Source organism: Lathamus discolor, chromosome 3, assembly GCF_037157495.1.
Source record: "Lathamus discolor isolate bLatDis1 chromosome 3, bLatDis1.hap1, whole genome shotgun sequence".
Taxonomy (NCBI): Eukaryota; Metazoa; Chordata; class Aves; order Psittaciformes; family Psittacidae; genus Lathamus; species Lathamus discolor.
The window spans coordinates 23042106-23330463 of NC_088886.1; the positions used below are offsets into that span (position 1 = coordinate 23042106).

Below are 288358 nucleotides of genomic sequence, written 5' to 3' on the forward strand. Positions count from 1 at the left end.
GCATCTCCCCCTGTCCCATGTGGGCTGAGTGATAAGCACAAGGTGAAAAAGCTTTCTTCAGCATCTCCAGAGCAACTGCAGAAGCTGTGTAAATTTAGTAATCACACCGCATTTCCACCCAACTTTTCCCTGCTATTAGTCTTCTACATCCATCGCTTCCCCGGTGACCTGCTGATGAGGCACCCAGCATTGACAGAGCAGGTGCTCTTGCCCTCCCTGCCTGCAATATCCTGACTCTGCACAGTCCACAGGTCTCCAATAAAGCAGGAATCCATGAAAAAACAAGAGCAGCACTTCCCTGGCTGGCTTCCTGGCTCCCTCCAGCCGCTCCTCCACACCAGAGACTGGGCATCCCTGAGCTCAGCACTGCCTGTTGACAGAGATGTTATTGCCTTGTCTTGCTGCAGCATTATTATTTCTAGCCAGGTGCTGGTTTCTTTAATATGATAAGTGGCTTTAAAACAGTTTAAGAAAGTTTCTTCCAGAGGTTTCTGAAGATGTCAGCACAGGCTGAGCATCATGACAAGAAAAAGCTCCTATGCTTGCTCTGCCATGCTCTTGCTTTGGAAAGCCAGGAAGGCATTTAGGCACAGCAATTTAGATTACACAACTCTAACTCTCCAATGGATTCCATGCTTTGCACCCGTTTGGAAAAGTTCATGGTTGAAATAGGACCAGCTGATTTCCCTCCCTCCTATAATGTGAGGTGACCCTACAGAGAGGGAGTTTGTTGCCAATGTCCCTCCGTTGTACCAGCCAAAGGGTTTCTAGGGAACAGACCAGTGTGAGATGCTACTCACCTAACTGTTCTTTGCAACACCCCCTCCAAACACCCCTGAGTAAGCAACTGCTCTCACCAGTAAAGGTTTTTCACCCTGCTGTTTATTGTTCTGGACCACCTCACCATTTGAGGTCTTTGCAGCCGCATGTCTGACAATTACTTTTAGGTCGTTTTTCAACAGCTTTGCAGAAACCACCTACTAAAAATCATCTGAGTGCTTCTGGTTGTAGTTTATTTTGAAAGGCAGGAAGATGCAAACAGAATGTCCTCCTGGAGTCCGGGGTCTAACTTTCCATCCCATCTCCACAGCAGTCTGTGAAGAGAGCAGAGCAGCTGGGAAACAGCTTGCTCACTTCACTGTCCACTGTGTCTGACAAGCCTGTGATAAACTTGAAACAAGACTCCCTGATCTGACACCTCCCGTTCTCTCCTCCCCTGCCTGGTTTTCCTGCCTGCAGCAATAAATTCCAGCACAAATTCATCCCACTCTCACAGGCAGCTGCATGCTCCTCAGCACAGAAGAGGATGGATAAGAGGTCTCGGAGCAATTCCAGGGAGTCTCACAGGAGACGCAGAGAGTCCCCAGCTACACAGAGCAAACGAGAGAAGAGAGAGAGCAGCAGAGAAGCCGGCAAAGGAAGGGGAGACATAAAGCAGGAGAAACCGAAGGAGATCAAGAGCACCACAGGGACAGATGGTAGGGTGCACACATCCACAGTGGTGGATGTGGATGATGTGGTATCTGATGAAGAAATGGAGGCAATGGCATTGCTGGACAGCGAGCAGCAAGAGGAAGGTATGGCTTATACAAGGGAAGGGGCTCTTTGACCCTGTACGGGTCACTATGTGACTGCTCTCTGCACGGTGTCTTCACACCCACCTTGCGCAGATTCTCATATGGGACAGCATATGGGAGACTCCAGCCAGCCTCTGCAGTCAGTACTGCAGGCTGAGCAGCACTGTGGCACAAAGCAAATGACTGCAAAAAGCAGCTACATCCCCAGCATCCTTCATGCTTCAGCTTGTTACTCCCCAGTTCTAGTCATGCTCTGTTCTCTCTCTTTTCCTGCTTGCTCTTCTTTAGGCGCAGAAAGTTAGCCTTAAGGCCAGTTCATAGTCAAAAGGACTGAGCTGCAGTGAAGAGCTGTGCTTGAGGTGTGTACTCGCAGCTCCATGTCTGGATAACATTTAAGAGCAGCTACTCTCCAGGCTGTGTGTTTGTTAAGCAGATTCCCAGCCTACCATGGTTAGAGGGAGAATCGTGGGTTGTTTGGCAAGATGACTGGGCCTCTTTCAACCCACCATCACCACAGGAATGACAGATGTGTATTACAGAACCAGCATCACTTCCTTGTGAAGCCACTATCTGCTTCCATGCCAGCGGCTCTGCTACCCTAGAGTGACATAAAGGTTCAGACTTGCTCATGTCTGTCTGGGAACTAAGTTTTTCACAACTGCCTCTTTTCCATCTCAATTACAGGAATTCCAGCTAGTGAGCAGTGCTGTGGAGCTCTAGTCATTACACAGGTTCTTGGAATGTGAACCTTCTTCAGGACCTGGTGGCTCTACAGAGAGCTCCAAGGGCAAAAGGGCAGGGATGGAAGGGCTAGAAGGGATTCAAAATAGAAGGCATGCAGGAGTGCTAACTTTACTGATGGAGAACATGCTACACTCTTTGGGTCTAGGTGCACCCAGAAGTTATCTATTTTCATGCCATACCTGCAGATTTTCCCTCAGGCAGGAGCACAACAAAGAGCAGCCCGAGCAAGATGACCCACGCTCTCTTTGGGGAGATGTAGAAGGTAATGTTCATCTGGGGCTGACCACCCCAGCCAGCCTTCAGCATCTTGATTTCACTGCTGTAGAGCACAAAGATTTCAGCAGCACCAGTGGCTTGGTCCTACTGCATTAGGGAGCTGGAGTAAGACTAAAATCCTATTCTAAAACAACCTGAGACACTCTGATAGGGATGGGCAATTCAAGCTGTGCATGTTGAAAGCTACCTCTTATTTACAATATTTCTCTTTGCCATTAGCTTATCTTTCCAGATAAGCTTCAGAGATCCCAGCTCAGCCAGCAAGTTGCCCATTCCAAGCCTTGAACACTGCTTGGTAGCAACAGGTCTTCAAGCTAAAGGCTTCTCTCATCAAGGTACCATGGGGAAACATGGCTCAATATCTGCCAGTAAAGCAGAGACAAAATCTGTCAGTCCATCCTCGCAGTTCCTGTCCACCTGGGGCAGGGAGTATTCTTTAACCCAAGACCAGAGAGGGCCAAATGCTTCACATACAATGGGTCTAGGTAGAGGACAATAGTGAAGCTGATCTGTGCAGGTACTTGTCAGGCAATCAGTATTTAGAGAGCAGTCCTCTCCTAACAGTGTCATGTTGAATTTCTCCCTAGGTGTAAAGTCTCCGGGTATGGGCATCTGTGAGTGGCTTCTGACCATCTTGTCTTTCCTGTTCATCATAATGACCTTCCCCATTTCTGTCTGGTTCTGCATGAAGGTGAGAACAGTCATGGGTCCTCTCTGGGTTTAGTATTTGGTGTCTGATGTGGATTGTAACTTACTGGTTCGGCATGTTTCGGACATGAGCATGAAGATATTTTGGTGTAAGGCCCCATTTACATTTCTTCAACTCAGCCTGCCTAGCCCAGAGATTGCTGTATTGCAGCAGCAGGATAAATAGGATTTGAATTAAAAATTCTAAGAGAGATTGATCTCTCAGTTAACAGCATATTTTCTCCTCTTCCTCCCCTTTTCTCAGTATGGCTACTGGTAGGCATATTTTGATTCCCACTTCTCAGGAAATTTCATATACATCTTGTTATCAACAAGAGTGTCAGCATTATAGCTCAGATCTTGCACACAGGAGCACATACACACGATTCCCTTGGAGGCAAACAACCAACACAGATAATTTTAGCTCAGGGTATTCAAGTTTGGCCAGGCTACAAGGAAGCAGAAGGCTGGTCTCATCCTGGGAAACCCTGGGCTGCTCTCACCAAATCGTGGGCTGTCATAGGGCTGCTCATATGTTGCTCCTACACAAGGTCAAACAACAGCTCTGGGCAGGTTCTCAGTTTAGGCTAAAGGGACTCAGCCACAGGTGATGCCACTAGCTGATACCTGCTGAAATCCTCACTTTGCAGGGCTTTCTCAGAAGACTTCTTTTCATACTGTTGAGGCCCCATTCACCAGTCCTATGCCTTCTTCTCCAGCCTAGCTTTTGGTTCCCTCTATAGGTAGTGCGGGAGTATGAGAGAGCCATCGTCTTCCGCCTTGGGCATCTCCTTCCTGGAAGAGCCAAAGGGCCTGGTAAGGTGTTTACTGAGCATCCCACAGCCACGTTGCTCTTCTTTGTGCTCTGCCAAAGCTCACATAATGGTGCCCTCCAAGGAGGCAGAGCTAGACAGGAGATGGGATGTCTTTGCTCCCTTCCTTTAAAGGGCTGGTAGCTTCTAATAGCTTTTCTCATCACAGAAGCAGCCTCAGAATTTAATCCTATGTATTGCTGTTCCTTTGTAGCTCTGCATGCCTAATCCTCCCCTGTTCTCCAAAGCAGGAGGGACAATTTCTGTGGTTCTGATGATCACCAGCTCCACTTCTCTTCTTCCCACAGGCCTTTTCTTTTTCCTTCCCTGTCTGGACACATATCACAAGATAGACCTCCGCCTCAAAACACTAGAGATCCCCTTCCATCAGGTATTCCCTCTTATTTGGATTACTTTAACATTATACCTCAGGCTTCCAGCCCTCATTCCTGCATAGAAAAGTTTGAAAAAACTCCCATTCGGTTGGACATGCTTGGGTACCCCAATAGGGAGTGGCTGGGCTAAAGATACTGGCCCATGGGCTTTCTACCCACCACACTGAGGAGTGCATGCAGCAGGGACTCAGACTAAGATCTTACAACAATGTAAGGATGGTACTCAGCTTCTGTATAAGCCTGTGAGGAAGAAAGGGCTGAATGCTTGTTTCTAACCATTAAACCTGCAACCTCTCTAGCCACAGCCCCTCTTCTCCTTCTGGGGGGTATTGTCTGTGCTGCTGCATTGCCAGTGGGACTGGTGGCATCTCCTGGTTGAGACTGTACAGCAAATCTTCCAGAGATACAATAACTGAGCACATACTTCAGGGGACAGTCTATGCTCTCAGAACAGGAATGGACCAGGCAGCAATGGGCAGGGAAACACAGCACAGGATGACAACCTACTTATAGTCCCTAGCTCAGCAGCAGGAGACAGGTGCAAAGATGCTGCTCAGAGAACTGAAGTCCAGAGGTTGTATAGTTTGTTCAAGGTCAGTCATCAGCAGAGGTGGAAACTGCAAAGACTTAACCATCCAGCTACTCTTCATCATTCTTTTAATTGTGTGCTTTTATGTGCTACCTTAGAGTTGTCAGAACCAGCTCCATCCCTCTTAATGTCTTCTGCTTAGGTGGTGACCAAGGACATGGTTACCTTGGAGATAGATGCTGTCTGCTACTACCGGTTGGAAAATGCCTCTCTTCTCCTTACCACCCTGACCAGCATTTCCAGTGCCATCCAGCTGCTGGTGCAAACCACCACAAAGCGCCTCCTGGCACATCGAGCCTTCTCTGAACTTCTCTTAGAGAGGAAGAGCATCAGCCAGGAGATAAAGGTGCTTCCACAGGGGGAAACAGCAGAGCAAGGGGTGAAATGAGGCTCCACAAAGCAGCTCAGGTGATCAGTCCCTCAAAATCACAAACACTGGTTCGCAGAAGGATACAATAACAACATGTCTCTCCTTCACAGAAAAATGGGTGATTTTTCTTCTGTTTGTTTTTTGACTTGGATCACTTTAGAAGAAGAACATACACTGTGGGCCCCACAGGCGGCCATGGTGAATAGCAGACAGTGTGCTGTGAGTAGCATGGAGGAACCACTTAGACAAGCTCCATTAGTGCTTTATGATAGCCCACCTTTATTACTTAACCCAGAGAGGAGATTCTTAGAAGAAATGTGACAGTGCCCCTGAGTCAGTTGCCATAAACCCAGCATATGTGGGATCTCCAGGAGCAGTTCTTTGTGGCCCTGACACATGTTCATGATGATACCAAGTCAGGAACTCAATGTTTCCAATGGAATTGAATTGATTTCACACTTGAACCAGTATGGACTGGTTAAACTGTGCTAAACCCCAGGGGGGAGCACACATTGGAAGAGAGGGAAGTAATTTTATTTCTGAAGGGCCTTCCACAATAGCACAAAAACTTAATAAGTCTGCCTTACAGTCCTGCATTTAACTGCTTTGAATTAAAGTCCCTGTACTGTCTTACTCCCCTGTAAAGGGCCTAGGCCAGGGCTGGTGTTTCCCTCATGCTCTAAAAATATTCCTCTTCACAGGTGGCTTTGGATGCAGTCACAGGCTGCTGGGGGATCAAAGTGGAGAGAACAGAAATGTAGGTAGAAAACGGCTGGCAGAGGGGACTTCCCTGGCCTTTTGCAAGTACCTCTCCTGCTGTGTTCACTGCTGCATGCCTCTCTTCCTCCTTTGCCTCTGGCTCTCTCCCTGTAGCTATTCTGGAGAAGATAGAGCCCCACCTCCCACCTTCCTATTTTCCCTGTCCTTTTCAGCCTCTGCCTCATGTAAAACTTCTACATGTGAAGACTGCTTGCTCCAGCACTGACAGCCAGTGCAGGATCCTTAGCTGGGATCTCATCACCATTTCACTGCCCCTACAGGCAGTTTGCTCCTAATTCTGGTAGCTCAAGAGGTGCAGCAAGCACTAAACCCTCTGTGTGCCACTCTAGATAAAGGCCGCAGGGTCATAGAACTTGTAGGGATGGGCTCATCATTCAAGAATCCCATGCAGAAAGGTGAGACTCGCTCATTCTGTAGAGGGCCATGGAAGAGAGAGCCAGTGGTGAATGAGTAAATCTATGTATGAACAGAAGGCAAATCCTGCGCTTGTCTCCCAGTGGATTCTCTGCAGTCTCACAAAGAGTGAGCTTAGACTTCAAGCAGCAGAGGCACAGAGAGGAGGGGTCTCTGCTGCCAAGTGATAATGCAAGTCTAATAATTAGAAAACTAGGCAGGAGAAGAAAGATAGGTATGGAGGTAGAAGGCTGAAGTGACACACACAAAGAAGGACACTCTGGTAGCAAAGAACATGAGTGAACTGCTCTGCAGAGAGTGACTCATGAGCCCATTCCAAGCCTCAGATCGATCATCTAGTGCTGGCAGGGGAGTCTAGAGCCCAGCTAATCCCTATCCTTCACTACCACAGCAACAACGTGCAACTGCCTGCTGAAATTCGCCAGTCCCTGGCTGTGGAAGCGGAGGCCCAAAGACAGGCCAAAGTGCGGGTATGCCAACTTTGAACACGTCTCATCTCTTTCCAAAGCATCCCTTGTTTATGATCCCTGGCAAATGCCACACAAGGATACAGCTCTGGGAAGATACGTTTTCTTTAATTCCTGTTCAAGAGCTGTGTCTAGCAAGGGGAGATGCAGCAAGAGTGTGAGCTAGCCCAGTGGAGTGCCAGATCTGGTACCTGGCTTACAGGTAGGACAGAAAGACACACGAAGAGGTCTGGGGTTCTCACGGTGATCCCCATGGGGATCTTCTCCTCAGGGTTTCACTCTCCTCTATGAGCCCAGTGCAGGGCTGTCACCACTGTAACGTACCCTGCATCTTGCTCAGCACGTGCTGATCTCCATCCCTTGCTCTGAACTACATGAGAGCCTGGATAAGGTTGGTGTCCAGCACCTCTCCCACAAGCCTAGCCTGTGGGCTGTCCTCTCCCGTGCTGTTACAGCAAGAGTATGCTTAGTTGTGAGCCTCAGCAGGCCTAGTAAAAACAAGTTAGACATGAGCTCCCAAACTTTCGGGAGCATCAAGAGGTCTAATACATACTGCGATCTTCAGAGAAAGGAATGTTACAATAACTTTGGCCCTGGGAATTTCATGGTGGCAAACTCCCTCTGTAATGAGCAGTCCATGTTCCCTTACTCTCAGCCTCACAGAAATCTTTATTCCCCTGCTTGGTAGGTGATCGCTGCTGAGGGGGAAAAGGCTGCTTCGGAGTCCCTGCGGATGGCAGCTGAGATTCTGTCCAGTGCCCCTGCTGCTGCTCAGCTCCGTTACCTCCATGCACTGCACTCCCTTACTACAGAGAAACCTACTGCTTTCATCTTGCCCTTGCCTTTGGAGGCCATGAATCTGGTCTCTCCAGCTACCCAGAGTCCTCCAACAGTGAGCAGCCTCCTCACAGACACCACAAAGCTCTCAGAAAGCCCAAAAGACAAGGACTCACCCATGCTCTAAGAGCTGTCTCATGTCTCATAGTTGCTCCACTGCCCCCGGTCAGTCCTGCTCAGAGAGGAGCTGAAGGCTGGCCTATTGGCAGGTCTGGAGGCAGGAGGGAAGGCAGCCCAGGCTGTAATATAAAGTGGATTGTACATGGAAGAAGCCTCTGCTTGTTTTGGGAAGGGAAAAATAGCACAAGGAGCAGGGCTGGCATGTGTGTTAGCAGGGGGTGGAGGGAAGAGGGGTGTCATCCCTTTCTCTTCACAGGGCCAGATGCACCTTGACCCCTTAGGGCCTGATCCATCTTGCACCATCACCTTGGCAAGAAAGACAGACTTGGCCCTATGTACTTAATTGCCCCCATCCCCAAACTGAACAGCCAGGCAGGCAGAGGTGGGAGCCTAGCAATTGGCGGGGGAACAGGCAGGGACTGCAGCACACCTGCAGGTTGTTGGGTGCCGCCAGCCTGGTGGTTCGGGAACAAGGGAATGAGCTGGGTCCCATGGTGTAGTCCTGGATATGGGATTTCAGTCACCACCCGTGTGCACATACATACATACATACACCCACAGGCAACCAAGGCGTTTAGCCATAGTTCTAAAATAGAAGGAAAAGGCGGCCTTTATTGGCACTTCCCTGCAAGGCACATCAGGGATGCAGAGGAAAGGCAGGCTGTACTGCCACCCGCTTCCACTGGGGGGTGAGAAAGGACAAGTTCTCAGCTTGTGGGCACCTAGAAATTTTAGAAGTGATCCGTTTACCCAGCTCCGACTGAGCTGACAAAGGAGAATCCAGCACCACCGCGGAAGAGCCAGCTGAGAACCTGGAGAACAGCAATATTTTGCATGGTGCAGCTGCCTTGGTAACCTACACACACAGGGAAGGAACAGAGTCCTCAATGTCCTATAAGCCTCAAAACTCTTATATATCTTTCCTGACAAAAACTATTTGAAATGACCAGGAACCTACAGATAGTGCAATCCTTTCCCTTGCCAAAGATATGGAGCACTGTCAAAAAAAATACCACTGCACTTGATTTCTCTGATCCTGGTGCCCTTTGGGTCGGTTGCCCAGGGGGGTTGTGAGTGCTCCATCCCTGGCAGTGTTCAAGGCCAGGTTGGATGAAGCCTTGGATGGGATGGTTTAGTGTGAGGTGTCCCTGCCTATGGCAGGGGGGTTGGAACTAGATGATCTTGAGGTCCTTTCCAACCCTAACTATTCTATGATTCTATGATTCTATGATGTCAGTTCTTCTCCTGCCCTTTTACTTGACCTGCAGCATCTCTCTTTGCCTCCCCTGCACAGCCATTCCCAGGACCAATGTTCTGCTGCTGGTGGCCTGTAGAGGCCAACACAGGGGACTTCGTGGCCCTCCTCTTAATTGCCCACACAGTAGTTGGCCATCATGCACATGCCTTGCAGGAGTTACCCAGCCAGTCACTCACTCTTGTATTTTTACTCATTTTTTCAGTCCCTCTTTGTCTCTTGGTAACACTCACACACATTGGCATATATAAGCAGTAATACTTGCGTTAAATGCAGCTATGTCATGAGCATGGCCTGTAGGTACTGGCTTAATACCGCTTTGGAGGACAAGGATCCTGCTTCTACGAAGTTAAATACATATTTTGTATTTAACCAGCTCGTTCAGCTCCCTAGACTCCCCTTCTCAACACTCAGTGCTCCCATAATATTTGCTCTACAAGTGTTCGCTGGCCTTTTTAGCTGCAAGGACACTCAGGAACCAGTCCCCTTATGGGTGGCTGGGAAGTGGGAAAAATCCACCTGTGAACTTCTTGATGATTTCATGAGCTTGTCTGGCTGCATTTCCAACTCTGTGAAAATGATCCGTCCAGACCAAGGTTCTCCGGCACATCAAGGACCAACACCTCTACAGATAACATCTCAAAGGAACAACACTTAGCCTGAGCAATGACTGTCAGGAAACATGCAGCACTACGTCAGGGCACACACATTTTGCATGCATATCTGCAGAAGTCAGGCAGAGTTTTTTCAAATGTGTAACTTTTCTGTAGCTAAAGACAAGACAAATTATAGCCAAGAGTATCCTCAGTTCCAAAGAGCATGTCTTCTTCCAGCAGTATCTTGTCTCTTCCATATAGAGCTGGCAGAAACTTCTCATTTTACCTTCAGGAGATATTACATTCCAAAAACTCACAGAAGAAAAACATCATTTAAAAATGAACTTTGGGATTAGTGATATATAATGTTTCTAAAATGAAATTTACTCCAAGTTGGCAGGGGTTGTCTGAGCCAATGTGATTCCAGGCAGCTTCACTGCCTGCTCTTCCAAGCTGAGACTGGGTCAAATTGCATGCCGAACCGAGGCAGCTCTGTTGGCCTTGCAGAGCCTTAGAACTGTACAGACTATCCCAGGTTGGGGACCAGAGGCAGAAGTCTGGATGGCCACCTCACTAGGCAGTTTGGCCTGTTAAGGCTGTAGACAGGGGCCTCAGATGCCAAGCAGAAATCACAGAGAGATGGAGCATTTAAATGCCATCTCAGTGCACTGAGTGGGTGAACTGGCATCATCTGAAATCTGATTTTGTGACTTTGGCTACAGGCAGCTCTCCTGTGGCAGCAATTTGAGAAAGGCCTTCAGGATCATGCACAGCTTCAGGCTTTCTTATGCTTTCTGAAAAAAGGACAAAACTATCAAGATGAAGATTCGAAGACACAAAAATTTGTGTCTGTACAATTGTTTGTACAATTCTGTGCGCAAACCAGTCAGCTGGTAATTGAGTCATCTGAAACCTATAGGATGAAGGAGGTTACCATTATCAGATGGGTATCTGATACCTCCACAATCAGGCCACGCTGACACTAAGAAAAAGATAAACCTTAGTATGAAAGAGGTGCAAATGACTTACTTACATGATCCAACAGGGATGAGGCAGAATGAGATACAGCAACAAGAGACTGATGAACACAAACAGAAGGCAAGCATAAAGCAAGGGGAGGGGAGGAGGGTGCACAAGGAGAGATGTGGGTAAGAGAAAGTCAAGGTAGCAATGGTATTACAAGGAAGATGAGCTATAAAGATATTAAAGCTTTGGGACAAGGTAGAGGACAACCAAAGCATATGTGGAAGTGGCAGAGCCAGCTAGAACAGTGTAAATGCTGAGATGGGACTGAGGCACTGGGGTAGTAGGTAAGGAGCAACAGCAGTGGATTGGGGGTGAACCACTGCTATGAACAGGCACTATGAAACTACTGGGGCATTGCTATTCTTTAATGTTGCTCTTTTCCAGAGCCCTTGAACTGGCCAGAGGTAGAAGCTCTGAGACTTGAGCAGGCCTCGACTTCCAAGATGCCTTCTTGGAGACATTCTTCTGAAAGAAAAACAAAACAACAAACCAAAGTCATTAAAAATACCACGGAGCTAAAATGTGCCCAAGGTATCACATCCTTAACAACCAATTAGCCTCTCCTTCCACTTTGATGTCAGTCAACAGGACACACTGAAGGACTAAGGGAAGATATATTAATTCCCAATTTTTCTTCCTTCTCCATATCTTATATCCATGTGGATCTAGCTGAGAAAGGGCACAAGGAAGTGTTTTCATCCACAACAAACATGCAACCTAAGGAACCCACTGCCAAACTGTATGGGCAAGATAAGTATGTCAGCTGTGTTCAAACAACTCTTGGAGACAGCAAGATTGTCCTATGGTAGAAAAAGAAAAGGTCTGTGGCTTCTGAGAGTGAAGGGACCAGGAATATTATTTCTTTCCTACCCTAAAATCAGTGATCCTAAACAGACCTTCTTGACTGTAACAGGGAACACTCACAGGAAGATGAAGTCAATTATAGTCATCTCCTAGATACAGACACTGGTGTCCTATGTCAAGCAAAGTTACTTTCTCTCTAAACCAGACCACATTCAGCAGTTCTTTTTGCCCTGATCCAGAATCATGTTAAAAGTCTCCTTGCTTGGTTTCTGACAAAAAGTCTTGACAAAGCCCTAGGATGTGCCCAGGAGGAGACGGTCCTGTACTAAACAGGAGATGAATGAGGTGTCCTCAAAGATTGCTTCCCTCTCTGAGTCTGGAAGAGGGTTTGAAATACTGGTTCTCCTGATCTTGCCCTTCTTTGTGTGTTGCTTCTGGGATGACTTTCCCCTCTTTCTCCAACTCACTCTCTAGGTCTTGGATTCTCTGCAGAGCTTCCTCCAGCTTTTCTTCAAGACCTTCAGATCTCTCCTCTGCATTTTGAGCACGGATCTCTCTTTCTCTGAAACACAGAAGCAAAGATAATGCTGAAATCTGAAACATAAGCAGCTGCTGGCAGCATACCTCAAAGAAAGATTTAGAAAACTGAAGCTTTTGGTGGGACTGTATAAAACACATTTGTAGTTTCAGAGAAGGGTATTGTTAAAAGATCTCTAAAGGAGTTCATGGCACATCTGTTTAAACCCTGCAAGCTGAATTAGTTTCAAACTTCAGTGTTTGCTAGCAAAGGGTGAGATGCTGATCTTCACTGTGCAAGGATAAATACAGAGCACAGTCAATTCTATTAGCAAAGCTATTGAAATGGGGTTACCTCAGATAAATCAGGCTCACAGACAAAACAAGAAATATGAGGGAATGTAGTTCAAAGTGCCCAAGCCTGCTTAAATATGGAAGAAGTCCTTACCAAGCACAAACCTTGATGTGATTCTGTATGAAGACACTTGGGTGTCACTTTATTGTGTTCCCCACGCTTAGGTACAAAATTGCATGTCTGTACCTGCCAAGCTCCTGGGCACCAAGCAGGCCCTGGAAGAGCTCAGCTGCATTCACATGACACCCTGCATGTACTAACAGGACCCGAAGTATTAAGAATTTTCGCAGAAAACCACCCTGAGTACCTTTGCAATGTACCTCATGAGTACACAAAACAGAAAATCTCCACAGAAATGAAGGGGAGCCAATATGGGTCATATCTTCAGCTAACATAAAACATACTCAATCACCCAAGACAATCAAGATGGAAGGAAACCCAAAATTAAGCCAGCAGATATTGGATAAAGCAGAACATTATCAGAGAGCAAAATAGGCACTTGCCTGGCATGAAACCCTGCCCCACTCGTGCCTACAGCACAGTACTCACAGGAGTTGCGCTTGCAGATATTCCGGCACGGCCAGGGCTTCAAACTCTTTCTGAGAAAAGGGACTTGATGGCATGGAGGCAGTCATCTCTCTCTGATTGGGAAAACCTTTTGTAAGTGAATGCAAAACCAATGCTGCATACTATCTGTAGCATGTGCCTGGTTTGGTGCTGGTGTGTCAGTGCACAGTCACAACACGGACAAGAGCTCTATATCAGCAAAACATGTAAAACCAGAGACTAGTTTAGGGACTGAACTGATCTTGGCATTAAAAATAGACTAAAATGTTTTTCTGACTCAGACATGAAGCTCTCACTGGCTCATAGTCCTGGGTTGCTGGTGCATTCCTTGGGTTACTGACGTTGAAGGTGGCTGTAGCCTGGTTAGGAACAAAAATCCCAACAAAACAATATTCAAAGAACAGAAAGAGGCAGCTCCTCACACTGTCCAACAGGCATAAGTTAGCTTTCATCTGAAAAAGACAACTTGGGTTTTTTGGTAAAACTAACTGTTGAAAGGCTCTCACTCTAAGCTTTGGAAGGTAATTATGATTTCCAGGGATTCATTTCTATAAAACAAATCAGAATCCATAAAGACACACTCCTGGACTGTCACTCTTAACTAGTTGATCACTTCTAAAGCATGAAGGGCAAGGCACATACAGCGATGCAGCATGCTTAAAGAGTGGCACCATCCAGTGACAGTTTGCTAGAGATCCACACTTCCAGTACCTCTAGGCTCTACTCTGGATGACTGACTAGCTAGGGAATAACATGCCCTGTGACTTCTTAAGACCAACTTTACCAAAGAGCACTATCCCAAAGGCAAGCGGATGCCAAAACCAACTGGAATTCCTTAATTCCCAGTTGTTGTGGGATCAACCTGAATCTCTGAACCCCCTTCAACTCCTCCCATGTGCTCAGCATCAAAACACTTTCACCATCCCAGTCTCAGCAGATAGTCTTGGATCATGAATCATGAAGCCACGGCAGTAATGCATGGATGAGAAGGACAAATTGCAGCTGTGGTAACTGTTCTAATGATTAAAGTTGCTAGAGGAGAGGAATCTGAGAGAACACCGACACCTTGCACTGCCCCAGCAAGTCTGACACAAGTGTTAAATGGGGTCTCATAACAGAATCTGAGTATACACCTAGAGCCCAGCTCCAAATCTCTGCAGAAGGCTGAAAACCACTGGTGTGGTGAAGACTCCTACCCCTGTAACTGTAATGATGTCTGATTTCAGAGACTTCAGGTGGACGTTGGAGTCATGCCCTACATATCTGATCACGTCTGCAGTACCTTCATTGTCCTCAGTCAGGTAATCCATACCAGCATGTGGATGCTGCTCAAGAGGGAAAAGGAACAAGAAACAGGAGATACCACTAGCCTCATTGCATTCAAGGCCACTCTAAGGCCATGTTTCACATCACATACTCTGAGCAATAAATAAAAAGGCCCTGCTGGAAAGCAGCATATTGCTGCTACTACAGTCACCTGCATGATGGCTATTTCCTCCTTTACTTTTAATGGTTCTTCCTCTGTTATGGGTTTCATTTTGCTGATGGCATTTTCAGATTCAAACTCTTCCCGAGTTGAAGAAATGACAGTGTCCTTAAGCTTAAATTTCAATTGCAATTCCTGTAAAGCTCCATAAAGATCAGGTTAATAGCCTGCTCTCTTTGGCCTAACCTAGGCAAAGCTAGCTGGTCTCTGTGCACATATTTAGACTTGGACTCCAGCCACTGAGGAGGTCCTGAGCATGAATGTGTTTCAAATCACAACGAGTATGCTAGTTACTGAATGCTTAGACCACAACAATTATGTAGGCAGGACTCACTGTGGCATATCTGCTTTGTGGGGGCCATGGCAGGGAGAAAAAGAGGCAGCATGAAAGCTACAGCACTGGCTGTAGACTGGAGGTCATGAACAATGTCATTCTGCTTGGGGGTCAAGTTCAGAATTGAAGCTAACAGATCATTCAAGACAATAAACCTAAATCGATTTTCTCATTATCTGAATCTAACCTGTTTTGTATGAAAGTAGACCAATGCCAGGCCAACCAGCTATAAAACACATCTAATTGCTACAGCAGTCTCAGGCATCCATCTAGCCACACAAGGAATTAAACTGTAAGTTCAGCTTAATCTCCTGGGTAAGGCAACCACAAGAATTCCAGCCAAAGTCCACCCCAATAGGCGAAGCAAAAGCCATCACACCCCATGGGGAACTGGTCTGGCCATGGGGTAAATTCCTCAACTCCATTGAAGCTCTGGTTTGCCTTAGACCTGTGCTCACAAGTGGCACTGTGATTTTTATCAAATTTTGCAGTCATAACACCTCATAGTTCTAGCTGCCGCTTTGAGTGCTTGCAGGTCTCCATGTGACACTTTCCTTCAAACGGAACTGTAGCTGCTTTCTTAAGGAAAAGTTTTGAAGCAGACGTTCATTCAAATTGGTTCAACCTAGAACAGCAAATGCAGTCTGTATATACCTCTGATCCAAAGAGGTTTCTCAGTTCTTCTAAATCTAGAAAGGAGACTGGAGTGCCTTTGATCTCTGAAAGAAGATGACTACACGCTTGAATCCAATTACAGCACTCAGTCTGGGGAGACAACAGAAAATGATCATTCAGGCCTTATTGAGCAGAAAAAAAAAACCCAGCTTATCATATTCCTTCAGTCTGTTAAATAACTCCAGCTTTCTGTCTTTATTTATAGGAAGGGGACTACCTGGAACCTTCCATTCTCACCCTACAAGGAAGACACATTTCTCCAAGCTTTCAGACATGGCATATGTCACCAGCTAATCACTTCCACCAACTCATTCCTTCAACAAGCTCCTCCTCAGGCCAGCACGGAACATATGTCATAGCCACTGTCCCGGCCCATGTGGGGAGAAATGAGTGTAAATCCCAGGGGTTAATTTTTCACTCATTAAGGTAATGCAGAACAGAAGCACAAATATTTTCAACCCCTGCAGGGAGGCTTTGTGCATTCCTTGAAGCCCTAAGTTCAGGGTAGCCTCAGCCTTCAGGAATGGTCTACCTCTCACATTCCTAAAGCACAGGCAAAGCTAAGCTAAACACTGCTGATGATAATGGTAGCAATTAAAAGCTTTACATGCCAGTGTAGAATAAAGGGGAGTCAGGTATGGCAGTTGATTGCAAAATCTTTCAACTGCATCTGCATAAAGGCACCAAGCACCTCCAGGAACCCCTAAGCACTACTCAAGTCTGGATGTGCATGGCTCTGACAACCTTTGGACCAGAGGTGAATCTACTGACTCCTATGGAATAAATCTCACAGGAGAGCCCTTACATACGTACCCTGAAACAGGGCAAGGAAAATATTGAAAGTGAACATGACCTGACCCAGTTTTATCTGCATACCAGGACTGCAAAGTCAGTAGGTAACTTGGATAACCAGGGTAATCCATTGGAACAGCAGTCTTTTTCGTCTTTAAAAACTCACATATAATTTTATCTAGCTTTTACAAAGCAAATGCAGTCTAATCTGGAAAACTATCTATGTTTCCAGACCTAGATAGCTGGCAACACAGGTGCCTTTTACCTTGATCTTATTCAGCTGCTCCAGCTCAAAATCAGCTTCTAAATCTTTCTCTGAACGTTTCTTTTGAACAATTTTGTTGACGGTCTTGTGGCAGCAGCTGCAAAGATGTAGAACATTACCAGGCCTGCAGAAGTGCCTTCAAGTGCTTATAATCATAGAATCATTTAGGTGGACAAGATGATTCAGCCAGGAGCCCATTGCTGTCAGCAAGGTACAGGAACTATCTGTAGATCTCTGCACTACTAGAGAAGTCTGCAGAAGAGCAATCCTCACCTGCCCCACGCACACAGTGACCTCCCAGAAAGCTTGTCTGTGCCAGTGCTTATTAACCCACACAGGATGTGTGAGCACAGATCCTGAACCAGGTGGAGGCATTGCTCCAAGTGATCTGTAGACTCACTGCCTGTAGTGCCCTTATACCTCCAAAGGTCATTCTCAGAAGGATGGGCAGAGTCCACACTATCGCCGATGCTAGCATATGTTATGGCAGTACTAGCTATAAAGCAGGCACTGCTGTTCTCTTTAGGTGTTTCTATCTTATTACAATCCCTACAAATTCTAGTGAGGCCCATTTAAGACCTGGAAAAAGATCCAAGGACAAACAAATGGATGGGATCTGTCACCATGATCGGCACATTAAACATCTTTTCTTGAGAAAACTCTCTTAGGTGAAACTGAAAACGTCTGTTGATACCTGTCTACAGAATCAGCAAGTCTGCACATCTCTGCAACCAGCTCTTCAGCTCCATGCTGCAGCTTACTAGCCCTCAGAAGCCTGGGCTCTTTGTCCATCTCGGTACCTGACTCCTGCCACTGGGGACACCCACGGGACAAGCGTTCTGTTGTCATGTGCCTCAGCAAATCCACCAGCCACAGGGTAAGGTTTCTGTCCAAGTCAGTCACCTGCACAAAACATTAGAGCAGATCTAAACCAGTGATAAATGACTGGTTTTGCCAAGTAGTCTGAAGTCTCTGCATTTCACATACATGAATGTGCTATCTAGTTTGATTTGCAAACTGACCTAATGACAGAAACATTTATTTTTAGCATTCTTCTCCCATATTCATTCCCATTATAGACACATCTTTTTCTACTATGGATCTATTATTCTCCCAGTTCTTGGTTAGGATCATATGCTGATTATTAGCCACGTAGCATGCTCTCATGCCCAGAATTCAGTGACAAACCAAAAACTACACACCACACTTATAGAACATAAAAAAATGCATATTGAGAACCTCTAGTCTACAATCATGGGAGAAGTAAGCCCACAGAGAGCTCAGAGCCACAACAGCTCTCTGAACAGGAAATAACTTTGATTATTCCAAAGAAAATACTCACTAAAGATGAAACAATAAAATTGTTTTGGTGCACTATATAGGAGACCTTACAGCTACTTTTAGAGGAGTTCTCCCCTACTCTGTTGGCTGGAAGACAAAAGCCACAACTCAATTCAAACAAGGTAAGAAAGTGTTAAAAGAGAAACAAGCATTCCTTACAACTGTGCTCTGGCCAGATAGAAATTAAAGGAAGGACTGAATGCCAGATATAGCGCTCTTATCCCAGTAGTTTCAGGCTTGCACTTACTTTTTCATTTGCATGTGTGACGTTCTTCTCAGTCTCATTTTTCATGGACAGAACCCATTGCTGAATCATACCAAAAAAATCATTAGGTACCACCCTGAAAAAAACCAAATCCAGAAACAAAGTGACCTCTAGTGCACCAGACCCAAGGATCTCTCGTCTCAAAGACACCTTTTGCTTCCCAGCTTGAGGAAAACAACATACTATAGTACACCACATGCTGGAAACATGACACACATTTTTTGTTAATGCTTTAGTTGTGGGCAAACTTGGCATTTTCAAGTAAATCTCTCACATATACATTTTGCACGTGCTCTGCAAATGATTTACTTCTTGATGATGTTTACCAAAGGCAATGGAGTACCATGAAGAGGAATATGCCCCCACAAATCTGACTGTAAATGAATCACAGTGGGGTTTTTTTCTTCAAATGTCAAGATTTCCAAAGCAGGTGCAGTTCTGAGGGAGCCAGTGATGTTCCAGGAGTGATACTAAAGCCACCAACTGTTTCCACTCCTCGGATAATTGTCGAATCAACGCAAATGAAAGGCAGTCACCAATCACTTTAACACTTCAGCTGACCATGTTTAACCCACTAACAGTTTCCTGTGCCAGAGTTCCCACCCTGGCATCCAAAAAAGGACATTTCTCTTTTCTTATGAGTGTAGCACTGAATGCAAGGTCAGCCTAGTTACAATTAACACATCTGTCCTTATGGGAAATGTGACTTCTGATTGCTCTCAGCTTCATGCAAGTGCCCAGAGCCCACACAACTCTTCAGTGCATCCACCTGGGCCAGCCACGCAGGAATCTTTTGATAAAATGCACACAGCTCAGCTTTGTGCATGCCAGAACCTTGCTTCAGCTTTTGCACCTTGAATAACCAATCTTCCACACTTTTCACCAAGGCTGTCAAAAACTTAGCTGTGCCTGCGGGGAAAGAAAATACAAACCTTTAATTATAATTCTTTCAGCCAACAAAACCAAAGCTGGATTCAAAGGGGGATGAACAGCCTATGTGGGAACTGGCTACACTTGGAACTAAAAATAAGCTGCTTAATAAGTGCTGAATTCAAAGCAAGTTGAAAGAAACTGGGCGTGAATTAAAGCCCTTCTTGTCTTGGCAGATTTGGCTCCCTTGTTTCATAAAGGCTTAATATAACTCTTTTTAAAACAGCTTTACAGTTACAGTCCAATTCTTCAAAGATGCAGGTGATGCAGTATGCACAGATATGCAGAATGCCTGTACAAGGTAGTAAATTAATTTTCTTCCACTCATGTGGAACATACTGATGGAGATTTTCTTTTTGTTTGGGGAGTATGTTTGAAATGCAACAATCATATCCATTGACATCATGGATATTGGATATCCTCTTGATATCCAATGTTTAAACTTTGCTTAAAACCCAGTGAGGTCCTGGCCTCCACGACATCTTGGAGTGAAGATGGCATGTTAAGCACACGGTGGTGATGAAAGTGTTTTAATATTTCAGTGATTTTGACACATGGGTACAGCTGTGGGGCCAAACTGTTTAACTTCTCTGGATTGGGAGAGGTGCAATGAAGCAGCGTTGGGATGTTCAAACGGGTAAGAAATGGAGGTGGTTATGATCCTCAGGGTGGAGCCTTTGAGAGCATATGATAGAGCTCCACAACTAGGCATTAGGTGTTAACAAGCAGGAGGCCAAGGACAAGTGGCAGGAATGATAGTGTAAATTTTCCTGCTGTGCAGCATCATCTTAAGAGGAAAGAAGAGGTGGGTCCCAGGGGGACATGGGATCATAGAATCATAGGCTAGTTAGGATTGGAAAGGACCTTAAGATCATATGGTTCCAACCCCCCTGCCATGGGCAGGAACACCTCACACGAAACCATGTCACCCAAGGCTCTGTCCAACCTGGCTTTGAACACCAACAGGGATGGAGCATTCACAGCCTCCCTTGGCAACCCATTCCAGTGTCTCACCACCCTCACAGTAAAGAACTTCCTCCTTATATCCAATCTAAACTTCCCCTGTTTAAGTTTTAACCCGTTACCCCTTGTCCTGTCACTACAGTCCCTGATGAAGAGTCCCTCCCCAGCATCCCTATAGCCCCCCCTTCAGATACTGGAAGGCTGCTATGAGGTCTCCACGCAGCCTTCTCTTCTCCAGCCTGAACAGCCCCAACTTCCTCAGCCTGTCTTCATACGGGAGGTGCTCCAGTCCCCTGATCATCCTCGTGGCCCTCCTCTGGACTTGTTCCAGCAGTTCCATGTCCTTTTTATGTTGAGGACACCAGAACAGCACACAATGCTCCAGGTGAGGTCTCACAAGAGCAGAGCAGAGGGGCAGGATCACCTCCTTCGACCTGCTGGTCACACTCCTTTTGATGCAGCCCAGGATACGGTTGGCTTTCTGGGCAGTGAGCGCACACTGCAGCTGGCTCATGTTCATTTTCTCATCGACCAACAACCCCAAGTCCTTCTCTGCAGGGCCGCTCTGAATCTCTTCTCTGCCCAACCTGCAGCTGTGCTTGGGATTGCTCGGACCCAGGTGTAGGACCTTGCACTTGGCATGAGTGAACTTCATAAGGCTGGCATCAGCCCACCTCACAAACGTCTCAAGGTCCCTCTGGATGGCATCCCTTCCCTCCAGCGTGTCAACTGAACCACACAGCTTGGTGTCATCGGCAAACTTGCTGAGGGTGCACTCAATACCACTGTCCATGTCAGCGACGAAGATGTTGAACAAGACCAGCCACAACACCGATACCTGAGGGACACCTCTCGTTACTTGTCTCCAGCCGGACACTGAGCCATTGACCACAACTTTTTGCATGCGCCTATCCAGCCAGTTCTTTATCCACTGAGTGGTCTGTCTATCAAATTGATGTCTCTTCAATTTAGAGACAATGATGAGGGAAAATAGTCACTTCTGATCACTTATGTGTGGTTTGGCTGTATTAGCCCTTACACAGTACTCTGGATCCTTATTAAATATTAGCTTGCTTTAGGAAGGCTCTCTGTGTCATTGCATTTATCTTATAAACTTTATCAAGTCCCCAGCAAAAGAAAAGACCAAATTGGAGCTCTCTGGAGAGGCCACTCTTGTACCAAGTGCCAATTTCAGAGTCAAAACCATGTAATTTTCAAAAGAAGGTACACTGTGAAGGCTTTAAGAAGTGAGCAAGGAAGACTGAATAAAAACAAAGACATTAAACCAAACCTTATACGTTTCATATACATTCTTTCTTATATCTCCTGTCTAACCAATCTCATATCTCATTGTTCTCCCTCCATCTTTAATTTTTGTCATCAAATACCATTTGCCCTTTGTACTTCTGGCACATGCTGCTTGAGACCAGGTAATCAGATCTTAGAAGATAATAAATACTTCAGGTAACTGAGTGCCACTGCCTTACAGTACAAAATTGCCATGATCTCAGTATTATATCTTACCTATTCTTTACAAAGGCTTTCATTTTCACTATTTCTTATCAAAGATGCAATATAATGTAAAAAGAAAGGGTACTGTGCATTTTCTACTGAAAGACCGTTACACTACAACACATAAAATGAATCCAAACCGTTCAAAATACAGTCTTGTATGGAGCAAGATAATGCCTTTCCTGCAGTCCAGTTTCCAAAGCCTTTGTTAAAATCAGCTAAAAATCCCTTTTTATGGACTTTACTGGCTGAAGCAATTTTGGATCAGACATCTGCATTGTGCTGCCTAGCAGTTTGTTCAGATCACAACCAACTATCCAGGCTTCTGACAATCTGCTGTTAAGTTTTTGTCATTCTGGTGTGTCTAATTATGGCCTTGCTGCTTCCTCTTTCTCTCACTTTCTAATGAGAACTAATGGGAAAATTTATTTTCTTTAGCTGTCTCATAGGATGGACAGACTTATTCTATCTCAGATCATTTAGTAGGCTGAAATACAATATGTAGCATAAGAATGTAGGGAAAAGCACAGGAAAACCCTGAGTGTGAGAATAATATGGCAGTATGATCAGGGGACTGGAGCACCCTGTATGAAGACAGGCTGAGGAAGCTGGGGCTGTTCAGCCTGGAGAAGAGAAGGCTGCGTGGAGACCTCATAGCAGCCTTCCAGTACCTGAAGGGGGGCTATAGGGATGCTGGGGAGGGACTCTTCATCAGGGACTGTAGTGACAGGGCAAGGGGTAACGGGTTAAAACTTAAACAGGGGAAGTTTAGATTGGATATAAGGAGGAAGTTCTTCCCTGTTAGGGTGGTGAGGCACTGGAATCGGTTGCCCAGGGAGGTTGTGAGTGCTCCATCCCTGGCAGTGTTCAAGGCCAGGTTGGATGAAGCCTTGTGTGGGATGGTTTAGTGTGAGGTGTCCCTGCCCATGGCAGGGGGGTTGGAACTAGATGATCTTGAGGTCCTTTTCAACCCTAACTATTCTATGATTCTATGAGAAGCAGCTTAGCAAACATGACTAGCAGTTCCTGACAGCACATTTTCAGTTTAGTTTTAGTCTTCTAAAAGGAAATAAAATTATTAGGAAAACACCAGAAATGAAACAATCCTGAAAACCAGAATTGAGTCAAGGTCTTAGAGCGGCAAAGGTTGAGAGGGTTAGTGGCAAATTACTCAACAACTGTTTGTTATCTTACACAAGACATGATAACTTTATATCAGCAAAGAAAACATTTGAGTACATACTTTATTATCAGGATAATTCAAAATCTAGATTAAGATAATTTAGCATTAGTGATAAGGTGATAAAAGTGGTATCACCCTCTGAGATAGTGTTTTACTTTACAGTAATGTTTTACTTTTTACAGTGATGTCTTACATTTTAAACATCCATTCTTTCCTTTAGTATTTTTCCCCCATAAATTATCCACATAATCACAAACTGCCCATAATCCCTCTGAATATAACATATGACTTCCCTGTGTCATACCTGCATCGCATGTTCTTTGCACTGTATCACATTTAAAATTTCAGATATTCGTTCTATGTGTGACTGTGAGTGAAATTCCTTGGAGTCTGTCTCTTGAATGCTCTTGATTCCCAGCATATATCTATGGGTCAGACTTAAGCTTTGGAAAAGGCCAGTACAGATTATGTCAACTGGTCCTTTATTACTTGCTACTTTCTTGGCATACCCAAGGAAAGACTGAGCTATAAATTGGTCATTCCTTACCATTATTTCCATTTGTCCTTATATTGTACTGCCTGTAAAGTTCACATGCCCTTTGTTTTATTTCTTCCAGGGCAGTGTGCTGTGGAGGCAATGCTCCAGTTAAGTCCCGGTGTCGATTTATCACCGTTTGTCCCAGCTTTGTCCAGTACTCCAGCAGGCTGGCAGTGCTCTTCAGACTTTCAGTCTTTCTTAGGTGCACCTCCCCTGTGTACTGCTCTAGGTCTTCTTTTAGCATCTGAAAGGAAAGGAGAAACTTGCTGCGCCCCCAAAAGCTGGACCACCCCTTGGCCACGAAAGAAAAGTTATGGAAATCAAGCACAAGAAGCATGAGTAATCCATGAACATAAAGATGTCACAGTGAGTAGATTGCACAATGAATTGGAAACTTACTGGTGACAGTTCTGAGCACTTCTACAGATCAATGTAATTTACCAGTCACTGGAGCTATTGGTCAGAGAATGCTCGAACACATGATCAAGTTTAACACACTGGCTGAACTATGGCATTGGTCAATTACAACTTCTCATGTGTAGATTCTTAGCTTAAGGTTCAGCACAAAAGATTTGAGCTGATGCGTTTTCATTCACACTTCTGATGGGCCTAGATGCTCACTGGGGCTCAGCTCACACATGGTAATGTTTTGGGCTGATATCACTTGATAATACATCCAACCCCCAAAATCTTACATTTATCAAGTTCTTGATTTCTGGTAGGATTTCCAATAATGTCTAATGTGAGGATTGGACTCCCTGCACTTATCCACCAGCTTGGAGCTCTTTCTCCTTGCCCCTAATGACAAAAATCTTGTGGGAATCTTCTCCTTTTATGGTTCTACTCTCATGTTACTTGACTAAGGGATCAGTGTAAACCATTTTTAAACAAAGTTACTGGTGGTGCCAGAAAAGCTGCAGGTTTCCACATCACACCCACCCAGAGGTGGATCAGAGATGATCAAAACAGAAAGACAATGCTCTGTTACATGTTGTTGGCAAAGAAGCTGAGGATTTCACTCCTAGTCTTAGTATTTTAATCCTCGAACAATGAGAAAGAACCTCCTTTAAACTTATGAAGTCGTTTGGAGAGATCAAGAGAAGTCACAACAGCCTCTTCTGGCAAGGCTTAGAAAGCTCACAGCCTGAAAAACTGCGGGTGGGGAAAAGGGAGGGAAGGAAGAAAACCCCAGATCACAAGCAAAAACCCCCCAACCCCTACCCCTAGCATATCTAAGACGGTAGCAGGTGTGTAGAAGAATAAAGTGAGAGTCAGAGCTACCCAGAGCCCACCTCCTTAAAGCTGCCTCAAGGGATCAAACCAGACTTCAGCTTCTATATTCATGTCTAACTATTGAACCCCCCTGAGAAGAAGTACTAGCAGGCAGGAAGTTCTCTGTTAGCCCCCCCAGAGCAGCAGCGAGGGTCACTTTGCTCTGCAGTGTGAACTACAGCCTGGTTGTCAGCATGGGATTTGCACAACGACCCCTTTTATACTCTCCCCTTCCCAACAGCAAGAGGTGTATCTGGTCAGTGTCCTCAGCTTCTCATCACTGTATCCCCACACATTGAACAGCTGAGGACAAACCCTCGTAAACCAGAAATCACTCACTCATCAAAGTACTTCAAGGGCAAAACTCCTCTGTTCTTCACAATGTGAAATTCTTCAGGGATCAGACTCTCTGTTAGGCTTGCTTTCTGGGGATGGAAAAGAGACAGAGCACAAAACATCAACCTGAAAGACATGCACAAACTCCTGGTTCCTTCCCAAAGAACACACAGGTTTGGCTGCCGGGAAAGGGAAGTTCGCACAGCGGCTTTTCATACTGCTTTTCCCTTTCCTGCCCTGCACATCCAGAGCCCAACAGATACAATCTACATCTGAAAGCAGACTGAAACAATTAACACCAAGCTGCAGTGGGGGAGCTAGGGGGCTGGAGCCACAAGGAAAGCTGATGTGGTTTAGGATCAGGGTAACATTGGGACATATGTGTGGGGATCTCCCTTCCAGCTAGACACACACAAAAACAGCACTCACAGGAGTGGGTGGGACTGTATCATGGCTCCCTCTCCGGTCCTGAGGACCCTCAGAAAAAGACCTTCTGACTTGCACTGCTTTCTTAGCTTGTTGGCCAGTCACAGTGTCATACAGGTAAGAGACATCCCTGAAACAGAGGGGAAGAGCTTGTTCACTGACCCATGCTGCAGGCAAGCTGCTCTTCCCTTACTGCCAGCCTCAACCACAAGTAGGTTTGTTTGCTGAGCCTGAGGCCAGCCTTATGGTCAGGGCTCCCTCCCTGGACCAAAAAAGACAGATGAGATCATGTTTTTTAGGGAGATTAACCTCACATTGCCTGTTGCTGGCCAAAGACCATTTTTCATATGTACTGTCGATATCCTATCGCATACATATTTAATGTCCAACAAGGAGCAAAACATTTTTCATTTTCCACCACCATTAAGTGTCATTTATTTACAAAAGAAGTGTAAAGCTATTCCCTGCTAAGTCCACTGAAGTCAGAAGAGCCTCATTTCTTAACCGTGGATCACAGGGCATCTTTGCGACCCTGGCATCCTTCAGAAGAGTGGTTCCAAGAACTGCTCATTTAGCAACTCTCATTTATTATTCTCACATCTTTCCCTCAAATCTCTCTAGCCCAAACTCAGACAGGACAGCTGGTCATTCATCCAGCCCCATTAGGCACTGCAGCAACCTACCATCAGAAAAGGCCAAGGGAGAGACCTAGCTCTGCATTCCCACCTCTAATATCCTTCCATTGGCCTGGGCTCTTTATCTCTTCTTTACTTACCTTCCAGTGCCTGTCAAACTGACAGGGTGATCTGTCAGATGTCTGAACTTGCTCCGACGATTAGGATAATGCCAAAGCCGATCTGGTGTTTGCAGGCAGCCCTGCAGACAAGGCACATGTGGCTGTCACTATTTCGTGAGAAATGTATCAAGGAGTGGGAGAGGTCAGGGTGGCTGACTGGTCTAAACAAGTGCTGCATCATTGTTTCTGTCCTGGGGCCAAAGGAACTGGTGTGGACAAAAATGCCTCAACAAGGGCTTCACAGGAGCACCAGGGTGCAAGCATGTTTGTTAGATCTGCATCAAATGGCACAGTCAGAGAAGTGATGCATTTATCAGTGATAAATGTGGTAAAAGTGATGAATTTATCCTACAAGGTTGGCAGACTTTCCTTTTGCCCAGGGAATGAACATGTGCGCCCAGTGAAGAGACGATTCTGGACAGGAAAAGGCAGGAGATGGAAGCACACTCACCCTGAAGCCTGTCGGGGGTTTGGTGGTTTGTGGGGACTGGAAGTACTTTGGGCTGTAGAGAGAACTGCTGGCACAGGTCAGGCTTCGGAAAACTTCTTCTGGAACAGAATGATGCTCCAGAGAAGAAGAAACGGGCTTGATGTGGTCAAGCATCCTCGAGGTACCCCTCAACTTGCGCATCTCTGGAAAATAGCACAGAGACATTTCAACAGTGTTTATTCTGCTGGTGAAAGTAAAACTGATGATAAAATACAGGGCTGAGAAAAGTCATGACAAGATGTCTGCTCCCTTGCACCAAACCAGCATCTAAAGCACAGGCAGCTTATCACAATTTTAGCAGCTGTTATGCCTTTTGTGAAGCCTCGAACAAGCTACCTTCTACGCCCCATGACTGTGCCATGCTACCAGGTACAAAGACACCAAGGGATGCTGTGAACAACTAAAGTTTGCATGTTTCTGTAAAGCCACTTCCTTTCTTGTGGCTTGCTAGCAGTCAGCTTTCTGCTCTAAAACACCAGCAATTCTATGTCTAAACAAGAGCATAAATGCAGAGAAGTGTCCTACTGTTGAAGGGAAACTGTAAGGATGGAAAGTCAGATGTTCAACCCCTGCAGCCTCCAGCCCTGCCCTACCTGAGCGGTCCTCGCCTGCCCACGAGGCACGGCTCGGTTTCCTTGCACCAGCTTTTTGCCCAGGGACAGGCACTCCAGTTGTGGGCATGGTGAACGTTTATTCTGTTTTAATGCTCAGCCAAGGGAAGTTGCAGGAACGGGTGATCTAGGAACAGAATTAAACGCACATTTGTACTTCACAGGGCTAACACACTTTTTTTATCAGTCATTGTGACCTACCCCTACACCTGACAGCGGGTATGTCGGTTCAGAAGAAGCCCCCAATGCTTTGCTACACTCTCCAAGGGTGTGCTTGCTTTTCCATCTACAAACTGAATTAAGAACAACTGCTTCTTTTATACATCTAAGTGAGCCAGAGATTTAATGACATTTGTCTCCAATTATTAATCTTACCACTTTTACTTCTTAGCAGTATATTACTAATAAAAATAATATTTCTGTTAGTTTCATAACCTCCATAAATTCTCTTCTGAAGCCTCCCCTCCCTCCTCACTGGCTTTGCCAATATAGATTGTTCTTTATAAATGCTCTTGGCATTAAAACTCTTCGACCTCCTCATCAGCTATGTCTTGGCATACTGTGGTTTCTAATTAGGTTAACTACATTGCTTTGCCTTCAGACACATGTTTGTGGGTGTAGGTGTAACCGTGCCAGGTAGCTTCTTGTCTTGTTGAATAAATGGGTTCTTGGAAAGAAAATACAAAAAAAAGGTTAAAACCTTCTGACAGAACTAAACCTTTATTTCCACCCCCCACCCCCCCCTTAACAGCTCTGTTTGGCAGCATGTATTATTCCCACCAGAAAGGATAAGAAGATTAACGGCACTGTTCTGCAGCGCTACAGTTTAAGGACACAGACAAGACTTGACTTTAGCACATGTGGTACACAGCTGGAAAATATCACATTAAGTTCTTGGCACACAAACCCCTTTCAGGCCTGAAATAAGGCAGAAATCACTAATATGATACACATTTGGCGGCTGCACCAATTTAACATGCATTAAACTGGGAGAGGTTAGGAACTCTGGTCCCTTCCAAAAGCTGTTAACTCCTTCCCCGTGTTCCTCTCCAGCACTTCCGAGGACATTGTTTCCGCTCACAGAGCTGCGATGGCCAATATGCAGTTTACAAAACCCCAGCTATCCTTCCTCGCTGGTGTTCAGCTCTGACATTTCCTGTTGCTTTTCAGGACCTGAAGAAGAGCTTGTGTAAATTTCTTCTTACAAACCCAACCAAGACCTCGCCAGCCCCCGGCCCTCCCACCCAGCACCTCCAGGCCTAGGTATGCCACAGCATGGCTGTCTCCACGCCTCTCCCCCCTCACCGTTGCAGCCCCCAGACCCGAGGTAGGCCACCCCCCCCTCCCCAGGGCAGCAGAGGGGCCCCGGCCTGTACCTGCCAGCCCTCAGCTGCCAGGCAGCTCGTCCCCGACTCCATCACCATGGAACCAGCCGGTTCTGGAACATGCTCTCTGCCCGGCCTTCCCTCCCTCCCTCCCTCCACCACGCGGCTCTGACCCACATCTCCCCAGAGCAGCTGCCTTCCCAGGAGAGCAACCTCACCCTCTTTTTCCACCCCCCAATGCTCTCTTGCAACCCCCTCCCACCCCACCAATACAGGAGCCTTAGAGAAGAAACAGGCCGAGACAATTTTTTTTCCCTTCCGTAATAGCAAAATATATTTCAATTGCTGTAATACAGTAGATTATAAACTGCTCTTCTGCATGACAGAACTTGGTATACAGGTTGCATACATGGAACCACCGGTGCCCGGGCACACAGCAGCACATGGTGGCTGCCTCACCCCAGCCACCTCAGGGGAAGGGCAGCAACGGCTGCAAGCCCAGGGAGAAGAGATGAGGCCGACCTTGGCTGGCTCAGAGGTACAGTGGGGAGCCGGTTGATAACCCTGATGCTGGTGTGTGGGCTCGCTCACGCTGGACTGCTGACCTTCCAGCCCAGCTACGCCCAACTGGAGCTCCAACAGTTCAGTTTTCCTTTAGCAGCGGACTGCTAAATCCATGTAATCCATGCCATTTTGTAGTAACAAAATACATCAGGGATTCCCCCCACTCCCATGTGTGTGGCACATGCCTTGCTTGGACGGCTGTCACATAATAGCATACACTTCACAGCTCACATGCAGGACTGCTTCGCTTCAGAAGGGTGGAAGCTAAACCCCCCAACAGAAACGACATAATACGCACAAGGATTCTGCAGAGGTTCGGTCCTCCTGAGATCAAACTGTTTTAAAACCCAGATACATTTTGCCACATTAATACTGATTTTTGGGATGTTATTGAACAAGGAGCTGCAGCTGCACTGGCTGCCATTCCAAAGCTGGAGGCTTCCCACCTCGAAGCTGAGAAGTTGCCATGGAAGCAAGCTGTACAGTTCTTGCATTGGAAAGAGCCACAGAAAAATGTATGTATTATTAAGAATCTGTAAAGGGCAGGTTCTGAACCCCAGCATCCTCATTATTGACCAGAACACCATACTGCTACCTCTGGCACTCACAGCCTAAGGAAACTCAAACAAACATGGTATAATTGACTAATTAAACAAGCAATGTGCAAAAGACTTAGCACTTCCCCTTCAGTACTGTTGAGAAAAATGACAATGAACCCACATTCAAAAGCAATTAAAAAATCCCCCCAAAACCAAAAAAACCCAACAAAAACAACCACCCATGAAACTGAAATTAATCCCGATTGTTAATGTCATGACAGCATGGTTGAAGGATGCCTTGATCTACAAGGCTAAAAATCTCAACCTGTCAAAAACTAAGGCTAGTTCCAACAGCTGAGCATTCCTTTCTAGTTGCCTTTTGCTTGCCAGATGCTCAAGCCCTCAGGCTTCAAAGAGCAAGAACACTGACACAGTAAATGCTGATATCCTTTATTAGGAATACGCCAGTGCCAGCTGCGAGGGAAACACCAGAACCTGGCACAAAGTGCCATCATCTGATCTCCTTCTGAGAACACCAAGACAGCAGCCAGACCTGACACAGGCACTGAGAGGCAAATAAGTCCCTAATCCCTCACACCCAAACTGAGTGCAGTTACATCTTGCACGTTAGTGTTTTGAGCACCACAACTAAAATGTACAGGACTAAATTTAATTCTGCATTAAGGAGGTAACAAAGCGGTTTGGCCAAAGGGTGGTGCGGTTTGGTCTGTTTGGGTTTTTTTTCCAAATAGAAACCTTAGTTGCTCCAGCACTTCTGTTCCTTCCTCCCACTAAAGGTACAGAGAAATATTCAGGATTGAGTAATCAATTTAATTCTAAGGATTTTACATAGAAATACTGCCAAGTTTGAGTATGCACATGAGCCCCTTCCTCTGAAATTAACCCAGCTGTTTCAACAAACAAGTTCTAGCAGGATATTTTCAGAGGAGAGCCACATACACAAACACTGCATTTGGCAAATTTGACCTGACACAATGTTCTCACCAGGCGTGAGTGGGATTCCTTCTTAGAGAAGACTAAAGACCTGGAAGAGTGTTACCTAGCTTTCATGAAATTACTTTTGGCTCAGGTTATTAAAAATAGAAACCCAAAAGACAGTCTTAAGTGGATCAGGATATAAGCATTCCCAATACTGCTGGTATCAAATACCAAGGCCCCAAGTCAGTGAAGAAAAGCCATTAACAAAAAGTGCCAATAAAGAACATTTGAGTAATTCAAAAATCCCCATGATCAAAGTTAAGGGGTACTTCCATCAGGTTACCATCTCTCTCCAATAAGGGGAGCTGCAGTTCCAGCAAAACTGGAGATACTATGCACCCAGATTCTAGCTCCCTTTTGCGTTTAGCATCTGTCAGAACAAGGAAACTGAAGGGACTCTGCCTAATTCATAGAAATTGAAACACCAAACTCATATAATGCTTCTGCTTTTATGTGTTTGTATGGGAGGATGTCCTCCCTCTTCAGACAGAGGGTGCCAATAGCTGGAAAACTGATCTTCACTTGAAGCCTCCACTGACACAGGAACAGACACGGACAGATGAAAAAGCAGCTTCTGCTCCCAGCCATAATGTCAACCCTCATCTCCCACTGGCAGTGTCAGAAGCTGCTACAACATAAACTGGCAAAAGGCACTAAGGCGTGCTGGCATACTAGACCGGACGTAGCCATTTCACATGAAAGTGCACTATGTACCTTAAAGTTGATTGCATCTTCTTACAGCTGGGTTGTAGTATTTCAAATCTCTTACTAAAGAAAACCTTAACAACTTGTACATCTGCCAAATTAAAGCAAAAGCTCTTTTACAAGTTAATTCTGTTAAAAGAATTGATTATCTGAAGCAAGAGAAAGGAAGAACTAGAAGAAAAACTATTCCCCGAGTTGCAAGGGCCTTCAGAGAACAAAAATGCTATTAAGTCAGTCAAGGACTAAATGAATACAGAGAAAACAAGTTTTCAGCATCAAAAGTCAAAAAAGACTTCACACACTATGCCCTGCTTCTGAACCTGGTTCTCCAATGCAGCCACAAGTAAACTACAATTCCCTCTTCCTCTGCCCATTTTAAATCTGTAGGCAGCTAACATACACTGAACGCAGTTCAAAGCCATCCAGGAATACTTTGGCTATCTTCAGAGCAAGGAGGCAAATACACTGTTGCTCTGCCACTTGTTCACATCATAGCAGCAGACAGGATGATGAAGAATGCAAGTTTTGTGGACATCCTGTTACGAAAAGGGGGGAAAAAAAACATTGCAAAGGGATGGCTGATGTAGGTGGACGGATGCCAACAATGAGCTACTAGCAAATCTGACTAGCCTATCTGTTGTCCAGAAGAGCAGCAACAGGGGGGCACCCCTGGATGAGTAGGATTCCAGTAGACACCCTTCAGCTCAATGTTTTACTGGCATGAAATGGCTCAAAGTGAGACAGCACGTACTAGATGCTGCCTAAAGCCTATTGCAAACCAGGTCAACTGGTCTGCCTCAGTAATGTTTAAAAAAATTAGTTTCTCCCCAATAATCAGGAGGCACAACTTCCCTTAGAAAAATCCATAGTAAGTTAGGTCACTGGTCCAAACACTTGCAGGACAACTCTGATATTCTGTGATGACATGGCCAGAGCACACCATTTTTACATCTTCATATGACATGACCACGAGCGTGGTTTTAAGTAGTCCAGGAATGTGGGCTGCAAAACATGGAGAGGCAGTAAGTTAGTCACAGGCCAACAGTTGCATGTGGTCCACTGAAGTCTAATTTCCCTATGGGAAAGATCAAATTGCATTTCTGCACCCTGCAACCCTATTATTTTTATCCTCACTTAAACAGTGCATGGAAGCATAGCTACAGCCACAAGTTGTTTGCCTGCCATCCACCTTACCCCCAGTTCTGATACATCAGGTAAATGCTGCGTCTAGTAGTACATTGTGTCAAGAAGCCAGTCATTTATGATGGTAAACTCTTAGCTGAGAAAAACCAAACTTTTAAAATGCAGTTTGCCTGAGGATACCTTGGGTTAAAGCTGCAATCAACTAGGACAGCAAGAAGTTTTACATAGAACAGAAACTGGTACCAAGAAAATGAGTTGTAAGTCAGAGAAAGTAACACCAACTAAACCCCAAACTGACCATTTACAGGCAACCAATTCTCACTGCCATCCACTCTAAGCTGGAAGAGACACAACAGGCTCTGTTTTTTGGGAGCTTCCTAGAAAGGTTTCTACTGACCTCACTAGCGAACTGCTGCAGTTCCATTCACACAGCCTGAACTGCCTAGCATACTCACAAGTACTGGCTTATGTCCTCAGAAATTAAACTGAGGAAAACACACCCTCAGTTTCAAGTAGTGAAATACTGTTAGCATAGAAAGAGCACTAATGAAAGCACTTTTGTTAGGCAGTTTCCAGACTAAATAACTCTAAATGATCTGACACATCTGCCAGAAAGACTCGTGCCATTTAACTTCTGCCCTGTCCCCACAGCAAGAAGGAGCAAGCCCCTCGTGTGGTCAGCTACCCCATGGGAAAGATCAGTCACTCACATTTTCCACAGGGCAGTAGTGGCGAGCATACCACTCCTGACTATAGAGGCAAATGATGACACCTTGGCCCAGGAAGAGGGAAGTCCACATGATCACGTTCCAGATGGGGCCCTTCCGACGGTCATTAAGGATGAAGTTGAACACCACTGGAAACAGACAAAAAGAGAAGCACTGTTCAGAAACAAAATAAGGATTAAAGAATCAAAGATCAACTGACTTCCCTGGATCTTTACCTCCCTTCGTTTCACCTCTGGAGCAACAAGGATGCTCCATGAGGTCAGTATAGTGCAAGAAAATCTGATTATGCTTGGCAGTAGAGCAAATATAATGAGCTGATTTGACATTTACTTCCAGTAAGTCTGTCAATAAGCTGGCCCAGCTGTACGCCTCTGGGGATCAATATCATTTGTATTATACTAGTAACCAAGACATGCTGGCAGAGGTGTCTTAGGGTTTGAGAGCCCTGTAACTCATTCTAACTCAAAACCTAAAATGAAATGCAAGAGCTCTAATTTCTAAATGGACTCTCTTCCTCACTGTAGTAGCAAAATCATACTTATCACTATAACTCCAAAGAGGGAGACTTCCTGCTGACAATTCAACTAAGATGTGGCAAAGAGGAAGCACTACTAAGGTACGGTCACATGAACAGCAGCGTTTCATATACAGTACTCTTCCTCTCCATCAACACCTTACTCATATAAGTCTTAAGCTTGCAAACCCAGAGTGTGTGTGTGTGTAAATGTATCTACTGAGCTACTTTGTTGCAAAAATCCCTTCACAAAGTTTGGACTCAAAACTGGAACTCTTGGACAAGAAACAGTTCTATGTGCTAGTGCCTAGATAACTGCCATCACTATCAGAAGGGCAAATCATGCTTGTTTAGAAAACAGCAAACCACAAAACTCACAACCCACTCACATACACTCTTCCTTGAAACTTACTTCCAAAACACATAAACAGGCAAAAGAGAACTGGATAGAAGAAGCCGAAGCAGATGCTCAGAACATATTCGTGCACAGCAGCTGATACTGTGAAGACAGATAGCATAGCTGCTGCTTTGAACTTCTTACCAAAAAACTAGAAGAGAGAAAAATACCAAATATTAGATATACATGAAATGCTAAGTGCTTTACAGAGCACTGTGCATTTTAGGTGTTTTTCTTCAGGCATATTTCTGATCTCCTGTGTAAGTACTCATGTTGAGCCCACTCATGAAATATATACCATAGCTCATCAAAATAATGCAACATCAGTTCAGGCTGTTGAGTCAATCCTCACATTTCTACATCTCAGATCCACATTCTGCAGACATTAAAGACTTGGAAATGAGCAACGGACCTCTAAAAAGCACGGTGGCTAACCACAACAGCTGAGGCAAGATATTTTTTTGCTTCTCAGTGGACAGTGATGCTGCATCTTGACAAATGCACTGTCTTCCCAAGTAGTTAAATGTTTAATTAACAAAACAAAAGAACACATTTTCTTGTTACTCACCCAAAGGAAGTCCCTGTAGGCATAGTAATAGAGCCAGTCATGTACTACCACATTCCAGGTTCTGTAGTAGTTTGCATAGGAAGTGGAATTCCACCAGTCCTGAAAGCACAGTTGAAAGACTATAAGTGTCATTAACCATAAAAAATTCTACAGGTATTTTCTAGGATGCCAAGTTGGAAAATATTGATCTGAATAATACCAAGCAAACATAACAAGATCTGCCATGAAATAATGCTTTCCGTTACACTTTCAACATTCTGCTCTGTATACCAAAGTTTGATTTCATCTCAAACTGCAGTGGCTAAGATGATAAAGAATAAAGAGTGTGAACAGAGCTACTGAGTAGGACCACGGGCTGGTTCTTTTTGCTCACAGAGTATGTTACCTTAAAAACAATTCAGACCACCAAATAGAAGTCAGATTGGTTTTACAGCACAGCAACAAATCTAAGTCCTAGCAGCATAAACCAAGCAAAACCCTGTGGATGCTTTGGTAAAACAAGTCTTCAATTTCACCACCCTTTCTTTTCATTAGGAAAAAGAATTTTAGAAGCTTTATAAACTGTGACTCCTCTTCTTACCTTGTAAAACATCCTATCGGCAAAGCGCAGCATCTCAGCGAACGCATTGAGCCAACAGTGAAGGAACGCAAAGAAAACCAGGAAGAGAATCAGTACACCTAGAAACAAGGTAGATCCAGGCTGGTTTTGTAGTGTTTTCCCCCAGTCATAAGCAAGAGCATGTAATACAGTCAAGACTGCTCCTATAGGTACTGACACAGATGAACTTTATACTACCTATACAAAAAAGCAAAAGCATTATAGCTAGGGCTCCACAAAGCCTAAAATTTGACTTTGAAGACAGTTAAATTTAAACCCAAGTTTTGGTGGGGTTTTTTTGTGCTGCTGATTCTAAAGGTTAATACCACAATGCTGTCTTAAGTCTGTTCACAAGACCTCTTTTGCTGATCTCTTCCTGTCATGAATGCATCTCACATGAAGCACTTCCCCTCCCTTCTGCCTCTTCCATAAAGATAAAAGTCACATATGAATCTAGGTCACACCTGGCAGAATGGAGTTGAAGATGCAGAGGACCAGCCCTCGAAGATTGAAGGTTTCTTGACTACTGTTGCGAAACTGGGGAATGCAAAGTCTCACAAAGATGTAGTAGGCATAAAAAAGTGAACCAAGCACCTGGAACAAAAAAGAAAATTTGATTCCATTAGAGAAATGCACAATTAACACATCACCACTTGACAGCTCTGGGACAGGAACAGCATCTGCCAAAACAAGTGGAAATAATTTATTTTACATTGCTGTCAACAAAATTCCCTAAGGGTCCAGCCAGAAAGCAAGCCACAACCATCTTTGTAGCACATTAAAAACCAGGAGCAGAATCAACTTCTCTTTACTACTACAGCAGCTCTAAGTTTCTCCTAGTCTTATCAATTCAGAAGTTATGACACAGAAGATTTGTGCCAAGGCCAAAGAAGGTACCCTTGATCTAGGCCCTAGACAAGGGCAGATAAAACAGATTTAACTACAGTAAGTATTTTTCAAATATTAAAGCTTACTTCTCTTTTATCCCAAAGGGGATGTTTACAGGCCAAATCACCTCAGGCTTTCTCTGGCTAATGAATCCAGATTTTGGATTAGGGTCAAAATGGAAGTCACTGCTTTAAGTGCTCTGACTGCTGTAAGACAGGTGTATGCTTTGCCACCCTCTTTTGCCAAAGAGCAAGCAGCCAAAGGCCTTTTCATGCCTTTTAATTGTTTTGCTTTTTAAACCATGAATGCATTGTCTGAAAGTAAACGTTTCATACAAAGCCACTACTTGGAAACACATCCGCAAGAAGCTATTGAAGCTCATATCCGGAAATGTGAAGGTGAGGTCAACCTTGAGCTCAAATAAGCACTGAAGATTTGGACCCCAGGCCTCGTTATTTCAAAATTGGTCCAAATATCTGCTGACAGGTAGCTGTGCCAGTGCATTACAGTACAGTAGTAGTGTAAAGAAAGAGGGCCAGAACATGGATACTGCACTCCCCACGTACATGTGGCTTTTGTTTGTATGGAATGGAATCTAAAGGCTTGTTTAAAGGGATTACTTTGTGGGTTTTTTTTTCCCCCTTTGACACAACCATTAATGCAGCACAATCACTGTTTCTCTTTTTAGTCACTAAAAGGTATTCTATTCTGGTAAGCCCCCACCAAGTAAACAATGATTTAATGCCAAAGGGAGAACTGCTGAGCAACACAGTTTAGATGATCTCCAAAAATGCATTCTTCAGAAAGCTGCACTACTCACCTGTGCAAATTTGGTAGCTACATAGCCCCATCTTATTGTGGGATTCCTAGGAAAAAGAACATATCATATCACATCTAAATAGGAGCTCAAAGCAGAAAAGACCTCCTTTCAGTTACTGATTTTTACTGACCTATACTCAGAAAAAATGGGGCTTGAATTCCAGAGTTCTTAATCTCCTGACATCCAAGAGACGTCTGCCAAATTGCTGGTTCCCCCCTTTCAACTAGAGCAAGACAACTATGGCAATTCCATAAATGGAAAAGTATCTGGAGGGCAGCATTATGCAATTACGTAGGAGGTGGTAAGCTGCCCAATAGTCACGTAAAGGACTGCTGACTTGACAATTGTCAAAGTGCAACCCAGCAAAGTACAGAAAAATTTGGGAGTTCCCAGTTTTAAAGGCTTCAGCCTGCCTCCTCAAACCCAAGAGGCAGGGCTGCTTATTAGACCACATAAAACAACATACAAGCCTACTGCAGGCACTGTGCATCATCAGATACTCTGTAGTACACTCTTAATTTGTTTCAAGTGTACTTCCCAAAGAAATAAAACCAGAAGTGTAAAGTCAAAATACTATTGTGGTTAGAGCGAATTTTCATGACCAGGTCCTGCCCTTGCCATGTTACTGACTTAACTACATGTTTATGAAAGCTGTAACAAATAAATTTAATCCATCACATCCAGTGATGCTTAATGCTGGCTTCTGGTTTTAGACTACTTTGATGTTCTGTTGGTGTTGCTTACATTTACCTGGGATAGTTGTCTCTGTAGATGAGGGTGGGAGCAAAGAGGAAGTACAGGTACTGAGAAATTCTGGGAATAGGTACTGTGCCTGGAAGAGGGAAATAAAAATTAAAAAAGAACACTCTGCAATCTCTTTGCTTACTCATGGTTCAGTTTCCCAGTACTCTTTCATAACATAGAACCCTTACCACATCAAAAAACTTCATTCTGGAACTAAAGGTATGGGATTTGCAGAAAATAAATCAAATCAAGAAGACCTGTCAGACAGAACTGCCATGAAGCATAGTTTACAAGTGAGGGTGACTAACAGTAGTGCAGTGCTAACACTCTGGTATCACATTTATTTCCCTGAAAGATGAAGCTGTAAGGCCTGTATCAACATGTGGGTTCAATGTTCTGCTCTGGCATGCCTTGCTGAAAGAGCTTCTGTGCCTCTACAATTGCTGTCATTTCAACTAGAGCACTGAACTGGAGGTGTGCAGGCAGCCTCTAAATACCTTTTACTCCTAAAAGCAGAAATAAGGAATCATGTTGAAGAAAGACTTGAGATGCAGAGATGACTTAGACCTGAACAACAGTCTAGCTCACTGCCTAATATCAAATAAAAAGGTTTACGCTGAAATTATGATGAAGAAGGCCACCTTAAAGCCTCGTGACACCTCCATCCAAAATCACCTATTCAAATCCTACCTCTCCAGTTCAGAAAGGGAACTCAGAGCAACTGCAGGGAAACAAGAGCTGGTTATGTACTGCTATCAAAAAAAAGGACAGCAAGTTACTCACTGGACTTGTCCTTTACAGAACACAGGACTCTGGGTACGTTTTCCCGGATGAATGAATGAGCCTTCATAACAAGACGAACCTGTAAGACCAAGAACATAGCAGTTTAGCACTCTCACTTTCCAAACTTCTCAATAAAGACTGGATCAAACATTTAAAGCAACATCTTCAACATCTTTGCTTCTCTCTAATTTACCCCTTTTACAAGGAAAGACTTGAAACTGACTCTTTGAAGTTAGATGTGTTCTACAGCAATTACCACCATGCTGGAATAATGTGGCACCAAGCATAAATAGTACACAGCTATCAAACAGGGTTTTTTATTTCACACTGAAGGACCAAAGTGGGGGCTAATCCAAAGTTAATTCTTCAAACCTACACTCATCTCTGACCATCCCTATTGTAACTCCATGGTCTGACCAAGTCTTCTACACTCTTGCAACTCTTCCTCCCACTTCCCCCAGAAAAGAGAATTCCACTTTCAATAATGTTATGACTACAGTCAAAGACAGTTCCTTCTTGGGAACAGAAAGGGAAACAGGAACCACTTGCTGACCATGTACTTCCGCTTTCCTTTTTCTTATTTTTTTCTTAAGAGGAATATCATAGCTTCCTTGTGAACTATGGCATAACAGTATCTTAAAGATGGATTTAAGCAGTTAGAAATCCACAAGTCAACTAGAAATCAATGGAATTTTAGCCTTAAAATATGTCCAGCAAAACCCCACAACAAAATCTTAAATACAGAGTAAACAAACCAACCAAACAAATTTTCCAAGTTAAAATTAAGTTTACTATCTACTTTTTCTCAGTAGGCTTGCTGCATGTAAGTCTGTTTTCAAGTCAAAGACAAACTCCATCTACAGCCCTGGTTTAGTTTAATGACTAAAAGCAACACTTGACTCCTTAGGAAAAAGGACACTTTCCATTTTGAAAACAAGGTTCAATATATCCAAAGAAACTGGGTAGGGACTTACCTGTTCCAGTATTACAATGAAACGAGAAGCTGGAGGCAGGGCATATGATACAGCAATATACGTTGGTCCCAATCCAAGTCCAGCTGTTTGGAACACTGTGAACAACATTCCATAGCAGAGAGAGCGGATTGCCCGACGAGAGGAACTGCAATAGCCTTGGGCCCACCAGACAAAAAGATTGTACGGAACAATAACTGTGGCACAGAACATGCACAGCCAAGTACAGAAGACGACTGGGAACTTTCCAAAAACAAAGACCAAGAGGTCAAATCCTAGGACCAGCCTAGAAGGCAGAAGAAAAGAGACAGTATTTGGTACCCACTGTTTCATTAGAAATATTTCTACTCCCCTAAGAGGCCACAAAATGCAAAGCTTCCACATGATAATTGTTTGACAGTGTAGAGAGAAGTGACTGTGGGGATTTTCAGCTCAGAAACAAAGGGCAGTCTGTGGCCGATTTAAGTGACCAACCACAAGCCCATCAGAAAGAGAAAGACAAAGGACTCATGCCATCAGTGCTGTTAGGCACAGCTTACCTTCAAATCCCACAGGGCTTAAGCACGTCTTTAAGATCAGCATGTGCTTTAGAAGTATGCTCAAGCTCATCTCTAAGAACAAGCATGTGACTAAGCAACCCATTGCTGAACCAGGGTCCAAAAGAGCTTTTGAGGAACACTCCCAGGACATCAGCACTATTACACAAAGAATCAGTTCTTCACAGGGGTTTAACATCTAAAGAGGCTTTTCCCAGCCTCTATAGGCATGGAGATATTTTAACACGCAGAACTTAAACCTAGTTTAATTCTGCTTTGTGAAATCTGTAGGCATTCCACATGGATTCAGTTTAGAGGTCACCCAAAAGGCTTAAGGTCATTAGATGGTCAGTACAAATACTTCCAACTGGTGTGCAGTGGGTACTTTGGCTAATTAATCAAGCTTAAAACTAAAGGATCTTCAACCTTACTGACTATCAAAGTCACCAGTGCCTGCTCCTACGCATAAACGGCTCCTCTTTTCTGACCTTAGCTTAGAACGTAGTATTAAGCACACCAACACAATTTATTTGTTCCCATGTGGAGGCTCACTTGCAAACCGGATTCAAATTATCAGATCTAGCAGAGAACACAGAAACAATTTTCTCACTATTTTAAGTAATCAGAGAATCCAACCCTATTTGTTTTAGAGGTAAGTATCTTTTCTCCTCCAATGTCCATACACTAAGTTAGGGTCAGTTAAATAATATTTAATGGTGCACGAGCCTGTTCTTATACCTAGACAAGAGGGACAATTATTATAATGAAGATACAGGTCTGGTTTTGTACACTGAAGATCACATAATCAACAAGATAAACATGTAATCCTACTTGTGTACATGGAATACAGCTTGCCAAGATACTGTTTAATGCAACAGGCAAGCGTGAGGAAACCAGTCTTTTGGCTACCTGCAAAGCAGAGTCTTAACAGTCTGTGCCAATATCCTTGAGATTTTTCTCTAGAGAAAAAGTTCTATTTTTATTTAATCAAAAGTATGTTGCAGAACTGTCATTTTTAAGCAGAGGAAGGACTGCTGAAATATTAGGAGTTTTTCTAAACCCAGCCCTCCTTCAAGCAATGCAAGCAGCTGAAAGCTACCACTTTAATAAATATATTCAACTAAACCAGTCTATATTCAGTAATGACCCCCTCTTTTTGCTGGTCTTGGGATGAACTTAGCACGTTACGCCAAGTTGTGCTGGCCACAATTCTCATGGAATACCTGCAGGATATTCCTAATATCTGGCTTGAAATTACCATACACCCTTAACAGCAAATTTCTGCATATATTCAAAGCATATAAAGTTTAAAACTCTTCTTCCAACAATATCTCAAGGAAGTATGCCCCCTTCTTTCTGCTCCTCTCTGCAGTTTCATGTACCTCTGAAGCCTTGGAAGCAAGCATTTCCCAGCCCTGATTCCTGTATTTCTGAAGCATTCTTACCTTCCTTCATCAATGAAGTCTACTAGAAGCGTGCTGAGGATGAAGACAATGAGAAGAGCGATGAACATGTGGTAGATCGTCCTGATGTGACTTACTTCAAACAGCTCACTAAGGGAGAAATTCAAATGCTATAAGGCCATTCCCATAGTACATCACATCACATCTCCAGCAGTTTAGCTTTCAGAGTTCCACAGTGGGGTAAGATGACATCACTGCTATCCCAATTCAGGAGAGTAAAGTTAATGTAGAATTTGAATGCCAGTCTACACAGACACATCCTTGGTTTATCCTTAGACAAAGGATAATTAGCCATTATCTCAGCAATACCGAGAGGACTGTAATTAAGGTTTACATTCAGGGAAACCTGAAGGCAGTAGTAGACATTTTAGAAACAGAGAAGCTTGAACAGATTAGCCCACATAGGTTTGAACATAAGGGCACAAGTGGTGGTGGGGAGAGCCCGTTGAACTAAAGCCTAGTTAGTTTGCTATCTGGAGTATTTTCAAACAATTTGATTGAAAACATGGAGTTAAGTTACTCACTCTAAAAGGGACCTCCTGGCAGTAAAGATCTTCCCATGTTCTGGAGGGGCCCTCAAGGTCCTGCAAACAAAGAGGAGAACATTTGAGACAAGAAAGGAAATGAAATAAGAAAGGAAATAAGGCTTTCAGGCAACATTCTTATTATAGGAACACCTTAAAATTGACTTACCTGGCTTTGAGCAGTTCCTTCTCTGAACAGGAAGCTGGGAATAGGGAGGCTGAAGATGAGGAATCCAGGAGTGCCGATTTCGCCACCAAATTGTTCACAAATTCTGTGAAGTGACTGTCCACTTCCTTCATGAAAGCTGGCTTCAATTGCTGACAGTGAAAACACAGCAGAAAAGTGGTTAACAATCTGGATGAATTTTTTTATTATTATTTTTTAAACATTCATATTTCTTTTTATCCCAGAGCAGGACAAAGTAAGGCATCAAGAAAACATTCCTACAGCATTTGCCAACAGCTGGAGCCAACTTCGACAGGACTGGGGCTTATCCTGTCCTGTTCACACACCTCAGGCCAAAGAACTTTGAATAATAACATATCTCTTCTTCATCAGATGCAACACAGAGGCAAAGCAAACACACTGATCTTCATATGTATGTCTGGAGGGGTGAGTATTTCACATTTAGAGAGCCAAGAAGGTTGATACATGAGCCCCAGGAAACATTTCTCAATTTTAACTAGTTACATCCTTAGCATACAAAACAAGATGATTTACTTATACGCCCATTTAGTGTTACTAAGGGGAAAACTGACCTTCTTGTGCTTGTGGCTAAGCAATCGCCATTGATTTTCTCACACCCTAACAGAGGTGATCTCAATGATGTGACTGTAGGAAGAAGGACCAAATTTACCCTGCCACTGCTACCACTGTTTGGATGAAAACTTTCAGGTACCACTAAAATTAAAGAATGCACAGAAAAATTTTAGGAGAGCAACGGACAGAGTAACATTGCTAAGCATTTAGACTGAGCAGTGAGAGACAAAAACCTGGTAGGCAGCAGGACTGAAGTTTAAGAATTCATGGGATCAGATATCCCAGTTGAATCTCCTACATTCCATTTTCTTTGGACAGCTTTACATAGAGTATCTTCTCTACTAACAGCCAGTTGTGACAATGTTGAACCATTCTCAGCCTATTCTTATTTTTCTTCTTTCATTTTAATAGACAAAAGTAACTTCTGAAGCATGACATGGACAGTGGGATTGAGCGCACCCTCAGCAAGTTTGCCGATGACACCAAGCTGTGTGGTCCGGTTGATATGCTGGAGGGAAGGGATGCCATCCAGAGGGACCTTGACACGCTTGTGAGGTGGGCTGATGCCAACCTTATGAAGTTCAACCATGACAAGTGCAAGGTCCTACACCTGGGTTGGAGCAATCCCAGGTACAGCTACAGACTGGGCAAAGAAGAGATTCAGAGCGGCCCTGCAGAGAAGGACTTGGGGATGCTGGTCGATGAGAAAATGAACATGAGCCGGCTGCAGTGTGCGCTCACAGCCCAGAAAGCCAACCGTATCCTGGGCTGCATCAAAAGGAGCGTGACCAGCAGGTCGAAGGAGGTGATCCTGCCCCTCTACTCTTGTGAGACCTCACCTGGAGTATTGTGTGCAGTTCTGGTGTTCTCAACATAAAAAGGACATGGAATTGCTGGAACAAGTCCAGGGGAGGGCCACGAGGATGATCAGGGGACTGGAGCACCTCCCGTATGAAGACAGGCTGAGGAAGTTGGGGCTGTTCAGGCTGGAGAAGAGAAGGCTGCGTGGGGACCTAATAACAGCCTTCCAATACCTGAAGGGGGCCTATAGGAATATGCTGGGGAGGGACTCTTCGTCAGGGACTGTAGTGACAGGACAAGGGGTAACGGGTTAAAACTTAAACAGGGGAAGTTTAGATTGGATATAAGGAGGAAATTCTTTCCTGTTAGGGTGGTGAGACACTGGAATGGGTTGCCCAGGGAGGTTGTGAGTGCTCCATCCCTGGCGGTGTTCAAGGCCAGGTTGGATGAAGCCTTGTGTGGGATGGTTTAGTGTGAGGTGTCCCTGCCCATGGCAGGGGGGTTGGAACTAGATGATTTTGAGGTCCTTTCCAACCCTAACTATTCTATGATTCTATGTGGTTTACTAGAAGCCTCAAATTCTAAGGGCGCATCAAAAGCCAGAGATGAGCACCCTTCTCTACCATCTTTTTTGAAAAATGGGAGAGGGAAAAAAAAATAAAAAAAAAAAAAAATATAATTAGCTGAGGATAAAGCAGAGGCCACCCTGCTCAGAGCCTGCTTCCTTCACCTGATAAAAGACTTTTTCTAGAAAAAGAAAAACATTACTTAACTCTCCTAATAATAAGTTATCTAGACAAGGGCTATGGTTAATCTTCAAAAGGCAGATTGCAAAATGAGATGATATTCTTACACCCCTTTCATCTTGCCTAAAGATGAGCACGTGTAATTCAATCATGTATTTTCCTGTCTGAAATATAGTTAATCTGCTACTCAGTCCATCACAAACTTTCAAAGACCTGATCTCCCACACCCCAGGCAGAATTTTTAAGACTAGATCCATTTAGGAGAAACTTAATAAAAACGTTCAGTTACTTATTTCTGCAGAAAGTGCTGCAGAGAACTCTGGAAAGCTTTTTGCTGCAATGCAAATTCTCTTTATATGCAGAAAGGATCCTGACATTTGCACAGTGGCTTAAGTGTTATTCTTATGACAAAAAAAAAAAAAAGTAGGCGAAATGTATTTCCTCTATGAAAGAAAAAGGCAACATGTGCTCACCCTGCTGCAGCAGGACCTTTGGGAATCTAAACCCCCAAGATCTCTGGCACTTCAGAAGACAGTGATTTATAAGACTTCTGAGAATTCAGTTCCTTAATGCCAAGTTCTCAGACACCAAATGGCTTTCCCAATACTAGAGCATAGCGATGAAGCATGAACGAAAGCTAACCACTGAGTTTCTGAACCATAAGCCTTTCGAGAATGCTTTGGCGCATTCTCAAACCATCATCTTCAGCACAGGAAATCGGCAAGTTTCAAGACATTACTTCAAATCTATGCATCCTGTGTTCTGTTTTTTTCATGCAAGTCCCTCCTAGCAACGTTTGACCATCCTTTTGCTTGGAATTTTCAACTGGCCTCCAGATTCAAGGTCCAAGTTTTCCTACATGATATCTATCATTTCATCTCATCTTCCTAATGATTAGCTGCTTTAGGAACATGTCTGCTTCCCCAACCACCTTCAGAAGTCCCAACTGCTACTTACTTCCTAATCTTTAAGGCTGGAATGTAATAAAACCAAGAAATTCATTTTCAAGGAGAGAGGCTGGAAGTTGTGCACACAAAAGTTTGTTTTTCCCTCAAAAAGGCATTTGTGACACTTGAGCTCTTTCATCAGTAAGCGTTTATGTTTCAGTGCCTAACATTTATGCTAAAGAAAGACACAGCTGCATTGTTTTTTTGCTTAAAAAGAACAGGTAAAAGTCTGAGAAAAGGAGGAAAAGACAGTTAACTGAAACTGCATCCGTTAGCTGGAGCAGGGATACGTTTGCCTCTCATACAGACCTCATACCACAGCTATGTTTTAAAGGGTCTGTTTCCACGATGGACACTTGTCATCCATGACAGATCCTTCACTTTCCAGCCATGCTTGGATTGGTTTTGTACAATAGATCACAAAAAAACCCCAAAGCTAAGCTAAAAAGCTCTCTTGAGAAGCAAAACTTACAGATTAACAAAATACGTTAACAGATGATGTATTCTTACAAAATGCTACTGTGTAATGTAACAACAGCCAAGTAAGCAAGTTTCACTCTGGCAGGAGATATAGATACACATAAAACCAGAAGACCCTGAAGTGAAGATGCATCAGAACTTGACATTCCTGCTGTATCATAGCGGTCAGATCCAAAGAGATCTCTTGAAACAGAAGTCACAGTAGAAAAAGCAGATTAATATTTAACTTAATAAAAACATTTTTCCCCTATTTGGCAGCTGCCAGTATAGAATAAACAAGCTTCACCAGTGCTTATTGAAAGAGAAGCTCTTAGGAGTTGGCTGCTCTTTGGTACCATTTTTCTGGGAGGCAGAGGATTGCCTCTTCAAGAGATGTGGACTTGTTTCTTTAAAAACAGAAGGGAAAAAAACCTGAGTAGTTTAGAACTACAACCTGTAACAGAAGACAGCTGGTGCTCTCTGGCATAGCCTACTTTTACAGCATGCATGTACATCCCTACCAAAAAAGTCAAATAGAAGTTTCTGCTCCTCTTGGAAACCTAAAATTTCCATGTTAAACAAAGTACTATTCATTCCTACAAACCCTTTTTTTTTTTTTTTTTTTTAAGTCTCTCCCCTTTTTTCAGCCCAATCTCCTCCCAGCAAGTTTAACAGAAATTATTTCCTTCAACTACATCTTCCCTTTAGTCAGCACTCTGCTGAGAATGTCCCCTCCTAATACAACCCTCCAGGGCTGATATCAACGTACATATGTTTAGATTGGGTATGCAGGGCATCATTTTTCATTAGATTAAATAAAATATAACCAGAGCATAGGGCCTATAGTAACTGTAAAACTGTACCACAAAACTGCACAACATATGCTGTATTATCAACTATTACTTTTGCCATTCAAAGGGCAATCTACTTGAGCAATTGTCAGAGTAACCACTGGTGCTCAATAAACCAAGTGCATTGCACCCTGCCACCAAAGAAATGAAACTAAAGAGAACATGCTGCCCACTAGCCTTCACTACACCAGGGCACAGATGGACACAGAAATGTGTAGAAAAGCCTCTTCGTAGCTTCTCCCAATAGACAGCACTTAGCCAAGTTTCCTAAAGCATGCCTGAAGTCAGACAAAGAATCGGGCACATCCATATAGCCGTCACCATTAAGTTTTAAACAAAAGAATCAGATTGTTACAAAACCAAAAAGGGGACAAGTATTAGAAGATTGCTATGCCATAAAAAGCAGAAGCTGGCCAGTAATTGGTCACAAGTGAGAGAAAGTTAAGAGAAGTAACTCTGTACTTATAAAGTTGCAAAAATTCCCCAGCATTTTACTCATTCTAACAGATTCCATAATTTTAAGTCACTGAAACAACATCCAGCCGTGACCAACTGACAGAACACACCATTCTCAACCCAGCAAATAGATGAACAAAGGACTAGATTTTCAGACCAGAGTGCAAATGCACTGAAGCATCCTGTGCATGAATAACACCTAGCACCTACAAATCCCATTTAAATCAGTGGGAGCTGTCAGTGACCAGCACTTTGCAGAAGTCAGCATCTGTCTAGACCTCTGACACCCATCCTCTAAGAGGTTTGTGGTTAACCTTTGTTCAGTGGTTCACACAGCAAAATGGCCAGACACTCCAGGACTTTTGCAATAGAAGGAGGTTTTTACTCAGCCTTAGAGCTATTACTGTAGCTTTGGGGCACTCAAACAAATTTGCAAGCTGCTTAAGTCTGGGTTTAAAACCTTAAGTCCCCATGTTTTGGGAGAAACTTCAGCAATTAAACTGCCACTGACCCTGCTGGTTTTCTTCCATCCTCTTTCCAGCTAAGAAAACATTATCTACAAACCAGAATGTCTCAAAGCTGGTGGATAGAAAAAAAAAAAATAAAAATTTAGAAACAAGAGACAGTCCTGGAAGGAAAGAAAAAAAAAAATAAATCCAAGATCAAGTTGTCCCCTTGCACCCAACCAGTGTTCCCTGGAACTTACAAAGCAACACGTGCTTACGAGTCAGAGCTTTCTTGTGCAAGCATCTTTTGCCAACATAGTGATTTGCAGTGGCTGTTTTGTCTGCAGAGAAAAGATATGAGGCTTGCTCTATCACGCCCTCAGTAAGAATCATTCAGAGAAGACAACACACAAAATAGAATTCAGAGCTGACTATCGCTTGAATGGGCTGAATTTTAGGAGTTTCAGCACAAAAAGCAGTACAACCTTTGCAGAACATATTTAAATACACTTTAGCTATATCTGTTATAAATTATACACCACCTACAGAGGTGGAAAAAAGAAGACTAAAACAGGAAAACATCTCAAAGGTTCAAGATATTTTTCTTTGTCTCACAAGTCGACTACTCCCTAAAATTCATATAAGGCTGGCACAATTAGATTACTTCATCTTATCATGGAATTCTCTGCAGTAAAATGAAGTAAGAGAACAGGACGATTTGCCCTGAAGAACATGTGTGCTACGAAACAATGGTTAACGAGGAGGGTGCAGTTCATTGTTAGCTGACTTAATTTAATTTGGGCATAAATCATCTTAACGTACTCTAAGACGATGGCAGCTCACAGAAACAATATTAGAAATACCCAGCACTATTTAATTTGAGGTTATTGCTCACTGACAACAAAGGTGGGACCAAGACTCAGGAAGGTCATCTCCATAGCCAGGGCAAGAGAAGCTGTGGGATATACACTGTTTTTTATTCAATGGATAGCAGGACACAGAGCATTTTAAAGACTAAATATACAAGCAGGCTAGCTGATAATCACACCACCAAACTTTGCAGTAAGGGAAGTTCCATTTTATTTACAGGCCTCAAAGTTCATTCTTATCTTTGGGCTTCAACCTTCAGGGTCAAGTAAGACAACTGCATTTGATAATACTGTCCCACTTGTGCAGAGGAGAGGAGGAGGAAAGAAAGAGGGCTGTATAAAAGTCATGGCATTCAAGCTATGACTGAATAAAGGTATCTGTGTTCCAGGACTAGTGACTCTCCAAAAGACATTCAGGGTCGATTATCCCGCTCCTCCCCACAAGCAAACACTAAAGTGTATTTACCTCAGCTTCTGCTATTAGCTGCATTTTCCTTGTTATCACATGGTCGACATCAACCCGGCCTAAGGAAGGAAGCAAATATTTAACATTTGCATTTTCAGTGATGCGAGCTTCATGTCTGAAAACACAGAAAGCACAACACACTTAAGTCGCTGATTTTTCACTTGCTCTTCTGACTTCTAGTAAGGTTCCAGTAAGTTCAAAACAAAGCTGCAGGAAATTCATGAGCTATGACCAAGTATTTTAAACAGCCATTTAGGATCACAGCACTGTAAGGCAGTCGACAGCTGATAACATGCCGTATTTTCAAAAGCTTTATTTTCAGCAATTCTACAAATCTTCCCAAGGTCCCTAAACATATTCAGCCTTGAAGCAGCAATAAAACAATCCTTCGAAGGTCATATCCAAGTGTGTTGATCTTTTATCAGAGCTTTATCTTAGGCATAGTGAAACAACAAGATCAAGTTGTCTGGAGGTCTCTACACTGCCAATGACAAGGCAGTCAACGACTGTAAAATACCACAACCAGCTTTGAAGACAGGCTAAATGGCAAGTTGGAAGGTTACCCTGTGTTCAAACCTGGCTATTCCCCCTCTTTTCATCCCCCCAGGAGAAGTGCTAGATAGTTAGACTGTATTCTTCAATATGTTTCATTACTTAAGCAAACAGCCAGGTCTAACCACACTACGAACATCATTTGATTCTTATCATTACTAATGCCGCTGGCTAATTTTAACTCCTCAGATAACCCCTTTCTTTTGCGTAAAGAACTATACAGATCTGAGATGCCTCTGTTATACCAAGAGGCACAGCATAAACAAATTAGACATTTCAGACTAGTTGAATTTCAAGACAAGGTTTGTCTAAAGTGGTGGTAGAGTGCTAGCAAGCAGCTGGCTTTTCACTTCAATAAGAAAAACAAGGAAGAAAAAGTTACTTAAAACAGTCTTGCACATGAAGGAAAAGTAATATTAAGGCAGCAGTATCCACCCCCCAAAATACTAGTCAGAGTGAAAAGACAGCAACAAATCTTGTCTTGTTAATGTCCTTCATCAATTATAGCTACAACAGTACTTTATGCAGGAACAATGGCTAGCATTACAACTTGCATGTTCAGTTTCTAAGTAGCATATTTCAAAAAAGAAGGTACTGAACTGCTTCCTTAGTAATATTCCAGGGAAGCATGAGCTAACAGATTTGCCACAGATTTGCTAATGTTGTGTTGTGCTGCTGTGTGACAAAACAGACTTTAGCAATATCAAGGCTCATAACACAGCCTCCTTGTCTTGTCCTTGTATATGCACAGCCTATGCACACAAAATGCAGCATGTTGTTTTCACAGGAATGAGTACTTCTGTAATGCACACTAGTCTGAAGGTGCTCTTATGAGCAACCAGTTATAAGATGTTTAGACAGACCTGCTTCAGAGATGACTCCAATTCCCATACTGGAAAAGAGATAAATGAAACAAGAGACTTTGTCTCCAATAAAACTATTCTAGGTTGTTAGCATCAATTTCCTTGTCTATAAAAACTGCTACGCAAGCTATAGACTTAAGAACAAACCAGCAAGAACAATTTATTACTTAGAAGCCTTGCAATGCAACAACAAACATGGAAACTGTTTAACACCACCAGGTTTTGGCCCCAAGCAAAGATACACTTTTACAAACATAGGATCCCTGGTTGCTAATCATCTCACCTCCAAGTCAAAAAAAAACCCCAAACCTCAGCGTTTAGGCTCATCATGCTGTTAAACTCAGATTGTGTTCTGCAAGTGTAAGGTATCACTACAAAGTGCCCTGTCCCACTCAGCTCATGCACTTTGCTTGTCTCAAATGGATTCTTTCCCAGTTCACTAAAAAAAACAAAACAAAAAACAACTAACCAAACAGGTTGCTGCACAAGCACAACTCTATCCCCTTCGTATCACCTCAACGGCTCTACGCCCTCACTGTCCGACCCCACAACTGTATTCACAGCCCTCGCCTCCCATTGCTACTGTGCTAAGAACCACCTTGCACCCACCTCCTAGAAAGCAGGCCAAGCAGAGCCATTGAGCACACAGCACAGCTAACCTTTCCCTGAAAAAAAAAAAAAAGAAGACGTATTTGTGTCTCTTATTCAGCTGCCAGTCTCCAAGGCTATCAATTTTGCTTAAAGCTGTTCAATGCGGCCAAAGAGAACAGCTAATGAGGCTTAAGGGACTGCACTACTTTCTTTGTGAGCTAAGCTAAAAATTAATAGCCACTGCTTTGACCATGTATTTCCTGTCAGACCTTGCATTCAAAGCCTCAGTTACTGTATCAATCCAGGAGTGGGTCACTGGAAACAAAACATCCTTTTTGACTTACAAAGCCTTAAGGATGGATATAGTTTTACAGATACCTAATGTACAGCTTTAAAGGTTGTACAGGAAATGAGGCCAGTCTCTGACCTGCTGATATTGTAATTGCCAAATTGTGTGCAGTGTCCTTCCTATCACTTTATTCATGCACACACTAGTGTGTATGCACAGACTAGACTAGACACATGGCATCCTTTAAAAGGTTTTAAAATCAAGATTTCCATGTCTTTAGTATATGCATCTCAAAGTAAACCCACAAGCTTACACACCTGTAAGCTTGTTGCTTTTTCCAGAACAAAAAGCCTCCTGTAAAAGAAAACCCAACAACTTGTTCTGCTGTGTTGCATCACCCCATAAACCCAAACTGTGTCACAAGGCAGATACCAGAGAACATGTCATCTTCTTGAATCATTCATCTTCTATTGTGCAAGCTGCTACTTATGTTCTGTGAGGTCATTGTAGAATAGAATCACCACATGATTTTGAGTCTAAAAAGAATTGCACACTGCTATGAAGTCCAAATCTTCATTTTCCTTTGACACAGGCAATGAAGACTCTTATCACTTTGGGTTTGCAATATCAATACAAAAATGAACTCAAGACTGCACAGGACAAGCAAGCACACCTTAGCATTTAAAACAAGATGGGATATGTGTTAAGAAAACAGGAAATATAGTTAAAGTCGTAAGAAAAAAATGTTCTTTGAAGACTTGTATGAAATAGTAGCCAATTTCACAGTAGACTGAAGCAGGGTTTGCTTTGAAATAGCTTTGCTCAGAGAGAAGTTTTAACTTAGTGAGAGTTGTGATCTGTTCCTATCAGCAAAGGCATCGATAAGAGATTTAGCTGACCACTTGTGTTGGGCTTGTAAAAACTGATCTTTGCAGGATGCGACACCTCTGCACAGCCCAAATTCCAAGCAGGTTCAAAAGTTGGAAGAAAAAAAATTGAGCAATTTAAATGTAAGTTTTGTTTCCCTAGGAAACCAGGCTAATAAACAATCACCTGAAGACAAAGCTTTTTACTGTTGAGAACTTGAGCAACTTTAGTTTCATAAACGATTTTCAAACTACCTTTCTTAAAGGATCTTGCTGTCCCTTTTTCAACCTACTCCTGTGCACATTATAGGTAAATGATACGAAAGATGACTAAAGAAGCATCCCATTCCTATGATCTGCTAGTGTTGCAGCTTAGGATCCAATAAAAACAGCTCCTACGTGAAAAACTAGCCTGCACTCTACTAAGAAAGCTTTCAAAAATTAACCGTATTAAAAAGAATTAATTTTATTTAACCTCTACAGTCTGCAATTACCACCAAGGGCACATGTGGGAATAAGTCATTTGAGTAAAACTGTGGCTTGTGTGCAGTTACAGTCCCAGGCTGTAGTGACTTCACCAGCCACAGAAGCTGCCTGCAGCCCAGCACTCTGAGCCATTGCCACTCAAACTTTATTTCTGTGTTGTGACAATAACCTTACTATTGAGCAGTTAGAACAACCCAGGGAGACTACTGCTGTATAAATCCCTGCACTGCATTCAAGACAAAAAAATGCCTCTTTGCAGAAAAGCTAGGAAAAGCACATGACCAAACTTCATTTTGCCACATGTGCTTCAAAAAAAACACCACTTCTTGGAACATCCAAGCACACCACTCACAGTTCAGAAACATTTTCCCCTAATGACCTCAGGATCTGTTTAGTTTCAGGATCTTCATGGAAAGTCACAGATACAAACTTCACCAATAGCCCTTCTCTAAAAGGGTTTAAAAATATTACCTTCATTATTTCTTGATTGGACAACTTACTATTCAAGAGGTTAAAGCAACGTAGGCAGAAGGATTTCATTACTGTCAGATGCCTGGACTCAAAGACTCCCTCTCTAAAAACACTAAAGATGTTATCTTAAGGAAAGCAATGTTAAAGCCAACCTAGCACAAGGCTACTGTAAGGAGGGGAAGTCTTCTGTATCTGGTACAACCTATTTTAATAATTTGATGCTAATAAGCCTTACTCTAACTTACGGTAATTTATGTGGCCATTCAGCAGATAGAGGCAAGTTATGACTGGATTGCTCCCAGAACTCATCTGGTCTGCTTGAGGAACACATAGGCCATAGGCAAGTGCACTGCAGCTGGGCAAGAAATTCAGTTTTAAAAGTCTTTTCTGCAGGGACACAGGACCCAAACAGCCTCTTCACTAGCAGAAGAAAACACTGCATTCTCTACATCATGCCACCATATCCACAGGCTCTTCACAAGATACTGCGCAGTCTTCAAACCCACAGGTTGCAAAATATCAGAGCCTAGAATCATCAGAATCCAGCTAGTCTCAGACAAGACTGCTCTGTTTGATCCATCTCCTGGAAACACGTCCAAAATACTCAATTCAAGCAACGTAATCCCAATTTACTAATCTGTAAGAAACAGCCTGTTGATAGAATGAATGAACTCTTACTGTTGTGAGTCAGACAGCAAACCCTAAACGCCTTCCAAATTTCTCTCATTGTCAGAGCTCCCTCCTCCTACATCTATCAGTAGGCACATACAGTTCACGCAGTGTCATGAAGTTTGCACTGAGACTGATCAATAGTAACCTCTTCAGTGGAAGATAATAAACCCTTTCAAAGATTAGCATTACCAAACAGGCTTACACCAAACAAAGATATGCCACATAGTTTGTTTGCTGATCAGTCTCCAGAGACACTTCAAAACCCTTTCTGATTTCTGAGGAAACAAGGGTAAACTCCAAAACCATCAGTTTACTGTTTTGAATGGTCTAACTTTAGTATTTTAGAGGCACTCAGATGTGTGCTTAAGAGTAACAGCCTTTCTAACCTTTCAATATCTGCCCATGCAGTTTCTATTATGTTAATTCAGGTAAGTTTTCCTGCAACTGGTACTGCCCAGTATCTATATCCCCTTAGAGCAGAACAGTTTCATATTTCTTTATGCATCTCCACCTGAAAACACGTAAGACTAACCTTCCTAAGAAGGAAGCCCTTCTTTTGACAAGGGATTATTGCTACTTAGATCACCTGCTGACTCTATCCCAGGACCAAATTAGCTGTTTAATTATGATACTGGAGCCAGTTCAAGGAAGAGAAGTGATATATGAGACTGAAGTTCAGCTACTCTGTCAAAGTGAAATTATAGCCTGAATGTTTACAAGATACAAACACATCACGGGACAGAAGGATTCTTCTGGCAATCTCAAAGCTGCCAATATTTCCACACTGCTATAAATTTGGGGGTATCTGAGTACAAACTATTCAGTCTCAGAACTCAGGCAATGAGTCAGTCTTCAGAAGCACTGGTGAGGCAAGAAAAAAATAATCAGCTAAACTATACAGATGGAATAATCAGAGCAAACATAGCTCTAAAGCCAACATACAGGTTAAAATTATTCCTCTAAACCATTTCAGATCTGCCAATGCATTTGAGTTTTAATGAAAACAGGATTGATGGCCTAGAACTTTCTGTAGAAAGTTCACACACTTCTGGAATCAAGTCAGTTGGCCTTCGACACATTAACTGTTTAGTTAAAAAGCTGATTGTGTTTGCTTATCAGGGAGGACCAGGGGTTAGAAATCACATTAGCTATTTAGTTTTTCCTACAGAAATAATTACCACAAAGACAATACCATACTTACTTGCATACAAGACACTTGACCTGGCTGGAATCCCCTGACTGCAATAAACACTCATCTTCTCTAAAATTCTGCATAACACCCAGTAGTGTGCTACCTTATAAAAAAAGATGTTGCCAGACAGCAGATAATTAGCCTCATGCTGCAGGGCTAATGCCTTAGAAACAGCTATTCAGAAGTGAATAACTGGGACAAAGGAAAGCAAGAAGTCAATGGTTACTTCTGAGAAATGCTTCCACCTCAGCTGTGTTTTCACAGAAAGGCCTACCTAGTTATGCAAGCATGTTGGACTACATGAAGAGGCCACTATCTGGAACATGTGAGCAGTTCAACTCTGTAAAGCTCCAACCTTTGTGTCACAGAGTCGCTGATCTAACTACGGGGCAACTTGGGACCAGAGGAATGCATCTTCCTCCCAGACCTATAATGTGGTCAGGCATCAGATTTGTGCCTCCTACTTCCCTGTGGCATTTCTATTGTCCCCATCACTGAGCTGAGCAAAGAGTCTACAAAAACTAAAGTCTTTATGACACTTCCGCTGAAATGGCAGCATCTCTGGAAGGTAAAAGCTACATACTCTTAACTAACCAGGATCCCTCCCTGCTGCCCCTCACTGCAGTTTGCACTGTATTAAAACACACTGCACTGTTCAAAGCCAACCCAGCAGGCACACATACACGCATGAAAGCTCAGTACACTTCCAAGAGATCTACCCCAGAATGTTTACTTGCTACACACACACACAGTATTTCACCTGCAGTGACATTATGCCACGTCTCGGAGGCATTACAGCGAAAGGCTTTTAAAGACAGGCACACCCACCTATAAAGTGCTAATTATCACAGCTATATTTATTCTTTACCAACAAGCTTGCAAGAACTCAAATTCATGCATAACAGTTAAGGTGTTTCCATACATAAAAAGGTCTGCGTCTAAACTCATCACAACCGTTTTCAAGTAGCCATCAACTACAGGCAATTTTCTAAGAACAGCATTAATGGCACAGTCCCATTTGATTCAATTAAAATGACTGTACCACCAACAGCTTAACACCCCAGTTCTCCAAGTAGTTTGTTGGATGGCTTTCTTTCCAATCTATTTTTTTGCAAAAAGAAATCTGACTTGTCCTAAACTTAAATTTCCTCTAACTCCTGTTTCAGTGGACAGTACTGTGAAATACTGACAATATTCAGAAGCATACCAGCAAAAATTCTCTCCTTGACCCACTGGCACCAGGGTTTTGGAACTTATACTCACATGGCACACTGTTAAACTAGTCTAGCTTTTTTGCTTATTCTGTCTTCCAAAGAAAAAGAAAACAAACTGCAATTTCACTGCTAATCTCCTTATCACCAGGCTGGAATGTGCTAGAGCATAACCCAGGAATTTTAGAGACAGACACAGCACCCACAGAGTCCACAGGCAAAACTGCTCATGCTGCCACACAACTGTCCCTGCAGCTCAAGCGACAGGACACAGGCAGCAGAGACCCTTCCACAAAGCCAACTATAAGCCACATAACTTTTAAGGTAACCACAATACAAATGAACACAAACCCAACTGTTTATTGCTCTATTTTACGGCAGCCAAGGTTGAGCCTGGATAGAAAAGAGTTGTTCTGACATTAACAGAACCCCACAGGAACAGAGAATCATTCTTTGTGGCATCCTACCTCCACTTGTCTGTCAGGATGGAGATGCTAGGTTGGCACGGATGTTAAAGACACTTGTGTTCAATCCTGAGGAAGCCACATACTTAATGCTTGTAAAGGAAGCAAGGTGAAGCACCCAGAAAAAGTATTCACCAAAAAAAGTGTTTATCAGGATTATTCAGAATTGCTGTCAAGATGCATTTGCACCATTTACAGCATTAAAGCATGTCCTCCTCATCACACACAATTGTCCTGTGCCAGCTAATCACTTTCTTTACGCTAGACCCCTGAAAGCAGCACACAGAAGAGAAAGTTTTACAGGACAGCACTCCCAACAACCTATACCTGCTGAAGATGTGCAGCTGGTACACAGGGAGCTCCACCTTGGCAGCCTTCCTATGAGCAGAAACATTGAAATGAAAGAGCAAAGAGGCAAGAGCCCTGAGCTAGAAAGGACACCTTAGAGGAGACTGCATGCCAGTGACACAACTAACTCTAAGAGTCTCACCATTGCTTGAGTTTTGAAATGACCTCTCGCCCTCAGGCCTCCTCTGTGTTTCTTCATTCTCGGGGGTCTTGGAGGTTGTACTGGAGCCTGACTGGCGTTTTCTTACACAGTCTTCACCTGCCATTGTTGCCTAGGTAGACAAGAAAAGGATAGCAGATAATTAATGACAAAAACTAATCTACTCTTCACATTGTTCACGAATAAATTTACATAGCCTTCTTGACACTAGACTTCCTACCTCCATTATGAACTCAGCACAAGGTTAGGGGAAGTTAAGTACACACTTGTATTAGTCACTTACTGTGGATCACACTTCCTCTCCCTTACTTACAAGCAGTAAAGGAATGAAGTAACCAAACAAGCTTTCCCACCAAAGTATCTCCCCACAGATACCCTCCCTCCCAGACCTTTAAATTAGTTAAAATGACTTAAGACTTCATGAAATCTTTAATAGGCCAAAGCACCCTTGTGAACACTGATAGTCAGGTCAGACAAAAATTTGTCTTCCAAGAGATCTGGCAGGTTTGCTTTGCAGAATCAACCGCATTATTTTGCCTGAGTCAAGCCCCTTCCTGACAAGTCTTCAGTTCTTACTGAAAGAGGAGCTTCCTCAGTAGATCCTTGTGCTCTGCTTGGCCAGACAATGGTTGTGTTGCAAAGCCCAGAAAAGCAGGAAGAGAAAATCAGGTCTGAACTACAACAGATTCAATTACAAAGGTCACTGCTGGGGATAGGGCTGCTAGTAGAGAACACCTGAAGCACCACAGCCAGGCTGAAACCAAAATTTTAGTTAATGAAAAGGGAAGAAATAGATTCTAATGTGGTGACAAATGGACATTCCAACATACTCTCCAGGAAATTCAGCTCAAAAAGCTTTCAGATGTAGCTACAACCAGGGACACTTTTCAGAACTGGACTTCCAGAAACCCACACAGGCACGTATGTAACCACGGTTTCAAACTAACACTTCTTCTTTTTGATATATTTTATCTTGGCACAAGCTCTTAGACAAGTGTTTTGCTGCCAGTGAACAGAATACAAGTACCAGCACAGATGAGCTGTTAGAGACAGGAAAGGAAAATTCATGCGCTTGCAGGAAAACTAAGATGGCAGAACAGAATTATTTAAGGATGGATTTCCTCAGAATTTGGAGGCTGGCACTTCAGCAAAGGGGAAGTAAGACTATGATCAGATGTTTTCAGGACTCTGCTTCCTGTGTTTGTCTCTCTAGTAGAACAGTCTCTCATTTTCCTTCCAGGCACCACAGCATATAGGGGAAAAACCCTTTTGCAACACCAAACAACAAATCACTAATTCAATCACCAACACCATTTCTTGCAGCATGGCCTCTCTTAGCTCTGTCTCAAGAGGTCACAGCCAGGACTATAAACTGTAAAACAAAGACCATAAAAATGGCAAACTTCCCAGCTGGCTTTGTACAACGCCTGATAGCTATTGTAGATACTGTTGTATTTACATAATAAAAAACCCCCACTTACATGAAAAACAACAAAGCAAGAATGTGATAAATCTTCCTGCAGTAACCATGCTAACCAGCACAAAAAGGTAGCTGGCAGGACATACCCACTTCTTACCAGCTCCATACACAGTCATTGCTGAAATGCTCCTGCCTTTAAACATGCATCAGTCACCATTACTCTTTCCACTTCCTAGCCTTCTCACAATCACATTAGAGCAAAGGATCATTTTGCCCATCTGGGGCTTGCAACTACCTGGAGATGCTGGAGAGGCAAACATTTCAATTCCTGCTTTAACAGAAAAGAGATGCCACAAATCCTAACAAAGGCTAAGAATGGATCACTCTTTCACACAATAGGGTCTACAGAAGAGCGGAGGGACAATGAAGCTGCCTTATAAATTCATGCACTAACAAGCTACTCCTTGGGCCACTAGTGAGCCACAGCCTCCTCCAAGTTGTTGTTGTGAGCCACATCTGTTCTTAAAGGTGCAGGTTTTCCAGCTCTAACACACAGTCACAAGTTTAATTCTCTTCTCAGTACACTGTTCATCACCTTCAAGAGGTGAAGATGGAACTCCCTCCTCTCCAGCGTGTATCTCCAGATACACAGTTGCTAGAGTATCTCGCTAAAAGACTATCAGAAAGAAATCAGAAGCAGAGTTTCAGGATGGGGGAAAGAAAAATCATGGTGGGGGAAGTGGGGGGGTGAAGTTCAAGCAATTAATTTAGAGGTACTAATTTCAGAGAGATAGATTTTTCACATCATTTTTCACATCAAACCAAGAACTGTGCTAGGGGAAATACATGAAAACATTCTCCTGGTCTAGTTCACATATGATGAGAGGTGTAACATTACAGTACTTAAGCAACCACCAGCACATCAGTGCACACAGAGGGCATCAGACCTCCCATCTAATCTCTGCTAGAACTAAATCAATCATGACACAATGCCAGGATAACTTCTAAACGGTTACTATCACCATCACAAAAAGAAACTGCCCCTCACCATTCGTAACCAGTCCTTCCTTCCCCCACTCAGCACTTGCAGGACATGCAGGACCACAAATGCATCCCATTATCAGATTGCCCAGCAGAAACTCCCTGATTTTATAGGCACGACTGCGTTATGGTACTCGTAAAAGGTCTCAGAAATACTGAGTTTCTCCATCTCCCCTTTCGAAACATTGGTAATTATAAGCATGCCTCAGGAGACAAGCAACACGCTATAGGAAGTAAATCTTTGCATTTCAAAAGCACAGTAAGGGCACATCTTCTACCTCCAAAAGCGCTTATACTAATAACCATATCCCAAACACCCTTTCTATTTCCAAGGTTTTCCTTCTGCCCCCGGGGCATAACGTCAACTAGCAGAGCCGGTGTGCTACATGCTCGGTACCAGCGGAGCTCTCTGCACACTGGGCTGGAACCACAGCAAAGTTAAGGTCACTCCACAGCCCACCGGCAACGTGCAAAACCAGAGGAACAGCAAAGAAAAAAGAAAGAAGATTAAAAGCCCCAAACCCGCAGGTAATAATGGAAGCTGCTTAAAGCACTGCCAAGACTCAGAGCACACCCGAGACCGTAAGCCAGCTACCTTCTCCACTAACATCCTGGAAACGCGCTGAAGAGTTCTGCGGGGCTGCCCGCAGCCAGCAACGAAACCCACGCCCCCCGACACCTCCCTCAAGCCCCAGCCCTGAGGGCGGCCCGTGGGGCGCTCTGCCCCTCCCCAAGCCGCACGGCCCCGCCAAAGGGCTCCGGACACAGCCTTCCCCCAGGAGCAGCGCCGCGCCGCTAGGGCGCCGGTGCCGCTGGGGTCGGGCCGGGCCTAAAGCCGGCAGGGGCGGCGGGCCGAGCGGCCGGGCTGCCGCGGGCACGCCGGGCCGGGGGCAGTGGACCGGCCGCCCTCACCCCGCGGGAGCGTCACCTCAGGGCGACCGACCCGCTGGGCTCCGCGCGCGCGCGCCGGCTCCCCGTCAGCCGCTTCCCGCCTCCGCCGCGCGCCCGCGCGCCACGGCCTCTTCCCGGGGCTCGCGCACGTCAGCGCGCAGAGGGAGGGGGGAGCGGCGCCGCCGCCTATTGGCTGGTAAGCGTGCCGGGCGGGAGGGAAGGGGGCGCGCCGCGGGGGCACAGCGGGGAGGTGGCACGTGAGGCGCGCCCCTCCCCGGCCCCCCCCCCCCCCCCCCGCCGGGTTTCCTGTCAGGCGTTGTGGCGGGGCGGGCGGTCCGGAGCTCTCAGCCCGGCCCGCCTGAGGTAAAAAGTAGGGTAGGGGGAACGCTGCGCCCTGGCCGCCCAGCCCGACGTCCCAGCACGCACGGGCAGGCCTGACCGTGCCCTGAGGACCCCCGTCGTCCCCACACAGCGTCCGCCACAAGGACAACTTCCTGCAGGGAACTGGGAGGAGGGCACAGCAGTCAAGGCTGGGAGGCCTGTGGAGGAGCCAGCGGCTCGTCCGCAGAGGGAACAGCCCGGTTTCTCTCACCGAGCACTTGCCCCGGCGCTCGGTACAAACGCGCGTTCCCTCCGCGAGGCTCTTCCAAAGGGCTTTACGGGACTGAGGGCAAATATTTGCGAAGGGAAGTAAAAATGGAGTGCCTGCCAACTTAAGTAGCAACCCCTGTCCCCCAAGAAGTGGGGCTTTGTGGGAGGGGGTGTTCACAAGTTTTACCCTGGGGAGCATGAGCTGCAGCTCACCAGCAAGGGGGGGGCAGAGAAGGGGCCTGGCTGGAGGGGTGTCCTCCCAGTCCCAGCCTGTACTGCAGAGGGTCGGAACTGGGCAAAAGGCTGGGGTTTACGCCCTCGCTTTCTCTGTTTCCCTGGTCAGACACAGCTCGTGACGGCTGGTGAGTCAGAGGAGCACAGGAACACGTCACCACTGAACAAACTCCAGTAACCTCTCGGTAGCTGCATCTCGCCGTGTAAATGGGGAAGTTTTCCCAAAGTCAGAGCTGAGCCGCTGATGTCCAAGTGCGTGTCTTCCTTTCCCTTCCTGACTTCAGGGCTGTCCTGTGCACCGTATGTACCAAGTGCACCTGGAGCCATTGTTCCAAACAGAGGGGCAAAGCTACAATGAGGTATTAAAACACTTCTATCATGTCACCTTATCAGACCCCTTAATAAAACAAATGTGTTTTGACCAACAGACACCTGAGACAGACTCTTTTAAATGTGTGACTGCTGGAACTAGTCTATATTAAATGTTCTATGGGGACTCTGAGTGAAAAAGTCTGAAACTGATTTAGTTTGCAGTGTGTTTCACACTACTGTCCCTTCAAGCATCTTCCTCCTGCTTGATGCTGCTTAATATTAAAGCTGTTAAAAAAAAAACCCAAAAAGAAAATCATATGATTGCTGAAATGTGACCAGCTGCATGATGATTGCACCAGGAATTTTCACATAACTTTGCCCCTGTTCTGAAGATGTTGATTTTAACAGAATGCTGCTGAGAAATATTCTCAAATCAAGCTATACGTGATCACTGGTGCCCTCATACTGAAAATGCTGAATTGTCTTGTGGTGCCACCCCTGGCTCTGTGAGCAAGTGAAAAAGCAAAACAAACAAATAAAAAAAAACCCAAACCCAACAAAAAACACAACCCCCCCAAAACAACACATCCAAAAGTTTCCTAAACTTCAACAAATTCTTGAAGAAACTATTTCATCCAATTAGTAAAATCCTAACTCTGGATGGTAAGATACATTTAATAGAATATATAAGATACATTTAATAGAAAGTAAAATGCATGTAGCCTTCAGAGTTAGTCAGTTTGCTTTTCTTTTTACCTTTTTTTCCATCCTTTACACAGGAAATTGGAGGAAGGCATTGCTGCCGCTGCTCCCTGCCACTCACACCCATCATCTGCGGTGTCTTCACCAGCCCAAATTGCTGCACTGTTTCATCAGCTACATCATTTACTCTGCTTGTCACCACAGTGATTGCAATCTTGATTTTTTAGTGTTATACATTAATCTTATGGGTTGCATCGCCCAGCGATTGCCTAACCACAACCATTCCTGAGCACTCCTGGCTGAATCAGCAAGTGCTTGTTCCCATTTGTTGACATGGGAACCCTGACACCCCAACTTTTTGCTTCAGCTTCACTTGCTCTCACCTACCCACAGTGCCAGGCAACTTGACTTCTGCAGCAGTGCTTGTTTCCCTGATTTCTTTCTTTTTGCCTGTCTTTCTCTATTCCACCACCCCTCCCCAGGTAGTCTGTGCAAGAATTTACACTCTCATGCGCACATTATGTACCATCACTTTGATGATTGTAGACATTCTTGATGCACCTGAGCCTGCCTATCAGCTCAGAGGGAACATAAAGAAAACCCTTTGCTGTTAATGCTTTTGTGATGCCCAGGGTGGACAGATATACCCCCACGATGATTGGGAGGGGGAGAGGGGGGTTTATGCAGCTGAGGGAGGCACTGGGGAGGCAGCAGCATGGCCTGTACCGGCCTGTACTACAGAGAAGTGGAGATGGCAAAGGAAGCAAGACGGAGAGTTGAGGCTTTCACAACCCTACTAGAAAATCTGTGCCTGGTCTTGTTCCTTCCTGTCATTTTTTGCACTGCTGCAAAATAGATGTCATTATCTCTGCCTACTCTTAATTCTTAGTAACTCTAATTTATTTTCTATTTTAAGAGTTTTGCTGTCAGTCAGCCAGGGAATAAATAGCTGTGGCTGTTTCTGATGCCAGCATTTATTGATGAGAATGGTTAATTCCTTTAAAACTTCTTTGTGGGCTTTAAAGTCAGTCAACCAAGAGCCTCAGTACTTTCACGTGTGTCGGTAAAGTGTGATATGTCCTATAATAATCTGTATAAAAGTTAGTTATTGTTTATAATTTCCCAATATGTACTCGCAATAGCAACATGCTAATGTATAAATGAAATAGCTCCCTCACGTGGTTAAAAACATTATTACACGTTTCGCTTAATTTATTTTCTTAAAAAAACCGAAACGACAAAACTACAGTAATGTCAGATCTGTAATGTTTAGCCAGTTATAAATGAAGCAGTAAAATGAGCTTCAATTTCTGCATAACCAGAAAAAATGGTGTGGATGTAAGACTGAAGCCAAAGCTCAGTTAGGCAAGTGCTGCAGTTAAATATATATATATAATTATATATATATACACATACATACAATTTCATATATATATAAAATTAAGAAACTGTAGAGGAATTCAGCCTGATCTGGTAATGAATGATTGAATTTTGGCAGGAACACTGAAAACTAGCTCCAGCAGATAGCAGCAGATATTGTTGAGGATGCCTGAAGTGTTTACAAATCATAAAGATTGCTTTTTAAAATCTCCGGTTCAAATTTTCACAGTTCCTGCTACCAGCATGTTAAGATTTTGTATGTATTTGCCCCTGCTCCTCTTTACTTTGTCTGAGGTGCAGAATTTTCAAAATATTTGGTGAAACAGATTCAGCAAATTTCAGAGGAAAGACAGAGGCAGCAGGAATTGAAACTCCAACTTCAGTGAGCAATTCCCCACTTCGAGTTACTTTCCAAGCAATGAAATTTTGCCGGAAGATGAAGCAGTCGGAAAGAAATCTCTTCCGGCAGACGGCAGCGGTATCCTTACTCAAACATCATGTCACTTTTTGCCACAGAACTAAAATAATCATTGACAGAGCAGGAGGTGCAACAGCCAACTTAATTGTGGTGATTCCATTGCTGAAAAGGGAAACTTGCATTATTTTTTGAGGAACAAATAACTTTTCCCTTCCCTAACACTCTGAAGTAATGGAATGAATCTTGCAGCTGGGCTGGTGTGATCGTTGGGGTTTTATTTAAGTTGAGGAAGTTATTTCTTCAGTATATTTAAAAAGAAGTAGATCCTTCTAATCTGTAAACATCAAATCATGAAAGATATTGAACTGTATAGGTATAACTATTGCCTAGTCCTGCTAAGCTGAACTGTGTTTCCTGAAACTGCTCTTCACCCTCTGCAACATCCCAGCTTTCTCTCTCTGTTAGGCTCAGAAACAATTTCACTTGGGTCCCAACCACATTATATATCATCATCATTACTTGGTGACACTACCTCAAACCAATCTCAGATTTATTTTGCAGCATATTCTGCTGCTTATTAAAATTGCATGAAAATATTGACCTGGTCTCTGAAGTTATTTCAGCAGGAATGTACAGCATTAAAAGTGCAAGCAGCCCTGGAAGAGTGACTTCAGAGAGATTAGTTCCAGAACAAACAGGTCTAGTTACTCATATTGACTCTCCCACATATAAGGGCTTTCTAAATATTTTTGTGGAAACTCAGCACTGGACTTGGCCAGCATCTCCTTCCCGTTCTTACAGTAGCAACTGTACATGTTCCTTGTGACTCCACAGATGGCCAGCTGTGCTATGCAGCTGGGACCCTTCTGTGTGGCGGTAAGACACAGCAGGTGGAAAAGTAGACATTTTACACCTAGTTTTATGACTACTCACTACTCTGTAGTAGTAATCTTTTCATATTTCATAAAAAATGTGCATTCTTTCTCTCCCCCCTAAGTAAATACAAAATAGTTTGCTATTGTTCTCTCCACAGCTACTAAGGTGCTTAGGTGGAGAAAACCGTGCAAGCCAGTGTTTTCTACCATTTTGTTGACAGCGCTACCTGATGATGGACATGGAAGAAAATTAGTGCTTATGGAATGACTGGTCCAGGGTGATTTCCAAAACAGTTGCTTGCAGTCTGCAGATGTACAGTCCTACCTATGCAAATGGCTTATGGGGACTAATAACTTCCTATGTGCAGTAATCAACTTTTTCACTTTTCTAATGTGGGAGACTTCTACAGCTTTCTCCACTCCCCACTTGTAGAAACAGAAGCATGTTCTTAAGGCAGGGGTTTCATACACATGCTGTAATATATATATATTTGTAATCTTTTAGACTGTCTTCAAAATAACATTATGAGGCTGTGGGAAAACAATTGGATTTGAAAGGTGTGGGGGAAAAAATCAAAATTGAGGTGCTATGTTGAGAACAGATATACTCTTTGAGGGAGTATGAGACCCTTAGGGCCACCAAGGAGAGATCTTACAGAGAAATATCACATAGGTAGCGAGTGTGCTTGCAAGAGACATAGTGAGCACCATGGAGAAATCTAGAGTATCAAAATGACAGCCGGAATCATTATGCCAGAAGTGTTAGATCGTTGTAATGAAAAATCCACAAAAATATGAAGACATGGGGAAAAATAATCCCCACCAAAACCAGGACGTATTTCTCAGAGGAGAAAAAATATCTTCATAAAGCCATGGAAGATTGACTCTCCATTGTAGATTAAGAAAGAAAACCACGTTTTCAGCTTTCAGTGTTGGACATTTCCACTTTTCCACCTTTTTTAAATCTCTGTGAAGATAGATGACATCTTCTGAAAGTTAGTCCCAAGCAGGAGACATTTCTAAATCTATCCAGCCAGCTTTTTGGCTGTTTCCATGGCAATGAGGCAGTGTGTCCTGCTGCTCTCCCTTCTGCAAGAGCCTTTCCCAAGCTTGATACGGACTGACAATGTCATGCCTTTGTAGCTCCCCTGCCAAAACCTTCCCTCTTCTCTGTTAAGGCCATTCCCATCTGTTCCTTTCTGCTTTGGAAACACCTAGCCAGAGGGGGAATCCATCCACTTCTCTGCCACAGTGATTCAGGGCAAGGAGAGATCACTGCTAGCTATAGAAGCTGAGGGACTGGAGAGGGCAGTGGCTTTCAACCTTCCTGTCTTGGAAAGAAGTTTTGGGTAATGGTGAAGGGAGAACACTGTAGGGGCCAGGAGCATGAACTAAGCAGAAAGAAAGAAAATCCAGATTTCTGTTTAGTCTCTCAAAAGATTCAGACTGAAACTTGGCACCTCTGGCCATAGCAACAAGTAGAACAGTAAAGAATGTACAGACTTGGTACAATGCAGTGCTTATTAGAAGACATGACAAGTGTGAAGGAACACTTCCAAAACCCCAAATTCAGATAGATCGTTGTCACAGCTGAGTCTCTGGCAGCTTTCAAGAGCATTTCACTGAAAGTGAAAAAAAAAAAAAAAAGTAAAGAGTTACAAAGCCGAAAGAGGAGTTTTGCTATCAGCTGAGGACTGGCAAAGATGGGAGGTTATAATGGAACTACACTGGGAGGTGAAGCAATCTGCAGGGTTTGCTGCAGTTGATCTGTATTGCACTGAGCTGATGTGGTTACAAAACCATCTTTGTGCTCAGCACTATTCCGTTACTGGCCTAGTGCCTTGAGGCTTACATGCTCTGGAAATATGGATGAGGAGATGAAAACTTGAGCTTATTTAAAGGATTTAAATCTGAAGATGGCAGGCCCAGGGGAGGGATTCTGAGTTCAGGCATGCAGGCCATGCAAGAGAGGTCTTGTCTTCACTAGCAAGTTAGTATGAAATATAGTAAAAGTGTTCCTGTTAGTGCAACCCTTGCCCACACAAAAAAATTCCCTCATTGCATAAAGTGGCTGCAGAAACATGAATTGACAAAACAGCCAGAGAACAGGGTAAGCCCTGAGTGAATTCCCTTCATCCTTTACCACTGCCATTTCTCTACAGTAGGGACCCACAAGAGTACCACTGAAGCAAACAGCAGTGGTCACTCACCATATTTTTTCCACTTGTGCTTTCCTCACCGACTGCTTATTGCTTCCTGTTCGTGAGCTGATTTTCACGAACAAAAGGCTTCCAGCACCCACAGCAACAATCACTCACCTTCAGTGCATAAATCTTTGTTTTTTTGAAATTGCATCTTGTAAGACCTCATTTTACTGTTCCCTGCTGATCAGACATCAAGCTATGGGAGAATCACTGGTGTGATGCTACTGTAGTCTGTGATTTTATGAGGAAGGATCCAGGCTGAAAGATTTCTGGTGGCATTCCAAGTAAGCTGTCATGAGAAGAGAATCCAACGCACAAGACCTCAGTGCTAAGGGAAAATCAGCGGGTTTCTTCTACTCAGAGGAAAGGTGTAGAACTATAAATGCTAACTCAGTAACTCCCCAGGAATGAGCATGTGCCATGCTGAGACTGAATGCATCATTAGCAAATCCCTGAGGCCGGATCTCTATTTCAGACTGCACAGTATAACAGCTCCAGGGAACATACAAACAGAGGATGCTGGTGATTTCACAGTTTCTGCTTCCCTGTGAGGCAGAAAATAGAAGTGCTCTAAAGCTCTTTCCTGGGACCACAGAAGTAATGTTTTACAGGGCCATCAAAAGCAGACGAAGATAGGTGTGTTCTCGGCAAACTGGGAGAAAGGGAAACAGATTAATCTGCTGCCATGGCTGCTAAAGGAGACTCAGATAATCAGGCAAGTTTTGTGGAATGAAGCTATAGGACTGCTCCCTTGCAGAAGAAATGTTAGGGAGCAATGTGGTGTTGGTTCAGGTAGACGGGAATCCCAGAAGCACATACAATCCACAGTGGATTCATGCCTTATCAGTGCCTTCCCTAGCAGCACAGGTTAGTAATGCGTCTAGTATGTCTGCCCTTTATCACAGACAACCCATGGGAAAAACTTCCAAGACTGATGACTCAAGGTAATTTTGTAGTGTGACTGCATCCTAAGAAAGAGTAGACAAAAAGGGAAAGGCAGACAGCCAGGCGGTCTCTAGCACACTGAGGTCAAATTCCCCTTTCTGTCACTCTGGGATATGAGAAAGTTGAGGACAACATAGAGAGGTAACAGACATACTCCTGTGTCTGCTGGCACAGACAAGGCACCAGGCAGACTTAAACACACGCTCGTGTGAGCACAACGATATAATCTCTGACTATCAGAAAGAAGATGCCCGGGTTTCACTCCTAAATGTCTCAACTTCTCTGCATAGTTCGGATTGCACAGTAAATGCCTCAGCTGTATGAAATGTGCTGTTGGCTCTGAGGAAATATTATTTCAGGTTGGCTGCAGCTGGGAGTATGTAGCATGACTTCAGGCCGCAGTAGATGAACACTAGACAAGTTTTCTGCACAAAGATAGAGGGAAGAAAGATTTTATTAAGAAAACAAGGCTTATGCAGTTGTCTTATGTGTGTGGGGAAAGGATTGTCTGTCTTTCCTAGCTGTCTTTTACCTCCCAATATCTTCAGAACCTGTTGTCCTATCTTATGCAAATCAGATGGAGAGACAGACATTCCAGAAATATTCAGTTCCTATGACTTTTGTGACAAATTCAGCCTAGTGAGAGGACAGTCTTAGTTTATGCTCCAAATGGAGGGAACCTGCAGGTGAACTCACCTTTTGCTAGAATAAGAATTTTAGTTGACAGGGCTCACTGCAGCTCATCTAGTCCAGTCTCCTGCTCAAAGCACAGACAGCTTCAAAGTTAAATGAAGCTGCTCAGAGCCTCATTTTTAAAACCTCCAACTCTGGACCTCAACTTCACAAAACAAATATATCAAGTGCAACTCCTTTGGCTCTGCCATTTCCCCCTCTTTTAAAGAAGGCTTAGAAGTAGCAGCTGATAGTAAAGCCTGCAAGAATCCCTGCACCAGGCAGCCCATAGGACTCCACTTAGGTTAAATACATATAACCAGCAGCTAGTTACTTTATTTTGGCATTCTGTGTTAGTTAATGAGTACAAGTACAAAGGTCAGGCTCAGAGACACAAGGCTTTGTATGTCTCATTGTCTGATTTACTAGAAGCTACAAGGGAAGGAGTGCTGCTCTGTATGAGTGGGAACTACAGGCTACATATCCAGCCTGACAAGCTAATGAGAACAAGTCATTCATTAACAGAAGACTTGCTGCTAGGCAAACACACACAGCTGGTACGGGAGAAGAATTTGGATGTGAAATGAGACAGTATAGCTGGTTTTTTGTAAGACATTTCCTACTTCAGCAAGTTTACAGTCTAAATAAAGACCACACAAAACACATTAAGAGCCTGATCAGGGGAAGACTTGGGCTTATGTGTTTTCTGAAAGGTTTGGTAATGAGCAGAGAGGCAGAATTTGCAAAAAGAACAGAAATATTTGCATGTTTAACAGAAGGAACAAGTTAAAAATTTAAGTGAGATTTGAATACAAATATATATGCTGCTCTCTTGGGTACCAGTCTATTCTGTGCACATACACATACATGTGTGTTCACAGAAACATCATACAAAACCCTGATACTTTCTCCTGCTTCAGTTATACAATTACACTTCTATTTAGAGCAGCTTCATGCCACTGAGATTAATTTTTTTAAAGAAATTACATTAAAGCTGGAAGCTGAAAAGCATGGATATTTAATACTATATAACTGTGTAAGGAAGGAACACAATGTTATTTGAAAGACAAAGTAATCACTTATAATTCTTGCATAATTAAATAAAAAAGCCTGCCAAGAAAGAATCTCCAAACTTTGTAGAATAAAACAGTAACAATATTTTAGACCAAACTTTGACTTTTAAAAGTGATTAAATTATTTAGCACCATTGCAGAGTATTACACCACTCGTGGCCAGAGCACATGGGCATTTACCAAAGTGGTCCAGCGCAAGGCTGGATCCCTGCCATCCTAAATATATAATATAGAGCACCAATCCTGCAAGAAGTTGTACCCTCAGGCTTCCTTACAAGATCAAAGACAAAATTCAGCAGTGTGTACAACTCAAAGCAATAGCAGGAGTGCAATCACAGAGATACTAATTATTGGCAATAACGAGGGCAACTTTGGAAGGTACAGTTTTCAGTATGATTTATAAGGGGGAAGCGAAGCTGCACGGAAATCACTGGCTGGCAAAGTATTCTAAGCATAAGTGACAGTGTGAGGAGGCAAGAAGACAGAGGTGGAGGAGGTACAAGGGGAAACTAGCACATGAAGCAAAGAGCATGGAGAGGAAGCACTGCCAAGTCCAGAGTCTTTTCAAACCTAAATGATTCTATGATTCTAATTCCAGCCTACTTTAGCTGCATGTCTTGGAAAATTTTTCTTTTTTTTCTTTTTTCTTTTTTTTTTTTTTTCTGGCTAATGAGCTTTTATTTTGTTTTGGACTATCATGGTGGTTATTCTAATTCAAGAACAGTAGAGTAATCATCAGAGGAATCTAAGGTGAAATGGGGTTGGTCTCAGAGGCACTGATGGAGGTACCGCAGTATAGTGTTGTGCTCTGAAGCATTTGCTATCCCTTATCAAAATGCCAGCTCTCTGGCTACAAACCTCTCAGAGAGAGAAAGCAGAAAATATGGGAAGAAAATCCTCCATCTGCAAACTAGAGAACTCCCTCACTGTCCAATGAGCTATTAAGATTTCAAATGAGGAACCAAAAAATTAGGCTCCTAAACACAAATTGAGGCAACCCTGGAACTCTGGTGGCAAAACATTCCTATTGACCCACCTGCAGAAAAATGCCTAAAAGCCTGAATCATCACCAGCACTGTCAAGGGACCTTATATTATCTCAGCAAATGTACTTTATCAGTGATCACACTGTGCAAGCTGAGTACTAATTTGCAATTCCCAGCAGATACAGAGACTTGTCATCATTTTTGTTTGGTGGAGGCAACATTTTCTATGGAAAAAGGCAAGCAAACAACATTCTTAATGTTCTTATTAGCATACCCTTCTACAAACTTTCGTGCCTTAAACAGATGCTTGGAAGGGGCAGTGCAGCTGTACTACTTACAGAAATATATCAGACAGGAAATAAATAACTGAAGAAGTCCTATAATCTGCTTATTCTATGTCTGCCCATCTCTGGCTTTCCTCTGATAGAGGCTGTGAAAAGATTATGGGTTATACCATGCAGGGTATAGTTCTGCAAAACTTCAGCACAGCTTATGTGCTGTTGTTTACAGTTAGCAGATACATACACAAGGGCCAGCCACACAGCCATGATCCACAAGCATGGTTAGTTATATAATATATCTAATAAAAAAACACAGGACCAAATAAAAGAAGAATGGGGATGGCCAAGATGCTGCAGTTGTCTCTACACATGGACACACCCAGGTCCTTTCCTCCATGTGCACAGAGCCCTTCATGTACTTGCTCTCCTGGTAGGTGTCAATGTTAAGACTAGTAGCTGGCAGTGTCAGAGTAGTGGTTTGGATTAGGATAATGCTGAAGTAGCATCGAAGAAATTAATACAACTTTGGTTGCACTGAGGAAAGGGCTGAGCTGGGTGGTGGGATGCAGTGTTTGGGGGAGGGTGTGTGTGTGTGGGGGGTGAATTTTACCTATGGTGGAAGAAAGAACAGTTACTCTGAGAGCAAATATCATCTGTCAAGGGCTGCACGTGAACCCTTCTGTGCTGTTGGGCAAAATCTGGCAGAAAACCATACTTCTCCAGAAAACTTATGCTCATAGACTCTCATTGAACAGGTATGTGAGTACCCCAAGCTATCTTGCACGCACTGTACATAAATTCTAATTTAAATCATAGTAATGATTTCAAATAACTTGTAAGACAATACTGAAACACTACCTATTGTGCCATGAAAGATCTGTGCAGACAGTACATTTTAAGAGCTGTCAATCAGAGATTAAAGGGTGAGTGCTTGTACATGTTGCACCAAGAAACATCATTCTCTTTTGAAATGGCTCAGCAGTTACAAGCTTTCAGTGTATAATATGGAGTAACTAACCTTGTGTCACAAAGCCTTTATCAGCTGAGATTTTGAAATATTTATTTTTTCTTTTTGTGTTTTTTGTTTGTTTGTTTTATTTTATTTTGTTTTGTTTTAATGTCTTTCCCCAGAACCCTTGATTTAGTCTAAGAGGTGGCTGCCTGGTTTTCAAGCAGGTAAAGTCCAGGGCATTGCAGGGATACTGAAGAGCAATGCCATGGCCATCTAGTGGACATTACACATGACCTTTGTGGGCATCCCAGCAGAGTTACAGCTGTCCTGAGCTCCACAACTTGTTCTGGTATTGCAATAAAAGAATAAAAATCATGCCATGTTATGCACATGTATCCCTTATGCTTGAGAATTCACCAAATACCTCCATCAGTACTCTGTTGTTCAAGGCACTTAAATACCTCAACTAATACCATCCATATCCTAAATACCAGCCAAATGTTTAACACAAATCTGTTTCTCTGTGTAGCTTTGATACACAGAAGGTATATGAGTTGGAAGAAGAGCAAAGATTACCCCTAGAATTAATTTTCAAGCTACTGGTGGAGTACTGCTAGTTCATTTTTCCTAAGCTACAAACAAAAACTCCCAGTTGATTCAACACTTAGGTTTAGGAGTCTCCAATTTGTCCACAGGCTGCTTCTGGCACAGGGCCTGTATTTCAGGCGGATGACAGCAGCACGTTCATGACATATAATGCTGAGCATGTAAGTCTGCTCAGCCAGCAATTATCTGATTGTGTGACTTTGGGAGCACACTGTGGATTTGGAGCAATGCACTGTCAGTGCTTAGAAGAAGCTTCAAGGAATGGATATATGGTGAATATTTAAAGTCAGTTCAAAAGCATTTCTAGAAATATCAATTTTCTTGTCAGGCACATCATTGTAACCTCAATGCTGCTTTTGTTCCTTGGTCCCTTTTATCCCTTACTCGGACAGCTCATGAGATGGCAGGTTGACTGGAAGCCCAAAATCGCCAGGAGGATAGTAACTGTTACTGATGTCTCATTAATGCATGGTGCCAGACCTCTTCAAAAGAAATTACTTTCTGAAAAACAACCTATTCCTGATCCTACGTGAGGCTGATAGCATCACAGCTGATAATAATAGGTAGCATTGATACAGAGTTTACCTCTTCAAAGCACTGTGTAATCTTTTCACGATTAATAACCATGACACTCTGTGAAGTAAATACTTATTAGCTCCACTTTAACAATACGGAATGGTGTGGCTCAGTGTCATCCATGACTCAGTAGCACGGAGCCATTTTAAGTTTGGGGAGTTTCTTGTTTATATCCCCACCGCTTTTCTAGCAGGCACTCTAGAAGACAGGCACCAACCAGATGCGTCCCCTGTTTATATGATACCATACAAACTATGTTGTTGGGAGGGCCTAGCGAGGTGCAGTCGAGGGTATGGCTTGTTTAGCACACAACCAGCAATGGCTGGGGCACTAGTTTTGAAACTTTTTTTTAATAGGGTACAGCATGATCTTAAAATACTATGGTAACAAATGGTAACCATGCTGCAGCCCTCTTCCCCTTGTAACAGGCCTTTTTAGAAAGCCCTTGCCTGACTTCATCCCCAATAAAGACATTTCTCTGTGCCAGACAAGCTCCATGCAGTCAGACATTAATGTAACCCACAGCAAGCTGCTATATGTGCACATGGTGCTGGTAGAAAAAAAGGAAGAATTTAATGAGATCTGAGGAATAAGAACAGTGTTTAAACCCAGTTCCCCTTAGTGCACTTACGTATAATAGTCTCTTGACACTGGTATCTTCTTTTAAATTGCTAATGGCCTTTCTCTGGATATTTCTTTAGGATCAGCAAGCAAAAGGCATTAGGAAAGAAAAATCATATTTGATTTTTAAAGTGGCAACTGCAAATGGCGCGAGGGAATTCTGTGTTTGTTGTCTCTCTACAGTCTCCAGAGAACATATATTTTGTTTACAAGGCAAACCATTTACAAATGCCAAACCCTGCAAATTCTAGCTGGAATGAGACCAGGAAATATCTCCACTGCAGTTTACCCATGTGGGCCAGTTCTGCCAGAGACTGTCCATCCTGCAGAGACGGCCTCTGCTCACATACGCATAACCATGCGTATACATGGTCCTGGATGTGGCAATGCATACCCTATGCTACAACTCAGATGTTCCCAGACATCATTTGCTGTGTGTTTTTAGTCCAATAATTTAGTGAGTTAAGGCATTTCTGGCTCCATGTGCTCCTCACTCCCATTTACTCCAGCCTTCATCAGAGTACACACCAGCCAGCTGGACGAGCCACCCCTACTTTCGGCAGGGTGCAGTTCAAGTGCATGTGATAGTATGGATAGCATTTTGGTACCACCTCATGATCCTGAGAAGGTAAACTACAGTCTTAGAACTCCTGTAACTACAAATTTAATGAAGAAAGCTGACTTTCATGGAACTCGCAAAGGAGCTTCTTCTCACCTTCCCAACCCAGGACAGCCACACTAAGGTTGGTCCAGCCATAGGTTGCAGTAGCTCCTTGGCTCCTTGGCTGGCTCTGGGTGTTACCAAGCCAGTTTGTCACTGTCATGTCAGTTCTCAGTGATGTGGTGAGGGCATCTGAGATGAGCAACATGATGGCTCATCCACGATGAAGCAACATTGCCAAAGCATTGCTGAAATAGTAGCCAGCATGGAGACTGAAATACTTCCAAGTGCCTAGTTCCTCTAAACTGCAACAAACACCATTATCTTTTAGGATGAAACCTCTCCTTTCTGCTTTGAATTGGACCACCTTATGCTATCCCTACAGAAGTGGAAACAGTTTACCAATTACAGAACAGAGTGTACGTTCAGCCACCCGATGACAATATGTCAGCCACACCTGGCCACTAACATGCCTGATGCTATCCACACATCAGTGCCTTTCTCTTCCTCCACGTCCCTGGCCAGCAGAGCAGGTCCTGGATGAGAGGAGCTCATCCAGGGCCTGGTGAGCCATGAGGGGATGTGCACGGCTCAGGACGGGCCCACCGCTGCTCCCGTCTGCAGCCGGGTACGCGACCCTAGCGTCGCACCTCACATCTGCTTGGGTTCGCAGGTGAACCAGCCTTGCTTTAACGTGCAGGGAAAGCGTGCTTGTGGGGCCGGCGCTCAGCTGCCCCGAGTGGGGCAGCCTTCGGGCCATGGCCGCAGCACTCGGTCAGGTTGCCCGCGCCTCAAATCGTGGCCAAGAAGGAAGGACCCTCCGAGGGCTCACTCGGGGCCGTACCCCGGGGTCTTGCTCCTCAGCCCATTCTTGTCCCCGCCACAGCCGCGCTGCCGCTGCGACCGTGCCGGAGCGACCGCGCGTGACTGCCGCTGCTGGGGAGGGGTGAGCGACCCCCCTCGGCGGACCGGAGGCGGCTGCAGGAGCCGCTCTGTCCCCGCTCTCCCGGCGCTCTGTGGTTTAAGATGGCGACGGGGGCTGAGGGGGCGAGTCCGTGAGTCCCAGGCCGGAGCGCCGCGGGGGCCGGCGGGGGCGGCGAGGCGGGCGGGAGCCGCCGGGCCGGGCCGCGCCGCGCCGGGGGGAGGAGCGGGAGGCCGCCTGCCGGGCCGGGGAGCAGCGGCGGCGGCGGCGGCATGTGAGCGCGGGCCGCGGCCGGGAGCGCGGCGATGGGGCAGCAGGTGGGCCGCGTCGGGGAGCCGGGCGCCGGGCTCCAGCACCAGCCGCCGCCTCAGCAGCAGCAGCCGCGGGGACTGCGGGGCAGCAGCGCGGCCAAGCCGGCCGGCCGCCGGCGGGAGGCGGCCGGGCGCACCGCCGAGGGAGGCTTCAATATCTTCACCCAGCACGGTGAGGGGCCGGGGCTGGGGCCGCGCCGCCGGGCGGGTGCAGGGCTGGGGCTCGGGGGGCGTCCGCCTGCGTTCGGCTTCTGCCAGAGGGTCGATCGCGGGGCTCGGGGGAAAGGGGCGAGATCGCCCTTCCTCCCCTGCCTCCTTTGTTGTTGTGGGTTTAACTGGGGGAGGGGAGAGGTGCGGGGCGACGAGAGGCGCCTCTCCCGGTGGGGGGAGCGGGGCAGCCCCACCACCGTGCCACGTCCCGGGGGACGCTTGCCTCGGCCCAGCCCGGAGCCTGGCAGCGGCGCCGGAGGAACTTCCCCCGGAGCTGGGACTCCCCGGCATCTGCGGCAGCGAGGTGGCACCACCGGGAATCAAAACTCGCAGTTCTTGGTGGCTGTCAGTGCAGCGTTTCCTAGCTCTGGTTTTGTTTACAAAGGTAAACGGTACATGTGCTTTGTCTTTCTATTTACTGGGGCGCTTATAACTTGCCCATCTACATCTGTAAGTCTCTGTTGTTGTATAGCTCCTGACAGAGCGAACGGTTTTGTTTTGACTGGGGTGTTACAGCTGAAATGTCATTCTCTGTTTAAGTTTTTGCCTGTCCACATCTATTCTTACTGCTGTAAACTGATACCGGAAATGTTTAATGCAACACGATTAGTTTCAGTAATCCCTTTTAGGAGGACACCAGAACTTCAAATCCCCCTTTGTAATTATGTGGGATTTCGTTGTTGTTGTTTGTTTTATCTGTCTGGCAACACCTTTATATAATGCACAAGTTTGGGAAGGTATGATCAACTGAAACCTGTCTGCTCTGACAAGCATGTTGAGAATAAATGTGTGGATGCATCTCTGATCCTAAGGAACTGAATCTGCTATGGAGAGCGTGACTGGTTTGGTTTTAGGTGGAGAGATATGTCAGTGTTTATAGAGCAAACTTCTTCTGACAATACATGTTTTCTTCTGCTCAATAGAATGAGCATAGGCAAAAAGATTAAGGAACATGCAACCAGCAGTCTAAATGTAAATATCATCTGCTGTGACTGCTGACACGTAAGTATGAATCAAAACAAGAGTGCAGCAATAAATTTGGTTTCTTAAAATCTCAGTCTTGCAGCTTTTGAGTTCAGGGAGTGGTATCAACTTTGAAACCAAAACAGAACTCTGAGCTTGCTGAAATGCCTGACACTCTATTACTACAATTAAAACTAAGCATTTTATTGCATCCTTCAGCCACAGTATCGTCAACTTCATGTTTTACTCTGTCGTTTTTGTATTTTTGTACTTTAAAAGGCTCTTTGGCAAAGCCATTACTATAATAGACTGAAATACTGTAAATGCACAATGTTAGGAGCAGAAATCAGAAGTTATGCATGTACCCCACTTTCAGGATACTAAAGTCTACATCTTTAGAGGAAAACTGCTGTATAGACAAAATGTTAAGAATGACTTAGCAGGCAGGAGCACTCCTGCTAATGACAAATAGTCTCTTTTTGTGTTTTGGTACCAAGATGGCTATTTAGTTCTTGCTCTTATAAGGCAAGGACAGAAAGGATGTTTGTGGGAAGTACATTGCAGCATCTGGAGGATGTGTAGTTACTTCAGAATAACACAGTTGAGACTGACTCAAGCGCATCTTTTCATTTATTGCTGCATATTTTAGTAGTAATTTAGTTTAACATCCTAAATAAATCCTTGTAGATCCTCCCTCTGCCCTACAAAATTTTAAAGGTAGATGGTAGAATTATTAACGTGGAGTGGCAGGGAAATAGAGAGAAAAAGCTTTCTTAAGCATGCGTGTGCAGCAAGACAAGGAATTATGTGCTCTACCAGCCCTCTGCTTTGTCTTCCATAGAACTCAAAACAAGAATGAGCCAAGGAAGCCAACACACTCTGAATAAAACTGTTCAGGGGCATATAAAAAGAACATTTCTCTCTGATAACAGTGATTGTATCTTTAAAAATATTTTCTCTACTATTTGTATTGCTTAGTTTATCTGCTTCAGTGGTAAGGTAGTTGATATAATTTTAATTAGGTTTTTGTTGCCTCTGTTATTTTCTTTGCAGACTGTAAAGGAAGTTATGTCTATTGAAAATAAGATACAGCTTTTTATTCTGTTAGGTTATGTAAAAGGGGTGTGTTTTTTTGGCAGTCCAGTTTTTTAGTTTGAGGGCAGGCTTCAAACTGCTGTCTTGTCTTGGTGAGTACCTCAGCTGTGTTAAGTTGTCCTCTGATTCCATGCCCATTTTACTAGAAATGAGTGAACAACTTGCTATTGATTATCTGTACCAAGTGCTAATCAAAGTTGGGCACCTATTTAAATACTTGTCTTGGGCAATAATAAAATATTTTTGTCATGTTCCTAAATCTGGAGTTCACTTCCTTTCTCAGTTCTTTTCTTGTCATCCTGACTTCCCTTGCCTGAGGGGATTTCTCAACTTCTATTCTTATTTTTCATTTACTAACCTTGTTGTCCTGTTTTACTTAACCTAGCTTTTTGCTAGCGTTAAGTGCTACACTTAGTTTGCTGAGATGCTGTGCTTGCTGATGACATTCCTTGATATAGATTCCTCCTTTGTAGTAATCTCTGAACCTGACCTTCCATCCTGTCTCTAGGGTGTCTATTCACAGTATATGAAAAGTGATGGAAGAAGCACAAGATTATAAGTTAGCACTCTTGGACCAGTGACTAAACCAGCCAGTCAAAGGATGAGCCTGGATTATCTACCTTCCTTGGGTTTTCTTGATATTTATTTAAGGAAGGCAACCTGTTGACCTACAGGTGTAAATCGTTGCCTCAGCTCACATTGGCAGATTTCGTACTATACTGTGAACCTTACTAAGCACTCTTGCCAAAGTTCATTTTGAGCGGTTGCTTCTTTGGGACCATTTATGAAAAAGATGGAAATAAACAATATTTTTATCCTCAGACCCATATTGCTACAGGATTTTGAAGAACAGCTTGTGTCAAATCACTAAAATGTAAAATCCCTTGTGCTAGGCTGAGGCCCTTACGAAAACTTGATGAGCGTTTTCATGCAACTAACTTGAAGTATAGTCATCCTTGAAAAATTGATAGCTTGAGTTGAACCAGTTTGTCCCAAGCATGTTTGCTGTGTTACAGCTATGTAGGGAAAGCACTACAGCTATACAGGCACTACTTACTTCAGGATGTATTTTGGAAGAGGCAAGGAGTTTGAAGATGCTTTTTGCTTTATGGAAAGAACAAGGAAATCTGTGTTGTGGAACCCCACTATTCTTTCATGAGAACAGTCACCTAGACTGCTGGAGGCTTCAGTTTACCACAGTATTGAATTCTATGAGCACTGCTTCAAAGTTGAGCAGAAAAGTCCTAAGCAAGCTGACATACTTGTATGATTTTTAGGGAGGTAATCCTCCCCCTCTATGTGATCCTGGTGTGGCCACATCTGGAGTCCTGTGTCCTGTTCGGGGCTCCTCAGTACAAGAAAGACAAGGAGCTACTGGAAAGGGTGCAGTGAAGAGCCATGAGAATGATCAGGGGTTTGGAGCATCCTTCTCGTGAGGAGAGACTGTGGGAGTTTTCCTGTTTAGAGAAAACTGAGAGGGGATCTCATGAATGCATGTAAATATCTCAAAGGTGGGTGCCAGAGGATGGTGCCAGACTTTTTTTCATTGGTGCCCAGTGACAGGACAAGGAGCAATGGCCATAAACTAAAACACGAGAAGTTTCACCTCAGTATGAGGAAGAACTTCTTTATGTTGATGCTGGCAGAGCACCGGAAAGGGTGCCTAAGAACATTGTGAAGTCTCCCACCTGAACACAATCCTGTGTAACCTCGCCTAGGTGGCCCTGCCTTGGCAGGGGGATTGGACTGGATGATCTCTAGACGTCCCTTCCAACCCTACTTATTCTGTGATTTGTTAGCCATGGAGCAGATCTCTCCAGAATGCAAAAAGATAGGCATAAATTTTGCAGCCTTTTGCAATTAGCCCTTCAGAGCACTCTTTTATGAGCATTCCTAGCATGTAATCTGTGACTTATAAAAGCAAGCAATGGATCATCAAGCATGTTTGTTGCTAGTAATGTACTAGAAAGGAAGAGTGTAAACAGAAGGATTATTCAAACACTAGTGTTCCCATGTGCACTGCATCAAAATTAACTAGTACCACAGGGACAATAACTCAACAGGGAGAAGCTGTAGAGAACACTAATTATGATCAAATTTTTACAGTTCAGTACAACCAGAAAATAAGTACTTGATGCCATTACAGGATGAGCTTGCTTTCCTCTTTCAGAGAAGGAATAGAGGAGAGAACAAGAACTAGGTTATCTCCTTATCCTTTCAGTAGTTTGTTTGAAGGAAGGGGTACAACAGATGACAACCAACAACTTCCAAGTTGTATGGAAGCTCCTTGTATGAACTCTGAACAGTGACATGCTCTAGTTTTCTTTCTGAAGAGTAGATAACTGCCTGCTATACCAGGATATTCTTTGGAATGTTGTTAGCATGCTTTTCATCTCCAAAAAGACTTGCTGAGTGTTGTAGAAAAAATGCTGCAGGAAAATCAGATTATTTAAATCCTGTCTGGAAAGCCTTTCGATACCCATTTGCAGTACTGGTACAGTTGCCCTGGTGATATATTTTGGGGTAGCAGAAGACTCTGCCACACTTGAGCTTTTGATCCAGCAGGCGCAGGACATTTGTTCCCTGTTTTGTTTTCTAGAGGAGGAGTTTAGCAACCTTTTACTATGTGTATCAAGGTCAGGCAAGACAAGACTATACTTTTAAAAATAAAATTATCATTAAAGCTCCCCTAAGGCAGTTGGAGTGCTAAGCCCCGTGATAAAAACATTCTAAAGTAGGAAGAAGCATAAATAACACTGTCCCTTTGAAATTCAGTGAAATTGAAGGGCTGGATGCAGGAAAATGGAAAGAAGGAGAGAAAATAGGGTCAGTTTAACAACTGCACTTTGTGGGCTGCCTAAAATGTTCTTTAGTTTTCATCTCACTGAAACACAGCAAGCTCAGGCCAGAGCTACTTGCCTGCAGACTTTCCTGTCAGTAAATGCTCTGTGCAGATGGAATATAATCACTGTATTCAGTGTCTGACTCTTCATACTGTAAATCAGAAATCTTGTGGGACCATAATGTATAAATAACTCTTAACTAATTATTTGGGGAATAAAGGATAGTTCAGATAAATGTCTAGGGGAACATCTCCTGTAGAACATGAAATTGCAGGCGTGTTCTGTGTTGCATAATTTTCCATGATATCTAAATTATTCCTCTAGATTCAGTTGCATTCAATACTCATTTTTATATCTTGAGTTGGGATTTTTGCATACCGCATTTTGCAAATGAGAAGACGCTGCCAACTCGATGGAAGGGACAATACAATACAGACTATTGATTGGTTCTAATTCCTGGCCTATCTCTATTTCCTATGTAATTTTCACATACACAGAGGCCTGTTGTCAGAACAAGGTAAAACTGAAATGAAACTACTTCAAAATAAGTTAGAACTAACTTAAAAATCAAATTTCAAAGCCCAGACAGATCTCTGATTTCTCAGTTCTCCACATGTAGCAGATGGTGTGGTACAAGTTGTTCTAGCAATATTTCACAAACTTGCTATTGCTTGCAAGTGCAATGTTTTGCAAAAAAAAAATTGTGGGATTTTTTATTTTTTTTTAGAAATAGGGACATGGCCGAGTGAACAAATAGGTGGAAAGTGAACATGTAAACTATAGGACACAAAAGCAAATTGTCGCAAGCAGCCTAAATAATCTTTTTCAGTCTAGCAGGACTGACAGCTCACATAATTGGGAGTTTGAAGATAGTGGGACTATCTCCTAGAGAAGCTGTAGGAGGGTTGGCTTCAGGAATACTTTATGGCTGGTACTAATTACAGATTTTGGGATAGTAGGCTTGAAGTCATGTTTTCATTGGTGTTCAGAAGTGACCTGTTCTGTGACCCACTTATTTCAGCATATGTCATGTTTGATTGTTCTTAAAGCAGACCAGTCTTTGCTGAGCTAAAATTGTACTTTTTAGGTCTGTATTTTGTAGATAAAACTAGATGATCGTTAGTGTGATTTATTCTAGCCCATTTCTCTTAGTTGTCACAACTTAATGTTTCCAGCATACTTATTATCCATAAACTGTCTTCTAAATACTGCTGACAGCTGACTAGTTCACACTTGTAAGAAACTATGTTAAAATCCAACTAACATAAAACAAGAAACAACAGTTTATGCTTATTCCAGTAGGGATGTGTGTGAAAGATACTTGAAGTTAAGTTTTGGCTAGTGACTTGCAGTTCATTTTTACCTCTTTGCATTTCAAAACGCCAAGAAATAAAAGACGACAAACTAAAGCTTCATCTACATTCTGACTGTTTGAGAATCTGATATCCTAAATCACTGCTTGCCAAACGGTTAGTAGTTCTTTCAGCAGTGTGTAATTATGAATGATACAAAGCTTGGTAGCTGTAGTGCAAATGACCAATTGACAGGCTTTGCAGGTGAATCTGCAAAGTAGGCATACAGGTTCCTTCTTAACAGCATTCAGAAGCGTGTTTACTGCTAAAGAAATACTTTTCATAGTGTTTGGACCACCAGCAGTTTCTCTCTTCACACAGCAGGAAAGAAACAAAAGCTTGCACTAAGTGGCATAACACAGTTGAATTGCTGGGTCTGAAGTAATGGCTTTTGGTAACTGCATCATCCCTCACATTTCACTGGTTATGTGGTTATGAAATACTTTATTTTAAGGACTGATCTTGGTATTATCAATAGAGGCTATTCTCTCTAGAATAAGTGACTGTTACAAAACCATTGAGGCTTCCTGTTGGTAACACTGTAAACCACAACAAGCCTTAGTTGTATTACCCATATCTGCTTAGGAAGTTTCATGTCCTTTGTGGGTTTTCTATAAAGACATGTGCATCTCCTAATACAACTACTTACACTTCACTAAGAAGGGAATTGGTTTTATTTCAATCTTCTACTGCTCTTTAATGGCCATTTAAACATCTTTTGAGACTGAACCTTTTCAAGAAATTCCTTCTCTCCTGTTTCTTCCTACCAGATGTTGTTCTTAGGATCCTAATCTTCTATTAAAAATAATTGCATGTGTTAATAAAGTTGGAGCTTCATTTATGTTGATTTGAAAGTATTCTATGACATAGTGATAGAATTGGGACTACAGTTATGTAAGAAAAGTAGTTCTTCAGCGAAGGAAAACTCATTCTCTATAGGACATCCTCCCTTTCTATAGGACCTTCATTCATTAATTTGATGTTACTGTTTGGATTTTGGCTCTTTCCTGTTGTGTTTGTGTGTGTGTGTGTTATTTAAAGCAAACTTTACTAAAGTAGAACTGAAGTGAAACTAAAGTAACTGCTTCCTGTTACAAGCTGTATAGGCAAAAGCATAGGAACCATCTCCTGCTGCTGTTGGGATCCAATTAGGAATCAAATTAGAGGATAGGAGGATGAGACCATTATGGATTTGTGACCCTCTGCACCTGTGTCTTATTTCTCCTTCCTTTCACCTATGATAGTCCCAACAGCAAAACATCAAGTGTGTCTGCTGTTCCTATTTGTCATCATCTCAACTAGGAAACATACGATGAGCAACTATGGAGAAAAATATCTCCAGAAAGACAAATAATGCTGGAGAGGAAAGAATGGGAATAAGTAAAGACTGAAGAAGAGAAAAGGGTAAAAGATGATCTTGCAGCTTCTCCCTAATAGTGCATTTCAGTACACTGGAGACTGTATTGCAACTGTTCAGCTTTGCAGACAATGTTTTAAAATAGTCTTGAGTATGTTTAATAATTGTTAAATGAGACAGGTGGGCTCTCTAAACTGACCTGTCATAAACTGAAACTGGGTTACTAACTGATGTCCCTGTAATGGGCAGCACACCTGTTGGGGTAAGTACCCCCATATAGAATAGAATATTTCAATTGCAGAGGACCTACAGTGATCATCTTACTCAACTGTGTGACTGAATCAGGGCTAGAGGAGCTGATGACTGATACCAGGCACAAAAAGATGAGTTCCAAGCTCCTGACGTTAATTCACCAGAGCACAACCAGATGTTAATTCACAGGACTGTTTGTTTTGGGAAGGAAAAATTCACCATGATTTCCTTCTCCTGTTCCCTTCTTAGCAGAGGTAGAATCAAGTGCAATTGGAGAAAGAATACACATATACCCTCTTTAGAGTTCACATGTGGGATTTATAGTGGTTTGGCATGAGTTTCCAGTAACTGCTGTTGTTGCAGGTTAAGTGTGCTCCACACCTTGGCTAATTTTGAAACAGGTTTCAGGCTTGCTTCTGGTTGAAATAAATGGTATTATCTATTATAGTGGTAGGATGTAGCATAGGTCATGAGGTGCTCTGTTTTTCAGATTCCTTGTTCAATTAGACCCATAATTTTTTGAAAAGTTGACTGTAGAGTAGTATTCCTGTACAGTAGACACCCTAAAACATATAGGAATTGCAGTGTGCTGAACTGTCCTCATCACAAATCTGTGCACACTCCAACACGGCCTAGCCTAGAAGCTTGTTTAAATATTATCATATTCAAGTAGATTAGTATTGCCTCCTACATTTACCCTAAACATTAGGGGTCTAACGGTGTTTACGGAGCAGAGATCTGTTTTCTAGGGAAAAAACAGAAAATATTTGTACATTCATACTTTGTAGTCGGATTGTGAAGATAACTCTTGAAATCCAAGCTGGAGTGTAAATTAATATAATGAGGCCTTCCTTAGCTTACACGGTCAGCTGAGTTTCTCAACGTTATTTCAAAGCCTTTGCTGCTGAGGGTTCATTTTGCTAACCAGCAGTGTCACAGAGTTAACAAGACTGTTCAGTTTTACTGCTGCTATTCAGAAACCTGTGGGAGGCTGTGCAACTGATGAGAATATCAATTCTGTGTTGCCACTTAGAAAAGCCAAGAGCAGAGGTAGAGACAAGATACAGCTATACTGCTATCTCCAAAAATTACTTAATAGAAGAAAACTGGAAAAAAATATTAAGAGCTCACCTATTAATGAAACTACAATGACTGCTTATTCAAACTTTTAAAGTTGATACAAATTATGTTATCTAGGCAGGGTGAAATGGTCTCTTCTCAAGGCTGTGAATAACCTTGAAGATCTTTTGAAACACTGGCATAGCTTCCTTCCTCCATTATGTCACTAAATGCAGCAGAGCTTGAGTTTATACTGGTCTGAGCTGTATTGCATAAACAGAGACTTACTGCTTGTATTTAACACAGTTTTTTCTGAGAGCACAGGTTTGTAATTGTAAAGCTTTCTTCATGTCTACTATTCCCTTCCCTACAAGTGAAAAAGAAACCATCCTTTCAGAGCTGATCTGTGGTTCCTTTTCTTCTATGAAGTTTTTCATCTGTAAACTGCTCTTATAGTCGGCAACTCTCTCACTCAGAATTAAGATACTGAAGCTAAAATAGCAGATTCTTAAAACTTGAACTTTAAACTGCTGAATGTCCTACATGTGCTTTTTAAAATATTGTTGATTATTAATAGAGTCAAGCCTTGGTAACGTCACTCTGACACCTTGATCAAAACATAAAGGTACAGGCATTGGAGATGCTCTGAAAGTTGTTTCTTTGATCGTTTCATGGTGATATCAGGCAGTTCTGGTTTGTCTGCAAACCTGATTTTTTACTGACTGGATTGGCATCAAGTAAGCCATGATGAGATTTATCATTTGTGGTACTAACATTTATAAACAGTAAAAGCCAACTCTCTACAGGCCCCAGAGAATTCTTGTGCTTTCTTCTGACTAGGAATATGAGTGTGGCTTTGGTGGGTTTTGTCATCCTTTTTCAAGGCAGGGAGATGCGTACATTTTACAGAGGAAGGGATGAGCAGTGCTTTTGCAATTGGTATCACTGTAAAACCTGTGCTCTGGCCCAGTTACCCAGGTAAGCATAGCGAAATACCTTTTTCACTAATCATAAGTTGTATGCTTGTTATTCAGTATAATCATTGGCCTTAATTTTGATTTATGGCTCTTTTTTAAAAAAATCCCAAGAGTAAACAGAGAAAGAAGAGCTGCTTCATCAGATTAAAAAGTCTTTTGTCTAGAGAAGATCCTTAGAAATTGGTATGTAGTGTCTTACAATGCTAATATTTCAAATTCTATTTAGGGTTTTTTCTTCAGGATCTTAAAAAAGCCTGTGGATGTTAAGGTTTGCAACATAGCTGTGAGGGAGGAGCTGATTGTTCATGTTATAAGAAACTGAGATCTTATTTATGAGAAGTAGAATACGTGAGTCTGATATAAACTGCAGAAAAACCCACTTTTTGTAATTTTTTCTTCCAGAGGTGCATTGATGGCTTAGGACTGGTGTACAAAATGAGTAGACACTCAAATGATTTGAGTAGCCTGCCAGAGATATGCTGTGATACTGAAGTCTGGCAGGTTTAACTCTTGCTTTTATCATAACAGTACTAAATCTGTTTTTGTTAGAAAACATTCATTTTCTGGTTTTAGATCATCATAATTAAATATATTTAACTGCTTTAGGGTAAAATATTTGAAAGAGGGCACTACCCTCTAAATCAGGTCATTTAATTGTGTGGTAATTCCTGTACTTTAGCACTTAGTTGGGAGTACAGATATGCTTTGAGAAGTTGAAATAGGACACACCTTAACTCTGTCAAAGCTAAACTTGTGTGTGGTCTTGTATCATAACTCTTTCTTTTGTTGATATAAGTCTTTATAGCTTCCACCTATTTCCTGTCAAATGGTTAAGCTGAATTTGATTAAGACAGTTTGAGATGTGTCTCTTCATCAGTGCACAAATTTACACCATGAGGTGCAATGACTTTTTCTGTGTATTGTTAGTTTCTGCTATGTTTTTCTCATTTTAGGGGGTGGTGGCAAACTATGTAACTGCTCCTAGGTGCAGGCTAGCTCTAGAATAGTGCTCAGCTGGCCTTTCAGTACCTGCTCACCACAGGTGGATGGGTTAGCCCTAGTATTATGCTCGTTGGCTTGTGGGCTGTGGAAGTTGGCATGCCTTAAGGCAACATAGAGTGTGTAGACTCAGGTGAGCCAATTATTAGCATGAATTCTGTTGTGCATCAGCTGTTACAGACCTACACTGCAGCTGCTATGCATGAGGTACTGCTAGTAAGTATTTTGTTCCTGAGCAAGACCAGCACTTTACTACAAGGAACCTTTTAGACAGCCTTTCCACTTTCTCTAGCCTTCCTCTCTCCACACAAAGCTTACCACCTTCTTTTCGAGCCAGGAAATACACTTTGAAACACGCACTGTATTGACAGCAGGGAGCAGGTGAGAATGGCAGAGCAGCCTCACGCTGGGCAGAACTACCACGTTAGTTGAGAAGCCTGGGCAGCACGCAGGAGGCTCTGTCAGTTTAAAGTAGAAGTAGAAAGATCAATCGCTGCTTCTTACCGAGAACACGATTTTCCAGCCTACCACGCGAGGGTGCTGCAAACCTTTGGCTTAATTTAACCACTGCTAGGGTTTTTCTGTTAGGAAAAGTGGAGTGTGTTTTTCGACATTACTGGGTTACAGGGAAGAGTGTTTTAAGTAACTCTTGGTTTATGAAAGCAGGCAAGATCCACATATCAAAAGGCAGATGTAGCTGTCTTAAAATACATGTTTATTTTGCTTTTGACTTTAAGAGCTGAACTGCTTCCTTTTTAGTTGTTTTGTGTGTGTTGGGCTTTGTCCTAACTTCATCTGCCAGCAAGAGAAATTTTCCAACTTGTTTATGTCCTAGTATGCAGGCAACCTTTCATGCATGAGAAGATGTTAAATCTGATACTTCTGCTAGGTAATCTGAGCCCTCAAATTAAGAGTCTCATTGCTTCTGTGCACTTCTCATCTGTAAAATGGCAATAATGCTTGCTTTGTTTATGGAGATGTTTAGACTTAACTTTTGCATAAACAAACACAAAGTCTGCAGGCTAAATGTTCAGTCATGCACTCTTGTCTCATCCTTTAGGCTGTTAGGGAAATGTGTTTGTTGTGTTTCTAGCTTGTATTTCAAAACACTTGCTGCATGGTAATAGGTCTGAAAGAAGGTCAGTGTTTGTGTTAATTGTTTGGCTTGCCTTGAAATGGAAGCTGAAAAGTGTGCTTTACTGAATGTTATCTATCAAGCATCCATAAAGAGGCTGAAGCTACAGAGAATTAGCAACACATAGCTTTAAGTTTACTGTCTTTGGTTGTTTAGCAGTAGAGCAATACAGAGTGAATTGCAGTAAGCATTCACACACTTAGGTTGTTGGCTGGGAGACAAGATCTCTGCAAAGAGATCCCAGACCTGGTGTACAGAGTTGAGACATGTAATTACAAAAAAAATGAGATCACCTGACTCTACCATGGTGTTCATCATTGACTGCTCAGCTGTGGGGTAGTTGTTAGACTAAATTGGGATGCATTTATGTTTTTCTAGAAGTCACTTATTTCTTTTAATACTAATCAGTGACAAGCCACATTGAAAGAAACAGGTTAACCAGTCCTAAAACACAGACTACTACAAAGGAGATAGGATTTTTTTTTTTTTTTAAATACTACCAAGGTAGACTTTGTCTCGAATACTATCATGTAAAAGCAAAGGCATGAGTACTTCTGGTATGCTGTAGCTGTCCTTCTTCCACTGCACCCCAACAACCCCCCCCCCAGTCTGTTATGAGATAGAGATCTTGCATGCATTTCAGGCCTTGGCATCAGGCATCATCCACCCGTCCATTATTTACTCTTACAGAAAGATCAAAACGCTCTTCATCACAGTTATTCCCAATGCTCTACCCCCAAGCCTGTAGGGAGGGTAGAAACCATACAAGCTGTTGTAGAAGCAGCATCTTGGTTTGTTAATAGAGAAGCAAGCGTTAGTGTGTAGAATAAACTGCTCAGGCACAGTGGTGCTTCATATTCCTAAACCAAAGGCTGTCCTTCCAGGGATCACTCTTGTGCTTTGAGATACTGATCCTGCATGTTGAGAACAAGTGTCATTCCATGGCAAATACTGTATGAAAGAAGGTTGTCTGAGGCTTGAAGAGAAACAGAAATAACTGTCCAAGAATTGGTGCTGGGTGACAAGGAAAAACTACTTTCTTTCTTACGATGATTTAGTGTTCATACTCAGCTGCCTTTATCTTGATTTGGAGCCATCTCTCTTATGAAAATGAAACAGGTGATGCACAGTATCTTTCTATCTGTCTCTCTGCTCTTGGGGAAGTATTTTGTTCCCAAATTCCTTGCCTTTGCTGAAAGACAGAGGATGTCGGCTCTAAAACCAGGAATACAGACATGCAGGAATTGAAGAAAATGATTTCTCCTCATGAGGGTAGCATCTTTGTTTAAATATAAGAAAATTAGATACTGATGTAAAAAATCCCTGCAGGTAGAAAACTGGTTTCTGTAGTGGTTAGCTGTTTAATCTATTTTGGTCTAATTTCACACACACTGGTAAGTAGTGAGTTTATAAAAGGAAGACAGTGTTTTATTATACAGGTGAGAGGCATGAATACACGAGATGGTTTATGCAGCAGGTCTCTAGTGGAACTGCTAATGCAGACCCCTATCCACAGGACCATGCTTTCTTTTCCAAATTTGACTGCAGGGGCTTTCTGTTATGCTTGAATTTATAACAGATTTTCTTCTCCTTTCTGATACTTAAAGCTGTTTGTTTTAATCCTACTTAATTAGTGTGAGGAAATGTAGGAGTTTTTGTTTAGAGAACATTGGTAGCTGAGACAGTAGCTGTTTTCAAAGTGTTTTGTGTCCTCATATTGGAAGTGTTATTCATTACTTGGAGAGGTACTGTAAGGATTTTGTAAGGAAAGCCTCAAGTATTGCGCTTTAAGGGGGCTGGCTGATCCAACACAGTTTGAGCCCTGCTCTGCCATAGCCTCCAGTCTGATAACTTAGCAAATGACTTTATTTCTTTGCCTTAGACCTTCTTCTGCACAGTACACATTTTACCCTGCTCTGTAGTACTGTCAAAGAATAAAATATCAAAACTGCGAGGCACTCGGTATATCAAGTACTACGAAAATATCCCATGTAGTATCAAGTCATAATATTAGCATGCCCTGACTGAGAATGTTCTGCAGGCTGTGAATTTAACGCATGTGAGAATAAGCATTTACTGCTGGTGAAAAGTACAGCATGGTTAGTACTAGTTAGGGTAGTCATCCACAAAACAGGTATGGCCTTGGCAGAAGCCTAGGATCCCATGTATCATCTTTCTCTTTTGTCCTTAAATTACTAACAAAGCGTTTCAGCAAAAATTGTGGATCTTACTGTTTAGTTTTAGACATCTGAGAAGGCTACATGGTTACCTACTAGAGGATTCAAAAATAGATTTTGTTAGACTTCATGTCCTCATTGGAAAAAATGTCATTGCATCTCATCACAAATCTGGAGAACAATTATCTAGTTAGAAAAGCTTCACTGCTGGGGATGAGATGCTGCTGAGCAGGCACATAACTGTGTGACGCATGTGTTCACTTAACTTTGTTAGCACTCTTGTAATTTTAAATCTGAAAAAAACATGACAGCACATCTCAGGTCTGGTCTCTGAGGAGGAATGCGTAGTCCTTTCAGCAGCATGCTTCCACAGACAGCTGCACAGTTAGCATTCATGCCTGCCAGGGTCTGTGCTCTCCACAGTGATCCCCACCCCGAATCTCCAGACAAAACCAGGAGATGAATCTCAACAGCTGCAGAAGGCTCAGTTTATGAATCTTAATTAGAGTAAGGAGCTATTTGAAGTGTTTCTTTTCATATGTCTCTAACGATGGTCATAAGGGCTACACATTCTCATTCAAGTTGTCAAGATAATGCTAACCTCTTTATAGAAGTGGACATCCGGTGGTCTGAGCCTGTGTGGATGCTGTGTCCCTTTAAACATAAATGATGCTTGTATAGACCATAGTGTTTTTTCCTTTGCTCTACCAATGTGCTCTCAGTTCTCCTTCCTATTTTCTCCTGCCCAGGTTGCACCATTTTTTGCACATGCTGATTTTTCCAGTTGTGTTTTTTCCGTGAGAGTAGCTACCACCCTTATGTGATGTACTGCTTTCATAACATTGGCAAAGCACCCAAAAAAACTGTTTTGAGACCTCCACACCCAGACCTGAATATTTTTCCTCCTCAGTTTAAAGCTGAACTAGGTGTGAACTTAAAGTTGGATAACCAATGACCTGCATTATGTGTATTTGTCTTAGATTACAGCAGCTACCTTCATATATTAAGAACAAAGCCAAGGATGTTGGTTTCCCCATAATCATATTGTACCTGTCATTATGTAGGAAGCCCTGCCCTTTCTTTAGAAATGAAATCATTAGATTCCACATATTTTAATTGGGTGAGTCATTTCATTTCAATCCTGCTGCTAGAGCACGTGCCTGTTGTGTCTAATATAATTTCCCCTTAATGGGGCCAACAGTAGCAGTACCAGTAGCATGAAGTCTGTTATAAATAATATGTCTACAGTATTCATAATACATTATTTCCGAAGCTTCACCATGAGTTTTCAAAGCCAGAATACTTGCATTATTTATTTTATTTTTATGGAGAGGGCTATACGTTGAACTAAACTTTTACAAGAGGGAGCCTGTTTGTATCCTGGTGATCTGAATTACAATGAGTTGATAAAAACTTGTCAAAAGAGAAGCTTGTCACTATCACCGTGCTGCTTCTTTACTGGTATTTATTCTCATCTAGCTCTGTGGTGAAGCAGTCCAGGGAGCTAAACTGACAGAAAGCTCTGAAGTGTTCATTTGATTTCCTGACCCAGAGTACTGCACACCAGATGAACATGGGTGTGAGCGCTGAGCATGTGGGAAGCAGCAAAGGAGGCAGCTGGGAGAAGGGGAAACAGCCATGGGTCTGGCAGCAGCTGCCTGCTGTGTTCACTCAGCCACATGCTCAGTATGTACTCTCAAAACCTCAAAGTAGTTCAGCAGTTTTGTCTCTTGTGCCTGGGGAAGGGCTTTGGTGAATCCAGTTTAGGATTACTTAAAAAAAGAAAAAAAAAAAAAAAAAGAAAACCACCAAAAACTTAATAAGCTATACATATATACTTAGCATTGTATCTCTTTAACTAGGCTGCTCTCAGAAATGGGCCTCTGAAATTTGTTGTTTTAGAATTTTTGAAATTCAGAAATGAGTTGACTGAGATGCTTAAGGAATCAAAGGCAATATCTCTTCATAACAGGTTACTTCCACAAGCTTCTAAGAATAGGATCACCTCTTACCTGTTTTAAGGGTGGGCTTTTTTAGCATATATTTTACTTCTGTGCTTATTGAGGTTTTGGCCTTTCTGGCTTTCTACAATGCTACACTTGTATGCTTTGAATGAAAAGCTGATTATAACCCAGTGCTTGTGAACAGCAGCTCTTCACTGCTGTTGCTGAGTTGGTGGGACTGACAGCTAAAGGAAAAGGCTATCTGTCCTTCAAGCTGAACTAGGTGTGAACTTAAAGTTGTATAACCAAATGGATTATTTGACCAATATTTCTGCCAGAAGAGTCTTAGTTCTATGAGTAAATCTGTTAGTCCAGTTTCTCTAGTAATTAGGAATTAAGTTCTTACACTGGTAATCTGCTGTTGCATTTTAGTTAGATACCCAGTTCTCAATACAGAAGTTTTATTGAACAGTCACATTTGACGTTACTGATAAGAGAACATGCCAACCTACATTAGTCAGTCCTTTTGAGGGTTGATTCTGCTTGTTGTATTTGATCATGACAATTTGACTTTTGCTATTACTCAGCTTTTCTAGCTTCAGAACCTGAGGTGTGACCCTGCATGTTTAATCTATTGCTCTTTTTAGTGGGGGTAAGAGGGGGGGAAGAAGGTTCATACTATGTGCAGATCTCTGCTGGATATTTTCCAGGATCTTGTCTTTGTATTTCAGTCACTGACTTGTGTGCTGTTTGTCTTTGTGGGTGCTTCAGAGGTTTTCCTTTTTTTGGGGGGCGAGGGGGCTACAGACAACCTACTGTTCATGGTGAAGACATGACCTTAAGGGTGTTTGCCCGAGAATCTCTGCTGATGCTTCACGCTTGAGCTTCATCATCCTTGGAGGAGCTTAAATGTGCTGGGTGCTTCCAGGTTTCTGTATTTCAGCTCTTGGTTCATTTTTTCAGGGACTGACCATGCAGGCTTTATGAAAATTTAACATTGTTATGCTTGTATGGTTTATTTTAGTTTGTAAGAGACTTAAATCTCAAAGCAATAGTATGTACATATAAACATCTCCCCTTGCCTCACTTCCCTTACTGGTTTTGACAGTTTTGGCGTATGCTCGGTTCTATAAACTATACAGGAAGCTGTTACTTCTAAGCAGCCTATGCAACACATAGTTATATTGGCTTTAAGTGCTTAAAGTAGCTTGAAAGCAATGGGAAGACTGTTTCTGGTAATAATGTAGATGAGCAGGAAACATGTCATTAATTCTAAAGACCCTTCAGATAACTTTCAAATATTAATTATCTTTTGATTCTATAAAGTCCTTCTAAGCTGAAGGACCTATTTTAAACCTACGTAATACAGCAGTTACTGAAGTTACTCGTATCTGCTCGTGGGTGCTCCACTGCTTGCCAAATAGCAGTTCTTGAGGTATGTCTTGTGGTTTACCTGAAGGTACTTTTTCAGAGAAATTTCAGAGTTGAGTAACCTGTAACAACAGCGTGGAATTCCAATAAGGAAGTTTCTTAAAAAGCAGAGGTTTAGTGGCATCTTGAGAAGCTGGCAGTGATTGATTGTCTTGCAGTAGTGCTAAATAAGAGGTCTCTGTAAGGATGATAGAGAAGCCCTTGGCTGGAATGAGTTTCTACATGGAATGATAAATGTTCTGCATTCTAACTACTGCTCTGAGAGCAGCTACAGCTCCTTTGGAAACATGTAAATACAGATTGCCAGAGATAACTGCTGTAAATAGTAGAAATGAAACTGAAAAATCTTATCCCAAGCTACCAAAAGCCAGAGCTGCTTTAGTTTCGAGTACCTGAACAGAAGGCAGAAGACAGCATTCTGTCCCTTTGTTTCAAGAGGCTAAGTTAGAACTGAGTACAAATTCATCATACTTTTGGTTACTGAGGTATTCAATTTATAGTAGATTTGTACTGCAAGAGGCTCAGGAGAGAATGATTTTGAGGAGCATTTGCAGGACTGCCTGTTGTCTTGGCATTTCCAACTTCAAGACAGCCCCTGGTATGCTGCTAAAGCCCAGTAGTGAGCTCTGGTCCCAGAGGAAGCCCTTAATGTTGCTGATTCTTGAAGGGATACAATATAGCCTTGTGTAATCCAACAGTCAGCTGTCCTGACAAGGTATATGGCCCAGCAACAACTGGGAATGTTTTTCTGTGGAGAGGGAGGAAGGAGGAGTGAGGGAAAACTCTGTCAGATTAGGGGAGGAAAAAAATAAAATCTTGATTTGACAAGATAAAGAGACCTTTCTTGGCCTTTCAAACCAAAAGGTGTGGGCATGCTGCAAGCAAGTTCCCTTCTGGATGGCACAGTTAGACTTCGGTTTCAGTCTCAGTTCAAAATCGACATTTCATAAAATAATACTCCTAAATTAAACAGCAGTTTTACGTACCTCCCTCTAAGCAAGTATTATGGCACAACTGGGAAAAATCTTGCCATGAAACTGCATGCAGCTTGTTTAGTCATCTTGCACTTCATTAATTTCCCCAATCATTCTTAGAGTGATAGTGATAAGAGTATAGGTACCATTTCTCCTATGGGCTGCAAATACTTCTATAAGCAGTATGAATGGCTTGATTTCTCTGATTTTTGTAGCTTAGACATTTTTCTCTTGTTTATGCATGTCATATGTCAGTGATATCTTGTATGAACTTGAATGTCAGTTTCTGTACATTTCTACATGTCACTGCTACCATTGCTGCAGATGTAAAAAACTATCAGTGCCACAAGAGGCAAGATAGTATTGAAGCATCCTCCCAGTTCATAGTGTGCTGTACTACTTGCCTCTATGGAAAAGCATGTTGCTATCCATGGTAAAAAAATCTACAAAACCCGATGTTCTAGATGGATGCAGTTTAGGAACTAATCAGTATTCTACAGATAGAGAGGAAACGAACTGCTGAGTGAGCTGCAGTGTTAGACTTCCCACTGGGAATTTCCAGACCTTTTCCCCTTCCTTCCTCCCTCAGAATATGTATAGCAAATTAAGCACTGGGGGAGGTGGCACCCAAAGACAGAAACAGTAAGAGGTCAGAGTAACCTTCAGTTAAAAACAGCTGACAACATACTGACCAATCTTCCGAGCATCCCTGTTGTACCACCACAAATACTGGCAGCAGGAGAGATGTCTCAGACAGCTATGTCAGTATTAAGTGGGAGGAAGGCTCTTTAAATAGCTAGAATGAGTCTTATTCCCTGACTGTGTCAACATTGAGTTGTCGTTTCACGCTCTGAACAGGAAAAATTAGTCAAGTGTGGCAAGCAAGTGACAAAATGAAATCATTTTTTGCTTTTTCTAGTTGCTGAATCTGTTTTAGAAAGCAGCAGATACTTTCCTTGTCATTTTGCATTTCTAGTCAAAAACCTCCAAGCAATAGATATCAGTACAAGACGAATAATTTTGTTAAAACTGGGGGAGTAGCACTCCATTAAGTCACTGGAGTAGTCCAAAACAACACTTGTCTTGGTTTTGGAGTATCTGCATTTTGAGGGGGCTGAGGCAGCATTCATACCTTCCCTTCTCATTGTTAATGTTAGCATGCTTTTTGGCTAGTATGTGAAATCCAGTCCCAAAAGGTGTGCCTTACTCTTACACTACATAGTGTACATCATCTGTCTCTTCTTATTCCAGGTGAATAGAAGGTTTTGTGGTACTAATTCAATGGAATAGAATTTCAGTTAGTTAGGATTGCCTCAAAGCCCTTTAGGATCCTAGATAAATCCATACAACTATTTTCCTCTTCCATATTTCCCCAGCACAAAGAGGGAACATTTGTAGTTCTATAGAAAACCAGACTGTTGGTGTTCAGGTTAGCATTGAAAATTGGCAACGGTTCTTGGCTCTTGTGAGGATTTGCCTTTTGACAAATTATTAGATTAATCTGAAATTGCAGCTCTCTCCTTTGAGGTTTCCTTGTCTATAGATCAGATTCTGTCCTTGCTAGCATAATTTGTGGTTAATCTAAGCATTTTCCATGCAGTTTCTCGTTTTCAAAATAGCCATGTTTAGCCTAGTCAAAAGAGCATTGTGTGCTCACAGCCCAGAAAGCCAGCCATATCCTGGGCTGCATCAAAAGGAGTGTGACCAGCAGGTCAAAGGAGGTGATCCTGCCCCTCTGCTCTGCTCTTGTGAGACCTCACCTGGAGTATTGTGTGCAGTTCTGGTGTCTTCAACATAAAAAGGACATGGAACTGCTGGAACAAGTCCAGAGGAGGGCCACGAGGATGATCAGTGGACTGGAGCACCTCCCGTATGAAGACAGGCTGAGAAAGTTGGGGCTGTTCAGCCTGGAGAAGAGAAGGCTGCATGGGGACCTCAGAGCAGCCTTCCAGTATCTGAAGGGGGGGCTATAAGGATTCTAGGGAGGTACTGTTTGTTAGGGATTGTAGTGAATAGGACAAGGGGTAATAGGTTAAAACTTAAACAGGGGAAGTTTAGATTGGATATAAGGAGGAAGTTCTTTACTGTGAGGGTGGTGAGGCACTGGAATGGGTTGCCCAGGGAGGTTGTGAAAGCTCCATCTGGGCAGTGCTCAAGGCCATGCTGGACAGAGCCTTGGGTGGGATGGTTTAGTGCGAGGTGTCCCTGCCCATGGCAGGGGGTTGGAACCACATGATCTTAAGGTCCTTTCCAACCCTAACTATTCTATGATCCTATGTGGCCTTTTGTTTCTGGGCAATTCAGTCCCCTTTTTTCCATACTGTTGTACTTTGTTTGCTTTACTGCTCTGAAAACTTAATTAGTAGCAAAACCACAATCTGCTGGATGCTTCTGCTCTGTTTGCATCCACACACATTCAAGTTTCCATTCTTCAGGAGTATTTCTCCCCAGAGCCAATTACACCTGCTTTAACTAGTCTTCGAGTTCAGTGGTTTCCCTTGCAAAGTCATTTTTGTCTTTTTTTTCTTTTAAGTGTTCTCACCATAGGGTAGCAGTATCTGATGACTTAACCAGACCGTACACTGTACTAAACACATAGTATACTACTTGCTGGGATGTATTAATGCTTTTGTTTAGTGAAAAGGTGCTAGAAATGAATCAGCTGTCAAATAAGAATAAAGAAAATGTCTTCTACCCAACTTCCAAGGTTTTCTGCAATTCACCTGTTTTTTAATGAAGAGCTGCTATTGGACTGTGAAGCATGATGTGAAGAGGAAGAAAGCAAATACAAGATGATAAAGTTGCCAGTAATTTTAACTTAGTAGAGATGAAAGTTGACTGAAGAATTGCATGAGGTTGCAGGTTTAAGTAGCAGAAGATTCAGTGTAAACGTGTGGAAAGTGGTACACACAGGAATATGCTTCTAGGCTTTGCATGTGAGGCATTTATCTCTGAGCTGGCTACTGTAATAATAGAAATAAGTCTTTGAGCTGTAGTAAGACTACATCTTGTCAACATTGAGAATTATAGTCTAAAAAGCAGGGTGTTAAGAGTAGAAAAATATATAGTTCTGCCCCTGTACAAAGCTACAATTTGAATACTGCATGTAGTTCTGATCTGGTTATCTGGAAGGGTGTATAGTGGAGCTAGACAAAACAAACAAAGTAATCAAAGGAGGACTGTTTAAAGGTGACAAAATCAGACTGCCTAAGAAACTCTTCGGCTTGGAAAAAGAGAAGGCTGAGGTAGAATACAGTAAAGGCCTATAAAAATCACAAGTGGCAGGGAAAACACCAACAGGTAGAGATCATTCAGGATTTGCGACCATGGACAGTGAGGATCATGAAATGAAACCAGCAGATGTCATATTCAAAACAAGTAAAAGCCTGTTTTTTATTCTATAATGTGCAACTGAGCCATTGATAACATTGCAGCAAGATACTGTTTGTGGTGAGTTTAGTTTGCATTACTTTAGACAGCAACTGGACAAAATATTGGAAGAAGCCTGTTAGAAAGTTTAACTACAACACCACCAGCTCTGGCTCAGAAAGACCTCAAGCTGCAACATGCTGGAGGCTTGGAAAGTATTCTGGAATAATACCATTACCCTTTCCCCAGGTAATGGTAACAGCAGGATGCTGGGCTGTAACCACTGTACTGGATACAGTACTTACCTGCCTGAAGAATCCCAGTTGTCAGCTAGTTGGCCTGTTTTTGGCTTTCTTAAGTGTTCTGCCTCTTGGATTTAGCAGAACTTGGTTTTCCTATCATACTTCCTTTAAATGTTCCATAGTTTTGATGTTATCAAAAAGTACTTGTACTTAAAAAATAGTCTCAATGCCTAACTTTACAGTAGATGCTACTGTTGTAGTGGATGTACATAAAATGCACGTTTTTGTTTTACCTGCATAAAATTCCTTCAGGTTGTACACATTGGCTAGTCCTACCTCTCCAATTAATTATTTTTAAAATACTTTATTACTGTGTCCAGTCCAAAAATGTCAGATCTACTGAGTAATATCCATCACAAACCTGCTACATAAGCATTTTCAATCCAGACCCACTTAACTTATTCATAGTCTTTGTATATTCATTTACAGTTATCCTTCTTTGTAATAAAACTGATCTTTTTTACTATATCAGCAAGTCAAACAGTTACTTTTTTGTAGCTTTGATTACTTTTAGGATAGGAGTATTGAACTTGCTCAGTCTTACTGTAGTTTCTTTTCCTCCAAAGCTGTATTAGTTCTGCTATGACCCAGAAAGAACCTTTCCAAAAATGTTTCAGTGAGTACATTCTTGTCTTAATATTGGTCTCAGATACACGGGGAGTAAACACCACTGTTTGATTTGAAAAAGCAAATGTAGTGACACAGCCTGATACTGCAGAGCTGTCTATGCTGAGCTGGGAATTCTCCTCCTGCTGAGGCTGGGGTTCATGTTACCATGGTTATTTAGCAGCTGTTGGGAATGGCAGTGGTGAATGGAGCCCCTTGTCTGGCCAGTGGAGCCAATGACAAGTGTCTGGGTTTCACCGACGGGAAGTGGCACAGCAGCCAGTAGCTAAGTTTAGTGCAGTGGATGTTTCTCTGACTTCGTATTTGCACAATCACACTGCCCCCCCCCCCCCCCCCCCCCCAGTTTAATTAGCCCATAGTGCCGAGAAGGAGCAAGACAACTAGAACTCCTTCAGCCAGGGCTCAGCTGAATGTCAGACTGATCTCCTGACAAGCATCGACAATAAGAGTTTACCCTGGTTCTGAAGTTAAAAAGACAGCATGCAATTTTTGGGCAAGTACTCGTGCTAAAGCTCATCTTTTCTTGGAGGAAAGGAAACACTGGTTTATTTTCTAAGACAAACATATTTCAAAGAAGGCAAGATCACAAGACTATTTTAGTCAAACGAAGTAAATATTTTAAAAAGGAAAACCCCTTCTTTGTTCAAGAGAAGAAAATGGCTGTGGACAATAGCTTGAACAGCATATTGGCTGCTGACAAATGAGACTGACAGTTTTGTGATGTATTTTTAGCTAGAGAATTTTTTTTAAAACCAGAAGTACTGTGTAGCTTTGGCAGTTGCTGCATGTTCAGTGTGGGTGGATGGAACTGAGAAGTTGCATCTGTGCTAACAAGCATTTTGGGATTCCATTAAAAAATTAAACTCATGTACTGGAAACTGAAACTGTATCAGCTCACCTGGGGAGCTCTGCCTTCCGAATATCCTCCAAAAGGTAAGCAGTGCTGCCTTGCCTGTCCAGGGCACTTGCAAAAATAATTACCTGGTCCTCAAGATGTGACATCAACTCAAATTTGATCTGTTAGATTGACGTTTTCTTTCACTCCTGACATTAAGAGTTAGTGGGTTAGTCTCTCTCCTCTCCTTCCAAGTTTTTCCTCTAACTAGAAAGGCTAAAAATAAATTTCAGAAGGCCAGCTGAAAAACAGTTTAATGTGGTCATTGTTCCAGGTGCTGACTCTAAGGAGAGTAGCTAATACTGTAAGACTTCTAGATGTAATTGTGTCACTTGGAAAGCAGTTGGGACATTTATGCCATGCTAACTCAAAATCTGATCAGTTAGTGCTTTACATCTGCAAAATAAAGCTCTCACCAGACAGACTTCATTAATGTAGACATTTCTGGCTTGCTTAGGGGTTAGTTGAGCCATAATTTTTCAAGTAGTCCTTTTGCAGAAGAGCTCCTACTTCAAATGTTTGTCTTAACGCTGTGAGTAAATAGCTATTAATTTGATTTGCTTAGATGTAGTTAATGTCTTGACTTTGATGTGGCCAGTAGTAACGACTCCTCTGGAATTCTGTTGGAGTGAAGTGTAATCCACATTAGGCAACTTCTCTCCAAAGTGCTGATTTAAAAAAGTGCTAAGCGACTTGCTGTAAGATGTCAGAATGTTTGGTCATCCCACCTTTCCTGGAGAGGGACTGAGTGACCTAATCCTCCTTACCCTTCAGACTGGAGAGTTTTTACTGGAACTTACTGTGACAGAGGGAGAATGTCAAATAGACATTTGATCTACATATATGCAGTTTCCCTGAATCTTTGCAATTCAGGTGTCCCTTCATTGCACTCCTTTCCCTAAAACTGTCATTGTGGGGGTAGTTACTGTCCACTATAGGCAGGATTCTGAGGAACAAAGATCTGAACTTCATCACCTCAGTACCCAATGGAAAGAGGTATGTAATACAGAGCATCTGAAGTTGGTGGTCTATTTGCTTATTTCTAGAGAGCTCTTGCAAAGCTGACTAGCTTTACTGGAGCTGAACAAATCCTTAGAAATTAAGGTAACAAACACTTTGCTGAAGTATTCAGGATATGGCAAAGATGTTACATTTATAGCTTTTTGTTCTAAAATGTATTGTGCATACAATTTTAATGGCATTAAGATACATCACTTCAGGAAGGTGTTTTTCTTATTATGTGTTGTGCTGTTGGGTTTTGATTCCTCACCTAGAGGCACATTCAAGGAAGTCAGATTGGTGCTTTGGGTGAATTCTGGTGCTTCTGGCCATTTCCAGTACCTGTGACAGGAAACATCCATTGCATCTTTTAGGTGCAGCTCTCCTGTGCTCACATGAGTTTGTCACCTTAAAGTGATTTTTAATTGCACCTAAAAACCTGCATAACTTTGCTAGCTGCATTTATCCCAGAATAAGTTTCCTGCTGGAGTTCTGCAAGGACAGTAAATCTTAGAGCTCATGAGAGCCAGTCTGTTGAGTTAGCAGCATTTGTACTGAAGATGATCAATATTTCATCTACTTTGAAATTCTCTCTTAAAACAGCAGTGCTACCAAATGGTTCAGTAGAAGGTTTGTTCACTTACAGCCTGTACAGTTGTTGATTAATGAAAAGATTTAGGCACATTGCATTCAACAAGGAATGAAATGAAGATTTTCAGATTAATAATTTGGAGCTTAAACTTGGTTTATTTAATACTGATTCTGCACCAAAAAAAGATACTTCTTCACCAGAAATTAGTTCAGGAAAAAATGGGAAGTACTACATTAGGTTGATGTTGGAGGAAATGGTATACATACATGTCACTGACATCTGAGCAAAGAAATGGGCTGAGAGATGCCTCTATTTGGTACCATTAACAACAAAGCAAGAGGATAACTGGAACCAGTGAAACAAAATAAGTCTGCTCCGAAGAGGTGACGTGTATGGAGAGCTTTTAGGTTTCTCCATATATTTCTCTCTTTGATACCAAAGATTACTCTAACGTTTTCTGTGTCAGATATATTTTGATATTTGAGGTAAGATGGTGCTGCCAGCTTGGCTTGAAACATTTCTTTTTATATGATGTGAGCTGTTCATGATGCAATTTTGTCACTGATTTCAAAGTCTCTATTCTGTCTCTCCCAGCCTGGTGCCATAAATAGAAACCTATTCCTTGCCCATCCCAAGTTCTTGGCTTGGAGCCGTATTTCTTGGCTTTAGTCAGTGGGCTGTTTACAGTACTTAAACCTTGCACCACAATGTGGGAGGCCCAAAGACTAGATGGATCTGTGCTTAGTTCAAGCAAACCACCTTATTAAGAGTCTGCTTGCTTGCTGGAGAGGAACACCTAGGAATGGCATTTAGTTAGGCTGCCTGCATTTTACCAAAGCCATATGTGAGCTGTCTAACCCCTTTAAACTGGTGTTTTTCAAGGCCACATGTATGTTAGCGAAAAGACTAGGTGGTCCACTTAGGTCAGGGATGAAGTCTGTTACAGCGTAAGGAAAGTTCATAGGTCTGCTTCTATGCTACCACATTATTAGACAGCAGGAACTTGGCCTGTTCAGCATCGGTTTGCTTTTTAGTATGTAGTTTGCTGTGAGTATTTTTGGTTGGTAGGAAGTGCTGAGACTTGGCTTCAGAAACAAAGCTACTGTAGAACTTGATACTATTGCAGTCATGTCAGCAAAATAGGAAACCCGCTTGCTGCTGTGTTATCAATTTTGTTTCCTCTTATTCATTAAGGCAGGAATCCTCCCACTAACAAGCTGGTTAAAGATCTTGAAGTCTAGTGATGTAAAGTGATGTATGTTTTGAAGATGCAGTGGAAAGTAGAAGTTACGCTAAAGGTTGTCAGTTACTGGATGGCCTGTTTTCTATGATCCAAGTTTGGTAGGTTTAAATGCAAGTATATAAAATAAGTCTGCATATAAAATAGTGCATTGATATTTATATTGGCATTTACTTTGAGAACTCAAAGTCAAAAAGTGAAAGAAGTGGCATATGCAGAGATCTTGGTGGCCTTGTATGCACGTGTCCCTTTGTGACGGGAGACGTGAGAAGCCAGAAGATACAACACCATGCATTGTCTATATAATGTACAAACACATATACATGCAGCCTACGGGTTTTGCGGCAAAATGAAAGACAACAGATTGAGACTGTATGCAATAACTGGTATTTACCCTATAACACTTTCTTTGTCTCTTCCTTCCGTTGACAAACCAGTCACTTTGGCCTGCTGCCAATACCAAGTACATTTCAGGGCTGTATTTCCATTTACATGTTTTAGGAACCCTGGCAGTTGGTTCAGAAATTCAAAATATAGCAAGTCTTTTTAGGAGCTCCCTGAGCTGTACATCTCAAAGTAGCTTAGTCAGCAAGATTTCGTTTTATTCAACTTTTTCCCATTGCTGGAAGAACTAGAGAAATGCTTCTAAATGGACGACTTAAGTTGTACAGGAAGGGTAACCACTCTTGGGAAACAGTTTTGAAGAGTACCACAGGGAGCAGTCTAAAAAGCTGGGAAGAGCTGCTGTGCCTGAAAGGTGGATTCTTTCACCAAGGAAGTTGAATGTACCAGAATTAAGATTTTATATTGTGTACTTACTGTGAAGGGAATAGAACAGGATGCAGATGTGGGGGATGGAGATGTCGAACTGGGGGCCTACAAGGTAGAGTAACTATCTAGGAAAATCAGTTGTAAAAGAAATAATGCTCATCTAGAAGGCAGAAAGATGCCCAAGTTTATTCTGCTTGGGTGTATTTGACAGGACCTTATCAACTGCTTCACACTGTGCAGCGACTTTGTGTCCTTCCCACTGAGAAATAACTTCAGGAGGGTGGCCTGAAGGGTGCAGGCACATAATTGCCCTGTAACAGGAAGCTTACAGCCCAAGTGTTACTTATCCATAACGCCAGTGCTGGCCATTGCTTGATTTCCCATCAGGAGCTCCTTAACAGATCAGCCAGCCAATAGGCTTTGGCTAAGGATACTCTTCTGACAAAGGCAAAAACTAATAGAGTCTATAGATACCTTTGCAAGTTCCATTATTAATCCAACCTGTCTTTCTTCTGTGTTCTTCTGTGTTCCAAATACCAATTACTCATCTGTTGTATTTTAACTAACAAGTAAATTTGTTATTTTAACTAAGGTAATTGACTGTAACAGCTAAGAGTAATTTAGCCACAAATCCATACATAGCTTGCCATTTTCTGGTACCATTTCAGAAGTACATTACAAATCTCATGCACATGTTTCTGAGGCTGTGCTATCTTTCTCTACAAATCCTGCTTATTCTTTGTGCGTTAACGGATACACTAAGGTTGGTACAAGTAACAGTGTCATGAAGAGTATTTTGAGTAAATAAGAAGGGAGAAAACAGTAAAACAAAGAGGCAGAAACACAGAGGAAAAAAAGACTAGGAGCTCTTAAGTAAAGGCATTGCAACCTCTGGCTACTAGGTAGCATGCTGCAGGATTTACTGAGCTTGGTTTTGGATAAGGAAGAAAAAAGGTCACTCAGTTGTCAGAACTTCACAAAGAAAACACTATGCACATAGTCAGTATAAGTTATCTTCTTTTTCTAGCTACTTTTTCCACATACATTAGGGGTTAGTGGTAGGGTCATAATTTATGTCACAGGCCATACAGGTGAAAGCAGTTCCCCATCACCACAGGGTACCCATGGTTTTATTAGTGTTTTTCCACAGCCTTACAAAATACACGTATTTGGAATAAGTCAGGTTGCTCATTTCTTACCTTCAGCCTGATGAGTCCTCATAACATGGTGCAGCTGCCTTTCTCACAAAGCACTGGAGTTAATGGATTGTAGAAATGCTGTTTGGTTTTGGTCTTTCCCCTTGGTAAGCTTTGACAACTCCTCTCTCCTCCCCACAACAACCCAACCATTGACTTCCCTCTCCCTGCTCCCTTTATACCTCTCTGCAGGCCTACCACCATCCCAGCTGTGAGAGTGCCATGGTGATTTCTTGTTCTTTAACCCTTCCTTGTCCACATGTTAGGAGGAGCCTGTCCTGGTACAAACCATACAGTACAGACTTTCAAAAGCACTAAGGCTTTTGAAGAATTCATCCAACACATCTTACGGTTTTTGAGAGATAAATTTGATGGTGCCCTTTTGGAGAGTTCCTGGCTCTTAGTAGTCAGCAAATACGCAGCTCCCATTGGGTGTACTGTACTGCCCTTGCTTTCTCTTTCTTCCTGAAATACTGAAATGTTCAAGAGTGTTTACTTGCTCAGTGCTAGTACATCTCTTAGACATATATATTTTCACTAACGCTATTTCCTGTTGATTCATCTAAGTAATGCTCCAGCAATGGTATGTGAAGTGGAAAAATGAATCAATCTGGGCAGTCTCCTTAATGGGTGATCTGTTTTGTAATTTGTACAAAGGAATTTCTCCAAGGAAACTGTTTGCTTTCTTCCCAAACACTTTGTTGCCTAACTCTGATCTGAACAAAACTCTGTCTTTATAGCTCATCTCAAAATTGTTTCAACTTGCAGTCCAGTCCCCACATCCTCTTGTTTGTTCAGCGTTCCCTGGAAAGCTCCACCCTCACTTCCAGCTAATAACCACATTAACCCACAGCCTCGTTTCCCCAGTTTCTCCTTTGCCCGCTCAGCAGCACTTGCTTTTTCATTGGCCACCAGCCTTTCAAGCAGGGATCAACTGCACGTAGTGGCATTTGTGCTGGCAGTGGCAGTCCAGGACTTCTTGTGTCAAGCAGCCTTGTCTGCTTGCTGTGAAGCACAGCATGATTGTGGGGACAGTCCTCTTCCAGTCTAGCAGCTATGGCAAAGACGGCAAGCTGCTCTGCTGCCTTGGCAAGGAAGCGTCTGAGCCTGGCGTGAGTTTCACAGGTATGATGTTCGGGAATGTAATGCTGTGCTGTCCCTTTCCTGTATTTCTCCCAAGTGTTTCAAGGAGGATATGGGTCTTCTCAAATCTACCTTTGTCTTGTAGTATGAGACCAGCCACAGGCAGGACTGAGATTGCCTGATTATATCCGTGTCTGGAGATTATTGAAATGCTTCATTTTTATGAGCAGTTACACAGTTGGTATTTCAGAAATAGAGACCACTTCAGCCATAATATGACTCTAGAATTAAAGGTTTAGTGTACACTACATCCTGCTCCTGGGCTCAACAGGATAGTAATTGCAGTGTTGGCAGCACAGGGTAGGGGACAAAACACCCCTTACATATTGGCTGAATAGGAAAGCGTTCATATCCGGAGGGAAGCAAATTGTATTGTGGGAACAAAGAAAAGGAAGGAGATGGATGAAGCATAACCTCCTTGCATGGCCATGTATTACTCGTGCACTAAATGATGATGTAAGTTTTCCATTGTATAGGAAATGAAAGTGGTAGTATATGATTTATGGTTAGCCTTTAAAAGAAGCTGATATAAAACAGAACTTCCCAGCTCATTTCCATACTCTTGGTCTGGATAGAGCTTGCAGACTACTCAGCTGGAAGAGAATCACTTGTGATATGATTTTGTGATCTAGTTTCCTTAATGAGGTTTATGTGACCATCATGTTTCACTGACTTTCCATAACCTTACATACTGGATGGTATAGACCCACACTGTATTGAGCAGCATAGGTTTTTGTGTGCTAATAGCCTGCAACAGGTACAGTAAAGTCCTAAAGACAAGGTAAAGTCCCCTTTAGTAGCTATTGGGTAACCTTTACAGTTACTTAAGCATCCAAGTCACTCTAAGATGAAAGTGAAGGAAGTTGGTGAGACATGCGTGAACTCTTAAAAGCATTTGCTTTTTAGGTAATGTGATTTTTAGGTAAGTAAGTACTGTAGCTAAGTGATTGAAGCTCTTCATCAAACATTAACTTCTGCTGTTTTTTTCTGTACGTAAAGTGGGTATTAAGAATGTGTGCCAGCCTCCCAGGCATTCCCGAGGAAGTGGTAGTAGTCCCACACCTGCTTTGAATCTTTGCTGGCAATCCAGCACAGCACCACAAATGGTTTCATGTGGGCAGAGCTGCTCAGTACTGAGCAGCAGGTGGCATTCTGCTGGTTTTGCCTTGGCTGGAGTGCCCGCTGGGGGGCTCAGCATGGGCACGCTTAGCTACTCATGGGATTCACTGCAGCAGCTCTGAAGCTAAATTGATACTGGGCCTCTTCAGGCTTACCTGTCGAGTGCATCATTACATGCTCAACTCTGTGCTCTCTGTTAAGTAGGGGTTGGATGCTTAGTTCATGAACTTTTCTGGCTTGAGAAAGATACTTAACGTATGTTTTGGTTTAGAATAAATGCATATATTTCTATTTAAAACCTTTCGCATTTCAGCAGGTACGTAATTGAAAGTAAGAAGTTATTTAAACATGATTAAGATATTTTGGAGCTGAAAGGTTGGGTATTTTTTGGAAACATTGCTTACTTTTGTGTTTGTTCCTTGGCAGAGATGCAGAAGTCAGATTTCTTGTTCATCACATTTGCTGAGTGACTTTGCTTAGGGCACTGAAACACTAACACAAGTCACTGTAGAAGTATAAAGAATGCATTATTTCATTAAATTTGTATTTTTGCTCCATATGTATTTAGGAACATGTATTTAGGAACTAGTGTTCTTTCCTGGTGCTTAACAACTGGACATGTATATGCACATACTCAGTCCTAAAAAATTACAGGGGGATGTTGGCAGCTATACTGCAATGTAGGTAGCTGAGCAGGCTTTGGGATTTCCTCTTTTTTCCGTGGTAAAGCCAGTCTGAATAGTTTAGTGTATTGTAAAACTAATTGCAGTTGATAGTTAGGAATAGGAAGTGTATGTCAACATTGCATCTGCAAACAGCAAAATCAAAGAAGTGACATTTTGGTAGTTTAGTCACTTCTGTTCTTGCTAGGAAGACCCTGATAAGTGGGCTACTTTGGCAGGGCTCAGAAGGTGGGTTATTAAGTAATTGCAAGTTGAGCAGGTTATACGAGCAGTTTAACCCTGAATAATTACCAGAAATACTGTCAAAAGCCTTAGCTTTTGACACACACTTAGCTATGTGTTTAAAAACAAAACTGAACAAACCTCAACCATTTACTTTCTCATGTACCTACAATATGAAAACCCCCTACGTCCTCATTTTCCAGGCTTGAGCTCTGTCCTGTGACACAGATTTGGCATATGTTTGCCTGTTACTTGGCATAGGCCTCTTCCTGTTTTGTGTCTCGCTGACTTCCCAGTTTTCCCGTCCTGTATTACATTTGAGTTCTTTGTTCTCTTTTAAAGCGCGTTATAGACTTGCTCTTGCTCATGAATGTAAATCTCATGGGAGTGTGGGGAAGGGGTAGTCACATGCACGCGTTCTTTGGCAGTGGTCTGCTTAAAAACATCCTAAGCCTTATCTCAGCCCCTCAGAAGTGGGTCATGGCAATGCTTGTAAAGCAAAGAAAGCCTCAGTTTTTTTAAAGAGGACTTTTCATGTCTGGTGCTTTTAATGAAATCTCTTTACCATGTACATTTCCAGAATTAAGTTCAACAAGAGAATTTGGAAATACATATTGGGACAGGAATTTGGTGTCAGTTCTACCGTCAGAGAAAATATTTATATCTTTACATCTTCTTATTTTTTTGCCCCCTAGAGCAGTCCGTATGCATTAAACCTCATCATTGCTCTTTTGTCATATCTTAATATTGAAATTTATTTGGCTATGTGTTCCCAGAAACTCTCTCTCTGGGTTCAAAAGCCAGTGATGGTCTTGGCATAGTGCTTGCATGAAGAGTTCAGACAGTTTTGCTTTTCACTACTGTTCTCTCCAAAACCTGTGCATTTACATTGTTTTCATCATCACAGGAACTGTGGGGACTTTTTTCTTTTGTCTATAAAACAAGTCTGATTCCTCCCCCCACTCCCTTGAACTATCAAGTTTGTATCAGTTGTCCGCTGAGTCAGCAAAACAGAACTGCCTTGGAATTCAGAAACACTACTGCTGCATATCTGGCATCACTTTTACTACTTTCTGTCCTTGTCAGTTTTCCACCTCTTATTTAAACAGTCTTGAAATGTATTGCAAATCACCATCGTTCTTGTTAATACTGCATCAGTTACTGTCCTAACCTCTAGATTTCATTTGTGTCATGATTCAGTCTGTCTTACCTGTATTTATGATGTTGGCTTCAGATCGAGGCTATCTATTTCAGCCACAGAAACAATAAAAACATAAACCACAATATTTCAGCATCAGAAGGTTTCTTTCACTGCTTCACATAATAAAAAAAAAAAGTTCTTTTTATTTCTCACCCATATTTTATCTATAAATGTTTAAATCCTTTCAGATAGAAGTGTATATAAATGGAATATATATAATACAATAAATACTAAATTGAAATTTTCTCTACACAGCTTGCTAGTTGGTATCTAGGCAATTAATCACCTTCTCCAGCCCATATTAGAAGTAACCTATGGAATGAAGAGTCAGCAAAGTGGGGATTGAAAACCACTGATCCAAAACCATCCATGTGGTTTGCCCTTTCCATAAAGAGCATATTGTGCAGTAGGAGCTTTGCTCTGCTCTACACTGGGGTTTGTTCTATTTACAATTGTACACAAAGTAATTTCCTCTTCCGCTCCTTCTTCAGAGGCCCTGCACCGCCCTTATGGTTGCGATGTTGAACCCCAGGCACTGAATGAAGCCATCAGATGGAGCTCCAAGGAGAACCTGCTTGGAGCCACTGAGAGCGATCCCAATCTCTTTGTTGCACTTTACGATTTTGTAGCAAGCGGTGACAACACCCTCAGCATCACCAAAGGTAAGGTTGTGAACCACCGAGCAGCTACTAGGTTGAAAACTTAGCAACAGAAAACAGAAAGCAGAATCCTGCTCCAGAGAGGAATACAAATGAGCATAGTTACAGATTTTTCTATAAACTGATGAGTGTAAGTAGACGGTCTCTCTCTCACTTGTGTTGGAGAGACACCTGCTGGGCAGTTCTCCTAGTGCTGATACAGGTTTGTGTGACACTGCTGAACAGTCTAATCCAGCTGCCGTTGTCCCTGTTCTAGTCTCCCCAGATCACTGGCCCTTCGAGACACTTGGTTTAGGGAGGGGCAGAGGAAAACCATTACATTCATGATGGTAACAGAATTCAACACTTTGAACTGGGCCAAAATCAATAATTAAGAATTGCACAGAGATTTTCTGTTTCTGTTCAGTACATATATGAGAATATGACCTGCTGCAGAACGGTTTTAAATCCCATGCCATTTAAGGCTTCAAGAAGGAGACACACCTCTTCCCTCCAAGAAAAATAGTCTTTCTAGTCTAAAAAACTGAACTACAGGGAGCTCTTACTGTTCATCACTCGCACTGCAGTAAATTAGGGAACAGTATCCTGGGTGTTCTGCTTGAAACTTTACTTCATAAATACTTTATATACAGCAGTTTATTTATAAGAGAGCTGCTGCGGGTTTTTTATTGCTAACTACAAGTCCAGGCTTAGTCAGCTGATGGTGAGTTTCTCTCTTAATGAGACCCAGTAGATTACACTGTGCTTATTTTCCTTTTTTTTCTTTCTGGTCATAGGTGAGAAGTTGCGAGTCCTGGGTTACAACCAGAATGGTGAATGGAGTGAGGTACGTTCGAAGAATGGGCAGGGCTGGGTACCAAGCAACTACATCACACCAGTGAACAGCCTGGAAAAGCATTCATGGTACCATGGGCCAGTGTCACGCAGTGCAGCGGAATATCTGTTGAGCAGTCTCATCAATGGCAGCTTCCTGGTTCGTGAAAGCGAGAGCAGCCCAGGGCAGCTATCCATCTCGCTCAGGTACGAAGGACGTGTTTACCACTACAGGATCAATACCACCTCAGATGGAAAGGTAAGGATCTCTGGACAATGCTGTGGGGAGAGGAAATAAAAATATAATTAATAGGTGGTGCAGAATCTCAAGTTGCAGACTGTTATGGGAGGGCTGTGTGTGGGGAAAAAACTGGTCCACTGCTTGGTATACATGTTCTTTTGGTATACATGTTCTTTAGTAACTCACCAAACACCACTTTGGAAGAAGTACAGACAGTACTTCTCCTGACTGAAGGTAGCTAGAGAGCAGAACAGCTGTGGTTTGATGTTGTGGTATCTTTCCATTGGTTCACTTAGAACAAGAAGAGCTTTGGTAACTCAGTGTTTTTAACCTTGATCAAACAGCAGTATGTTGTTTTGGAAGATGCAGAAACAGGCCTTATGCTTCGCTGCAGGAATTCCACTTTCTAGTCCTATAAAGCACAAGGCAGGAGACATCACTGCTGTCAGGTGATAGCTTATATCTGGCTGCCTTCTGTAGGTAAAAATCTCACTGATTAATAATTCATTTGCCAAACAAGAGGAGAACAAATACTTTAAAATCTGGTTCTCTGAGATTTATTTTTAACGTGTTAGAATTTTTTTACTATACTGTTTTTCCAGTGTTACTGAGAACTTTCATTTAAATAGATTCCTGGTTCTTAACAGGTATATGTGACAGCAGAGAGCCGTTTCAGCACTCTAGCAGAGCTGGTGCACCATCACTCAACAGTAGCAGATGGACTGGTGACAACTTTGCATTACCCAGCACCCAAGTGCAATAAGCCCACTGTCTATGGAGTGTCCCCCATTCATGACAAGTGGGAGATGGAGCGAACTGATATCACCATGAAGCACAAACTTGGGGGAGGGCAGTATGGTGAGGTGTACGTGGGTGTCTGGAAGAAATACAATCTCACAGTTGCTGTGAAAACATTAAAGGTGAGTTTTCAGATTGTTATGTTCTCTTCGTTTATGATAAGGGTAAGGAAATTGTAATGTTCTCAGATTTTACCACTTAATTGTATGAATATCAGAAAATGGAGTGTGCTGATCTGCAGAAGCCCCGTGCTTGAGAGTAGCTTTGCAGAACAAGGTTAGCTCATCAAACTTGCACCAGTGCATGTGTCTTAGAAACAATTTTGAATTTTGGCCCAGCAAGCACCTGCAGGAACTGCACGTCTGTACAGCTGGTTTCCATGTCCACTTCCCTTGCCTCAGAAGAGCTGTGGAAGCTTTAAGAAATCAAAAGTATTGGAAATACGTTCTACAACTTTCCCTCTACTCCTGGAAAAATTCATCTTCTCCATTTATCTATCTTGTCAAACTCTTCTGTGTGTTTCAATATGAACAGCTACAATTCTGTGTACTCCCTAAGTAAGGGAGCTTTCAAGCTTAATTTTTTGTAGCTAGGCAGGGGAACTAAGTGATCCCGAGAGTCTTTCTCTTACCAGCCATAACTGGTTCGGTAGCCGCAATAGCTACCAAACAAGAAAGCCTAGCACTTTCTGGATATTGCAGATCTATCACTTGGCCATGCTGCAGGACAGGCAGGCAGCTTTTCGGGGCTATTATAATTTTTTTTTCAGTTAAAAGCCAAAGCAGCAGAATGGAGACAGGGATGCCATCACTTAGATTCAGCTAGGATACATGATATTAAGCAGACCTTGTTCACAAAGATAATTTTTTCCTTCTTTTACCTCTCTGTTCATCTAGGAAGATACCATGGAAGTGGAAGAGTTCTTGAAAGAAGCTGCTGTGATGAAGGAGATCAAGCACCCAAATCTAGTGCAGTTGTTAGGTTAGTGAAAGACCTTGTTCTTTCTGTTCTTACTTGAGTTTCCACCAGAATGAAATCTGTCGTGTTTAAAAGCAGGGGCAGATTTTCTGTAATTATATAACTTTAAATCAGGTCATGTTATGGGTGGTGTTTTGACAGCTTTCTCCTTTAGGTAGTATTGAAGCTGAAAGACGCCAATTTTAAATAAAACATCAAATATAGTCGTTTACATTAGTAGACATAAAGGTTTGCAGTATCAGTCTCCTGTTAGTTTGTATTGTTGGCCTTAGACATGTTCCAGGGGTTAAATCAGCTTTACAGAATTATTTTATGATTTATTTTTCTGATAGAACAGAATTATAAGAAAATTTAAAAGTGAAAGAAATGGTTTTACTGGAAGCACAACAAATACTGTTCTTCATGCTTTTCAAATTGGAGACATTTCTGGAAAAAGCTGCACTAAATAGAGCAAATTTATCTACAGTTAAGCAGAAAACAACCAGATTGCTGCTACTGTAAGGGTCCCTGTGTATCACCAAGTAAGTACATGAGATCAGGGCACTGGAGATGCAATGCAAGTAAGATCAAACAGTACATGACTTGAAGAAATCTGCAGGCTTTACAGCTTGGCTGGGCCCTGTTTGTTTCAGTGGCAGATGCATGATATGATGATCACTGTTAAATAGTCTGCACAGATATTAATTCTACATGTACAAAGATTCTTAAGGAGACACCCTAAACTTTTTTATTAGAGTTTAATTGCCTCTGGACTTTCACTGCTTTCAGGAGCAAAGCTGTCAAGCCAAGCCTAGGATGAAAGGAGAAATGTGAAGAATGTGAAGGCTTTTAATAATGGCAACTATTCTGTACCCATTTAAAAAATGGGCACAGATGAGGTTTCTGCCCAGCCCTGTCTGGTTCCAGGAGCAGAGACAGAAAAACTTCTCATCAGAGATGCATTTTTGCTCTTTCTGATGCACAGCATAGTTGTCTTTCACTGCTGTATGTGTGTAATGGTAGGAAGAGGCACACAGCAGTGCTGCAGTGGGAGTTCACAGAGATTTGACATGAGTATCCTGTTGCCCTCCTCCTCCGCTAATAAATACTTTGTACATAATTGCAATAACTGTAGCAAGTAGTCATCTGAAGAATGTGTGAGAATGCTGCTTTAGAAGCAGGTCCCACCATGCTGGTCACTTACCCAGCTAGCACACATAGGACTGCTTCACATTACTCTGTTGCGACACTTCAGTCTCAAAATCTTGCCAGTTGATGGGTATTTACTTCCAGTTGGCCACGCTTTAGCTTCATGGAGGGAGAGAGGGGAAGGAAAGCAAATCACACATGTTCAAAATAATTCCTGTTTCATTCAGGAACCCTCCAGAAACAGAACTACTCCTTCATGTATATTGTATAGGAACAGTGCTTTGATAGACATGTTTCTCTGTGAAGTGGAGAGACATATAAATAGACAGAAGCACTAAATTTTAAGTTGGACTGCATTGATTTGGGTCTTGTAGATGGAAGTCTTCACTTTTCAGAGAAACACCAGCACAAAATGTGACGAATATTAAATCAGAAACAGTGGTAAGCTAGGGAAGAAAGGGAAGCTTTATTCACATGCTCTTTCCTCCTCACTGCTAGGTGTATGTACCCTGGAGCCACCCTTTTACATTGTGACAGAATACATGCCATATGGGAACCTGCTAGACTACTTACGGGAGTGCAACCGGGAGGAAGTGAGTGCTGTCGTGCTACTCTACATGGCTACTCAGATCTCTTCTGCTATGGAGTACCTGGAAAAGAAGAATTTCATTCACAGGTGGGTAAAGTCACACTGAGCTGGTAGAGTTTCAGATTGCAATGATGAACAGGCCACCAGCATGGTGGCCCAAGAATTTGTCTTTTGGGGAAAGATTCTTCCAAAGTTAGGTTTCACACTGGCTTACCTATTGGCTGTTCTGGTTTCAATACAGTCTTTCAGTACTTTCTCCCCATGACTTTCATAGCAGACTTAAAATCTTGTGCCTAACAGCTATGAAAGTTGGTGTTGTCCTATTCTGATGTACCCCCTATATGCAAGACAATGTCAACCCCAAGTCTTGTTTTAATCCAGACAGATAAAGCCATGAAATAAAGTTGTTACTGGTGTGGGATGAGCTGCTGATCTCATCCTATTCTCAGGAAACATAAACTCCTCATTGTAACAGCTATCATTACTGGAAATTTATTAGAATTTAAAGAATGAGCCCCAATCCTGACTTACTGCTTTTAAGAAAAAGTCCACTCAGTTTCTGACACTGTTGAGAGCAAGATTCACATTGCCTTTACCTGCTGTATAAAGAGAGTGCTTCCCAATTCAGAAGAGAGGGACAGGCTATGTAGACACAAAACTGTATTCAAAAGCCCTGCTCTTGCTTCAGTAGAGGACTGTGCTTTTTCCCTTTGTACAGGGATCTGGCAGCACGGAACTGTTTAGTTGGAGAAAATCACGTGGTGAAGGTGGCTGACTTTGGCTTAAGTCGACTTATGACTGGAGATACCTACACAGCTCACGCTGGAGCCAAGTTCCCAATCAAATGGACAGCTCCTGAGAGCCTGGCCTATAACACCTTTTCAATTAAATCAGATGTGTGGGGTAAGAAAACTCCAGTCTTCTTTTCTCTTCCATTTTGTTTCTGTTTACCAGCCTAGACAGTAACTTGCTTTCTGGCCTGGACAGAAGTGTGGGGGGGAGACAGTCACACACCAGGCCACACAATAACATTTTTAGCATATAATGTCTTCACCTAGACTGGCCTGAAATAATGTGCAAGAATAGTGTTGCTTCAAGCTGCAGTAAAGGCCACAATGTAATGAGCAGCACAAGAGAAGGACAGACTTATGACCAGGAATTCTGTTTTCCTCCTTTTGCAGCTTTTGGGGTGCTGTTATGGGAGATTGCTACCTATGGGATGTCACCATACCCAGGCATTGACCTCTCTCAGGTGTATGATCTGCTGGAAAAGGGCTATCGGATGGAACAACCAGAAGGGTGCCCTCCAAAGGTCTACGAACTGATGAGGGCATGTGAGTAGCTTCTTCCAGTTTGGAGAGACATACGTGGTTACTGATACAAAATGAGTGTGGTCTCTAGGGAACAAGAATTCACTCCCAAAACCTGTCATTTCTGAGTACAGCCAAATACCATTTTGTGGCACATTGTACTGGTATTTTGTCAGTAGGACTTTTACTATGGAATCACTAAATTGGAAGGAAATTTAGTTCTCTGCAAACACAGCACCTGTGCAGGAGACACACAGTTGACAAAGTTGCACAAAACACATCCTCCAAGCACGCCATGAAGAGCTCCCTAATGCACCATAACAGATGGAAAAGGTACTAACTAATAAAAGACAAAAAAATACAGTTTGGTACAGGAAGAGAGCAACAGAGTTTAACAGCATTGCCAATCTCCTTCAGTCCTGCAAGAGTGGGACTCCCTGAGTCCCACAAGAGACTATATTGGGCAAAAGGCTGAAGATCTTAGGGAGCAAACCAGGCCATGCTGTTGAATCAGGTAAGCAGCTCTGAACAGAGAGACCGTGTCAGTGTGACCTGGGAAAAGACTCCTTGGTGCTAACTCAGGCAATTTCTGTGGCCCTCAGTATACAGGACAGACAAAACAGGGTAGAAGAGGCCATTCTACAGCCTGTCTCCAGGGATGCCTGATCCCCCCAGCATATCAGAGAAAGTTAGAGTGAACTTTAGTTATAAAACAAGGAAGTTGGGTAATGATGAAGAATATTGCTTTAAAAAACTCCAGGAAGCTGACAAAAGCCCCAAAGCAGGTAATTCTTATGTTATCAATGCAACTCAAAATGAGCAGAATGACAGTCACTTCCCAGACTCTATAGTGGTATGAACAGATAGTCAGCTGCTTCCAGAATATATTTGCCTTGTGCAGATTTCTAATGACAGAAATTACACTTTTCATCATGATACCCTTCTATAATTTTCCAAGAATCCATCTCAGATCAACGCACTCTCTTCGTCTTCCACCCACAGGATATATACATTCTCCTTTCCGTATTAAGAGCATGTGAGCAGAATGTGCCTGGAGCTTTGCACACACAGTTATCTGTGACTGGGGTAGATGTGCATTCAGTCCAAACAGCCAGGGTAGCAGACATGGAATTCACTTTTGCCCCAAAAATTTAGAAAAGAGGGATACGGAGACCCCCAGAAAATAGTGGAGTTGGCAGAGAGCTGGGATTTTTAATATTGGTTCCTTCCTCTCAAGATTTGGTTAGTTAGGATATGGTAGGGTGACTGACTGCTGCTGTGAATTAATTTCTGTGAATGGCTCTAAAGCCTGTTTAATTGTAGGAGATCAGAGTCTGACTACAGTTGAGAAAGCTTATCTATTTTCTTTCTCCTTGCACAGAATATCTCCTACCTGTTTCAGACACTGAGACTTACTCTGCTTTCTCACATTGCAGGCTGGAAGTGGAACCCACCAGACCGACCTTCCTTTGCTGAGACCCACCAGGCTTTTGAAACCATGTTCCACGACTCAAGCATCTCAGAGGGTGAGAGCCCCTGTTGCTTTATTTCTGCAACAGTACTGGAAGTTTCCTTCTAGAGTGCTGTGCTTATGGATATGCCCTTAAGGCTCGTCTGCTAGCAGTGGAGGTTGTGGTGAAGCTTTATCCTTTAGTTAATTTCTTAACCATAAGTAGGTAAATAAGTTCTCTTACTTGCTGAACAAATACTGAACAACCTTTAGATGTACAGCAATGCAGGGGACAGTATAGTTTCATTTGAACACTAAAATGCTGAAGAGTTAATTTAAAAAATATTGTATCCTTTATTAGAGGAAGCTTCTTGTTTCCCAAACTGAACAGCTGGGAATAGTGAGTGATGTTGAGAGAGAGAGATATATGCCTGTCTCAGTCCCTTGCTGATTGTGGCAATTAGGTCATGAAATACTCTTCTACCAGCCTTCATTTTTTAAGTTTGCCTTAATCCCTGGATTTTCTACGTAGCTACTTATAGGAGCGAATCTGTACAATTCAACACTCAAATATAATCCATAGGAGTTAGTTAAATACTGGTGAGATGTGAATACTGGGCAGCAAACAAACAGAAGTGTCTAGAGCATCTTCTAAATCTTTAAATTAAATACGAAGCTGATCTATCCACTTGCCTACCACAGAAAAAGCACACCAAATCGAATTCTACCAGGGTGGATCTATATCAGGCCCATCAAGTGGCCCACAGATGCCAAGTTTGGTATGGCCAGGAGGTTGTGGGGGATTTTTTTGGTAGTTTTTTTGATCACATACCTTGTGTTGATGCTGGGAAGCAAACGTGCAGTCTTCATTTCTAATGGGGAGGTGCGGGGCTTTGCTTCAAGCAGAGCAGCTTAGACCCAGATCCACAGAGGACACATCTTTTGTGGGATCCCAGGAGCATCAACAAGAAGCACCTTAACTGAAAACAGAGGCAGTGCTGACTGTAGCTGTTGAGCAACCCTTAACCCAGCAAAAAAGTAGATTCATACTAGGCCTTTTGCACAGATCCTACCATTGTTTTGTTTTCCTGAATTCATAAAGATGTTACTGAGTGTGAAAATACTGTGAAAAACAAACATCTTACCCTGAATATCTCTAGACTAGAGCAAAAACTAAATCCATGAACTAGATTTTTCTCAGTCATTTATTTCTTCTTGCCAGCCCGGGTTTGCAGTAAAGACTCAGATTTTCTTTCGCTCTTCCTCTGCCAGTCTCTGTTTCAACTATTCCCTTATTGCTTTGTTTGGTTTTTGTTTTTCCTTACAGAGGTAGCAGAGGAGCTTGGAAGAACAGCCTCCTCCTCATCCATAGTTCCTTACTTGCCCCGGTTGCCCATGCTTCCCTCCAAGACTAGAACACTAAAGAAACAGGCAGAGAACAAGGAGAACATTGAGGGAACACAGGATACTGTGGAGCACTCAGCTTCCAGCTCAGCACCAGGTATGGGCACTGGGACAGTGCCAGTGAGGCCATGCATTCTGGGATAAACTTGCTGCTGGTATCAGTGCCACAGAAACAGAAGAAAACAACAGGAAAAAGCCCAACACAACAGGGCAAGATGCTCTGTACTGCTGTGTCATCAGGGCTATTGGCTCGGCCATCTCGTCAGACCAGTTATTCACTAGCAAATAGAAAACACTACAGCTTGTTCAATGTTCTTTTAGTAAATCCCACTGTATTTCTTTAGAATTTAGTTTTGCTGCTTTTTTTTAAGTGACAGCTTCAAAGCTAAGGTTGACAATGCAGCAACAGATTTTGTTTTATACTCGCGGTATTTGGGGAAGGAGAAAAAAAATACAGGAAGGGAATAAGAAACTCTGTCTTTCTTTTCCTGACCTTTCTCCTAAGTGGCCTCCTCATTTTAGACAAGAGACAATGCATGCATGCAGAAGTGGGATAAAAGTAAAAAAATCACCACCCTTGCACAAAAATAAAAGTATTAATTTCCTCTCAACCTGTCTCTAAGCAGAACCTGCAGAATCTGGGCAGCTGAATGTGCCAGGCCCATAAAGTGCACTGCAGGATAGGGAGGTGAAAATGGGAATTGATTTTGCAGATTCACACTTGTTCCTTCTGTCTAGGTTTTATCAGAAGCACACAGCCAGCAAGTGGGTCTCCTGCACTGCCTCGCAAGCAGAGGGACAAGTCACCCAGCAGCCTGTTGGAGGATGCCAAAGAGACTACTTTCACCAGGGACAGAAAAGGTGGCTTCTTCAGCTCCTTTATGAAGAAGAGGAATGCTCCCACACCTCCCAAACGCAGCAGTTCCTTCCGGGAGATGGAGAATCAGCCACATAAGAAATATGAGCTGACGGGTAACTTTTCATCTGTTGCTTCCTTGCAGCATGTGGATGGATTCTCTTTTGCTCCCACGCAGCAGGACGCAAGCTTAGCACCACCTAAGTGCTATGGTGGGGGCTTTGTGCAGAGGACCTTCTACAACGATGATGGCACTGGTACCAGCAGTGGTGGGGGCGTAAGCACTGGTGGTGGGTGGTCGGGCATCACTGGTTTCTTTACACCACGCTTGATTAAAAAGACACTGGGTTTACGAGCAGGAAAACCCACTGGCAATGAAGAACCTTCAAAACCTTTTCCAAGGTCAAACTCTACATCTTCCATGTCCTCAGGGCTTCCAGAGCAGGATAGGATGGCAATGACCCTTCCCAGAAATTCCCAGAGGTCAAAACTCCAGCTGGAACGGACAGTGTCCACCTCCTCTCAGCCTGATGAGAGCACGGGGAGGGGCAATGACCTGCTTCCCAAAAGGTTTGAAGAAGGCCCTGCTATGACCAGAGAGAGACCAAAAGCAAAACTCTTGCCGAGGGGTGCCACAGCACTCCCTTTCCGAAACCCCTCGGCATCGGAAGACAAGGAGGGTCCAGGGCTAGCAGCAGCTCCTAAGGGCAAGGAAAAAAACAGTGGCCCACGGCAAGGGGCCCTTGAGGATGGTGAGAGACCAGGGTGGTCATCTCCAGTAAAGGCTGCAGCAATACTTCCAACCACTCATAACCACAAAGTGCCAGTCCTAATCTCACCCACTCTAAAACACACTCCAGCAGATGTGCAGCTCATTGGCACAGACTCTCAGGGTAATAAATTTAAGCTCTTATCTGAGCATCAGGTCACTTCTTCTGGCGACAGGGACCGGCCCAGACGGGTAAAACCAAAGTGTGCTCCACCTCCACCACCAGTGATGAGGCTCCTGCAACAGCCAGCTGCCTGCTCAGATGCAGCAGAAGAGCTGAGCAATGTGGCGGGAGCGCAGCACGGACTGGAATCAAGTGAAGGGAGTAAGAAGGCAGCAGCAGCAGCACCTGTTGGTGGAAAATCTGGGAGGCCTGTGGTGCCTCCCCCTCAAGTGCCTCTGTCATCGTCTTCCACCTCCCCAGTGAAACTGGCCAATGGCACGGCCGGCACAAAAGTAGCGCTGAGAAAGACCAAACAGGCAGCTGAGAAAATCTCCGCAGACAAAATCAGCAAGGAAGCACTGCTGGAGTGCGCGGATCTTCTTTCGAGTGCCATCGCCGAGCCAACGCCAAACAGCCAGCTGGTGGACACAGGGCACCAGCTGTTGGATTACTGCTCAGGCTACGTGGACTGCATCCCGCATACGCGCAACAAATTTGCCTTCCGGGAAGCCGTGAGCAAACTGGAACTCAGCCTGCAGGAGCTGCAGGTTTCTTCAGCAGCTGCTAGCGTCCCTGGGGCAAACCCTGTCCTTAATAACTTATTGTCATGTGTCCAAGAAATCAGCGATGTGGTGCAAAGGTAGCTACTGTCAATCTGGGTAAGAGAAATACACATGGGGAGGGGGGGGACTTTTTTTCTGTACTGATGCTTTCAAAAGGAAAGACTGATACTTGAGTATGTGAAGTACCTCAGATCACTGAGTTCTCCTCACGTTTACAGGTTCATCTCAAAAAATGGGGATGGAGAGGGTAGATTAAAGCTGTAAGGGGCAAAACATCATGTGTTTGTCCCTACCTAGTCAGGCTGATCTGCTTGGTATGGCAAGGGAAGGAAGCTCCTTGCTTCTCCCTTGGAGAGGCAGGAGTATCAATGGCAGGTTCTAGCTCTGGAAAGGATGAATTGATGTGCGATAGCTGGAGTACTGGAGTGGCTGCAGGCCACTTGGCTGTACAGATCCTCCCCTGTCTGTGCCAAAGTATGCTTTGGTCTCCTGACACGGCAAAGTAAAGGCACTGGGGCTCTGTTAGTACCAAGTGCCGAGCAGTCTGAGCTGGAGTAGCCGTCAAGAGGGACGTTACATGCAGTTGGGAGAAAGGTCTAATGCACTGACAGTATTCAGAGCTGCTGGAGGTGGATGCACTAGCCCAGATGGCTTACTTCCACAGCACTGTTGCTGCTGTAATGAGAACTGCAAAATTAGTTAATATATTAAACTATCCCTTTTTCCTCCTGTCCACCTCATCCACCACATGTTCTCATCTGCGTTGTATTGGAAGCATCAGGGATACTGGGCAGACTTACCACTGGAATACCCCCTTCCCCACCACACAGCCTTGACTCAGTTGATACTTATTTCTAGTGGTCTCACACCAGTGCTGCTTGATAGTCATTTGTGAGTAGTCTGGGGCTCTTGCACAACTTGCCAGTTATTGGGGTGGGTGGTTTTTGTTTGGTTTGGTTTTTTTAAGCTCTAGGTTGTTTCTATCTATCTTGTTACCAGGTTGACTCCCCAATATAGTTTCATCACCTTGAGGACCCATAGTAGGTAAGGCAGAGCTTCTGCCACCCCTAGCTGTTCTCCACATTCCTTTAGTGGTCACAGTGCTGCAGAGCCAGCTGGAGAGCCAGGAAGTACAGCTTGGCCTGCCCATTACACACCCTCACTGCTGCAGGGTTCTCTGGATCTGTCCCTTATCTTGGCCTAACGCTTCATACTGAGGGCTTCCTGAGATCTGTTGTAGTGCTTCCTGGTCTTGCAGGCTTCCAGCTTCCTGGCATATGAAGGTGACTGTGTATGGCAGTGCAGAGGAGAATCATAGCCGCCTTTTTTATTTCTTCCTGTATTTTAAAGGCTAGATCAGAATCTTATACTGTGGCAAAGGGAACATGCACATAAACTCCACACTCCCCTGCTTGAGATGCGACAACAAATGTTAATGGTTTTGCCTCGGAGTGCTTCCACTGGGTTATGGTTTCTGATGTTTGATGCCTACTAGCAATGAATGCAGTTGTGTGGTTGAAGTTGTCTTCCTTGGTCCTAGTGCTAGTTGTAGACTGTTGTGGCATCAAAATCTGGTCTTCTGCCTATACGCACAACTCCCTGAGATGTAAATGTACTGGCAAGTGGGAAGACTTCAACTAATTTGATTTGTGAGAAATGGAAAATGGGCCTGATAGCTGGCTCCAAATACACATTACCCTGCATGCTGCTGCTGCTCACTTCACACTGTTGGTGATGATAGAGGATCTCGCTTGCTTTGCACCTTAAAATCTTTTTTGCTAAAACGCTTTTTTAACTTGTTTTTAAAGTGTGACTGTGCTGCTTGTAGTTTGAGCATTTAGAGTTGAGCTGGGGCACAGGTGTGAATTTACAAGATGGGCACTTCCACTTCTGTCTAGGATCATTGCTGTGTTGGTGCTTGGAAGTAGGCTGGGCTGCCTCAGTGAGTGTCCTTGTTCTTTCCATGGAACATAGTGAGACAGGGGCCTGAACAATCTTTAGAAATGATGTCTGAGAATCCTCATTTTATCACTGGTCTGTGGTAAGTGAAGTTGTGTCACAATGCATGAATGCACCCCGGTGGAACAGTATGTGAGGCAAAAAGGACCACGTGAGCTTCTCTGTTCAAGTAAGTGAAATGGTGAGGGGAGAAGGAAAAGGCAACTCCTCCACCCCAGCTGACATTAAGGCATTAAGTGACTGAACATCTCAGTTTTACTCCTGTGAGCTGGTACCTAAGTGGAGACAAATCAAAGTACAGCGTGGGTTACTTGTCCTGACATACAGTCAGTACCAAGCCTACCCAACAAAACCTGCTGTCTAGTTCTGCAGTAGGACCTTTAGTAGGCAGGGGGGGGCTGCACCAGGGCCTTTTGCAGCAATGCTCACCTGTAAGGCAGAGTACCAAACCGTTATCATGTAGACTTTACTGAGGGCTTTTGTGGTTTACCTTATCTCTTTCCGTCATCTTTACTGAAGGTGTGCATTGCTGCACACCAAACTGGTTGTCTTTGGAAAGGTGACCTGCAAAGGGAAGGCAGCTTATGATATTGCTTCACATGGCCTTTCAAACAATCAAGAGGATTTAACAAGTATGGGAGCTTTCTTCGGGGCAGAAGGGCAAGTCTTGTTTGCCCTGGCAGACAATCGCATGGTTTCATCATTGTACTACTACTCAGCCTAGGACGAACAGACTGAAACTGAAGTGATTCTCAGGGGAAAGGTATTTTAACCAGAACATTTTAAGGCTGTTAGTCCAGTTCTGATTAGTATTTTGAACGAAGCTTTTGGGTTTTTTTCCCTGAATGACAGTCTTCCTCCAGCAAAAATGATAGAATAGGAAACAATTCCTGGAATGTCTAGCTTCTAAAACCACCCTCTGTCAGCCCTTTCTGAAGAAACTAACTGTGCCCCAAGGAAGGGCTGTTCCCCTCCACTGGTCATCCCCACTTCCTTTCAGATGCCACCCGGTTTCTTCTCCCCACAGCAGAGGTGATGGGCAGTGGCACTGGGCAGTAGGCAGTAACACAGCTGAAGCAGCCTCTGCTTTTACAGTCACAGAGCAGCTGAGGCTGTAAGGGACCCCTGCCCAGGCCCCTCCTCCAGCAGGAGCCACCTGCCCAGGACCACATCCTGACAGCTTTTGAGTATCTCCAAGGATGGAGACTCCACAACCTCTGTGTGTCACAGAGCCCCATTCAGTTCTGATCCCTCCTGTGGTGGAAAAACCCCTCTGTTCTTACCTGTTGTCTTACATCAGGTGGGTAGATGGTGGCAGAGATAGTGCTGACTTGACACTAGAGTTATTTCCCCTAAATAGGAGGCTGTAGAATTGCTGCTGCTTCTGCTGCCTAACAGTGTTTTATTCCCAAACTGGAATTTCCCCCTTGCCCTCTGGCAGGATAGCAGCAGGATGGTATCTGGAAAGCTGGTTCTGCTGTAAATTATCGTTCAGTTTTTCTTCCTTCCACAGCCACTCACCTAAAATTGTTAAAGTTCCATCTCCCTTTTGCTAGGTTTGGCTTTTGGCCTTAAAAGGTCTCTACAGTGGCAGCTTCTCTGCTGGTTTCAGCCTTGTACAGTACGTTCAAAGTAACGTAGGGATAGTGAAGCCCTGGTATTTGTGCCAGCATAGAGCACTTCTTGCTCTGCTTCTACTGGTCGGGGTATGGGACAAGGCATAAACTCCTGTTGTGTTTCCTTTCCTCACCACTGTCAGAAGGCCTTGTGGGGTGAGGATGTGATTGCAGCCGGCCTCTCTCACTTGCACTAGAACAGGCTAGAGTTTAGTCTTCTCTGCAAGAGGGGATGGCAGTACGTAGAGCCTGGTAAATGCCAAGCACAAAGCATGCGCTCACACGAGTGAGTTGACGTGGGGCACTTTCTCTTTGTAGCTACTGTGGGGAATTGGCCAACTCACAGGTGCAATTCTCTTTTCTTCCTGCACTGTACACCCTTTTTAACCCCAGAAGCGGTGCACTTGGCTGTCCGACTGACAGCAACACTTCAGTATAATCATTGTCTTTCGTGCGGACAGAGGTGAAGCTGAATTAAGAGTCTAGGTCTTGGGACTGCATCAAATTTAGCCACTGGGGAAACAGAATTGAATGGAGCATTGCTGCTGATGCAGAACACAGTGGGAAAGAGGAAGGCTGCCTGTTGCTGTCCTCATACAGGACATCTCTCCTGAGCACCACTGGCCTTGTGTCAGTGAGACAGTCACACACGTGTGTTGACATCACATCAGGTGTGCTTATGCAAGAGTTTTATGGCACACTGCTCTCTGTGGGCAGGGGGAACTAAACCCCATAGCATGGGACAGCACCTGCACCAGAACTGCTGCAGTAACAGAGCAGCCCTCCTTGAAAGGCTGTGAGTGCAAGAGCAGGCAGGATGGGCTACGCTGTGCAGTCATAGCGTAGGGAAATCCAGACCTTAGAGCCTGTTCCATTTATCTAAGGCTTTCCTAGCAGCTGAGGCACTCTGCATAGTGCTTGTGGGTGCTCTTGGGCACCAGCAGCTGTGACAAGCACTAATGAATCTAGAAGACTGTTTCTGCAAACAGAACAGGCTGCTATGTTCTCTTGTAAAAAACACTGAGCCCTACTCCTAATCCGTGGCTGGCAGGAGAACCCAAGGGTCGTGACTACAGCATGCTTGGAAGCCTCCTGCTTCAGCAGATGTGGCACCGTCTGGCTCAGGTGGGCACTGGGGTTGTGCTCTGCTTGCCTGTAGCGTAGAACAAACCTTCAGCCTGTTCCCTGGTGGTGGAAAGTAAGAGGTTACGGGACACCTGGCTTACTGACAATATCTACACATGATAAGAAATGTCTGTACCAAAGGAGGTCATTCTTCAACTGTGTCTGTTGTGCATGGGAGGTAGAGCCCAGCGGGCTCTGCACGCTGTTTGCATCAGTAGTGAACTCATTGAGGGCAGGAATGGGTTAAAATGAAACACGTTAATCACCGATCACTCTACCAGTGTTGTCAACTGTTTTTTGTTTTTATTGTTATTGTAATATATTTTGGTTGTTTTTCTAATTTAATTCTCTCACTATCGTCTGACTGTGAACTGCGAACAGTGTTAAACTTGATGTAAATAAGGCCCTTTGAAGGGCCTCTTTGCCTGTCGTTCCACAAAGTTTTGCCAATTTGCATTTTGTTTTAAATAAAGGTTGCAATATTTTATTGGCAAAACCCCATGTTTTTGCTAAGGAATATTAAAGACAATAGAAAGGGCTTCTTCAAATACATAGCAAATAAAACTAACACAAGAGGCAATATAGGCCCACTGCTGAACGAAGTGGGTGCCCTGGAGACAGAGGATATAAAGAAGGCAGAGGTGCTGAATGCCTTCTTTGCCTCTGTCTTTACTCCTGCAGACTCTCCCCGAGGGCCCTGGATTTCTATAGCCCCAGAAGGAGTCAGGACAAAGGAGGAGTTTGCTTTGGTAGATGAGGATTGGGTTAGGGATCAGCTATGCAATCTGGATATCTGTAAATCGATGGGTCCGGATGGAATGCACCCACGGGTGCTGAGGGAGCTGGCGGAGGTCATTGCTAGGCCACTCTCCATCATCTTTGGTAAGTCGTGGGAAACAGGCGAGGTGCCTGAGGATTGGCGGATGGCAAAGGTCACACCAATCTATAAGAAGGGCAAGAAGGAGGACCCGGGTAATTATAGACCGGTCAGCCTTACCTCCATCCCTGGAAAGGTGATGGAACAACTTATTCTTGACTCCATCACTAGGCATATCAAGGATGAGGGGGTCATTAAGAACAGCCAACATGGTTTTATGAGGGGGAAGTCATGTATGACCAACCTTATAGCCTTCTATGAGGAAGTGACTAGGTGGAGGGATGATGGTAGAGCGGTAGATGTAGTTTTTCTTGATTTCAGTAAGGCATTTGATACTGTCTCCCACAGCATCCTCGTAGATAAGCTAAAGAAGTGTGGGCTTGACGATCAAGTAGTGAGGTGGATCGAGAACTGGTTGAAAGGAAGAAGGCAGAGAGTTGTGGTCAATGGCGCAGAATCTAGCTGGAGGTCTGTGACTAGTGGAGTCCCTCAGGGGTCGGTGCTGGGACCGGTGCTGTTTAATATTTTCATCAATGACCTGGATGAGGGAACTGAGTGCACCCTCAGCAAGTTCGCTGATGACACAAAACTGGGAGGAGTGGCTGACACACCAGAAGGCTGTGCTGCCATTCAGCGAGACCTGGACAGGCTGGAGAGTTGGGCGGGGAGAAACTTGATGAAATTCAACAAGGGCAAGTGTAGAGTCTTGCGTCTGGGGAAGAACAACCCCATGGACCAGTACAGGTTGGGGGGTGACCTGCTGGAAAGTAGCGAAGGGGAAAGGGACCTGGGGATCCTGGTGGATAGGAGGATGACCATGAGCCAGCAATGTGCTCTTGTGGCCAAGAAGGCAAATGGCATCTTAGGGTGCATTAGAAAGGGAGTGGTTAGTAGGTCAAGAGAGGTTCTCCTCCCCCTCTACTCAGCCTTGGTGAGGCCGCATCTGGAATATTGCGTCCAGTTCTGGGCCCCTCTGTTCAAGAAGGACAGGGAATTGCTTGAAGGAGTCCAGCGCAGAGCCACAAAGATGATTAAGGGAGTGGAACATCTCCCTTATGAGGAGAGGCTGAGGGAGCTGGGTCTCTTTAGCTTGGAGAAGAGGAGACTGAGGGGTGACCTCATCAATGTTTACAAATATGTAAAGGGTAGGTGTCAGGATGATGGAGCTAGGCTTTTTTCAGTGATATCCAGTGATAGGACAAGGGGCAATGGGTGTAAACTGGAGCATAGGAAGTTCCACGTTAACATCAGGAAGAACTTCTTTACTGTAAGAGTGACAGAGCACTGGAACAGGTTGCCCAGGGGGGTTGTGGAGTCTCCTACACTGGAGGTATTCAAGGCCCGCCTGGACAAGTTCCTGTGTGATGTACTGTAGGTTACCCTGCTCTTGTGGGGGGGTTGGACTAGATGATCTTTTGAGGTCCCTTCCAACCCTTGGGATTCTGTGATTCTGTAATATTTGAAGTTTGTTGGTTTGGGTAGAAAAGAGAAGATAGCTTAATTCTACCAGATTGCAAAGAAAAGCAGTAGCTTTATTTATGCCTGTAAAGTCAAGCTTAGTGTTGCCATGGAGTGGTCAGAGGAGAGTGGGTCTCACTATTGGGTACATAATTGCTTACCTCTGAAACATCCCTGCCTGACCTGGCAGAGGGCAGGGCCTTGTGTGGTCAAGTGTGAGAGCTGCCCCCATTAGCAATACCACCAGTAATGGAGTAAGAACTGCTCAACAGGCCAGCTTCATGCCAGCCCTGCACTGGTGAAGCAGCTGCCCGAGAGACTTCCTTCCCCTCCAAGCAGCACCGGCCTAACCTGGGCAGCTGAAAAATAATCCTAGGTGATCCTGGCTTAGACAGTCTTCTAAGCAACTAACTCCAGCTAACAACTTCCTCAACTTTCTGTCCATGTTATAAAACACAAACTGAGTTGTGTCCTTCTGTGGGGCTGTGTCCTCCCTTCCCCACCTGCCTCTGCCTCTGATGTTTCCAGGCTGAAGCTTTAGGCTTGACACTTGTGATTAAGAGATCGACCATAAATCAGGTCTCAGAAATGCCTGATAACAGTGCATGCTGGCACGGGCCCTAAGGTCCAGTCCAGAGACAACAGGTAAGTTTAAACTAACTTTGCATCAGCTGAGCAGCTGGCTCATCTTCCTGCCTTGGACTATGAAGCCTCGTTAGGTAACAGAGCCAGCGTGCCCAGAGGGACACACGAACTCAAAGTCTGCAGGACTAGTAAGTGTGTCTGGTCAATCTTTTCCCAGAGGTCGTGCTGCTCATCACTGGCACTGCAGGGAGGTTCAAAGCTTAAAATAGACCAAAGGTCTGCACGCAGGGTGTCCAGGGCGCTAAGCCCCGTCCTTGGTGTGTGCCGTCTCACCTCATCACCCAGCACAGCTCTGTTGGAAGGGAGTTTGGACCTAGAGGTCACAGTGATTCTCATAAGACTGTTGAAATTTTTTGGTCCTGCTGCAACATACTTATCACCTGGCAAGTACCCAGACAGCAAACACACCCTTAGTGCAGTAATGCTGATATCAGCCAAAAAACCACAGATGCATCATCCTGAAAGACCCCCAAGCTTACTGCATCCCTCAAAACCCAAATTCAGCTGCAGCCCGTTCCTTCAGCCACCATCATCAACTGCCCTTTGCCCTTGAAAAGGGAATTAGTCTCCCCTTTTTCATTTTGCAGGCAGGCAAATAGGCTCTTCACCAAATTGCTTAGAAAAATAATTTCAGCAGAAGGTCACCTCATCCCTGCGGCTGCTTCCATACCACAGAAGAGTCCAGTGAGAGGGCAACACTCCAAAGGGAGAGGCTATGGATTTGACATCGCCAGAGGAGATAATTGTCATTTTCTCAATGCAGGGGCCTCCCTGAACAAACCATGATCCTGGCACGCGTGTCCCTGAGCAGCAGAAACCTTTTGAGTGCAGGAGAGCAACAGAGAAAAATACTCAAGCGGAACGGTTCTGTCCAATCTTGTAAAGTGACAGAGAAAACTGGAGGCAGGGTGAGGACATGGCTTTTGCTACACTGTCCCAATGGGACCAGTCTTTCCAAGATCTGCCTTCATCACATAGTAACAAATCAAGGACTTGGACATCCCCACTCCCATAAAGCATAGCATCTGTCAACACAACCACATCACCACTTCAGGCTACAACCTGCTAAAAGAAGGGACTTAAACACTGGAGAGACTTGAGATGCAGCCAAGTGCAGGCTGACCTGGTGCCCCAAGAGTAAGGCTGGGCGGGGGGCGTCTCCTTCCCTGCAAACAGCCCTCTGAGTAACGGGGTTAAGCGCGTATCCCTGTGCGAGGGCACGGCTGGGTAACCTGCCTGCCTGACCTTGTGCAAGAGAGCAGCTCTAGAGTGCAGAACCACCTTCACCACTGGTGTAATCCCACCTGGGGTTCAAGGAAGGAAGTAATTGATGCGCTGGGATACAGATTTGCAGCCCTGTGCAGAGAAAAGCTTCTCCTCTTTGGGCACAAACACCATCATCCTGGCCACTTCATCGAGGGCCGCCTCTGTGTATGGAAGTCCCCTGGCCAGGAAAGCATCCCGCGCGCAGAGCTTCACGTGGTGGTACTCCAGGGGCAGGAATGGCACGAAGAAATCAATGAGGTTCTCTTTGAGGAGGTGGCTGTGGGCATAACCATTCTCTGTAGCAAAACAAGACAAACAAACTTCAGAAGCTTCACCTGGGAGCTGTCATCTCTCTGCAAGGTCAGGCTTGTCTCTTGGCGGGGACTGTCCTGGCTCATCCGTATGTTTTGGGAGAGAGACACCCACTTGTAAAGAGCTGTTCAGCATTTAGTCTGAATAGAGAAAGACATCACGGCTTGCCCACCTCAGGCCAAAAGAAGCCTGAATCCCTAGAGAAACCTTGATACTCCTGTACAGTGTTAGGCTGCCATTCACAACCAACCATTTTCAGGGCTGAAGTAGGTAATAAAAAGGACACACAGCTCCTTCCTCATGTGCCTCATGAGTGGGGCTGTGGTCATGTGGATGAGGGAAGGGGCTCATGCCACAAGTAACCCTGGAGTGGGGTGCTGGAAATAGAGCATGCACACTTGTGCAGCACAAGGTGGATGGGACTGTGTAAGCAAGGCCCCAAGCCAGGGCAGAGGGGCAGGTTTGCAGGCAGCATACCTACCCACAGCATCCCACAAGCGAGCCTGGCTCTTACCTGCAGGCTCCTGCAGCTCCAGCCGCAGCCGCTGCTCCAGGAGCTCCATGGAGATCTCCTCCCGTGCCCGGCCAGCTCGCCAGAAGTCCAGGGCTACCTCATTGATGGTGTTGCCACCGAGATTGCTGCGGACGCAGGAGGGAAGTCATTCAACCATGTCCCCTCCAAGATGAGCTGCTGAGAGCTGCCAACAGCCTCACCTGCAGACAGGCCTCAGCAGTTCTCTTAGCAATGAAGGATTTGCTGTGTAGGATCGGCATCTGAAATACTAGCACATGGAGGAGCCAAGTTTCTTCCCAAATTGCCCCTTTCTACAGGCATCTGTACAGCTGTCTTCCATCCTGCCAGCTCACAGCCTGGGGCACCTGCTTCCTCTCCCAGGGTGGGCCCAGGAGCCAGTAGAATCCTCCATCTCTGTCAGTCCCGTGTCCTGGCTGCGATGCCATCGACCTCGCAGATAACACTTGGCTGCACACCAAACCCTCAACGAGCCACCATTGAAAGCCCAAGTTAGAAGGCAGAGCACGTGGTGGGAGCCTCACTAGAAGGGAAAGTCCAGGGCAGGGATTCAAGTGGCAACCAGGACTTGGCAAAGCACCCCCTGCGTGAGGGACAAAGCAGTTCCCGCGTGAGGACTGCTTTGGACACACACTGTGGTGGCAGCTGCACGGTGGGGATCACAGAATCACAGAATCCCAAGGGTTGGAAGGGACCTCAAAAGATCATCTAGTCCAACCCCCCCGCAAGAGCAGGAGTGGAGGTCCTGACAGCCACTGAGGTTCCCAGAGCAGTTCCTCACCCTGGAAAGCAGATCAAGGGCAGGCAGCCCCCCGAGTGCTGGTGAGAGGTTTGCAACAGGCCAGGCAACAGCCCCAGCATCCCACCTGCAGTAAGCTGGCAATACTGGAACCAGCTGACTGCAGAACTGGTATGGGTGGGAGGCAGACAGGCACTGGGACAGACCTTGCACCAGTCTTTTCTCTCATGTCAGAGGCTCTGGACCCATTCCCCAAATGGAGGGGAGGCAACATTAAAATCCACCACTGTTTCCCAACCCCTGCTGCCTTGTTAGGGGGGGAAGACAGCTTATACCGATCCTACTCCCACATCCCATAAGAGAAGCACAGCCTCTTTTGACTGAGGACAGGCAGCCAATCCCCCCTTATCCCCTAAACCTGGCCAAAGCTGCAGGACCAGGCCAGCGTCCAAAGGAGCCCTGGGGCAGAGCCAGCCCTCCTACAGGAGGTCTGTGTCACACTGCCACCGGGTGTGATGAAACCTCCCCAGGATTACACACTGCTGCTGTGCAAGGCACCCTGCTCCGCTCTGCTTGGTGGCACAAAGGGGCTGATGTCACCCCCCACCTGCATGGCTTGCCAGGTAGGACACAAGGTCAGCTGAGCACAGCCAGCACCACATCCACCCTGCCCTGAGCAACAAGGAAGAATCTGTCTGCTCCACCATGGCTCCTGCCGGGAGGCCCACACAGGTAGGACTGAAATACGGTCAGGTCTACAAGCATTGGGCACATACACAGGTCCTCCATGGGCAGAGAAGCTTCCTGGGAACCACCAAACCTGGAGATAAGAACATTTGCTTGGATAGTGGGAGACTGAAAGCAAATGCTCTGTCCACCCGTGGGAATGCCTCTTGCCAAGGCCAAGCTAAAGGCTCTAACTCCTCAATTGAAGGGGGCCCAAGATACTTGTCTCTCCTGGCATTTCCCACTGCCTACTTCAGGCACATGCCTTCCTCACATCCCGGTTTTGAGATGTCCCACTTCTCCCTCATGAAGCATCCCACCGAGGCCTGGGTCAGGGACAGCACTGGGCTGTGCACACGCCAAAGTCCTTTCTCCCTCTGGATGGGTAAGGGACCAACTAAACCACAGGATGAACTGATGCCAGATCAGTCCTCACAGCACAGCAAACCAATGCCACCTCAGCCTGCAGCCACAGCCACGCAGTGGGAGCTCCCCACGTCCTGCTCCCAACTAACAGTGCCACATTGCACAAGACCTTCCCATCAAGATCTGCTTTGCTCCCTGGAGTATGTGATCTCCCTGCTGAGCTGTGCAGGGTGACACCGTGCTAGCTCCGACTCTCACTGGCTCCTTGTCTCAAAGCCTAGACACAGGATTAGGCGTCCCAGCTAAGCCAGACGTTAGCTCCTTCTGCAGATGCCCCTGAAAATACTCAGGGAGGATGCCCAGCATCAGTAAGCAAAATTGACCATGGAGGCAACTGCCTTTTTCTAGACATTTTTTCCCCTCTCTTGCAGTCTGAGCCGCTCATATCATACACCTCAGGGGATAAACTCCATCCCTTTGATCCTTCCCATCCCTTTGGGGGCCCAGAAATCACCTGAGGAACAGGAAGATGGGTCTCCTGTCATCCACCTTGCTCTTGTCGTAGTGAGCCATGAAGGGCTTGATGGCATCCAGGAGGCTGAAATGAAGTTTCTCTGCCTCATCGAAGATGAACAGGGGCTGCTTGCAGCGCTGCACAGTCTCACTGATCTGATTCTTCAGCTGAGCCTGCAGAGCAGCAGGGAGGAGCATGAGAAGCCCAGCAGTAGTCAGTGCCACCGGAGCACTATGCAGGGGCTAAGCCGCAATGTCATGGGTTAACCCCGGCTGGCAGCCACTTGCTCATTCCCTCCCATCCAGCCAGCCAGGGCAAAGAATAGGAAGAGCAAAAGTAAGAGAAAAAGTGAGTCAAGATAGTTTAGTAAGCGAAGGAAAGAGGAAGAAGAAAGAAAGAAATCAAAGCAAGTGATGCAAAGGCATCCACTCACACCTACCACAAACAGACTGATGCCCAGCCAGTCTCCGAGCACTGGCTTCCTACCCCAAAACCTCCTCTGTTCAGTTTTCATTGCTGAGCACCACAGTAAATAGCATGGAGCATCCCTTTGGTCAGTTGGGGTCAGCTGCCTGGCATGACCCCTCCCAACTCCTTGTGCACTCCCAACCAACTGAATGTGGGGGCCAGACTGGGAGGAGAAGGCTTTGAGGCTGTGCAAGCACTGCTCACTGGTGTGTGATCAACACTGTTTCACTCATAAATCCAAAAACACAGTTCCATTACAGGCTGCTGTGAAGAAAATTAACTCCATCCCAGCCAGACCCAGAACACTGGGCCATCCCACAGCAGCACAGTGTTGTTGGTTCTCACCTTGTATGAATCTACATACATGTGATGGGGGAAGTGGAAGAGCGAGATGAACAGCCTGACACACTCGCTCTTCAGCCCATCCCGGTACAGGTGACTGGCCACCATCCGAGCCACAAAGTTCTTGCCTGTGCCAGACCAACCATGGAAGGAGAGGACCAGAGCCTTCTCTGGCTGTGGGGTCTGCACGAACCCTTGCACTGCCTGGATGACCACTTCCTTGGCCAAGTGCTGCCCATGGAGCTGCCCGTTGAGGTCTGCTGCTAGCCCTGAAGGAAAGAGAGAGCAAAAGCTCAGCCTGGAATTGCAAGCCCAGCTGCTGCTGCTGCTGCAGGTGGGAATAAGAGGAGAAAATGCAGCAGGGCATGAGGCCCACCCAGCCCCGCTGGTGGGGCTGCCTGAGAGGAGGCTGAAGTGGTGTTATACCCCCCCCCCCAGGGTCAATGAGACAGGCTGCTGGTACCCTGCCTGCATCCGCCACTGGCCACAAAAAGATGCAGATATTCCACTGACTCCTTTTTTCCTTTGGGAAGCAGAGGAGGTATTTGACAGTTGCAGGGAGCACTTGAATCCAAAGACCCTCATGAGCTCCCAGCGGAGGTTATGGATACCAGAAGTCTAAGGACCAGCAAAATGCAGACACCAGTGCAGGTTTTACCTGCAGGTCTCTGTGTACCTTCCTGACCTGGGGTTGGATGTTGGGCCGGTTTGGATCCCACTGTGCATGCCTGAGAGCTACCAGACGAAGGCAGGGCTCATGGCAAACTGGGGCAGATAATGCTGTACGGTAAGGAACAAACCCTCTCGCAGTCTCAGAACTACAAATGAATAACGGGAACCAGGATTTATCTCAAGCCCTCGGCCCCCCACCAGCTCAGCCCCTGCTCAGCAATGCCCTTTACTCACCCCACAGCCCTTGACAAAATACACTGTTTTGTTTTGTTTTTAATGAAAACCCACAAACAATCAGCAAGAGACGAGGGAGAGGCAGCAGACAAGCGCTGCCTGGGCTCTCCCACGTCCAGCACAGCACCTACCTGTGATATTGTTGACTACCCTGCAGTCTCCTGTCTGGCAGCACTCGCTGAAGCTGCAGTACCAGGCAGAGAGGATCTCCAGGTAATCCTGTCCCACCAGAGGCAGGCCCCAGCCTGGAAAGGGCAGCAATCTGAGCAGAGGTGTTCCGGCAAGCGTCTTTTCTGGGCTTGGTGTGGACGCTCAGCGGGGCCCGGCTCATGGCAGCCCTCCTCCTGCGCGCAGGGACTCGGACACTGCCCACCAGCAGCCCAGCTGCGCGGAGGGGAGTAAGGGGGCAGCGGCCGGCTCGGGAGGGCACAGTGAGACACAGCAGGGAAAGCACGACACGTCCGGGCAACCCAGGGCGTGCTGCGGGGGAGGGAGGTGCCAGGGCAGGGAGTGACCCTCGGGAAAGGCAGCGTCCACAGGAGCGGGGCGAAGCAAGGTGACGGACCTTGCTGCTTCTGGGGCACGGGAGAGAAAGGAGGAAGGTGCTTACCTGGGCTGGGACTGGACACTTCCTCCTCCTCCTCCTCTTGACAGCCCTCCTGCCACACTTTGCATGCCAGGTACTGCCAATACCGCTTGGAGAGAGCGCCCACAGCTCCCAAATGCTTCTTGACGGCTTCGTACCTCGCCCCGCCCCACGGCTCCCCCTCTGCCACGGGGCCCTGCTCCTCTTCCCACGGCCACCGCGTCGTCCCTCGGCCGCCCAGGCCCCTCGAGCCCCCCAGCAGCAGCAGGCAGCAGGCCAGCCCCAGGAGAGCCGGGAGCCCGCCCTGGCCCATGGCGCTGGGCCGGGTGCCCCGGTCCTGTCCCGGCTCTGCTGGGGGCCTGCGGGCCCCAGCCTCCCTTAAACCGCCCGAGCCGTGATCTCACTTCCTGGCCGCCTGCGATTGGAGTCGATGGAGAAAAGCCGGGGGGGGGTCACCGCCACGCACACGTGGCCTCACGCCTGTCCGTGGGTGGGGGTCCACCGGCTTGGCACGGGAGCTGCCTGCGCTACGCTGCAAAGCCAGCCCTGCTGCGGAAGGACGGCGCCGGGCACCCCTCGGGTCTGTGCTCCCGTCTGCTTCCCGGCTCCTGCCAAGCCCTGCTGGGAGGGAGGCGAGAGGCTTCTCTTCCAGCCGGGCTGCAGAGGTGCCTAAGGAAGCTCCGGACACCACTGCCAGGCTCCACAGAACTGCTCCACTGCAGCCCTCCCTCCGGCCTCCGCACCGCGGCACCAGCAACAAATGCCTGGGGAAAGCAAATAGTCCGGGTTTTCTTCAGGTCAGGGGCTCAGCTGAAGTTTCGCTGCCACAAATGCAGAAGCATCGGCAGTTGTTGGTCGTCAGCGTCCTCTCCAAAGGACACGGAAATTACAGCCATAAACAAGGGAGCAGGAGGCAGTGGCTGAGCCACACACAGAGGGAGCTGCACTACTGCGTCTGGGGCTGGTTGGCTGCCTTCCGTGCTGTGAGTCCAGCTTAGTGATTAGATCGAAGCTCCAAGACAAACGGTTTTGTTGCTGGCTCTGCGGCAGGTTTGCTGTGTGACACTGGATGCACGGCCTTCCTCATCAACCCCAAGAAATGCTGCTGTTTACTTCTACATCAATGCATCTTCATCCACCGATATATCTAAATACTAAGACAAGGTATGGTGGCCTCCACTCACACTGCCAGGAAAAGGTATAATTCAGATCAGGACAGAACAACCGTGAAATCGTGTATGAGAACTGAGGTACAGCTCATTACCACCACTAAGCTCACCATCACCCATCACTTCTCTCCAGAAAGCTGTAAACCCTCTCCTGGAGAGGGAAGCAGCACGCACAGTCATTAGGGCTGGCTGCCTGTGTTTGCCAGGAGATTCTAGGATCCCAGGCAGAACCTGGCTTTTGGGAACAGGTATGCACACAAACTCACCTGGGGGTAGGGGGTTTAAAGTGGGTAAGCTCCACACAACTTGGATCTTACCTTAAGCTGTACCCACATGCATACTGTACCCACTGCATGTACTGTACCCACTGGCATACTGTAAGAGACTAACACGTGTACAAGTTACTGAGCGTCAGGACAAGGCCACCCACAACTTATGCTATCCAAGATGAGGCCAAGATGCTTTGGACATGAGAAGGAATTTCAAGGGTCAGAAAAATAAGAAGAATACCAAGTGCAACTGATCCAGCCTGACAATTCTCCTGTTCAGGTGGATGGGGATCTAGTGGGATCCAGCACTGCCAAGTCATGCAGTGGAGCATATCACCATCTACAGGTATCTATAAATATTACACATCGACATTAAAGATTCTGCTATTATTGCCCCCTCCAGCTTCCAAAATAGTGAGGCTAAAACCTTAGCAGCAGTTGCAATAAGTTAAACATAACTGAAAACATGCACGTTAACAAATCGATTAAAACTCACTATAGCCATAACAAATTAAACTACCAGCCTTTCTGAAAACTAGCTAAAGCATCTGAATGGAAGCATTTCCTCAGGGAGGAAATCATCCCCATAGATTGGAAAGGAAGCGGCAGGAGACTGGAAGAGATCGTAGTGCACTACACTGAAGAGAACTTGCCCATACCTGACTTGGGAAGGATGGGGATAGGAAGCACAGAAGGTACTGCCCTAGGAGAGCTTGTTGGGATTCTCTCTCTCCCCCTGCCCCCTACCCGCCCTTTATTTTTTCTTCCTGTGCTCGAACATTAACCAGAGTATTTGCTAACCTTCCCCTAACACTCCTGCAGGAAGAGGTACTGCAGGGGTCTGCATGGCCCCAGAGATCATCACGGAATCATAGAATGGCTTGGGTTAGAAGGGACCTTAATGATACCTGGATGCAGAGCTTTTCACCTCGTGGCTGGCTATTCCAAAGGAGTCCGGGTGAGCAGAAATCACCTCATTAAAAACCCACGATCTTAGGTCAAGTCAGGCCTCACAGCACAGGGATCCTCTCAAAACAGATTAAAACCAGCATCATAAAAATGTGATTATGCCTGCCTTATTTAGCACCCCTAACGCAACTCAGGGCAAGCAAATCCTCAGAAGGAACCCCGCAATCCAGGATTTTATACTACAGGCTGTATCCCCTGGATGGGGAAATACCATGCTTCCATCCTTTTAGGGTTTTCCAACTTTCCATTCAGCAATTCCTTCTGCACATCCATAGATGAACTCTGAAAGAAGGCAGGAGGAGGAGAAAAGTCTCTCTGCAGAGCGCAGTATTACACAGCCATGAATTAGATCACTAAAAGATAAGATCTGGAATAAAAGGTCTAAGTGGAATCCCTAGCCCTCCTACCTTTAGTTCTCCCCTTGAAGACCCATCTCCAGTCTCTTAAAAATACTGAGACTCCACAAGATAAAACCAGAGTACCAGCCCCACACGTGGGGTGTATTAACTAAGATCTTACTTTAATTTCTAATATTTAGAAACAATAAAAATTTGGAAGGAAAGAATTTGAAAGAAATTCAGGGAAAGTGCTGACTTTCAAGCCCCTTTGATTCTCCCATTGGCTCAAAGTTGTTCCTGTTCATTCCTCTGTAAAATTATTTTCATTACGTAATCAGAAGCACATGAGAATCTTTCAGCTACAGGAATTCTCACCCTGTTACTAAGGCCAGCCACTCCAAAATTACATAGCAGTAGTACAACAAAGCGCTTGTAAGAACAGCTCGCCAAACTAGCTATTTCAGCCTTTCAGAACTCAAAAGCATCTGTAATTCTGCAAGCTGTTGAACTGCTAATACACAAGCAAGAATCCTGGCCTGCTCCTGAGCAGATTGGCACCTCAAAAATAGAGATGGAAGACACGAAAAATTATTGTCACCACACAATGCCAGGAGACAAAAAAACCCAACCCCGGAACATCCACCCCCAAAATCCCCAAAACAAAACCTCCAAACGATTCTTAGAAAACTCGGCAATGCTGAAGTTTAAAGTTTCAGCTGAGAAAGCCTAGTTTAAAAAGCAGCAGGTGCCTTTGGTTGTTTCACAACATGACGCTGATGCTACAAGCCAGGTCAGACACTGTCCCTGCCTTTCCAGGAGTGGCACAGTGCTTTGGTGGTTTTGGGGTGTCCTGTCCCCAAGAGCTGTACAGCTCACGCAGCCCTCAGAAGTACAGAGCAGCTCTCGGTGGCTTCTTTGCCTTCCAGATGTCTGAAATTCAGAACTGTGAGCATCGCCTCTTACCTCGGAAGAACTCACTGCAGGGGGTCATTATGAAAGCAAGCTCCGATACAGCAAGGTTAAACCCCTGCACTCTGTGGGAACAGATTTTGATGCCTGTTTACTTGCCCCATCTTACAAAAAGCTTCGAAAAGCTAGCCATGAACACCTGCCAACCCTACATCCATCTCTTGCTCCACAAATGAAAGCCAGCCTACTGGGACACGACCAAGAGATCAGTGTAGGTGCCTGGCAGATGCCAGGCCACAGGATGCACTTTCAAAAGCTGTCTTTTGAAAGAAGACCACTTAAAGCTAGATGTGTTCTCTTCACACAGAACAGAACACATGTTTTTAAACACATCTTTGCTTACCAGCAAGGCTATTGCAAACAACCTGGACATTTGACCCCATTCTTGGATATACATGACTGGAATAAATGGCACTGATAACTATTAGTGAAGGCATAACTGAAATAGCAGTAGCAGAACACTCTGAACAGTCAGCCCAATACATGTCGGATCGAGAGAGAGAGACTTAAACAATCCATCAATGTTGCTTTATTAAAATCTTTATTCACACAATGTCGCTTTATGTGGAATCTGACCCTGGGGGATACAAGTAGAAAGTCATGATTGCATTCTGTTTTCTTATTAGCAACCTCCATTTCTGCAGCTGCTCCCAGGGGCAATCCTCTGACAGCTCCAAGAGGGGTGTCTGTTTTGAGCATCTTGCTCCAGCTGCCACAGCAAATAAATTACCTTCTTAATAAATTAGTATTTTTCAGTTGAAGTTTGTTTGGCATGACACACTCCAGTTCATTAGCTGCTGGAAGAGGAGCAGACTTCCGTGTCTCCTCCAGCCTGACTGCTGACTTCGGAAGGAGGAGATAAATAGCAGATGGCTGATGATGCTCTCTTTTTAATTAGTTCTTGATTTCTGTGCTTCAAGCGCTCCTATATTACTAATATCCACAACACAATCATTTTGTAACATCTGGAGCCAGCGGATGACAGTGTGCACAGTGAACAAGAATTAGAAGATGTCATGAAAACCTCATCAACAGAGCATAGCACCTGCCTCACGAATGACACTTTCTCAGAGATTCAAGCAGACCCTGTTCGCGTGTGGATGCTGCTTCTTATTTCTCAGGGTTCCGTATTTGAACAAATCACTGCCAAAATGCCAGAGATTATCACAAGGCTAAAATCAGATCTTCCTGATTCTGGGTAAGAGAGGAATTTCTTCTTCTTTCCTGCTGCAGAACACCATTCTCCAGTGGTGTTTACAGGGGCCAGAATCATCAATATGACAAAAAAAAAAAGAAGAAAAAAAGCAACCATTTCTTGCTTCCTCCTACCGATGATGCCGGACTTCACGCCTTTGTTCATGTAAACCAACACACTGCTTTAAATCTTTGACATTCGTACTGGGGATAAACTTATCCCCAGGTTCCACCTAACAGCAATAGCTTCAGCTTAGAGCCCTGTGAAGAAACAATACATAAGTCCTGAACACTAATTTCATTTCATAAAGACAGAAAGACTCTTTTTGGAATCCATTATTAAATCAAATGTAAATGATCACGAGTGATCACATAGAAATCAAAACATCAAATTTTGGTAGGTCTTTTCCAAAATATTAAGTGCTCATGATTAAGCTCAAAGAGAAGAATATACTTTTAATAATGCTACAAGCCATTACCATGTGCTTCACCATCTACCCTTTATGTAAATCAACTTAAATTTCCTGGGAAAGAGTTTATGCCAAAATGCCTCAGTATGAACCTATTCTGCTTTAGAATAAAAGCATTCACTAACCACCTCTCACTGCTGCCCACAGTCCTTCCCACAAATGTCTCACTCAACCACTGAAATCTAATGGGCAGCCAAGTGACAGGCCAGCTCAGCCAGCGAGGCCCCAGGGCAATCTCTGCACGGCTCCTGCCCACACTCACCATCAGCTAGGCATGCTCGCTTCTGCCCTAAGGAAACCTGCAAGGCACAGTCCACACTGGTGGGTCCTCACTGAAGGACCATGGCTTCCAAAGCACATGTTGTGTTATTAAGTACAACAATAAACAGGCACTAGCTTAACACCAGTGTCCTAAAAGTTGTCTGTGCATTACAGTCCTGACTGGTAACACCAATAAATAACTCCAGATCCCATCCTGGCTCTCAGGTGGGTATGCGATATGGCCAGGTCCAGAACAGTTCTAGAAGAACATAAAATTCAGTTTAACAATTGCATTCTACTTTCAAGATACTCTGCTCATGCAATGACTAAAAGACTCCAATAAAACTGCATTTACAAAATAAACTCTCTCACTTATACCTCTCTGATCAGGTATAGCAGCAGGTGCAAGAACAGAAACAGCTCTTTATCTGCCCCCCAAACTACTCCAGAGTTAGACAGGTTTTGACAGGCAAATGAAGGAAAAATTCTTAAACTGACATTTTGCTTCTCTTGCTCCCAAGTCCAGTAATACATAATCACTTTGGGAAGTGAGCTCTTTCCTTACTTCTAAGGACCACACTCTCTAAACTGAAAACTGATGCAAAGCTGTTAAATTTGGAAATGTAATGATAAAGCTGATTCCCTTTTGGGGAGACAGATTCAGACCTACCACATGTGTGACAGGTTTTGCACCCACAAGCTTATCCGCAATGCAAGCTGACACAGTGCTGAAAGATGACAGGACTAGCGCTAGATGAGAGCTACAAGTCTGCCCTGAAAGCCAAATTACACTAGCTCGCTCTCTATGTATGGCAGAGTCATTAGGAGCGAGGACCCCAGGAACATTGTCAGAACATTGCAGTAGGGGTTGCAGGAAGGCAGAAAACTTTCTGGAAGTGCTCACAGCTTCAGAGCTTAGCCACAAGCCAGACCAGCTAAACGGTGAGACTGAAAAACTGCTGGTGTTCCAACAGAACAGCAGCACTCAGCTGTGGTTATAACATCAAGCAGGAGGAAGCTCTCTCCATATGAAGACCATGGCTCATGGTTCTCTCCACTCTTCAGGGCCTTGCCCATGGCTGTTGGTTACTGGGGAAGTTTAGCAATACACCTCTCTTTCCTCAGTACAACACACACAGATGCCCCACATTAAATAGGGCCTACAGTAAAAGCAGCACGACCTCACTAAATAGAACCTGCTTCCAAGGACAGAATCTGTCCTCCTTCTTCGCTACAATATAATGAAAATTTGGCTAATATGGGCACAGGACTGCAATGATATTTTCTCTACCCAGACCTTGCCAGATTCCATAAAAATGGAGAACAGTGACAGGACACATGAAAACTTACTATAACCCCTTAATTACCAAGTGCTGTATAACCACCCTGTCCTCCCCTATATCTCCAACCCTGTGGATAAATCTTTGATAGGACTTCAGCAAAAACACTGAAGCATTATCACATGAGGCAAACCCCTTTCTCAGCCTTTTATCAAGGAAAAGACAACTGAGCAGCAGAGGTCCCCTCTCCCACCCCTAATGGCATTCAGAAGAACATCCCATCCCCGGTGGCGGGGTGGCAACTCTTCAGTCTAATAATTTATTCACCACTTCCTTTTTCTCTAAAGAAGCAGTAAAATGCCTAACCAGCTCACAGCTGATTATGTACAACCCTGAATCACACAAAAACTCGCAAGAGTATATGCGGGGAAGAGAAGGGCAGAGGATCGTACTGTTCATCTCCATTCGTTCCCTCTAGATTCGGTCTACAAATTAGTGTCTGTATTCCACACACTTTCACCAACACCAAGCACCACTTTTAGCCAGTGCAATGCCCACTGCCGGCAATGGACACACACCACAATGACCAAGATGCCATTACAAGTACTGAGCTATTCAAGGCTCCAACTCCCCACCTCTCACTGCTGTCAGCCCAAGGTAAAAGCCAGTGTCACCTCTGTTTCTCTGGCTAGGAAGCTTTCCTGTTCATTTCAGTTCATCTTGGCCGCAGCCTTTCTGAACTGATTGTGCTGTTTTTCTATCACTTTTCTGTTTGTTTGTAAAAAAGGAGTTTCATCTGTGTTCCACTACAATTACAAATGAGACAGAGTCATCCTGTCTTCCACCAGCACAACATCTGGCCCAAACTGGTCTGTGCACTGCTTCACTGTAGCCAGAATGCTGAGAAGCCGCTGGTCTAGGGCATCCAGATGAGGGTCAGAAAGCACTGGTGAGATGGGGTCATGCGACATAGCAGTCTTTAAGGCAGACTTCAATGCTCCATTCTTCAGGTAATTAAGTCTGTTCCAGGTAGAAACCCGGATGCTGCAAAAGAGAGAAACGAACACGTCATCATAGCACTGTCAGATGAAGCCCCGTCAGCAATACCAAAGCCAACCTCTTGAGGGAGCCTGTCTGACCAAGAGCGGAGCCTCGCTAACAACATGGTTTTGGATGGGAGGGTCCGGGTATAACTGCATTAGATGCAGTATCTAATTGGAACTTGAAAACGGAAGGTGAAGAAGAAGCTAATTTGAGTTAATTCTTATGTCATATAAACCCACTTGCAGCTGCTAGCAAAGAAGTTCTTCAGTCTTGAGGCCTCCCAGACACAGTTTGAAAAGCAAAGAAAATTAATAGTCTGGTTGCTAATTCAAACACAAAACTCTTGTCACCTCAGGAAGAGTATCACTGAACAGCAATTAATCATGAAGAACAAAAGTCAGTTGACTGAACCTCCAAGAAAGTGAAGACAGCAGTGATCTTTCTGCTCCACTGGCCATTGAACTTGTTCATATCAGCCCCCTGAGTTGTTCTGTGAAGTTCCTTAGGATTCTCTCTCAAATTTTTGTGGTTTAGCACCATTGTTCTAAATTCTTGGCAATTAATGGACTCTACAGAAACCAGCAATATAACCATGTGCTGTAATAAACAGATAGTTAAAACAATCATGCGTCTTAATTTTTATATGGCATTTTGCCTGGTATCAGAAAGAAAGGATATCTGAAAAGCAGGAACTGTGAATTTATGTATTACATAGATAAACTCCTTTTCTGGTTGCATTTGGGAGAACCTAGATGAGAAAGATTCCAAAAGATCCTCATAAAGTGGGAAATTACATATGCATTTAAAATTACTATAGGAAAACTAAATAATTTGAAAATCATTTAGTTAAACTGTTCTCCATATGGATTCTAAACGAATCTTGCAGAACACAGGCCTGATGTGCTGTAGCATGCATAGACCTTTGCTTAGAGCAAGCAAGGGGTGAGAGCTCAGGCTATCTGCAGAATTCCCAGGTTTCACAGGTCCTGAGGAATTCAGGAGACAGAACCTTCCAAGGACAGGATAAAGGGACTCAACTAAATGCTTTATTTGGAAGGCTTAACAGAGTTAATGTTATCTTGAAGTAGCAGAAACAGAAAACAGGTCAGTATTTTTCTTCCTGGAACTTTTAATAGAATGGTTTGAGTTGGAAGGGACCTTAGAGATCATCTAGTTCCAAACCCCCTGCCACGGGCAGGGACAACTACCATTAGACCAGGTTGCTCAAAAGTTGCTCTAAGCCCTGTCCTACCTGGCCTTGAACACCTCCAGGGATGGGGCATTCACAGATTCTCAGGCAACCTGTTCCAGTGACTCACTACCCTCACAGTAAAGAATTTCTTCGTAATACACCAACCTAAATCTACCTTCTTCCAGTTTAAAGACATCGCCCCTTGTCCTATTACTACATGCCCTTGTAAAAAGCACCTCTCCAGCTTTCCTGTAGGCCCCCTTTAGGTGTTGAAAGGCTGCTATAAGGTCTCCCCTCCGCCCCGAGCCTTCTCTTCTCCAGACAGAACAAACCCAGCTTTCTTAGCCTGTCTTCACAGGAGACATGCTCCAGCCGCCTGATCATCTATTCATTAATGAGAAGTAGCAATGGCCTGGTGAGAGAGCAGACACAGAAAACAGAAATCAACAAGTCACAGCTTCTAAAAATAAAACCACAGCTCAGAGGGCCAAAGCAGAAACAAAATCCTGCAAAAAACCTACAAATGTCACATTCAAGGAGCACCCTGAGCAGTGCTGCAATCTTGTTTAGAAAGAACATTTGGCAATGAAGGTAGTTAAATTGCCAGACATGGCTAGTTGTTAGCTTCTGTCAGGGAGGACTCAAACTGTGATGTGAACTTTTATTCGGCATGATCTGGATGGTGACAGCTGCAGATGCAAAGTACCTGTCATCCTGACTAAGGACAGATTTGAACCAGTGAGCTGGAGGCAAGACTACTTCCTACAGTCTACCATCTGATTTACTACCCTAATGAAAACGTAATTCTCAGCTTCTTGAGCAGTGACAATACGTCAAACAAATACAGTAAAGCAAACATTTTCAACTTGCCAGAAGGCTCCAAACTTAATTACATTGCAAACCTAAGGACAGCAATTGCATAAATGAAGTGAGCAGCATCCCTGCATTTCACTTACATGCAGCACTGATAAAGAGGAGCCAGGATGCTTCTTTCATCCAGGGCAGGATTTCCAAAGCTGAAAAGCAAAATTAAAATCAAGTGAACCAGGTGAACTCCTAATGCTGTTCTCAACATCAAGAGATTGGTAAGGAATTAAAAAAAAAATAAATAAAATCAATACTAGACAATTCCATGCTCCAACAGATGAAATCATTTAAATTAAAACATAAACAGGCTATGACCAGTTACAGGTATAACCCTCAACAGTGTCAGCTAATGTACCAGGTAAACGGAAGCAACACTAGCGTACCTACTTCTTTATCAGACCACGGCACCTTAGAAACAAACTTCAGAGGAGTTTTGAAATTGAGCTCATCTTGTGAAGCAAGGGAAAGGAATCATTGGGATTCTGGACATAGGGAGCAGAAGTGTTGCGTGTTTGACACAGCTAAACAGGGAATGAATCAAATAGCAGCCACGTGCTGCTTTAGATGGCCAAGCTCAGATCAACAGTTCAACTAACAAGGTAATCGACTTTAATATTTCACAATCGTACTTTCCAAGGGAGGCCTGCCAAGAGGATTTCATAGTATTTTAAGCTTCATATAAGAAATGCTTTCTTCTGTATTTTTTTAATAGTTTCACTCTCCTCGTAATACCATTTTCAACAAAGAACTTTGCCCTCAATAAAGATAACTCACTCTAGGAGCCTGGCATTACTCAGCGCAAATAATTCTGTTATTAGGAGCTTTAAAACTGGAATAAGCTCCCTGCAGCACCAAGAACATCTGGACAATGCTTAGTCACGTGATTTAGTTTTAGGGAGCTGTGACTAGATGATTCTCATGGGTCCCTTCCAACTTGAGATCTTCAATGATTCCATGAAAACCCTGTGCCCCTATCCCTTATCTCAAAGGAGCTGAAAGAATTTTACTTAAGCTTTCAAGAAAACAATTTATTCCTCGGCGTGCAAAGCCCCACCGGAAAAGTCTTCATAATGTTACAAGCATGTACCATAATGAAAGGACATGACCTTCAACTACTGTGTTCACTTCCAGTGCCTAATACATTAACTTCCTCCCAGCACGCTGCCAGAGCATTATAGAAAGACCATTTTTCCAAATTCAACTAAAGCAGTCTGAAAGCAGCAATAATTCAACAGTCCCAAGGTAGAATACATCCTGCTGACACAACCAGAGGAGCGTGACTGAACAGGCTGATGCATAAAGACAAAATATGCAAGTCAGCCACTGCAGACAAATGAAAAAAAAAAAGAAGGAAGCAATCTACTACACGAAAGGCAAATGGCGAAAGAAATGGTAACTCTAAGCCTTCCAAGGATCTGTCTAGACCAGAGGTCTCAATTGCTGTGTACACTTCATACAAGCAGTATGCAAAGCCACTGTAGAGCACAGCACAGGTACTGCCAGAGTTAACCATCAGAAGCTGGTCCATCCACAGAAAGGGAAACTCACTGCCACTGCAAATGGTAGTGCCCATTAGAATTAAAAAACATGGGAGTCTCCGGACTAAATCATAAGAAAATGTAATATGTTATCTCTATTTTTAAAGGTAAATTAAACAAATTATGATTTAAACAAGGTTGTATCTTCAATAGGATTTTTAAATTATACTATACCAGCCACATAGAAAAACTGTAGCAAAGACAGAACCCACATTTAAACACATACACATAGTAAAGTTAGGCCTCGAGAAGGACTTCTCATCAGTTCTATCTTCAATTTACACATTCAACTTTTTAAAGTCAGAGTCCAGAAAGCAGGGAATTTCAATTTATTCAGAAACACATTCTGAAATATCTACTTTTACTCTGGAACTTACTAATAGTCACTGTTGAATAATAAACCATAAGTCCTTAATCTTTCATTAATTAAAAGCATAAAAGAGAGGGGCTTTTCTGAGGATAGGAAGAGAGACACAAGCAAACTTTTGAAAGTGGCTTGGGGAAAAAAGGTCTTACTGTGCTAACCTGGGAGTTTCTGTTGTTTGAGTAAGACTTTGCCAAAAGCAGTCATAGTATCAAGGGTACAGAGCAAGCAACACAATCTTTGAAGGACTCTACTATCTGATGAGTTATTTCTGATAAGAAGGAAAGCTTTGGATCTTTAGCACAAATGGTATTAATGAAAAAAAATTGTGGAAGAAAACAGAGGTACAGAGCAGATAAATGTTCACCCTTGTGCTCACCATTGCCTGGCCACCAGGATTTCCTTTACCCTCACCTTTTGGCATTATCCAAGAGGATGAGCATACTGGCTCCTTCATCATCCTGGAAACTCTCATAGTGATGCCTGTCAGCATTTCCAATCAAATAGTCAAAGATAGCAGTATCAATGATATCAAGGAGACGAGGGCCCGAGTCATATGGTGAAGTCTTCTTCACAGCATCACAATAGCTTTCATCATACTCCCACCTGCAGGCCATAAAGAGAAAACAAATCAAACCTTCTAAGAATACTCCATCGTTGCACAGCAATGGTATTTATAGCTGCCCCTTTATTCACATATGAGTGTAGTTAAGGCTATATAAAGAAGAACAAACTAGACAAAAGTGGTTTAATAGAAGAGTAAATTCTTTATTAAAGCTCTAGCAAACAGAGCAAGCTATAATTTCAGTGCAAGGCTACACATATCCTTCCTACAGAAAACAAGGGTGGAGTTTGCTTCATCAATTCAGCAGTGGTTGGGCTGCCTCACAGCAAGATTACTGTCATGACTTGTCTCCCTTAACTTCTAAGGACTTCAAATCCTGCATCTGATTTGATTGCCTTGATCTGCTTCCATGAGTCTTGCTTTCCAGCAGTCCTTTTCATTTTTTCTTTCAAATACAAATAAGCTCATCTTGGTTACTAACAACCACCTCCTATGTGTTCATTCTAGCTCATCAGTTGTCACTTCCTTCCCTACTTTCCTTCAACAGTATCTCACCTTCTTCTCCACTGGCAAGATTTCAAGCTTCCCTCTTCTCTCCTCTCCTTCTACATGTAACCTAGGAATGTAGTTCCATTCTCATAACATGGATATCATGTCTCAATTCTCCAGAGCTAGGATTTGAAATTTTCTCATGTTATTCCTTACAGTTTTCAAAGCTGAAAGGACTGAAACGATCCTTCACAAAATAGCAGTTAAGTTGGAAATGCCTTAAACCATCTGTGACTTAGAAAAGAGGAAACACAAGCTGGAGAGACTTGTTGACATGCTCAAAATTGCAGAGGCACACAAAAGCAGGGAGAAGGTAAGAATTTGACTACTAGAACTGCCGCATACCCCACCTCATCTTCTAGAGGTCTGGAGCCTAAGCTCCCAATGTCCCATCTTTCCTCCAGTTATTCAAATCAGAGCGGGCAAAAATTTATCTTCTCAATGTTTTTTTCAACATGTCCCATATGCTCCACAATCTCTGTCTCTAGTTCCCTCTTTCTTTTGCATCAAGGTCCAACCCACATTCAACTTACAGCACAAATCCACCAGGCAAAAGTCTGAGAACGTAATCCTCTTTGTACTGGATACGTTTCTTTTATGCTACATTTCTCTCTCCCTCGAGTGTTTCCCTTTCCCTCATTTTACTTCAGATCAGTACTTAATCTCCCTGCAACAATTTTTCAGATACATTATGGTCTTTCTTCTCATTTTCTATTCAGTTGTTCAAGACAGACCTTTCCCCGACATTTATTTCTAATCATTTCTATTGTATTATCACAGGACATCAAAGGTCAGGGATTTTATCTATTACACTCCATTAAAAATTATGTACACTAATGTGACTATATGAATTATGTTCAAAAGGTCAACTCAGGACAGAGTAGAAGCAGCTAGATCAGGAAAAAAAAATTCCTACAGAGTTCTTTCTCCATAATCACCAGACACAGCAAAAGGAGTGCACAACATCTAGAACATTTAATTCTCCTGATGCTCTCAAAGTGAAAAGCGCAACACGACAAGGTGCAAAACAACAGAACCATGCAATCCCGGTTGAATGAAACAAGGAACAAATAAGTTTAAAATACAATAAATAGCAAATCAGTGTAGGTATCAGGGTAAACTCCTGTGTAGGTAGGCAGTTTATGATAAAGTCTTTCAGAAAAGAAACGCCTCCAAGAAATTAAATCCATTCATTACTGCAATTTACCATTTTCCATATACAGCTGATTTAGACCTGTTGGAAAGGAGATAACATCTGCTGCTTAAAAATCAAACTGTATATTTAATACTCTAAAACAATTCAATTAAGCATTTGGATGAGATTCTTTCTCAGAACAATCACGTCATTGGAAAACAATTGGCATTTTATATCAAGGACTAAAAATCTCTTTCTAGTGTCTTGTCAAGGACTTGGAAAAATTTACGAAGTTCAAAACCATTTGCTCTGGTCATGGAAAAAACATCTCCAACACAACTACTCAGACATGTTACATCTATTGTACAAAATTGCTAGATCCCATGTTTGCCTTTCTCTAAAAGCATTTCTTTAGATGCTGAGCATATTAATCAAATACACCAAAGTATTCAAAGCAAAGAACTTTCTGTTGCCTACCTGCTTTAGCTAAACTAGCTCCACAGCTCTTAAAACAAACTACAAGGACCATGAAATCAGGTCTGGCAGAAAACAGCAAAATGCTACCAGATTTTAATGGGCCAGAAAGAGGCACAGTGGCAAAAGAAGGTCTAGTGGCAAAAGATGAGTCTTGGTTTGCCCAAAATCAAGAGTTTCAGAGCTTGGAATGACTGCATAGTGGAGTTCTGTTCCAGTGAAGAAGTAGGAAAAGGATAGCACTTAGTATCACGGAAAACAATTGAGATTTCTTTCTTGCTCAGTTTAATTTAAATCCCCTCCTAGACTTCTAGACTTCTCTGTCTGATCAAGAAAGCTGTCGGCAAAACTCTAGGTTTTGAGAACACTTGCTCCTTAATTAGGCACTGTATTGCACGGGTAGTTCTAGTACAAATTATTGTGCATAAAGAATAATCCTTTCATGTTCTCATACCTGGCAAGTTTGCCTTCACGATAAGTCCTGCCCCATGGGTGCCGATGTTTCTGAAGAGGCCAGACATCTGGAAGCCACAGGGTCACTGACCCCTCCATGATGTCACCATCTGCACAAGCTGGTTCTGTTTCCCGACAGTAGTAGCACTTCCCATAGAAGCAAGTGTTATTACCTTAAGCAAACAAACAAAAGAAAGAGATACTAAAAGAGCAGAGCTTAATCCAAAGGATGCCAACTGAAATTCAGGTGCATGTTGTCGCAGCAGAGCCTTCCCTGCAATAGGATTTCACTGCGCTTGACCTCATGTTTCCTACCTCTGAGGGGGAGAAGCAAAATAAACAGTTAACTATTCATTCAAAGCAACATTAAAGACTAATATTCAAAGGAGAGAGTAACTATTTTCTATTGTTTCTATCACACTCAGAGTTAGTACAAGACTGTACTATAAACAAGGTTTTGTGATCCCTCCCTAATCCCTAGAACCTTGATTTTGCAACCTTAGCACTTGTTCTTTTAAAATTTCATACTTCATGTGTCAGATTTCCCACTTTTTGAAAAAGTTGGCAAAAAAGAAGTAAGCAAAAGAACACTGAGCAGAACTCAAATGGATTTGCAGCCCTGAGACCTGCTACCCATCTCAGTTACTTGAGCTGACTTGGATGGGGAAACACAAGCAAGCTGTCATTCTTACAGGAATGCAGTTCTGTCGAAGTTTCATGAGTGTCTTCTGACAAGGAGGGGCACAATGAAACCCTGCACTTTTTAATTTGTTATGGTCTATGTTGCCTGTAGTGGAAAGAAATCTATGTAGCCTAGATTAACGTTTTTAACTTAACCCTTCACCTTTCCTTTGCCAAGTTATTTCATACTCACAGATGTTCTTCCAAAACATTCTTCACCTACGTCTCACTTCCTTACGATTCCACCTATTCCCCATCCTTTCTTCCTTCAGTTTTACATTCAATATCCCCCCAAAACCCTTAAAGATGTGTTTTTCACTTTCCATCCTTACACATCACATCCTTACACATCCCTTGGCCAGCCAGCACTCCTTTGCAGTCCTCCACCCAGACCCAGCTCTTGTGCTCCTTCTACCCCACTCAGACAACCTAAGGACATCACAGAGGTGATCATTAACAGCACAGAGCTTGCAGTAGACCAGATCTCTCATTTGTATGGAAAGTCCTGCAAGTCTCTCTTCCTATCCATGGCCTGCAGCAGGTCTAGCAAGAGACAGAATTCTTCGAGATTCTAGTTGCAACTCTAGCAAATCTGCACTGGGTACGCGTGAATTATCTTTTCTTCTAAACCTCAGAAACTTGGTCAAATTTGGGTTGACAAGAGACCAACCTTCTCCCCAGACCCACCCATTTCTTTGGTTCATGCTCTGCAGAGCAGGCAGCTCCAAGGAATCTGAGGAAAGGCAATGAAAATTTCTGCAACCTACTTTTCAAGTCAGCATTTCTGCTATAAAACTGCTTAGTTATCTTGGCTGAAATTAGAATAAGTAGTCTGCCTGAGGCAGACACCCAATGTGAATGCAAAGAGTTGGGCAAGGCAGACCTATTCTGATCTGAAAGTTACACCTTATAACTGAAAGTGTTAGGCAAACAGTAGGTGAGACTGCCAATAGTGCTCATAATAGAAATATACACAGGCACACATATTTACCAGCTCTAATGAATGACCATCTCTAGAGTCTCCTTATTAGAAAAAAAGCCAAGGACAGTAATAATTGGATATTTTATGAAAGCCTGAAGGAGTTAAGACTGCAGCCTAAGTAATTTCTTGGTGCTTAATGACCACCTGGTAGGAGTTCACATTAATAATTCCCATTAAGTGCCCTTCACAGCATTATTACTGTAAACAGCATACGGAAGTTCTGACACATTTAGTTATGAATGCTCAGCACACTCTGATGTAGCACAAACAACATCTAATACCAACCAACACATCAGCTCTATAAATTATCCCAAATCACCACTACGCTCGCGTTAAATACAATTCATTTTCCTTCCTTCCAGGTCCAATCACAAACTTTTCTAACCACCCCTGACAGCAGCAAGAAAATTCTTACTTAAAACAAATCACATCTGTAACAGCAGCATGAGGGAACATAGAAAAGTTACAGAGGAAAAGATACTTGGAGAAAATCAACTCCTCCTCCCTACCAAATGGGGATATACAATAGCTATGATCTCTCTTGGCACAGAAAGAGACTTACCAGCTTTCTGTATCATAGTTAATTGTTCTGTAACTGTGTCAGATTCCCATGGCTCACTTTCCCCATTAAACATGTTGGGTTTTTTTTTACTGGCTTTCACATTTCATGGAATCCACTTACCCACAGTCATGAAGGTACCCAGAAGCTGCTCTGTGGCTACTGGTTTGATCTCTGTACGTAAATTCACAAACCTGCCAACCACCAGTGGAGCTCGTCGGAAACCCAGAATTCTGATTTGGGATGAAAAAACGTGACATGAGAACTTGCAACATAGGCAGCAGTCCTAAATTAAAACAAAACCACAGCCTCTGCGCCATCGTCTAAAAATTGAGATAACTGAGAACAAAGAATAAAGTTGGAGCCCTGCAGCAATCTCTTTTTCAAGGCAAAATAAGGAAACTCATTTTTCTTAAGTGCCTGGATGTTAAACTTGCTTTACAGGCCATCAGCAACAGTCCTTAATTACAACATTTGCAGCAGAGCAACAGAGGATGTGCCATGCTCCAACTCTCAGAAGTCAGACCTCATACCAGAAATATCCATCATCTGCCTTGTATACAGGCTAAAGCAGTAACCGTATGGCCTTTAGGCCACCTGGAAAACTCATTTATAATTTGTGGGGATTACTCTCTATTAAAATGTTACATTTAAGCCCAATTCAATTATACTTGAAAGTAAACAATCAAGGAGTTATTTTGTTTGGCAGGAGAGGGAGAAGGGAAGAGAGAATGGTAGAACAGAACTGAATGCCCGAGAAGTGTCTGGAGAAAAAAAAAGGAGGTGGTAAGAATAATCGGAAAGCCTGGATCACAAGATCCAGGTTCCACTCCCATGTCTGCCATGGCCTTTGCTCTGTGACCACAAATGACTTGGGGATTTGTAATGGAATTTTGAAAGTGCTTAAAGGAAGAGTACAGGCATCAGTACAATGTCAGTCCCAGCCTTCTTAATGTACTTTTGGTAGCGCCTCGGTAGTCTTTGCTGTTCAGAAAAAGAGACTGAAAAGGGACTGTTTCTTCTGAAAAAGGGACAATCTACATTCCACAGAGATACTGGGAGAGTCACTTTAACAGCTGCACAGTATTTCTGGTTTTAGATAGCCAATGAATAAGTCCCCTTCCGTAAGTATAAAATACCTCTAAGAAAGGGAAACACAACATGTCTGCCTCAACAAATCATGTATGCATAAAGACAGAATTTATAGTCAATACAGAGAGTAATGTACAGTTTAAGAAATGCAAGTGTTCCAAGGAAATAAACACAGAGCTTAAATCTGGAAAACCTGTCCCTGTTTTCCATACCCACAGCTGAAAGGCCACTATCTGGGGTAATACAGCCTCCCCATTAAGGGTAAACAAGCAATATGATTCAGATCCTTCTTGAAACAACGTAACTGTCACCATGAAAAACAAAGGTATGTGCTAAAGTTATGTGGGCAGGTAGCTTCTGCTAAGTATTCTTTAAGAATATAGAGGTGCACATCCACAAAGAGGAGAAAAGCCAGAGGAACAAGCACAAAACCACAACCAATCAAACAGGGAGAAAGAGCAAAGAAAGAGGGGTCTGGATGCTGAATTTTTGCTTTACAATGTTGTATCATTGTATCACTGCTTTTGCAGGGAAACTAAATTCTGTATGTTTCCTGAAAGCACAAATGAACACACATCTGACCACATCATCTCTTCTTGGTCCTGAAATAACCTGATTTTGGCCCACCACCTCAAGACTGCAACAGCAGCAATGGGTATTACACAACTAGTTATCACCAAACCTCTCTAGAATTACTAATTTCCATTGTCTATGGAGTAAGTTCCACAGATGAGTAAGGACTAACAAACTTATCTTTTACCACCTATGAATTCAGTCAACCATAAGTCTCTAATTTATGAACTGAGAAATTTCAGTTTAAGTTCAACCATTCTATTTTTCATTATATTTGTCCCTCCTCCTTCTTTTTTCCCAGGATTTTAAGTCTCTTCACCTAAGAATTTCTCACATGTGTGAAGATAATTAAATCCTCTCCCAAGTGCCAACATAGTCCTTTTATAATGAGGAGACGAAGACTCTGCTCATTTATCCGAGGTGAAACTGCACCTCTAACAGTATGTCATAACTATTCAGTATTTGGTATTTTCTGTCCCACTCTTTGTGCATCCTGTAACTGTTTTTCTTCTTTTAATTGCACATCTAGCTCAGGTCCACAAAGCCATCAGGGCACCCCTGAATACAATATATGAATAGCTGGTTTTCCTCTAGAATGCACTGACTCATATTTAGTCTAGACTAAATTGTTAGTCTAGATATTAGGCTTAACTTTTTAGTGTACCGGATGTTAACTTAGCACATACATTCAGCATTTCAGACTCCTCCACAGGATTTGGCTAAGCTCTTTCTTCCATATAATATTATGTATCAGTGGTTTCAGCGCTCATTCTCCTTTCTAAAATTTTGTGAAAAATCTGAACTTTAAAATCTTGCAGAGATGTTTGAAATTAATTTTTATTTTTGGCTTCATTGTGGCATACTGACAGGTTAGAAGTAGCTCACATCTGAGCTGTATTCTCTAAGGAACCCCTCTCCCCCCCAGCTCTGACAAAGCATTTACCGGAGACCGTAAAACCAGGTAACCCAATAATTACATACCTGTCCAAGTGAAAAGCTGCCACTTCTGCATTGTGTCTGTCATAGCCAGCATATGGTTCTCCTTCCACTACATAATCCCTGGCATATCTGTAATCGAAATAAGTCAAAGTGATTCATGCAAGATTTCCATCAATGTTGCTGTTCGGAGTAACAAGACAGTGCTATGTTAAACAGACTCTGAATCGCTTTCAAAATGATTGCAAATGGGTGATGAAAAAATATTAATGACATTAAATAGCATACAGACTGTTGAAGTAGTAAATAAGGGGGAAAAGGTCAGTAATGTACGGTGGTCTCAAGAGCTTCAGAAGCAGTGCCCATTCACACGAATGGGTTTTAATTCAGCCATATGCCAAATCACATCTAAGAAGAAAGCACAGACCCAGCTACAGAACAGGGGACTATTTATACTGGAAAGCAGCAATTCCACAAATGATTTGGGGTTAGAATGGATTACAGATTAACATGAAAATGCAATATGATATTGTGGAAGAAATGCCAAATGCAGTCTTCAATAGCTAGAAGATCAGCAAGCGTGAGCCTGAGAACAATACTGGATATTAAAAAGACCCTCTATTCTGGTGGAGAAAAGACATAATGAACAGCAAGAAACAGAAATTAGACAATCATTACAACAACAACAGTATTATTTTGGTGAAGTGGTGGGCTTCCCTCCCTTCCCCCCCCCCTTTTTTTTCCTTTAATAAATGTTACTTAAATGGTCAAGGCAAACACAAATTCCAAGACTCATTACATGAATCAGGTGTAAGCAGCATGCTTCCAGGTGAGCCTAAAATACCACAATCAATACCAAGCGAATGGGTGAAATTCAATACATTTTCAAATAAAGTAAACCCAGATTAGATTACTTATTTTCTCATTTCCATTAACATATCAAATTGTGTAAACTGGATTATTTCCAACAGACTTGAGGTTCGAGCAGTAGCAGCAAGTGTAAGAGAAGCCACAGTGATGTTTTAACTCTTCCCAGGGAATATCTGTGGCAAGACAACATTCCATTTCTTCAGTCTGAGCAAATGCTTTACCTTCTGTGCAAGGCAGCTCAAAGGAGAATTAACCAGTGCAGGATGGTATGGAGATTTTTGGGAGGAAGATCTGACAGAATCCTACCAAACTGGAACTTACACCAAACAAGCATATTATTTCACATACACCACTGGCATGTGATGGTAGAAACTATTAAATCATTAGTAACTTCATCTGGATTTCAAGGAATTTTGAAATGAGACAGCTAACTCTCAGAACGTGTCCTCCGAGTCTGGTCTTTTGTATGTACTTACAGCAGGCTTTTGAAAACATGGTCACATTTTAAACGCTGCTGAGATAAAAGTTATTGGTAAAACACAACCAAATTCTTGCTTCCATGCATAGTAGGCATGTAGTCCTTTCTAGAGAAAAGGTAACAAGAGAATTCATTCTTCCACAACCAGTAAGTTTTCTCAAAATGGTTTTTAGTACTAACTTTGCATACCTTTCAGGTCAACAGCTAGTTAAATAGACTATCTTGCAATGACAGAACAAGACTCTACCTACAAACCTAGCTATTCGGCAGTCACAAACAGAACACAGGTCTACCAGTATGGCTAGGGCCATACTGCCTAGCACTCCTATAAACTGTCTAGCGCTCCTATAAACATTCCCAGCTGCACGTGTCCCTGATGGAGCATAGTCACTGAGTTAGCCTGCACAGACATTCTGTTATGTGAATGTAATTTAATGCCTGGTGAAACACTTTACAGCACTCACTTATAGAGAAAGCACTATAGAAATGCCATGTCCTGTTACTGCATTTATTGGATGAGCTGCCTGTCATACCACCAAGTGAGTGAAAGGTTCATACTCTAAATGCTGCCTAGCCCCACAGCGAAGCTCCAGCCAGACCAGTGGTTGACCAACAGGGCTGTGAATTCAAGAAGTGGAGGACAGACTTTTTTTCCCCATTCTCTAATTATTTATTAACATGAAAGAAAAACTTCGTGCTTGCTCAACCCAATATGCTTTGGAGGGAAACGTACTTATTCCATGATGACAACGCTTTACATTTGCAGCGCAATACGATGAAACGCACCTGCCTTTTTCACATTGTTTTCTTCTCCTTTTCCCCTAAGGCAAACAGTTCAAAAAGCCTGACAGATGTGCACAAGACTCTTTATAAATGTTCAATCATGTCAAATTTCCCTGCAGATCAATGTAAACAGAGGCCATACCAAGGAAGTATTACTGCCCACCCATTCTTACATTGCACCTCCAGTATTCACTGTCAGCAGACAGGAAATCCAGGAGCTTTCACTCTGACCTACCACGCCATTTTTACAGTCTTCATGCAGCTACACCAGACACCCAGATCTACTTTTAGGACCAGTGTCAACTTTCAGTCCTTCCCCGTTCTTGACCTGCATTCTCTCATGGTAGTTTGACATGACCCCGATGCAGAAAGAATAGGCAAGACTTGTCTCCACACTGCCAGAACCTCCACTTCCAGAATCAGAAAGATACTGCTTAGAATCATCAGGTTTAACCAACACTGCCCCAGGACTGAACACAGGGATTATTCTTTTAACCCAGCGACAGGCTATTTCAAGCATCAAAGCTATACAGCCTGAGAGACAGCTGGCACAGCAACCTAATGGTACTAGAGCACCAGCAAGGCTCTATACCATCTGTCTCACAAACAACAGGATAGCCTTTCCATTTACATGTAAGTTTGTAACTTAAACATTAATGCAATATCATGGAGATAAAACATATACATAAATCAGTTATTAACTGAAGGAAATATTTACCTCTTGGGTTTGAAGACAACCTTCTGTCCTCCTTCAAGGATTAGCAAAGCTTTCAGTTGGGTCCCTTTGTATCCCACATCAGCTTTTATTATTTTCTTGGTTGTCATGGCATGCATAACAGCCCCAAGCTCAGGTGTCTCTTCGGGATACACCTCCCGGGGCACCACCCACTGAGCTGCAATCTCCCAAGGGGACTGCAACGTATGGTCCAGTCGGGGGTCCAGTTCTACATGGAGGCTTGCCATCATACGGTGAAAGGCGCGCTGGTCTTCCCGGTTGGCAGCTGAGGTGTCCAAGTTGTCAATGAGGAAAACTTTAGTGAAAATGAAGATGACAAGGAGGATGGCCAGCAGCACAACTCGCTGCTTTAGCTTCATGGTGACCCTTCTCCCCTGACCCTTTCTTCCAAGTGTTACAGGAAGTCTATTGGAGATCAGGGCGAGGAAGGGATGTTAGTTAATGAATTTCATTCATAACTTGCATTGTGAAAGATGTATAACCACTGAAGCATCTTCTGGTACCCCTAAAAATAAACAAAACCCACAAAATAACAGAACTGTATTACTGCAGATCCCAGCAAACTCAAAATCAAGTTTGTGCTTGGAACATAATTCCGCATTTATGTATGTTTGTATCCTAAAGCCCAAACATTTCTGTTAAAACACATGGGGTTTGCTGTCCTCCTGTAGTTCTTCATCAACCTGCACTAAGCAAGAAACTGCCTTATAGCATATCTACACAGCTGAAATCATAACAGCTGCGACTACCATGGGCAAGGCTTTTGCAGAGAATTGTTACACAAACACGTTTCCATTAGTAAGAGACCTGTGACCAGTTCCATGACCTGTGGCCTCCTAAAGACTTGTCCCTCAAGAGAAAGCTCCCAGGTAGATTTTCTGACATCTGACAACCAGTGAGAACAGATGCACAGCCTAGTTTCCTAAAGGTACAAGACATAATAAACTAAATTTGTTTACTGCCTTCCATTTGCTGCCGCTATAAATTACTCAGCTTTTGGCCTTGGCCAGTACAGTGTTACCATGTTAAGGACCATGTAACACACAATCAATTTTGTTTCAATTATGAGAACAGGAATTATCTTCATAATATTAGTTGAATGTAGTCAAAACCCAAATGGAAACAGATACTAAAGCACATCCCTGAGGAACACTCAGAGGCATTGGAGATTTCTCTTTGCACAAGCTATGCTAATCATGAAACCCATAAATGGAACCCTGAGCTGTGGCAGGACTAATATAGAAAAGCCTTCTCATACGATTTGGTAATGAACGTATAAACCAGTCATTATTAATCATGTCACGGGAAAAACAAGCTGCACAGGCTAAGTTAATTTACCAGCAGCAACCAAAGGACACCAGGCTATGACTGGCCAGCCACACACAGGTCACAGCCATCTTCAGTGTCTGTCTGAACACTGAATGCTGCTTGCAGAGATCACAAGGGTACAACATTTGAGGGGTCTGAGCATACTGTTGAGGTACATATCCACTGAAGATTAAGGTTGTGGCACACAGCAGATAACAGTAAGGCACATCCTTTGAGCAAGTCATGAGTACAGAATCAGTTTTAGCACTGTGTAAGAGTTCAAGTATAAAAGCAAGTGCAAGACCAGGAATAACTCTGCAGCACCTTAAGTAAATTTACATTAGGTCTATGGCAGACCCACCCTACCTCCCAGCTAGGTGGCTCTCCCACTCTCCTGTGTGACACTGTTAGCATTCAAACAACCCAGCTGCAAGGCAGCTCATGATCCAGGTTGCCAACCCACCTAGACATTAACCACCATCTTTGGGTTGTGTGTGAATTACCCATTGTTAGTATTTGAGCCCGTGCAGAGTTTATCATCTGGCTACAAAACACTGCTAATGGTGCAAATCAGAGACAAGGGAGGGCAGCACAGCAATTCTCATAGGGGGTGATGACCCATCAAGTGTCTACAAAGCCTAGCTATCTATAGAGCAGCGTCATTCAAAGAATGACCCTGCCCTCTATGTACTTCCCACCTTCATGCAATGAACTCCATGAAAGACCTGATCAGTGTTAAAGCCCAAACACTTTTAATTATTAATTTCTGGCTTCAGCATTCCTTCTCTTAAATCTGGTTCCCAACATAGTTTCACAAGCATCTGAGGAGGGTACACCAAGAGGCCAAGAACAAGTGTTTCTCCTGGCAGTAGCACTAGCGATTATACATGCAGGTAAAACTATGTCCCAGGCCAGCCCAACAAAGAATAAGCAGCTGAACCACTTAGAAACAGCCACAATGCGCCCCACCAAAAGGGACAAGGAAATCCAGTAACAAACTGTCAGATGTTCCTATTTTCAAAATCACTCTTTTCAGCACAGCAACCAAGCTGAGCATCACTCAACTTAGAGGTGACATGCTCTGACAATGCAGAAGCATGGCTTTTAGCTCACTTTACCACCCAAAATTTTTCTTCCGTCATTGTCCTGCCTCAGGTGAAAGCTCTGTTCAGTTTGGCTTTTCCTAAGTTACACATTTTGCCTCTTAAATACTTCCTGTAAAACCTATCCGCTAAAACAGAAAAGAAAGTGAAAGTTTCCTAATGAAAATGAGTCAAAACTGAATTGTGAACAAGTGGCTTAATGTTAATAGAAACCACTTGAAGCAACATAAAAACCTCAGGAAGGGCAGAGTGTAGAGCGAAGAGTGAAAGAAAGCTGCCAAGTTTCAGGGATGCTTCAAACCAGTACCGTTTAGTCTCCTGTTAACTGTGTAATACTGATTTTAATCTATCGGAAAACGCGTGCTTGTGCTAATAATGAAAGATAACATCACATGTTTATATGGAAATTAAAACATATTATTGTTCTTCTCAGTTCTGTTTTGCTCATCTCAGTTCAGCCTGTATACCTCAAAGAGCATGTCAATCTGCATCTTACACACTGCAAGGATGAGATTGAAAAGCACAGATAAGGAAAATGTACTTGACCCGAAAGCCCCTGCTCTTGGGAGCACAGACACACCCAGAAGGGGAGCCCTATATACTACTACTACTACTACTATTCTTAAATTTAAAAAAGCAAGCAAAAGAGATCAGGCTGTAATCGTACCCTCCCATTACAACATAATTTCACCTCTTTAAAACTTGCAATTCTACATCACTTTAAACATTGCCGTTATTTGGATCTGCTTTCATTCATTTTTAAAATCCATTAGAGTTGATAAGAAGTTACACAGAACACAGATCGTTTCAGAACAGTTACTCCTCATTATGAGATACGTATACACATGCACATACATATTAAGAAAGCTTCACAGCCCAGCACTGGCCAACTGAAGCACAGGACGGAAATGTTTCATACCTTTGGAACTCAAGCTGGGCACTCACTTTCCTAGACTCATTTTCAAGAATGCTGAGTTTCTATAGGGGTATTCTTCTTGGGTGGTGGGCGGGAGATTATAGCTACACCATCACTTAAATTAAAGACCATTTACTTAGCTTATCATTTGTGACAGCTTTGAAACTAATGGTGGCTGAAATACTCCAATGCTGTAGATAAAATTACAGGGAAAAAAAATAAATATTTAAATATTTGCTGGTGAGTGGGCTCTGACTTTTTACTGACATCTGACAAAATGAGTCATCAGCTGCTTTCCTCCAGCAAACAACAAAACACCCTTGAGGTTGCTATGCAATCGATTTCAGAGGCTACCTGCAAAGCCTGCATATTATTCCATAGGTGCTGACACTACACTCACTGCTGTACCAGATAACACAAATTAATCCCTTCATGAAGATGTTTACCCCAGAGAGCAAGAGTTTAGGCTTTATTGTTTTAAATTCAAGATGGCAAGAGCGACAGTGTTGAGGTGATGTAAGAAAATTGTAAAGAGTTTGGGAAGAAAGCAATTCGAAGAAAAGGACAAGACTTCAGGAAATACCTGGATAGGAAAAGAGGATTATGAAAGCTCAGGAAGCCTGACGCTGGTCTTGGAATGAGGACAGACATGGGAAAGGTGGCCACAGAAACAAATTAAATAATAACAGAATCCCAAAATCTTGAAAAGGACAAATAGCATGAGCAGAACTCTGGAATGAAGGAGAAAAGGATCTAGGACAACAACAAAAGTAAGCTCAAGGATAATCTTTGAAGAAGACCCAAAAAGGAAATAGTTCTAGAAACTGGCACGTTGACAGGGTAAGGAAAGGGTCTTCATGCTTGACAAAGAGGCAGAGGAACTGCTTACTCCTACGTAAAAGTCATGGGAATATAGGATGCACAGAATTATAGTAGATGCTCTTTGAACCAGGAAGCATTAGAGAAGGAAGAGCCGAGAGGAAGTTTTCCAAAGTCAAGTGTCTGACTAGAGCTGATGTGATACAATGACAGAGCAATCCCTGTGTACCTACAGTCCCAGAACTACACGCATCCCCTCCTGCTGTTGGGCAGCAGCTGCTGACCTCTTACCAAGGTCACATAATTCTGAAAGTGGTTTGGGTTTTTTGTTTGGTTGTGGTTTTCCCCCTCCTTTTTTCCATTTTTTAACTTTTTATTTTTCCTGAGCTTCCGCTAGCATTATTCTCTAGCTAAATGGAAGACATTACTAAATGGAAGACATAATCCAAAGAGTTTTATTGCTTTACAACCCAAACTCAACATTCTTGTTACAGAAGTAAAGAAAAACCTCACCTCCCTCTCTACCATTTTACCACACTCCTGATCAACCTGGAAAAGAAAACAGTCAGAAATAAACAACCATCCCAGCTTTTTAATAGCGCAGTCATCTGGCAGGTTTGCATAATAAATGCTTCTTGTTTTTCACTATCTCTTTGGGGTATTTCCTGATCAATTTTGTTTCTCGTTACAACCAGGTTTGTATTCTCAGCAAGTCATAGAGTCAATATCCAAATAGCAGCATCTTCTAAATATCATGGTGGGGTCACTGTGCACACAAATGCCTGAACTAAAGCAGGTCTACTGGCATTAAACACCAACATCATACCACTTTACCATCAGTTAAAAAGCAGCATGAAACGAGCCTGTTACAAAGAACAGCAAATCAGAGCTACCGTAAGCAGTCTATCAAGTTAGCAGAGAACCGCACCCCAGAAAGCAATTTTTATTAGACTCACAAGATCAGTGCCATGTCACATATCATGATCTTACTTTTTATACCACAAAGCTAGAAAGCTACTATCTCAAAAACACTTGTGTTAAATTTGCAAGGATTTTATTATGCTCCAAATGACAAACAAGGTCTGAGGGCAGACAAAGGCTTAGTTTGTCAGCACAAGTACACAAATAAAATAATCTCAAACAGATGCCAATCTGAAATAAATGTGGTTAAGTATGCTCTAATTCCTGTTCAAATTTATGTTTTCTCTTCCTAAATATGCTGTGCCTTTAGGGTCTTCAAAAGTTCTCCAGTAAATCCTGAAAAATGCCTTGAAGAAACAGTACATACAGTAGTGACATTTTCCTCTTCCCAAAATGTACCCAAAACGATCAGTCTCACTAGATCAATCTTTCCTCCTATCCTCCCCTCTCTGGCCAACTCCTTGGCAGCTCATGCTTTTCCTCTTTGCATCAGCCTTGCTATTTCAGCTTTCACAGGCAGGCTTCCACAGACCTCTGCTTAGATTTTTCAGACTCGTTCTGTCACTTCTACTTTCTGCATGCTGCCTGGTTTGTGTGTGAGTTTGGTAATCCAGTGCACAAGGCTTCACACATATTTGCTTGTCTGCTATTTCTCCGTCTCTTTTTCTGTTAATGCGCCTGCTGTCTATCTATAGGCAAAATCTTTGTGACAGTCTATGCTCAAACTTTCCACAGGCACAACTGTATCCCCAGTTGAGAGCTAGAATATAAATATGAAAGATCACAAGCATTTTAACCACTGTATTATCTATGCCTGAAACCCTAAAAATCAGTAGCTGCCCAATATCTCACGTCTTCTGAGAGAAATTAAATCTATTTTGTCCGTCTGTCCACCATATCTCAGTATATTCCTTAGTAACTTTAGAATCCATTACCGGCATTTCTGCCAAATTTGTCAGAAGAGTAATTCCATGAGCTTTACAAAGCCAACTTGGCCAGACAGAGGACAGAAGCCTCAAGAGGCCAAGGACAATATGGTTTATATCCTCAATCTTCACCAGCATCCGGCTGGTCACAGGCAGCACCTGGATGCAGTCCTGGGGAGAGAGAAGCTACTGGGGGACTGAGGGTGATGGGAGTTACTGGTGGGCAGGAGCCACTATGGTACGATGTGGCAAGCCAGTCTTCAGGAAACCAGATTTCATTAATGCTCCTCACAGAACAACTTTCCTCCAAGCACAGTTTCCTATGGAAACAAAGTTTATATAATCACGCTTTTCTCCGGTAACCTTTTGGATCCGACTGGCTAACTTCAAATACATTTGAGAGGACAGTAGATGTTTTGAAGACAAAGTTTATGTGTCTATTAGAAATTGGCAGCTGGGGACCACTGCAGGAAAGGCTGCAGTGTTAGCTTAACAGTTGTCTGTTTGCCTTGGCCATCTGGGCAACCAGTGTGCTCACAGCGGGTACATGAAGAGAGCTGGAAACCCTGTATGGGAAGGAAGAAATGGTATGGGACACTGACATATATCAGCAATGGGCCTGTCTCTGCTGTAAGTGCAAATCAATTTCCCCCACTAGTGAGAAGAAAGGCAGTGGATGATGAACCAGAGAACAAGAGATTGTGGTACAGATTGAGCTGGCAACTTTGTTAACGTGTCAGGAAACAAAATCCACCTCACCCTCCTGAGATTCTGTAAGGCAAACAGAGACAAACCTTGTTGCAACTATGTAGGTCAGGCTAAAGGACACAAGGGGTGCACAGAAGAATTTTCAGATCAAAATAAAACCGCAGTGTTAATACCCTGTTCTGTAATAAGTACCAGGTGGGGTGGAGGGACCTATTCACATGGAATTCACTGCAGGACTAGAATCTGTATTTTACAGTTCTCTACTCCCTCAGACCCTAAAGCATGTACATATTTTGTAGGACCAGGGCCTAAGCTAGCATAAACCGAATCAGCTGCACTGCTTACACACACTTGTAACCAGAAAGGATCTAAAACCAGATGTCCTTTGAAAATTCTTAACCCCAGGGCGCTGACAACTATGGTCAATGTTTGTGATGAACAATACACATTTAATTTTTCACAGCCAGACAACGCTGGCTAAGCTGCAAGTGGTACGCTGCAAGCTAGCAGCCAACTGTGCAGACGGCTGTGCACAAGCATAAGTACGTCCTTAGAAAGGCAGCAGGCTTCTCAGCTGTGCAGAGCACTTTCCCCACCTGAAAGCAAGAGTCCAGGAGAGGAAGGAAACCGAAGAGCACAGATTAACAGTCACATCTGCTACAAAGATGCCCGTGAAGTCCTGAACTGACTACGGATGACACCAGGATGTGCTCGGGGAACCCGACCTTCCGCGTATGGAAGCCGCAGAGACACTTCCAGGGAGCCAGATGTGCTCGGACCGAACACGTCCTACGTGGAGGACCCGGCCGTGCGCATTTCAGCGCGCTGCTAACGCCGACCACACGGACCTGCGGCGCGCCGGGGGCCCCCGCGGGGATCAGCCCACACCGGCCGCATTCCCCCCCCACCCCCGGCCCAGGCCCGGCCCTGGCGGAGCAGTCGCGCACCTGCGCGGGCGCGGCGAGCCCCTGGCCAACGGCCGTAACGGTTCTAACGGCTCCTCCCTCCCTCCCTCCCTCCCCGCGAGGCTCCCCAGCCGGCACCCAGCCCCTGCGGCGGCGGCAGGCGCCCGACCCTGCGGGGCGCACCGGCGAGCAGGCCCGGCGCTGCGGCCGCTGCGCCGCGGAGGGTAGCGGCGGGCTGCCTCCCCGCACCCCCCGGCCGCTGCCCCGGGCAGGGCGAGGCGGCAGGGGCGTGCCCGCCGCCCCGGTGCCGCCGCCCCGCCGGGCCACGCAGGCAGGAGCAGTGGCAAAGGCAGCGGCGAGAGCCGCCCCACCGCGGCTCCGCGGAGCGCCCCGATCCCCGCGCACCGCGCACCGCGCACTCACCCCGCGCAGCGCCCGCGCTCCATGGCCCCAGCCCCTGCCGCCGCCAGCCCCCGCCAGCTCCCCAACATGGTGCCGCCCGGCACCCTGCCCCCGCCCCGCAGCCAATGGGCGGCCGCCCCGCCTCCCCCGCCCCACCGGCCGCCCGCCTGCAGACCAATCAGCCGGCCGTCTTTCCCTCTCCGCCGGGACGCGGCGCGCCCTCCCATAGGCCTGCTCCTAGCACCCTCGGACCACAGCCTCCAATCGGAGCGGCGGAGGAGCACAACCTCCTGCCGGCCAAGGGGGCGGGAGCGGGGTTAACCCCGTTCTCCCCGGGGGGGCGCGGCGCGGCGCGGAGCGAAGGGTTAGGGCCGAAGGCAAGCAAGCGAAGCAGGGAGTCCCGCTTGCTGCGCAGGACAAAGCTCAGCCCGAGCGCCCGCGGCAGCGCGCAGTGAGAGCAGGGGCCCGCGGCAGATTCCTGTCACAGCACACGACAAGGTGCAGAGGTATTTGACTTGTTAATTCAGAAGCAGAACTCCAATTTATAGTGCGTTATACTGTATAGCCCCTTTTACTACACAGTGGGACTGTATTACAGCCCTAAGCAATTTACCTCTTTCTGAAGTTTAGCCATAGAATAGAACAGAATACTATTTGTATATCTATGCCCATACTACTGCAAACAATACATTTTCCCCCTATATCTACCAATTCCTAATGAAAAATGACGCTCCAGTGTTGATTTAATGTAGCAGCATTACTCGACGCTTGCCAGCCACCGTGCAGCTGCTGCACCTCCAGTCTGCCTCAGCAGGAGTCACCACTGAACAGCACAGAAACGTTCTCAGAAACATATTGCAGCAAGGAAGGGCGCAGAGCAGCAGGGTGACAAGGCGCGGCTGTTTTTGCCATGCACAGCACGCAGGGCACAAAGACAACACAAGTGCTCCCTAATTACAGCCTATGCATTCTGTTCCTCCATGGCTCCTCACTATCGACACTTTCCCCATCATTTCTATGCCACTTGCCATTCCTGATCATTTTCGGTCCCTTTTGCACACTCCCACCTATTTCTGGAATCAGCCCACTAAATCATAGAAAAGCACTCTCTCTTTTTCAGACTCCTGACGGCTCCTCCTGTAGTTCCTCATCACCCTAGCACCAGCCATCCAGGTGTCCCTCAACTGCATCTTGCTTTTTATTGCACCAGTTGCTGCTGAGGACTAGACACTACATTTGTTTTCTTCAATCTGAGTGCGGGAAAGGGAGGAGAATTCCTTTGCATATCAACTTGGAAGATGGTCTCCTACACAAACCACTTCATACCACTAGGTGAGAGATGTGAATGAAGCAGATGTGAAAGGCCAAGTCAGAAAAAGGGTGCACCAAGCACTGAGAAGTACAGTTAGTGGAGGAAGCTACGTGACAGCTCCATCCCTCAGATATCCTCCTCAATGCTGCAAGGGAAGGGGTTCACTGCTGGGCATGGTGGGAACACAGAAGTGGGATAAGATGTTGGGAAAGAGGGGTGCTTGCTGAGGAATGCACTGTGGCTATGTCCTAACACATCTGGCTTCCACTGACTTCTTCCTAAGCCAAAGAAGATTTCTTTCTGTGGCACTGGAAAGCAATCCCTCACAGAGATAGGCAGAGTATGGGGAGAAATTTTTTGTCTTGCGCAGGGATGTATCATTTCCTGTGCAGAGCATCCTGGATTTGTTTGGAACCACGCATCCTAACAGCGCTATTTTTAATAACACTGGCTTGCTGTGACTTTATAAACACAGTGGAATGCAGTGTCTTTGGCTACTTTAAGACTGCAACAAATACCGTGTTTGCAGACTGGCCTGTCTGAGGTGGAAAATAAATATGTTTCTTTCCAGGAATTTTCCCCTCCCCTCCTCCGTTCTGAAGCCTCAGAATGAAAACCTTTTTTAACGGGACATTTTCAACCCCCTTTGAAAAAATAAAAAAATCATACCTAGTACTTTATGACTTCCTGCTCCGAGCTCCCAAGCGCCACAAGCAAACGTCTTCACAGACATCCATACACAGGATACTTTTCTCGTGCAATGCTATTGCTAGAGGGAAAGATACTTACATATATATTAACAGTGCAGTTTCATTGTTATGCACCACGTGTCTGCTAACTCCTCACCAGATTAAAATTTTAAACCCAAGTACAATTATGGTTTTCATTATTAATTAGCACATTAATATTTAAGTGCCAAGTACTTTACTATAGCTATAGAAACATTAAGAGCTAGAGTGGCAGAGTGGGTTAGGTTATGGGCAAGCCATAGACCTGGGGATCGTGGATGGCAGAGGGACTAGGAGGAGACAGGGTAGTTATGAGGAGCCATCATCTTCCAAAGCTGACAGGCAGGAGAGCTCCAATACCCCTTGCCAAGGAGACAGTGGACCCAGGGAAGACCAAGTAAAAGAGCTGATGGAGTTGGAGCTGCTTACAGAAATCTGTAGGGCATGGGAACAAGTACTGTGTCGGGCTGGAGAACAAGGTCTGACTGGGGAACAGCAGTCGAAGTGCTGTCTCAAAATCTGGGGCTGTTGTGGGAAGGAAGCCAGAGAGGCTGTTAAATAGTCCGATCTGCTCCAGGAAAATCTCTGCGTGCTCAGAAGGAGAAAGCTTTAAATCAACGTACACACTGTCACTAGATGCGGCACAGATCTTCCTGTTCAAAGAGGTGTGTGATCCTGGCAACAGGCTGAAATCAGATTTATACAATACAAAAATTCCTGGGTCAAGAGCACCACTTAGACCCAGTGAAGCATGTTAAGTGTCGCTTTACAGGAGATACTTATATAAAATAAAACCGTGTGCCAATGGAAACAATAAGCTAAAGTTACAGAAATATTTTCAGTCAGGGTGATGCTGAGGTCAAGTATCAATCACAGGCTCCTGGATGGAAACTCTTGAACTGAATAGGTGCTACCCCCAACTCTTTATTTCTCCCTGCTATGCAGTGGTGAGAGAACAGGTACAATGCCTTGACTTACCTCTAAACAGGAGTTCCTGGATATTCTGAAATGGGAACAGTGAAAGAGCCTGAACTAGCAGAACCAGCAGAGATGAGACAGAGCCTGGGGAAGGGCAGGGTGGTGAGCTGAGGAGCACTTATGTGCCCGGGATCTTCTCCATCTTGCCAGGCTTTGCTGCATTCCATCAGGGTAGTGTGGTGGTCAATGCAACCTACTGGCTGCCCTCTCCATGCCTTTTTTGTGGTGCTATCTTTAAGCAAAAGGAAGTGCTATGAGATCATTGTTCAGTGGAAAGATGCCACAAGAAATCTTTCACCATGACTAGAAAGTGTCAAAGGGGTCCCTCAGTATGTGGTCAAAAGGGCCATATCCTTAGTACTGGGATCAGATGGATGGGATCTGGGCTTTGGACGATGTGTAAACCATGCAGGAGTGTCCCAGGCAAGCGTGAAAAGCAAGCAGGATACATGCTAACTCAAAGTGACCTTATCAGATGACAGCAGGTTTGCTGGCACCTAAGGAGCAGACAGGCCAGGCAGCGCTTGCTCCTCTCTCCTGGACCTGCCCAAAGGGAGGGATAGCAACAGACCCCTCTCTCCGGATCCAGCCTGAGACATGGCACCCTTCAGCTGCTGCTTAATACCAGCCCATTAAGTCACTAGCCCCAAATTTCTGCCCACTGAGAAGTTCTGCATCATCACTCCCTCATCTGCTTCAGGGAAGACTCAACAGGGTTAGCTTGTAAAGGTGATTCGAGCCACCTTGGGCTATTTTGCCTGAAGCAGATTAGGAAACACGCACTCTAACTGCTCCCCAGACAACGCTGAGTAGAAGAGTCACAATAAGAAACTACATGTATTAGTATTTTAATAGAGCACCGCACCCTGAAGCATGAAGTTGAAGCAGTTACACAGGAGATTAAAAATCTTTCAATAGCAGTGTCGAGCTTACTTTCATAATTAGATTGTAATTTTTATAATTAAATATTTGGGATTCTTTTCTCCAAACTGTGTTTAACTGCCAAGACAAAAGCACACATTTAACATTGAAATTTCCTTAATTGCTTTTAAATGCCACTACAAATTAGGCAGTGTTTGTTTGCAGTACAACTGACAAGCAGCACTAAGACGTCACCTCTCCACCTGAGCAGGAAGAGTGGCAAGGGAACGGTGCAGCAATACGAATTTGCATGGCAGGAGCTGATTTTATATTCCCTGTCTCCCCACCGGCACCTCTGTACCTTTGGTGGCCCCGAGCTTGCTCCTGCCTGTTTTCCTGTGTGGGGGTTGCCAGATCCCAGGCTCATCGCCCGGAGGAGCAGCAGCCAGCTCACTGCAGATCAAACCTCGTCGTGGGGAGGGGGGAGAGTCCTGGGCCCTTGGAAGAGCAAAACAAAAAGCAGCTAAATGAAGCCCAGGCGCTGGTTCAGGTGGGTTTTCCGTGGAGCACAGCTGCGACCCTCTGCATCCTTCCTGCCAGAGGTTGTGCTGGGAGACGACAGAGAACGTGGGGATCATTAAAGTCTCATTAGAGCTGCACGCACACTGAAAACCTGATAGCAGCACTGGAGTGGCCATTTCAAACTGGTTGGTCCATTTGCTGCAAAAATAAAATCCGGGGAGCTAAAGGTGGTTTTCTGTGCTTGCATGGTTTGTGTAAAAGGAACGAAACATTCAGAATTCTGTTGGTTGGTTTGGTCTTTTTGTTCTGTGTTTGGGTTGGGTTGGGTTCTTTTCCCCCTTGCTCAGAGTATTTTTTAATTAAACTGCAAGTCTGGTTTGTTTGTTTCATGGAGCAGGAGTGGCCAGAATTGATTTTCTGGAAGGTAGGATCTGGTGAATAGAAGCCAAGTGCATCATTCTGAGCCTTGTTTAAAAGATCAGGGTTCAGCACAGCCTGGGAAATAGAAAGGGAGAAAAGGGGCTCCCTTACTTGGGAAAAAAACCCACAGAGCAAGATGGGGGCAAACAAAAGGAGCAATACCTACAATGTGGAGATTTTTTCCTCTTTCTCACAAGCAATCATAGGAGTGTTAAGAGATACTAGATTAAAAAAATATTATTCTCAAGCTTCTTGTTACAAGTCAAGCCGTGTTCAACTGAGAGGCTGAAACAAATCACTGTGCCACAATAACATGCCAGACAGGCTTTTGTATACCTTTCTTCTTCTCTTGTATTTGTGTGCATTAGCATGAAATAATTCAAACTATTTAAATCATAACTAGCTGACTTTTAGAGCAAACCAAGCAAGATGAGCCAGCAGTGTGTGAACATGAGCCGGCAGTGTGCGCTCACAGCCCAGAAAGCCAACCGTATCCTGGGCTGCATCAAAAGGAGCGTGACCAGCAGGTCGAAGGAGGTGATCCTGCCCCTCTACTCTGCTCTCGTGAGACCTCACCTGGAGTATTGTGTGCAGTTCTGGTGTCCTCAACGTAAAAAGGACATGGAACTGCTGGAACAAGTCCAGAGGAGGGCCACGAGGATGATCAGGGGACTGGAGCACCTCCCGTATGAAGACAGGCTGAGGAAGTTGGGGCTGTTCAGCCTGGAGAAGAGAAGGCTGCGTGGAGACCTCATAGCAGCCTTCCAGTACCTGAAGGGGGCCTATAGGGATGCTGGGGAGGGACTCCTCGTTAGGGACTGTAGTGAATAGGACAAGGGGTAATGGGTTAAAACAAACAGGGGAAGTTTAGATTGGATATAAGGAGGAAATTCTTTCCTGTTAGGGTGGTGAGACACTGGAATGGGTTGCCCAGGGAAGTTGTGAATGCTCCATCCCTGGCAGTGTTCAAGGCCAGGCTGGACAGAGCCTTGTGTGGGATGGTTTAGTGTGAGGTGTCCCTGTCCATGGCAGGGGGGGTGGAACTGGATGATCTTAAGGTCCTTTCCAACCCTAACTATTCTGTGATTCTATGTGCAGAGGCTTTTACTGTTCTTCCTATCACTTTTTCAGGCTGTTACCAGCATCATGTGGACTGTTTTATCTGATTCCCGGTATGAAAGTCTTTCATTTTCCACATAAGCCTTTTGAAAGTGTGCTCAGCCATTTGAGAGAGGTCAGGGCAAAGATCCTAAACACAGGCTTGAGAACTGACTTGGGGAACTTGTTATTTCATCTCGACCCCAACCTGGCTGCTTACACAACAGCTGCCATTCTGGGGCTGGAAGAGAGTTGCTTTCAGGAAAAAGGTTTCCAGTTCCTCTCCTGGTGAGACAGGACATCATCCAAACTTACCTAACCTTGATTTAAACAGCCATAAATGCAGTTTTTGTCCTCCATGGCTACACGTTGACACCCTTGCTTACAGATAACCTCTTGATGGTTTCCCTTCAGGGCTGTAGGCAACTGCTGTAGAATATGGGGTGAATCTATCTCTCCCCTTTCATTCAGAAGAAGGCTGTAGCACCTTCTGGTGACAGTGAGTTAGGGAAACAACCAAAAAGAAACACACCTCTGTGAATGCCTGTGTTACCCCAGCTGCAACTGGCACAGCTGTGGAAATTGCACCTGGAGCACAACCAGGAGGGGCTTTTGGGGGGACAGGGGTGGGAGGGAGAGAGCAAGCCCAGACATTTTGGGGCTAAACTGCTCCCATGTCAAGTCTAATCCTATCTCCAGTCTCAGAAGGTGGGTCCATTTGTAAGAATTTTGTAAGTATCTGTAAATGCTTTTAATCTCAAAGATGTTTACAAACAGACATGCTGGGTCTGTGCAGAAATCCCTTCTCCGCTCACCGAGGTAGGGTCCCCTCTTGAAAATGAAGCAACTGCTTAGCCAGCTTACTGCTCTTCCAGCTTTGCATAGCATGTTGAATGCTGATCTCAGCAGAGGTGAAAGTATGGAGCCTGAGGGAGGGTTGACATGGCTAGTTAGTTAAGTAAAACCGTACTGCAATTTGGCTTCAGCCATATCCATTCTTCTGAGAAGTGAGACGGTACCTATATAGCCCTCTATACAGTAGAGCTCAAACTTACTCTAGGATGGTGTCCTGGTTTTGGCTGGGATGGAGTTAATTTGCTTCCTAGTAGCTGGTGCAGTGCAGTGTTTTGGCTTCAGTCAGAGAACAATGCTGATAACACACTGATGTTTCAGTTGATGCTCAGTAGAGCTCACCCTGATCAAAAGCTTCATCCTCTCATGCTGTGCCAGTGAGGTGGGGCACAGGAAGCCAGGAGGGAGCAGAGACGAGACACCTGACCCAAACTAGCCAGAGGGGTATTCCATACCACAGCACGTCATGCTCAGTACATAGACTGGGGGGGACAATCACTATCAGAGGACAAGGCTGGGCATCAGCCAGTAGGGGCTGCGATTGCTCGCTCTCTTTTCCCTTTTCATTACAGTAACGATATTTTATTTTACTCATAAACCTGCTTTTATCTCCACCCTGGCTGCGGTTAAACCACGACAGACGGCAGGCATCTCCAAAGACAGAGCAAGGGTCCAGCACTAAGACTGATCAACCAGCAACATTCCTTCCATAGGAAAATTATTCCTGAACACAGTGTAACACCGTGTGTCCATCCTTGCTCAGCCACAAAACCAGAGATCAGATTCCGCTTGCAAAAGGGCTCGAGCAACCATTGAGTCTATATGACAACTCGTTTCTGCCGCATATTCTGTCCCTGCTCAGCCCAGTCTTGTTCAGTTTTCCATTCCACAGGCAACGCGTGCATGAAAGAATCAAATGTTATCATCCTTGGAGGAAATTAATTAGACCAAGCAATTCTCTGGGTGAACACTGCACTTCCAGTGCTCAGGTTCACTGTGTTTCATACAGCATGTGAGAAACAGGAGTGCACCCAGACTGGCATCGTCTCCCATGCAATACCTGACTGCACTCACATCACCAGCACCCCCTCGATAACCATCCTCGGATTTCTGGTCTTTAACCCTGCATATAAATGGGGATCCAGTGCTCAACTGGAACAAAAAGGGAAAACTATCCCTTTTTAATTGGGATACTCTCTGCCCAGAAAGGAGTAAATAGAGAACACAAACACAGTAAGGCGCCTCAAGACACGCTCCTAAAAGCTAGAGGGTCAACTAAGTGACCTGCAGCAAGAACAAGCAAAATATATTAAAAATGCACATTTACAATCAGACAAACCTGTTTGCTCTCTCATTTTTGAGCAGTAGTCGAGACTGGAAGGGAAATGATTGCCATCCTGCCTTCACCTGGGCATGGAGCACCTCCCTTCCAATGGTTCTAGCTGTACAGAAAAAAGTCCTTTAGGAAACAACCCAGTACAATATGAATTGTTTCTAGTAGAAAAGATACAAAGGATTTTTATTTTTTATTTAGACAGAAAAAGATGAAACTCTTTTACTGGGAAAAAAAAAGTTTTCTCTAAAAGAGAACATGAAAGAATCTAATTACTGGCTTACAACATCAGGAACGAGGATCAGCAAGACCTGCCGAGGGTCCCTCCACACATCTCCACAGGGTGTCAGTGTTATTTCAAATTTGGGACATTTTACATTGGAATCAGAGTAATTTTCTCACCACATTATTTTTATGAGTCTGCTCCTCGGAGAGCTGCTGCCAGCACAGCCTGCTTGTTACAGAGCTCCCCCTTTCCTCCCACAGCCAGCAGTAAAATGGGGAGACAGAAACACATGGCCATGGTGGTCTTGGGACAACAGGAAGATTTCAGAGATCTGAAACAGGGTTGACATTCACCACTCCAAACCTGCTACCAGTTTGCTGATGGGATTCCCAGTTCCTGCTGGGTGATGGTCTTTCAGCAGATGCTTCAGAGCTCTTTCATATGCACCTACCCAGGGCTGTACATCATTTCCCTGACAGATACTTAGCCTCAACGAACAAGATACTGCTGCAACCCATTCTATGTTCTAAAGCCATTTGAGAGCTGACTCTGAGCAGAATAAAGCTGTTTAAGTTGACCCTTGCCAAAAAATTATTTTCCAGACACGTTACTAATATGGCTGTGCTGAAACAAGGTCCCACTGTACTCCGGCAGCTGCGGCAGATGTGTGGTGTGACACACAATACCCCCACCGATGCATGCACTCCAAGTGACTGCACAAGTCAGCTTCAGTTCGTCCTCAGGGACTCTGCTTGGGATGCCCTCTGAACCAACGCTCCCACTCTCAGCAGCTTTATTCAGCTTCCATTGGTTCAGCCTACCTTCTACAATACTCCTACTCATACAATATCTCCCCTTCTAACCTGTGATTTTGGGAGAGTTATTGGAGGCACACCTCAGCTGTGTGTCCAACAGGGATGAATTCTCACGCAAGAAGTTTCTACAGCATTTCTCAGCATTTCAGTTCACTATCACATTACTCTAAAATGGGCCATTTCTTTTCAATGTTAAGGATACCATCCCAAACAACTTTTCCTGAAAGCAATACTCAAGGCAACAAACAGGCAGCATATTGAGTGCTTAGCCCTGCAGAGGACACACTGTGCCTTGGATATTAGGCAGTAGTTTGACAAACAGCATCTTTCAGCAGAACCACCAATCTAAGTTGCCCCTGCCATGCCTCTCACTATTTATCCCTCCCATGCCTATGCCAGCCCTTCAGCTGTCCCAATACAATAGCCTGTGAGACTGTGCAGTAAACTGAATTGCAGAATCAAGCTCAATTAGAAACAATCTGGCAGCAAAGTAAGTATGTATGTAACCCAGACCGATTATCCCATCTAATTCGCCAACCGGCCACCAGGAGCAAGCACAGGAGGAGTAGTGGGTGGGAAGGAAGTGCTGGACATTAAAATCAGTTCTGTTGACAACAGGAATGGTCAGTCTATGCTCTTGGAGTTTGACATGTATTAGAGTAACAAAGAGACAAAACCCCAGATCTCCAAAATTACCTAGGGGTCCAATTTCCCATGGATTCCAGGACTTCTGTGTTCCTCCAACACAAATAACCAGCTTACTTTCTTTGATGCATCTGTCCTGAGCTCTCAGAGGTTGGGAAGAGGCAGCTGGACTGCTGACCTCAAAGCTGACACTCACTTCACAAGCTCAGCAGCTCACAGATGGTCACTCACAAGATTTCAGTTAGTCAGAAGCTGGTTGGAGAGTCCTTCACTCGTGGCCAACCGTCCTTGATATAGCCCTTTTCAAAGACTTTCCTGTAAGGATGACCATTACCTCTTGGCAATCCCAGGCACAAATACAGGCTGGGCAGAGAATGGATTGAGAGCAGCCCTGAGGAGAAGGGCCTGGGGGTGTTAGTTGATGAGGAGCTCCACATGAGCTGGCAGCGTGTGCTCGCAGCCTGCAGCCAGAAAGCCAACCATGTGCTGGGCTGCATTAAAAGCAGCATGACCAGCAGGTTGAGGGAGGTGATCCTGCCCCTCTGCTCTCTACTACCCCACCTGTAGTCCTGCATTCAGCTGTGGGACCCCAACACAGGACATGGACCTGCTCGAGCAAGTCCAGACGAGGCCATGAAGATGATGCTGGAGCAACTCTCCTATGCAGACAGGCGAGAACTGGGCTTGTTCAGCTTGCAGAAGAGAAGGCTCAGGGGAGACCTTAGAGCAAGCCTTCCAGGGGACCTACAGAAAAGCTGGAGAGGGACTTTTAAGAGGGCATGCAGTGATAGGACAAGAGGGAATGGCTTTAAACCGAGAAAGGGTGGACTTAGATAAGATAGTAGGAAGAAATTCTTCATTATAAGGTGGTGAGACACTGGAACAGGTTGCCCAGAGAAGCTGTGGCTGCCGCATCCCTGGAAGTGTTCAAGGCCAGGTTGGATGTGGCTTTGAGCAACCTGGTCTAGTGGATGGTATCCCTGCGTGTGGCACACGCACCAAAGAAACTCCAGAAGAGAGAGCATCTTGCAGACCTTCACCAAGACTCCACTGAACTATGTGTTTTTTCTCCCTGGACGAAGACAGCTGATTCTTTCTGTTTTCCCCTACCACAGCTGAGCAGGGCACCAGGCAGGCAACCAGCCTCACAGCAAGCCCTGCTCCTGCTTGAAGCTACCTGGTGGTCTGCAGATCATAAAAAGGTTTTGAACAGCTGCACTAAATGATGGTAGAGAAGGAATATTGACTGGGACTGCTGTGGCTATTTCTTAGGTCTTTTAAAAAGAAACATCATGGCAGCTATTTAGTATGTTTTTTGAAAATTCAATATTGACAGAAGGAAGTTTTCCAAAGGATGCCAGCAGCTTTTGCAGCAACCCAGTACTAGAAACACACTGTGGTGTCAGATGTGGGCTGTAGCACAGACCAAGCCCACAAGCTCCACACAGGCAGGAGAACTACCAGCTGAGCAACAGCAGCACTTCACCCTTCTGTAAGCTGTTTGACTGACTGTGCACTGGAGCAGGGGGTGGTGGGGGTTGGAGGGTAGAAAGGAAAGGCTAAAATGCCCTGAGGAACTACAATTGCACTTGCCAAATTCTACGTTTTACTGGGAAAGGGAGAGAGTGACTTCACTTTTTACCTCCCCTGCCCCACTTCCCCTGCCCCAAACAGACAGATGTGGCTTTGCGAGAAATTAATTACAGATGGAGACTAAAAAAGGGGGAGGAAAACCCAACAAAAAAAAAAAGCCCAGAACCACAACGCTTTTTCCTCTGCAGACTTGAGGATGGATGGGGCGACCTGGGAAAACTGGCAGACGGAAAACCCATTACAGATGTGAGGTTTGGAGAATAAGGCTGAGGGACAATTTGAGGGTTGTAAATTTTCGGTTTGTGGGTATAAACGCGTTGCTTAGCAACAGAAAACAAATAGGAAACAAGAAGCCTCAAGAGGCAGATGCTTAAATATTTTAGAATCCCTATTTGAGGTAAAGACTACATTACCAGAGACCTGAGGGGCTGCTGTTCTCAACAGCTAGTCAAGATAGAATGAAAATGAGGACTTTAATCTCATTTCCACACACAAATATATTTAACTGACTTTGGCCAAGAAAAATAATTACTTGTTTGTTCCCATACATGTTTTGCACGGTGCATACCTGATAAAATCAGAATACACAGTGTGTCTTTAAGCACTTCGCTAACCAGGAGAGATTTCTCATGACGTGTTCAAATATATGCAGGGACACTGCTTTACTAGGGTGTACAATCATTGCTACCATATGTCTGACCCTCACTACATGGTCCAATGCTTTTTTATGCTGCTGCATAAATCTTCTCCTAAAATTCCTGACATCTCAAAGGGTGGCAGGGGCCTCCATCTCAAGGGAGAGAAGGAGAAGGGTGAAAAAACCCAGAACACCTCGAAACAAATACTGAATGTTTTACACTGTTTCTTCACCATGAAAAGATGGATAAAGGGAAAAAAAAATAAGGCATTGACTGCTTTGGAGGGTCAAATGTTCCTGCTTTTGCTTTTTTTGATCCATTGAAACACCAGAAATACAAAGTAAAGCAAAGCAGAAAGATTCCAAACGAGCCTGTGACCAAAGTCTTACCTTCTGCAGCAAAGTACTAAGGGAACTCATTGAAGATTAAAAGAGAAATTCACAAGAAACCAAAACACCCTTTAAAATTATTTTCTTCTAAAAGCCTGTGAAAGTAGTTTTTCAAATACATATATACACACACGTATGTGCATGCACACATTTATATACAGAAAAGGTAGCATCAGGTAGTTTTCTTGTCTTCTTACAGGGTAGTCTATGATATTACCTCTGGGGTATGTTGAACTGGGTAAGGAGCATGCTCCACTCTGCTCCTCTCCTGCACTGCTGAGCATGACATCACTGTTTCTTTCATGAAGGAGGTCCCTGTTAGCTGAGTTTGGAAATAACCCAGACATTCCCATTTGGTTTTGCTGCTTGAGCTAAAAGGGATGCTCCAGGCCCATTTTTTTTTCCTTTTTCTTTTCTCAGAAAATCCCCAAGCACAGGAGCCCAACCAGACAAGGACTCTTGAGATAACCAAAGTTTTCAAGATTCAATATTAGTAGGAATGTTACTTGGCAGCTTGGAACTTCATGCCAGTAAACCCAGTTGTTTGTATGCCTACTTTACCTGCCAAATTAATGAAAACAATAGAAGCATAATGGACAATGTAATTGGACAGAAATAGAGAGAGCAAAAAGTACTTAGAGTGAAAGGCATTCTGACATAAGGCAAAATAGCTTGCACTCACTTTTAATTTGGAGAACTAGAATAGTTTTATAATTCGCTAGAAACAGTGCAGTATAAGTTGAATGCAACCTTTGGTATAATAATGAAATCAGAGGTTTAAAGGTGGTGGGCTTTTGTTGTGGTTTGAGATTTTTTTTGTGTGTGTTCATTGATTTTTTTGGGGGGGGGGGAGTTGTGTGTTTGTTTTTTTTGGGGGGGGGGCAGGAGATTTAGATAATGATTATTCTTTACTACAACATAGAAGGAGGCCTGGAAGAGCTGCCCTGGGTCACTGCCTCCTGTCCTCTTGCCTGCCATGGGATCACATAATTCTTTTAAGGAGCGTACTTGGCTATCTTTGCTGTTCAAAAAAGGTGAAGTAACAACAGGTAGGCTGCCTGAAACTGAAAATGTGAGGAGCTAACATGGCAATTACCAATACATTTTTAAGATCTATCAGAACATTACAGGCTAGGGCTACCTTTAAAGATGAGGGAAGTAAGCATCTCTAAATAGATCCTCATCAGCTTTATAAGTAGTAGCTCTACATCTGCTGAAACTACCAGATGGAAATACCAAAGACAAGACTCAACTCCAAGTGTGGTTAGCCTCCTAGCATTAAGAGATATTCAAAATCCAACTGAATACCATTGTGCAGACAGGCTACAAAGGCGATGTAAATCAGAAAACAGTCTGCTGCTATATATCTGTACACCTGCCTGAAAGCCAACATTAAGCTGTGCCTAGAAGACCGGCTTTTGGGAAGTGGCTTGATCTTTCGCCAAGAGTCATGTAAGAAAAGCTCATATAGGAAAGATTTCAAATAGATAGTTTTAGCTTGGCCTGGGACAGGAGTGGAGACCATAAGCAGACTGATGGTGTGCTGAAGATATATGAGCTTATGTTCCCCTCTCCTATCTAAAGCCCTGCCAGCAGGACTGTCAAGACTTCAGTCCTCCACTGTCCTTGCAGAACTTGGCTTTGCAGACCAAAGAAGGGGTATCTTTTCAGTCCCTGTATTAAAGACTTGGTTTCTAAATCACCCACATTTCTCATTTATCAGGCTCAATCACTTGGTGGATGAGCATCAGCAGATACCTTAATAAACAAGGCGCTAGCAGCTCCTAGTAGTTTTTTCTAAATCCATTAAAACTATTTGATAAGACGGTAAATACATGCCAGATGCTGTCTCATCTAGGCACAGAGTCCCCGCTGCTGCTAATGCTAATAATGCCACAAACCTGGGGTAACTTTAATTGGGAAGTTTCAGAGTGCTCTCAGATAGCTCTCAGATTCCTAGCATTAAAAGGCAGGAAAGCCAGGGATCTGACAATATCATTTCCTGTATTTTCCTCTCTCCAAAATTCACGTGGGTCTTCACCGCACAACGCAAGAAAGCAAAATAAAGCACAAACTCATTATTCTATCTTTGCCAGCTGCTTTTCCTTGCGATGAAGTTTCTTTTTCCATAATGTTCCCATCACAGACACATTGTGAGACCGGCCTGCTGCAATACTGCTGCCCAGCCTGGCTCACGCAGTTTTTGGAATAGAGTGGCATTGAGAAGACTCAGTGAGAAATGAGCCTTGCTTTGTTGGATTCTTTCCTGGACGAAGGTAAGAACTCTTACCAAACTCCACGCAGTTGCAGCCAACAGCATTCCCCCGGCCAATGATGTGACATCAGGTCACTTGATGCAGGGAGCTTAACAAAAGGAAAAAACTCTTGTACTCCTGAGTGAAAACAGGCTGCTAAGAACTGTGCTTGAATTAAAAAGCATTATAGTGTGGAAACTGAAAGCGCATCAGATATTCCACTGGAAAACAGAAGGAGCAGCTTCTCCAAGTGCGAGACAGTGCTGCTGCTTTTGGAGAGCAAGAGGCAGCAAGCAGCCAAGCGCTGGACAAGCTTGCCCAGCTGAACAAGCGTCGCTTTCTGGATGCTGCTGAAACTTGCCACTGCTGCTGAAACCCTGGCTTTGATATGCACTTCACACACAGGAGATCAATGTAGGGCAGGAGAAATGATGGGAAAAAAGCAGTGCACAGAGAGATAGGAAAGGAAAGGGGTTGCTCTGTTCCTGGAATCTTTGCCTACCCCATCCCTCGTGAAAAGGCTCCTTCAAGCCAGGCCTATCTGTCAGTCTCCAATCTGCCTTTCAAGATTATGATGCTCTTTGATTTTACTCATTCCTGCTGGAGGTTCTGCTTAAATATAAACAGCAAACCATTTCAGCAGGAATTAAAAAAATACAAATAAAAGAAATGAGAAATTCCCCAAACCTCCAGGCACATTTTAAAACACATTAAAAGAGACACAACAGTAACAGCTTCATACATACCACAGCTGCAGTGATTTGGAGCAAAAGCAAGGAATACTGAATGTGCTAGTGTTTTGTTTTAAAATATGGCCTAATGACTTCACATTGGGGCGGGAGCCCTCTACAACACTGAAATCTTCCCTTCTTCCCCCTGAAGGACAGGGTGAGAAATTCAGCAATGCCCACTCTTCCCACCTTCATTTCTGCTCTTCCACGTGCAAGGCGAGCTGGACTCTGGGAGAGCAGAGGCTTTTGTGAGGTCCCCAGGACTCCGGGAAACACAGGCAGCTTTACACTAGGATTTACAACCAGTAGGTAAAGAACAACTCAAGAGGTGTTTTATTACTTGTGATGAGGGACTATCAAAGAAGCCACAGGGTACTTTGCCAACTGTTCAGTGTTGTTTCTTTAGTTCTTATTGGCAGCAATCTTGGTTATTGCTCTATTTTTCTTTCTGCTCCCACTTGCTTATCTTTCATCTTACAGCCTCCAACACTGGCTTAATTGCAACACACTGTATGTTGGAAATCAATCCACACAAATGCTGAAGAAATTTCAGCTGCTAAGAAAAAAAAAAAGAAGTCAGCAGCTCAAGCTCCTGACACACAGAGGCCAAGATCCTGAAGCCGCACTTTATCACAACACTGTTAGTGCAAACAGAAACTGAAACCCTGGGCTTGAGCTTCAGGGCTCCTAGTCATCCTGAGCCAACAACACTCAGCTCAGCAGCACCTCTTTTTGATTCTGCCCAGCCAGCACAAAGGCGAGATGAAACAGGAACCAAAGACAGGACCCTTTGGCTGACCAACCCAATTGAGAAACTCCCCCTTTTCCCCCCAGAAGACGAGGATGATCACAAACCTATAGGCTGCATTCCTTTTTAACCTTAACCCAAATTCTTTTCTATTTCCTCTGCTCAGAAATGGAAAGTGTACTTCAGGCCTTTGCCTGAAGTCTGCTTTGCAACTTTCTCAACTTACCAGTAAAACCAGAAGGCAGCCCTGTTGCACAGATTTTGACATTTTCATTTTCTGTTTTGAAACACAGCCAAAGGATGAACAGCTTTTCTGTCAGTAAGCACAGGGCTTTAACAATGTGTCCCACCTTGCGATTCACAGTCATATCTTGGTTTCTTGACTCTTCTGACCTGAAGAATGGAAACACACAACCAGTTACACAGCACACTGAAACTGTATGTATTTACTGTATTTGTGCTTTTAGCATTTCTCACATGCTGCCCAGATAAAAGCTCAGGCTTGCATTGCGAGTGGCACTTGTACAACCTCTGTGAAAGACAAAGCAATTTGTCAGTTTAAGAAATGTAGGTGATATCTACTGACACTCATTTGCATTGGGTGCAAACAAAGGGGCCCAAACCAGAGCGTAGATGTAGAGTCACGAATGGCAATAGAGATGGACCAGCTGCCTGTGTAACTTAAATCAAAGTGAAGAGAGGTGGTGTACACTGTTACTCTAGGCTGTTAATAAACCTCTATTAATCTTTTCTGGCTTGTATGTACAGATGTTTTATTTTTTGTAACACTATTTCAAGTTAGACCCAGATGTTATAACGAGCTGTAATGCTCCTTACATACATTTTTAAAAAGTGCCACTAATTCCACCCCTTCAGCATTCCAAGCAGTTCAGCAGGGCAGAGCACCCAGCCGCTGCAGAGAATGCAGACAGCATAACTTGACGCTGGCAATGAAAGGCAGTTCAAGCAGTGATCTCTTGGTAAATTGCTCATCCTTGAGACAAAGCAAGGACTTCCAGACTCACGTGTCTCAAACAGGAGGCACTGGTGTATACAAAGTGCACCCACTTTCTGAGCTGACAATGACTACAAGTATTGGAGCATTTATAGAAGCATAGAATAGTTGGGGTTGGAAAGGATCATCTAATTCCAACCCCCCTGACAGGGGCAGGGACACCTCACACGAAACCATCTCACCCAAGGCTCTGTCCAACCTGGCCTTGAACACCGACAGGGATGGAGCATTCACAGCTTCCCAGGACAACCCATTCCAGTGCCTCACCACCCTCACAGGAAAGAACTTCCTCCTTATATCCAATCTAAGCTTCCCCTGTTTAAGTTTGAACCCGTTACCCCTTGTCCTGTCACTACAGTCCCTAACAAAGAGTCCCTCCCCAGCATCCCTATAGGCCCCCTTCAGGTACTGGAAGGCTGCTATGAGGTCTCCACGCAGCCTTCTCTTCTCCAGGATGAACAGCCCCAACTTCCTCAGCCTGTCTTCATACGGGAGGTGCTCCAGTCCCCTGATCATCCTCGTGGCCTTCCTCTGGACTTGTTCCAACAGTTCCATGTCCTTTTTATGTTGAGGACACCAGAACTGCACACAATACTCCAGGTGAGGTCTCACAAGAGCAGAGTAGAGGGGCAGGATCACCTCTTTCGACCTGCTGGTCTCGCTCCTTTTGATGCAGCCCAGGATACGGTTGGCTTTCTGGGCTGCGAGCGCACACTGCAGCCGGCTCATGTTCATTTTCTCATCGACCAGCACCCCCAAGTCCTTCTCCGCAGGGCTGCTCTGAATCTCTTCTCTGCCCAACCTGTAGCTGTGCCTGGGATTGCTCCAACCCAGGTGTAGGACCTTGCACTTGTCATGGTTGAACTTCATAAGGTTGGCATCAGCCCACCTGACAAGCGTGTCAAGGTCCCTCTGGATGGCATCCCTTCCCTCCAGCGTATCAACCGGACCACACAGCTTGGTGTCATTGGCAAACTTGCTGAGGATGCACTCAATCCCACTGTCCCTGTCACCGACAAAGATGTTGAACAAGGCCGGTCCCAACACCGATCCCTGAGGGACACCACTCGTTACCGGTCTCCAGCCAGACATGGAGCCATTGACCACAACTCTTTGTGTGCGGCCATCCAGCCAGTTCTTTATCCACCAAGTGGTCCATCCATCAAATTAATATCTCTCCAATTTAGAGACAAGGATGTTGTGTGGGACAGTGTCAAACGCTTTGCACAAGTCCAGGTAGATGGTATCAACTGCTCTACCCCTGTCCATCAGTTCCATAGCACCACCATAGAAGGCATCCTTGCCTTCTAAAGAATGTTATTCTTTTTAAAGCTTGATTATTATTTTTTTTTTTTCCCCAGCCGTTAAGAGCTACAAGGCATTTTGGATACCAAAACAGAAATTTAAAAATACTAACAATTTTTCTTTTTTTGATAATTCTACCTTCACCAAGAATCCTTCATGTTTATGAAATTCCCTATTCATCTTTTCCATAGATTACAGTTTATAATGACTGTTATACAGACTATAAATGACCAGTTACACGCAAGCAAATGTTCACCTTGGTTTTCCAATCCTGCCATTACTTTTATATTTACTCCTGTTTATTTTCTGTTTTGCAATGCCTTTTCTTGACCTTACAACCATATTAGCTTGCTATTACTATTCTCTCTATTACCAAACTGTTCAAAAGACATACTTAGGCTTTTATGTAATAAAAGCATGAAAAAAAACCTCCAAAAGATAAAAATCTGCAGTCCAATGTAAATCATGATTGGACACTGATAATAAACATACCTTATTCATGCCAGGTAAAGCAACAAACCCTCATTTAACACACCAAATAATTTATCCTTAGCCAGAAAGACACTGAGTCTGACATTCAAACAGCCGTCTTTATACATACAGGGAGGCTGCCAAGTCTCCATACTTGAATGATCTCATATACTCCGGAAAAAAAAAACCCAAAACATTCGTCCATACTAGCTGGATACACAGGGGCAGAAAAGGATCGACTTTAAAGCATTTTAGTGGTTCGGGTGCTAGTACAGATCTGCAGACAAGCTTTGAGAAAAATTATGACCATAGAATCACAGAAAAATGTAATGCCTAAGCAAAACTTCCTCTAAGTTTTCTCACCTACAACAGTGCTATCAGTGAGGAATGACCACTCCTAAAAGCCTATTGCTGTTCTCTCACCCTCTCATACAAAGCATAACTTGTACTTGTTTCGTAAGCAAGGGAAAGTATGCAACAAAAAAGAACCATTTTTGGAGAAGTTAAAGTGTAAAGGCAGTAAAGTTTTTCTCTGAATCATCAGCAAAGGTGATCAGTTTTCATCTATGATGCCTTTCCCTTTTGGTGTTCATAAGGCATTGCTTTGAAGGAAAATGAGAACTGGGGACAACATGGATACAAGCGAACAAGAGGACATTGATCCGTGTGCTGCTACCTAGGAGAAATATCTGTGTGCAACCCAGTTGGCTTGGGCTTACTACCGAGCACAGATAGTTACTGAGCTCAGCTTGGTTCCCAGCTGTGTATACTGGACCTGATCCTCTACGTGGGTAAATTTCCGTAGTTCAATTAGGCTGTGAACGATGACAATTTTACCAGCTGGAGACTGGCTACATTTGGGGTTTCTAAAAACAGTGCGGTGCCTTTCATCATGTGACCGCACATGCAAAACCAACTCTGAAAGAGCACATGAGGTATGTTTTATCCTGCTCCGATGAGACAACGGCAAGCGGGAATCTCAGGTTGAAACAGCAGCTGATAAGGTTTGGATTTCTCCTTTGCCAGTTGCGAGGTCAGGATGGACTGAATTTCCAATGTGCTGCATACTCAAACTCCCAGTTGACAGAGACTCAAACAGTCCATTATACCACTGAAAACTGTTTCCCTAGAAGTGTTAAGCCGGGCACCAAATATGAATAACCTATCTTAAAAAACCAGGCATAAATCACTTGCATCATCTCACATAGTGCATAAACTGCACAACATCGAAAAATAACAGAGAACATTAAGGAGAGATGTGAATTTTCTTGAAGCCTTATGTACTGTTATCTACAGTTTAACCTAGTATTTCACCACACTGTTTCACTGCTGCTTTTCATAAGCGAGGAAAGCAACATCAGATGCAAGAATCAATTCGGTCTTAGCATCCCTCACTCCACCTCAGCCTCCCTGTGTGGCTCCCACAGAACCAAGTCTCCAGCATTTCACAAGAATCACCCACAGGACTGAAACAACACCCTTTGTGTGCTTGAACATGCAGGGTGTAATCTCAGCTCTGTTCATCTGCAAGTGGGGACTAACCAGTGTATGTATGGATCAAGCCATGCCGGGCTATCATGCCCTGCTGCACACCTGCAGGTAGTTCACACTCAGTGTACAGCTCTGGAATATCTCTCTCTAGTCCTCTCTGCATAAATCAAGCAGCAGGGAGGCTCAGAAACATGACGAATACGTTGGCTAGAATATCTCCTGCTGTAAAGACACAGGGAGGAAGGGGGATACTAAACTAACCTTGCCTTGGATGGAAAAGCAGCTGGAATTTAATGTTCTTGGAAGCCAGCCCTGGCTGTTCAGACATGGATCTGCCAGGGAAGTCCCCAGCGGAGGCATTGCTCATTCTCCAAAACTAAAATGTCAAGAGGAAGCACTGGAAATCATTAAGCACTCCGTTCAACATTTCTTGAACAACCTCAGGTGGGGGTGAAGCAGGGGGAAGCCTCTCAGCCACAAACAAAACAAAAAAATTCTCAGTGTTAATACAAAACAGAGCTGGGATCATCCGGAATCTGAAGCGGGATCTTGCTTACTTGTGTCAATCTGAAGGGATGCAACATCAAGCCAGCCTTAAAAAAGCATGGCAAGAAGGAATAGAGTGGAAAAATAAGAAAAGATAAATGAACAGAACTGTGTTTAGCCTGTGTTTTCAGGGACTTCCCTATCACAGCCCACCTTGTGCAACTGTCCTGCACCAGCTGCACCACTCACACATAGCAAAAGCTGTGCTTGGTGACCATAATCTGAAAATGGAATAGAAATGGTCATCAGAAGAAAGGCAGGAAAGAAAACCTTCCCCTGAAGAAGAGCTAGCAACTCCCACTAAAGCTGCATCTCACTGGCACAAACCTTACTTGGAAATACATTGCTGCTTTTCCTAGATGACTTCTCTTTTTCTGTATGATCTGCAAAGCATTCAGCAATTCTTTTTGGAAGAAAGCTGCATCAAGGAAAAAAAAAATAAATTCAGAATCACTATTGTAGTCAACCAAAGTATTAAATTCTCAGAAATAACTGAGAAAATGCTTCACATTAGCTAAACTTCAACTTTTTTGATCATCCCCCTCCTTTCCCCCCTCCTCACATGAGGGTTAATAACCTTATAGGGTTGTAAGGGCTATTAACATTTCTGACAACCTGGAAACCACAGGTAACAGCATTTTCCTGAATGGTCTTACCGAGGATCACTGCACACTGATGAAGCACTTAGTCTCATGGAAACAGAAAAATGGACTTTATCCTATTCCCTGAAGGCCTGAAGAGGTTGGACTGAAAGAGTCGCTACAGGGCAGATGGAAGGGGCAGATTCTGAAGCAAAGTAGAAAAGCGCCTCTGCCCTACAGTTTGCTGAAAAGCTCACGAAGACAGAGCACAAGGTGTACGTGAACTCAGTAGCTGCTGCTATGGAGTGTCAGACGAATGGAAGGGATCCCCAGAAGCAGTCCTGAGAGTGGCCTGGCACAGCCATGAAACTCCTCTGAGGACGGCGGAAGGAAACAAGCAAAGCAGAAGTGTCAGGTACAAGAGATGACTTCCTAAATCTATTTATTCACATGTATTAGCAGACACGTTCCAGCAAAATAGACAGATATTGCTTAAAAAACCCAAAACAACAAAATGAGAAACAGCCTTTGTGCATGGGGATGAGACACCTCTTTTCCAGGCAGAAACAAACCACATTTATTCCAGTATATCTAGCAGCATACACTGGATTTAAATTGACAGATTTAGGAAAAAGAAGAAAAAGTTATCCTCCCACAAGCTGACTGGTATAGCAATTTTCATCTAAAGCAGCAGCAGATCACCAAGACAAACATATTCATAGGGATTTCCTGTTAAAAGTAAATCTAATACAAACATATTTTTACTGGGAAAAAATAAAGCTGAGTAGTGACACAAGCAGAACACTATTTCCATTTAAAATGAAGAGCGTGGCAAATTCAGTTTTAATGGAAATTAAAGCGTGCTGGCACTGTGGGATAGCTGTAAAGCCACTCAAGGGTTTTGTTTGATTTTTAATTTAAAAAAAATAATACTTCACAACATGCCATACTGTCAATACCTCTGCAGATCCAATCCCACTTTCCGTATGTGCTAATGGAATCCTTACAGCTCTCGACTCACATGACTTAAATTTGGGTTACCACAAGAAATGTGTTACGACTTCAAATCTTTAGCCTGATCTTTAAGGGAAAATTAAGAAAACATTTTTTCATAGCTTGTAATTACTTATGTACAAAACATGTTTATTCGTTTTTCCACATTGTTTTCTAATACCAACAAAGTAACCGAAGTCCATCTTTGGAGAAGCTGCATCAGTTAAACTTGCATTTTCTGAGTAGCTGAGACATCCAAGAGGAGCAATTTAAATTACAAGAAACAGGCCCACAGGTACTGAAACCTCACATTCTTTGATGTTCACACATCACAGTTTGAAAATTTTCACCTTACAAACTTGAATTTCAATAGAAAGCATAACCTGAGGAAATTCAGAGCTACCCTGTTGGCTTCCAGGAAGTGGCACATCTCAGTAAGAATTGTACTATTCTAGCCAGGCATAGTTGTCCTTGCAGTACAATTGGACTCAATATTTTGTACTGCTTACACTTGAGAATATGGTATTTTAAAATAAGTACTTTTAGAAGGTGACATTTCCTTCAATATTTAACAGTCTTGAGACTGTTCATAAGAGACTGCAGCTCAGAAAAGACTTTCTATATCACAAAATGCTGTTTCATAGTATTTCAGACATCTAAGTAGTAGCATAACTCTTTCATGATCTAATTAAGCCCCACAAAACAAACCCCACAGTTAGGAGCTTGCTCCCCAGTGTTCCTTTGAGGAGCTGCAACAGAAACTTTTTAATCTTGATGGTTTGAAACCTATCTTTTATTTATAGCACAGTTGCTCATGTGACAATCTTCTCTTTAGATGTTTCTTTTCCATTTCTTATGTTACAGGATATGGGTAAAGCGCCTCTTTGAGTTTCACAATGTGGGAATAATACATTTTCTGAATACTAAAGTGAATTAGGAAGTAGATTTAAAACAGTAATATAACCTTAAAATATGGAGTGTTAGGTGCCTAAATAGGTCTTTGAAATGAACCACGAGAAATTAAAATGCATCTAGTTACCAACATTTGAAACAGCATTGACTTAATCCAATTTGTTATTTCCTTGCCAGCAGCATGTTTTTACTTTAACTGCCTTTTACATTTTCATTGCATATCCTTGACACTGAAGGAACAAACACCAGATTGATATCATCAGAGCCTTCAATGTTGTTATCTAACTATATGAAACGACATGCAGAACCATATATTGAAAAACTCACGCTTAACTGAAGGACTTGATGAGCTCAAGGTGAACCAGCCTGATGCATCACAAAAGCCTCCTTTGGAAGCTCTTCATACATGCACAGCAGGAGAACCCACCCCCTCCACTGTATATGCTGAAAAAGCAGCACTTCAAGGATCAAAAGGCAACATAAAGCACTGAGTTACAGAACATAATACATGTATAAGCCTTGCAGGATTTGTTACCACCTTTTATGCTTGAAAAGGACCATAATATGAGGGTGAAATAACAGGTTTGTGCAATTTCCTTTTCATACTTGGAACTAATCAATCATTTTGGACTCCAGCTCAGGTGTTTTTCAAGAAGAACAGAAATGGGTACTTTGAATTTAACAGAGTGAATTCTTCTGGATTGAGAAAGAAATTATTCATCTTGTTAGTGTAGCTAACGTGGGTCACGCTGTGCATGATTACAGGACAATGCTGTAGGTCCACATGATAAAATTAATGATTTTATTTTCTTGAACTCATTTAAAAATGAACTTGAAAAGATGGTGCTTTTTTTTTTTTTTTTTTTTAAAGTGAAGCAGAGCTTTATTGTGCCTTTTATTTCCGGAATGTCTTCTTGTATTTCTTAGGAAATACAGCAAACAGACTGCTTGTCCCATCAGAGGTGCTTTCCTGTTGGCTTCTTGAATTCCTGACTTTGCTGCAATATAGTTGGAGAGCAAAAGTAGCTGCATCTTCAGACTTTGCTTATTTTGTGAGATCGATGTTATAGTTGTCAGTTACTAATTTAAAGTCATTACTTAATTGAGGAATATTATTTTTTTTTGTTCCATATTATTTTTATATAATACTAGTTTCATTTGAGTAGAAAAAATGAAACTGATACATACAGAAAATACAAGATTTTGAAAAGCTTAAGAGCAATTTTCTACATACATTTTTAAAGATAGATGTAGTCAATGCATAATTCCTTAATAATAAAATGCCTTGTGAGGCACTGGAACAGGCTGCCCAAGGAAGTGGTAAATGCTCCATCTCTGGCAGTGTTCAGGCCCAGGCTGGACAGGGCTTGGAGCAACCTGGTCTAGCGGAAGATGTCCCTGACCTTGGCAGAGGATTGGAACTAGATGATCTTAAGGTCCTTTCCAACTTCAACCATTCTATCACTTTTTCCTTACCTTTTTAAGTTGAAGAAACTATTTTACTCACTCACATGCCACTTTTGTGAGAACAAATGGCAAAAGGCTCAATGGCTCACCCCAAGACTGGCAGAAGACTTAGCCTACTGCTTCCTGTTATCTCACAGTTCTCTAAATGTACTATTAACCTTAAATAAATCAGTTCTTGGGAGCATTACCTGATGTGCTTTTGGAAATTCTTCAGCTCAGTAGGCTTTGTCTAGAGACCATTTTCTTATAGTGGTTTGGATATTATAAACTTGAGTGCAAGAGATGTGTGCATGTCTGCATGGAGCCCCACTGTAATCCCTGGGGTTCCATTTCTATATACACCCATCTCCAGCCCTGGCAGTACCAGGATTTAAATGATTTAGCTTGCCCAACATTTTTCTCTGCCTGAGACAGACAGCAAGGCCACTGATAGACTTCACCTCCACACATCATCAGTGTCAAAAACTATGATTTAAATCAGGACAACAGATACACTTTTGCCAGAAACGCTGGAGCAGATGTGCTGTGACAAGTTATTTTATGCATTTATGACCCATTGGAAAAGTGCACTGAATATAATCTCAGCAGAGCTGCCTTAAATCTCCAGCCTTGTGCTGTCACTGTTGCACACTGAACACAACACTTACTACCTCTCTGCTGTGCCTCAGTTTCTCCATCTGTTGCACTAGGGCATCATGATACCAGTTTCCTTTGAGGCACTCTGACACCAATTGATGAATCCCATGTTAAAAGGAGACACATTAACTGCTTGTCAGTATTATGAGTTGGACAGCAAGGCATTGCCACACTCTTGAGGAACAGCTTCCCCTGAAGTCTTACAATCATCAAGTTACTTGACAGCTCTCATTTGGCCAAATGTGACTGGAAAAACAAAAGCACAAGAATATGATTTAAGCAAGATGTTGTTTAGTAAACATTTATTAGATACTATAGTAGCAAGCATGATATGTCTCTGTATAATGACTAGCAGATATTCTCGGATAACCAAATGGCTAATACATTCGTCCTGAAATAGTTTCCTTATTCCAACACCTCACAAATTACATGCAAAGCTATGTGCAACAACCTTATGTGTAGACATTTGACAAAGAATTTTGACTCCTAAAAATAAGTAATAATGTACAGATGTCTCTGATGATGTAAACCAAGACTTAACACAAAGCCCGGGACATATTTCACACTGGCTCCAAGTTGGTGCATTGTTGACACGCTGGTTCTGCTCTTTATGATCTTATATGCACAGCTTTGACCTTCTTTGAAAAACATTCTTTCTAGAAAGCCCCACATATTTCCTCCCTCTGTCCACTCCCCAAATACACTTCGGGATTTATAAAAAAGTAAGCTTCATACAAAGGGCTTTATGTACAACCTTGCTTCCAGATGACAGCCACAAAACAATCCCAAAGCTTAGGCTGTATACAGTACTGAAGGCAAGAGACATAAGGAATGAATTCTCATTTCTCTGTTGCTGTGGTATTCAGAGACTAGAAGCAAGACTCTAGGTTAAGTTAAAACAGAGCAAGTATATGGAGAACTATCCTTATTTTCCATCTGGTGATTTTCTAGTGAGTGTCAAAGAGGTTCAATACAAAAGACCACCAAATGTGCTGTTGAATACCATCTCTCCAAACCATTATACCCGGCACATTTCAGGACATGCTACATGATGACTATGAAGTATTTTGATGTATATGACTACTTAAAAATTCTTGGTAGAAAGAGCAAGATGATTCTTGAGTCATTCAGTTGCTATCCAGTCTTTAAGAGATTCATTCTGCCATGGAAAGTGCGGCTGTTGGGAGCTCCCACATAGTCTCTTGTGCTGTCAGGCAAAGGCTTCTGGGTCAAAACAAGATTAAAAATGGTGTTGCTATGTGCTACTATGTTATGTGTTACTTTTTAAATTATTATTTAATCTTACCTGAGAAGACCCTACAGCTCTCAGCTGTGCTGACTGTAGGCCTGTTTTGTAATCCGTATTACTGAAACAGTCAAAATTAACTAAGTTTCTGGAGGAAAGTTATTTTAAACATAATTTTCAATATAGTTCTCAGAAGTGTTCTAATTTCCATTAACATACATTTCAATGGATTACATCAAGGAAACTAAGAGAAACAAACGCTTTCATTATTACAACCATCATCATATTGGATGAAATTAATGAAATGAAACTGTAAAGCTTTCAATACAGAAGCCTGTCACTAAGTGTCAGAAGTTACCTTGCTAAAAGTTCAGTGCTCATCTGCATGCTGTAGCTTTACTCTTTCCTCTAAAGCCTCTAATACATGTATCCGAGACAGGGTATTAGAACAAAAGCAGCAGTGGTGTATTATAGATTTCATGCTGATGGGGAATATTGAGGTGACAGCGACATGGGTTTAGCAATTGCCTATACGATATTTTGGATATGTAGCAGAAGGCAAGTTCATAAAATGCTCTCTAATACCAAACATCCCCAAATCAATAAATAGATCACAGTTATCGCATTTAAACTGTCTTGTTTTGGAGAAATCTCAGATACATGTTTTTACTCATTCAAGTCCATACTGCTGTTTCAGCATTGGGAACATTTGCATGCGTTTTTTCCCAGTTCTGTTACATAATGCTGCTGAGCTATTTGCAATACCAGAAGTTTTTATCTAAGCCACTGCTCTGGGATTGCTCCTGTAAGAGGCAATGGCTCCCCATTCTCATGCTTGCTCACTGTATTTCCATACATCTTTACCTGCAGAATGAGCTGCTTTCTAAATTCCAGTCATTCTAAAACATTGAAGAAATTTTGCAGCCAGGTAGTGAGCAACACAAACCACAGTTTACCTGAGGCTGTAGCATGCATCTTCCAACAAATGATTCATTTTTTAAACATTTAGCTATACTATTATTTGACCGGAAAACCATTCAGCTCCTTATCCCCTTTTCCATGCTTAAAGGGAAACGTTTTCCTACCTGAAAAGGAACGATACAGCACTTCATTGCTGGCTGTATGCTTGTATAAAGTCTGTTTTTAGCCTAAAAAAAAAAAAAAAAGAAAAGAAAAAAGAAAAAAAAATGGTGGGGCTTGGACCAGTTTAATTTTGTGTTTTGCTGCACACAAACCACTCCCCACCCCTGCTTTTTCACTCTGAAAAGAACCCCATGCTTTCATTTTTCCCTTTGCAGATCTTCTTTGAGCAGGAAATGCTCTTTAATGTTTCAGAATAAAAATTGCAACATCTTAAATGCTGAAACGTTTCATTAGGTCCCTGTCATGCTCTATTACGTTATACACATTACATACAAACCGCTTCTTTTAAAGAGCGAGATAAAAGACATTTAGTAGAGTTTTGCACAGCAGCAACTAACAGTCTCTTGTACCAGTTCAGTGCGACAAACATAAGGTTTTACTCTGGATCTGCATTTTTTCCTTTAAGTACCAAATTGAACAAAAAAGGGGAACTGAATGAGGCAAATATCAGTGCAAAGACAAAAATTACCTATGTAAGCATGCATGTTTCAGTAATAATGCTCAATTTCAGTGAAAGCTAATAAAAAATATTACTTACAAGTTAGAAGCATGGATTCAGCCTTCTGTATTCAATTTATTTGCTGTTATGAAAAACCTATCTCCCACTGTTCAATCAAGGCATACAGTTCATGCCAAAACGACATCATCTGCTTACATCTGGATATCATCCACTTGCACTTTTGTTACCTTTCTCATTTACAAAAACTAAGCTTAATACAAAAAAAGAAAGGGAAAAGGTCATCTCATCTTTTCAGCTTGTTTATTTCATGCATCTGTGGTTTGGTTTCTCTGTTTCTCCCACAGATGTGAAGCTCCCTCCTCCTGCTGTGGTTCCTTCACGTACAAAAAACCCCCAAACCAAACCCCACCAAAGATGAAGTTACAAAACCAAGGCAGTGGTTCATACTTCTTACAATTTCAAAAGGAAGATTCAGTTGATGGGCTCACTAGCATATGCACATGGTGAAAGGGAGCAGGAATTATACCCACAATGCAAATCACTCCAGCTGGGAGGCAAGGGAGAGATGAGGTGCCTTCCCCCCATCAGTCTTCTCACTCTGTGGATTGGAAGCTCTCTCCTACAAGCAGCAGTCCAAGAGACAAGCGCACAAGGAGACGTGCCAAAGGAGTCCTTGACATGTTGATTTGAAAAAAAAAAAACCCAAACCAAACCAAACCACCACAAACAAAACAACAAAAAAACCCCCACTAAATCAAAAAGCCAACAGTGCTTCAAAGAACCCTCACTCCAACCCCATCTAGCAGGCACTGCAGAAAGATGCTATAGGCCTCAATTATTTAAAGGCAAGAAAGCACACGAAATACAGAAGTCACAGATAAACGATGGAGCTAACAGAGGATAGCACCAGACTTGGAATTCCTGGCATTGTTGTAAACAGAGATGCAGTTTAAACATTGGGGAAAAAAAAAAACCCCAATCTTTTCTGAGAAAAACAGAGCCTTGTGTGGGATGGTTTAGTGTGAGGTGTCCCTGCCCATGGCAGGGGGGTTGGAACCACATGATCTCAAGGTCCTTTCCAACCCTAACTATTCTATGATTCTAAGAAGCATCTGAACCAAGACTCACTTTACTCTGTCTGTGCCTCTCAACTTAGGATCTCAGGCTCCTGCATGAGAAGATGGAGTTGGCATTTGAGTTAATAAAGCAGTTCAGCAGAAAATATTCATTAGAAACTGACAGGTAACAAAAAGAGCTTTGAAAAGGAACAAACAAACGAAAATAGAAATCACTGGTTAATTAGTTATGTGTTTCTTTTTACACTATCGAGCACAAAGCATTTCCTCAAACTCAGTAATCTGGAAACAAGGAAAAAGGGAGGGTATAAAAATCTACTTCATTCCTTCTGTCTTCATAAATACACTTAAAAAGGAATTGTTCCATTGTTGGGAAGGGGAAAAACTGAACAAAACAACAAAACCAAAACAAAAACCAAAAGAAGGAGCTAAAGGCTCACAAACTGAAAAGCATTCCCCAACCTGAACCCACAGCATTTCCCACTGAGGGCTGTATGATCCTCTTCAGTAAGGTGTAAAGAATTCCAAAGGCACAGAAAGTAGAGAAGCAACACCAAACAAAAGCTAATATAGTGCAAAGCTTTGCGTGCTATTCATTTGTTCTTCATTTTTAGTTCATCTTTCATGCAGTTACTCCTTAAGTTAGGAACCACTCTGCTTGATGACTGCTTTCAGTGAGTTTAAATTTGTCAGATCTCTAAGTATAGAGACAACAGGAAAAAAAATCTGAAACTGCCCTAGAGAGAAAAACCACAGCATTTAACAGAAAGATCTCTGAAATCAGACACAAATCTCTTCAAAGAACTGTATTTTCCTGCTAGCTTTTGGATTTATTTTGTACCAACAGACAACAGCATGTTTACATGCTACGTTTCAGAGGTTCACTGAAAAAAGCTACCAAAATTCCAGCTGATCTCAGCATCATTCTGAAAGACAGTCAAGTTCCATTTTGCAAAACCTGGAATATCAATGCAGTTTTTTAATGAGAAATGAAAACTTCACACACAGGACATCTTTTAAATCATTTATTTCAGTAGGAAAGATTTCTGAAACCTGTAATTCATTTCGACTAGCTTATGCAAACACACAATTTTCACACGCACACACAGAATAAAGTATTAAAAAAGTAGAAGAAAAAGGCTAGAGGACAGCCAAACTGCACATCACTCAAGGAGATCATAGTGCAATCCCTCTATCCCTATAACACACCTCATGCCAGCACGGAATATTAAAAATGGCTTGTGTTTACTGCATGACAAACTTGATCCCCCTTCCAATGATGGTTGGTCCTTACAGCATTATTATAAACCACATCTATTACTTCCTGGTGTTTTTCACACTTCAATATGGTAGTATTTGAACGGGTACGCCCCTGTACACAAGGAGCTAGAAGTGCCTGTAAAAAGACACCCCAGAAGCCTTTATTTCAACATTTAATCAATTTATACCGTTTTTCAGTTTCATCTGTGAACAGCTTGGGAATGTTAAGAAGTACCTTCAGGAAACACATGTGAAGGCCAGAACATACCCAAATAAAGAGAAATAAGATGCTAATCAAACACACAAAGGAAATGGAATATTTATGATGCTTTTAGTCATTCAAGAGCAAGATCAGGGTGATAGCCATAACTGTGCCACTATCTGCAGGAACTTGCATTTCATTACATTTCATACACCTTTTTTCTTAGCAATGTTACTTCAAAAGAAAACTTGTCAGGTCTGTTCTATAACAGGTATGGCTAAACTGAGTAATTTGTCTTTTCTCCTTTGACCTAACCCTTTTATTGTCTTTGAAGAGTCTAAAAAGCATAAGATTAATTTTCTAATTGCCCTTCCAACATCTGAATTTATGAACACTACAACTGCTATGTTTTTATAAGGATGTGTTCCAGGAACACAAATATTTAATTGCTAGAGAACAACATATTCTTTCATTTTTTCCTTCAAATACTTTCAATTTCTTACTAGTAAAACAATCTCTAGCAGTCAACTTTCCACATAGTGCTGACACTAGAAATACAATATACAGAACTGAGCTTACGGGATATTAAGAAAGAGTAAGATTTACTCAGGCCTTTCCTTTCCCCATTTTGTTTTTTCTATAGTCATAAGAATGCTCTTCAATGTTTACATCAAAATGGGAAAGAGAAAAGCAAGCACCTTTCTAATAATGTAAGCTCTTCATTCATGTGGTCTAGACCATGACTTGGATTACCCCTTTCGAACTCTACCCCCTATCTATCCAGAGACATACCAAAATAAAATTAAATCCATTTTGAAAAAGTCTGAGCTACTTCTGATAAAAGGTGAACAAGCCCAAGCTACCAAATATCTCTGCATCTTTCCTAAATAAGAAGCTATTCAAATGCAAACACCTCACCCTCCTACCTTACCCCACAGCTAAAGCAATTCAAGCCACAACTATTTTACACCGACCAAAAGAACTAACTTCTGCTGAAATGCAATGACTGTAAGGAATGTTACCCCCTAGGAACATCAAGGACACAGTATGTAAGTCTGCCATTGTGGTACACTCGGCACTGAAATAAAGGAATTGGTCTTCAAGTTAATAATAAGGCACTGACAAAAGTCCTCCTTAAAAATCAAGCACTCACCCTCTTGTTACATCACAAATAAGAATGATGATTTTTTAAAAAAAAGGATTAACCCCTACAAACAAATTCCGTGTCCACTCAATACAGAAACTTTCCCAAAACGAATTACCTTATGCACACGCCAATTTTAGAGAAAAATAAAAAAAAGGGCAACACTTAAATAACAGCAAAACTTTTGAAACTTTTCCTTGGAGGGCAAATAAGCAATTATCTGACGCAGTTTAGTAACAGCCCTGGTGTCTTGATGCTTGCAACAGGCAGCAGACTACAGCTGCCCATAGAAAAGACTGGAACTACTAATGCTGGTATGTTAGCATACCAAGAAAAGGACAAAGAATAAAGAAAAATGCCACTGACACAGCCAGAAGAAACAAGATCCCATGATTTACCTTATCTTGATTTGAACAAGATTTGCAACAGTTAACCAAAGCCACAGTATCAAATGCCTTTTATCAAAACTAATGAAGCCTGGTTTGTTTTTTTTCATGCTTTTTCTCCCAATATGTTTTCAAATGCATATGCATAACTTCTGTTAATGCTTTTCTTGGTAAAAGTTCAAGTGCTCTGCAGTTGCATTTTGAGGAGGAAAGTTAATCAGCTGATTCCTCAAAAGAGACACTGATACCTCAGGCAGGAGGCTAAAACATCTGCATAAATAGGGTGCTGCTTGACACACTAGCTGCAGAGTTGACAAATAGTGTTTGCCATTTAAGTATTTTTTTTATGGATCTTTCTTCAGTATGATTTCACAGTAATCCAAAAGAGCTAACAGTAACACAATTTTAAAGCTGGGTGCTAAAGCTCATTCATTAAGTACTTACGTGCATTCATTTAGTATTTGTAATTTTAATGTCTATAACTTGCACCTAAATACTTAATGAATCATTACAGCCTGAGTAATACTCTTCTGGCATGAAACGTCTGCAAAATCAAATACATGTTTGGGATGAGGTAAGTTACTGAAATTATCAGAATTTTTCAAAAACAGATCTCCTTATCTGCTTTCTAAGAACACTGGAATAGAAGTCAGGTTTGAAAAACCTAGCCAAAAGTAGTATGGATTCAGTTAGAAGGATAAAAGTATTCAACAACCACTGCAATTTCTAACACACTGCACCAGATTCATGAACCAGACATTCCCTGTTGTTCAGTCTTCCCCAAGACTGTTAGTTCAGCTAACAGTGGTCAGCAGTCAACAGATGATTAATATTTACATGCAAAATCTTGCTAAAAAGATCTACACTGAATACTTTTCACTCATATGCCTCCAAAACAAAGAAGAGGCATCTTTAGTTTCAAAATCAAAACATTAAGAAATAAAGTGACAAATACTAGCTGAAATATTTCAGCAGTTAACAAAAAAATCAATTAGAGCAATACATTAAAAATAAAAGTCAAAGAGAAACTAGCAATTACCTGAAGCAGTCTGGGTGACAGTCTTACCGGAATACCATGAGCTTGTTGCTGTCCTTGTTTTCTCAGCACTGGTTTTAATTATTTATATTTTTAATCCCTTTTTTAAAAAGGGTGTTACTACATTCTTTACAGTGTATTTGACTGGCTTGAATCTTTCTGAAGCTTAGCTGAGGCAGCTCTTCCTCAGGGAAAAACACTACCACCTCTTGAGCACCATTCATCTCAAAATATGTAATACTTCAGTATTTCTGTGTTGCCCTGTAGGACTACTTGGCTAAATATAAGATAAACAATAGGAAAGTACCGAACTACTCATTGTAACAAGTGCCAATAATGTCTTCCATGTTGTCATTATTCACTCCAGTTACTCTGCCTACATATTTTAAGTAACTACTCCTACAATATTCAATATCTCCCACAAAACTGAGCATATCCGAGGGCAGAAAAGCACAGAAGAGTAGGAGGGCCAAGAACAGTGGAAGCTGGTAACAGCAACAATTTACTAAATAATGATTTGTGAATCTTCCTGCCATAAAACTCTTAACTTAAAACAGCTGAAAAATAAAAAATAAAAAAATAAAAAAATTAAACACCACCTTCTGACCTGGCTCTGTCTTTAGCAAAGCTGTGTGATGTCAGGCTGGGGCTCCCAGCTCCCTCTCACTAACAAAAGAACAGATACAGTTATGCAGCAATGAACCTATAATAGCTTATTTAAAAATTCAAAATCCACAGGCTATTTTCCACAACACTTAAAGAAGTACACACATTGTTAAAGAAACAGTTGTTGAGAAGAACACACATTAAGTATTCTTTAAAACAGAAAAAACCCCAAAATTAAAGTTGTGCAAAGTCTACTACTGTAACACTGCTGTCTATGAAGGTGATGTCTTTACACCCAACATGGGTAAGCTTGGGAGATGTGTGAATTATAGAGGGATTCAGCACAAGTAACCCCTTCCAAAAATGAATGACTTCAGGATCAGAACAGACTATTCATTCCCCATCAGAACAACAATGAATTGCAAAGGGACTCAAATTCCCATGGTTCTTGTGGTGTAATTCTGACAGAAGCGTCCCTTCTACCAACAGCCAATTCACAAGAACAATTATTGGAAACAAACCAGCCTATTACTCTTTATTCTACATCACTAAGTAGCTGAAGTTTGTTTCGGTTTTGTATGTTTGTTTTACAATGAGATTTAATTATCCTTTTTTGCCCCACTTCCCCCTCCTCCCCTCTTCCCCGCCCCCCACCCAACCCAATTATTTCCATTAAGAGATTAATCTGACTCTGGAAAAAAACCCCAAAAGTTAATTTATAGGCTTCTACTCAAATGCAATAAACAAACTGTACATTTTCAAAATAATAACAGCTAGTAGAAACCTTTATTAGATAGTTAGAGAACTCTGCCACAGACTAGTAGGTAGCTTATTTCTTTTTAAAAAGGAGTATTTATGGTGGAATCTGCAGGCGTATTTACGGCCACTAAACCACAATGCCAAAGGAACAGTTACTACTTTTTGACAGACTTCAGAGTTCTGACATCAGAGTCATATTTTGGACAATGTCTCCTTGCTTTACAAAGATCGCATTTTTGAAGATTAAAGAAAGACTAATCGTTCAGAAAACTATATCTAGGTGACGTCAAGGAAACCCAAATAAAGCAAGAATCAAAGTCTTAAGCATAAAACACACATAAAGCATAGCTCCCTTTTTACAACCATAATGTTTTTCTCAGAGTAATTTCAGTGACCAAGAATTATGCCTGTCAAGGGTGGAATTTTTAGTCCCACATCTTTTCTCTCCTTAGGTTACCCTACCTTCTAATATATTAATTATTTGTCTGGAGATCAGAAGAGTTTCTGTATGTCAGGTCTGCTTTAGGCCATGTTATCAGCACCACACAACGTCAACTATTTTGACCAAGACAGATACTAAAAACCAGTTATTGCCAAATGAGAACATGAAAGCTTGAAATCGTGCCTCTATCTTTTAAAAATGGAGAGCTTAAGTGATACTATGAAACACCTTATGCTAACAATGGTCCCTAAATGATAATTAACAGATACCCAGAGAAGTAAAATGTCTCAGTGAGCTATACCCAGCTGTTTAGTTCTTTTGTCATTCAACCTTTGCATGTAGAGGAGTGACAGGTATAGAAACAAATGGGAAGAAAACACTCAGTTCTGACTCCACAGTGCTTTCAGGTTTGTCTCTTCCACACACACACACCTTGACCACCCGAAACATGTGAATTACATTTTTAACATGGAATTAGGTAACAACGTACCAAAAAAGTTTTGGTGTTTAAGTGCTCAGCCTTTGTGCCACTTGTAGGGAATATGGCTCCCATACAGTACTAAGGTTTGCAAGCTTACTGCTACTTAAGCTTGCAGTGGTTAACATTTCTTATACTTGTAGGTCTGAGAGAAATAACATTGCTCCAGGCTAAATGTGCCTGGGACAAGCTCCCATCAACAACTCCTGGTATAAACAACATATCTAGAACGTGTAGTACCTCTTTAACCCGGTTCATACATAGCTTTTGATACAAGTTTTAAATACCAGTTTACTTGTTTTCTTAAGAATGCCTAAAAAGGTGAGTTATTTTCAAAATTAGTATAAAGTTAAAAGAAACTCAAACTAGCTACAATCTATTATCTATTTAACTCAAACACAGCACCGCCAGAAGTTTCACACACACTATTTGGTGTTTCATGTTGTTCCTCCTTTCACTCTTTAAGGCAGTGGTTTCCACAGGTCAGTTCAGAGAACATAATGAAGCATGGTCCATGGCAATTCTTGTTGTAACTCCATTTTTAATTCGGGGGACGCTACTCCCCAACCATCAGTGGCTTTGTTCAGGGCTCCAGAGTTCAGAGATCGAGTTGACAGGCTCTGTTCTGGCACAGAATACAGCTGGCACATTTGTCATCAGGACCTCGTTCTCAGTTATGAGATGGTTTAAATTGTTCTTTTTTTGTTTTGAATTAAGCTATTATTCAAAGGTCATCAAGTTGGCAGGAACCTGAAAACAGAAATACAGATTTAGTTTGGGTAGCAGCTACCTACACCCCACCACTTCACAGACGAGTCACCTGTTTAAACGCACATCACTAATGCTTGTACTGTCTCCAAACAATGGGAGGAAGAACACAACTATCATTCAGCAGTACAAATATACTTAGAGCTGAAGAAAACCAAGGTATAACCAAAATATTCAGCTGCTGTGTGGTTTATAATTTTATATATATTGCCACAGATCTTACTAATTTTGATGACATTTAAGATTTAAGCTGTCAGCAAAACAACTTTAGCATGATAAATCTCAGCACCAAACTACACAAACAGAACCTTCTCATTCGAGTTCCACCTACAGAATTCCTGGCACACAGGTCAGTGACTGATGTAGGCCTTCTAGTATTTTTAAGACTAATTTAAAAAAAACAAGGCATAAACACTTGCCTGGGCTTTTCCCACAGGAAACATGAATGCCTGCTGTAGACATCACCTCCTTTCATGAAGATTAAAGCTAGTTTGCATTACATTAGTTTATATCCCCATCTTCTTCCCATCAGGAATTTGCCTGACAGCGATATCTCTTGTTTACTTGGGTTATTAAAGAGCCACCAAATTCCAGATAACTTTCAATAAATACCCAGTTTGGTCAGATTTGAAGCATGAATTTCTTATTTTGCATGTATTTTTCTTGAGTACCTCCTGTACGAAGACAGGCTGAGAAAGTTGGGGCTGTTTAGCCTGTAGAAGAGAAGGCTACGTGGAGACCTCATAGCAGCCTTCCAGTATCTGAAGGGGGCCTACATGCAAGCCAAGGAGGGACTCTTCATCAGGGACTGTAGTGATAGGACAAGGGGTAACGGGTTAAAACTTAAACAGGGCGGTGAGGCACTGGAATGGGTTGCCCAGGGAGGTTGTGAATGCTCCATCCCTGGCAGTGCTCAAGGCCAGGTTGGACAGAGCCTTGGCAACATGGTCTAGTGTGAGGCATCCCTGTTCATGGCAGGGGGTTGAAACTAAATGATCTTAAGATCCTTTCCAATCCTAACCATTCTGTGATTCACCACTTACCTGTAGAACCAAGAATGATCAACTGGGCTAAAGTTCCATCATTAAAAATAGTATCTATTAAAATAGTTCCCAATATTATTCAAAACTGGGTAGGTTTCTATGCTCTATCAAAAGCACACTTAAACATCTAAACTTTCTTAGGCAGTCATACTGTTAACAAGCAAACAAGATCTTTCATTGTAAATAGTAACATAAGGCACCTCTCTAGGGAAAGCACTGCTCAGGAGTCAAATCACAATTCAAGAGAAAAACTTTTACAGGATTTCCAACCCCCTCCCCCATTTGGTAAACCAGCCTTTATACCCTAATGCCTGTGGAGCACTGCTTCTTCTATGGGAGCAACTATGCTGCAGGAACCCATATAGTACAACTATACAACATGCCAGGAAACAGTAAATATGCAACAAATTATGACAGCAGGGTTTTTGCCTCTCAGTAGAAGTTGGTTTTTTTTGTTTGTTTTGGTTTTTTTTTTCTCCTTTAACTAATCCTCCCCTGCTTTTTTTCTTTAAAAATCTCCTTCACTTATCTTCACTCTGTTGTCATAGCTTCCACAGGAAGCTTCACCAAGATCCTTAAGCCTGCTGTGTTTGCACAAGCTAGGGACTGAATGCTTTAAACAAGTTTGCATTAAATAGTATTGTTAAGCCTTACTGAATAAAAGCTGTCCTCAGAGGGCAGTTTTCAGGCTTGCCTGGAAGTCACTGCTTGCTTGCAAATTCTTTGCTACTATTCCCACATTCTCCAGCCAGGAACATAGGGGAACTTCCTCTCCTCCACACTGTCTCCTATACTTTTGAATGCTAAGGTTTACTGCTTTTTATATAACTGTACAATAGCCTTTTAAAAATAGGCAATGACAAAGATATTGCTGCTCAGACAGATATTTTACAGCATTCCTTCCATTCCCCCAATTGCTTTAAAGTAGCCTCAAGATAGCCCCAAATCTTTCTTCATTACCACAGAAACTCTTGAGGACTTGTTTGCAAAAGGACAAACAGGAAAGCTAAGGCAAATCAACAGGCATATGAAACTGAAGTACATGCTGCTCAGAGTAGATTGCTCTTCATACAAAGCTATCAGTTACAGCTTCATCATCTTGAAGACTTATCTGTTCTGAGGTCTTAATAGCTCATATTTTTTCAACACCTTGTTCTCACCTGTTGTCTGTTGCTTTGGCAGGCAGCACTCAGGTGTTTAAACCAGAGCATTGCATTCATTCTGTTTCCAGCTTGAAATTTGTATGAATTTCCTAAATGAGAAAGGTACAGAAAAAAACTGATAAAGAAACATAAACAATCCTCTATATTTAAAATCCTACCCATATTCAAATACCTCTGAACTAAAACATTATGTAAAGACTTAATAGCAGAAGGGTCACATTAACTTCACACTATGTCTGGCATAGGTGCAACTAAATTGTTTGGCCAAGTGTGAAAGAAGTTTCAGCTCACCTGCCTTCTTTTCCAACATTCTAAATTTAAACTAACACCAGTGAGAATGAGGAAAGAACAAAACATTCTCAGATCCCTACAACAAAAATCTTTTTGTTCAGTGCCATTATTGCAATTGGCTAATAATATGATTTCATAATTTTTAAGGAAGTGCAAGATAGCACTGAAATACACTCTAGAAAGTTGGATTTGAAAATATTTGAAGACTGTTCCTAAAATAGCAATACATTTCAGAGTATTATTTTTAGTGTCTGGTGTTACACAGTGCTTGCTTAGGCTCAGAAAGACCAGATATGACAAAAACATTTCATGTTTTTCATTTGTAAAAAACCATTTCATTGGTCTGCTTAAGCGGACCAATATTCATAATTTACATCACAGGTAAGTGGTACTAGAATAGATGCTTCAAAATAAAATATACAAATTCTTGAAGTAGGCAAGGCAGTCAACAACACTAAGCTAATTATTTTCTTTCTGCATAGCTTGAAGGGCCATGGTCAAGGTCTGTAGTGACAGGACAAGGGGTAATGGGTTCAAACTTAAACAGGGGAGATTTAGGTTAGATGTAAGGAAGAAGTTCTTTACTGCGAGAATGGTGAGGCACTGGAATGGGTTACCCAGGGAAGCTGTGAATGCTCCATCTTTGGCAGTGTTCAAGACCAGGTTAGGGCCTTGAGAAACCTGGCCTAGTGGAAGGTGTCCCTGCCGATGGCAGGGGATTGGAACTGGATGATCTTAAGGTCTTTTCCAATCCAAACCATTCTATGAGTCACTGTTTAAACTGAAACCAGGATGCTACATTGGAGAAATGGAAATCAAGGCTTCTCTGCAAAACTGTCAAGATCTCCTAGGATTTTTCCTCCTTGTAAGAATACTACATTTGAACAGATGGTTTGGGTTTTATTTTTCATTTGGAGAGGAGAGGGGACTGGTCAAGTACCTAGTGTTAGCTAAATATTGAACTTCTTGCTTTCATTGTTACTTACATTTTCACATATGTGAAAATGCCTAGCTTAAAAGAATGCAGATGAATACCTGCAACAGAAACACAACTGGAGTTATTAGTTTTGAGAGTTCTTAGAACTCAATGTAGACTCTAGGGATTCTCCACAGACAACTGTTCCCATAGCATTCTAAAGGCACACATGACACGTTTCAGAGCAGCCAAATAGGTGAAAAAATAATATCTTTCCAATTTATTTTAGTTGCTTATGAATGCCTCAGCAAAGCAAATGTTTATTCTGAGGATCCCTGCACTCTTGGTGCTAGCATTGCTTACCCTTCTCAGAATCAGTCAATAAGAAGAGATCTGGATGCTCAGGGTCATCTGCCATCATCACCATCCAGCCCACCACTGACACATTCTTACTTGGTGTGGATTTGAACTGCAAATACAAGCAGAGACCAACTGAAGTAAAACAAGAAGCTTTAGCCAGACAGACTACACTACACAGAACAAGCACACAAAAGGGCAGTTCTCAGTGCAACTCTTTCAAGACACAGAATAACTTCAAAGGAAGCACAGCACTTCATAAAATTAAGGATGTTATGAATTTTATATGGAATTGGTGAAAACAGAGCTTAGTACAATGGATGATAATCAAAACAAATGAAAAGCAGTACCAAAATCCCCTGAAATGTACCAGCAGACATCTAAACTGTACTGTATGAAAACAACAGCATTCCTGACATTATTGCACGTGTAGTACACTCTAGTGCAAAAAAAGGGCATTAACAAAGCAAAGCTAATCCCTCTACTGTTAACAAACAGCAAAATTAAACTTGTCTCTGCCATAATTATTCAAAGTTAACATGCGTTAAGTATTATAATAGACTGTAATTAGATGAGTCCTGTGAACAAGATAACACAACTGTGCAATTAAATATTATGACCTGATGAATGAAATGGATCAAATGGGGGTGTAGATTCAATAAACAAGTGCACAGAATACAATGTGCTCATTTATCAACAAGATGTTCAAAATGACAGTTTTTTCCTATTCAAAGTGCTACTCATACACTTACAACTTAGGCCTCTTATAATACCTGTCTCTGCTACACTAGCCTCTCTTAGTCCCACACTCCTTTTCATTCACCTGGTCAATATTATTTTCTAATTGTCAGGCCTCTCCTCCCAGTTACAGACTCCTTGCCCATTAAATCCAGCCCCTTCCCAAACCACAAGGTTCCTTCTCCCTGATCTCCTTGTTTATCTATTAGTAGATCCTCACAAATCACCTCTCAGTACTTGCTCGGGTGCTCCCATTCACTCCCCAGTACCTAATTCATTCAGTTTCTCCCAACTCTCTGGTTGCCAGATCTGATCTCTTCTTCCTACATTCATGGATCTGTCAGATTTTTCATCAGTCCTAGCACTCTTACCCTCTGCAGTGCTTCACCTCACTTCTCTGCCCAGGAGGTCCAACTCTGCTATAGGTCCTTATTAGGTGTGTCTTCCTCCTGTCTTGTGAAATCTCTATTCTAACCTCTTTCTTAGTAAAGTAATTTTGACCTATCTTTAATTACATTGTTAGAAATGATAAAGCTAAAACAATCACAGGAACCTTTAAAGTCATTAAAATAAACGTATACTTCTAGAATACTTTATTTGTCCATATTAACACCACATAGCAGTTTTACAACATTAAATATAAAATGTCTTTTGTTTCACTTTAGAGATATTGCTTTACTATTACAAATCTAGAACTGTGGTACAGCAAAAACCCCATTACTGCAAATAAGCTTGAGAGCATAACAAGTAATGTGAGAGTTTACAAGAATATTCTCTACACAGGAATATAATTACTTTATAAGTAAAATTCCACTGTGAGTCTAATGTCAGTTATTCTAATCTATGCCACAGATTAACTGGAGACCTTGTATATCCGGGTAAGTTTATCTGTCTGGGGCTTGTGCAACAGTCTACGTTAGAACTTCAAATGAACAAATATTAAGATCAACATTTGAAACAAAATATATTTTAAGCAAGTTCAAAATAATTTAAGAGTCCAGTCTCTCTGTATGTTATAAACATCTGAATGCATCATCTCTGTACTGCCCTCTTTTTGTTGCTATAGCTACACCTGGAGGAACCATTCCATCACAAGTTCCCACCAGGCAAGTTAAGCTGACCTTTATCTAATGTTAGTGGAAACATAAAAGCTTAGAAACTTTGAAGGGATGCCTGTACAGATAGCTTAAGCATAAGAGTGATGATGATTGTTCTTAGAAAAGACCTGCCTGCCAAACTTCAAAATGGATGCCCTTTTTTTGCTATAACTAAGGCTAAAACTGTGGGAAAAGATTAATCCTCATAAACCCCATGGAACTATATATATTAAAGTTAAGTAACTCTACTGCCTTTGGAAGGTAGACAGATTTGTTAACACCTCATAAGAAAAGTAAATTGTAAAGCTCTATCAGACAACATCACACCTTTCCAAATGGAAACTAAAATTCCTTTGAAAATTCCAGTTAGTGATGAAAAAAATTAAGAAATTTTATCTGAAAGAAGGAATAAAGATGGGGAAAGGGAATAATAAAAAAAACCAAACCAACAACGATATAGCTTATGAGTTCTTAAAGGACTTGCTACAGACCCACTGAAGACATTGCCTCAAAAAATAAAGATGGCACAGCTTACAAAGGATCTGCAAAATGCAAACTTCCAAGTAGTCCTACAAAGCATTAATAGATCATTTTCCCAGAGGTTGAAATTTGACTCAGAAGTGGTTTTAACAGGCTACAGATCAACAACGTACCTCTTAAACTGCACTCCTTTCTAGAGTTTCATGAAAACATTTGTGCTTTCCTATGTCAGCTACATATCATAACAGTAGGTATACAATATATCAAAGTGCCATGCAATCAAAATTGCTAGAGCTTGCTTGTTTTTGCACTTTATTCAAAACAATTAGCTAATCATGGTACTTCTCCAAGAAGTAAAAAGCTCCACACAAGGAAAGTGTTTCCCGCCAGCATCAATCCATCGTCACTTAAAACACGTCAGTTTTCCATCCCTGTGCAGGACTGAATTTGCATGCCATGTTTACATAGTCCCCCAGGGCAGTTCATTCCCTACTGACGCGCAGAGCCTTGCTAACAGCAAGTCTGCTTTGTTAACATGAAGGGAATGAAAGCTTCATTGTAATTTAATGTTCCTCGTTCCTCTTCACTTTTTTTTTTATATAGGCCACTGGAATGACCTCTTATAATACACATATAAAACTACACAGCTCTACTGCTAGGCTTCACATAACTGATTTCTTGTTGTTGTTCTGAGCTCAAAGGCTTTTATACATCTTTGAATCAAAATCTCTGAATCCATCTGTGAACAGACTTTTCACTCCAACCTTTTGGCACCTACAGATCCCTCCTCTCCTCCTGCTGAGATTCTACAGCTTTCTAACATTCAAATCATTTCCTTGGTGGTTGAACACACTTCCTAGGACGACAGCATTCTTTATCAGGGTATTTCAGTGAAAGTGCCTGAACAACTACCAAGTCATCTGGAGTGCCAATAAATGGGTCTAATTCTGAATGCAGTGGAAGACTTGGAATGAACAAGGGTTCATGCCCAAGCATGAAGCCTCAAAAACCCTCTGTTACTTTTCCAAGTACTTACAAACATGAAAAAATCTCTCATGCATGCTATGCTGTCACTGAAACCGGTGAGAGTCTTCCAGCTCAATCACTATACACAGATGGATTTTTTTATGGGCATATTCACATTTTCCAGGGTGAATGCTTTATGTAAGACTAATTCTAAGTTGGCTATTTTTTACTATTGTCCTTTTCTGAAGGTGCACAAGTGCTACAGTTCTATCACAGAAGCTCCTTTGTGGCTACCGTTTCAGCATATGAGAGAAAACCATAAGCATTCGAGACACGCTCCTCCCCCGTTCTGCTGTACCACATCTCTGGGCTCTCAAGTTCACATGCCCATTACAGACAATTTTACAGTACTGTAGTAATACCTGAAACCTCTTCAAGACTTAAAATGCAAAGCTCATTACAATCAGTAGTATTTCTTAGTAGACACAGCACAAGAAAGTTTGTCACAACCAGGTATCTACAGCATCCTCTGACTCTTGACTAGATTCACATCTAGAACACACACTATACTGGATGCACTCCTTTGTCTTTGATCATAGGCATGAGAAGAGCTGACTTGCCCATGACTATAAGGGAGGGGATTTCTTGCACTTTTTGCTGGATTACACTGAGATTTTTATGAAGTAATTTTCCAAAGAGGTTGGCTATTATAAGCTTGGAAGAGCTTTTAGTGTCAGTGCATTCCAAGTTCTCAGTCTCGGCTGCCTTGAGCAATAGCAGCAGCAGAACAGTCAAAAGCATGCCTGCAATCAAGACACATTCACCATGAAAGTTCTAAGCCAGGAAACTTTATATAGCAGACTGACTTTTTTGTTGCCAGCGTTCCTTTCCATGTCACAGAGGCCTTGAGAAAGGAAGCTGAAAACACAGATGTTTACATGGCTCCAGAAGATGCTTGGAATATTTTACCTGTGTAAATCTCAAATGTATCAATCTGAAAAACAAACATGATTCAAAGTAGACAGCATCATCCTTTTTATCCATTTAACCTGGACAGTAACAAAACAAAACACAGATCTAGCCTCAAATACATATTTTTTTTTTCTTTTCAGAATGTACTTCTTGGGAATACCTGTGGATTTGTACAGTGACCTTATACCCATGCACTAGCTAGCTATGGATGGCTGACCACCCACAGTTTATTCGCTCTTGATGAACTTTTTTTTTTGAAAACACAACCAAATGTGAATTGAAGCACAACATTTGACAAGCCATCTTCACAGACTGCAGAACAAAAGCTGAGGTTTTGGGCTATAACCCTGTAGTGAAATGTATGGAAAAATAAGCCATCAATACCTAGGCTAAAATAAGAACACAGATAGACTATCTGAACAAAGTTACAGACCACCTATTACTAAGCTGTCTATTAAACTGGAGCCTCTCTCCCTAATCCACCAACCGCAGTCTCTCACAGCAGTTACCAGGTTATTTTCCACCTTAACTTCAGCTTAAAGATCATACTTTATAATAATCTCTGAAGCAGAAGTATGTGTGCATGCACTGTGAACTATTTACTTCACTGAAAGACAATCCAAACTGTAGCTAAGAGGTATTACATTATTTTAACCATGACTGTACTTTGGAAAACACACAGAAGATCTGAACTTCATAACATTCTTTGAAAACACAAACAGAACAAAATATGTTTGCTGCCCTAAAAAGCTAAAAGTAAGTCTTCAGCTGTGTACAGACAATGCCCAGGTTGCACACTGGATAGTTCAGTACAGTCTCACAGAGCCAACTGTAAAAGAAAAGAAAATGCATCTGCTGTAGCCATCGTTGCTTTTTTAATACTGCTCCTCCACCTCCTTTTCCTGGGAAATGCATTGCTCAAACTCAGCTCTGTATTTGTAAGCCATAAGGCTGGCAGACTTCTAACTCTGCCAGCATTATGGACTTGAATGTTTCCTAGTCTCTATCTGCAAACTTCATTATTGGTCTGGCACGTTCTTGGACAAACAAACATTAGGACGTAAGGATGCTAGACAGATTGCAGCTTCCTAGGGACTAGTCTCTATTCACTAGCAGTTTGGTTGTATCACCATGCATCAGTGACTTGGGGAATATTAGAACTTAGTTCCGTCAGTTCAGAAAATAATTTCTGAAAGAGCATTCTAAATGGGTATGACTGCATTTCACAACAAAAGCTTCTGTTTCAAGACAAAGGCTTTTGCAGTCAGAGACTCAAGAGGATCAGATATCAGTCTTGAATGCTTACATTTATTACTTTTTTTACTTCATTTACTTTTCCTAAAGGAATGGCAGGACCATTTAAATGATTAAAATGTTATTGTGAAGGAAACACGTATGCAAACGGACCACAAAAAATCAGTATACTTAATTTCCAAACAATAAAATCACCAGCTATGCAATTTTTCCAAGTTCTCTAAACCCATATGCTACTTCAATTGTTTTAAAACATTTATGCACAATACTGACAAATCTTATGATTTAATAGGTACTATGATAAAGTCTGCCATCATACAGTACTTTGACAGGCAGTAGACAAGAGAGACTTACAAATACATATTCTATTCTTAAAAGAAAACAAAACGTAATTTTGGCATAAAGCCTAAAGGCATCACATCATAACAGGACCATGAAGTCTGACATTACAAAAAAATTTCTTTTCCATTTCTCAACATTTCCAGAAGAAAAAAAAAGCAAGCAACTGCTACAGACATAAAGCCAGCACAAGTTCCCTCTTGGTTCTTTCTTCTTCATTTGCTTTAATACTTCGTATTTCTGCTCATGATAGTTTACAAGTCTGCTCTTTCCAACTACCTTTACTTTTAATGAGACAGACTCCTTCCATTAAGTTTTCACTGATACCAGAGGCAAATACACCCAAATACATACAGTTCTCTAAAGACACCCAGGAGACAGGATGCTTGGCTAACAGGCCTTTGGTCTGGGCTAGTATTGTCTTAATTTGGAAGACAAACTGAGTAGGATCAGTTTCGATCTCACCTAAGAAATCAGAGAAAGTAGTGGCAGGACTACTGAAGAGGCCGATGGCAAAGAAACTATGTAAATATTTCTACAAGTAATTAGCTCATTAAACTACTTTGAGTACCAGGATCCTGTTTCCTAATGAGCTACTTTCAATAAAAGCGGAAAATAGTCAGGGTTTTTGTAGATTAAGACAACACTACACACAAGCTTTCCACACAGAAAATTCAAATATCCAGGAATATACTAGTCAGAAATCTTAGGCTTCAGATCTCCACTCTCTCACCATAAAAATGTTAAGATAAAAAACCAGCATTTTGTAGAAAAAAAAAAGAAAAAAAAAAGGCCACTTACAAGGATTCTAGAAGCATATCTCAGTTTATAAAATTACACAGGCTTTATGCAAAACATTTTTCAGTGAGCATTGCCATAAATTAATCTGAAACACTGGCCAAGGCAACTGTAAGTCGTGGTTCTGATTAGTGAATAAACTTGGAAAAAGATAAAAGTATGTCAGATTTTACAAACTTTCTTAATAGAATCTCTGGTGGCATCCCCTTTCATTGTAATTAACCAGCAAAACATAGAACTATGCACATTACAACATCCCTGGAACATCTACAGAAAATCTTTTTACTATTTCCCCACATAAGCTAAGTCTAATTGGCTTCTTTCAAATTAAGCTGCAGCAAATAAATGGAAAGCCATCATCATATTACAGGCTAGCTTTCTGCTTAACATGAAGTGTTCTGTACTCTGTTGTAGTTAATAGATTACAGGATTACATAGAAAAAAAAAAAACAGTCTAATTTTACCACAGATATGAAATCAGTACATGCTGAATGTCATACATAGTGACTTCTCAGTCTTTCCACACCAATGTTTGTTTGGATTTAAAGTAGCAACAAACTGTGGCAAGACTCAGAGATAATCAAAAGTTATGACTTCTATCTTAGAAAAGCAGACAGACCCAATGATATAGTTCCTTTCCTTATAGAACAACAAATTCAAAGAGACACATGGCATATGCAAAACAGATGTTCTTGGTGTAGCATATAAACCAAGCATGATATTTCCATTAAGGCATATCCATAGGAGGTGACTGATTGGAAGACAAGATAGTGCGGACTAGAAATCATGCAAGTCCCAAACTACTTTCAGTGTTTACATCAGGAAATAACATCTTAATTTTGGCAGACGATACTGGAATATGTCTGGTTTACATACATGTTTTCTCTCTGTAGCCTTCAGAGATTTTGCAGCGTAGTAAAAGAGCTGGGTTCCACACAGTGCTACCCAGTATTTTGTCCAAGATGCTACCTAGAGAGAAAAGGATAAAAACCAAAAGTGCAATAGATGAGTGAAATATTTCATAATATTGAGCTGTAAAATATCGGGCATCATCCTGCAAGAATATGACAGCACTAACTGCCCAGCCAAACTGTCAGCAGTGTTTCCAAAACTCCTGTTTCTAGTTATTTGTGTAGGCCTCTGAATGCATTAAAAATCTAGAAAGCAGAAAGAACATGTGCTTTTCTCACTAATGTGAAAAGACTTCTGCATCTCACTCTATAGTTTCTGCAACCTTATTGAACGTATCACTGAGTTACAGCACATCTGTCCCTTTTTCATTTTGCATACTGTCATAAAGCACCTCCCATTGTCATGAATATATATTTTTATTTATAATTCTTAATCAAGCATTTATAATGGAAATGCTAAGAGTTATTGTATATTGATGAATTGTTAGGATCCACCTACCATTCAGGAAGACAAAACATGCTTCTCTCTTTTAGAGTTACCAGTAATTTTAAGAAATTTTATGTAGCATTACACTTCTATTCTACTCCTTTGATTATGGCTATAGCCTTATGAACTGAATAATCCACCACAGAAGCCTAAACCTTGATTAGCAAGGCAGAGATTATCTCAGACACTAGAATTAGTTGCACAGTGGCCACTTTACTGTATTTATAACTGGGCAAATGAATAAGGTGAGAAAATGAATCAAAAATCTTACTGTAGGTTTTTTGCCTTCTTTCAACAAAGTCTTCCTCCTGAGAACACCTTGAATAGTAACTGCTCCTGGATACAAATGAACAGCCAAATCTTCAGATTCTAGGGAGCTGAAAGGAGCATGTGAAGATTTGTGTGAAAAAGCATTCTTCCTTAAGTAGTTTTCCAATCATTACCGCAAACTAATGTAAGTACCTGTATTTTAATTTAGAAATGACAACTACTTATTGGACTTCATTGTGGAAAAAGACTTTTGCTGTTACAATGAACTGGTGTTGTGGAATTTACACTAACAAGCAAAAGTGATCAGAAAAATTAATTAGTGAAGCAGGTAATCCTGAATTAAAAAAAGGAAAACTGAAGACAACTGAAATAGAAGAACAATGAAATTTAAAAAGCAAACACTTAAAGTACATTCACACAGTTGCCATATGTGTTAAAACCTCTCCTTCAGCCCTTGCAAGAAAGATTGAGTATTTTTTTGTTAGGCACACTGGAATCATCAGCACATTGAAACCGAAGAGTAGCTCAAACATGCACAATCTTTAAAATATCTGAAAGCAAGAAGAGTGGGCAAGAGCAGTAGTAAAGAGTGGAAACCCAAACCACAGCTTTGAGGTGTTTTAATGCATCTGGTGCTCTACTGAACATATACCCTACATAGGATCTAAGAGCAATAGGCCAAAACAAATGCCAGGTACAGCACTGTGAAAATAAAACTCAGCTTTATTAAAATCATGAAGCTGACTGACTTACGAAACATTTTCAATCAAAAGAAAAAAAATTACAACACGAAATGTCAGTCAGAGCATAGAACTAAACTGCTAAACCCAGCAGCTTTCTAGAAAAGCCAAGAAATTGAGTAGTGCCTGAAACTCATTTTGAAGTAAGCCAGGATTTGCTGTTTCATTGATCATAATATTCATGAACATTCACAGTAAACTGGAACTTTAGCAAAGGTTTTCATTGCAGTACCTACTGAGGATGATGATATGGAGACATTTTTGGACACTGATATATATATGAACATGAGTTTAATTCAGTGAGAGACAATGCTGGCTTCTTAACATGAAAAATGCTTCATAGTTAATGGCCATCTCTTTCCCAACTACAGTGCCACACAGATGGAGACAGAATTTGTATTTTAACTAACCAGAATAATTAGTTATATTATTCTATCAGCTTGCAATTAATGCAATAACCAATCTCTGATCAGGGAAGAGGGGAAAACGAATTCAATACAGAACTGCCAGCAAAGAAAACATCTTGAACGCCATCCGTTAGCACAAGAATCAGCTTTGCTGTCTATGTCAGAACTACCAACACTGCTATGCAGTGGCACACAGCTAGAAAACTACTTCTGGTAAAACATGTTTAAGCCTTGATATAAAGATCCAATGGTTCAGAATTTGGATTTGCAGACTGGAATGAACAAAAGCCCATATGGTGATATAGATTAAGTCACAGAAGAGAAAAGTTTCAAGTCTGAAGAAGGTCTCTACCTTTATTTTTAAACGTAAGTTAGAAACATAATATCAAAAAACACCCACTTAATTATTAAACCAAACCAAATCACCAACACCAGAGGGAAAGTCTGACACCTCTGCGTGCAGTGGAGATTGTACCTGCTGGCCTTCATGTGGCCTCGATAGCCATTTCGTGACACTCTTGTCCCCGGACCGAGAGAATGGTACAACCTCTTCCTGTTGGATTCCATTATAAATTGTACGTATTACATATACTTTCATTCACACAAACAGCACGACTGCTAAAACAGCATAGTATTTTTGTGTGTGCACATCACAAAGCCACTTCATCCATTTAAGAAACAGAGGATAATTTTATTTAGAAAAATGCATGCAGAGGTAGATACTATGTTGGTTTTTTACTTCATCAGACGTTCTCTTTGTCAGAACTCATAATACTGAACTGTTTTACTGGCAGAGGGAATTCTGAAAGCAAAATCTGTATCTAGTTTGTAGAAATTAACTCAATGTAAAGTAACCATTCTGACTTTGGATGTCATTACAAAAAAAAAAAAGAAAAAAAGGTTTCAACTTCTATTAGTATGCACAAACACAAGATGTTGGGCTGAAAGGAATCAAAAGCACTGTCAAAATATGCGTGTTTAAAATACTGTATTAAGTAACACTGAAATAAGCTAAGCAATATTTCAATTCTCCAATTCATATAAGCTTTAAACTTTACATATAAGATTCACATTTTTGTCCTTATCCTGATCTATACTGCTATCCCTAGCCAAGAATTGTGTTCTAGACCTGCATTTTGAATTCTGCTTCACTTTACTGAATCCTATTATTCGGGATCAGACCCCTTTGACAACTGAGTTTAATTTATGGTAACAGAAGCACAAGCACTTTGTCCTGACCTATTTATTTTGTTTTTCTAGTTGCTTGTATTATGCTGTAAGATTCAAAATCAGCTCTAAATCTGCAGAAGCAGGCACGTTAAGTACAAGTTAAGGCAATTATGTACAAGCCTAAGAGAATTTTGTAAGCAAAATCTCCTACATAGTATAAATCTAACAATCTGTCACCTGTAAGAGGGGCTCTGCATTAGTTGGAAATTGGGCAGTATTTCTCAGAATGGGAAACCTAAACAAGTAGAATTTTCATGTTTCAGTCTGAACTCAGAATAGCACACAGCAGACCAAACAGGCTTAAAGAAGGGATACAGTAAAGGTCAGCAGCATTAAACAAGGATGAGGGGTATTTCTGTTTGGTTTTGTCATTTTTTTAATTATTTTTTTTTTTTTTTAACCAGCTTGAACTATTGCCTTTGTTGCAGGAAGAATTATCTAAAAGATACTAATGAATTATGATCTTCTAATCTAGCCCAGAATTTGCCATCGTTTGCTTTTCAACATAACTGTACCTTCAAATTTATCAATATTTTTAAGAACACATTCAAGATGTAGACAAATAAAGCAGTAACTCAGTTGAAGGAATAAAGGTAATATAGGCTGTATATTTGTGTGTGCATATATATTTCTTACCTTTAATGGGTTTTTTTGGTTTTTTTTTTTTTTGTTTGTTTTTTTTGTTTGCATAACAAGAAGGCTATCACTCTTGCATTCATGCTATTTGAGGGAAATCTATTCAGGAACACACAGGATGACAACCAATGAAACTGAAGTGCCACTTAGTATACTGCCCTTAACACAATGTAACTGTCAAGACTTGGAATTAAAAGTCCTTTAAGTAACTTTGATTAGCTTAAGGGGACACCCCAATGCTGAAAACTCTGAAGTTTCAAACTACGTTTCCGTTGCACCTAAAGAATCAGTGACCCTGCTTCTCACCCCTTCAGCACTTCTAAGTTACAAACAACAAGAGGGCCAGGAAAAATCAAAAATATTTGTTACAATTCCTTCTGTTACATAGGGAATTTGCATATGGAGTATCTTATTTCTTTAAGTCCTCCTACCCAAAGATCCTGTTCCTAAATCACTGGGAAATATTGAATTCCCACTGACACTGCAAAGGAAGTAATCATTAGTAACACGAGATGTATCCCAAGTTTGCCAGTAGCTGTTCGTTCCAGATAACGAATGCTTTTCCCTTACTTAGACTTTCATAACAATGGAAATTCACTGTATAGATCAAGACTAGAAACCCTCTTGAGTTAACTTGAATTTTAACATTTGCATGTCAGTGTATTACCTATGAAATTCCAAAATGTGCTTCATCAAGGAACAGACACAAGGTTGCTGCGTCTAGGAATTTCACACATGATGTTTTGAATGTCTGTGAGGAACCCAAACCCTCTCCCTGGAAGCAGGCAAGAAAACTCACCTTGAAAAACATACAACTTCAAACTGCATTCTCAAAGAGATCTCTCAGAAGAAAGTACTGAAGGTTAAGTGGGATTTGGAGGAAGAATCTTCTGACATAATTGTCTGACATTGAGCAAACCTTTTAACTAGGGAGAGTCTGGGCCAGCCAGTTTTCATTAGGACAGGGATGAAAACTTCTGCTTTGTCTCAGAAGTCCACTCAAAAAATTCTGGAGCTGAAGCCTAAGGCTTACTGAGATTTGTAAGTTTCTTATGCTACTGAGGTAAAAGCACTTCAGTTCATCATTTTGTCTAGGGTTTTTCCACATAACTTTTTAGCTTTGAGAAATGACTGAACTTGATTAATTTCATAAGGCAGCAGGGAAGGAAAAAGCAAGAAAACCTTCTGCATTCTGCAGGCTGCATCACAGAAGTTAGAAATTTTCTTTCTGATCCAATTTTCTTTCTATGCCCATATGGAATGTCCTTATTGCTTACATAATGGAATCGTAACGGCATTCTTCATGTATACAATCATAATGTCATATTTCATATGTAATGAAATATCAAAGAGTGCACCTTTGGCACAAAGAGATTTTCAAAGATTTTTCCCAAAATGTAACACAGACCTTCAACTGCTTCAACGAATTCAAGCAGAATACAAGTTTTGTGGTAACAGTTCCCAACCATGAAGAGAACGCGCTTTGACAAAAATTTCTTCAAAATATGTCATCAAAGCACAGTAGAAAAAAATCATCCATGGCCACTCTGAAGCTGATGGATTACCTGAAATTGAATTATACAGGGAAACTACGCACTGTATTGCGCATCTTAACTCAGGTGTGGGAAGATGAAATTTCCAACTGTTACTATATAAAACTACAGCTGTTAGTCTTTTTCCACATTCTCAAATTCAGCATGGGAAGATTGAAGCAGTCAGTGTCACCTGAGCATTTGCAGGTATTGGATAAGGAGCAAAATGTTAATTCTAGACCACAAAACCAGACATGAGCAAGGGGCATTTCTGTGTTTTCCCATGTAACACAAGGGCAAGAAACAACGAAGTGAAGAGCAGGTGAGAGAGAAAACAGGTGACAGCATCAATGAGAAGAACAAAGGGACAAAGAAGAGATGAAGTAATTTACGGAAAGTGAAAATGAAAAGCAGATAGGTCATATGAATAATACACAAGATACACAAATATATAAAACCAGAAAAATCATTTGGGGGTTAACTGTACTCTGGTTGAGCTTTTTAGAAGAATGTGTGCAATGAGTAAGCATCCAAATATACAAAATCCCTATTAACTACTAGTGAGCAAAAGGTACATGTCTACTGCTTTACCAGATCCAGTGACATTACTACAGCTATTAATATTCTTACATATAGAAAATCTCTAGGTCACTAAAATAAAGCAACATTTTCAGGACTGAGTGAAAGACTGTAAGTAAGGTCTAACTAGAGAAATGCAGGTCAAAGCAGTTTTTCTTACCTTTCAAAAGCAGGCCAGGAGGTCTCTTCACTGAGTTCAGAACCATCACTACTACCTTGAAAAAGATAAGAATGAATAATAGTTTATTTCAACATCTACGATCCATCTATTTCACTTATGTCTGTTTCTACTCATTTTATTTAAGATCAAATGTATAAAAAACACTTCACTAAAACAGTTCAATGAAAAATATTTTGTGATTTGCTTCAGGAATTTCACATAAACTGAGCTAGAGATTTGAAGGGACAGGTGCACATTAGGAAGCTGAAGGAGTGCTAATAAATGGGAAAGGCACTTTCAAAATTTAAAGAATGTCCTAAATGCACATTTGTCTGATTAATACAAAAAGCATTTAAAAAGAAAGGTCACTAATTTTAATAATTCTTTAGGAAGACAAACATTGTCCTGACAGAAGTGTAAATTCACAGTAATGCGAACTCATTGCTGACTCTTCAATACATTAGAAGGCTTTCCTGATTTAGAAGCCCTGAACAATTTTTTAAAGCTATCTCCCACTTACTATATGAGATCACAACAGTTATTTTTTCCTTCTGTGCTTCACAAAGTAATTCAACATTTCTGCAAGTATTTTTTTATTTTAAAAAAGTAGACAAAAACCACAAAATCCAAGTATCTGATGTAGCCACTCATGGTAGGGCCATAAATAACAAGCTAACTTTACAAGTATAGTAAATTTTAACAGCCTGAAAATTAGTATTTAGATACAGACACTAGGCAGTTATCTGTAAGTGTTCTTACTCCATTGACTGTATATATTTATCGGCAGCCATTCTAGCTCAACAAGGCAGGCAAGTAAATACTGACTATAAAAATAATCACAAGTTCTGTTCAGCACAGTTTACATCTGACCAGCAACATGGTCTCTTCAAACAATTAACATCATTTGGGGATGAAAAGACAGAATCATATGTGAGAGAACCCAGGCACAATTTTAAGCAGGTATTTTGGATAAGACCTCTGAGCTGACTGTTTCTGAGGAAGACTGTTTGAAAGAGTATCTTCTAGTACTGTGATACTTTCAAGAGGTGGAATGACAATTAGGAAGGTAAGTTTCAAGTATGATGATTTCTTAAGAAAGAGAATCCAGCACACCCTGGTCTGTTGTAAAGACACGAATGAGTTTCTTGAGCCATCTGAACACCAAGGAGTAGAAATGAGAGAATGGCATGATCAGGAAGTGAGTAACTGATGCTACTATCTCGTGCACTTGCATCATACTAAGGCACAGACTGCATTATTCTAAGCAAATGTAGTACTCCAGTACAGCATGGCCTTGACAGAAGGCTGTGGATCAGAAGGCCTGATCCACACCTGCTGAAATGGAGAGGTGCTCCTGTTTTTTTCTACACTGTCTTGGTTATTTCTGTACTGTACTTGCCTACTGTCGTAGTTTAATCCCAGCTGGCAACTACACACCACACAGCTGCTTGCTTACTTCCCCAAATGAGTAAAAGTGAAAAGAACCCTGGGTAGAGATAAAGACAGTTTAATAGGTAAAGCAAAAGCCATGTGTGCAAGCGAAACAAGGAATTAATCCACTACCTCCCTTCAGCAGGCAGGTGCTGAGCCATCCCCAGGAAAGCAGGTTACATCACATACAATGGTTAGTTGGGAAGACAAATGCTATGACTCTGAATATCCCCTGCCTTCTCTTTCTTCCCCCAGCTTTATACCGAGCATAGCATCATATGGTCGGAAATACCCCTTGGGTCAGCTGGGGTCAACTGTCCCAGCTGTGTCCCCTCCCACCTCCTTGTGCACCGCAGCCAATGGCTACTGGTGGGGCTGTGTGAGAAGCAGAAAAGGTCTTGACTCTACATAGGCACTACTCAGCAATGCTAAAACATCCCTGAATTCTCCACGCTGCTCTCAGCACAAATCCAAAACATAACCCCATACTAGCTACTATTAAGAAAATTAACTCTATCCCAGGGAAAACCAGCACAACTACTCATGTATTTTGTAGTAATTCTAGCTCAAAGGGACCTTGAGAGGTCATCTTATCCAACATTCTGGTGCAAACAAACCTATATATTGATCATATCACTGAGGGCCTCATCTAGTGATGTTCTTCAGGGAGGCAGAGTCTACAGTTTCTCCGAGTAACCTGTTTCTGAGTTTCACAACCTGGTTGTAAAAAAAGTTTTCCTTACAGGTAATGAAATTTTCCTTGTTGATACTTGGAGAAGTCAGTCCTGCAAAATGATGCAGTCATTCCTGTTTCCCTAGTCATCCAGCCAATGCTGAAGTTATTAGGGACACTCAGAATCTTATTTATTTCCTTAACACTGTATAGACTTAGTTTTATATTGACAGGGATACAACACTAAACAAAGTACTCGAAATGGGAAGATATAAAAGCCTGTGTTCCTTTCTAAAATTGCAAAACAATCTAGGGCAAAAGAGCTGACACCATCTTTCAGAAAGTGATAATCCTTGTTATAATATTGGTATACTTCTAAAAGTTAAACTGGGGGGGATTATTTGGGGGATTCATAACAAAAAGTTTTATTTAAAAAGTTAAATATATACAGAATTTGCCAATTACACTTTAAAAAACAATGTTAATTTGGAAAAAAGTGGGCCAAACATCAGTTATTGATTTAATATTTGTTGATGCCTACACAGGTTTTAAAAAATTGTAATACAGACCTAGAAAAGGTTAAATTTTAGCGTTTGACTAGTCTTCTAACATCTATATAGATCACCTTTAACAGGAGAATTTAGATTCTAAAAAACTCGAGGATTTTTTTCCACAACAAAAGTTATCATACTAAAAAAATCGCTTTCCCAAAAAGAATATACATTACATCCCTCCCTTTAAAACCAAACAGAGGTGAAAAGAGCTGTTTTTAACTTAGTAAAAGTTAGATGTCTAGCCAAATTCTGTTTAAACATTAAGTGCTCTATTTGACTATCATTTCATCTGGAAATATTTCATTCATTTAGTGCTTTAAAAATATATCACCTTCTTAAATTCTTCTGAAGTATGTACTCAATATTTGAGTTTTTCCAACAACCTCAAGCTGGTCTTCAGCTTAAACTTTCTAACAAATCCTGTGTAGCCTAAGTCCCTTCTATTAAAAAATGATCTACACAAATTTTGGCTTTATCTAAGAAGCCATGTGACAAACCACTATCTTGCTAGTTTTCTTTATCGCTAATAAAATTTTAGATTTCTTGTTTAGGATTTTAAAAAGTATATTGGTGTTGTGCTTATTACTTAACATGAAGGCTTTTTCCTACCTTAGGAATAACAAAAATGATCATGTCTGAGAAGTTTCAGGGTTGTTTACACAGAGCCCTAGTACCGCAGCTGAATACAGACATGAATTTTCTGTTTGCACTGTAGGTGCATATAAATGTATCTATGCTACAGCCACACAAACAGTGTGCTACTAGGTTCCTAGTTATGTGATAGGTAATGCCTGTATCATCGCATACCCCTGGTCATGGTATCCATGCATTGCTGAAAGTCTGAGGATGCTGAACATTTAACACAGGCTTCCTTTATCCAGAAGTTGGTCCCCAAAGTTAAACAGGTGTTAATATAAACAAACCAACCCAAAGAGTTTAAAAACTATTCAGACTAAAAATTCTTTCCCTCTTCTCAAATCTGTAACTGGCGCTCTCTTGGCTACAGTTACACAGCGTTTCCAGACCACCAGTAACAATAGCTGGTGACTGACCTGATAGGGCTTGAAATTTAAATGTGTAATCACAAAAAAGTTGCCAAGAGACCTGAACATGAGTTGCCATAGCACAATATAGCCCAGCTAACATCATAGAAATGGACTCCATGACCTAGAAGTTATGCTCTGCCTTGTTGAGTCTATGACCATAACAAAAATCCTCACTATATTCTATTAGTTAGTTACCATTTAGCTATTGTACAGTAAAGTTTAAATAGCTCAGCTTCCATTGCTAGTTAACTAAGAATAGTGTGAAGACCTGCAAATGACCCAAGCAAGATAATGTTAGAGAATCAGCACAGACTTTTAATACCATCATTGATAACGAGTTTCATTGTTAAAAATCAAACAAGAGCAAATAACCAAATGTAGAAAGACGGGGCAGAAACAGAGGGTTTCTGCAACTATGTTAATTGCAAAACACTCAGAGCACATGCCTTGGACCAAACAACACTAATAAGGATTAGGGAAGCAATAGGGTGCTAGAACTGTATATCCCTCTTCTTCTCTCAAATTCAAGCACTTACATGTGCAGTTTTAACCTAAAATATTACCCAGCTTTTATATTTACCCTATCATTAATAGGGCAGTAGTACACAATAGCAAAGAAGGTTATCCGCATTTAGGCCAAGAGGCAGACATCTATATACTCACTTAAATGGAATGTAAAAACCTCAAACACATTTCTTCTGCCTGAAACCCTACCCAAATGTTGATCTTCTGACGCAGACTGTTGGTGAATCAGTCCTAAACACCTGAACAGTACACTACAGGGTAAGGAATCAAACATACATTGGCTGTGTAGAGCTCTTCCTTACTGTATAGGCTGCCAAAAACCTGAAAGTAAATGCAAATAGTGTATACCTACACCTATACTTTGTTTATTTAAAGAGAAATATAATCCCTTGTAGAATTCAAGTACTTCAAGATGGTGACTTAATAGAGGAATTCATTAAAATGCTGATATTCTTGTACGCATTTTATGCCAGCTTAGGTTTAAAATGTTTGTACAAAGGCACTTTCTTAACATTAACTCACACCAATTTAAAATACCCTTCTTTGACTCTGCAGCATTAATTTCTTTGATTGCATTAGAATAAAGACTGAAGTTATTCTTAAGTGGCTGGAACACACAAATAAAAGCAAATGCTCAAGAGCCTTAGTTTCTCCAGAGCTTTCATCCATAGCATTGTAGACTAGGAAAAATAAGTGGTAGACAAGAAATAGTTTGAGTAAGAAAACACTCCAAAGTTAGAACACCCTTTAAAAGCCCCCAACACCTTCTAAACAATATTACTTTGCAACCCATACATTAGGTGCTGTAAGAGGAGAAAAGTCACACAGAAGCAACATATGAAAAGAGGGGTCTATTTTACATTGTCCCTTTGCCTCTACAGCTTTATTTGGACAAGTAGCCATTGTAAACAAATTCACGTTCAGAAAAGAAATTCAGTAACACAGCTAAGCCAAATTGTTAGAAATGGTGGAAATACAAAACATCTGAGAACATTAATTGAGCTGAACATTGCTGCAAATATACTTCAGAGTACACTTAAACGAGAACACTTAAAAAGTGTAAGAAAAACCAGGGGGCATTAGAAAGACATGTATTCTGATGAAAAAAATGAATAAAAGAATGTTTCAAACTATTTCTGAGTGGAACCACGATCTAGTAAAAGCATCTTAATTTATCCTACTTTTAGGCGAGAAGGTGACAGCAGACTAATACATGCAGGAGAATGCATGCACAGGTGGTTCCCTCAACCCAGCCAAGAGCAATGCTAAGACCTCAGAAGGGCAAGCTCGCTTTTTTGAAAGAGTGTATATAGTGACCTCACCAAAATGAAGGGATCGCAGAACTATCTTGTAGGTTTAAGACTTACTGATAGCAAGTAGGGGGGGTTCTCCATGAATTTTCACTGCAAAGTAAAAGCATCCATCCCAATTTACTAAAAGCAGGTGTTCTGAACTGTCTGCATAAAACCAGATATATTTTCACAGCAGTACTGATCTGTATGTATTTTCATGTGTTATCTGTCAAAAGTCTCTTCTGAGACAAAATAAAGTGGGGATTTAAGATCAAAGTCATATCACCTCTTTTTAACCACCCACCTAAGAATGAGATGAATCATATCTTTGAAGATATCAAAATCTATGTGATTATAAAGAGCTCAATTACAGCTATCTAAATTACAAAAGTCTAAAACTTAGAAGAGACTATTTCCTCCTATTACATTCCTGAATTAAAGAGAACATTTCCCATCTGATAATTGTATATACAACTGGTCAAGTGTTTCTTCCCTCTAATTAGGATAGCTTTGGCACTGCTGGAAGATTTCTCACTTTTGTTTAGATAACAAGCACCTATGTTATAAAGTAAAATGGCAACAGAACCAGGCATACATCTTCCTCACTCTAGCATAATAAATGACCATCTGTTGAACACTTTCTCATTGTTCTAGGAACAAGAACTGTTTTGACCCAAGCACAGAAAATTAATGTAACAGGGACAATATATTCAGTTTGAGTTTTATGTTTTTGCAGAATGTGTTGGATGTACACAATCAGGCTCCAGACCCTGAAATTAAGAAAATAATCTGATACAGATCTCTGATCATGGCTGCCATGTTACAGATTGGCCTGTTTTCAGGAATTCCCATACCTGGCTCACTTTCAGCACTGCTGCTGCTGCTGCTGCTGTAGGAATCAATCATTGTAAAGAAAAACACACTTAGCATACCCCTCACATCTGAAAGATTAATTACACAGGTGTAAAAAATTTGCATACTATGCACCATTCCCAGAATGGATCACCGGTCTTTCCCAGAATAGAATCAAAATTGTCCATCATCACTTGAATTTAGAGACACAGAACAAAACTTCATCCAGCCACGAATCTCAAACCTAAGCTCTGTCTGATCTCTATCACAGACTGAAAGCTTCTATCACAGGAATAGCTGAAGAAATCCAAGTGGAAGAGTCCTGATGTATCTAAAGAAGTTGGTGTGTTCACCAGTGGAAAAGAAACAATAGTGTAATGAATCTTCATAACATGCCTATAAATTGTTTCACTGAACTGTAAATGAACTACAGTAATCTGTTAACAGCAAAGGCAACTTTTCTGATATTTGATGTAGTAGCAGATTATATCACATCCTCCAATATGAAAGGATTGGAAAGGTCTGAATAACCCTGAGCCCTCAAAACACAAAAGTGATCTAAAGTAGTATCACAGTTGTCTTTAAGGTCACATTCAAGGTGCTGGCATATCAGAAACACTGTCTCTGTTTTGAAAAGGGACCATTTATCCAAAATGTTAAGTCCCATGTAGGCTCATATCTAAGAAAAGGTAGTCCTGTTTCTAGAGCAACAGCTTTAAATCTACATTTATGTGCAAGGTGAGGAATAACACTCTTTTCAGTACACACATTCAGAAGAAGTTTTCTTGACTGTCTTTTGAAGCTGTGCTGTAGAATACTGTAAACCTCCTCTCTGATGCAGTGACCATACTATTTCCAAGTACTGATTAAACAGACTACTTCAAACACGGTGGAGGAGCTTAGCAGCTTCAATCAACTTCCTTAAATCCTGCTGAAGCAGCAGTACAGAATGCCAGACAACTTTCACTTCCAAGAATTCATCAGTAGTAAATACTACAAGCCTTCAGAATTTACTCTTCCTCCATATGTATTTCTAGCACCTCTGCTAATTTTCTGTGTCATTGAAATTTTCATCATCAAGAAGCAGCAAAAATAACTATGACGCTAAACTGTCAAAAGAATGATAAAACTGAAGTATCTAAGTATGGGGAGGCTGGAGGTGGACATGAATGAAAGTTCAAGTTCTAACCACAAATGCTGATCTTACACAAAATACATCAGGTAGCCGCTTTACAGACAATTTATAAAAGTCTTCTCTCTGTAAGACTTCCAACCACCAAAAGTGACTTTTGGTCACATGGGTCATGCCTGAGCTGATAGGGTCATGCCTGAGCTGAGCAAGAGAACAGACTTGAAAAATTCAGACATGAGACAGATTAGGAAAACACTGTATTCTCCAAAATGTCTAGATGACAACTGGTTCTTAATTGTACCTCACAAAAAAACCTGCTTGTGATAGGCTCTAATGGAGGTAAATAATTTACCCTGGAAAAAAAAAGATCAACTGGAGACCAGTTGCTTAGATCTTTAGACAGAAAACCTCAGTAAAAAACTGCACTGAGAAAAGGACATTACTGCACCTCCACAAGGGTGACAAAAGTTCAGTTCTCCTGTCCTGTGCAACCTCTGAGAATGCAAGCTGTCAGTAAGCCAATGAGAACTACCATATCCGCTGGTTGATTTTGAAATGGCAAACTTTGCCAAAGCAGAAAGCCTGTATAAAGCAGAGACTGGCACTGCACATTTAATAATGAAAGCTGTCTGATGTGAACAGACACTCTGACCCTATCAGACTAATAATTTTGAGAAAAAGGACTGTGATAGCTCCATTTCCGAACTCTGGCAGAATTAGGTAGTTCCGAGAAGCACTTGCCCTGCCCTCTGTCCACTTTGAGGATCTGTGCAGAACAGCAAAAAAGAGCAACCGCCATCACATAAGAAACGCAGGAAGCAGAATTTCTCAAAATAATAATATTCTAAATATTTGAAAATAACTTACCAAAATGAAGTAGATTCTGACATTTTTAAGTATCTGAAAGTTACACTGCTATCTACTCCTGATAAAAGTCAGGAGTATTTAGAAATCATGCTCTTGAAGACTGTCAGCATTTTATAATTCTCACTGTCAACTGGGTATGGCATTTTAGATAGAAATTCTACTACGAGACATTTTTAATTTGCGTTGATTGGGGGAGGGGGAAGGAAGAAAGACAGACACACAGAGAGAATAGGTGCCCTGTACTTCCCTCCACCTCCACCAAGGAAGAGGAGAAGCATCAGAAATTGTATCATTACGGAGGATACAAAAAGAAAAAAAAAAGTAAAAAAAAATTCTGCTTCTTTATAATTTGTCAGTTCATGCGGTATAAACTATGCTGCTCTTCAGCTACATTTCTCAAATTTGCTCTATAACAGAATTGGTATTCTAGAATAGTACTTCTCTTGTACAATCACCAACTACTTATGCTAAAGCTTTTTAAAAGACCATGTACCGTGCAGGTATGCTTACAGTTCCTACCTATTGATATTCCACTAGAAAGGGTGGAGCTTTCTGCCTGCCCTCGGGATGGGACATGAGGCTCCATGACACTGTCATCCAGTAGATGCCTTGGTCCTGCGTTGGGGAATGTTGCGCTTTTAAATTCAGCTGTATTCATTTTGTGTATGAAACTACAAATGAAAAGGAATAAAATTGTTACAGCGTTATCTTTGATACACTTCACAAGTTGTTTTAAGATCCTGAAGGCCTGCATGCAGTGTGTTCCAAATACCAATCTAAATCATCACTCAAGTCATAGATAAATGTGCATAAATTACATTATCTAGAGGGATTGCTAAGCTTAAAACTGCACAGCGCTCTTGGAGATAAGAGAAAGTCAGGAGTACTTTAAAAATTACTTTCAACATCCCGAGATATTTTTGTCCTTGTATAATATATACATAATTGAAATTAATGAGCTATAATCCAATTCTAAAAGATAAACTTACAAGTACAGTATACGTTAAGACACAAATTACTAAATAGCTACAACCTTGTATTTTGTAAAGAGGATGAGTGAATTAATGATTTAATGATCAAGGTATGAATTACAAGTACACCTATATAGAAAAAAACCCTGAAGCTATTGCTGTATGAAGTTATATGAAGTCTACAAGAGAGGTCTCACCTTATAAATACTATTAAAGCAATTAATTCAGTTTGAATTTGAAAGAATTCTACTGGCATTGAGTTGCTATAAGTGACTGTTTTGGCATTCATAACGAGCCTATTTTGGCTAACTCATTGGCTATTCTTATCATCATAACAGCTGCACAGTCTTATTTTGACAAATTCTCTTTGGCTGGGATACTACCATTATAGTTCTGAGCTTGCTCTCTTGCCGCAAATTGGTCTTTAAGTGAAGTGTTGCGTACAAATCATGCTACTTTAAAAAAGCGCTGCTTTTGTATTTACATGCTAAATCACAAAACTTAGGGTTTTCAGGTTAAGTGAAATGCTGACTTGTATCCCAAACTGTGACATTTCCTATGTCCATGTGGTATCAAGTTCCTGGGTGAGGGGGGTGTTGGTGGTAGCAAAGCTCCTTCAGCTGCAACATTTTTCCGTCTACTTTGTGGAGACGCTCCAACTTCCGAGCCTGGGAACAAAAGACGACATTACTCCGAAGTAACTTGAGAATTACTGTCAGGATTACTTCTCAGAACATTGTGGAAGACAAAAAATTCCTAAACTCAATTGGTAAGAGACAGCCTGTAATAAAACTTATTGGCATATTGATAATTCAAAGCCCTGTACTGAACATTTCTTGCACAGGATTAAAAATAAACACTTATTTCAAATAGACCATCTAGTTACAAGTATTTTGTAAGTCCTAAAGGTTGCTGCATTAGCTATGTTGACATTAAACAGGTCCCACTGATTCTATGTTTTGAAACTCCTGCCTTCAACCACTTTCAGTGTTGATAAAAAATAATGTACATTTTTGGAAGCATATTATACCATGAGAAGTTTAGATGAAGGCCTTTCTGTCTAGATACAATGAAGAATGAGTATTTAACAGCTCTTCACTCCAAATGACACTAACAAGTTAGTGCCACAATATATACAAGAATCTAAAAAACTTAGTTCCTTGAAAGAATTTGACAGATCACCCTTAGGCTTTTTATTACAAATATATAGTGTTTATACGTCACACTTCTTTATTAGCCTCAGGCAAATATTTTCCACATTCACAACTCAAATAATGCATTCGACAACCTCAAGTCTTCTCACGTTTATTAAGCATTTACCTACTAAATCTTCTCTGGAAGCAGCAGAGTGTGGGGTGCTGGTCCCTGGTTCTATCTTTAATGAAAGTCTGCATTAAAGAAGCATTAAAAATTACTTTATCAGGAAATAAAAGCAAATAAAAGTAAGTTTTTGAAAAATTAGGGGTTTTAATTTACAACTGAAAGCTGCCTGTCTGTAATTGCAAGAAACATTATAAAGTTAATACAAACTTTGCATGGCTATCTTTAGCACACACTATTTTCAAATACTCTTTATTTTGGTAGAAAAACAAAACAAAACAAACCAGACAGACATGCAAGGGCATAATGTAGTAAATTTGTCTATTACTTTGGTTCATATAGACTAGGACAGGCTTGTAATATCATGCTGAACGAGGACTGGACTCAAGAACAAAATGTTGGCTACAACACAGCCCTTGCAACGTCTTCTGTATCAAGGAGCCTGACACAGCTGGCATGACCAGCCAAAGCAGCCAAATAGCCACCAGTTGCCACGTTCACCCTCTGTGAACAAAAGCTCTATCTGAGCTGTTAAAAAGGTGTGGCAAAGTCACACTGTGGGAGGAGCAGGGGAAGAGGCCATTGCATTGCATTGGTGCCAGCCTCCAAGGGAAACCCATACACACAAGCTAGGATCTACATGACCCTGGAACCTCTAGCAGACACATGAAAATTACTGATTATACCACTACTCTAGCATAAGAATTAGAAGAATACGAAGTATACAACTGCTCCCCCCACCTGACCACAGTATTTATTTAGTTAATAGAAAAAAAAAAAAAAATCAAATACAAAGTGCTCGGCCAAGCCTTTTGTCTTTACTGGTCTAAAAGCCAAAATCCTTCTTTTGCATTTTGGAAAATCCATTAATTTGACTGCATCCATAATTCAAGCTTTTTCTTAAACGGGCACTTTTAATGCCATTTCCAACAACACCACAAAGAGGACAGAGTCCAGGAGCAGAGAACTCCCAGAAGATCCAGCACATCTTGTCCACACAGTTCACACAACTAGAATCTTTGAAATTAGTGATTTGGGAAAACCATCCACTTAATTTTGGGGAGAAAAAGTTTGGAATCTGACAGCTCCTCTCCCTCCCAAAAATCAGGGTACAGAACATTTTAGCAAAAAGGTAAAGCTGGATGCTTGCATATGTACATGCAGAGAAAAATTTACAAATCTTAGAAGGGAAGCTCAGTGTCTGAGCCCTTGTTAACTTTCTTTGACAGAAACTAAAAGGTCCCCATTTTGCTGCTTTTTTGTAAATTCAAGGTAGGGCTATTAAATGGTAAAACCTATCTGTTCCTCTAGTGTGCATAGCCCTCCCACCATTTGAACGTAGCTACACAAGCAACCAATTAAACACAAGTGAGGTGACACACTTCCCAGGCAGGCAGGATGGGAATAGGTGGGGAACCTCCTCAAGCAGATCAGCCAATGAACAAAAACTTTCTTCATATGCAATAGACTTTTTTGGTTTTTTTTCCTATCCTCAGGGCTTGTTCCTGTCTCTTGCCAGAGATTTACATCTCCCAGTTTTGCTGGATGCCAAATCACTTAATGCAGTAATAATCTTCTAATTAAGGAAGCAGAAACCTCTTTTTTGGGTGGTATCCTGGAAGGAATGGGGTAGGGACACAGATGGACAGTAATTCGCCTCTCGGAAATCAAGTGCTTACGTTTTACTAACACTGTATAACCCAATCAAGGAGAAAAACCATAAAATGAAAGCAAAATACATATGAAAGTGAAAGCCTTAAGTCACCCTCGGTAACGACTTGGGACTGGAACACACAGATGACTTTATTATGATGAGAAATGACCCAAGCTATCTCCAATCACAGGATCCATCTTACTGACTGAAGAGAGTTACATGTGAGCTGGAAGTACGCAGTCTTCATTAGTGAACACTGAAAGAGATCCGCAGATCAAATCAACAGAGCAAACAGACCTGAAAGCCAGGGCTTGAGGCAGTCAGGCATAGAAAAGGAAGGAGATATGCCATCCAGCATGCTGAAAACTGTCTTGAGCACAGGACCCTGCTGTAACCTCCCTATTTGCAGCTGGTGCATCTGAGACACATAATCCCCTGGTACAAGTGCAATCTTAAAAATGACAGCCTTTGTGTTACAAAAGTTACTTTATAATGAGCTACAGTCAGTTACAGCATTTCATACTTACTTGTAATTGTCATCTTCTACAAACTTTTGTAGTTCTTCTATGTACTGAACTGAGTTCAAATATTTTTGGACATGAGGCAACAGAGGAATATCTGGAGAACATATGACATTCATTACCACTGTCCCATTCATTGGTAAGCACAGTTATTTTCCAGAAACTATTTAAACAGAATCAGATCTCTTGCTTTTTTATGTGAGATGGAGATACAAACTACAGTCCCCACTGATGCTGCAATTTTTCACAGCAATTCTCATGCATTGAGCTGACATCCATAAAGCCAGGTATGTATCTCCCTTGAGCTGCTCTACTTAAGACAGCATATGTAAGGGAAAAGTGAGAGCGTGTCTTTGGCCAAACTAAAGGCCCAAACCTGGAACCTGAAGGGTTCTATCTGAGGACTCTTTCACGGGCCACGTTATCATTATATTGAGCTTTTAGTGAATCTGCAGTCCTGTGCTAATTCACAGTCCACCATCACAAATACAGGCTTACTAAAAAACAACTGTGAGGAGACCACCTTTGAAGGAAAAATATATTATCTGATTTATGAACAGAACTATAAATGTCCAAAAGACAAGCTGATCATATTTTGTTATCTCCAGTAAAAGTAATACTCCAAAAGCAATCCTACTATTTTTAGAATTCAGAGTCATAAGATCACGAAACACAGGGATACAAGTTAATGACGTAAAACTGCTGTTAAGAACAACACATTCCACATTTTCATCAGAAAATATGTACTGCAAGAATGTGTGTGATGTAACAGAAGGGTAATTTTATTCTGTTCCCTCACACTGACGCTCTGTCGTAACCAGCAATACCAGAACAAACTTAAGACTTTTGGACTGAGAGAATGAGGGAGAGCATGAACGGCATTCAAATGGGTTGGGCCTTACTTACACTGCATTACAGAAAACAATAAAGTGTTTGAAGTTGTTCTCTTTAATATTGCGATATTTACATACTAACTTACCGTATTCACACGACTGCTGTAAGTCTGAGATAATTCGAAGAATGTTGTTCATTAAATTTGTTCTTTGTTCGCTTTCCAGAATGCTCCCCGTTGATGGGTAGGCAGAGTCAATGTATGTCAAGTCTGACAGGTAAATACCTGAATAAGAATGAAAAGCTTTAGTGTCTTGCATTTAGCGGAAAAAAGCCTCACAAACAATATTTTGAAGAACTGCTGCTTTCACTGACGAATGCTCATGTAGGTTGACAACAGCACTGCTTCAGAAAAGTGTTCTCTATTTACCTGAAAAATGATTTTGAGATCTGAGAGCCTTCAGACCTCAAACAGTAATAATGCTTGGACCTACAGGAAAGTGCATCACCTTGCCACCCACGTCTGGGATTGAATTTGCATTCTCCTCAATCACTCAGTCCTTAGTTTTTTCAGACTTGTCTCAGCTGTATTTGCAGATACTGAGGGTGTAAAGTACAGCTAGGTTTCTGTATGCAAGTTTTCATTCTCTGCATGACTAGTCACAGTGGGAGGCAGAGAGGACCCTTTCTTCCTGCATCACACTCAGCATGTACTTGCTGACTCTGTCTCTGGCAGTGTAATTATTTCTAAATCTAACAGTAATTGCGAGGCCATGATCAACTATTCATGAAGCAGATCTTCTGCTATATAACCAATTAATTATTACTTTGACAAATATGAAGCATACTAAACACACAATGCTAAAATACACCATCAGAATTGCTGAAGATTTTAGGAACTCTACTATTTCATCCCTCCAATTCAATCAATAACAGCAGGAAAATTTGTATTCTCGATAATCCCTCAAGCTGAATAGGAACTTAAACTCAACTTGCAGCAACATGCAAAAAATTAACTAGGCAAAAAGCACACTCATCGAGATGCAGTACAAATCCTGCAGCTCTAAAGATCCAACAGCCTTATAGATAAGCCTCTTCAAGTCTTCTATCTGCTTTCTTCCCTATCACCACTGTCTAACCATACCACTCTTTCAATCCTTTGATCATGTCGAAAGGAAACTCCTCCTTACATACTAATGCTGTAGTCAAATTGTTTATTTCAAACCCAAATGCAACTCAATTTCTTGAAATTCACCGAAAGACCAATAATTTTTGTCTCAGCTAAACAAAACATATCCTGACCAACTCTGCTATTAAAAGGAATTGCTCTTCATCCCCTGCATCTTCCACAATGTATTAAAAAAATAATAAAAAAACCCCAACAACAACAAAGAAAACTTTAAGATTTTTAAGAAACTAATTTCAATAACAGGGAATTTCTAAAATTATATGCTGCTTCACCTCTCAGCCTTGTATAACCGAAGTCATAACAAGAAGTTTAACTTTACAGGTGGAAGACTATTAATACAACCTCACAAGAACTGCAGTTGTGTTTGTATAGCACCTAACCAGTACAGTTCTCAAATGTGAGCTGGGAAATTCTGGGCATTGCTCCAAAACCAACACATACACACGCGTGTGCACACACAGAAACAAATTAAAATACTTGTGGTTGAAAGGTGACATACAAAAAAAAGTGAATAAAAAGGTATTACACATGATCTGATATAGAACTACATTTCTCATTTTTCTGTTCTGCTAGAATCAGTTTATTTAAAAAATAAAAAGAATAATCAGAAACATCAGATAGTCACATTCGATTGCTACGCTACCTAGACTGCATAAGCTGTCCCAAACCTAATTTTCTTGTCCAAACAGACTTTAAAAAAACCCAAACCTACTCAAGTTTTACAGAAAGTAAATTATGCTTACTAATTGTAATTAAGGAAATTCATTGTGAGGAGGCACCTGCAATATTATGCAGGATTTTGTAAGCCAACGTATTTGTAGGATTATCTTTCTAAATAACTTGCTCAATTAAGCACTGATTTTTGTTCTTTTAGCTACATCAAGAACTCTTCTGTAGAAAGCTGTTGTCTATATTTATTTGATGCATTTCTGTGAAGTCCAAAGTAATTTTGAAAGCATAGGAGGATAGTTCCCTTCCAAATGTAATTTTCATATCCTTTGTAAAGAAAGCAAAAATATCAGTCAAATCAAACAAAAACACACTTAAGTGCTGGCTGACTATTGACAGAACTCAGCGTTCCTCCCAGAGCCTAATCTCTGTGGCTTTTGCTACTTCTAACACCAGTCAGATGTTATCAAATATTCTGATACCTACCCAAAATCATCACACACAGTTTTAACATTTTCCACATGTATGGAGACTTCATGCATTTAACAACTGGAACTGTTTCTTATTAAGTGAACATCAAGAATTGAATGCGACATTCTGTTGAACATTCTTCTAGACTATAAATGGTTCATTTTTCCTGTTGTATCCAGCCAGGCTGCCCCTTTTATTCCCAGCAACACAAATAGAGTTTCATCAGCCTGAAAGAATCTTTCTTCTAAATGAAGCCCAGTACTGTAATAACTTGAAAGGCATCTTTAGGCAGTGTAGTAAAAATGTTTGATTTGTAATTGCCTGCTGAACTCTAGCACAGTCTGTTGCCATATGGTACCCTCCCTTCTACGGGCAAACAATCTTTCCTTGTTCAGAGCTTCTCAGCCTCCCTACCCCCTCCTCTTCTGGAGGGTATGGATAGGAAATCCGAAGGAGGAGTTTCTCCTGCTCTCAGTGTGTTGGCGGTGACATCATATGTGGGCCGAACGTCTAAGTTGAGTGTGTGCTTGTTTAAAAAAAACACTGTCCAGAAGTGATGTATATGGAATCTGGGTCAGCTGTAGCTGGTTAGCGCACTCCTGCATGTGAGAGTAAAACACTGCAGTTTCAGAAGTCATTTCTTTCTCTCATCTGGAATAACACATACTGGAACATTACTTTTTCCTTTCTTTTTTTTTTTTTTTTATTTTTAGTGATTAGTTAGCTTGGTTACTGTATGGAGAAACTCAATTCCTCAGTACAGCTTGGATCTAACAGAGGAAGACAAAAGCAGTTTTCAACTCCAACTGCAGATTAACAATCCACAGCATCGGGTAATATAGGACGAAAAAGCAACTTGGCCTCTGGATTTTCCATCCACCACAGAAGCAAAACAGCTGGAAGCCTTTTTTTCTTGGTAAGTTTTAAAGTTATTCTTACTTGCAAGTTTAATTTTGAGCTGTTTGTGAATTCTACCTACATCTCCTTCAACATACAACTATGTGAAGAAACATATCTCTCTCAGCCTGAGAAAAGCCTGACAACTAAAATACAAAACTCACTTTCGTGGCATTTGGTAGACTTCAGAAACTTGGAAAGAATTAAAGGACTCTGCATAACAGCAGAGACTAAATCACTCCAGCTGTAAGAATGAACAAATTGCAGTTGTTTAGCTGTAAACCTTCCACAGATTTTGATATCTAATGTTACAGAAAATTAATACTACCATATTCTTTTGCTAAGCATGTAATGTGGGTATTGTGAACATATTAATGTGAAATTCTAATCCTACCAGAAAGTAAAGCCAAAAATCCTATCGATTTCAGGGAAGCTGGATTTCACCCAACACCAGAGCACAGACCTAGCATTACTAGAACTAGAAAATGGATACCTCAATAAAACCACTGTAAAAAGTCTCAAGTAAATCAATGCACATCTGTAAGTAGCAATCATTGCATATCATTTCCACTAAATTTTTATTTATGATACTTCTGAGCAATACAAGTAGTCTGAGTTGTACAACCAATCAAAAAAGCAGTCCTATGTTGATTTAGAATATAACCAAGTTTGCAGCAGAAACAATCATGCAGCTGAAAATCAAAAAATATCGCTACAACAGGCACAGGCACTAATCCCTCCCTTTAACATTTTGCGGAACTATGGTGAAGTTAATTATACCTCACTTGAACAACAGTTTGTTTCTAAATGACGATTCATTTCTTAAACATGAAATGCAACATAAAAGGCAACACTATATTAAGTGGAAAATAGAGGGTTTTGTTACAGTTCTTTAGGGTACAGGGGGGAGAAAATGGAAAGGATGCAGTAGCTTATCAAGGATTAAACAAAAATATTGTTTACAAATGGAAGACAAAAGTACAGACAAAAAAACCCAGAACTGCTAATACTTAATCTCCTACTTTTTGCCTTTATTCATGCTGCCTTGGAAATTAAAACATGGTAAATAATCCAGAACAACAGAAAATAATTAAAGTTACAAATTTGTGTTAACAAACTCTCAGAAATGTCTGACACATTAAGCGAGAATGAAGGGGTGGTACTAAAAGAAGAGACAAAGTGTTACAGAAAGCAGACATAATTTAGTTGCTAAGTCTGAGACAGTCTTGACAAACAAGAAAGATGTATCTTTTCCAAGTTCTTGAGCACTTTTTCTTAGTATCTTTTTGTGCTTCTTTACACATTAAAAAGAACAATCTAAACAACAACAACAACAACAACAAAAAAAATCCCATTTGAAGCCTACATAGTATGCCTTGGACACCAGTCTCCATTCATGATTAGCCAAGGTTTTGATTTATGCAGCTCAGAACAATTCCCAAATCTTTCTCACATGAAAACAGCTGAGTCAATTTTAAAGCAATAAACTGTCTGTGTGCAAAGTTTTAACTCTCTCTCCTTCCCTGTCTTCTAACTTTAGAGTTTGAATTTTGAAATGCTTATCTTAAAACAAGTAACACAATACTAATATTATGGTGTTGCCATAAGAATGACCTAAAGGATGATGTAAAAATATGCTATTTTTAATGCCAAGTTTTACAGGAATTTACTTCAAAGAATGGAAATTCTGAACTTTTAAACTTTTGCCAGTAACTACATTGCTTTATCGGGTCTTAATTATTGTTTTACTGGGCTTCGTTTGTTTTTTCGTAACATGCCATAATAGTCTGGGTCCTTAAACTTTATATACCAATAAATTAAGTAAAAATTTCCTATAACAAACATCACTAGATGCTTAATGTCCTCAGTATGATTTACAGAGATTTCTGAAGCCCCTAAATAACACATTTCTGGATGCAAAATGCAACACTGCATTGTACCTGCCTGTTAAAATGGTGCAAACACATACAATGGCTGCAAACAAATATAAAGGAACCCTCAAATAAAAAAAACCTTCACCAAAAAGCTGGGAATGCTATGGTATTTTTCTATGTTTTCAGAATATGTAGTATGTCAAGATTCACAAATCTTTTCTACAGAGAATTTCTAAGCACACCTAATTCTAAAATGTGACATATTTTTAATGGCTACTTCAAAAGCCCCTGAAGATGTTTAGATTGCTTTCCTAGAAGGAATCAGATTCTTGTAATCTCAAAGAAGCAGAATTCTGTGACTCAATATATCATGTATCTAACAAAAACCAAGAACATACTATTCCTGGATCCCAGTCAATACAATAGAAGTAATCCTGTTATTTCAGCAAAGATAGAGTGACTTGCTGGAAAAAAACACTTGATTATACAGGGAAAAGTAACTTACTGAAGTACACTGTATATCAAAAATCCACGTGAACGTTTCTCCTACAATAAGAGTGTTTTGCCCACATCAGTGTTACTTCTAACGTTAAGGACCCAGTTTTAAGCTAAGCCCACAAAAATCTCCACTTATTCTGTATAGAGATAGGGAAACATAGATGGTTCCATTGATTTTTAGCTGCTTAGACACAGTTAACAGAAAATGAAGTTTGCCCAACATCAATAACAGAGCTTTCAGATTAACTGGTATCATGTTCAGAGGATCTTTCTCAGTATTAGTCTACTTTCTTAAAAAACCCTGTTTGCTTCTCCTCCTTTACATGTTCATAAACGGAGGTTTATAATACAAGGCACTGTTGGTATATATCATTTGACTATATTCTTTGAGTTAATGTCCTGAATAAAGATATGTAACTATATACAAAGACATGCTTTCCATACAAAGGGATTCACATTTACTTGCAGCACTTCCATCATATTCAGTTACAACAACCTATACTGCCTCATCTTTGTCAGCTCTGAAAGAACAGATTCTAGTATGTTGTGGGTCTCCAAATTCTACATTTTCAGGAATGCGAGAGTCACAGTATACAATAAAGAACAAATAGTTTGCTGTGTAGAAAATATAAAACTTTCAAATATTTAATAGCTTCCACACTTCCTCATCCCTGCAACCAAAATAATTAAGTGATACAATATGTTTGGGGGTAACACAGCCCATGTCATAGCAGTTTTCGGTGAAAGACAAAACTAGAAGTTATTAGTTTATTTTGCTATTTTAAATTGGAATTTTGTTCCTTTAAACACTTTCAGAAGTAATAAAGACTAATTTTAGAAACAAAGTTGGGTTGGGTTTTCTCCTTTTTTTTGGGGGGTGTTTTTTTTGTTTTGTGTTTTCATGGGGATCAGTCTGGAAGAAGAAAGAAACCAGAAGAAAAGGAATGGTATTAAAATGTAAAAAGGTATTGAAGTCTTATCTACAGCTCTGAGTATTTCTGACAAGATGCTGAAGTCTGCATAGCTATGACAAGTTGCACATTTCCTCCTGCACAAGCAACAAAAGAACAGCATGCCAGAACAGACATAATGCAACTTCTACAGAAATCTGAGACCTAAAACTGGGTAACAGAAACACGACAGAATCAAGTGCAGTGACAATCTATTCTAATTTTAAACCCATGACAGTTCATAAAGAGTTAAATAATTATTTTAAAGCTATAGTATCTATAATCACAATCTCCCTTGCTTATTTTCCCAGGTCTGCATTCAGGCATTTAAGCAGCCCCACTCACTACAAGCAACTCTAGATTTGCATTAAGGGTTTGAGACTGTGGTTCTGTCTAAACTAATCCTTGAGTCTCAATCACTTTAGCTTGTTACAGTTAAGACACAACCCAAACATATAAACCTGGCCATATGTGACATAATGCATTGGATTAAAACACCTTGTGCTATTCCCCAACCCAAATATTTGTCACTTTTAGGTCTCACATATTAGGCTATCATTCTGTAATATTTTGGATAAACAGTTTATATTTTTTTAAGCTGCTTGCCCAGAACATCAGGAAATTTTTTGAACAGTACTTTCATTTCCTTCTAAGCTGATTAAAACTCCAGGTAAATATCTTCCTCAGAACCTATTCTTGTATAACAAGCTAGGCAGTAAGCTGCTCAAACATACCAAACAACATCATAAGATGTTTAATTCTTTTAACATCAAAAATTTCCATGGTAGCATACATGTTCCCTTCCCAGGTAGACACTCAGAAGGAACCCATCCCTGCTTATTTGAATGTCTCAGTTTAAAACATTTAAATTATTTCAAAGTTCTACAGCATGTTCTTACGCAGCTGTCGCATTTGGTTATGCTATGTTGAACCTTATTAATTTTATGGCACATACAGAGATACAGAACTTCCAACTTTAATACATAAGTGTAAAAGTTCAAAATCAACACATAAAATATTTAAAAAAATCCAGAAAGCAGACTGCAGCAGAATACATGGCCAGAAAGTGGGCAGCACTGCAAAATTTTTCATTTAGTTTTAATGTATTTCAAAGGAATAATGTGCTGCTGTGGGAAAATGCCAGCCATTCATTATTTAATTAACTGTGTAGGGTCCTTAAAAACTATCAAAAACTAGACTGTTATTCACTTTTTTGGACTATGAAGTAGCTGATACGTACTGTGAAAATAGTAAAATACTAGACTTGTATTATGGCTTCAAACTTAACCATATGCCATGACGTCACTTTTCTGCATCTGCAAACACTGAACGTAAGAATACTGAAAAATAATTTAGGTGAAGAAATATCAACTTCAGACAATTAGCTCAGCTCATCCTTATCAAGTTAGAAACCACACAGACCTGTTTTCCATGTACTTACCAGGATTCATGTTGAAATTTAACCTAATGAACTTCCTACTCTGAACATAGCTCAAGTGATTAGTATTTTAAAAGATAAGAAATTACAAAAGAAAAATACACAGTTCTGAAGAAAAGTGATACTTTCTCCTACTTAAAAAAAAAAAACCAACAAAAAAAAACCCCAAAATCAAAAAAACTCCAAAACCAAAGCCAGGACTTCCACTTTCAGCTGAGAAATAGTAACAGAGCTTTTAACCATCCCCTGTTTCTGGGAAAATAAAAAATAAAATAAAATTACTAGTAGACACCAAAATACATGCTACTACATGCTAACAATAAAACAAAACCACACAGAAGTGACTGTAGAAATACAAATTCTATCGACATTTTTAATGTATCCTCTCCAATTATACAGGGTGAGAAATGATATTCAGTATGTGTTAAAAACAAGTGTTTTCTTAACCTCCCAGAAGTAGGGTTTGAGATACAACAGCCAGAAAGTTATCTTTCAGGCAACATTTGATCAAGATCACTAGATATAATTCCTGACTGCATGCACAGTATGCTTTGAAGCCAAAAAAAGAGACTCTAAGGTTGAGAAGACATCATTAGAAGCAATAACATTAAAGCCAGTAAGTGGGAGAAGTGACTTGACATAAAAGTCACCATATCATTTATAAATGTGAACGCAAAGGAAGCGTTATAGGTCTGCTTCTCTTTCAGGGTGACTGTTTCAGGATTGCCAAATGCACTTGAACTTGGCAGGAACAACATGAAAACTAACTTTCTCTGGTTTCACTTTTCTTCTTTTTGTAACTATACAAAGGCCACTGTACAAGGTCTCCTAGGCCTGCTAACAGTAGTCTGGAAAGGAAAGCAAGATCAGTGGCTGAGATAAGAGCAGAAATCTGCTTGACAAAGCAAATAAAATATGCAAAATCAGGGTTTGTGGTTTTTTGGTTGGTTGGATGGTTTTTGTTTGGTGCTTTTTGGGTGGTTTTTTTTTTTTCTTTCTCATTAGGTACTTTGGTCATCATATCTAATATTTAGCAAATAAAGCTAAAAAACAGGTCTCTAAAATCATTCTTGGATCTTTATCACTGCAATTTTTTTTATTTTTTTTATTTTTTACACAAAGTTAGAAGAAATACATTATTTTCTTAAAAACACTTCAGTATCATATTTATAGTGATAACAGACCTGATACTTCAGTGTTATTTGGATAAAAATACTCTCACAGATACAAAAATAGTGTGACAACAATTTTAAATGTTCATCTCAAAAGGCAACTAAGTAGGAATACATGCAGAGCAAACAGTGTTATAGGCATTCCCTACAAATTTTAAGTTACATGAATACGTAATTTTGCACCATTTAAAGACATTTTACACTAACCTCCTGCCTAACATTAATGTTCAAAAGTAGTGCTAGGTACGTGTGTATTTTTCAAGTCTACTAAGTCCATGTATAAATTTGAAAAACGTGTATGTATGAATAGGTATGTAGACAGTATTTAACAAATTATACATCTATATGTACATATAAAGTCAAAAGAGGACCAGAAAGGCTTATATAAATTCCCATATTTATATATTTTTGAAAATACTATTACTGTCTTTCTACTTCTCTTTCATGAAGATATTCTGAGAGCACTTTATATGTTCTATAACCTTGTGCATTTAATTGCAGTCGAATTTATAATGAAAGCATAATACTGACTATAAGCAGAACATTGTTTCTGAAAATTTATCCATTGCAACAACTTCTCTACTAAATCCAGTACCAAAATTTTAGGGTTTGCTGTTTAAAAGAGAGCTATTCTTTGAAGCTAATCTAATGGACTCTAACTCCAAGAAACAGATTGCAAAGACCTGTCTATATACATGTAAGCATGGCAAACCCATCAGTTTAGGCAGCTTAAGCAGTACAGGAACTTTAGTTATTTAATAATTTTGGTTTTTATCTGTTCAATAGTCTCTTCTGACAGTCGTCATACTTGCTTTAAAATGAAGATATTTAAATGGACTTTGGGTGTACTACTGTTCCTGCTGTTGTCTATTGGGCGCTGTACAGAACAATCTACGCCAAATAAAACATCTCAGCGGAGGCACCCTCGTGCAGCAGACAGTGGAGAAGAAGGGAAGAAATGTGGTTACACATTCTTGGTCCCAGAACAAAAAATCACAGGGCCAATTTGTGTGAATACTAATGGACCAGGTACTGGTAACAGAAAAGATGAAGTCACAAGAATGGACATAGAGAACTTGAAGGATGTGCTGTCCAAGCAAAAGCGGGAGATTGACATTTTGCAATTGGTAGTGGATGTGGATGGAAACATTGTGAATGAAGTAAAATTACTGAGGAAGGAAAGTCGTAACATGAACTCTCGGGTCACCCAACTCTATATGCAACTCTTGCATGAGATTATTCGAAAACGTGATAACTCACTTGAGCTTTCCCAACTGGAAAACAAAGTCCTTAATGTTACAACAGAAATGTTGAAGATGGCAACAAAATACAAGGAGCTTGAGGTAAAATATGCAGCACTGACTGATCTTGTAAATAATCAGTCTGTGACCATCTCCCTGCTAGAAGAGCAGTGCTTGCGAATCTTCTCGCGACAGGACACCCATGGGTCTCCACCTCTTGTTCAAGTTGTGCCACAGCACATTCCTAACAGCCAGCCATACACTCCCATTCTTCTGGGAGGTAATGAGATACAGCGAGACCCAGGTTACCCTAGAGACAGAGATGTAAGACCACCGCCTGATCCAGCTACTTCTCCTACAAAGAGTCCTTTCAGAGTCCCACCACTGGCTTTAATAAATGAGGGTGAGTTACCTATCACTATTTACGTAACCTAAGATTTCTCTATTTCAGAGGCATGCTGTCCTGGATATAGAAATGGAATGCAGAATTTAAAAAGTATCTGACACAGCTAGCCCTTGCTCCCGATTCTGATTTTCTCCCCCTGCCTCAAGGAAAGCTTTAGTTTGACAAACAGTCTACTAGTTAAGATATAGCTGCGTAAGATGAATTTGTTGAAGTAGTTGATACTCACAAATTCAATCTGAAGAATTTACGCTTCTGAGTCACAAAGTATTCTTGTTTCTGTCTTCAGCTGGGTTTCAGTTATGGGAATTAAAATTCTATATTAGCATACACTTTCATACTTTCTAGTATTTATCCCTGTTTCTTTGAAGATGCCTATTAGCTACATGATGAAGTAACTGGCAATGGTGAATAAGATAAAGCATCTCATCTTAAATAAAGGAAGTAATTTTAGAGTAGTTGTCCTTTATACTTACACATATACATTTGCCACAAGTTAATCTTGCTAGAAGGATTTTACTCCTCCTATTCTGAGCTGTTTGAAATTAACATCTAATTCCACCAACACAACTGTGCAATAGGTCTCTTAGATAAGTCTGAAAGGATAACTGCACTCAACTTTGAAAATTTAAATAACTACATTGCCAGTAATTTGATGTCAGTAGAGGATGGCAAGTTAAACTAATACCATAAATATTACAAAAATACACTCAGGAGATTGTGTCCCATCTTCATGTGTCATTCTTCAGGTTAAAAAAGGAAACAAAACTAGTGATGAAATTTAACTACCTCTGAGATGCCCTTAAATCGATCATGATTTTTACTCTATTAAAATTTCAACACAATTGCAATTTAAAAAATTAAGGATTCAGAAAAATACGTTTTTCTCAGACATCTGTTCAAGTGTTTGCTTTTGGCTTCTGTTAGCTTGAACAGCAAAAGGGTTTGGGGGGGGGGGGTGTGTGTATGTGTGCTGGGTTTGGGTTGGCTTTTTTGCTTTCAAATTGCCTTTAGTCACAGCTGGAAGTTCAGCTTGGTTCTTAAAACTATTATAAATTTTTACTTGGGACTGTTCTACAGCATTACAACAAAGTAGCTGCTGATGCAAAGAACAACTACTTTCATTCAGGGTCTACAAAAAATTCCGGCACAAACTCAAGTAACATGCCAGATATCACGAGAATTTAAATCACATATCATGACACAAAAGAAACAGCTAATAGAAAGGCATTATGTTAACGTCTGGTCAAACAGCAAAACTGTAATCCTTAAAAACCCAGCAACTTCCTGTTTCCCATAAAACCATGTTTCAAGGTTTTGTATAAATGAACCTTTTTCTCCCTCAATATATATCTGCTGCACATACAAAATGAAGCAACAACACTATTTTCCTCCAAATTGTCTACCATGGTTTTCACTATCCCTTTTACCTGCAAAAGTTCAGAGTTTGAAACAGTTTTTGTAAAGGAACATAAAAAAAAAATTAGGCAATCTCTTTTAACATTATTCAACTTCCTTTATTTATTACTAGATTCCAAAGTTTGAAGTTTAAGTGTTTTTTCTCTGGGGAAATGAGGGTTCAGAATTGCTACAGCTGATACAGCAGTCATCAAAACCAAAGCTTCTAACTTGCAACACAAAGCCCAGTTATTATCCTTGATTTTTTAAATTAAGGTAAGCACATTTAATGGTGCACAGAACCAAAACTGTCTATGTCACAGAAAAATTAATTTTACAGTTAAAAGATGGTGACTATTTAAAATTTATAAAGAGTTCAAATAAGACCAATGAAAACCAAACAGCCCTATTTAGAAATAGATCTGTCAGGCTTGGTTATGACAGCATAAACAACTGGCTCTAGAAACTGAGGAAGAATAATGCTCCTGTGAATTATCATTTTCACAATTCTTAGTCCTTCGAACAATAGCCAGCGTCCCCAAATTTTTACTGCCACTACATTGCAAAAAGTAGCTTTAAGTAGACAAATTACTTGAAATTTACACACAGCCCTTTGCTGCTAATACCTCCCTGTTAACAATGTGTTGTGGGTTTTTTTTTATGTGCCCCATTTTATTTTGGAATTTGCCTCTATTATTGCCCCAAAAATTCTCTGTATGAAGCTTTAAATAAGCAAAGCTTCTATATCATCTGCTCAAGGTAACATTTGGCATCTTAAAGAAGATTCAGGCACCATTTTATTAAGGTTCCAACTTAAAATATTTAATCACTATCCTTCTCTTGTAATTTACAATAGAATATGATCTGTACTAAATCGTAAGTCAAATCCACAATTTTAAACATGTAATATTTAACAGATCTTCTCAGAGAATCTCCAATTTCTGTCTCAGCAACTTAAGAGTTTACACAGACTGTTACAAAAGACTAGATATGCATGAGATGCTTATTCCTTGCATAGGTAACTATTTTCAACAGAAAAATTATGGTTTTTTTCATTAGCCAGAGTGTCCACTCATACCAGCATTGTGGAGAATGTTACACGGCTTCACAAATCTCAGTATTTCCACTGAACAAGAAATGGACTAGTTCTTACACCATGAACTTAAAAATAATTACATATAACAAAAGAACTTCTCAAAAGTGACTTGAGGCTATACACGGAAAGTCACTTGATTTCTTGGATTTCCTTACACTGAGAGCAGAAGTCTGTTACCTCTAGTCCAACATTAACTTGTGATAAGCACATACTCAAATTCTAGCATCAAAAAGCAGATGAGATGCATCCTGAGACCTCAATGCCAGCTGAAACTCAGAAGTGATCAAAGTGTACTATATAATCAGGCTAGCACAATACTGCTTTAAAAGCTATTTAAAATCACTCCAAACATCTGTTTCGACATCTCATGGAAAAATGAGCCCTCAATTCCTCTTCAGTAGAAATCATGTGAAATAATACACAGCAGATCTAACTGAACTATTCTTACTATTCAGTGAACATTACAAAGATCACTACTTTCCTGCTTATGCATTTTCTAATGCAGCAATTGCTTACAACAGGACTTCTAGAACCACCTCCCTGTTCATTTATACAGCATCCAAATTTACTTCACATAGTTCAAAGAAAGAGAGTGAGAACCAACTTAGCCAAGGAAATTATCCATCCACTGGACAAACTTTGCAATGCACACAATCTACATAGAAATTTTAATTGTGAGCGAGAGAAAAATCCCCCATATACCGAAGCTACAGTCTTTCCTAAGCTACTACAGCATGCACTGCAAGAACGACAAAAACATTGATAAATACTGACAGTACAGTATATGTAAGCAGCAGTACTTAGGATGGCTTAATGCCTGCAGTGTTCCTGGTAGCACTGTCTCAGCCAGAATCTCCTAGGAGTCACCTTCATTAGATACAAAAGCTTTTTGCACTCTAATACGAAGTACTTTCTGGATTTCTGGTAATTATACACTTATCCAAATGGCAACTTTCATGATTTACAATCTCAATCTGCAGTGAAGATCACTTTCACTCAACCTCTACTTTGCATTTAAGAATAAACTCAGTAACTGTCTCCTATGTTTCTTTGCACATTAGCTTTGTCTCTGACTGATGAGTTTTCTCTAAACTTCCAAGTAGATTTGAGAAAACCTCCTAAAATGAGAGGAAAGCTCAAGGTAATTTAAATTCAGATTTACCGACTATGAGTTTTCAAAGCACTTAGGGCGCTGACCACTAACTAGCCATAAGAACATACCCTGCTTTTCATTAGTAAATAACCAGTCTCTAAATCAACTGAAGTAATGATAACATGAATCTAAATCCTTTTCTAAAAGGTAGAAAATAAAAATACTACCAAAAGTTGAATGGCAAACTGGACAAAATTTTCAGAAATACGTAAGCTGTGAGCTTCTTGCAAATTAACCAGATGCTCTTCTGTAAGTAGTATTTGTAAAACCACTACTCACATGGCCTAAAATAGAGCTTTCAAGCAGTACTGCTAACAGCAACAGCTTTTTTGTAGAATCACAGCCCTGAAAAAAAGGATGTGAGCCCTTTTAGCTGCTCAAAAGTCCTTCTCCATTGCTTGCATATTTGCTTGATTGGTATTGACATACACGTATCACACCAGGATGACACATGAACCTTTTAAAAGATTCCTATCCCCAGTTAACAGGCTGATCCTATAACTGGGTAAGTACATAAAGGCAAAAATTTTATACAGCATAAGAATACTCTTACACTAAAGTCCACATCTGTAGACTTTGGCAGTAAATATTTCTTACAGCAGCTCTCAAACTATTTATGTACTGGGAGGGTGCATGTGTGTCGTTCATGTTTTGGGTTTATTTTAAACTTCCACTAGTTTCAAATGGATACACTAATATTCATGTACATTTATTCAGATGAGAGCACACTGAAATAAATTGAGATTTACCTTTTACAAAAGGTAAAGAGAGAAGAAGATAGGTGAAGGAGAAAATAGTGAAAATCATAATGCACTTCTTAAATATCAAAGTCAGTGTATAGATCACAACAGAACACCATAGCTGAAGTTAAAAAATACGTGTTGGTAACCAAAGTAATTACCTGTTTAGCAAAATCAAGTTTTTGTTTAAATATATATGGAATATTGACATGTTTATTTATATATATACAATTTATCTAAGACAGTAACTTTTTACACTGTTTTCCATGGTAGTTTTACCTTAATTACTGACTTTCCATTACCATTACAAAATACGCTTGAACTATGTCCACTGCACAGCCAAGCTTGAATGCTTACAGTATTTCTTTCAAAAAGGTCCATTCAAAGATTGCCAACAAGCCAAGGAAGCTGGGCATTCCAACAGCGGGATTTATATGATCAAACCTGAAAATAGCAATGAGCCAATGCAACTATGGTGCGAGAACAGCCTGGACCCTGGAGGATGGGCAGTTATTCAGAAGAGGACAGACGGATCTGTCAACTTCTTCAGGAACTGGGACAGTTACAAGGTAACTTCTGCAATGCAGAAAATCAGCTACTTCATTTCACTGACATTATCTATTGCAGTCAAGATGATGCAAACTTTTCAAATGCAATTCTTCACTAAAAACTGTTGCACTGAATGATAAACACTGAGGAATTGCAAATAGCTGCTTAAGTTAGACAGTAAAATTAATTTTATCAACAAAGGTAACTAAAAAGAGTGGTCATCCCTCAGGGGCAAACATGTTTCAGTGGGAATGACCCTTTTTCACTCAATGCACTACTGAACTCTGTATAAACTTACTGTCTTAAATAGCCTGCATTTGTAATGCACAACCCAACAACTGGGGAGACATGTTATTCTAGACAGTGACCAGGAAGTAGTTTATTACAAAGACCTAACTAAACACATTATTTTTATTAACACACCGAGACCTACAGTAAGTACTTAAAAACTGAATTGTCTCCCTTATGAATAAGCAGTCCCAGCCAGCAGAATTACACATTTAAGCACATTAATAGATTTGCAGGATCAGGTCTTCAACTTGAAAAAGTTCCTAATAAAGCATTAATGGAAATACTTCCTATCTGTAAAATTAGGTTAGAAATCTGAAGATGTAGGGCTAGTGAAGGGGAATACATTCTTATTTGTTAATGGGATATTACGCTCCAGCAGGCCTAATGCCTAGGATGACAAACATACTGCTTTGGAGTAATTACATAGAACCATAGAATAGTTAGGGTTGGAAAGGACCTTAAGATCATCTAGTTCCAACCCCCCCTGCCATGGACAGGGACATCTCCCACTAAAGCATGCCACCCAAGGCTCTGTCCAACCTGGCCTTGAACACATGCTACACAGGAAATCTAGAAGTCCATTTGGTTGAGTCCGAAACCTACTTGGGTTTGGTTGGTATGAAACCTACTGATTTCATACATAGAAGATGTTTTTCCCTATGATGTTGCGCTCACTATGCTTTGTAGTAGATGTGCAATTGCCATGTGCATTTTATCTGAAGAGAAAACTGAGCCACCTTTAACTCAACTGGTAATCTTAAAACAGTATAATATATACAAAGGAACTGACAAAAAATTACAATGAGGATTTTCACTTTTTGCATTCTTGGACTGTAATGATTCAAATGTTAATCATTTAGCAGCAGTTATTCAGTCTACTCAGAAAAGTAGGTGGTTGCGGTTTGGGTTGGTTTTTGGTTGTTTTGTTGTTTTTGGTTTTTTGGGGGTTTTTTTTGGTTTTTGTGTTGTGGTTTTTTTGTTTTTTTTTTTTTTTTATGTTATGAGGCAGTTACAGAGTGCCTTATACGTTACATTTTCAACAAAATGCAAAGAAAATGTAAAAGAGGGTGTAACTGGTGATAATTGCTCAAGCTTAGGCAAATTTGCCCCCGGAGAAATTTCCCATTAAATTGCAGTGGCCAAAGATTCACCTAATTTCAAGTACCTGAAGGTGCACCTCTGTGACTGGCTTTAAAATAAAGCCTGCAACACTGACAACAGAAATGTCTCCCATGCCCACATTTCTGCTTCTTTTCTGACCTCTGTGTGGCTGCGCAGATACAATGTTGACCCAAGGGAAGTATTGCAAATGTGGCCATGAGCCAGGCCAAAAGAACTGCTACCATTTTTGGCAGCAGCATGCTGCTAGATCAGCTCAAGCCACTCCTGAAACTGCAGCTTGAATTAGGAGCTTAGACTGTTTATCTACTAGACAGAGACTTCTTCAGAAAGTGATTCAAAGCAGGAAATCAACTGTAGGTCCTCCATAATCAATGACCTGAGAACAAGGGTAGGAAGACCTCACAGACTAGGACGCATAACAGATTGCTGTGGTGGATAATGTACCTACTTTAGCTGCAACACCAAACACTAACACTTGTTTACCCAGGGACAAGAAACAGCAGATATGAAGTATCACTTCACAGCTACTGTACTGTCAGTTTATGATTTGTAAAGAAAGACATCTTTATATTTCCAAATCTAGTAAAGATCATAGAGGAATTGCGTGATTAAATTTACAGTAAAAAAACCTAGCAGTAGTTGTATTAAAAAGGCAACAGAAAGTCATATACCTTGAACACTGAAACTGCTGGTATCATAATACCCTTTCCAACCTGGAAATATACCCCCTTAAATTTCATTATTCATATATTCTTACAGATCCTCTTAGCTTTATCAAGAAGATTTTGTTGTTTCAGCTTCCCTATTCTATCTCCCTTTACCTTAAAAAGAGGGCATCACAGAAAAAAAAATAGTTTTGCCACCCTTTACTGATTCTGGCAGTACCTCAGGCAGCTAGCAGTCCAACTGAATAAACGGCCAAGTGCAGCAAAATAAAGCATTTAAATGCATGGGTTGAGCAGACATTCAGAAGTTTAAAAGCTTTTCAGTACCCTAGTTCCCCTGGTTTGGAACACTCCTGCTGATGAGTGTTTGACAAACAAGAAAAAACAAAAAACCAAACTAACACCACTTCTGATTTTCTTTTGCACAGAAAGGATTTGGAAACATTGATGGAGAGTACTGGCTGGGACTAGAAAATATTTACATGATTACCAATCAGGATAATTACAGACTACTGATTGAATTAGAGGACTGGAGCAACAAGAAGGTTTACGCAGAATACAGCAGTTTCCGCCTGGAACCTGAAAGTGAATTCTACAGGCTACGCTTAGGCACATATCAAGGAAACGCAGGCGATTCCATGATATGGCATAACGGAAAGCAATTTACAACACTGGACAGAGACAGGGATATGTATTCAGGTAAGGGAACTGGTACATATATAAAAAGAGAATACAATAGATTACATTTGTGATACCACCTTTAAAAAATGAAGTACAAAAAAAAAAGTAAGTAAATTCTGATATATTGAAAGATCCTTCTAATTGATTACGATAGAAATTGAGTGACAGGGCCCCTGCAAGTCTCTGAGCCATTCAAAAATTCAATTTCTATCACCCCATTGCAAGCACACTTGAGCCAGCTTTCTATTCAGCTCAATGACACATCCTTATCACTTGCATGTGACTCTGTAGTCTGAATATCTGTCCAGGTGACCTCTGAGAGTAGTGCTGTGGCCACATAATAATGAGGTTATTTTATCACCATGAACTGAAGTCTCTGAGCAGCACAAAAGGAGCTGCAGTTGTGCACTGGCTTAGTTATGCACCAGTACTTGAGAACTGGGCAGATCACTTTGTTTCATTCTCTCTGAAGGATAGTTTTTTGTTCATTTCAATTCTCTTACTTCAGCCTTCCTCTTAAAACCCTAGCAGTAAAAGAAAGGTTGGGGAGCGTAGTACTTCAAGCTGCCTTTTTTGTTTTTTAGCTGTCAATAACCATAAAGGGGGACAAATCTTGCAAACTCTTAAACAAGCCTGTAACAGTAAATACACAAGTTACAAGCAACTCTTTGTGGAACTGTGGCCCTGCGTGTTGCTTGGGACTGTATCAACTCACATCGCTTCCACTGAAGTATTTCTAAACAGTACATATTCCAAGTTCCTTGAATGTTAGCTCATGGATAAGCACTGCTGGTAGTCTACAGTTGTTCTCTTCAGTTTTCAGGTGACACATTAAAGAAGATGTCAATAATCCTCTCTCCAGGCAATGGCTGCTGTTATAACAGAACTTATAGTCTAGGTAGAAGCAGCAATTGCTATGACCACAACAGGTTATAAAGTACTTCAAAGTTCCCTCTAAGACTAAGCCAGAACATGAAAGCATTTGCTAATCTCCATTTCCCCTCTTTAAAGTTCACCCATCTCTTTTTGTCCCACAGGCAACTGTGCTCATTTTCACAAAGGCGGCTGGTGGTACAATGCGTGTGCCCACTCCAACCTTAATGGGGTGTGGTACAGAGGAGGCCACTACAGGAGCAAGTATCAGGATGGAGTATTTTGGGCTGAGTACCGGGGAGGTTCCTACTCCTTGAAAGCAGTTCAAATGATGATCAGACCTATAGACTGAGAAAGAATATCCCACAGTGCTCAAGTGATCATGTATAAACTTCTCAGTGCTTGAGTTCCAGAAAAATAAAATATTACTTTTTAATCATTATTTTGCACAATCTGCTCCTGCAAAACGCAGGTCTACAGTTTTCCTGTCTTTTTTTTTTCCCTGTTGTGTTCCCCTCTCCTATTTTAGAAAGCTTTTCTACTGTGACAGATGGTGTTTTTTTCAAACACACATTCACAAAAGCAGACGTTTGTGCTTGCAAAGCATATTTATCTTTGTTCAAGTCCAGCATACTTTATGTAAACAGTCATTAAAGCTGGTTAAAAAAATCCAGATATATGACAAGATATAAGCTTTTTCACTTAAAAAGCTTATGCTTTTTTCAGGTTAACTCAACCCTTAAATGTAAATATGTGAAATGGCATTGTCTTGCTTTAATGTGAAAATTGATTAGTTATTTAACAATTTATTTAAAAATGTTGGTATTACTTTCAATGAAAATCTGACTTCATATTACTGGTCTAAGATCTAAGATTTACTCCAAGAAGCTACACAAAAATTGAAAATATTCTAGGTTTGGCAGCAGAGGGATTTTTGCAACAAATAACCATTTCAATATGAAATGGTGAACTAAATATTAAACATAAGATTTCTTAGTCATGTAGAGAATTCCTTAGGATCTGCATATCCTACCTTCTATAAAATACTTAGGCAAATTGTTCCTAACATAAGAAAAATTAATTGTATATAATTACCGAACAGCTTAAGACAACTAAATTGCTTGGTACTTGTTTTTACTTTCAACCTCAATATTCAAAGAACTTAATTAAACAAAAATATTTCTTGATACTTTGAACTTGAATAGCAAAATTAAAAGTCCTGATATTAAAAACATGACTTGACACTTGGGAGAACCCCTCCCCTGCTCCAATTCAGAGTGACTGATGTCTGAACAAGTGTTCACACATACTAATTAAGAGAAGGACCAAGTCACTGAACATTAGCAGCTTCCGTCCAACATAGCTTTCTCTGTTAATATAATAAAACAAAGGTTAGAAATCAGCTCCAAGTGTATTCTTCCTGACACCCAAACTTGGGCTGCTCTTATGACACACACATTTCCCTTCCTCTATATGTATATAAAACTTTTGATACTCTGTATATTAAATTTTCTACCTTCTATATGTCAAATTTCCACTGGAATTAATATGTAATTAAAGAAATTGATTAGAAAATGCTTTCCAACCTTTTTCCAACAGAAGTCATACCACGCTGCATCAAAACAAGGTAATTCCAAAACCAGAAACAAAATGTTTGCTTCAGGTACCAGTCTCCAAAACTAAAGCTTTTTTTCTAGTATATAAAATTTAATAATTGTACTTAGCCACACAGCTTACCTAATTTAATTTGATATTACACAAAACCTAAATATGCTGTTCTGAACTGTAACCAATGTATTTGTTTGGCACCTTGCATGTGCCTTTAGGATTTTAAAGAGCTTCTCCCCTATTTAACATGAGAAACCCTAATAGCTGAAAGAATAATATTATTGTGATGGTAAATTAGTTGATATCAATAGCAATGCAAAAATCTCATTTGTAATTCAGAGGAGAGAAAATAGCATTCTGCTTTCAAAACACATTCCCTGGAGAAGATAAAGCTTCACTGATAATACGGGGATGCAAGGGTTGCAGGTAAATCTTTGGTCGGAGATCAAAGCCAACAACTCTCACCAATATTTAATTGGGGCTGCAGGGGTGGTTGAGTAGGTGGGAAATTAGTCCCAGTATATTCCATTCCCAAATATCAAGAATTTTATCTGACATAAATGATGATAATGATGAAATTGCTCTTTATATAAGGAATATTTGTTTGTTACAAATATTGTACAGACCTCATTGAGTGTTCTAAACATACTTTTTAATTGCAAATGCTTAAAATTCAGACTATTTATAATCCGTTCTTTTCTTTCTATGGTAGCTGGACAGAAAAGTAGTTCAGGTAAATTTAAAAGCTGAAAATGCCCTCCAAAACATTCCTTTAATGAACACTTCTGACAGCTTTAGTTCATTCAACCGACAGATTTCCTCTCCTTGGAAGAGATCTTATTTTACCACAAGGATCTCTTGCCTGCTACAAAAACAGTGGTTGTTTATTCAGCACAGTCAGTGAAAGGTGTAATTTACAGAAACCCAAAAGTAAAATTAGCTTGCACTCAGCCTTTAAATTAAATCTTATATATTCGACATGTAAAAAGTTGAGTCTTCCCCAATTTAAAGCTGTAGGATGATGTTAGCTAAACATTATTACAAAATAAATCCACAAATACACATGCTGTGCTATTGAAAGAGAAGACTTTATGTTGCTGATTTAAGATTACAAGAAGGGAAAGCCTAATATCTCCTTTTCAGGCTGGTTCATACTCTACAATAATTTACTACTTTAAAATGCTTATAACTCTATCAGTTCTTAGCTTTCAGGTTGAATTTCCTAAGCAGGGTAAATGACTTTAAAAGTTAAATGTTTTCACTCCCTTTTTTTTTAGAGGCATATTTTGTAGCGTCAAGCTTACTGCACCGGACACTCAGCAGCAGTCTGCCTGGGAAGGATTTAACTTTCACCATTCTTGTACTATCAGTCCAAATTTAACCAAACAGACCTTGAAAAAGTTTAACCTTCACTAAATCTGAAACACAGTTTTCACGTATATTTCTAAAGTCTGTTGCAACCATTACCACTGAAGTAGCTGAATATTCATCACATGAATACTTCAGTAACCTGTTTTCAGCTTTTCTGTTTCTGGATATAACTCCTGAAAAACAGCTATAAGAACATATTTCACAAAGTAGTACTGCTTAGTTAAATAAAAATCTTACTTCTCAAGAAGTGGCTCAATTGTTTCATTGTACAATCTCAAATAATCAGAACTCCATGATAAGACTCCCTGTAAGAATGGCATTTTATTCTAAGGCAAAATATAGCATTTGTTTGGCTACTTTAGTTGGCCCAGCGATACAACATTGACAACATATCCCACACTGTGTAAATGAGGACCAAATGCTGAACATTTTCATTGGTGTTGCACAGCTCCTAGCCCTTCCACACTGACAGTGCGCTGCTCTCACTTGCATTTCTAGAACTCTGAAAGCACATTACACCTGTTGCTGCAACGAACTGAAAAATATTATTATTTCTCCCCCTAGTTAAATGTGGAAGGACATCTTTACCTTGACCATAGTGAGTGAGCTGTGGTAATAAGAAAACAATTTATACTTCTGCATCTCTATTCCCATTGCAAAGACTACACACAAAAACCCCACCACCGTATTTATCTTAGAATCTTAAGACGGTCATGAAAAAACTCCACACCCACATGTGATATTTGGCTGCATAAGGGTAAACCTAGTAACCGTTGTATGGTAAAGCATTCATCCTTGAAACCACAGCTGAAATTCCCTTATATGCTCATTTTCCCTATGACCTTCCAAACACGGCTCATCACAATGAATGCCGATACCTCTCCAGAGAGGATTTGCAATGGCAAATACAACTGTGTGGCAGGCTTGATTCTCTGCACTCTTCTAAAAAGCATTTTAGGAGAGCACAACTTCAGGATCTCTACATCTACACTGGAGAAAGCCCTACCATACCCCTTTTTTACCCCTGAGAGGAAATGGACCTTATGATTAACCCCCCTGCCTGGCATACACCACAATCACAATCTTGAACTGCAGACTTCAGGTCTTTTAGATTTTTCTACACCTTTTAAACCAGAATAGCAGTATGATTTTACACCAGCAACAGCAGAAAAAGATCCTTTCAGAAATTATAACCTGATAACCTTAAAATAGTAATACAAACAAATTCAGTTACTTCTGCTCCATATGCCTCTTGCATTAGTAAAAATGCCTTGGGAAGGAATTTTCAGGAATAATACTCCTGCAGATCCACTCAGGTCTTACTCGAGAGTAAAGCTTGAAATCAAATGAGAATTGGACTCAACAGCGAATCCTCCAAGATAACTCCAGATTTATCACAACTGTAGTTTCAAGGCAATTTTGCTCTTTTTCTAATTATTTAAACATTACAAGATTAATTTTAGTGGGAATGCACCAGTAGGTATGCTATTCCCTTGGAGTTTTAAAAAAGGCTTGAAGATACTACTCTTCATATCATCAGTGAGAACTGATACAATTTGAAACCAGGTCACACCACATTCTTTAACCACAGCAGGTTACAGCAAAAAGCATTTCTTTCAAGTAAAAAAGAAATACACATTTCATGTCAACAAACTATCAAAAGTCAAAACCTATTCTAATACAAAAGCTAGGCAAGAAGTTGCTGATATATTGAGGAAAACATCTGTAACAGAACAAAAACCATTGCTTTCCAACATTTCACTTTTTTTTTTAATACACACTTGCACACCGTAATGCAGGATTTTTAAAATAACAGACAAATACACCAAAGCATAAAGATTTCTCTGTACTAGAAGACCATAATGGCAAAGGTTAGAGTATCAGAGTTCAAAAAATCTGACAGCAGACTGGCTTGGAACTTTTCTAATCAGCAAGAAAACAATTTGAGTCTGGCTTCAAATTTCAAAACCCATGGCACATAGGTAAAAAACATCTGGAAAGCGAGAAACCGCATTCCAGAACCATAAACAATGCATATATGCTATATGTGTACACATGCTGAGAAAGCTACGAAATTACATGCTTAATCACATCACATGCTTGTCACTTTTGCCCCTTTTAATTTGGGTCTAATTTTAATAGCTACGTCAACAAACAGGGTAGCATATGATAGTATACTACACCAGCAATTTTCAATGTTTTCAAATTTCAAAATATGCTCATGATGCTTCTACCATTCTAGGCACAAATAATTACCAATATCTGAATATCTGAAATAACAGGAAATTAACAGCTGTTAGGATCATGTTGAAACTGATGGATGCTTCAGGGAGGGATGTAACAAGGAAGTAAAAACTGAAGACAGAATGAGGAATTCTATAGGACTGTCACTAAAATTGTTATTGGTTCTCCACAGAAATGTTTTTTCTTTTTAAGTATAAAGCATGCAAAATTGAACCAATTTCACAAAACCTGAATATATGCATTTTAGAGGCATCATTCTAGATTCTGACATCAATGATGGTATTGTCATTCATATCAAGCTATGAAGCTACCGGAATAGTACTGTGATGGACACACAGCTCACAGCATAAAGATGACTGTCATATTATTAAGCTTGAAGAAGTTAATAGCCCAGCTGAGTAAAGGAAGTACCAAACTTCAGGAACCAGTGGATTACAGCTTACTACACCTTACTGACCACAAAAAAGTCATCCTGAATTTAGGTGTAAGAGCAACTTACATCTGAAAAAATATCAACTATTTTTTTTCCTCAAAAAGTAAAAAACTGGGTAAACATTTCCTTAATTTTAATCAACATCTTATGACACCAAAGAAAAGCTACACTAAAAAAAAAAAAGGCACACCGACCACTTTAATCAAGCTAAGCAGAGACATTAAGTAAAACTAATTCTCTTGGCAACAAACACAATACATATTAAACACATTTATCTAGCTTTCAGATACAGAGGAATATCACTCATAATTATTCTATAAAACTGAGTCATAACAACCCAGTTTCTCTTGTCACCTTAGCATAATAAAATGCAGCAATTTTATCATGTTCCAAACCAAGATCTACATATATTTATCTCAGAGGTTGGTGATTTATTACCTTCTCATAAATTAAAAGCCATCATTACTCTAACAGTCAAGTATTTATCACTAAGAGTGCTAGCAGGCATAACAATTTAAGTACTTCTCCAGAAGTCTGTTAATATATCTGTAAAGCATATGGGAAAATAATTTCTCAGAAAACTGATACTGTATGTAAAACCTGAAGTGTTTGTGAGGTTTAAAAGGCGTTTTCTTTCTGAAGCTAGTGAAGTTAGCTCTTGTCAAATACAGAGCATCCATAAACAACTAGTGGTTATAGATTCTCTACTGAAGTGTTCAAACAGTTTCATGAATGCTTAAAAGATGGTGTTTAGTTTGTGTAATTACTGGAGAAGTATGCTTGTCATTTTGTCATTAGTGTTTCCCACTAGCAATGCTTCAACTTACCTAAATAGGGAATACAAGGAGTCATCTTCAAGCTGCTGATATAGTCTCTAAGCCTTTTGTAATTATCTTCTTTACTCATAACATACTCCAACTTTTCAAAGGTGGCTTTATCCTTCCGACTCAATAACTGGGGGAAAAAAAGCCAAACCAAAACCAAAACACAACATAAAAAGAAAACCAGATGAGCTTAAGTCTGATCATTATGATTTCTCTTCTACCCTTATAAGCATGGATTCCCATCTCTACTCCCCCACTGTTGTATTTAAAAACCAAACCCATAACAACTGCTTTAAAATTACAGCATTTACTCCTTAACGATGAGCATTTGGAGAGTTTACAAAGAAAAGTTGCTACTTGGTTGTTAAATTTAAACTTTCAGAAAAAACAAACACCAAAAAACCCCACAAACAGGTAAAACTTTGGTGTCCTGGAGGATCCTTCTGAAATAATACAAGTTCTCAAAATGCTATTATAACTTACACAGAGCTAATGCCTTTTCTGCTCCTCATGCCATTCCTCAGCTGGGGTAAACCACAACAGAAGTTAATATTTCTTTGTCAGAAAGACTAAGATTTTATATTAATCCTGCTTCAAAAGAAAAAAGACCCGAAAAAAAAAACAAAACCCCAAATTCCAAAATTTGTTCTTACTCCTGTTTTGAGAGCTCTCTCAACAAATAATTTTCCAAATAACAAAACAATAGCTTTAATATCTGATACATACAATTTAACAAAAAATTTAAAAACAATGCATGCAGATGTACAGATCCATGTACTTGAAGGTCTGGAAAAAAAAATTGCGAAAACTTATTTTTAAAACATCTAGCAGAACTACTGCTACAAAATCACTTGAAAGGCTTCATTTCAATTCATAGTCAAAATTTAAAGAAGGGTGTAAGATGTTCCTGCTGAATATTTTGGCGGAAGTCTCAGTGTTCTAGTCCCAGTCACAATTTTTCCCGTATATGATATCCAATAGTGCAAAACTTACAAGGGTCTGATCACCAAATTCTTTACACATATTCCCTTTTCTCTTTCAGTTAAAGGACATATGTGAACATTCTAGATGTGTTCCTTCTGCAAATTCACTAGTGAATTCTTTTTTACTTACATTTTCTACCTCATCTTCATGGGGATAGCTAACACACTAAACGCTGGCTTCCAAAAGAACATCACTTCTAAAAAAAGTGAACTGTTTCCCAAGACATGCTGATCTCTGACATTCCAGCATAATTTACATCCTTCGCTTTGGTTCCAATATTCAGATGAACAGCATCCCCTGTTCATTAAAACTGCAGACATCTGCCAATTCCAGTACAAGGAAACAGCAGACAGGCATGAATTCTTTCCAGCTACTGGAACACAACATTTATCTTTTGAAGTTTATCTCCTCAAAGATGGTTCCAGTTTAATCAGCCTTGATTTGCTTCCGTTTAATAACACTCTAGAACATTCTGCCGCCATTTGGTGTCTGGAACACTTTCCTATTTTGCAGACTGGAAGGTAAGACAAGACTAACAGATACAGCAATGGCCTAAATTCAGGCTTGAACGAAATTAATTTTATTTTCCTTAAAACATGATGATTTGCACAATCTTGTTCAAGCCTGATACATCATTTCAGGGTCTTTGAATAATCTCTAAACAAGCTGACCCTGTATGACTTTCCTGTGTGCTCATGAAGCAATTCACGTCATGCCTCCACTTTCTGCATTAATATAGAAAAGTACAGAGAAGCTGACAATATTTAAAGGGTTTGTGTCAGGGCAAGTAATGACCCAGCTATTATTTCTTCAGTTTTGAAGCTGCTTCTTTTTCTAAATATTTTTTCTTCTTCTGTTTTTTAGGCTCAAAGGATGCAAAGAACAGTAGAGATATACATATGCAGAAACAATAAAAGCTAAAGCTGACAGTTTACAGCAGCAGGGAAGGATTTGGAGCCATTCAGACTGTTCTTTGCTTTCTCATTATAGAGTGCCAGCACTGAAGACAGCCTTTTGAAATGCAGGAACAGTGATGAGGTTTCAGGGTACTGGCGGAGTGGGCGGGATTCACGCACCTAACTTCAGATATTCAGCTTTCATTGCCCAAGTCTTAGCTAGTCATTCAGACTTCCGTTACATTAAATGAAGTAGAATAGAATATTCTATGAAGTTTCTTAAAAAGATTTGTAATTCTTTTCAAGTTTTGATCAGGGCAAATCATGCATTAGAAGCATTTATTATTCTCCAGAGTTCAGAGGGTGTGCTGGCAGTGAGTGAGACAACTTTCAGACATACTGTCAGAAGACAGATCTTTTATCTTTTTTAGGACCATTAGATTACCACGCAAATATTTAATGGTTCCATGGTTCCTTTCAACTCTGGATTCCAACCATGTAAAATGATTATATTTTTTTCTTAGGAAGTGAATATACTTGTAGCTATTTTCCCAACTTTAAGTTGATTGTGGGCTGCTATGAACTATCTCATAAATGGAGAAAAAAATTCGTCCATATTGAAGGTTTCAGAAGGTTATTGTATAACTTACACAAATGACTTGGTAATGACTCAAATAATAGCTTGGTTTGCCTTTTCATATCTTTTCTTGGCTTTAATATATAGAAAGCCAAAGACTTAGAATTACATCAAGAATTTATAAACTAAATTTCCAAGAGAAAGACAACTGAATCGGTCTGCAATACACATTGCGAGGAACTATCCTGCAACTTGAATTTGCAAAGGCTTATGTAAGATGACAAAAAAGCAGAGACTTGCTTGGTATTATATGAGAAACTAAACACCTGCAGAAATGCAGGAGAAGTTATGTGGCATTTCAGAGGTTGGAAGAGGAGCATACTTTAAAAAATTATACATATTCCAACGGTACATATCATCTTCGTAAGTACAAACTAGGAATTCTAACTGACCAATCAGGAAAAGAAATTGGGGGCTCCCAATTCTGAATGGCACAATCATGGTAGTAGCTAATATGGTTATATTAATATATGCTTATAGTTGACTTTTTTTTTTTTTTCACAAAACTAACTCAAATCAATTTGGTATCACAGTTATGTAAAACTGCTTAGGCATTAATTCATCAACATGACAAAACCAGAACAAAAGCTCTCCTTAAGATCATTTTGAAACATTACGTTCATTTAGATCTCTTTAGAGACATTTCTGGTATTTTGAAACAATACCTCACTTGACTGTTTATTTACAAAATGTGCCCAGAATTCTAAATGGGTAACCTCAGGGGGAGTAAGTTATATTCAATTTTGGTAACATTTATCTACTGAACAACACTATCATTCAGTTTTCAGACAAATAAATACCTTTTGTAACATGCGAGGATATGTTGACATGTCTTCAGTGCAAGTTTTTAGCTCTTTTTAATGATCTGTTTTATATGGATCTCTCGCATAGAAATAATCAGGTGACTGAGATACTGCTATCACAGTTGAAAATGTCACAGTTCATCTGTTTATACAGCTGGATGCCTACACAATTTGTGGCTGAATCAAGCACAGGGTTCTATCAGATCTGAGGTATCTATGAGCAAAAGTAATTTCCAATGTTCTTCTGATCAAAGATACAACTACACAAAAATATTAATTCCAGTTCAAAAAACAGATCTCACATAAAAGTGTTTCCAAAGAACAACAATCTTTCATAACTGTACAAAAGCAGACCTACAAATATACTGTGTAATGTGGTTGCTGTAACTATGAAAACACTTCTGAAAACTGAGGAAAATTGCTAGATTTAGTTATCAGTCAGAGAAACTACAAATCTCTTTATGGAAACTGAATCAAGAGTTCCTGGACATCTGCTCTCCATAGCAAAAAAAATTCCAACAGTACAAACCCCTAAATGATTAAAGTATGACCCACCTTGGCATTCATAATTTTCCAGCAACTAAATACAAAATAGCTTCTGGCCAAATTAGAAGCCTCTGCATTTAGCAGAATCTGCAGGGAGCTATTTTTCAAAGGAAAATATTTCTATGCCAGAATGGAAAAAAAATGCAACAGGAAACTGTAGACTTAAGACGCACTAGAAAAATTATGTAAGAGGCACTAGAAAAATTATTATATTAAAAGTACCTGTAATAAGTATTGCATCCTTGAAAGTAAGCCACAGAACGTTTTATTTTCCTAAAACCAGATTAAAACCTCTCCATTGTCCTGCTGCTCACTTACCGCCCATGTTTTAGTCAGCCTGAAGATTGGAGCACTCTGTAGGCCTGACACAACTGCCATAAGAGCATGCAGATTATTCAGCTCATACAGTTTCTGAGGATAAAACCACATACAATAACAATAAGCAACATTACAAGTGCTTCCAATAATGAATAGAGAATAAATAACCTAAAAATGAGGAAATCTTGCATGTTCTAAAAATGAAGTTACAGTGAACTGCTATGCACCCATACCACTTTCACAGCACCTCCTAATTTTTCCTTACTGCATCTATACAGGTTTGGATCAGACTATATTAGCTGCTTCATAGTCCATTAAGAACACTTAAAAATAAACAAACAAATATAATCTATACTCGTATCCATCCTGGGACATATGTCAGAAAGGTCAGAAAAATTCTGACCTTCAAACCCAACAAATTCCTTCCATAGCATTCAACAGTATTTCAAAGGTTAACATGCCAAAAAGGATAACCCAGTTGTGAATGATGTAATCATGGCAGTACTTCATACTGTAAATGCATCTGGCACTGCAGGTTTATGTAGCTACCAATGCTGCATCAAAGAGGCCAAGAAAATATTACTGCAGGTTGAAATCAAGAAGGTAAATTTCAAAAGCCATGTACTCTGAGTACTTCTGACACTTAAGTGCAATTTTTAGGACATGACAACTAAAGCTAACAAGAATGGAACAATGAAACCAAAATTGAACAGGGAAAACATCACTGTAAAAGAATTTTCTTAAAAAACATCTACAAACCCAGCACATAAGTGCATTTTCTTATATATCTGGAATTTCACTCCCCTCTTTTTCTTTCCCTGTTTCCAAACCCATCAATCTGCCTTGGCCAATTACCTACTGGTACTACCATCATGAAAGCTTAAAAAGGTCTGGAAGAAAACACTGTTTCTCAAGATTTTTTGCAATATCAATTATTCAAATAGCTACAAGCACCCAGGGATATGAATTACATTCAGGCATTTTTAGTGAAGCACACACACAAACTGAGGTATGACCCCAAATAAAAGACTTTAATAAAGAGAAATGGATACTCAATCACAATATGGCAAATCCTCTTTAGCCTGTTTGGAAAATTCACCAAGGTAGGTTAGGATTCCAGCTAGAAATGATACAATAATATAAGGAACCCTTGCTATACAAGAAATTGAAGTATTTTTTTTACCTCCTTGAAACTCAGCTTACACGATTTTTGTTGATTAGGACACCTTTCATGACATAACAGGACAAAAAAGCTAGACTACATGCTGACTATCAGCATTGAAACAGAAGTCATAACTAATAAGGATATCGGGAACTTCAGAGGAATGCAACTATTAAAGCTAATTAGTTCATGCATAAAGCAACACAGTGTGAGATATCATTAAAGAACTGCTAGCTACACTACAGTCCAGTACTGTAGAGTGAATTTACAGCTCTGAAGAAAAGCTAATTAGTGTGACCTCCGGCACTAACATGCTTTTATAATAGCTCTGGTGTAAACAGAAAATCCTTCAAATGGCACTAACTGCACTAACTTCATGTTAGCAGCCATATGTAAGCAAAGCCAAGATAACATACAGTAAATAAATGAACAGATATAAAAACCCACCCCATATACAATTTCTTGCTTTTTGTAACTGTGATTTTTAGAACTTGTAGGCAAGCAAAGCTCAACCAACTAATTGCTAGAGCATGTAACTGTATCAAAATCAGCAGCATTTCAGACACTGCTGTCTGCAGTCCACTGATAAGGCATATGCAGGGTGCTAAACCCATAGCAGAGCCTACAACACCCAGCACTGGGAAGACCCATCCAAGCAGTAACCAAACCTGACCCCACCTGGCTTCCAAAATTGGTTCTGAACTATACCAGTACAAGTGAACCTCCCCCCTTCTAAGGAGGAACACGGATCATGAGGCAAAATTTTGTATGTTTGTATTTCAAACAAAAAATAAGAACTGATTTTTAAAAATACATTAGATGAAAATACATTAACTCACCAGATATCAAAAGATATTTGAGAGATCCTTAACAGTTTATGACCACAGCAGGATTAGCAAAGCCTGTGGAATCCTACAAAATTAGTCTGCCTTGCTGAAATTTTATAGTATTTTATCTCTATGGGATTTGACTATGTTATTAAAACTGCATACAAAGACAAAGAATGCATTTACAAAATAAATGTCAAGGTAATTACAAAAATTCTACATTTCTTTTTGCAGGTAACCTGCGGTGGTCATGGAAGCTGGCTGTAGTAACAGTCAACTGCCATCTGACAGCAAAAACTTGAGAAACATCCCTCTCTTCACACTACAATGAAGTTTAAATCTGTTTGAAGGGACAGCACTTTAGTTCACCTACACATAAGCCAAGATTTGCTGACCCTTTTCTTATGAATGCCAGTCCTAAAGGCTTTCAGTAAGATATCACAGATATCACAGGATGAAAGCTCTAAAATGTTTTCAGAGATCAGGTATATCAGGTATATTTTTGAAACAGTATTAAGCTGATACAATTCATGACAATTTGAATAAGACATAAAGGATCATTTCCTTCCAATAGTAAAAGCAAACAAACTATTTCTGTTCTGGCTGGTGCTGTTTGAACTGATTTTACAGTTTGAACAGATTTACACAGCTTTTTGGTTCAATCAACATTAGAAAACACATCCAGCAAATTATATTATCTAATAAACAATATTTGAAACAATACATCTTCACTTTTCAACAGTTAAGCTATTTGTTGGGGTTTTGTTGTAAACAAAAGCTTCTATTTCAGGACTTGGGTCTGTCACTATTTTGAAAACTTTGTTAAACGCAGAAACCAAACAGCTATTCATGTCAGCAGATACAACCACAGCTAAATCAGGTATCAGATAAATATTTACCCATGTGTATTTTTGAACTGACCACCTTAAGTATAAGAACTATCACAGTGAATCCCACAGCCACCCCTCAACACAAATTCTTACCTTCGCAGTTTTAATATAGTGGCTCAAAACCTCAGCTCTTATTTTTAAAGTCTGTGCATGTAGAATCTCTCTAACAACCCAGAAGCTCACCTAAAAAGAAGAAAATTTGCTTTTTTAAAATACAGAGCTCTGACGTTATTCCTTTAATGTATTAATCAGGAAGTAAAAAATATTAGAAGTATCTCAGCACTCAACTTCTACCTATAGTGCTGAAATCATACTAGAAGATGCAAATCATTATACTATAAAATCCCAATCAATATAATGCAGATATTAATAAAAAACTTTCTTCAAAGTGTTTTGCGATGTCATTCTACTCATTCTTACCCATGGTAACTTCTAGCATCACATGGTGAAGCACTTGTTTAAATCAAATTCATAAATCCAACCTACATTTAGAATTCAATGAATTCTAAATTCAATGAATTCATTGAATTCTAAATTCAATGAATTCAATGAACTCTAAATGTATTTAATCTTGTTACTCTCTTCACCTTCCCTATTTCACAACTGGTAGCCATCCACTCACTCCAGTATTTTGTTAGATAGAGCCTGCCTTTCTCCCTAAGCGCGTGAGTGGCTAGAACTTGTCTGTCACATCAGTCACTTGCATACAAAAAAAATGTGGATCTGTTTTTTTAATGAGGAAAATCCTTGTCATCAGCATATCTCTCTCTTAAAAAAAAAAAAAAAGCAAACCCCAAAACAAACCAAACAAAAACCACAAAAAAACCCAACTCAGCAGAATCAGTTACATACAATCTATGCAAACAGACTTGTTTTCAGGCTAAGGCTGAGGATGAGATCTCACAGACACAGAGCAAATGGGAAAAAATCTCAAACTTCAAACAAAGCTCTCCCAAGAAAATAAAATAATGAAGAAATTTTATTAGGAGAGCACGAAAATGAAGAAATAGAAACTAAAATGGAGTTACATCCTTTGGCTTTCTTTTTCACAACTTCAAAGCTGTAGTACCCAACTCTCAAGTAAGTTGAATACCTTCAAGTACAGTTCCTTAAACACTTTCAAATTCTGAACACCTCTAAAAAAACCCTAATAAAAACAATATCACCTGAATAAAACTGAAATATAAGGCAGAAAGCTTCTGGTATAACCTAGAGTTTATAGTTTGTACTCTTACTACTGGCTAAGCCAATTACCTGCTATCAAACAGCATGCCACATTACTAGTTTTTAAGTTTTATAGCACTGACTTAGCTGTTGTACAAAAATCACTGGCACATTCAGCGTGGTATAAAGGATACTTGATGCGTTTCGCAGTTACATGAATGATTCAAAATTACAGAAGCATAGAATAGTTAGGGTTGGAAATGACGTTAAGATCATCCAGTTCCAACCCGCCTGCCATGGGCAGGGGCACCTCCCACCAAACCATGTCACCCAAGGCTCTGTCCAACCTGGACTTGAACACTGCCAGGGATGGAGCATTCACAGCTTCCTTGGGCATCCCATTCCAATGCCTCACCACCCTAACAGGAAAGAACTTCCTCCTTACATCCAATCTAAACTTTCCCTGTTTAAGTTTGAACCTGTTACCCCTTGTCCTGTCACTACAGTCCCTAACGAAGAATCCCTCTCCAGCATCCCTATAGGCCCCCTTCAGATACTGGAAGGCTGCTATGAGGTCCCCACACAGCCTTCTCTTCTCCAGGCTGAACAGCCCCAACTTCCTCAGCCTGTCTTCATATGGGAGGTGCTCCAGTCCCCTGATCATCCTTGTGGCCCTCCTCTGCACTTGTTCCAGCAGTTCCATGTCCTTTTTATGTTGAGGACACCAGAACTGCACACAATACTCCAGGTGAGGTCTCACAAGAGCAGAGTAGAGGGGCAGGATCACCTCCTTCGACCTGCTGGTCACACTCCTTTTGATGCAGCCCAGGATACGGTTGGCTTTCTGGGCTGCGAGCGCACACTGCAGCCGGCTCATGTTCATTTTCTCATCGACCAGCACCCCCAAGTCCTTCTCCGCAGGGCTGCTCTGAATCTCTTCTTTGCCCAACCTGTAGCTGTGCCTGGGATTGCTCCGACCCAAGTGTAGGACCTTGCACTTGTCATGATTAAACTTCATAAGGTTGCCATCAGCCCACTTCACAAGTGTGTCAAGGTCCCTCTGGATGGCATCCCTCCCTCCAGTGTATCAACCAAACCAAACAGCTTGGTGTCATTGATAAACTTGCTGAGGGCGCACTCAATCCCACTGTCCCTGTCACCGACAAAGATGTTGAACAAGATCAGTCCCAACACCGATCCCTGAGGGACATCACTCGTTACTGGTCTCCAGCTGGACATTGAGCCACTGACCACAACTCTTTGTGTGTGGCCATCCAGCCAGTTCTTTATCCACTGAGTGGTCCATCTATCAAATTGATGTCTCTCCAATTTAGAGACAAGGATGTTGTGTGGGACAGTGTCAAACGCTTTGCAGAAGTCCAGGTAGATGACTTCAGCTGCTCAACCCCTGTCCATCAGTTCTGTAGCCCCATCGTAGAAGGCCACCAAATTGGTCAGGCAGGATTTCCCCTTAGTGAAGCCATGCTGGCTGTCACCAAGCACCTTGTTTTTCATGTGCCTTAGCATGCCTTCAGGAGAATCTGCTCCAAAGTTTTGCCAGGCATAGGGGTGAGACTCTCACAAAAAAAAAAAAAAAAAACAAAACAAACCCCACAACCAACCAACACCCCCCCCCCCACCACCACCAAAAAAACCCAAACAAGTCCCAAACATTTTGCATAACAATTGCTTTCCTTTGGTCTGTTTGTCTGATGCTGTATTAGACAGGAAAGAATAAGCCACAGAGCTCAGTTTTCTTCCTTTCTCTTTTTTTGCGTTTTTAAATACACAAATATATGTAAGTACTGAATACATAAATACTTAAGTATGACAGTACTTCCAAATACTGTCAAAAAAGTTAAGCCTCAGTCTGATGTTCCGCTGTAGTTACACAGCTTGATAAAACCAACTTTCCCCTTGAGTGTCGAATGTGTTTCTAAAGAGATGCTTTCCCTTTGAAGATCAAGGAAATTTAAATTTTTAACACAGAACTCTGTATCATAAAGAATCAGGTAGAGAAACACATGTACTGCTGTGCCTTAAAATCACAGACCTCTTTGGTCTCAAGTTAGCAGAGCATCGATGTAATAGAAGACTTGCTCAAAATACAGAGCAATGCTCAATCATTTTCATAAGGATGAAAAAACAAACAATATATTATGTTGGCCTTGACTTCTATGAAAGTTTATCAGTACTGCAATGACATAAGCACTGTGCCACGCAAGTACTCTTGGAAACCAGGCTTCCTGAGTAAACATCTCAATCCCAGCCTCAATACTTTTAAGCTCTTTGCCGGAAAGACAAACCAGAACAAAATGCAAAACTTTCTTCGAAGCTTAGAGCTATCCAGTCCCTTCAGCAACAGAGTAAGCAGGAGATAAAAGAATTTAAAGCACTTTATAATTTCCACTCCAACCACCTCTGCTCTTTTTTTGATGAGTTTTTACTGGCATTGACATTGCTTTTTGGCTGGTCTTGTTTATTCATTTGTACCTTTAGACAGCACCATAATCTATAATGATTCCAAATACTGAAAAATTAGCAATGCAAATAAACCCTTTTGTTTCAACAGGCCAATTTTTTATTTTATCCAGGTTACTTCTTTAAATAAAGAATATACTTGTCCCATACATATTTGGTGGTTATTTTGCTTCAAGTCCTCTATCGCCTCTATCTCACACTGTCCTAACAATTTTTGTAAGTTAAATGGCCCACAGCCTTTGGCCATCTATGCCTTTGATATCAGCTCAAGACAGCATTTAACCCTTGACATATTTGTGTATTTATACTCTTCCCTTTTAAGGTCAACCTAGAAAAACATGCTTAACTTTCGAACATAACTTTTCTTAAATCAGAGCTTAAACTTTTCGAATTATCCCATGTTTGCCTTATCTGACATACTAATTTTATTATACTGGTGCTTTTAAGCTCATAGTTAGTTGCTGGTTCCAGAACTAATTGTGCTCTCAGTGCTAATTAATAGATAGGCAAATTCAATGTATTCCATATTAGAGTTTCTGGATCATTCTTCCAAGTATTTGTCAAAAACAATCTGATATGCTATAAAAAGAGCATGTAATGTAAACCAAACAGTAATGATATTGTAACACTATAGCTAAGTTAAAATCCCCATCTGTTCTGTTTCCAAAGGAAGCACACTGACCTCTTCCCCACCCCATTTTTTAATTTGGTAACCCCAGTGAAATTTCACTATCGCACTTCAGTGCAACTCAGAAACGGTACAATATTCAAGACAAGCTTCTCCTACATGAGGTTTGCATTTGGTTAAAATAGCCCAAACAAAAAAAAAAACCACAACAACCACCAAAAAAAAAACCCAACAAAAAACCCCCAACAGAACTCAAATCAACTACAGTTCATAAAACATAAAATTTGCCATTTTCAAGTGGTAACTTTTGCTTTAATTTTTTTCCAAAGTACTGAAGCTAGTCGACATGTTTCTCTAATATTTTAAACTCTGTGGCAAAACAGTTCCACTCCCATTTAAATAAAACCCTCAAGAGAAAGAATTTCAATACAGCTAATCTTAACAACCAGGAGAGCCAATTACTTTTACATAAACTATGAAATATTTTTGCCAGCAACAACAGTAGAATGAAAATATACAACTAACTTTCAGCAGAAAGCTGAAAAAGACAGAGATCAGAGTTTAAAAACAATAATGTAAAGAAATCATATATTTAAAAAGAATACTTAGTAGTAAATGTGTAGATCTATGGAGTACCACATAGCAACGTATTCTTCAAGAATAAGAGAGTCCTGGCATGGAATGATTCAGTTGGTTTCTCTTCCCTGAACTCAATCTGTTTTTACAGGCACCACATGTAATTATCAATTAACTAATGCTGGAAATACACTACTTCATTCTCAGTGGACTGCAATCAACTGCACATAATCATTACTGTTTCCAAAATGCTATCAGTCGATCAATTTGCTGCGAAGCAGCCGTTAGTGATTTAATGTTCTCTTTATTTACAAAGTGAGAGCTGTTCATGGTTTTCTTTTAGTAAGTTGGTGGAAAAAGGAAAGAGACAGATGCATATTGCATAATTTACACCCAGGAAAATTTCAAAGGTTAAAAGAAGTTTGACGTAATGTATTAATGCCTGATAAAGTCAAAAGTTGCAATGATTTTCCTGATAACCTATTTTAGGTCTAAGCATTAGGGACACCCAAGTCAGTTGGGCAGGTGCCCAACAGGGTGAGCAAGCACTGGGGGCGTGAACTGAATGTTGAGAAGGCAAACCAGACAAGGAAGATGAAAATTGCTTACTCTACCATGCTTTCTTATATGTCTATCCCAAAGGAATTCCAGGGTTTCACTGCTCCCGACACCATGGTGAATATAAATATGACATTACTATTGGAATGAATGAGTCCTCTGCAATGAAACCATTGATGGTCAGTTTGCAGACAGCCAACTGCTTATTCCCATAGTGAGTTCTCTATATTATATATATTATTATACAATAACAAATGAGAGGTGAGGTCCTTGACAAGGTAAGCTGCCTAACATGGCCCTTACTACAAAGGCATTTCATAATATTTAGCAAAACAAAAGCACTGGTGTTCTTACACTAGTCTCAGGCTGGATATACATAGTCCAATAAAGGAGCAACTTCAAAAGGAAAATTTCAAGAAAATTCCTACATTCCCTTAGATTTTAATAGATGGTATGGTCACAGTAACTTTGTGGTGTAACATTTTCTCTTCAGTCAAGAAGAGAATCAGGTGAGTATCCATACCCAAACAAGCGTTTCAGTCATTACAAGGTTAAGAAATATACTAAGTGTTGTTGATGAGAAGTACAAGGATTTGGTCATATCCTAAATGCGAGCAATACTGAAAAATGAGAAAGTACACAACACATGATAAAAAAAAAAAAAAAAAAAAAACAAACCAAAAAACCACAACCCTGAAAAAGTTAGAGGACTGATCTAAGTTTCAGACTATTAACAAAACTCTCTGTAGAAGTGAGACTGGGTACAGAAGATACATCTGGAACAGAACTTAGGAGTTTGAGACATTATCAAATATTTACAAGAGGAGAAGTAAGGGTAATAATAGCATTACTTCATCTGAAATCCAAAATATGGCATTGCATTGAAAAAGAAAAAAAAAAAAAAAAGCATCACAGTTTTGAGACTTGGTTGGCTGACTACAGAGTTGGAGTCCTACAGCTTTAACTGTGGGAGAAAGCCAAAATTCTGATTATCAAAGTTGATTTTACACCAGGAAAGCTAAAATTCCGATTTTAAAAGTTGATTTTACACCAGGAAATTTTTAAGTAAGAAAGCTGTACATCTCAAATACACTACCTGAAAAAATATGCCAGAGTTAAATCACAAGTCCTATACAGTAAAATATTTTGGAATTTTTTAAGTTTTCCCAGAGTTAACTTAAAAAGGTAACAATGCTGACAAGCATCTTAGATGTTTTAGTCTCTAGAAATGTATGTTAAGCAAAGACACTCAAATAACACAGAAAGAAATTACATCTAATTACTACTCCAGAAATCCTGTTTAGGAAGCCTTTAAACCTGTAATTATGATTATTTCTTTATATAAAGAACAGCCAGTATTTATTTGGGTTGTGGGGAGGCGTATGGGGGGATGCGATGTACAGAAACCATGACACTTTGTTACATCAACAACTGCTATTTAAAACACAGCAATTTCTCCAGTACTGTTTCTGTATATCTTGAAGGAACTCCTTCTAGCAAATACTTTATAGAGTTTTCAAGTAACCAGCTGTGACCCGCAATAAAAAATGACGTGCCAGAACACTTAATCCCCCAGACTTTTTAAATTTGTACATGTAATGACACTGGAAAAAAAATAACTCACATGATTGAATCTTCTGGTGAAAGCAACAGCATTTGGTGCAGAACTGTATTTCTCTTTTTTATTCCAGCCACAGCTTGCCAGCTCCTGGGAGAACAAGGATGAAATTTTTTTTTTTTTTTTTTTTAATTAGCACATAAGATGTTCAGAACCAAGACCATAGAGAGAGACAAATCTTAAAGTTTCAAAATAACTTAACAGAGCACAATACACTGAAATAAAATACAGTTACACTTCTGATTCCTTCTATAAATCGAGATTCCACAACTGTAATTTCTGAATTATTTTGAATTATTACATTTTTTAAATTAAACTTTTGTTGAATTAAGGACTTGGGATTTTTTTTTTATTCAGGGCTTAATAGAAACCAGTGAAGTAATTCAGGATCCATTTTGCTCCCATAGAAAATCCTGCTTTAAAAGCGTGAATCTGACAACAGCATGTTCTTTTCTTTTCATTTGCTTTCTGAAGATATTTAAAGTCTCCTGAGAAGATACACCTTGTTAGCTCAAAATAAAACATGTCCCATTATTTTAAGTTGGCATGTTGCATTAAAAAAAAAAAAAAAACGGAAATTGTTATCTTTTGCAGCTACAATAAAAGAAACACTATTTCCAGTTTTCCCTTCCAAAAGGAGCCAATTTAATTTAAAGCTGAACAACACTCAGCACTTAAGCAAATAGTTTTGTGGAGTAAAACAGAGCAAAAGGACCTGCTTAAAAAAACCTCGCACAGTTACATACAAACTTACAATGCCTCTTCAACTTGTCTGTATATCTTAGTCAGCACTCGGGCAACCATATCTTCCTTTTTATTTGCTACCACTTAGTTTCAATAAAGTGATTTTGATTAAAATGATAATCTAAATGTATCAAAACGAGCTCTATTAACATACAAAAGCATACAGAATAAATGCAAATATATACAGCATGCAGCATATTCCAGTGCTACCAAGTAAAAATAATCACTACAGAGACAGCTAAATTATTAAAGTGTCACTGGCAAAGTGCAGCCTTCCATTTTTATTTATTAATGCTTTCTTTCCCCATCTTCCACTCTGAAGTACCCTTAGTTTTACCATCACAGTGAAAACTACTTACCGAAACCAGTATCACACTGTACATCCAGCTACCATATAATGGGGGTAAGAGGACTTAACAGGTAACCAAAAATTGTCCCATTTAAGACAGTCGTAATTTTAAAAGAATTTGTTATCTGGATATTCTAAGCTTTAATGTTGTGGTGGGGAGGTGGGAGGGATTTGTTGGTTTGTTTGTTTACTGGGGGTTTTTTTTGTTTGTTTCTAATCAGGAACTTAGTATCTTTTCAACTAACACCCCAAACCTACTAAATAGACTCATGACAGTTAAGAGACACCTTGAATTCTTCCACTTGTTAAAGTCTGGGGCATGCTGGTATTTGTTAGAGAAGACTGAGGTGCTCCTTCCCACAGCACTAAGAAGCATGCAGAAAATCCAGCTTTGTATTTTCCTTCAAATTTCATTAGAAAGTTCTGTCACGAAAACCTGTCCTGGAAAACGTCAGCATTTTCCAGGGATGTCACAGGATGACATTCCAAATGTCACAGGAATGCACATGCCCAACTCTTTATATTGTATTTTCATGACTATGCACAACTATGCAGCCCTGAACTGCTCCTGTTGCAAAGGAGAGCGGACTATTGGAGAAGGAACCATTCAAGAGAGTCTGGTTCACACTGAGTATTCCTCAGGATCTCCCAGTGCAGCAGTTACAAACAAATTTCTGCACTTGGGGGAATACAAGGTGATTCATCCTTCCTGGCATCTGATGATAACATTTCCTTAACAGCACTAAAAAAACCCAAAAAACCACAAAGAAACCAAAACAGTTGCCATCCCAACTTCAGGGAAAAGCATGGCAATTTCTCATTAATTCACGGCATTTTGTGTACTATTTCAATTCTCATCACCAAGTAAAAAACCAAATTATTATTTTGAGCACAAGTGACCCATTGCCCTGGCACTGTGTATCTTCAGGCCTTACATGGTCCAGCCACTATAGCATTGAGGTTTGTGGCACTGATGTGATTAGCAGCAGAAGTGGTGATTAAGTAGAAAACATTACCAAGAATCTTTAGACAGTACATTAATGTATTAATGTTGAAGTCATATATTAAAAGTTAGAGGTCTAATATCAGTTGGACAGAGATGCAGACCTGACTCTCAGACTGTAAACAGTATATATATATTTATCATTGTTAGTTAAAAGTAGAGCTCTCCCTATTTTGACAGAAGAATCAAACAATTGAAGATTCTGCTCAGAAAAATCCTCTTGAGATTTGCCCTGTCTGAATGGAAAAAGAAACCGGTGACTGGCAGAGAATAAATGTTTTGGTAAGTAAGACTGAAAACTAAACAATGAGGCATAGCAGAAATATCTTCTGGAACACATTCCTAGTAGATTATCCTATGACCATTTCTGTATTTCTGGGCCTGAGGCTGGCTATAAGATGGTACATAAAGTTGAACATTAACATCCGTATCTTGGGTTGAAATGTGTTTTCATGCAGTCTCACAAAAAGGTAAAGGCTTTGTTATGCATTATTGACCATATCACAGATTGTTTAAAACCCTTAAATCCCAGTTCAGTCAAAAATACAGAATACACCAGGGTTGACTGTAATCAGAAACCATTCTTATAGTTCTATCAAAATATTCAATTTCTTGACTAAAGACTGTGCTGCCTATTCCATTACTCCAATGCAGGCATGTTTCTTGGATCTTCCTCATAAATTTCACTTTTTCCACTACAAGTTTCAAACCCAAAGTATTCACAAGGATAATTTCCTCAGTCTGCCAGTGAACTCAAGCACAGGAGCTATATCATTACCACTACCCATTTTTTGTTTTGTATAATTTCTTTAAAATGAGGTGGAAGACTGAAAGGTTTAAGATCAAGAATACAAAAGCTGGACTTTCTTCGTAACTCATTTTGGTCTTGATTTCTTTTGATTCTATAGAATTTTATTTTCCTTAACAAAATACTACAGTAACACTTAAATTATAACCTGTACTGCATGGCAGAAAGACTGTACTTCATGGCAGAAAGACTGTACTTCTCATTAAAGTCTTTATATATGGGTCAAAGTGAAGGTTTCAAAAACAGGAGAAATAAAAAGCAAGGATTAATAGTGGAGCCATTATACAACTTCAGAACAAGTAGAGATGAATATTAAATAAGCAAACTTTTTTTTTTCACTGTCTAGCTTGGTAAAGCAAAGGGGATAAAGAAGTCAAAGACAATAACCCAGCAGAGATCTTCAATGTGACAGACTACATGTGGGTAAATAATTCTGGAGAATATATTAAAATATGTGCAACAGGTAATCAGATTTTCCAAGAAAAGTAAGCTAATGTGTTCTACAAGGGGACATCTGGTAGGTAGTTAATGTTAACATAGCTCTATCACCAGCACAGCTGAGCAACTCTATGACTAACTTTGTGCTTTGTAGCTACTGCTCTCTAGAAAGTCACAACCACTACAACAGCAAAAAAAACCCAGCATGCTACTTTCACTTATGGGGAGTAGACGGGAGACATCTGATTGACTTTCAGAACTCCATCTTTTATTGTTTCCCACAAATGAAAATGCAAATCAGCTGCTTTCATTCAGACAGAGGTTTATGTAGCAGGGGAATGTTCTTATTACCTCAATTTCTTATTCTGGAGCCCACTAATTATTAATTGAAAAAGAAATAGCAATTCCTTCTGCTTTCTAATCTCCGAAATAACTTGCAGGCATTTCAAAATGATGAAGAAAGGCGGTTTCCAATATCAGTTGGATTGATACAGTCTGCTTAGGGCTCAGGCAGAGGATCATGTCAATCATGTCATTATATACTAATCCATGGTAAATGTTCAAGTCCATGCTTCTGGCTCACCCAAAATGTAAAGTGATTCACTGTACCTTAATCCTCAGTTATGTGGGCTAAACTAAGCTGTCTTTCCATTTCTTCCTAATAGCATGAAACAGGAAGTTCTAGTGGGCGATATGTAGGAACTCAAGCACACATGCAAACCTACCGCATCTGCAGGAAATTTTAATATAGGCAGAGAGAATTATATTTATTTGCTACAGAGAGAGTCAAAAGACCGTAAAAGTATGTAAATGCCTGCTATGAGTATGTTCACTGACTTTGATGCTAAAAGAAAAATTACTATGTATTATGTAAATAGTGTTATTCAGCTGTAAAATAACTAAGATGATGTTCTGATGTTGTTTTAAAAAGAAAAAAAAAAAACCCTAAAGACAAAAAAAACCCCACACCAAACAAAACGAAACACAAACTCATAATACTTAAAGATTTTACCACAATGACGATGATGCAACACGGTAATTGATACAGTCAAGAAAAACAACAACAGGTAAAGAATACTGCTAATACACCCTAAAGATGGTAAAAATTCCCTCCAGTTATCTTAGAAATTGAGCATCTTGGAATAAATCTTTCAGAACCCTTATTTGGGAAAATAAATGGAAACACATTAAAGGCTAAAAATGTTCATTCATGCACCATGCTATAGAGTTTGGGAAGCAGATGGAGATTCACAGCCTATATAACAGTTTTGTCAGTGAATTACTACAATCTGCAATAGACACCCAGAGTTTAAATTTTTTGATTTAAAACTTGGTAAAGATATTGCTCATCATCTCCCACCATACACGCAAACAAATACAACACTTGAGTGCACATCAAGTTATGTGTGAAGATTTACAAGTTGAATCAAGATATGGACATAGCACACAGTCTGGTGTAAGTACTACAAAGAAACTTGGAAATCTGTAACACTTCATTATCTGCCATCAAGACACCTTCAGGCAAACATGTTCCATGCCTGTTTCCCCCTTCTGCAAAACAGGAGAAAACAGTTTTAATTGTGTCTATCTTATTCTGACCTGAGAATTAATTGTATGCCCCTGTTTCATAGGGGATTAACACAATTTAGAAGCACATAAAGATACAAGACAACAGACCTCTGTGCCTATGAAGGAGCACTGACAGACTTGCATAATACTTGCAAGGAAGTGAAAGAGCACTTGATAATACTTGCACACTGTCAGTGCCTTCAACTCGTTTCTGCAAGCACTTGATAAGTGTCAAAACAGCTACCCTTCCACATATGCATATTTTTCAGTGAAGGCATCACATGAATTCCTCCGATGCAATATGGACGGATTTCCTAAAAGGAGTTGCTGTCTAGATATCTACTCTCACAGTTTCTAAGTTTCACTTATTCAGCTTTTCCCTTTTATGGTTTACAATAATGAGTTAGAACAGCTAACAAATTTAAATGTACTTTCTTGTCATATCTTCTCATCTCCTACAGACTTTCCATAGGTCTGTTCACACAAAATTATCTGAGATACAAGAGGTAGCATTAAAGGAGCAACAAATTATGAGGTATGGAATACTAGATCACTGCCACTATATCTAACTTGATTCTTTGTGGTTGTGACACAGCTGACTGCTCATCCTGTGCAGTGCCAGAAGCAGACTGCAAACAGTAAACTACCATCAAGCTCTAGCAGTGGATTTTTTTTAGGTAAAGTCCTAACTAGCTAAATTGGTGTTTTGATTTTTTGATATTCAGTGCTTTGAAGCTCAGTGTAACTAGAGATGAGACACTCTGTAAAAGCACCCAGAGCTTATTCAACATCAGCACTGGGGAGGGGGCAGAATCCTGCGCAGCAGGAATGCTTAACATTAGAAAAAATAGTACACAAACAAACGCATGAGGAAAATATAATAATCAGATAAAAGAGTAAATAAGAGATCAAATGGGGGGGCCTTTTTGAAAGGTTTAAAACAAACCAACGAACAAAAACCCCCATATAAATCCACATGGATTGGGAAATAGCTTGCTGAAATCATGACAGCTAAATTATGACAACATTTTCAAGTACAGATCAAAAGAAAGCCTTCAAAAAAAATGTGGGTACACAAATAATGAAATCAATTATCACAACCAAGAGATTCAGCACGTTTCTCTACTTCAAGCAAAATATAAGAGTGACACGACAAAGCTTGCTACCAATAAAATAGCACATGATGGTTTAAAGGTGACTAATGATCTGAAAGGCCTCCACACTACTGATAAAGTGGACAGTACAGTGAAAAATAACTTCCAAAGTGCAAAACAATGCCCACCAGAAAATGCTTATTGTACAGAAATAAGGATAAATGAATTCATTACTTATTACAGACACTGAAGATTCTGAAAACATCAGCTCAAGTTAGGTTGCAATCAGAAAGTAATATAGCATTATATAAGAACAAAACAGAATAAAAATCATCAATAAATTATCCCAGTATACATCCACAGATCAAGCTCATCTTGAACACAAGATGCCATTACAGCCTTTTTTCTTTTTCCAAAAAAGATATAAACCAGTTTGAGAAAACAGAGGACAGGATTAGGTATGGCACAAGGTATAAGGAGCTGAAACCTAAAACATTATCAGAATAGTCAGATCAAGATGTTTATCGTTCAGAAACATAAAAAACCAGATACTCCACCTCTAGCACTAGCTGAATATATTTACATACCAACACTTCATTCCCCAAACTAACAGTTCCAGATATTCGTGAGCTATAAAACTGCCTGTTTCAGAGCTATATGAACTGGCATTTATTGACATACTTTCACTTTGCAATTCCAGGTTTTATACACTGGCACTTTTTTACATCTATATTAAAAAAAAAAAAAAAACCCACAAAACCAAAAAGAACCCAACCAAACAACTAAACAATGAACTACTTACCTCCGGCTGAATTGCTTTAAATACAGGAACATCCATTAGAGTTATCTGACCCTGAAATAAAATAAAATAAATCATAAGCTAAATATTAACTTCACATTTGATTACATTGTTGTGCTGCATGAAAACTGCATTTGTTCTGTTTCCTTTATTATTTGACTTTTATTTTGCAGCTAATTTCAGAGGTTTCGGCTCTACCACAGAACTGTTCTGAAAAAAAAATAGTGTGCCAAACTTTATGTTTAATAAACAAATTATGACAAATAATTCTCAGGAGAATAATCCCGTAGTTACGTATGCAAGTCAGACCTTGATCTCAGAAACACTACTTAAGAAGCTATCCAAGAATACAAGGAACTACCTTCAAGTTGCTCAAGGGCAGTTTCTCTTCAAACTGAGCCTCACTCTGGATGTTACACAATTCTGTTGAAACATCCCTAAAATTTTTCAACCAATACTTGAACCCTATTTTGAATAACTAAGCTAAGAAATTGTTCAGTTGCACAGCAAGAGTTAAAATCGAATTTAGCCATCTCACTTTGAGCAAGTCAGAACCAATAAGTACATTTTCATTCTGGGATGTCTGTTCAGCTTTGGAAAGGGCAAAGAGTAATGTGCAGACTCAAAAAGCAGGTTTTACATTTTGTAACATAGTCACAGATCCTCATTTTAAGCATACAACTTAAGACTGCTGCCTACCTATGAATGTGAAAGAAACAGATCATCTCTTTCACAAAGTATGTAGGTAGCCCAGAAATACAGTTGCACCAAGGGAAGCTTAGACTGGGTATCAGGAAAGAAATTCTTCACTGAAAGGGTTTTCAAGCACTGGAACAGGCTGCCCAGGGAACTGACGCAGACATCCCTGAAAGCATTTAAAAAATATGTAGATGTGGCACTTCAGGACACGGTTTAGTGGTGGAATTGGCACCACCATGCTAATGGTAAGACTCAAACTTAGAGGTATTTTCCAACCTAAAAGAAATTTCTATAATTTTAAAATTTCAATAAAGACATTAGATTTTTCTAGTCTTGGGCAATAGTGAGATTGAATCAGACCTATTTAACTGAATCAACATACTCAACTACAAACAAGAAAACAGAGGTGCACAAATGAGCATGTCTCAACATCTTTGTTGCAGTAAGTCCTGTACAAACTTTTATATAAACAAACATTTTTGGTCCTGTAACCAACACTCGCATGTAGTATTAGACATAGGATTTGTACCTATCACTCATTAATATCTATAAACTACTTAAATGCCATCTTAAAAATCAACCCCCAAGCTACAATTTTTAAATGAGGTTTAACAATGGATCAACTGTACCATGTCTTGACAGCACAAATTATACTGTATCTTAAAAGTTTAAATGAAATCAAGCATATCAAACATGCCCCCTCCAAGTTTGTTTTAAACAGCAGCAATTAATAAGAATGGAAATTCAGAATATAGTGGGCCAAAATATTCTTTGCCTTCAACATAGCTTCTCTCTTCCCTTGCACCCACAGCAACTACAGTGAAAATGTATGATAAACTTCAGGCAAAATCAAAAGATGCCTTTGAAACTGAAAGCAATCTTGCTACCTGGAACCATTCTATTCTTTTGATGCTTAAAGTGACGTATTCTTGAACGAATAAGAATTGGTTTTTTTTCCTAAAATTAAAGACTCTTTCAGCATTATTTTTTCAGACTGTCAAAGTCAGAAACAGATATCGTCACACAAAGTCTTTTTTCAAACGGGATTGTTTTACCTTGCCACAAGAAGTACTGACAGCAACAAGTCATTCCTGGCAAGAGAAGTAGGTAATTTGTGAAAGTGTACTCAGACAACATAAACTATTCCAACAGTGGTTAATAAGCCTCTGCTTTTGAAGGACTCTGAACATGTGTGCAGACAACGCTGGTAATTTTTTGTGCTATTTCTCACCTTTTCCTAGCAAGTTATCTGGGAAAGGACTAGGACCCCTGGACAGTGACAGTTACACTGCACCTAAGTATGCAAATATGGCTTCATCCTGGCAATTTAACAGCACGCCCTCTTATTTGATATATCTACGTATAAGGCTTTTTCGAGGAAAGAGATAGGCAAGGCAAATGGGCAAAGGAAAGACACCTGACCAATAGGGGGAATGAAGCAGGGAAAATCTGGCTAACTAATTTCTAGAGTTAAAACGGACTCAAAGCTAATAGTCAAGATGTGTTCAGAGAACACATCCTAAAAGAACATGAGACCCAAGTTTATATATTAAACTGTTAAGCAATATTTAGAAATTTATATGATAAATTGAGAATACCTAAGAAAAAGGCTTCCCTATGAGGGCAGCACTTACCTAAATACTGCACAGAAAGTCTGTACCACTGTGTAAGACAAACTTGCCTGATACCTGGGAGCATGTGTTATTTCTAAACTTCCCATTCACTAGAAAAGAGCAAATCTGTCCCAGTTCTGTATATTATCTAACTACATACCTATAGCTGTGCAGGCCCAAGCACCAAGGAATTATACTTTCCTACATGCAGAGAACATCAAGAGACAAAGAGACAGAAGGAAAGCATGGATTCATTTCTCTCACCTAGTCCAATCCTGTCCATAGAGCAGCCAGAGTTAACTCTTCCTTCTGATTTTCAAGGTGAAGAACCCAGTCCTGAAACCAGTTCTAAAACTCATTCTCTAGTCTCCCATTTGCCTGCTCAAGTATCTCAAGCTTCCTCAGAAATGTATTATTTTAGGTAATTATATGGCTAATTGAAGGTACTGCCATGCTTCTCAGTAAAGAAAATTAGTTACAAAATCGGTTGGGGCAAGGTGGGGAAGATAAAACCAACAGAATGGGCACTTTGTTAAAATTTGTATATAGGGTATATTAAAACATGCTTACAACAGAGCCAGACATTTCAATGGTTATTAACATTTAACTGCAAATCCTCCTCTCTAGAACAAGACTAAAACAATAGTACAACAAAAAATGAACCAGGAAACCAATTTATTGTTCATATAAAAGAAAGAACGCTTAAAAGTAACTGCTGTCTTTCCTCCCCGCCTTCTGGAATTTGTACGCATAATCAACCTGAACTGCCTTATATAAATTACTTCCTTCATGAGTGATTCCTGAACAAATTTACCTTAAGACAGTATCAGTACTCAATAATTATGAAACAAAGACTGTTGTTATAAATTCACACATTAAAATAAATGCATACATTTAAATTACGATATTAAATGGGTATATTAACACTGAAAGAAACCAAAAAAAGGCCAAAGCTTAAGACTAACGTTCATTACTAAAAAGCTTTTAATTGCTATTAAGTACATTACAATATTAAAAAGCATGTTTGAGACTTAAAAATAACTCAGTGAGTTTTAACAGAGAAACTTCTTTCTTCTACTATTACACTGGTATTAGACTGATTTGTTTTTTTTTCTTGTTTAGTTTATACAGCTTGCAGCTGTCACCAAAATCTTCAGTAACATTGTATTGCATTACCATTTGAAACACCCATTATTGAGGTTCCTTTCTTGGAGAAATAGCAGTTTCCATTGAAAGCCTCAAGCTCTTAAGAATCGTTCAAACTTCAAAAGAGGCCAGCAACTATTAGCTGAATGCCTAAGCTGATGGATAGGAAGCCATTTGAGTTTACAGATATGACAGCATACCTGAGGTAAGAGTTTAAAAATACCTTTGACAAAACAGGTGTTTTTAAACGTTAGCTTATTCATATTTAGAAGTCTAACACTTAACTGAGTTTTTTACCCTGTTACAGACGCTTGCTCTCTACTAAGTCAAAAATAAAGCAAACTGAAAGGCTGGCATTCTAATCAGCAGGACATGAAATGACAAAATTTTAAAAAATATAATACTTATGATATGCTCAACTCTAACAGAAACAAAAAACTTCTAGCTTGAATTTGGTCTATCTTGACCAACCCAGGGGAAACTTAAACCCCAATAAACAAAGGCACTAGTTTGGTTTCTGCAATGAAAGAGATACAATGTACTAACTTTTCTCATTCCAGCTCCTTAACCCAGCCAATACAAATCCCTGGATAGCTCCCTGTTCTAAATGTGGTTTAATGTTTTAATATTCGAACCAAAAATTCTAAGTGTTCACATCTATTTGTTACATGAGACAAGCCAACCACAACCTCTCCAGTTTTTGAGTTGTCAGCTGCACAGATTTAAAAAATAAATAAATATAGAATTACATGTGCAATACAAAACTGTGAACTTCATCTTACTGTTTAAATAAACATGCTGATTATATAAAGATCACGGAACTTGACATTTCTTGCCTTTCCAGAAGTGGTATGAAGTGGTATGTCTATCAAGTTCATTTCTACACTACAGTACTTCTTCATTGCTCAGGCAATGAAAGCCCTGAACAGAAGTTTGTGTTTATGCTTGTCCTAGATCCTAGATAACAATTCTAAGATTTGATTAGGAGAGCTATGTTTTTAATGTACAGCTAATACATTTCCCAATTCTCAACCACTTGAAGAACCCGACAAAAGAAAACCATCTTAACAACAGCAAATGATAACACACTGGGAATGGCAGCTGGAAGATAATTCTCTCCCCTCTTTTTCCCCACACAGCCCTGGGAACTTCTGCATGTAATAGACTTCACCTGGGGACAGTCTGCAACAGTCAAGTTTAAAAATATTTTACTTCTTCTAGGTGCTGAGATGCTGGACTTGTTAACAATTAAGTATTTCAAAATAATAAAGTTATTACCACAGAGCTTCAGATACGTATAAAGAGATTCACCACTCTCTCAGGGAAATGTGTCTGGCCACAAATTTTACATCCAGATAACCAAGACATTTCAGTATGCTGCTTCTTTGAAGGAAATGGAGAAGCTCAATGAAATGTAATTTTAAGATACTCTCAGACTCTTTCTCTTTTGTGTGAAAACATATGGATTACCCTCCTTTCGTAAAAGCCTGTAACTTAAGAACTTCTAGTTGCAGTTAACACCATCACACTGAGCTCCTCTCCATGCTACTATACAGAATGGTTTGAGTTGTAAAGGACTCCAAGATCACCCAGTTCCAACCCCCTGCCATGCGCAGGGACACCCCCCCACCAGACCGGGCTGCTCCAAGCCCCATCCAACCTGGCCATGAACACTGCCAGGGAAGGAGCATTCACAACCCCTTTTTGGCATGGGCTATAAATCCACCTTTCTGGTCCCTAGACCTTCTCAAGCATAAACTTTCTATCAGGCTATTTGTGGTACTACAAGTTTTCCTGCCATGTACCTACTGTAAGGACAGTGCACTTCCCAAGGAGCTCCTGGACAGAGACCCTCAGTGTGAAAAGAAAAAACTAAGTTTCTGTCTGAGATGGGAAGAAAGAAAAAAAAATAAAATCAAATATCTACATTTTGGTTACTGAAGAATACTGCTATAATACGAGTTTCCTTGAAGCCATGTTGGTTCAAGCAGCACTTCATAAATTGTTCCTTAATCTGAATTTTTAGAAGGAATTATATTTAAGCCTTCCAACTTGGCTTAGCACTGTCTCTCCAGGCTGCCAGAATACTTTTCCTCACTGAAAAAAATAGCTAACCCTCTGTTAAGCACTGCATCAGTAGGAGAGTAATTCTGCTGTCCAAAACGAATGCTGGGGGATTAAAGTTCCTGTGTTGAAACTCTACTTGTTTTCTCAAAGTCAACTCCAAAACTTTTATCATTAATAGTTCCTCCACATGCAGTAATGAAGTTGCTTCTTCTTGCTCTCACTGGAAACATACTTACTCTTTCATATTCTTCTGTAAAATAAAGCTAACAGGAACACATACATGAAAAAGTTCTTTTCATCAAAAGCTCCCAGGACTGAGTACTTCACTTTATTCAAACTGCTCTCAGATACAGCAGACAAACTTGTCTCAAACTCCCTAATCCACTGACAACCAGCCTCAGGAAAGGCCAAAACCAACATTACTGCCAGGAACCGCGTAGCACAACTCACACCAGTAGCTGTGCAGGAACTCGCAGAAAGGACTCTGAATCTGCCAGAGTTACGGATAAGACAAAGTTCTCTTCGAGGGATCCCTGGGCCAGTTGAAGCTATTTTATTGTTTGAAGGGGCAAAAAATGAATTTGTTGAAGCCCATACACCTCAAAATGTATCTCTCTACTGCTATTACACAAACAATGTGGTTTCAGAACTCTTGGGACCTGCTTCCTTTACAAAACACACCCTCATGCTCTTTCTTCAGATATAGATAACTTGGTACTTAACCGTCGTAAGAACACCTTTGTTTCTTGTTTCTTACACGCATTTTTAAAATGAACTTTATTTATATATTATTTCCAAAACAAGCAATATTCTTTCTTCCAACATCCATCTGACACAGCTTAACTGGAATTAAAAAGAGAGAAATACACATATATCTTAGTATGAGCTTACTTCATAGCCCTTTTCAGAAATTAGAGTAAAGAATAATGAATCCTTCTTAGATAACCAGGTGGAAAAAAAAGCAATGGATTTATACAGCTGCGCTTCCCTTAATTCTACCTCAAATATTTACACCACCGTGGCTAAGTTGAAGTATAAAATGGAAAAGTGAGTCTAAAGTAATAAACAGTCAAATAATTAAACAGTAGCAGTCTAAGGAATAAGAATTTACTGTAAAGCAAAAAATAAATATTTCTTCAACCTGAGGTTCGCCAGCATCTTAATTTGGAGCTCATGTCCCCAAGCATTTTCCTTTTTACTTTCACTCACACCAGGTCCCGCTTTCTACTGCCACTGCACCATTAACATATCCCACCCCCACAAATTGTGCCCTGTACACTCAAAACCACACTTCTCCCTTCAGCGAAAATGGACAGCATTCACTGCAGCTGTGTCCACCCTGTACACACACAACGACTCCATCAGCAGGGCCAGACACCAGTGGGCAAACCTGGCACCAATTTGTTTTGTGGCTTTTAGCCGTTTAATAAAGAAGTGAGCAGTGATCAGCATAAAAGCAGGTATTTAGAACAGTCTCCTTATTAGTTACAGCTAGAAGGCTGTCTCTGCAGAAAACAAATGTGTCCTACTTCAATACTCACTGAATGGGATTCTTTTTTCCCAAAATTCATGAAACATCCCTTGGAAACTGGTTTTGTAAGCTGCATGGGGATAATGCACACTATAAATTTGCAACAGCAGCAGCTACGCCTGAAGATCTCACCCGTTTCTAAAGTGGTCTTCAACCTTACGAAGAACTTAAACCACCGGGTTGGTTACAACAGTATAACTGGTCTATTACACATACATGACAATAATGATTTCTGTCACTGATCAAATTAGACCCCTTGCAGGGCTGGTGTACTTCTACTAAAAAGTTAAATGACTGAACAAAAGATCACTACATGAAACAGCACACTGACTGTACATTCAGGGTAGTGTTAGATGACTGCCAAAGGGAAGAATATGGAAATCAAAAATATTTACAGTTGGGCTTCTCTTTGGCTTGGGAAGCAGCTTCTTGAAAATACAAGATTACAAGCAACAGTTTTTACAGTCCAGTTTGTCTCTTACCCACTAACTGACTAAAACAGATCACGTTTTCAAGTAACAATGACATCTCTAACAGAGTGGGAACTGAAAAGACATCTGTCTCTCTCATATCGGTACTGAAACCATTAGCATGAATCTTATTTCCAGAACCTCTCAAACTTAATTATATTTCAGATTTTTGCTCTTCTTTCTCCAGCATTATGGTAATTGTCTCGTGTACAGTGTGACCCATTTTGATCAAAATGCAACATATAGAAGGTATGGGATGAGACTTCCTAATGCTGATGTTGACTTTACCAGTAACTCATTTTTACGCTACCTATGCACTAGAATTTTTTCATTCAAGCCAAGATTTCCTAACCCTTAGATAACTAACTAGCTCTGATGCAACACCTTGCTTCTACCGCCATTTTACTGGCTTTATCACATTATCTTTTCTCACTGTGTAAAAGATATTTACACAGCCCACATACTATTTCCTCAGATTATCACTTTAAATGAAAATATTTTTTTTTAAACAGTATTCATTCATTCAGCCCTCACTAAGTCACAGATGTCAGCAGTC

At 41.4% G+C, this 288358-nt stretch overlaps 8 protein-coding genes and 1 long non-coding RNA gene across 24 annotated transcripts in view; 4 read left to right on the forward strand and 5 right to left on the reverse strand.

The window, feature by feature from the left end:
* The first annotated feature begins 1251 nt into the window (after window positions 1-1251).
* NPHS2 (NPHS2 stomatin family member, podocin) lies at window positions 1252-8219 on the forward strand. Of its 2 annotated transcripts, none has more exons than XM_065674080.1 (8): window positions 1252-1577; window positions 3185-3288; window positions 4028-4100; window positions 4405-4487; window positions 5223-5426; window positions 6152-6207; window positions 7036-7114; window positions 7800-8219. In XM_065674080.1, the coding sequence occupies exons 1-8, from the start codon at window positions 1307-1309 to the stop codon at window positions 8073-8075; spliced, it is 1146 nt and encodes a 381-aa protein (XP_065530152.1). In that variant the 5' UTR covers window positions 1252-1306; the 3' UTR covers window positions 8076-8219. The 2 variants fall into 2 exon arrangements, with proteins under 2 accessions (XP_065530152.1, XP_065530153.1); XM_065674081.1 differs by lacking the exon at window positions 1252-1577 and adding an exon at window positions 1598-2583.
* A 2577-nt stretch (window positions 8220-10796) lies between these two features.
* AXDND1 (axonemal dynein light chain domain containing 1) lies at window positions 10797-28606 on the reverse strand. The gene is given in 16 exon segments (XM_065672996.1): window positions 10797-11410; window positions 12217-12311; window positions 13170-13261; window positions 14384-14515; window positions 14665-14808; window positions 15662-15772; window positions 16740-16836; window positions 17434-17642; window positions 18328-18421; window positions 19029-19254; window positions 23481-23802; window positions 25082-25168; window positions 25509-25635; window positions 26281-26381; window positions 26753-26934; window positions 27385-28606. Coding segments are annotated over 16 exon segments (2208 nt in total). The 5' UTR covers window positions 27473-28606; the 3' UTR covers window positions 10797-11309.
* Window positions 28607-30264: 1658 nt separating this feature from the next.
* SOAT1 (sterol O-acyltransferase 1) lies at window positions 30265-60675 on the reverse strand. 6 transcript variants are annotated; one of them, XM_065674087.1, is made up of 16 exons: window positions 60567-60675; window positions 57160-57289; window positions 49013-49071; window positions 42381-42529; window positions 42212-42271; window positions 41670-41777; window positions 39692-39974; window positions 38718-38796; window positions 37941-38022; window positions 37191-37236; window positions 35947-36076; window positions 35465-35562; window positions 34885-34983; window positions 34332-34467; window positions 33388-33533; window positions 30265-32536 (listed from the first exon to the last, which is right to left on the reverse strand). In XM_065674087.1, exons 2-16 carry the CDS (start codon window positions 57281-57283, stop codon window positions 32480-32482), a joined length of 1656 nt encoding a protein of 551 aa, XP_065530159.1. In that variant the 5' UTR covers window positions 57284-57289; window positions 60567-60675; the 3' UTR covers window positions 30265-32479. The 6 variants fall into 6 exon arrangements, with proteins under 6 accessions (XP_065530159.1, XP_065530156.1, XP_065530157.1 ...); XM_065674084.1 differs by having other exon boundaries at window positions 60582-60665; XM_065674085.1 differs by having other exon boundaries at window positions 60551-60574.
* LOC136011769 (uncharacterized) lies at window positions 60441-64762 on the forward strand. 3 transcript variants are annotated; one of them, XR_010611464.1, is made up of 3 exons: window positions 60441-60725; window positions 61464-61713; window positions 62446-64762. It is a non-coding gene; the product is annotated as an uncharacterized LOC136011769 (long non-coding RNA). The 3 variants fall into 3 exon arrangements; XR_010611463.1 differs by lacking the exon at window positions 60441-60725 and adding an exon at window positions 60789-60892; XR_010611465.1 differs by lacking the exon at window positions 60441-60725 and adding an exon at window positions 60899-61143.
* Window positions 64763-75800: 11038 nt separating this feature from the next.
* ABL2 (ABL proto-oncogene 2, non-receptor tyrosine kinase) lies at window positions 75801-125884 on the forward strand. 2 transcript variants are annotated; one of them, XM_065674091.1, is made up of 12 exons: window positions 75801-76022; window positions 109468-109638; window positions 110412-110707; window positions 111337-111609; window positions 112384-112468; window positions 114092-114269; window positions 114901-115085; window positions 115364-115516; window positions 116929-117018; window positions 118270-118443; window positions 119085-119318; window positions 119634-125884. In XM_065674091.1, the coding sequence occupies exons 1-12, from the start codon at window positions 75845-75847 to the stop codon at window positions 120776-120778; spliced, it is 3162 nt and encodes a 1053-aa protein (XP_065530163.1). In that variant the 5' UTR covers window positions 75801-75844; the 3' UTR covers window positions 120779-125884. The 2 variants fall into 2 exon arrangements, with proteins under 2 accessions (XP_065530163.1, XP_065530162.1); XM_065674090.1 differs by having other exon boundaries at window positions 119085-125884.
* Window positions 125885-127785: 1901 nt separating this feature from the next.
* TOR3A (torsin family 3 member A) lies at window positions 127786-135528 on the reverse strand. Its single transcript, XM_065674092.1, has 6 exons — window positions 135159-135528; window positions 134680-134793; window positions 133646-133911; window positions 132833-133005; window positions 130470-130594; window positions 127786-129939 (listed from the first exon to the last, which is right to left on the reverse strand). The coding sequence occupies exons 1-6, from the start codon at window positions 135445-135447 to the stop codon at window positions 129689-129691; spliced, it is 1218 nt and encodes a 405-aa protein (XP_065530164.1). The 5' UTR covers window positions 135448-135528; the 3' UTR covers window positions 127786-129688.
* Window positions 135529-139354: 3826 nt separating this feature from the next.
* Window positions 139355-163192, reverse strand: FAM20B (FAM20B glycosaminoglycan xylosylkinase). The gene is made up of 8 exons (XM_065674093.1): window positions 162584-163192; window positions 157907-158429; window positions 155103-155189; window positions 152580-152689; window positions 150236-150407; window positions 147473-147664; window positions 145246-145305; window positions 139355-143097 (listed from the first exon to the last, which is right to left on the reverse strand). Exons 2-8 carry the CDS (start codon window positions 158281-158283, stop codon window positions 142866-142868), a joined length of 1230 nt encoding a protein of 409 aa, XP_065530165.1. The 5' UTR covers window positions 158284-158429; window positions 162584-163192; the 3' UTR covers window positions 139355-142865.
* Window positions 163193-200807: 37615 nt separating this feature from the next.
* Window positions 200808-288358, reverse strand: part of RALGPS2 (Ral GEF with PH domain and SH3 binding motif 2) — a 119586-nt gene continuing 32035 nt past the window's right edge. For 4 of the 5 annotated variants that reach the window (XM_065674101.1, XM_065674099.1, XM_065674098.1 and 1 more), the window contains exons 4-20: window positions 280280-280330; window positions 273479-273562; window positions 266541-266630; window positions 263569-263661; window positions 259388-259514; window positions 233683-233820; window positions 232710-232800; window positions 230529-230596; window positions 229741-229876; window positions 228757-228908; window positions 219866-219920; window positions 216204-216281; window positions 214583-214688; window positions 213790-213882; window positions 206276-206381; window positions 204703-204794; window positions 200808-202481 (exon numbers count right to left, since the gene is read on the reverse strand). In XM_065674101.1, coding sequence (XP_065530173.1) covers window positions 202452-202481; window positions 204703-204794; window positions 206276-206381; window positions 213790-213882; window positions 214583-214688; window positions 216204-216281; window positions 219866-219920; window positions 228757-228908; window positions 229741-229876; window positions 230529-230596; window positions 232710-232800; window positions 233683-233820; window positions 259388-259514; window positions 263569-263661; window positions 266541-266630; window positions 273479-273562; window positions 280280-280330 — 1590 coding nt within the window. In that variant the 3' untranslated portion in view covers window positions 200808-202451. The remainder of the gene's footprint in view (window positions 202482-204702; window positions 204795-206275; window positions 206382-213789; window positions 213883-214582; window positions 214689-216203; window positions 216282-219865; window positions 219921-228756; window positions 228909-229740; window positions 229877-230528; window positions 230597-232709; window positions 232801-233682; window positions 233821-259387; window positions 259515-263568; window positions 263662-266540; window positions 266631-273478; window positions 273563-280279; window positions 280331-288358) is intronic. The other variant, XM_065674100.1, reaches the window with a different exon arrangement.
* ANGPTL1 (angiopoietin like 1) lies at window positions 236392-255564 on the forward strand. 3 transcript variants are annotated; one of them, XM_065674097.1, is made up of 6 exons: window positions 236458-236468; window positions 236577-236779; window positions 243479-244336; window positions 249099-249292; window positions 251779-252049; window positions 253069-255564. In XM_065674097.1, exons 3-6 carry the CDS (start codon window positions 243511-243513, stop codon window positions 253254-253256), a joined length of 1479 nt encoding a protein of 492 aa, XP_065530169.1. In that variant the 5' UTR covers window positions 236458-236468; window positions 236577-236779; window positions 243479-243510; the 3' UTR covers window positions 253257-255564. The 3 variants fall into 3 exon arrangements, with proteins under 3 accessions (XP_065530168.1, XP_065530169.1, XP_065530166.1); XM_065674096.1 differs by having other exon boundaries at window positions 236392-236779; XM_065674094.1 differs by lacking the exons at window positions 236458-236468; window positions 236577-236779 and adding an exon at window positions 237224-237300.

What these genes read in the sequence shown, in the direction of transcription:
- ABL2 (XM_065674090.1), top strand. Translation starts at nt 75,845, where the DNA reads ATGGGGCAGCAGGTGGGCCGCGTCGGGGAGCCGGGCGCCGGGCTCCAG. An exon ending in AAGAAGAATTTCATTCACAG is followed by an intron (nt 114,270 to 114,900) that starts GTGGGTAAAGTC and finishes CCCTTTGTACAG; the next exon opens with GGATCTGGCAGCACGGAACT. An exon ending in CGACTCAAGCATCTCAGAGG is followed by an intron (nt 117,019 to 118,269) that starts GTGAGAGCCCCT and finishes TTTTCCTTACAG; the next exon opens with AGGTAGCAGAGGAGCTTGGA.
- FAM20B (XM_065674093.1), bottom strand. Translation starts at nt 158,283, where the DNA reads ATGAAGCTAAAGCAGCGAGTTGTGCTGCTGGCCATCCTCCTTGTCATC. An exon ending in CTCTTGGATAATGCCAAAAG is followed by an intron (nt 145,306 to 147,472) that starts GTGAGGGTAAAG and finishes TTTGCTTTTCAG; the next exon opens with CTTTGGAAATCCTGCCCTGG. An exon ending in CCTCTTTATCAGTGCTGCAT is followed by an intron (nt 143,098 to 145,245) that starts GTAAGTGAAATG and finishes TCTCTTTTGCAG; the next exon opens with CATCCGGGTTTCTACCTGGA.
- ANGPTL1 (XM_065674094.1), top strand. An exon ending in GGAACTGGGACAGTTACAAG is followed by an intron (nt 249,293 to 251,778) that starts GTAACTTCTGCA and finishes TCTTTTGCACAG; the next exon opens with AAAGGATTTGGAAACATTGA. An exon ending in AGACAGGGATATGTATTCAG is followed by an intron (nt 252,050 to 253,068) that starts GTAAGGGAACTG and finishes TTTGTCCCACAG; the next exon opens with GCAACTGTGCTCATTTTCAC.
- TOR3A (XM_065674092.1), bottom strand. Translation starts at nt 135,447, where the DNA reads ATGGGCCAGGGCGGGCTCCCGGCTCTCCTGGGGCTGGCCTGCTGCCTG. An exon ending in CCCATCTTCCTGTTCCTCAG is followed by an intron (nt 130,595 to 132,832) that starts GTGATTTCTGGG and finishes CTGCGTCCGCAG; the next exon opens with CAATCTCGGTGGCAACACCA. An exon ending in GGAGCTGCAGGAGCCTGCAG is followed by an intron (nt 129,940 to 130,469) that starts GTAAGAGCCAGG and finishes GTTTTGCTACAG; the next exon opens with AGAATGGTTATGCCCACAGC.
- SOAT1 (XM_065674083.1), bottom strand. An exon ending in AGCTAATAGCAGAAGCTGAG is followed by an intron (nt 42,530 to 49,012) that starts GTAAATACACTT and finishes TTTCACTGTCAG; the next exon opens with CAATTGAAGCCAGCTTTCAT. An exon ending in AAGGAACTGCTCAAAGCCAG is followed by an intron (nt 42,272 to 42,380) that starts GTAAGTCAATTT and finishes CTTTGTTTGCAG; the next exon opens with GACCTTGAGGGCCCCTCCAG.
- NPHS2 (XM_065674080.1), top strand. Translation starts at nt 1,307, where the DNA reads ATGGATAAGAGGTCTCGGAGCAATTCCAGGGAGTCTCACAGGAGACGC. An exon ending in TAGAGATCCCCTTCCATCAG is followed by an intron (nt 4,488 to 5,222) that starts GTATTCCCTCTT and finishes TCTTCTGCTTAG; the next exon opens with GTGGTGACCAAGGACATGGT. An exon ending in AAAGACAGGCCAAAGTGCGG is followed by an intron (nt 7,115 to 7,799) that starts GTATGCCAACTT and finishes CCTGCTTGGTAG; the next exon opens with GTGATCGCTGCTGAGGGGGA.